The 263,222-nt window shown below is 46.6% G+C and overlaps 10 protein-coding genes across 24 annotated transcripts; 4 read left to right on the forward strand and 6 right to left on the reverse strand.

Moving 5' to 3' along the window:
• Window positions 1-11,734: 11,734 nt before the first annotated feature.
• ANAPC7 (anaphase promoting complex subunit 7) lies at window positions 11,735-18,899 on the reverse strand. 2 transcript variants are annotated; one of them, XM_080628634.1, is made up of 11 exons: window positions 18,733-18,899; window positions 17,576-17,762; window positions 16,971-17,090; window positions 16,571-16,682; window positions 16,170-16,323; window positions 15,927-16,069; window positions 15,550-15,667; window positions 14,939-15,135; window positions 14,198-14,422; window positions 13,611-13,761; window positions 11,735-12,765 (listed from the first exon to the last, which is right to left on the reverse strand). In XM_080628634.1, exons 1-11 carry the CDS (start codon window positions 18,831-18,833, stop codon window positions 12,576-12,578), a joined length of 1,698 nt encoding a protein of 565 aa, XP_080484760.1. In that variant the 5' UTR covers window positions 18,834-18,899; the 3' UTR covers window positions 11,735-12,575. The 2 variants fall into 2 exon arrangements, with proteins under 2 accessions (XP_080484760.1, XP_080484761.1); XM_080628635.1 differs by lacking the exon at window positions 11,735-12,765 and having other exon boundaries at window positions 13,678-13,777.
• Window positions 18,900-20,030: 1,131 nt separating this feature from the next.
• Window positions 20,031-25,009, reverse strand: ARPC3 (actin related protein 2/3 complex subunit 3). The gene is made up of 7 exons (XM_080628716.1): window positions 24,923-25,009; window positions 23,868-23,967; window positions 22,750-22,826; window positions 22,461-22,529; window positions 22,057-22,183; window positions 21,437-21,531; window positions 20,031-20,496 (listed from the first exon to the last, which is right to left on the reverse strand). Exons 1-7 carry the CDS (start codon window positions 24,926-24,928, stop codon window positions 20,434-20,436), a joined length of 537 nt encoding a protein of 178 aa, XP_080484842.1. The 5' UTR covers window positions 24,929-25,009; the 3' UTR covers window positions 20,031-20,433.
• Window positions 25,010-27,140: 2,131 nt separating this feature from the next.
• Window positions 27,141-38,395, reverse strand: GPN3 (GPN-loop GTPase 3). 3 transcript variants are annotated; one of them, XM_080628784.1, is made up of 8 exons: window positions 38,286-38,395; window positions 29,911-30,019; window positions 29,652-29,819; window positions 29,417-29,541; window positions 28,633-28,748; window positions 27,945-28,041; window positions 27,462-27,590; window positions 27,141-27,265 (listed from the first exon to the last, which is right to left on the reverse strand). In XM_080628784.1, exons 2-8 carry the CDS (start codon window positions 29,999-30,001, stop codon window positions 27,203-27,205), a joined length of 789 nt encoding a protein of 262 aa, XP_080484910.1. In that variant the 5' UTR covers window positions 30,002-30,019; window positions 38,286-38,395; the 3' UTR covers window positions 27,141-27,202. The 3 variants fall into 3 exon arrangements, with proteins under 3 accessions (XP_080484910.1, XP_080484909.1, XP_080484908.1); XM_080628783.1 differs by lacking the exon at window positions 38,286-38,395 and adding an exon at window positions 30,139-30,191; XM_080628782.1 differs by lacking the exon at window positions 38,286-38,395 and adding an exon at window positions 30,099-30,172.
• Window positions 30,287-37,595, forward strand: DENR (density regulated re-initiation and release factor; the record flags this gene model as incomplete). The annotated part of the gene is made up of 8 exons (XM_080628823.1): window positions 30,287-30,399; window positions 31,505-31,619; window positions 32,445-32,464; window positions 32,752-32,836; window positions 33,435-33,518; window positions 35,564-35,680; window positions 36,516-36,655; window positions 37,551-37,595. Exons 2-8 carry the CDS (start codon window positions 31,514-31,516, stop codon window positions 37,593-37,595), a joined length of 597 nt encoding a protein of 198 aa, XP_080484949.1. The 5' UTR covers window positions 30,287-30,399; window positions 31,505-31,513.
• A 429-nt stretch (window positions 38,396-38,824) lies between the features above and the next one.
• CCDC62 (coiled-coil domain containing 62) lies at window positions 38,825-53,968 on the forward strand. Of its 4 annotated transcripts, none has more exons than XM_080628864.1 (13): window positions 38,825-38,861; window positions 39,103-39,265; window positions 39,502-39,694; window positions 40,260-40,426; window positions 41,169-41,270; window positions 41,578-41,749; window positions 41,835-41,936; window positions 43,077-43,165; window positions 44,130-44,230; window positions 44,515-45,261; window positions 48,881-49,058; window positions 49,758-49,889; window positions 51,486-53,968. In XM_080628864.1, the coding sequence occupies exons 2-13, from the start codon at window positions 39,230-39,232 to the stop codon at window positions 51,570-51,572; spliced, it is 2,106 nt and encodes a 701-aa protein (XP_080484990.1). In that variant the 5' UTR covers window positions 38,825-38,861; window positions 39,103-39,229; the 3' UTR covers window positions 51,573-53,968. The 4 variants fall into 4 exon arrangements, with proteins under 4 accessions (XP_080484990.1, XP_080484988.1, XP_080484989.1 ...); XM_080628862.1 differs by lacking the exon at window positions 44,515-45,261 and having other exon boundaries at window positions 51,486-51,590; window positions 52,096-53,968; XM_080628863.1 differs by lacking the exon at window positions 44,515-45,261 and having other exon boundaries at window positions 51,486-51,590; window positions 53,494-53,968.
• A 1,509-nt stretch (window positions 53,969-55,477) lies between these two features.
• On the forward strand, window positions 55,478-73,139 carry HIP1R (huntingtin interacting protein 1 related; the record flags this gene model as incomplete). The annotated part of the gene is made up of 32 exons (XM_080628910.1): window positions 55,478-55,570; window positions 60,041-60,104; window positions 60,501-60,643; window positions 61,136-61,192; window positions 61,438-61,518; window positions 61,638-61,714; window positions 62,135-62,196; window positions 63,223-63,363; window positions 64,303-64,360; window positions 64,451-64,526; window positions 64,718-64,855; window positions 64,942-65,000; window positions 65,074-65,146; window positions 65,487-65,670; window positions 65,745-65,833; window positions 66,106-66,222; window positions 66,634-66,735; window positions 66,924-67,118; window positions 67,330-67,477; window positions 67,760-67,846; window positions 68,148-68,255; window positions 68,615-68,751; window positions 69,367-69,477; window positions 69,589-69,647; window positions 69,946-69,976; window positions 70,090-70,152; window positions 70,484-70,584; window positions 71,073-71,178; window positions 71,879-72,002; window positions 72,126-72,187; window positions 72,347-72,535; window positions 72,625-73,139. The coding sequence occupies 32 exons, from the start codon at window positions 55,478-55,480 to the stop codon at window positions 72,661-72,663; spliced, it is 3,174 nt and encodes a 1,057-aa protein (XP_080485036.1). The 3' UTR covers window positions 72,664-73,139.
• A 4,623-nt stretch (window positions 73,140-77,762) lies between these two features.
• VPS37B (VPS37B subunit of ESCRT-I) lies at window positions 77,763-92,723 on the reverse strand. Its single transcript, XM_080628349.1, has 4 exons — window positions 92,600-92,723; window positions 83,735-83,906; window positions 83,034-83,116; window positions 77,763-81,948 (listed from the first exon to the last, which is right to left on the reverse strand). The coding sequence occupies exons 1-4, from the start codon at window positions 92,702-92,704 to the stop codon at window positions 81,451-81,453; spliced, it is 858 nt and encodes a 285-aa protein (XP_080484475.1). The 5' UTR covers window positions 92,705-92,723; the 3' UTR covers window positions 77,763-81,450.
• Window positions 92,724-99,588: 6,865 nt separating this feature from the next.
• ABCB9 (ATP binding cassette subfamily B member 9) lies at window positions 99,589-111,252 on the reverse strand (the record flags this gene model as incomplete). The annotated part of the gene is made up of 11 exons (XM_080629007.1): window positions 99,589-99,927; window positions 101,105-101,241; window positions 101,948-102,107; window positions 103,317-103,490; window positions 104,026-104,214; window positions 105,582-105,710; window positions 107,225-107,422; window positions 108,192-108,397; window positions 109,559-109,689; window positions 110,163-110,277; window positions 110,640-111,252. 11 exons carry the CDS (start codon window positions 111,250-111,252, stop codon window positions 99,589-99,591), a joined length of 2,391 nt encoding a protein of 796 aa, XP_080485133.1.
• An 8,752-nt stretch (window positions 111,253-120,004) lies between these two features.
• On the forward strand, window positions 120,005-137,410 carry LOC308226866 (2-oxoglutarate and iron-dependent oxygenase domain-containing protein 2-like). 7 transcript variants are annotated; one of them, XM_080628947.1, is made up of 8 exons: window positions 120,007-120,553; window positions 120,636-120,692; window positions 122,452-122,562; window positions 123,479-123,578; window positions 124,654-124,778; window positions 125,254-125,511; window positions 126,268-126,794; window positions 127,649-127,831. In XM_080628947.1, the coding sequence occupies exons 1-7, from the start codon at window positions 120,431-120,433 to the stop codon at window positions 126,541-126,543; spliced, it is 1,050 nt and encodes a 349-aa protein (XP_080485073.1). In that variant the 5' UTR covers window positions 120,007-120,430; the 3' UTR covers window positions 126,544-126,794; window positions 127,649-127,831. The 7 variants fall into 7 exon arrangements, with proteins under 7 accessions (XP_080485079.1, XP_080485073.1, XP_080485076.1 ...); XM_080628950.1 differs by lacking the exons at window positions 120,007-120,553; window positions 120,636-120,692; window positions 122,452-122,562; ... (1 more) ...; window positions 124,654-124,778; window positions 125,254-125,511 and adding exons at window positions 129,547-129,749; window positions 130,082-130,426; window positions 130,886-131,003; ... (1 more) ...; window positions 132,479-132,665; window positions 134,072-137,410 and having other exon boundaries at window positions 126,544-126,794; window positions 127,649-128,014; XM_080628951.1 differs by lacking the exons at window positions 120,007-120,553; window positions 120,636-120,692; window positions 122,452-122,562; ... (1 more) ...; window positions 124,654-124,778; window positions 125,254-125,511 and adding exons at window positions 129,547-129,749; window positions 130,082-130,426; window positions 130,886-131,003; ... (1 more) ...; window positions 132,479-132,665; window positions 134,736-137,410 and having other exon boundaries at window positions 126,544-126,794; window positions 127,649-128,014.
• On the reverse strand, window positions 134,914-199,810 carry PITPNM2 (phosphatidylinositol transfer protein membrane associated 2). 3 transcript variants are annotated; one of them, XM_080628946.1, is made up of 26 exons: window positions 199,656-199,810; window positions 184,124-184,338; window positions 182,411-182,532; window positions 180,520-180,753; window positions 173,413-173,736; window positions 170,464-170,559; window positions 167,187-167,291; window positions 166,263-166,333; window positions 162,801-163,045; window positions 162,123-162,312; window positions 160,942-161,061; window positions 160,352-160,563; window positions 156,237-156,412; window positions 155,687-155,857; window positions 152,917-153,066; window positions 147,902-148,066; window positions 145,902-146,105; window positions 144,015-144,163; window positions 141,972-142,088; window positions 141,125-141,241; window positions 140,586-140,734; window positions 139,790-139,939; window positions 139,517-139,700; window positions 138,121-138,249; window positions 137,456-137,884; window positions 134,914-134,994 (listed from the first exon to the last, which is right to left on the reverse strand). In XM_080628946.1, exons 1-25 carry the CDS (start codon window positions 199,731-199,733, stop codon window positions 137,546-137,548), a joined length of 4,212 nt encoding a protein of 1,403 aa, XP_080485072.1. In that variant the 5' UTR covers window positions 199,734-199,810; the 3' UTR covers window positions 134,914-134,994; window positions 137,456-137,545. The 3 variants fall into 3 exon arrangements, with proteins under 3 accessions (XP_080485072.1, XP_080485070.1, XP_080485071.1); XM_080628944.1 differs by lacking the exon at window positions 152,917-153,066; XM_080628945.1 differs by lacking the exons at window positions 145,902-146,105; window positions 152,917-153,066.
• Between the last annotated feature and the right edge of the window lie 63,412 nt (window positions 199,811-263,222).

Below are 263,222 nucleotides of genomic sequence, written 5' to 3' on the forward strand. Positions count from 1 at the left end.
GTTATGTCTTTGTAGAGTAGCAGGTGCTGTGTTATCTTGTGCTGGCTCATCTGCTTGAATAACCACATTCAAACAGCTTTCTGATTCCTCATAGAGGAAAATGATCGTTAAAGGCTATGTTCTATCCGTGCCAGCTGGAATCCAGTGAGCACAGATAATTCTCTAGGTTTCAAGCTTTCAAATACAGATACTAACCTCAGAATACACCGGCCCTATCTGAAATCCCACTGCATTGTGAATACTCACTGTTTATATAGACTTTGACTTGTTTAAGTTGATGCTGAAGTGACTCAGAGGAGCTGGACCTGCTGATGTAGTAGGTGTGTTGCCAAACTGTAAGCATTTAAATCCTGTTGAACGCCCTCTTCAGTGTGGAAGAACGTGTCTTTTTGGCACACTAAGGTTTTGCATACCACAAAACCAATGGCCAGCACCAGCCATTGGCTGTATCGATAATAAATGAGCAGTCGGAGACTTGTCCCTGTTTCTTGAAACAGAAAATAGTAGGTCATGTACCTATTTTGATCTCAAGGCATTCTAAATCACAAGTATGTGATTTGTTGGAAACTAATACTAGCAAGCTAGTTCTGTGTGCTCCCAATGTTATTGATGAACATTTTCCAGGGCAGGCAGGTCACAAACTCTTTGAACACTGGTTCTGAGTGAACCTCCAGAGCTTTTTGAAGCCATCTGTCTTCCTGTCACCATGAAGGATTCTGCTTGTACAATCCTATCCCTGTGTATTATGCTGAATAATCCTGCTCTACACCCCCTTTTCGTCTGTCTCTAGGATGCTGAAGAGGAAAATGACTGTTGATGGTAGAATTCAGTCTTCAGCTTCTTTATTGGAGCTCGATCTGTGTTGAAGATGAATCTTGCTGCTTGTGTCATGGATTTCCGTGTGGATATGAGAGCTTGCTCGTTTCTCGTGTCTTGGGAGTGCTTCCATTAGGATCTTGTGTTCCTTGGAGTTTGCCTTTGAAAGCTGGATGATGGCTGGGTGAATGGAATGGCATTCATCCTACAGGCTCCTGAGGTTATGGAAACAGGTTTTATAAGGTGCTCCTGAAGAGCCCAAGCACTTGTCATCTACCCGGTTTGTCTCTCATTTCTCCCAGTCTTGCTGTCCAAATGGTCCTGTAGGAATGGAGCAATAGGGTTCCTTAAGATCAGTGTGCACTTACCTTGGGTTTCATGGTAGCTGTTGCTGTGCTTTCAATGCTTCTGCTTTCCAAGTGCTGCCACTACATAGTAAGTAACGGCCTTGTGTGGTCTGGACTGGCCAAATGCTAAGACCTACCATGAGCTTCCTCTTAGGCAGTGAAATCAGCTTCTGCTGGAAGCTTCCTTGTCTGGCATCTTGGAGCTGTGGGTCTGGTCTTAACCCTTCTCAGCTGAGGAGGCTGAGGGAGGTTCTTGTGTGTGCTTCTGGCATGGGAATAGCATGAGGCAGTGCTTCTCAGTTACAGAAACCATAGAAAACCAGTGCAAGGTTAGTAATGCACTGCAGGAAAATGTGTGCATTAAAATGCTCATTCTTAATGGTGTAGATCCTGTAGGTCATTCCTTAGCTGTCAGTCCTTTCATCTGGAGAAGCCAGGAAGGGAGTTCTTTTCCATTTAGAACAGACTGACTCGCCAACATCTTGGAGTTGAAGCTCTCACTTAAGTTTCCTTGTTCCCTACACATCTCCTTTCCAACCTCCTCACTGTACTAGGGTCATCTGGGGATGGAAATAGGCAACTCCTATCTGAACGTGTTAACCCTGTGACTATACCAATGGAAGCACTTATTTAAGCAGAAATAAAAGTTACCCAGGCTTTATCTCTTGGCCCATCTTTTAGAAAACAGCTTTATACTTTCTGTTTCCCTCTGCTCTCATCTCACTGAGCTTTTCCATCTCCACTGTCTTCAGGATTCCTTAGTGTCCTCACATATCACCACTTACTTTCTAGTGTGAGAGGTGTGTAAGGCTAGCATCAATCATGGGATTGATGCTACCTTATGCTATGAACACCAGGAAGGATACCAGCTTATGCTGGGAAGCCAGCAGGGTTTGGTACCAGAGCAGCTCCTCCTGAACCCAAGTGTTCTGTAGCCTGGTCCAGAGCAGAGATAAGGGTCAGGCAGCTGCAGGCAGGCAATTTTAGACAGGGGTTTTTATCTTTATAGTGCCTCAGGCCCTCTCTGCTTTCAAATGTGATTCAAAGCGCTGTTTGTGAGCTACGCAGCAAGCGGCTCCTTTTTGCTGCCTTCCAAGCAATAAAAATAGTTCATACTTAGTTCCCTAAAGCATTATTGCAAATAAATAAGGATGAAAGAGGCTGCAGGAAAGTATCTATGAGTTTGTCAGAATGCTACCAGGCTTATGTTTGTAGGGAGGCTATTTTAGGGAAGGGCAGTCAAAAGAAAGTGAGTTTTTAATGGGATGATAGAATGCAGTACAGCAGTCCTCGGTCTCTGTTCCAAGAACACAGCTGATGCACAGAATATACCTGCTAAACAGCCTAAAGATGGTTGAATTTGCTGAGATGAAGGGAGGTAAAACTGATCCAAAGCTGTCTGTCTCTTGCACCTGTCTTGTTTACTTTTTTTGCACTTCTAACCATTAACTGTTTCCCTAATCTCTGCTAATTACATCCTTAATTACATTAATATGCATTCCCAAATCTTAGCAGGAGAGCCTAAATTGCGTAGTGTTGCAGCAGGGTTTTGAAGAGCCACCATCAAGTTGTAGGCAATCAGAGTACTCTTCTCTCCTAGACGCAAGGCTAACCGTACGCTGTACTTAGGGGTAAAGTACAGTAGTAGCTTTATTACATTGTACTCTACCCTTTGCCTACACATTAACCCGTGTAGTTTAATGACTTCTTCAAAGCTTTCCTACTGCTTCCCAGAATAAGCTGCATTACTTGGAGAAGGGACATTGTTAGGTCACTTTGGGGCCAAGCTTGGATATAATGCCTTGAAGAGAAACCACCCTTTCAAGTTCTTAAGAACCTGAAGTTCTTATACTCAAACCTTGTAGTATAGAACTCAAAAGTAAAACTTACAAGTGAGGCGGCTTGTCTGTTGCCATTGGTCAGGCAGAGAAAGGCAAAAGTTGTCTAAACATGTCTTAATTCTGTTTCACTGAGGTCTTACATAGGAAGCACTGGCTTGGCTGATGCTAAAGGGAGCTCTGCTGCACTCAGCACTGCTGAGCCATAATCCAGAGTCCTGGGCTTTAAGAGCAAAGTAACCTGAGAGTGTCCCTCCAATGCCAGGGCAGCCAGTTATCAAACTTAACATTCTTCCTTCTGTCACTGTTGATCTTAGTCTTGCTTGTATGATGATACTGAGCATTCATCCTTTCATTAACTGATGCCTTTTCTTTCTTTCCTTTTCAGCAATACTGGAGTAATCGCTTCCTAAACAATTTTGCAGAAATGTAAGGTTGTTTTGTTGCGTGCATGTGTTTTTAGCAACACATCTACCAAACCTTCTGCATGTATTGTGTAAAGATTCTTTGCTTTCCCTAAAACAACACTCATTGTGTTTCTCTGTGGAAGAAATGTGTGGTACCGTTAGGACTTCATTATTACAGATGTACAACCGTGCAATATCTAGCATACTGAATGGGAAACTCTGTCTCCAGAGAAGTTTGGGTTCTGTGCTGCATGGAGAAGAGTTGGGTTATCCTTGAACAAGGAATTGTGGAGCTGTCAGCCAATTTTCCCATATTTCTGTATGTAAAATGTCAGTTTATACAATGTACAATATCAAAATAATGCATGCCTTCGATCGTAGCCAAATCTTTCTCTGTATTGTATCATCCCAACCGTACTACTCTAGAACAGCTTATGTACAATGCTATCCTATTTATAAAATCCATTGGGAAATAACTTACAGATGAATGTTAAACCATAAGCCTCCAGTTCAGAACTTTGGCTGTTTTTTTTTCTATCGTGTGCAAATGGACCTCTTTTGCACTGCAATGTAACTTATTTAAATCTAAGGCAGTAAGACAGATGTTGGTGCAATACAAACTATCGTGATGCATTTATCTAAAACAGCAACAACCGACTTTACCCAGTGACCACAACTGCATGTGCGACCTTTAGAAGCTGTAAATAAGATCAGTTGTCTCTTTCCATGCTGACAGTACGAAGCATCACACCCGGTTTCATTTGTATCAGGTAAATAAATCTCTTCTACCATACGTACTTTGCGTGTTATTTTATGCACTTTGTTTTCTGCAGGTACATTTGTTCATACTTCAGCGCTCTCTTATATTAAGGCCAGGATGACACTCACTATAGCACCAACACCATTGCAATCTTTCCTCCTAGAACTATGCAGATGCCAGCTGCTCTTCCGGCAGTATTGACCTCCTCGCTGGTGTGATTTCCTCTGTCCGGGGGCTTGTGTGTGTGTTTAAGGGACACTGTCAAGTACTTTGATCACTCGATTTTTTTAAATTGCTCCATTGTTTGTAAAATCCCTCTGAGAAACTCAAAATAAACGATTCTTTCCCAACTCCATCTTCACTTTTTTTGTCCTTTTCTATCTTCTAAATTGCCCCAGCACGTAACAGTTGTTCAGTCTCTTTCCCCTGTCTGTAGGTGAAAGGAAGATGAACCAAATGTGTTTGCTACAGTGCACACCATGAGTAACCTGCTAGGAGTACTTCTACACTGCTCTTTTCCAAAAGAGGGGCTCTTCTGCCTGCTCACAGGGTAGCAGTCTGTAACTGAGTTTAGTTTGGAGTAAGAGGAAAGGGAGCCTCTGTAAACACACAGCTTCAGGCAACTGCAGTAATGTGCTTTAACGTCAATGTAATGCCTCTTAACCAGCAGCAAACAGCATTATCTAAATGAGGTGACATGTGTGAGACCCTTCAAACACAACAGTGTGATGTTTGAATTCCAGTGTTGAGCTGCCCTAAAGGAAGGTGGAGGATGTGTTAGTGCTTGTGACCACTTCCTACTATGGTGGTGCTGAGCTCTGCTCCTCACCTCTGGGCCGAGGCTGTCAGAACCACGTTCAGCACTCAGCTCTTATCTGCAACTGCCGCTCTTCCTGATGTTGTATTTATAGCCTGTCATCAGCACACGCCAACAGCACCAGCAAACAGCCCCCACTGGGCTACCCAAAGGCTGGACCATCCCATTAACACTACCCAGGCACCTGAGCTCAGTGACTAAAGAACTGCTCAAGTATCACCCTCGTCACCTCCACCTTTGCTTTCATTAGGAAGCAAGAGAAGAAAAGCCAAGGCTGCTATGTATGCAGGTGGCAGAGTCAACCTTCCCTACAGAGGCAGGCAAGGAGCGCTGCTTTACTGCTGGGGAAAGATACCATCAGCAGCTCTCAGCAATCAAGCTGCAGCCAGCTTGCACCTTCCCAACCAAGTCACGCAGCTCCAGTGTACCGTGACTGCAAAACAGGGAGCGCTCTGATCCTATGCTTGCTGCTGTGCTGCATGGACACCACTGGAAGAAGTCATGACTTAAATGAGGTTTCTGTTGTTGCTGCCCTTCATCGTGACTTAAGCACAGACATAAACATGACTTGAGAGTGACCTGCAGTGGGCAAACAAGCTCCCATCACCTCTTAACTCATCAAATGTGTCTCCTTTCCCTTCCTCACTGCCTGCAGGCTGCGATGCCAACAACGATTCATGGTGGAGCTATTCAGCTTTCCAGGGATTCCTGCCAAATACCTGTCATCTCACCACACTGCTAACAGCAATTCCAGTCCTCTGCAGCGGCCGCTTTGCTGTGGGCACAGTTCACCTCTGCCTCCAAGTTGTGGGTACCAAATCCTGCAGCTTTATAAAACTCTAACCCTCTGGTTTATGGGCACTGCCAGCTTCTTGGGACATCTCACCACAGGCTTTATACCTTCAGGGAACTGACGGCACAGAACGAAGCCACAGCCACCAACCCATGAGCACAAACCTGCCATCAGGTGCTGGAGATTCCAGCCTCAACCAGAGAGCAGGGACTTGCGATGAGCTGCTTCCCAAACCCCACACTACTCATATTCACAGCATCCGGACCTCTCGCAGATCAAAGTAACAAGCATCGATTCAATCTCCGCTCCGTCAGACAAGGCACGCTGCACATGGCCTGTCAGAAACCAAGGCCAAGCTTCCAAAGCACCCAGAACCTGCTTTAACAAGTCCTCCACCTCCCGGAGCTACAGAACCTCCCCAAGCAGCCCCAGTGACATTTCTACCCACATCCCAGCATTGTGTCAATCAGATTTTGCAATAGAACAGCAAAAAGCTGTATGTGATGTGCCAAAATGGGCCTGAGGAATGAAGAAATGAGAAATGGCTGGTGGGGAACTCAGAGCTGCCCTGGTGAGACCAGCTCAGCATTTAGCTCTTTCCCTACATCTACCCAGGTTCTACATGCTCCTTAGGGAGGTCTCTACCTAACCCAGAAGGGCTTTTATTTGACAGATGTACATTGGAAGACCAACAGCATCCAGCCTTTCACAAAACAGAGCTGCTGACGCTCTGATCTTAACTCCTAATGAGATTAAGAGCTCCCCTCACCAGCTGCACAACAGGCTTTGAAGTCTACACCAAGACACTGCCGTCTCGGTGAAAGCCCCGCTGCCAGCATCCCACCAAGCTATTCAGTTTCCCTTTACCCGTTGCTAACAGTGCAAAGGCAATCCCCACTGGGTTGACACTGGGACCACTCCGGGGTTAGGAAGGGGCCATGTCCTGCTTGCAACACGCAGCACCTCCCTGCGTGCCATGGCTGCACACCCGGCAGCGTGGTGCCTTACACAAGGAATCCCTATAGCAAGTTGTAAAGGTCTCTACACCTATTTACAGCCAGATGATGGATGTGCTTCCTTCAACTGTGTAAAGCCTTGGAATTTATAGCATGGATGATAAATCATAGCAGGAAAGGAGATGAAATCTGTTTCCTAATCACCCTTTCCAGGCAATAGAGGCAGCAGGAATAAAAGCAGGAATCTAAGCACAGCACAGGAAGGGTTAAATCCCTTTTGCAAAACCTCAAGTATTTCCAGTGTTACTGGGTGGGAGGTCCTTAAAACGTCTCAGAGACCAAGATTTCCATGAGGGGAGCAAACACTTGACCTCCAGCCTTATGGAACCGGCCATGGTCCAGTGTGACATTACCCTCCACAGAGCCGACACCAAAAGGAGCCACCTCCTCCTTTCCTGCCTACTAAAAGCTGTCCTGGAAAGCTGAGGAAAGGTGAAGTCTGTCTTCAAACCCCATTCCTCCTCATGTAACAGCCAGCAGCAACACCAGAATCCAGTAGCTACTCGGGGCAGCTAGAACTTAGGCTAATGCTGCTCTCTCACAGTAATGCCAAACCTTCCCTGTGTTAAACAGGACCCTGCATTCCAGGCCACCTGGGACTACCAGATGGACAGAGACAATTCAATCCATACAAACATATCTTGCTTTCACTATGGACCTCAGCAGGAAAAACAGAAACTGAGGGACCCCACCAAGTTTTACAAGGCAAAAAAAGCCCCCTAGGTCACAGATTGCAGCTTTTTACTGGCTTCCTGATAGACATTTATCTGGGGAATCATCCAGATGCAGCTTACTCAGACCAGCGTAAGCAAGATGTGTGGCCACAGATGCTGCTCTTGCTCTGCTGATGTCATCATGCTGGAAAACTACTTAGTATTCCAAGAGGATGAAGCCAAGTCACCAGCTTCAACTCATCCATACTGCACGTCAAAGAATAACATTATATATTATAGACTAAACATTAGGAAAAAAGCAGGAACAACAAAAATTCAGGGAATTTTCTAGTAGCCATACAGTTCAGGGAAGGAGCTGGCATCTCAATGGCCTTTACAGCAAAGCACAGGGCAATGCACCACCTCCCAGCACAGGAATCAGCCCTTTTGTACTGCCACTTCAACCCAAGTTCTTGGATCAACTGCCAACGTAAGTAGTTCACTTCTGCCAGTCATTAAAGGCATTAGATTGGGTTTTTATACCTGGTTATGGTATAGTTGTGTACCTTGAAATCACAATGGCAGGCACAGCCTTTGAGAGTTTCATACAGCTGAGATCTAAGTGAGGAAATAAGGTTTGCTGAGTAGAAATGCTCCCTGCTTCTACCCTGGGTAGATTCATTTCCACATCACTGAGCTCCTGAAAAGCAAGGAGGGAAAATCACCACACAAAGAGAGGCCTAATGAGGAACATACTTACTGAAAGGAGTAAACCCAAGTCTTAGTTAATCAAGCATTTGACACAGTCTCCCACAGCATCCTCATAGCTAAATTGAGGAAGTGTGGCCTGGATGATCAGGTAGTTGAGATGGCCTGCGAACTGGCTGAAGGACAGAAGCCAGAGAGTTGTAGTCTATGGGGCGGAGTCCAGTTGGAGGCCTGTATCTAGTGGAGTGCCTCAAGGGTCAGTATTGGGACCAGTATTATTTAATATATTCATCAATGATTTAGATGAGGGAATTGAGTGTACTGTCAGCAAGTTTGCTGATGACACTAAGCTGGGAGGAGTGGCTGACACGCCAGAAGGCTGTGCTGCCATCCAGCGGGACCTGGACAGGCTGGAGAGTTGGGCAGGGAGAAACTTGATGAAATATAACAAGGGAAAGTGTAGAGTCCTGCGTCTGGGCAGGAACAACCCCAGGTTCCAATATAGGTTGGGGAACGACCTGTTAGAGAGTAGTGTAGGGGAGAGGGACCTGGGGGTCCTAGTGGACGGCAGGATGACCATGAGCCAACACTGTGCCCTTGTGGCCAAGAAGGCCAATGGCATCCTGGGGTGTATTAGAAGGGGGGTGGTCAGTAGGTTGAGAGAGGTTCTCCTTCCCCTCTACTCTGCCCTGGTGAGACCGCATCTGGAATATTGTGTCCAGTTCTGGGCCCCTCAGTTCAAGAAGGACAGGGACCTGCTGGAGAGAGTCCAGCGCAGGGCGACTAAGATGATTAAGGGAGTGGAGCATCTCCCTTATGAGGAAAGGCTGAGGGAGCTGGGTCTCTATAGTTTGGAGAAGAGGAGACTGCGGGGGGACCTTATTAGTGTATATAAATATATAAAGGGGGAGTGTCATGAGGATGGAGCCAGGCTCTTCTCAATGGCAAACAATGATAAGACAAGGGGTAATGGGTACAAACGGGAACACAAGAGGTTCCACTTAAACTTGAGAAGAAACTTCTTCTCAGTGAGGGTGACAGAACACTGGAACAGGCTGCCCAGGGAGGTTGTGGAGTCTCCTTCTCTGGAGACATTGAAAGCCCGCCTGGACACATTCCTGTGTAACCTTATCTAGGTGTTCCTGCTCTGGCAGGGGGATTGGACTAGATGATCTTTTGAGGTCCCTTCCAATCCCTAACATACTGTGATACTGTGAAACACCTCTCTATAATCAGCAGTAATAGAAAAGGAAAAACCACCTCAATTAGACAGAAAACATTAATCCTCGCCAGCAGTCCTCAGTTCTGTCTATGGGCTCTGCTTCACCCAAGATCTGGACATCAGAATTAGAAATACTGCCAATATTTCAGGTGTTAGCAGCACATTACAAAGCATGAGCACATCGCTTGCTACAGACCCTGCATTATTTAGGTAAGTCCATGCCACATCATGAGCACGTGGCTGCTTTGAGGCTCTGGTAAACTCAGTCTTTTAGCCCTCACCCAAATGGATTTGAGGTTTGAAAGAATTCAGTTCCTTTCCATCACTTCTGTATCTTCCCTATGGCAAAGTAGGAAAGAATTCAAACTCACTAATGACACCTGTGATTCAAATTCATGGATTTCAGGCAATCACAGGTGCTTTATCCTTATCCAGCCCAAGACCAGCACTTGCTGACAGGCCAACCCCATACATTACAACCCCCGTATGTTGAGGCTTTCTTGCCTCACCTATGAATTGCTTCACACTGGGGAGCTTACATCACGACTTGACAGTCTGAACTCACAGTTTTGGCTTTATGACCTTCTGTGGTGCACAGCACATGATTAAGAGACAAAATGAGGTCAGCTGCTTATTAGGAGCTAATTGTTCTATTCCCTGAACTAGAGCACCAGGAACTGAGCTTGAGGGTGCACGATCTCTACAAAACCCAGAGATCACATTCTAAACTTAGAGCGCTAATGAAGGCTCATTAATAGGCAAGAAGAATCCCTCCAGAATTCTGAAGCTAGTGCTAAATGTATCTATATGATGCACCCAGCATGTATGGCACCTTAAAGTTCTGTAGTCACTATCAGCTGCATCACCCCAATACATCAGGTACTCACAGAGGTATCATATACAGGATCCAACTGAACTTTCCACTGCCAATAAGGAGCCAAGTTCTCAAGAAAGGGGCAAGGACACAGCTCTATTCACAGCTGCCTTCAGGTGTCCTTACACATACTGGACTTGTTTGCTAAGCACACTGATGGTTTCTTTACAGCACACTCATCTTGAGGTACAGCTTCCTGTCTGTTCTAAAAGAAGAAATTATCAGATTATCTACAAAGATGCTACAGAGTGGCTTTAGTAGAACTGTGGTTCCCCAATTTCCTGTTCTATGTGAATGCTTCTGGAAATGCCTAAAGCCAGTGGTGTCCACCTGCAATTAATGACCTGTTTAAAGGCATCATTAGAATAGAATGGCCCAGCAGGTTGCAAAATACAGACCACATACCTCATATATTTCTCTCATCAAAACTAAATATCATAGAATCATAGAACTATGTCCTTTCCTTAGTTTAGTAACATCAAGAACTCCATTCTTTCATCCGCAACAGAGGTGTGGGATGCATCTATAAAGCTGATGAAGCTATCCAGCTTCCAGATGCAGAACACAATCTGAGGAGAAAACAGAGATACACGTGTATTTCTTTCTGTTATGTAAGACAAGCAATGAGCTGGTATCTATTCACTGCAACACAGAGCAAGAGCAAGAACAGATTCTTCACAAGAACCTACCAGAACGCAATTAGCAAAATGTTTGCTCTGACTGAAACGCAGCCTTTTGGTGTATTTGTTTAAGGAAAGAGCAGTAACAGCTCCTGCCAAGCCAATCACCACAGCAGCAGCAGCACACGCTTTCCTCTTCTTCCCAGGTAGTCTTCAAATAACCATAATTCCATTTGATATTTGGAAAGCCTAAAGCCCACAAAATTCCAAGAGAGAACAAATACCCAGCTCTTGTTGGATAAACTATGAGACTCCTGCTTTGTAAGATGTGACACTGAAATACTTCCAAAACAGGCTATAATAGAAGTAACCTGTCTGTTCTTTTGGTTGTGCATTTTTCTAACTGATACAATGCACATCACAGAGGGAGAGATTTTACCCTTATCTGCATTATACACCTACAAGCAGGGAGAAGGGTGTTTTTCCCCTTTTCTTCCACTTGATACTCAAAACTATTTCCTATCTTTGTAAAGAGTCTATGTGCTCCAGCATACCTGTGCTAACAGAATAAACACAAAAGGAATTCAATTGCCAATATAAAGATAAAAATACCTGGTTTAGTAAAAAGTAAGGAAATCAGAACTTTAAGAGAAATAAGAAGTAATCCCTCCTCCCGCACATCAAGCCCACAAAACGGAACCAGTTTCTAGGTTACACAAAGCAGCTCGTCCTGGAAATGCTGATGTTGAGAATCTGTGTATGAAGCAACTTTGCTTCAAAAGGTGAGAGAAAACACGTGAATTCCACTATCACCTGACAGAAACATGAAGTCCATAAACGTGGAAAAACCAAGACAATGTGTGTATTTGCATAATTTAACATTTCTACAGTAACGCAAGCAAAGAGGGATGAACTCTTTTTATATCACCTTAAACGTCAGCGCTGTACACAGAATGTGAAGTGCTTTGAGTCACTGCTCTAAAACCTTTTAGCAGCATCCTGAAATAAAACTGCACTTCAAAAAAAACATTCATCTTGAGACTTGAAGTGATTACAGGGTTTAGTAAGGACTGAGGAAGCAACTGTGATTCTCCAACATTGGCTCAATGCTGTACACACAGAAATCGGTCAGCTACAAAAGTGTCCTGGAAGTCCAAGTTTCCAAGTGCTCTGAACTCCTCCTGAGCAGCACGTGTAATGCCCTACAAACAGACAAGTTAATTCAAACACAGCAAGAGAAAAGTGCTGCTTTCAGCTACACCCAAGCAGCTCCTCCAGGCTGCAATAGGAGCATCAGCCCAAATGGAGGCATACAAACAACAGTAAGACCTTTTCCACAAAGGAGTACAAACCACTGTATTTACAAACTGATCAAGCACAAGTAGCCCTGCACAGAATTCAGATGCTGTTTTCATCAGGCTTATGACACACTTCAGATTCTAATGCTTTGGGTTTTAGCAGGCATCTTTTGAAATGAAAGTTGCAAATAACCTCCAATTCAGTCAGTCCCTTACACTTAATAAATACGAAGCATCAAGAATCTTCATGGTATTGAGATGCATAGAACTGTTAAATGGTTCCAGAGTCTTGTAAGAAAAGAACTGAAGTCCTTGTTACTGCAAAAAATATTGTTTCTGTTCTTCAAGGAAGAATGGCCTTGGTGGTGTGTTCAAGTGCCAAGACAAGCAGGGGGATGAGAGGCCATTACTGCATGCCAAACCACTGCTCTTGATCTGCCCACTGTGCTGCTTCACTGTCACTGCCTTCCAAATCCCCCTCTTCTCCACTTCCCTCCATATCATCCACATCTTCTTCCTGGGTTGCATCTGTTGGACTTTCCTCTTTTTCCATTTTCTGCATTCCTTCCAGTGACTTCTGATCATTTGGATCCAAACTGAGGAAAGTAAGAAAAAGAAAGAACTGTCCTAAATCTTTTATTTCCCTCTTTACTTATGACCTTATTAACAAACCTCATCTTCTTGTCTGCACTTCCTGTTTAACATCATCAAGAAGTCTATTTTAGTAGATGATGCAGCTTCACCTCCAGCTGACTGTAACACTATTACATCTTTTTATAAACCAGTTTTGATCCCCAAGAACGTGCTTATCTAAACATCACACTCCTCCAGAAAGCTTCGTCAACTCTTCCAGATAATACTAATTATAAAGTAACATGAAAGCAGGAAAGATTTAAATTGCTATAAGTAACTATGTGCAAGTGAAAAGCAGCTGACCCATTTAAGCTATGTAAGTTTGGAGTGGACATAATAGGCTATATTTAAAGCAAATGTTAACTTGTTGAAGTCAAAACATAGTAACAGTTAATATGGCAACACCATCAAATAACATTTTGGTTACGCTTAATTGAACCACACTATTTAAATTTACTTAATAGCTTATTTTTTTATATAGTGCCTTCTAGTCTAAAGGAATGGATCTTGAGGTGCCTGACTATATAATAATTCATAGCCATAAATGCCTTAATCCTTCAGTTGGTCAAGGAATTGCATGTCTAATGGCATATTCAGCACTAATACAGTCCCTAAATTTTGCACGTCTCCGTTCAAAGCTTTATGACCAACTAAGTCATGAATGGGATGTCATCTGTAGGGTTTTAAGGGAGAATGATCTAAAGGTACCTCCGATGCACATCCTGATCTATTAGTGGCTCAAGTTTTTACTTAGTCATGTTAATTATTGGTTCTTATGAATATACTGCAATCTCAGTCTCTGCTTTACCTTAGGGCAATACTGTACTGGTCCATTGCTTCCTGGTACTCATTGACAGCTACAAGAAAGTCTCCCAGTATTCGGTGCAGAACACAGTCACTCTGATTAGCCAGTGCATTCCTCAGCAAAGCAATTCCATCTTCGTACTTCTGTTCTCTACCTGTTTATATGCAAAACTACAGCTTTAATTAATAGTTTAGATACAACTATAAAAAGTCAGAGTGTACAGAGTCATCACAAGACTATTTCCTCCTTCAGAACTGTATGGGGGGACAGCAGCAATATACTTCTTGCGAGATTAACTCTAAACAATGACTTTTTGTTGCAATAATGGCTACATTCACCATTAGAGACACTCTGGAATGAGAACATTTTGTTTGTAATTGTTTTAAGTGCTGGTGTAATATTAGCTACTAGATGCAATTAATTCCTGTGATTTTTCCTTCAGGATAGAACTGATAAATCCCAGGGCTATAACATCACTTCGCATCATTTTATTGATGTGATTCTTCACACCAATAAAGCTGCAGAACAGTCTTCCGTGTAAAGCAGCATGCTTTAAATAAATTGACATGGAAAAACCCAAAGGAACTTACTAAGAAGTTCTGCTTTCTTTACCACAGCTTTAATGTAATCAGGTCTTTGTGTCAGCGCTTTGTCTAGTAACGTCTTGGCTTTCTCCTGTGTGACTGGGTCTTCCAGACAGACTGTTGCCAACAGAGTGAGTGTCTGTGCATTTGCTCCCAGGGTTTTATACACATTATTTGCCATAACCATGGCTTCACGGATACTGTTGGACGCCAGGTAACATTCAATGAGACCTGATGAGATGAAAAGGAAAACATTTCAGGTTTTTGAGTTCACACTACAGACACCCACCCCTCCTCAATTATTTGCACTTAGTAGCACTCAAGACATCAAACACCTGACACTTCAATAAGCAAATACAAACTGCAATGGAGAAAGCGACTCTACATTTTAACATACCCATTCGACACATAATTGACTTTATCACTTTATTTATAGACAGGTACTAAAAAAAGCCTAAATACAGCTAATCTAAGATTTTTCTCCAGTTCCAGTATGGAGATATGAATACTTCAGCTGGGCTCTCCAGAACTCACTATTTACTTGAAGTTGCTGTAAATATGACAAAACGAAGCTCCCAGTGGAACTAACCATACAGTTAACATCAGCATCCCAAACTGATCTGCTCAGAACACCCAAGTCTGTTTATATCCAGATTAAACAAAGAGAAGAACTGTCTATTCTCTTGTCTAACCATCAGCATGACACTAAACCAATAGTGCATGTGTAAGTAGCTTCACTTCACTCACCTTCATAGCAATCCAGCCTGCAAGGTGCAAGACGTATTGCTTCACGGAAGTGTATAATTGCTTCCTGGACTCGGCCCATGTTCCTAAGAGCAGCTCCTTTCAGCAGGAGAGCTTGAACACTGTTACTATTCAGCTGGATAGCTTTGGCTCCTAAGTATAAGGCACGAGAGTATCGTTTACTGTAGAAACTATGACACCTATGGAAAGACAAGAGGGGTTGTAAACATGTACTGGCTGTGGTGCCTGTGCACATTCACAGAGGTTTAAAAGAAGAAAAACAATGGAAATTACAGGCAACTATTGAACTTCTTGCATTTGAAGGTAAGAATGCATGTTTACACAGACTTCAGGAGCTTCGAAAAAAAGCAGTGTGAACATTAACTGTTACAGCTATTTAATATATCATTATTAGTGCACAGATGTGTTAACTCTAATAAGTTTAAACATACAGAAACAACCAAAATAGGTATTTATGGATAGTTAAATCAGCCCAAGAACAGGATAGGAAAGCACCTCATGAACAAAAACCCCTGAATCCACTGTATCAACTGCAATCCACTGCAAGCAGCAAATCAAAGAGTTGAGATAAGAAAGCCAAGAAAAGAACTTACCCCGATACCACCCAGGGTTCTGCATGTTGATCAGATATATTGAAGAGACGGCAGCCTAAGTTCTCCACATCCTCTAATCGACCTTCACGTGCCAATAAGTAACCATACACATCCATTCCTAAAGGGAAACGTTTCAAGATCCATCAGCAAGAAACGGAGAGTTCATCCACACCAAGAAAAAACAAAACCAAACCCATGAACATCTACTTTAAACTGTACTTCTACCAGTAATGGTTCCAGATACACAGCTTCTGAATTGAAAGGCAAGTACAAGCAGATGCAACATTCCCCTGCATGTTTGATTGCATGTAGCTGCAACTCTAATGTTACTCATCAGATCGCTACATTATGTACACGTTCTTTTAGGATTTACTCACCTTTTATTAGGTAAGGATCCAGCATTTGCGCTTGTTCAAATTTTAGAATAGAGTTTTTATTATCTCCAGCTCTGAAATACAGGTCTGCCAAGCTCCCCAGTAAGTCCACATTATCCCTCAGCAGTGACTTCTTCTCTAAAGAGCTTTAAGAGAAAGAAATGCTGTTATTAATGCCATTTTAAATACAATTATATATAAATATTAATACATTATTTGAAGGCATCATGCTCTTTGAACTCTTACCAAATGGTATTTATTGCTCTTGTGTTGTCTCCAGTATGCACAAAAGCATATGCCTTGATCCACACAGAAAGCCAATCCAAGTTAGGAATACTCTGAATCACGTTGATTGTCATAGAGGCCACTTCAGCACCTTTCACCGACAGTGAGAGCAAGCCTGTGCAGGAGCGTATATACATCAATTTCAGCCATTATAAAGTGCTTTTAATACAAATTAATTGTCTGCAGACCAGAAATTCCATCCCCTGGCAAACATAAACAAGCAGCTTAACACTAATTTTATAACATGCATGAGGTAGGCATTATGTATTACATGCAACTGCAAGACAGTTACCTAGTCCCAAGCATAATTCAAATTGTAACAGTGCTTAACACTGAAATCCCAACAGTGTGCAGACACTTACCTAGTATGGCATCAAGTGCTAAAGGGCACTGCCTCAGTACTTCCTTGTAGCTCGTAACAGACGAACGTTCTTGACCTGCTTTCTTGTATAGATTTGCCAACATCATATTGATCTACAAGCAAGAGAAATATTGGTAGAGTCAAGCACGAGAAAGGAGAAATACAACTTTGTCTTCAAGCATGCCTCCCTCCCTCCTCTTCTGGGCAAAAGACAAGATCACCTGCTCTTCTTCTTCTTATCCTATAACTTATCATATCGTATATAATTAAAGTAAATGTTTCTTTCTGAGTCCCAGGATAAAATTTACATTATTTTGTATTTGCACAGTACATCTTGAAATCTCAACTTCTTTTTCAAGATATGCTGAGCAAGGACTTGTGACCAGTCTGCCAGAACTAACCTTTGGGGTCCTCTGTCTAGAAGGAATTCCATCAAGAATAGCAATGGCATCTTTATCTTGCTTCAGCATTGTATAACATTCAGCCATTTTGTATTTCACTTCAATTTCTGATGGCAAACACTGAAATAAAAGGGAAAGATTGAAGTACAATGTTGTGTTAGTCAGGTAACAGATCTGAACACAGCTTCCTCATTAAATGCTTACACTGCGTTGCACAAATCTAGTGCAAGAAAGCAAATGATGCCAGTACAAGCCTACTGCTGGCTCACACTGCTCCTGTCTTACAATGACAAGCATGAACTACACATACAAAAAACATCTCATGTTTGAGACCATATTAAGTTTTGCATTTGAAAACACCACGATGGTGGTTTTGGAACAGATTAGCTTTAAATGTGACATTTATTTGACATAAATCCACAATCTAAGGTACTCAGGAAACCTGTAGATGTGGTGCTTAGGGACATGGTTTAGTGGTAGACTTGGTAGTGTCAGGTTAATGGTTGGACTTGATGATCTTAAGGGTCTTTTCCAACCAAAATGCTTCTATGATTACTGAGTCAGACACATTAATTTAGGCAGCACATGGGTTAGTTTTTAAATACCTGGCTCTGGGGAGTTGTTGCAGCATTCCCAGTAGAAGGTCTTACTTTTGAAGTTTTACTTAATGCTTTTTTCTGCTGCAAGGCCATCGTATACTTACTCACAGCATTCCTATACTCCTTATCATGGAAGAGAGAGTCTGCATGATACACAAGGAGCTGGTATTTCTGAGATGGTGAAAACAGCTCCCTAGAAGAAAAGCAAACAGAAAGGCTGAGATCAGGTCCTGCATAAGAACCAGAGCCTTACAGAACCGAAATAGTTGTAGTTTTGGCTTCAACTTCCAACTGTTGCTGCTTCTTTACTACACCGGAAAGACCCTTGAGTATCTCCCCATAAAGGGATTATCTCACCAATTTACTTTATCTCTATACAAACAAAGGTAACAGTTGCCCCTGACACCTCATCAGCAACAACAGCTTACACTCAGCTGTTTGGTCACTGCTTTCCATATGGGAGCAGCCCCCATCCTCCCCATAACAAACAACATTAAAGCACATTTTGTTTGAATGGACTCAAAAATGAAAGCAACCCAGCTCCTTGTACTGCTCTCCTCATCCTAATCCCCATGTTCCCACATTCTACACACCCCCTTTAGAACTCTCCCAGTATGTTTGCAGAAGAGTTAGGGTTTCAGAATGGGATTTCGGCTTCAATTAGGGCCTCAACCCCATTCAAAATGACAAATTGCACCTTATAGGAAGGTCCTGAAAAATAATGGGTATTAATTGAGCCAAGGGAAGAGCTGTGATCACTGAAAAGAGAAAACTGCTGCACTAACAGGATATTCATGCTGTAACATGCACCCTGAAGGGTACGGGCCGTGCTGCTCCTCCTGAACCCCGGGAAAAGCCGGGAGCAAGACTCCGGCACCAGGACTAGCTCTAACATCAAACCCACTTCCATCCCCGGCAGTGTTCAAGGCCAGGTTGGACACAGGGGCTTGGAGCTAGCTGCTCCAGTGGAAGCTGTCCCTGCTCATGGCAGGGGTTGGAGCTGGATGAGCTTTAAAGTCCCTTCCAACCCAAACCAGTCTATGCTCCATGATTCCCTGCCCGTGAGACGCCCGTGAGACCCCCGCTCGGTCCCGCCTGGCCGCTCCTTCAGCACCACCGGCCCCGCCAGCCCGCAGACCCCGCCCCGCGGAAGGGCCACTCACGGGTTATTGCCGCTCATGGTGAGGAGAAGGCCGCTGAGGAGCCGCACGTTGGAGTGGAGCCCGGCGGACGCCATCTCCCGTACGTGCTCCACCACGCTCATACTGACCGGACACCCAGGACCGAGCCCGCCACCGCCGACACTCCAAAATGGCGCCACCGACGGGACCTCGCCCGCCACCGCCTGCAGGGGCCCCATACGCTGCCGGACGAGCTGTCTGACAGGCGCACGGCGGGCAGCCCCGGGCGGCTCTGCGCCTGCGCACTGGCGAGGCGGGAAGAGGAATGTGAGGAGAGCGATGGGGCCTCGCGCAGAGCGGGAGGAGTTTCTGTCCGGTACTGTTATATGGAGTAGACATCGCCTGTGTGTGCACGGTTACTGAGTCTGAACTCTTTTTCCTCTTACAGTGTTATCTGCTGGCTGCGGCAGGTAGATGTGGCTGAGGTCTGAGAGACAACGAAGCTCCTGCCTTAAAAACCAGGTAACTGAGGAGAAAGACCCTTCAAAATGTAGATTTCTTCTGGGACACAGCCAGGGGAAACGCCTTAGTAGGGCCACTGTTAACTTCAAGGCATAGACTGAAAGGAAGGGTGAATCATAAACTACTTTTTCCCCTTTATTACAAAAAGAATGCAAAATATGGCTATATTGTATATTACATATATGTAACTGCTACAGCAAATCAAATCAGTGGGAGCTTTCAGTTTGAACATACCATCAGTGCTGTCTGGAGGGCAGTACACCGCTCAGCAGGTCAACATGCCAAGCAGTAAAACAGGACTAGTGCAAGTGACAGAAGTGTGTTGGTGATGTATGGTGACAGTGGAACACGTATTGCCACAAAGGAAAGAGACAACTCAGAATAAACCAAGCTTGGATTTGCAGTTCCTCAAGAAGCAGCTGACTGATTGGCATAGTCATGGCTCTTTCCAGTATCGTGTGATGGTTGTGCTTGAATCTGCACCACAAAGGGAGCATCAGACTATGCTACCACATAATTACATACATATTATCTGTCTGTGTTACCCTTTGAAGGCATTTTAGTACCAAGGAGCACTGCCCTGCAAAGGCAGACCTGCTAAATAACCAGGTATGTTGCCACAAACTATAGCCCCTGTATTAACCCCATTTTCAGTGGCAATGATTCACTCCAACTGATTAGCATTCCACAATAATGATGGTCTTTTCACCAAAAAAAACACCCACCTCTGATTTCATCAAAGGCCATCCATAAGACATAAAGCAGTTACCACATTAATTACAAGCCAGGTTTATTGAAAACAAGGTAAAAACCACTGCACTCGACAACACAGCGTGAGAGGCGTGTTTTCCGTGGACATACAGTACTGAGACTCTAGCCAGCAGAGCAATCCCACAGCTCCCCTGCCCCACAGGCAAGCCCATTTCTTCTCTTAAGTACAAGCCCTGTTTTAAATGCCAGCTGCAGCCACTGATAATGAAGCAGCTTGGATCTGAAACAGTTGGAAATCACTTATTAAGCACCAGCTTAATAATATTGGCTTACATTACTCAAGTTATCTTTTTGCTCCCTCTAATCCCTCATTGACTGGTTTGTGGTGGGGTTTTGTTTTTTCTTCATAAGCACTTAATTCTTCCTTGGTACAAAATGTATCCAAAACAAAGGCAAAATACCTAAACACCTTGCTGTGACAATGTTTAATGGTGTTGCTACTTTGCCTCTTCACTGCCCAGGACCTGACAGGCTCTTGTTCATGAACTGTCTCTTCACAAAGCAGATCCACCACTGCAGAAGGAAGCACAAAGTCAGACAATACCCAAAAGTGCTTTCCAGGTGATACAAGAGTGACTTAAAAATATACAACCTCTGAGAAGCAACAAATGTTAAGGTTCCAATTTTGTGTATACAGTTTTCCACACTGGTTTCTACTGGAACTTAGGTGAACGAGAGGACAGGAATAGACTCGATGAATTTATAATGCAGGGTGTTGGAACTAGATTGTCTTTAAGGCCCCTTCCAACCCAAACCATTCTATGATTCAATAATATAGATTATTATATATAGAATATATATCTGTAATATACATAACATATAATATGTAATATATATAGAATATATATTATAGAATATAGGGCTCTGAATTAAAGCAGGGCGTTCTACTTTATGTTATTTCTGTTATTTTAATTTTGCTGTTTATTCCAATATCATTATGAAGGGATGCATCAGAAAGCTATGCCTTTGAAACTACATTAGCCCAAATAATTTCAATACTAAATGCAGTCACATTTGCACATGAAACATACGAACAGTCAGGAGGACATTCATTCATTGATTAGCTACTTGTTTTTAATCTGGATATGAGACAAAAGGGTCTGCTTCAAAGAAGCTTTCAAATCAGAACTGCCTGGAAGATGAACAGCATCATTTCTGCCTGTGGATTTCCATTTGAAAACCTCGCCAAGAGCAGATGTGCAATACTTTGAAGAGTTGAACCAGACACCACTTATTACTGCCCTGCTTTTTAAAGTAACCCAAATTGGCATTCACTGTCTTGCTGCATTACAGATTATGTTCATTGATAACTTGCAGCCTGCTATTTCACTAGCCTTGTAAAAGCCAGGAAGCTTGTGCCAAAGTCATCCACACGTGATCCCTCCTCTGTCATCTCACTTCTCTCCACAGCAAACCTCTCATTAGATCTGTGATGACCACATTAAACTCTTACCTTACTGGGCTTGTCACTCTGAGGATCAAATACTTTCTCACAAAGGCGAAGACCAGTTTCTTGCCTCAGCTGCTGCAGATAGGCCCTCATCACCTCTGAAACACAGCATAGGAAAAAACAGTGGAAACTGAGGCAGCACGGAGTCATACTGACCTGAACAGAGAAACAGCTATCACTGCTTACAGCAGGAAGTGCATTTTCACATCACTCATCAGCTGGCTGAGTTGGTTTGCTCAATTTACAGCCATACCTGGGATTTTTATGGTATTTCTATTTTAAGGATCATACAAACTCTTTTCTTCTCTCAATTACCCTTACTCACTGTGGGCTTCCTATTCTGCCAGTGCAGCAGTTGACTTGGGCTCCATTACAGGGTTTATCTAGTGATTAATGCTGATACAAAAGGCAGACTCAGATCCCTATTTGTTCTGTCGGATCTACGGATCCAGGGGAACCACTGCCCCCCTGAGGTCAGAAAATCCAGCTCTGCTCCTCTCGTAAGACAACTGCAGATTTAGAACATTCAGTTTTAACAGTAATATTTCTTGTTGCAGTCACAAAAATGCAGCTGGTAAAGTAAGAGCCCAAGGAAGCCTTCAGGGGTGCTGGATTAGCCTTACCTTCCTCCTGCTTGTTGGCAGGTTTGGCATAAATGGCATTAAGTGGAAAGCCAGGCTCCCCGGGGATTGGGAAGTTAGTGATTCCCAGTGTGTACATCTCTTTCTCTCCTTGGCCTTTGGAGTTACACTGGAAGGACAAGGCAAACAATGGATTAACAGTTACAAACAACAGCTGATGTAGTGATAGAACCGGCTATTTTATCTGTAACACATAAAAACTCATCAGGAAGAACACCATGTTTCTTTGGAGATCCACAGACTTGGAGAATCAGTGGCTCTGACAACAGGGAATGGGGTGAACAGGATTATCTGTGCCACTGGGAGAACAATATCAGCAAATCCTTTCCCAAGTATCCCCAGAATAGGCTCGGTTTTCCTCCTGCACAGAAATTCACTTTTCTTACCTTTTGCAGCTTTTTCAAGCACTCGGAAATGTAGAGGGTTACATAGATCAGTGTTCTGTCAGCCTCGTTCTGCAAAGCAAGAGCAAGCAACAGGAATGAGTTTTAAGCCATTCTGGCCTACAATTTCCCCATGAGAGGGAAATGCAATTCATGGCATTTACCCAGCTTTAATCAAGTAGGAGGAAGGGAATTTATTGTTATCTAGTAGGACTATTTCATTGAAAATAAACATATTCACAGCACCAACCCACCAATGAACATCCATATGCAAAGTATCTTTAAGAATTACCTTAATTTCATAATTTTTGAAGAAAACATTAGCTTTGAAGTAGTAGATGGCTTCATCTATAATATCTGTGTCCTTAGCTAGCGAAAAAGAAGTACAGAGTTAAACAATGCACCATTACAGTACATTTGGTCATAACTTTTACTCACTGAAATACATAAATAAGGATTATTGCAAAAGCAAAACCTTGGTATTCACAAAAAGCAGAAGTCAGAAGGCAGTTGTTGGTGTGTGAAAAGCAGTGAGCTCAGACTGTTAACACTTAAGGTTCCTCGTCTTAGCAGGAGCTTGAACTCCCTTCTCCTCCCCCCACCCCCTGCTATGATTTCTCACTTCACAAATGGCAGCAATTCAGAAGGTCCCCACTTTTCCACCAGTTGAATAACTCACCAGAGCTTTAACAGTGTAAAAGTCTTCTCAGGACACAAAAATGGTTTTGGAAAAAGATCACATAAATTTCATTATCCTCTTCAAAACAAAAAGTGAGGAGCAGAACACAGTTCTGGATGCCAACCACCAACTGCTTAAATTCAGTATTTCCTTTATATTTCCTTTCAAAAACTGAACCACCACGTTACTGGGGAACAGATACTTCATGTGCTGAAGGGGAATCCTGACCAGGCTGCGTTTGGACCCTGTTGGGATGCCTGTAACTTCATCTCAATTTTACCCTAAAGTGCTACCTAACCTCCTCCCTGTCCTTCAGAGCAGCCGAGTGTCTTCAGCCACAGAACCAAAGCCTAAGTTCTCTGTAGCTATACCTCTACTTCCTCTGACAGCAGAGGGTTCATACCACCACGTCCTCCTCAAAACTTACTGACGAGCACAAGAGGAAGCACAAGAATAGTAACCGTAGGCTTTAATTACTGGAGCAACTGATTTAGCTGGAGCATATTTCTCTGTGCATAACTGTTTTCTATGATTTGAACAACTTAAGTATTTGAAAACTTTTCTTCCTTCTCTATAAAGTGCAGTTTATAGAAATATACTGGAAATAGCACTCCATTTCCAACCAACCCATGGCTCCTCTCACCGTTCTTGCTAGTGCTGGCTTGGAGCAAACTGAGAGATGATGATGAGCTATATACAGGCAGTGATTTCAGAGATTATTATAAACTTACTTTCCCGAGGTGCTGGGCCTTTGAACTGGCTTCTGATGGGTAACAGTGCCATGTTCCCAACTAGCTTGGTGTCAGAGTCCATTAAAGTGGAGTGGTAAGCCTAGAGATGGGGGGAACAGATGGTTATCAACACTGCTGAAAATAGACATTTCCATATCTGATCATGTGTCCCCTGTGTCTGCATCAAATAGGAGTCAGTCTAGTTTGTTAGTGATGCTTCCAGTAATTTTTCCTTGCACAAACAACGTCTGTTTTCTCTTTAGGCCCAGATCTCAGTGCAATTGTGGTGAAGACCATGGAAGCATCATCACTGGCATCGCTTCTGATCACAGTGGAGGGAGACAGGATAGAACAGGTATGGGGAGGCTGCAGGCTTTGCTTCATCCCCAGGCTGCCAGACCCCATTCTGCACAGCACCAAAGGAGCAGCAGCCCTGTTATCCTGCCTCAGTTATGGGGCCATGCATAGTTCATTGAAAGTTAGTTGGCCATTAAAAATGACTGTATTTTATTTGCAAGTCTAGCTAATAATATTAGATAATAAAGCGAGGCTTAACACATAAACCACACAGCCAAAAACTACTGATGAGTCCAGCTTTAGGCATTTTCCAAGCATTCCCACTGAGAAGCCTTCACCTCCTCACAGCCTATGTTTTGTGGGGGGAAAAGGGGATACAGCCAGGGGCGTGTGTGTGTAAGCAGCGTCCCCAAGCAGAAAGAAGCGGTGTGAACAACACCACAGCACAGCGCTGCTTTTACCACCCTCTTCCTGGTTGCAACCGGGGGATCCCTGGCAATAGGAGGAAGAGGAGGAGGAAGAGGAGGGCGTCGCCCTTGCAGCAGCCTCCCATAAGCAGCAATTCCCCTCTTTCACTGGGGTTCCTTATAGCCCCTTTGGTCCCCTAGCAGCTGCCCAAGGCTGGCAGAGCCCCTGTTCCAGCACCGGGGGGAGCGCTCTCACCCCCCCCCCCGGCCTGGCCCCACCGCCCTGGCCGCTGCCCTCCCGTCTCCCCGCCGCCAGGGGAAGGTTAAGCGCCGGGTGCGAAGCCCCCTCACCGGCATCTCGAAGGGCAGGACGCAGGTCAGCGGGGCCGGGCAAGGGGAAAAGCAAAGAGGAGCTGGCAGCAAAGCTTCCTCCTCTGCCTGCGCTGCAGGAAATGAGGCAGCAGAGGCGGTGCGAAGAGGGGAAGCCGGAGCGGAGGCCTGCGGCGTGCACCGCCCCGAGAGGCGCCGCTCCTGTGAGAGCGCTGCCAGCGCAGGGAAGGTGCTCAAGCACACCCAGAGGGGGACTTGGTTGCTTTTTCCTTCCACGTGGAATTTCTCCCTTCCCTCTGCCTTTGCTGTGGCCAGTACTGCAAGCAACCCCTCCTTAACCTTCCCCATGCCACACTTTTCTTCTCCAGCCACCCTAGCATCTTCCTTGCTGGAAGAGGGGAGCTCCTGTCCCCGGCAAGGGTCAGTGCTTGACAAGAGTGCAGGAGAGGATGCTTTGCTTGCAACTGGTTTTCTCTCCTGTGCATTTGCAGCACTTCTGGGCATTGTGCACTCTGTCCTAACATGCAACAGCCACAGCCAGCTGCTGGGCACTCGGTGTAAGGAAGCACAGAGTGAGGCCAAACACATTACATTTGGAGGGATGCAATATTTTAAGGTGCACACTCCTGTTACTATCAAGCCATACTGTCCCGTATGACCCAGTATGCTGAATTTGTCCCTGATAAATGACTCATGGCATGATTCAGGAAGAAAAACGGGAGATTTGGAAGTGCGTCAAGGTAATCTGACTGCAGGGCTGCGGTTTGTCCTTTTGACATGTCACAGGCATCCCTTGTCCTGAGGATGCACCAGTCTAGAGGTGAGGGAAGCCACCAAAGGTTTCCCAACGTTTGCATGGTTTAATTCAGCCAAATCTGGTCTTGCCATGAGTGATGTGGTGAGCCTCTGAAGAGCTGATGGTTTTTTACAGCTCTTCCTGGTGACTGCAGTGGCTATCTTCAAACTGAACTCTCAGTCTTCACTAATTATACTGGGAGTAAGGTTTTAGAAATACTAAGTATCACAAGGCTGGCAATTTTTGCAAACGTGGCTTTGAAAGATGATTTTAATAGCTCTTAGATGACATCTTATTACCCAGTTTTGCTTTGTTCCTGTTTAAAAGACTTCATGGAATCATCCATGACCTCGACATAAGGATGCAGGGAAGCTGTTTTCCTCTAGACATGCAGCAGTTGCTGATCTGTTGAACCTCCCTTCCTGTTTTGACTGTGCAGATGCTTATTTCAAAAATAAGCACTATAGCAGCATGACCATTTAATCATTTATTTAAACAGACATGAAAAACAACCCTACTGATGAGTAAGAAGAAAAATTACACCTTCTGGACTACAAGCAAGAAACTACAGAACTAAACTCTGTGCCAAGTGGCTATCACAGCCCAGGTTTAGGTAAGTGAATTTGTCTTCAAGTATTTAATCCTTGATTTGGTTTCCTTTAAGGGGTATCCTTGCTCTCAGACGTCTGCTGACTGTTCCTACAAAATGACATCAATTATTCTACTGAAATACTTGGCTGCGTGTGTCTTGTGAAGATGGGGTTAATTTCTAATACATGGACTATATACAGATGATATGCCTACATCTAAGCATTCACTGATGTTAAGCATTTCACGGTTTAGAGTATTTGTTGCTGAATTCTTTGTTACAAACTATGTTAGTTAACATGACTGCACAAGACCATCACCAAGTTCTGGTTTTCTTTCGAGTGTTGCGCTGCTCTTAAGATGTTATTGATGTATAAACCACTTAAAGCCATGGTGAGTCGTACAAAAAACAGCTTTAAGAAAGCTTAAAATTTGGGCTTTTCCCAAGTGAATGTAAACCACTCATCTTCCTCAAGAGGCTGGGAGACCACTATTTACCAGATGCCCCTCTGAAGCTGCCAGTCAGCTCTTTGCCTAACTCAGGTTCAGTTATCAAGTACAATTCTTTCTCTCATCATAATGAAACTAACTACTTATTTATCTCCAGTACTATTTATTACAACATATTGATATTCAGTGTTACCCCTTTTGCAGATAATTAAGATTGTTTTCAAGCATTCCTATACTTAAATGAGATACATCAGTACGTGAGGACCTTGTGTTTTATAACACACACACATAAGAATAAAAATTGTTTATTAAAATAGTTACAAGGGCATATAGCTCACTTCATTATAAATAGTAGTTATCTATCTTACAGATAAAACATTGAGTATGTTTGTGTAGGAGTGGATTTTCTTTTTCATTTTTTAACACAAACAAGGTATTTTCTTCTCCCATATTTGAACACTCATTTTTTACTCATCCACATGATCTTGAAAGTATTCATCCACAAGAGCAGATTTATCTTCTTCACATTCCTGCCAAAAAGAAAACAGAAAAGGTAAAACCTGACTTCTCCCCTCGTGGCTGCTGCACCTAAGAAATCTTAGTGATCTTACTGGTCCCTTCTGACCTTTCAAGCTTAAAAGACATTAGTAATAAGTGTATTACAACTTACATTATGGATTCTTTTTAAGGACCCATAATACCATCTTCTCATCAGAAGTACTTTACCTTTGGTTCTTTAAATTCAAGATCTTCTCCGTACTGAATGGTAAAGTCTATGTGCTGCAGGACTATGTTTATGCTTTCCTCATCAGAGCGATCAAAAGGGAGAAATCGAACCATACCATAGTCATCAATCTAGAGAAGGGATTCAAAGGATGTTAGTAAGAAAATGCAGCAAGTTCTCAATCACAGTACTCTAAGCTAACTTCTTAAATCACACTTAGGTCTTCCTTGTCTGAAAAATCTAGTAATATAATCTGAAAAAATAATGAGTTAAAATAGGCAAGAAGTAAAATCCTCAAGTGCCTGAGAGTCTTTCCAATCCTGTCTTTGTTAACAGTCTGGTAGGTAAATACATATTTTTGGGGTGGGGAGAATGATTATAGAACATACAGTATCAATAACAGCAATTAAGCCAGCAACCACACAGTATGGTTTATATATACAGGACTAAATTTAAGGGTACCAGTTAAAAAGCAATATACCCACCAATCCACATATGGATTTAGTCAGCTTTTTAAACATTTTGCTTTTCAATATATTTGTAGAATCTTCAATCATAGAATACATATCTGGATCCAAGTACCTGGGAGAAACAAAGTCATTGTTAACATGGAAAGAATCCTTGGCCACAGAGCAAATGAGTCTTTGTGCTTTTATACAGCTGCCAAAACCACTTGTGATACAAATGAACTAACTGTATCAGAACTTAAAATGTTTAAAAACAGTTTTTGTAGGTATCTGAATATCTCACAAATGTAAAAGTAACACATAAGTAATTCATTATGGTCAGTATCAAAACCCTGATATGATCAGCTCTGGTTTAGGTTTTGAAGTACAGCAGCATGCAATGTCATTTAGAATAAGTTATTTAAGATAATTAGTTACAGAAAAATCCAGAGGTAAGTACAAACATGGAGCTAGCTTTTTGATTCTGTCTACACTGTAAGCATCCTACCTAGGCATTTAAAGCCAAAGCTTGATATCAAACAAATGCATCATAAAATAGCTAGGGTTATAAAGGACCTTAAGATCATCTAGTTTCAACCCCCCTGCCATGGGCAGGGCATCTCCTATTCCAAAAGAGTATGTTTTAATTGTGGGAAGCATCAGATTGAATTTTGAATGGAGCTTGCCTCCTCATATTACATGATAAAAGTAGTTTTTTGGAACTTACTTTTCTATTTCCTTCTTGGCTTTCTTGCTTAGCAAATCCATTTTGGTCATAATGTTAATCTGTGGAATCTCTAAAGATATCATTGCACTGAGAGCTGCCAGAATTCCAGAGATAAACTGAAGGAGTATAGAAATGATGTAGTTAAGCACAGAAAAACACAACACCAATACACAGACACTTAACCACAGACCAAGTCTAACTAATGAATACACGAAACTTGGACAAAAGCCACGTGAGGAATTATTCTCTGCTGGGAAAGGGAGGTGCTAAGTATCCCATCTGCCATCAAATCTGGATCTGCCACTGAAAAGGGCATTAAGAAAACCCAAAGCCCATCTCTGAATTCTCACTGCTAGATGGGAAAGCAGCCTGTTCTCCCTCCAGATATGAGAAAGCTCTCATGCAATGACAGGAGAATTTTGGTTGGAAGGGACTTCTAGAGGCTATTTCGTTCATACTACTGCTAAAAGCAGAGGCAACTTCAAAGTCAGATCAAGTTGCTCAGAGGTTTTGCCTGGTCATGGCTTGAGTAGCTCCATGAACATTCACTACACAGTCTTTCCATGCCCTGTTCCAGACTGACCATTCCCACAGCACAGATTTGCTTTACATCCAACTGGAATTTTCTTTGTTGTGACCTGTGTCTGAGGCAAGTGAAGAAAGCAATCACATCTCCCCCAGCTTAACATTCTTCCCTCTGGACTAAACAAACTCCATTCTGAAATTGCTCAAATTCTTTGTTCATTCTCAATACAAACTTTTACAACAGATTTCAAATGGATACCTTAAAAGATTCCACCATAAACTGAGAATCCACCAGAAAAACTCCACAGACACGGAATTCCCATTGCTGGAGCTGCTCCACCAGCTGTTTCATCACTGGCAGATGTGTGTAGAGCTCGATCTGACCTGGAGCACATGCAGAACATCAGGTACGCAGGGATGTGAAACCAGGAGGAACAGTTATCTACACTATAGTACTGCATATGAACGACACCAGAACTCTGATGTCCGCTTACCTGGGCAGTCAAACAGCACATAGTCATCCTCCACGTGCCCGAGGCTTTCCTCCAGCCAGTTGAAGTTATTGGCGAAGTATTCCATGCAGAACACGAGGCCGCCGTTGGGTCCAAACCGTAGGGAATCATCCTCCATCACATCATCCACCTCTATTAACTCGCGGATGTCTACAACAACACGCATGCACTGCGGCCTCAGCTCGTTCGCTCGCAGCAGTGCCCGGTACCGGCCTCCCGCCGCCTCGCTCCCGCCGCTCACCTGCCGTGACCGGGTAGCTGAAGAGCTCCGCCGCCGGGTCCAGGTTCACCACCTGCACGGCGCGGCCCAGCGCCTCGCAGTGCTGCACCATGGTGGAGCAGTACGTGCTCTGCAAGGCACACACAACCACTGTCACGGACCGACCGCACCGCTATCACCTCCCCGCCGCTGCCTGGCCCCCGCCTCACCTTCCCGCTGCCCGCCGGGCCCATCACCAGTTGCGCGTACCGGGGCATAGCAGCAGTGGGTGAGCCGCGGCGGCGGCGGCAAATGTCCGCTCCAGCGCGCCGTAGCTCGCGCGATCACGTTCCGCTTGGGAACGGGGCGGCCCCGCTCTACTACGGCGAGCCGGCGGGCTCAAGCCACGCCCCGTCGCTCTCGCGAGACGGCGGCGGGGCTGTGGAGGGCGCACGTGCGGCGCGGGGCGTGGGACCCACCGGAGGAGGACGAGGAGGAGCCGCCGCCGCCGCGGCCTGAGGGGCCTCCCGGGTAACGCCGCGCCCGCCGCCGCTGCCCCGGGGCTCCCCCTCCCCTTCGTCCCGGTGCCGAGCGGCCTTTCCCCGCCGGCTGCCAGCATCCTTCCCTCCGCTCCGGCACCCTCCCTGTCCCCAGTGCTGCGGCTCTGCCCGCCCTCCCTGTGATCCCTTTCGTCTCTGGTACCTCAGCGTCCTCCGTTCCCTCAGCTCTGTCCCCACCTCACCATGTCTGTGATCTCATTTGTCTGGCACACCAGCACCCTTCCCCTTCTCCCCGACCTCCCCTCAGTTTTACCCCCTTCGTCCCGCATTTGGGATCTCTATGGGTCCTCCCGACATCCTTTCCCTCCTTACGACCGTCTGCTGCCTTTCCCTGTTCGCTTCCCTATCCCCGCATCACTTCTGGCAATTCCCCTTAGCTCTCTTCAAAGCCCAGGCACAGCTTGTGCAGCAGCTTGGCTCAGAGACTTCCACACATACATCCTCCTTGTTCCCAGTGATCCTGGGGCACTTAACACATTGCAAACTCCTCTCCTGTTGGCCCCCAACTTCTAAACCCCTTGCCTGTAAAAGTGTGCATGCAAACCACTGTTAAATATATCAGTTGGTTGAGTTTCGTTTGCTTGTTTTGTGGTGTTGGGGCTTTTCTTTGCCCAAACCTGTCTTAGGATTAGAATGTAACTCTTCAGGTGCAGATTTAAATGACCCCTGTTCTTTGCCACTGTACTGGCCGTACTTTCCTCCCCTCCCCCAGTGTCCCTGCTGTTCATATACCACTGATTTAACGTGATGCTTCACACCTTAACTCAGTGTATTCTGTAATTCCATGTGGTGTTCTTGCAGATCTTTCTTAATTTCACACTTTTGTGGCACTTTGGGTTTTTTCCCCTCTTACGTGCTAAAATTCCATGCTGTTTGATATCTTTTGCAGCCTTTTCCCATGTATTTTTTGATTATGCCTTGTCTCCTGTTTTTTCCTCCCTAATTTCTCCTCCTTTAGGATTGTACCTGTTTTCTCTGGGATCCATCAGTCTCTGGGGTTCTTCTTAAGCTGGGAAAGGTGTGAATAACTCTAACCCAGAGCTTAGGTCCTGCTTTATTTGTTTTGTGACCTCCAGGCGTGTGACATGGCCACAGATGTAGCTGAGCCTGTGGTCCCTGACTGCAGAGGAGACATAAGGAGCGGTGCCAGGTCAGATGGTGACTACCCCCTTCGGGTTCTCTACTGCGGAGGCAAGTGCTCAAGGATTCTGACAATGTGCTGTTTGTGAGGGCAGCCTAGCAGAAACAGTGAGAGCATCAGAGATCCTCTTTTGGTCAGCTTGTATGGAGAAGCCAGACCGTAGTCAGCTTGAGCTTTCTGATTGTCTTTCAGCAGTTTTGGGGTCTGAGAGATGGAGGGTACAAACAGCTTTCTATGTGTAAAACAAGTGTGAGTTGTGCTCAGATTGTGTCCTGTTGAACAGAGATCTCTTCCTGCAGAAAGCCAGTAAAGCTTTTAGCACAGAAAACACCTTTAAGCATTAGTATGGCAGTAAGAAATAAAGTTAAGAGTTCATGAAAGTAATTGCTGCACTGTGTTTAGAATTATTCTTTACTCATGACATTTGTAGTTATGTGGATGAAAGTATGATTTTTAGATAAGGATGTTATGTTCCTTTGGGCTTGAGTGCAGTTGCAGGGGTTAGGAAGGAATCCCTGTGCTGTGTGAAAGTCTGGAGGGTTGGTTTGGGTTTGTGCTGGGGCTAAGCCCCTCTTCTGGACACTGACAGCTCTTGGTAAAAGGAAAGCCAACCAAATCACATGGTAATTTGGGATTGGGAATTACATGGGTAATTTGGGTAATTGGGAATATGTTTTGCCAGGTAGAACTGGTGTTTCTTTCTGTAGCCTTTCCCAAAGCTGTAGGCACCTCCTATAAAGTACTACTGAGTCTGTGTGTGGTTATAACCATAAGTTATAAGAAGTCTCCCCTAACTTTGAAATGCCTTTTTGAATTTAACATTAAATGGAGAACTTACTTTTGTAATGTATTTGTTTTCTCCCTTCTTTCTCCAGTCTGTTCGTTGCCAACAGAGGTGAGTTAATGTTTTCATTGTCCAAGTTTCATCTTTGTGTCTTATGATTTCTGAGAATGAGGATTCTTTCTGATCTTTTCTGCTTTTTCTTAAGTGTGGCAGTTCTGTGCTTCAGCCTTTGTCATCTTTAGGATGCCATGAGGTCTCCTGTGTGCTAGTAAAGTGTGTTTGTATTCAGTCATCTTAAGGAGAAATGGCTGAGCTGAATAGCCAGCGTATTGTGCTGTTTTTGTGATGTATTTTGTAGTTATTCTGGTAGCAACATTCATGTGACCTTTCTTCTCCAGTACTGCGAATACATGCCCGATGTGACTAAATGCAGACAATGGTTAGAAAAGAATTTTCCAGATGAGTTTGCAAAACTCACAGTAGGTAAGAATCTTCTGTTTTCTGACTGATCTGTACCCTTAGATGTATTGAGAAATCTCTGGGCAATTCTCATCTCTTTCCTTTTCCCACTGTATCAAGTATGAAAATTAATAATTTTCTTAAGAGCCTACCATGCTTTTGGATGCTGTGAAAATCTGTTTGATAATGTCAGAAAACACTGAGTAAACAGTGTGCAATTTCAGTAGTGATGTCTGGGCTTTCTTAAGGTTCCTTCTATAACCAGTCATCCATGCACTTGTTTCCCATCAGAGTTTTATGTCTGTCCAGTCTCTGGAGGAAAGGTCATTGTAATAACAGGGAACTTGATGATTTGCATTTGGAATTTCAGTATTAACACTATAAGTAATTTCTGTATCTCTGTTAAAATGATGTGAAGAGACTGTATTGAAACTGTAACTATACCTTTGAGCTAAGGCTTTTCTGAAGTCTGGTTTGCATAAATACTGTAATAAAGATGTAACACACATCAGTCAAGGGGCTGCTGCACAAAATACCACTGTACCTGTTCTGTAAGGCTGTGGTGGTTTGACCCCTGCCTTTGTTCTCTTTCTTCTCCCTGCTCCTTTCTGATGTATTTCAGAAAATTCCCCTAAGCAGGAAGCTGGGGTTGGAGAAGGCCAAGGAACTGCGGGGGAAGAAGAAGAGAAGAAGAAGCAAAAGAGAGGCAAGGTCTAAATAGTTGATTGCGGTACTGATTCATAAGCAGTTTCGGGCATCCCTTTCTCACCCCCTGGTGTGAACTCTGGCACAGATTCCCTGTGTTTTGGTTGTTAGCTGTGCTTTGACTTTACACAGAAGAGACCAAGTATTTTTCTTCTAGTGATAATAGGAGTTATTGCAGTGATAGATGCTGATGGAAGAAGTGGATAGGAGTAATAGCAAGTGAAAGATGACTTGCATCATGTGTCTTATTGTTCTGTTGCACTTACTCAGGGAGCAATTCTTCTCAACCTAAAATCAGCTGGCATGCTTCCCAGAATACTTGTTTCTGCCCCGTTTAACAACAGTTTATAGGTTGCTGGCAGAGTAGAACAAAGATTGCTTTCCTCTGTTCGTGCCTCATGACACTGCTTTTGCCTTTCTAACTTCCACCTCTCCTCTGTGTTCAAGTAACAGGATTTGGTTTTATGCTTTTAATACTACCACCTATGGCTTTGTTAACAGCTGTGTTTCTTCCCAGCAATACTAATGAAAAACATCTTCAAAACCCAAGTTTGGAAGATATATATGAAATAATATAAACACATTTATCTTTTATCATTGGAGTTCTTTCTGTTTAATTAATTAACATACTTTCCACTCTAAATCCAAATGCTGAGGTTGTTAATATGCATTTATCTGTGGAGTGCCAGTTGTGTCTGTAGTCCTTCATAAATTATGGTTAATAGCCCAGTGAAGTTCAGATTTTAAGCCACATCTCAATGCAGATGTTTTATTTTGGTGGCTTGGTAACCAGTTATGTTTATTTTGTCAGTAAGCTGTGTGGGGTAACAACAGTGATTTACATTCTGTAGCTTGGATGCTTTTCCCGGAGACTTCAGGACATTTTATTTCCCATTAATTTAGTGTGTGAGGTGGTATGGGTAGTCTTCTGTCTGGCCTTTGGTTCTGAACTAATAGTGTGTAAAATATTTAGGGATTTTTCTCCAAGAATGGAAAGTTTAATGAAAATTTATGCTTTGGTGCTAACTGTGGTGGTATAAGATTGACTGTAAGAGAGAGGGTGAGGAGAAACAAGCAAAACCTTAAGTAAGACACTGCAGAAATTTACTGAAGACATTTTAAGACAGAAATTTACTGTCTTAAGTTATCTGATATCAATTTATAGTGATGTGGAGTTGAAAGTGCTGTATGTTAGAAAAAGAACTAGTCACAAGGGGTTAGTTTGCTTGTCATAAATTCTTTATGTTTTCATGCTGAAGAAGGCTCAAGGACATGAAACTCTGGTTACCCTGAAGTAACTTGATGAGTGTATACATAGTTAAGAGATCTTAATCTGACTTAAGAATCTTAATGAGTGGAATAGATCTTTCGCATGCTTTACTCAGACTAATAGGTGCCTGATAATGTGAAGTGTTCCTTCAGGTTGGCCTAGACACAGACAGTAAGAAAGCTACTAAATCACGCGGAATTTTGGCAGTCAGCTACTGTAGCTGGCTTCTGTTTCAGAGGCAGGGTGTTTTTTGGTAGCTCACATATAGATACATGGCTCATGCTGGGGTCCTGCATGTATATCTGCTGTTTAACCCAGCGGCCTTAGGAGGCACATCCTCATGTAGGTGGATGTGGGTAAGTTGCTTTGCCTTGGACACAAACCCTAGGGATGTTAAACTCACAAAAAAACATTAAAGTAACAATTTCTTCCTTGGATTACAACCAAAGAACAATTCCTGAAAGAGGGGTTAAATGTAGACTTAATGCAAAGATTAGTAAAGTGCAGGGAAACCCCGTCTTTCAATAATTGCAGTGGGGTTCTGCTGTGCAGGCTGTACTTGAACACACATTTGACATTCATTTATTGTTATATGGGACCTTTCCTAGATAATAATTAAAAAACCTTACTGTGAGACAATGTGCAAAATGTATTTTTGTTTCCCAACACAGATGTGAGGCAACAGCATCTTTGCGTATAGGAGTGACATCTGATCTTACATGCTCTTTTTCTTTAATGAAGTATGACATCGTGTAACCTTATACTCTGTTTTAAAGGTGGAAGAGGTCAGATAAAACAGAAAAAGAAGACTGTACCACAGAAAGTTACGATAGCTAAAATTCCTAGAGCAAAGAAAAAATACGTCACAAGAGTATGTGGCCTTGCAACGTTTGGTGAGTTGACTTTTGCAATGTGGTATTTCTTGGGTTTAGATGTGCTTGCCTTTGACATCATCATGGTATTTCTTCTGATTGTATTACATTGAGTGATCCACTTCCATCTGAGTCCCAGGGTACTTTTAACAGTTCCAAAAATACAGGGACTTCTCTTAGGGATAAATTATTAACGTTCATATTTCCATGGTGTTTTCAAATAGGCTCATGGGGTTTTTAGCACGTTTTGACTTTTAACACAACAGCCACTTGGTGTTTAAAACAGCATCTTACTTCACACATTGATCACAAATTCTGTTAAAAAGTAGGTTTTAACCTTGGTTGTATTAACAAGACACATTCCACATTTCCTGCGTGAGAGAAGCAATCCATTTTCTTGAGGGATCAGTAACACACACTGGCTTGATGTGAACTGGGAATGTATCTTTGTGCTGGAAGCCAGTCTCAGAAATCACTGGGATGTGTTTCTGAAAAGAACATACTGAAGCACTTCTGGGGAAAAACTTGTTCAATAATTATGAGGTTATTCAGAACTGGAGGTGCTTTTTAAACAGTCCTGTGCTTTTCTGATGGGCGCACACAGCCTCAACCTGCCTCAACAGAATGTGCAGAGGATATTCAGTGATTTTTACCTTGAATAGTTTTACTAGATTTGTGGAGTCAGTTGTTTGTATATCAACAACAGACTTTAGCTTTCAGTGGAAACTGTAGCAAAGCTTAAGCTGTAAAATGCCACTGGTTTTTCAATAGTTAAAACAAGATTTTGGTTTTAAACTTGAGAAGAATACCTTTATGGCAATGACTGTACTTAAATTGCCCATTTTCCCATCAACAGAAATTGATCTTAAGGAAGCACAAAGATTTTTTGCTCAGAAGTTTTCCTGCGGTGCCTCAGTAACAGGAGAAGACGAGATCATCATTCAGGGCGATTTTACAGATGACATTATCGATGTAATCCAGGAGAAGTGGCCTGAGGTAACAGACCGTTTCTTCTGTCAGAATTCCAAATTTTCCACAATAGCCTGTGCCTTTCCAATGATTTTGAAAAAAGGTTTCTTCTTTGGCAGCAGAGATTGATGTGCAAAATTCAGAGTGGTTGTTGCCTTCCCACCTGTGAATTGCTAGGTTAAGGAGTGATTAAACTTGAACTCAGATGTTTCCTTTGTCCAAGGAGCAGCAGATCGCTATGCATGTAGTGCTGTTACTGTAGACAGGACAGTGAGAAAGGCATGTAAGTCCAGCTGTCAGATATCTGTGGCTTCTTTGTGACTGTTTCTTAATGGTCAGTGCCTGAGTATTCTTAAATTGCCACCCTATTTTTAAAAGTCTCTTAAAATAGTCCAGAATTAAACCAACCAAACAAACCCCCACACAGTTGTGCTTCAGCAGGAGAAATTAGTTTGAGGTTGGACTAAAATGTTGATGGTTGAGACGTTTGGTTGTGCTGCTGCAATCACAAGTGTGCGCTTTGACCCTCCCTTGTTGTGCTATTTCCTGAGTGGAGGAGTTCTTTCTGAAATAACTCTCTAGGCCTGTCCTTACTCAGAGCTCCAGAGGCTCAGCTGTGTCCTATAAGCATGTCACTCATGTAGAATTTACAGCAGGGAATCTCGGATGGTGCTGTATGCTTCTCCCACACTTCATTACATGTACAGTGGTGAATATTGAGTGAGACATCTTAAGACATCCCTGGTGGTGCTCAAGGCCAGGTTGGACAGAGCCTTGGGTGACATGAGTTAGTGGGAGATGTCCCTGCCCATGGCAGGGGGTTTGAAACTAGATGATCCTAAAGTCCTTTCCAACCCTAACTATTCTATGATTCTAAGAAAACAGACTTAACGTGCTGTGTTTTGGCCTTTTTTTCCTTAAGGTGGATGATGATAGCATTGAAGATCTCGGAGAAGTCAAGAAGTGATAGTGGAAGACTACCTTTATTTAATTATATGGTTATAAATGATGTAGCCAAAGTGAGGCTTCTAAATCCCTCTGCTCTGCGGTGAAGCTGTGGAGAACCCATATCCTTGGCATTTTCACTGTTTCTGTATAGGCTGCTTGGTTATTTTTGTTGTGATACTTGCCAAAGTTCAATTGGGGTTTTATCATGCTTACGCATGAAGTAGATCTAAATAAAATTACTGTTCCTCACTGAATGCAGTTTCTGTTTTCTTTACAGCTGCTTTCCTCTAGCAATCTTACAGGGAAATAATAACCTAAGTCATTAGAAGGTTATTTTCATCTGCTGCCCTTTCTGCTGAACTCAAGTGAATAAGGCCTGTGGTAATGTACAGACTCATACTTCTGATTTACCTGCATAAAACCTTAGAAATTGGAACGGGACAAATGTTCTAAAAGTGTGTAAGCACTTCAAGGAAGATGACTCCTGATGTGGTCAGGCAGTTGGACCAGATCATTGTAGGGCTCTGCCAACTGAAGTATCCTGTTAAGCGGAAACACTGAGGAAAATGCAGATACATCTGGAACATTCAACCTGTTATCATAATTCCAGATGATTTTGTAACCCCGCTGGTCTTCAAGGTGAGGGAATTTTAGTGGCCTTATGTTTTTAGCATTACAGCTAGTTCCAGAGCAGTAGTAATTACCACACCTTCACAGTGGCTGCTGTTGGTTTCTCAAAGCCTTGCTCAAGCAGGAGGTGAGATGAAGTGCTGGTTGTACTTCTCTGCTCTCCAGCTGTACAGCTCTGCTCTCCTTGCTCCCACGAATGGCCTTGGGCCTGGATTTGGAGCTTTCTCTTTCACTGCTCTATTTAATAACGTTAAATGCTCCCTGGCGGCAGAGGCCTGGAAATGACGTGCTCCTGTTGCAGTCCAAGCTAGATGAGTTGAAACCCAGGAGGGTGATGCATTGTACACTACAGGTAAAGTTCCTTGTTGTCGTGATTCTTGTTTATAAGCCGATTGGTTGAGTTGAGAATCGGGTGTCCAAAGAGATAGTGTATCTCTGTAGCTGTTACCTGTGAATCCAGCAGTTCTCGCTGCTCTCAACGCTGTTACTGAGCCTTGTAACTTCGTTTTCCCAAGCAGCTCCAGCCCCAAGCGGGACTCGAACCCGCAGCTTCACCACTGCGGTGGGCGGGGCTTCTGCCTAACCGCTGCCCGAGGCGGCCACTCAACGGCTGGCGGGGGCGGGACGCTGCCGTGACGTCAGGGCGAGGGCGCCGGTGGGTTTGGCGGGGGACGCGGAGTAACGGGCGGGAGCGGTGGGGCCGAGGGCGGGGGCAGGCCCCTACGCGGGCACGGTGGGGACATGGGGGACCTGCGGCCTGCCCCGGCGGAGCAGAGTCCCGTTGGTCCGAGCTGGGACGTCCCAGGGCCCCTCCACAGGCCTAGGCCCTTGTGGGAGGCCGCGGGGCCAGGCCCCCACCTCGGTCGGTTCTCAACGGCTTGTGTCTGTTATTCCAGCAGCAGCAGCAGCCTCGGCGGATGACCATGTCCTTAGATCGGAGGCGGCCTCCATGCCGAACGTTGCAGTCATCAGCAGTTACCAGTGGCCACTAATGCCTGGTAGTGCTCGGGCCCACGGTCCCCTATGAATCCATCACTGCCACGTTCTGCTTCGCCCCAGGTAAACAATGAAAGTGCAGTTAAAACCAAAGTGCCCTGTTTTTAGTGTGAAATTACTCATTGTACCGCTGACAGTTTCAGTTAAGGACCACAGGTGGTACCACAAGCATGAGGAACTTACTGAAACAGTCTCTTTATAATATAAAAATAGCTTAAATTAAAACCTCGAGTTTGTAACCAGAGATTTTTTCCCTTCCCCTTCACGTCAAAATGTGTTCTGTGTGTTATCCTTTATAGAAGAGTAACCCAAGCCTTGAGAGCACCACCATTGAGAAACAGAGGCAAGAGCTGCAGCTTTTCATTGCAGAACTGAAAGACCGTGATAAGGAACTTGATGACATGGTTGCAGTGCATCAGAGACAGCTTCTAGCCTGGGAAGATGATCGGCAGAAAATACTGACTTTAGCAGAACGGTGCAGCTTACTGAACAGTAAGTGTTGTATGTCTAAAGAATAAGACCCTTTTAAGCATGGTCAGGTGCTTAGACCTGGCAAGAACAGTTCTGCATCATATAAGGAACTATTTCCTACCCTTTGGCCTTAAATGTGGTTGTTTTATTTCTGAAAACAAGACTTCCATGATGGTACTAAAGTGGTCTGATCTTGAAGGAGGTCTCATAATCATAATTCTCATTTGAGTCTGTGGAATTGATTCTGTGGATTCTTAAAAAAGATAATCTGATGAAATAAATGTGGGGGAAGAGAACAATTTGCAAACATGCTCTTGCACTGCAGAGCCCTGTGCCCTGAGGTGCTGCTGCACACCTCTGACATCAGCTACCAGCCACCCAGCTAATCACCTGGCAGCTCTGAACAGTCTTGTTTGACAGCCATAGTACATAGGTCAGCACAGAGTTCCCCGTCCAACCTGGGAAGGCAGGGAATCCTGCTTCAGAGGATCCATTTCCAAATCATGTGATTTTAAAACACTGGGTTAAGTTATTTCTGATGATAGTATCTGAGCTGCTTTCTCACAGATCCCTTGTGTCTTTTCAGATGAGCTGAACAAGAGAAATGAGATTATCAAATCACTGACCAGAAGGTTAAAGTTCTTAGAATCTCAGCAGAGTGACAGTAAGACAACACTTGAAAGCACACAGCAGAAGTTCAGAGAGCTGTCACAGAAAGTGACAGATGCAACTGCTCACTGTCAGGCTCTGGAGGTAGGAGTTGGGTAATGGTCTGATTTTGCAGACTCTGCATGTACCGAATGCCAGTGGCATTTGTGAGTTTCACTAGTGAATAAATAGTTCATATTAATGCTCCTGAGTTGCATTTGTCTATTAGTACAATAATGTTAGATTAAGGTATAACTCTGATTTGTTGGGGAAAATATAGGAGGGGAACTTTCCTAAGCTATGATTTGGAGTTTGCTGTTTGCTTATTTTTGGGGAACACTGTTTAGAACCAGCTTGCTTCCAAGAATGTCTGTAACTGTAATTGCAAAAGGCAGTGCTGGCCCCAGAACAGTGCTGGTACTTGGTTAGGAAGTTTTAGAAGGTTTTACTTACAGCTTTGATTACTGTGATGAACTACAACATTCTGAAAATGGCTTAGGGTGTGAAAATAATGGGTACTCAAGGGTTCTGGGGTTTATTAAGTGATTTGGCAGTGATGTGTTTACTGGGATTATTTTTCCCCTGTATGCAATAAAGTATTATTCTGCATTTTCATCTGCCTTATTGGCTTGACCTAAGATGTGCAGGATATTAAGACCGAATCAAGGGTTTTGTTATAATGAATTGGGGAACAACTTTTTTCTTGAGTTCTCTTTTCTCCAGGTCCTCACAGCTTGTCCAGAATCCCACATTCATGATGTTTAAATAAAGTTGTGTGCACATTTACAGGACAAATAGTAACTGAATCACTGAAGCAGTAGCTGACACTCTTATTTCTGGTCACTAGGAGAAAAATCAAAGTCTTCACTGCTCAGTTTTGGAACTGTCTACTAAAACAGGCCAGCTACAAGCGAGAGAACAGGAGCTACTTACTATGCTTAAGCTGAAGGTAACATCTGTCATCTCATCAGGTACTGAATGTGGTCAAACTGCAGTGCAGTTACTGATGACTGTACCACAGTGGCTTAGTCGCCCACTGCTGTTAAATTTATAGGCTTGTTTGAGAAGGAAAAATTGGTCAACAAACAATAAACTGATTTATTTTCGTAAACAAGCTTGTTTCCTGGCTTTGATTTTGGATTTTTTGCCTCTAGAGCTCAGAAGTAGCTGTAACTAATGCAGTAAGATGTATGCTTGTTATGTCAAAATCTGTATGTAAAACAGGAATGAAGAATACATTCTATTTCATGTTTCAGGATGAGGCTATACTTGAAACAATTGATCACATCACTGACTTTACATCTAAGTTCAGAAAGGTGGAAAGTGCATTGCGTGCAGCAAGGACGGAGCGATTCAGTCTCAACAAAGAAAAGCAGGACCTCAAACTGAGACTAAAAGAACTAGTACTTGAAACAAATAAGCTGAAAGGTAAATGTTCATACTGGGCACCTCATTTAGGGTAGACCAGCATGATTCCTTTTCATTCTGGGGAATACTGCATTTTGTTTTAAAGATGACCTCTGTGAAAAGGTGAAAGAAAATCATAAGCAGCAGGAGGAAATAATTCACCTCAAACAGGAAAACGGCTGCTTGAGGAACGAGCTCGCACTTGCTGGTGAGTGAGGGCAGCTGGCTTTTCATGCCTTAGCTTTTAATAGCTCAGAGACTTCTAGACAACAGTTCACCACTATCTTGAAGGAGGCAGCTTCTTATCTACCTTTCTTGCAGTTTAATAAATAGGTATGGCTTTGTGTGTGCCATTGCTCTATGAAAGCGATATCTAGGGCTTCTGCAGGAGCAGTTTATAAAAGCACAAAGTTCACCAGTGTGATTACACACAGAGGAATAAATGGCTCAGAGGATTCTCTCTTGAAATTGTTGATATTTTCATGTCTCCTGTGGTATTAATACAGTAAGTGGGGGTGGCATTCTCCCTTCTGACGTAGGCTGCATAGAAAATAGTGACCTACTGAATAGAAGCCACATACAAAACCTAAAGCTTAGGCCCTATGAAATTACCAGCCCACCCACTCCCTCTGGTTTTTGTATGGAAGCAGTATGTTTACCAATTCTCTTTTTCTCTTGCTTTTCTTCAAGTGCTGGGTTTGATTTAGACTGGTTTAATACGCAGGACTTGGTAAAGTGCAGCCTGCTGTCTGGTGATAATCTTCGCTTTGGTTTTGGATAGAGAGGAACTCCTCTGTGCTGCAGTGGATAAGAAAGGCAGGCTGGTGGTTGCTGCAGTGTCATTACAGTCAAGAAATATATACCCTGAAAGATAGGTGACCAAGGATGTCCTCTGCTGGGTATGATTTACTTGCCTATGACTTCTTATCTGCCATTACCTTTGCCAAATATTGATCCCATGTCTCATTATTTTAGAAACAATAGTAATGAGAAGTATTTCTCAGCACTTTTCTGTGCAAGGCATGAATTAGAATGAATTACTGAATTGCCTTTCCATGAAAGAATGGGAACATGAAAAAGTAAAATCAGTCAATGAATCAGAATATTGCTGCTGGTAAAATAAAAGTAGGTGCTGCGGAAAGTCTGAGGAAAATACTTAATCTGTTTAGCTGTCTTATGGCTTTTGTGCTCTTTGTTTGGGGGGGAAACAGATCCCACTGATCTTACAAAAATGCTTTTGTTTTGGTTAGGTACCTGTTTCTGCTGCTTCAGACGTGCATTAACAAATGTATTTGCCTTGTGTCTATTCACTTTAAGTAATGAGAAAAGTATCTGTGTTTTGAAACAGTTGAGAAAGCAAAGAGACAGGATCAACTTCTGCAGTTTGCAAAGTCTAAACAAGCGCGGACTGACACAGAGCTATCGAGTTTGCGAAAGGTACAGCCCTAATTGTGTTTCTGCTCTGAGACTGTGAAGGCATTTTTCAATACATCAGATCTGCATGGACAGTAATAAAAAGTTAGATCTAGCTATGATTAATGAAGGAAAAGAAATCAAATTTGCTGTTTCTGCCTTGCTGGGATTGCTATGGAACATTATTTTTCCTTTTTGGTTAAAATTAAAACCCCCATGCATGGTACAAATCCTTTTATTTACATGTTCTTTTACCTGTTTTTGTATAATTGTATTTACTCAGTCCTACAATAAGTAAATACCATCCTCGTAGCAGTAAAGCGGGGGCACCCTGTTGAGATAAGTTTGTTGGTGCATGTGTCTAAATAGAGAGTGCTAGGCTCGAAAAGTCACATGAAGGGCAGGGGGAGTGAGGTGTACTGCCTGACACACATACTCAAGGTGAGCTCAGGCAGTGTAAAGGGGCATGGTGTACTGAAAGAGCTGTGTTTCAGCAGGGACTAAACAGTGTTTTCACCTGCACCCATCTGAGGTTCTCAAGGCATGTTCAATTCTTTTTTTTATTGCAAATAATTGATGGGTATGTTATCATCTACATCAGCTTTACAAAAACTTCCCTGTAGTGAATGCCAAATACCATGATCATCATTCATGTCCTGTAGTTCTTCATAACTTTGAGCAACATAACAACATGGATTTAATCTCACATATCAAATGGTCCTGTATTTATGATTGTGTGGTTCCATCTTAAGAGAACACTGCAGTCTTCTAATAGAAATATTGTTTATTGCTGCAAATCTTTATTTTCCTAAATACATGTAGAGATGGCCCCTTAGATTTGGAAGGTTTTGACAATAGTTTGGCTACAGGTATGGGTTTGTGAAAGTGTTTTGAGGATGTTTTTGGAAGACAAGCAATGTGTTAGTACCTGATGGCAATATTCCAGCACTCCAGGCTTCCACTAATGCACATTACTATCTTTAAACAGATCTATGTAAAACAGCAGCGTGACTTGCAGTTTCTTCATGTCAGTTTGGAGAGCTCTCAGGAATTAAGGCAAAAGCATGAAAAGGCAGCACATGAAAGGAGGTAAAGTAGTTTTTTAATGTAATTTATTCACAAAGAGAGACTTCACTGTTCAGCCACAACTAACACCCTGAAAGAGATGTGTGCTGTGTCAACACAGCTTTGCTAGACTCAAACATGGACTTCTGTCAGGTTCTGGCAGGATACAGCTGTCTGTAGTTGGTATATGAACTACCACAGAGCCGTGGCCACAGCCTCTGGCTAATGTCTAGCTTAACCTTGAGTACGGTTATGTATGCTCTTTAAATGCAGTATATCTGACTGTTTTCTTTGTCGTGCCATTGTAGCATAGCTATGGCATTCTCTGCCCTTGAAAGTAACAGCAAGACAGACACAGTTAGGACTGAGGGAACCCACAGGACATGCAAGGAGTGTGGAACTGCACAAGTTCCAAAAAGTAGGGTGAAACCGACCTCTGAGATGTGTGAAGTAGATAATGGACTGTTACAGAATGCATCAGACATGGAGGAAACTACCTCAGCATACTTAAACCAGTGTCCAAAAGTTGTGAAAGTCTTGGCTGTCCTTACGGAAGAAGAAAAGCAGGATGTTGCATCAAGCTCTGATGAGCCAGACAGCCAAGTATTTTGTGAGGCAAACAACACAAGGCCATTGAGAAATAGGGAAATCTCTGAGAATGAGGTGGAAATCAGAGACCAACAAACCTTTGAGTCATCTTCACCTGAACATGAGCGTTGGCTTAATGTCAGTTCTCCTGTAGATTTGCAAAGTACTTTTATCCAGAGCACTGTCACATCTGACCAAACTGCTAATGAAAATGAAACCTGGGAAGAGAGAACTGGAATGCTGTTGGACCAAAAAAGCAGAGAGACTCCTGCTGCAGTGCGCAAGTCTGAATCTGATTCCTGTAGTAATAAGTTCTTCATCAGAAAAGATGCTTGGTGGAAGCCAGTATCGGATCCAGAATGGTTGAAGATTTTCAAACCCATAAAAGGAGATGGAAATGTATGGCATGGAAAAGATTGCAGCTGTCTCAGGACTGCACAAGAGATGAAATGTGCCTGCTCAAAAAGGTTATGTGCTTGTTAGATCTAAGAAATAGAGAAGTGTAATCTAGAGCTATGTAGAAACTTGGGTGTACAAACTCTCAATAGTTCCTGTTATCTCAAGTGATGGTTAAAGTAAGTGCTGTTCTAAAATTAGGCTCCCAACTTGAAAAGTAGTAAATTTAAAGTAAGTTAAAATAGCTCTTAAGGTATCATGGCTCCATTTTTATGCATTTATTTTTTCTCAGCTCTTATCCCCCGGAGCTGTGTGGGTAAGAGAAGCTGCCATACCCCAGGACTTGCCAAATAAACTGAGACAAATGCAGATTTAAAACATCTTAAGATTTCTTTGAAATCCCAGATGTTGCTTGTAAATCTGGTGGGTAAAATAGAGCTGGACTCTACAGTGATGTTCATGTAAGGCAAGAAACAAACCTAAATTGTGTGTGACTGTGTTATTTCTGTTGAGAAGTGGCTGGGCAAGAATGTAGGACATAGCTCTTCCGCACAGGCTGCTTTCCTCACTCAGGGCAGGAAAGCGAGATGGCAAGATTTAAAGGACAGCAGTCTGTCTGTTCTCTAGTGAGTCCTTGCTCATGGGACTCTATCCCTGTGTTTATGTTGGGGGAGGAAAAAGGACATGTGGTTGGGGATGAGCAGAACGAGGTTTCTAATGCTGAGAAGTGCCAGAAAAATACTCAGGTGTCTTGGTGGTTTTGGAAGGTATCCGAGGTACAAAAGCTGCTTTGCATTTATAGAAGTGGTTTTGTGCCTGCACAAGCAAGGGCATTCAGAGCTGGGACTTTCTGTGGATTTGTTGTGCTGGTTCCTCTTATTTCCTCTCAAAGACTTGACTGACTTACAGCTCTGATTTAGGAGGATTTCTGAAGTTCGACAGATTTCATAGCTGCCTTTTAGACAGAGGAGTAGCAGCTTTTCAACTGGCAGTTGGCAAGTACATAAATGAACAGCTGTTTAAACCTGCTAAGAATTCCAGCCAGCAAGTCTGCCCAACGTCCAAACAAATTAATGCTATGGAATGGAGCTATCTGATATACAGATGCTTTCATTCTGTGTTGCTTTTAAAACAAAACTATTACAGAAATTGTTACTGCAGTGGGACTGACCTGCTCAGAAACAAGGTGAATGGGCAGCCATTGAAAAAGAATGCTGTTCTGGCACATTCCCACACAGCTTAGCTGAGCTTCATGCTATGTGTGGATCCCTCTAGTTTCCACTGGCCATAAATCATTAATAAAACTTCATTCCCCATATGTCTACCCTGACCTTTCTTACCTGCTCCCTCAGCAGCACAAATGACACCACTGCCATCCCTCCAAACCTCTTTTGGTTGAATCATGAAAACTGTTTTCACTTTTTGTCTTGACCTTGAGGGAGTTTTAAGGGAGAAGGAACAAATTCAACCCAGGCAATGCAGATAGAGCAGATACCCTTCAGTAAGGCAGGGCAGCTCTACCCATTCGGGATTTGCTCCAAGCTGGCAGGTTTTCTGGATGCCCGCATTTGGTCCTGGGCCTCTGCTAATTGGAGACATTGATTCAGTGCAAATCCCAAACTGTCAGTTTTGCAGCCTCTGATTTGTCACTGAATAAATTCTCACCCCACAGATGGGAGGAAGGCAGTAGTAGTGCAGTCTTCAGTGTGGGCTTCTGTTAAGGCATTAATGGCAGAGAGCAAACACCGCATTCCTCCTGGGATTTCAGTCTGGATCTCCATTTCCATTGCTGGCTTGGTAGTGCTGATGATGTATTTTATGTGTAGGGGAGGGTGCTGGCACCTCCCTGTCAGCCCAGCAAATATTTTTGACATGAGTTTTTGAATTCAGGAGCAGCCAACAAGACGGCTATTAACACAGTCAAATACCTTAACCAACTGCAAGAGTGATTGGGAAATACTGGAGTGCAGGAGTCGTTTCTGTGCTCTTGGTGACTTCATTTATGTTGGACCAATGTGTGCTGCCTTTGGATTTTCGTCTCAATTCTGGTTTTAAAGACAGAGTGTCAGCAGTTACCTGTCTGCTTCCTTGAGCTGTTGCCCTGCCTCAACTCAAACCTGTTTTTCCCCCTCCCTCCCAACCTGGGGATTTCTTCAAACCTAGCTGTGCTCATTGCATCTCCTCACATCCCCTTTTCTAGGCTGCTGCAGCTTATTCCCTTACATCTTTTCAGAGCCTTTCCTTGTCAGAAGCACGCCAACATGAGCTTTTCTCTCTTAAAAGAAGGCCTATTCATCGTATCCCAGTGTTTTACAAGAGAAGTGAAATGAGACACAACAGACACTTGTGAGCTGGCATCTCTCACAAGGGCTTTTTCTTAGATTGAATGTCATCTAAAAATAACCTTTTTTTAACAGTCTTGCCTAGTCTGGAATGTGTTATTCCACCAAAAGAAGTATCTAAAGAGTATTTAATGAAATGTTGTAAATTTAAAGTAGCATTTTCTTTAAAATATCCCTAGTTTTGTGTTCACCTGATCCAGGCAGTGCTAGAACTGTGCTTCTGATTTGTTCAGAAATGTTGTCTTTTGGGGAGATGCTCACTATTTGATTTAATGAAGTGGAAATGAGCAGTTGAAAATGAACACTGCAAAGCTTGAAACTGCTGACAGAAACCAGGGCAGGTCTTTGTGAAAACACAGCGCTGGGGACAGAGGGCTTAGTTAGGGTGCTGCTGGGTAGATGATCAAGATCCTTTCAAATGTGCTACAGCTTTTATTATTTCTGGTCTTATTTTGGGATTAATTGGTGCTGGAGCTGAGTGAGGGATTTGGTAACGCTGTGATTTAAGGAATTGAAATTGAGAAGTGTTTTTCTCTAGGGCAGAGTGTAACTGAAACTCTTCTCTTACACCTTTGTTGCTTTTTTATTGTGGAAAAGGTGTAAAAGAGAAGCTTCAGTCAGTCAGTATGCATATTAAGTGCTAAAGACCTTTTGTATTAGGACAAGCTTGGGATGGCTGCAAGCCCATGTTCATACAGTAATAGGTGCAGGGTATGATTTGTTCCTTTAGCAGTCATTTAAATAGCTTTTCAGATATTCCTAAATGCACTCAGAAGCTAGGGGAAGATGTATGCCAATAGATTGCTTCCAGCTCCACACTGGAATGGCAGCCAGGCAACTGAGTCTTGGGTTTAATCACAGTCTGCCCAAACAGCACTTTACTGTTTGCTGCTGTATTTAAATAAAGCCTCTTTGGGGAAGCTCCCCTGTGATCTCTGAAGTGAGATGGTGACTTTAAAAGACTGTGAAATTCCCTTGCAGAGTACATCTACAGATATGAATTAGCCTAATGGCTGATTGAAAAATAGGGAGAAGAAGGAGTACCAGAGTATTTGGAGGAGTTAGAGGCTGCCTTTTATGTGCTCTTTGCAAGGTTAAATAGATACTCAAGCACATGGTAACTGTTCTTGAAACTGGTTGAATGTCAAACTGTTGTCCTCAGAGGCTGAAACTGATCTAATGAAGCTGTTAAACATGGGAACTGCTCTGAGGAGCAGAGTATTCTCACATGCTCCATGGTTTTCTTGGCTCGGGGCTCATGATTATTTATGTTGTCCCATGATTTTCCTTTGAAAGGCGGGAAAGGATGGCGATAGTGTTTCTGGCAATGTCTTCATTTTTTTAACAGTGAAGAAAACGTGGATCTGAATTCTTTTTACTTGGATTCTCCCTGTTTGACATCCACCCAGAAAGGAGACAGGCCTCAAAGATGTGAGAAATTCTGTGATGAAGAATTCCCTCTGGAGATCAATAGGTTTTCAGTGCCTAAGCCAACAAACAGATGCTGCAACGCCACCGTGGACCGAGTCAGTATTTTATTGCAGAACATACTTCCATGATCGTAAGGGGAATTGTGATGGAAGGAAAGCAGTTCGCTGCCAGTGAGGCAGAACTAGGGTCTGGAATGATGGGACACCAGGCTTAAAGCAACGGTGGTAAAATAATTTATCAAAATAATTCCTTTTTGTCTCTGCCTTGGACAGCATAAGTGTAAGGAGTTCAAACCAATATTATAGATATTGTTTTATAGATACATCTAATTTATAAATTATAGAGATATCTATATCTAGAGATAGATATAGATATACGCTTTTGAAATGCAAGGCTTTAGGATAACGAATGCTGGCTAATTGGAAGTTCCGTTAAAGCATGATACCTGAGTATGCTTGGATACAGTTATTTGAGGTTATTGGACAGTGGGGTTTTGTCTTGCCTGGTTTTCCCCTTTCTCACTGAAGTATTGCTGTTGTGTGCACTGTGTGTACATGCATGTGAAGATCTGTTAAATCTGATACCAGGAAAGAGCTGTGTGTTTATTACAAACAACACCACTTAGAGTCTGGAGCAGTGTAATGTAGTAGTATTACACTGGAGCAGTGTAATGTAGTAGTGTTTTGAAGGGAGACGTTTCAAAATGAAAGTGATGATTCTTGGTGGGTTATAATCCTCTGACATATTCCAAAATGACCGTTTCATAACTTTGGCTCCCTTTCTGTCTCCTCCAGGACTCCAGTTCTCCCATAAGTAAGCTGCAGCATGTGCTGGCTGAGTCTCGACAGATGGTTGCTGATCTGGAGCTTAACACTCTCCTGCAGGCGAGCCCTCGCTGCAGTCCAAACAGCAGCAACATTAACATGGTATAGATTGCTCTCCCATGACTAGATTTAGGTGGTCGTTAATAGTGATCGGGAACATCCTTTCCCTTGCACTACAATGTTATGAATATCCTCCTCATGCTTTGCTGAAGGTAAAATTCCTGCACGCCTTAGCATGAAGTACTTGAATTTTATATAGGATTCTTTATGGCTCCTCAGGGCCATGGCAGGGTTTGATTTTTGCCTATGTCTAAACAGATGGAAAGAAGAAGTGGTTTTGGAGCAAGCTGTAGGAGGGACATTCAGACCTGGTTTATTACGTGAGGCATATTTGTGGAAAGGAGGGCTGTACAGGAAATAAGTGACATATAGGATAGTATTGTGTATGAATTTAAACCAGACTTCTAGCTTAAATAACTGTTGAGTGTTTGTGGGGTTCCTTACAGGGTCAGAGAACATACTCAATGGCCAAAGAAAATAATGGGTATGTAGCTATCAGGGCAATTTATTTTATGGGCATGAACACTGATCAGGAGTTTATCTTGAATATGTGGGCAATAATAGGAATAATTGCAGGAGGGGTCACTTGTTTGTTTTCACAAATATCCTTAAGAATTTCTACCTTGTGTGATGAGGAGATTGTGCCACTTGTCACTAAAAAAGACTAATCTTGTGCTGATAAATATTACCAAGGAGAAATTAGGTTTTTGGTGTTAAAGCAGCCTCAATGAGAAGGTGTATGCTGAAACCTCAGCTTTCTCCTGAAAGATACTACATCTCTCTAAAAAAGTTGCACCCCTTTTATCCTTAGCTGAACTTGACCAGAACAATGTTGCTGTAAGTAACAGACAAAGTGATTTTTATAACATTCAGAAACACAAAACCTTAGCTGTGCTGGGACTGACTGACAGAGTCTAAAGGTTGTGTGCCAGCGTTTGCATAAGCTGAAAGGATATTTTGTTCAGAACTTCATCTACAGGGTTTCATTCAGCGTGAGAGACAGCAGCAGTGTAGTCGTTTGCAAAGGCTGTCGTGTAGGAGGGATTCCTGAAAAGCTCTCTACAGAACAGTGGCTGCTTGTGGCTCCTGCCCAGCCCCATCAGCTGTCTGGCTCCTGCTTTCCTGGTTGGCACGTCACAGCTCAGCTAAACCGGCTGTCCTTTGGTAGTGAGCATGACTCTGCTTTACAACCTGAAACGGCGTTTTTGAGCCTGAAATTGGCTCCTCATTTGGGGTGGTTGCTGTAGTGGATAGAAAATGAAGCAGGCTCGTGTTTACTGCTGGGGGCAGCTTCTGCACCACATCTGTAGAACTTTGATCTACTTTCGGAGTGGTTCTGGGGAAAGACTTGTCAAGCGTGTTTTTAATTCCTCTGCGCAGGCCACATAACCTGTGCTTAAAGCCAGATTTACCTGAGGCTGTTTTAAACTGCGCTTTAAAACATGTATCAAATATAACCCTTAGGATTTAATCAGTAAGAATTTGTACGTGTTGGATTCTTTGCCCTGCTTGGAGGAGGGAGAAGAGGGAATTAAAAAGTGTATCCTTGCTGCTCCCCAGTTTGAACCTGGCAGCTCTGTAATTTGTGTTATCTCAGTTCTTCCATTTCCATGTAGTGTTTTTGCTTTACAAATGCAGACAACAGAACTTGCAGAAGGTCTTCAGAGAACCCAGCTATCTGCTGCAGAAGAAAGAGATGCTAAGCTGCCATTCTTTTCTCTATGATGTTCTCTGAGTATGAAGGTATGCACCTGCAATATTAATATAAGTTGTGGACTTCTGAGATGAGCCTGGCACAAGATTCTCAATGGATTGCTCTAAATGCATTTCAAATAAAACTCCTGTGAGTTAACAGCAAACAGATAGTAAGGCAACAAGTAATCCCTTCAGTCAGATAAACTTTTCTCAGTCACTTTCCTCATCCTCTGGGCAGTCAGATCTTGCAGCACAATTCCCGAGTACCTACACACTGCTTATTGTAGTTAAAAATCCTTCTGTGTGTTACAGATAACGGGATCAAGGATGTGAACATTGTTGAAGGAGAGACTGGGAAGTGTTTTTCAGTGCCGTGGCCAAGGGCTGTTTTAGCATATTGTTCCTGGGCTGAGAGCTCCAGAAGCAGAATGTATTGAATAGAGCTGCATACAAAAAGCAGCCTTGCCCATAGCTGATTGTTTTTTCTTCTTGAATCAGGAAATTTCTCACTCTCTGATTATTTGTTTTACTGATGTGAATTGGATCCTTGCAGTAGGCACCGTGTTGTCTGCTTCTGAGGACAAACGAGTAACCAGATATGGGTAAAATACTGAACACCACATGAAAATGAATAAGAACTAGCAACAATGGGGAGAAAATGGACAAAAAAAGAAGTCTTCCAGTGCTGACATAACCCAAGCCAAGGCGAGTTACTGCACAACAAGCTGAGTATGCAGCTCTGTGACACTGGATTTCTTACACTGATCACCTTTAATCCCATGGAAAGCTGGTGCTCAGTTCTTGGTACACTCAAAGTGCTGTCTCTGAGCTGTCTTTCTCCTATGGAGCCAAACCTTCTGTGTGCTGGCTTGTAGCACCCTTATGTTCTGCTGTTGCTGCATTAAGTCTGGAGACACTGAGTCTTCTTCCAAAATGAGTTGGGTCTGCTTAGTGCACGCTAATGGGGCTCTTGTGGGAAATGGATGCTGAATAGCTGGAATGCTGTACCTTACTCTGCACAATGTTCCTATGTGGAGAGCTCTTCCTTTCCTGAAAAGAGTCCTCAGGTAAAAGCAGCTGGAGGTTTTATGGATGCAGGCCAGCACTGTGACTTGCATCCTGAAACTACTGCTGTTGGAAAGTTTCAGGAGCAAATCCCACAAACAGCTGATGCGGCAGAGAGGGGAGCAGATGCTGAGCCTACAGAAATGAGTTCATTTGCCTCAAGTGAGAGAGGTTTGGTGCAACAAACAGGCCCACAATTCACTGTGGAGCCATGACAAGAAGTAGTGACTCTGCAGGTCAATGGCTGCTGCATAATTCTGGGTTCGTCCTTTTATTAAAAGGCACTGGATCACTGTGATTGGTTTGGTCCAAAGCAGCTTTTAGAGTTGATAGCAGGTCCAGAAAGAACTAAATATTTGGCCATTTCACATAGGGAAGTGATTGAATTGATGTGCACTGGGTTTGGGGGTGGTTTTTAATTGCTTTGCAATCATCTGAGTGCAGGTGCACTGACATTGGGTTCACTTCCTGACTCGCTGGTGGTGATTTGGCCATTTCCATTGGTGGGTTGTTTTTCCTTTATGGAGAAAGTGTTTGGGGGAGAGTTGAACAACAAAGCAGTGAGTGAAAGGGGACATTCAGTTCTGGACAAGGTCGTGAGTGCCACTGCTCGGGGGTAGTGACTCGGTGGTTGACTGAGGGCACAAAGATTGATCCCTCTGCAAAACAAACAGGAAGGGGTTTTATTTTCCAACACTGCAGCAGTGTCCCAAGACCGCTGTCATGAAGTGCTTTGGTTACCTGTCCTCCTCTTTATATGTGTACACTGGTTTTAGGTTGTTTACAGCATGAAATTTTCTATAGTAAATTGACAGATACGTGAGCACTTCTTCTGTTTTAAAGGAAATGTTCCTGCAGCTTAACAAAACCTGTCCATTTTCTGCAGCAGATGAAGACCTTTCCAATACAGAATTAACTTGGAGACCTGAAGATCACCAACCCATCAGCTGCGATGGAAAGTTACCTCATTATTTTTCCATGCTTCTTTGGAGTGAAAGCCTCACAAAGAGATGTGGGGATATATTTTATCTTGAAATAAAACATAGACTAACGCCAAGCTCAACAAAACTATTTTTATAGCTGAGAGCTCAGGTTAAACACTGGCTTGGGTTTGAAGAATCTCAAGTGCGTAATTGTTACAACACAGGAACTGTTTTTCTTACTCTTTTTTTATGGTGGCTCAAATATTTATAGAGTATGACACAGCCAAATGTTCCTTTTTTTTATAGCTGATTGTTTTAGCTCTGGACTTGTGGCCATGTAGAGGGAGATGAATAATGTTTATAGGAAGTTCCCAATTAGTGCTGTAGCCAGGAACTGCTCCTGCGTGGTTGAAACAGGAGAGTTGTCACCCATGAGACAGGCACAGCGGCTGTTCCCCATTGGGCACTGCTTGTTCTGCCAGAAGCTTGTGACAAGATGAGGTGTGTCCAGTGTGGTGGGACTGGGGTTTTAGCCTTAAACTGGTTTTTAATCCTTGGCTATTGGGCAAGATGTATCCCATTGCCACAATATGAACTTGGGTTTTGACTAAAAGATCAAATAAGCCAATAAATGTGACACCTTTGCTGTATCTTTCTTGCCTGTTTAACATGCTGACACATTTAGTACTTCATTTATGGTGGTTCTTTGGGATGTACACCACCAGCTGCTGAGGACATGAGCTGGGTGGGCCAGCTCTGTCCCTGCGTGGGGGCAGCGAAGGGGTGGGAGTTTCTGGCTCTGTCTAATGCCAGGAGTTAATTGCAGCAAAATTCACTGTGGTTTACCCTTGTTAACTCTTTCCTGTCATTTTCTGCTCTCTTTTTAATGACCCAAATGCCAGGTAACGTGCTCACGGCCTCAAAATTGGTCAGCTAATTCTGATCACAGCCACATCCTCCCTGTCCCTCACCACCCGCAGGCATTACCCACAAAGGGAGTCTCAGCTTTTCTTTGAGTTTCCACATGCAGTTAAAGTGCATTTGATTCCTTTTCCTAAGAGAAACTTCCCAGGTTCCATCCTCAAATCCACTGCTGTGGGTATGACAAAAATCCCCTTCAAAAAGCTGATGCTGGCAATGCCATGATGCTGATCCCAAAGCTGCCCCACAGCTGTACCATATGCCAGCTCCTGGAGAAACTGGTGCAACTTCCCAGCAGGAGCTGGTTTAAATGTGTTGGGCATCAACGAGTGAATGCAATGAACTCCCCGTGCATTTCAAATGACAGCTGTAAAGTCATACAGAAAACCAAGCTGAAGTGATGCAACGAGGATCGTTGGAGCCGCAGGGTTGTGTGTTGGGGCTGCCCTCGGTTTGTGCGATGGGGAATATTGGGGGATAATTGATTCAGGTACAAACCAATTGTGTTCTCTACGACTCAGGCCGTCTCAAACTCTGCTACCGTGTTTCTGGAAGCCTTGCGGATACTCCCGGCAGTGCCTTTGCTATTGTGTTTTCATACTGAATTACTAAAGAAAGCAAAGCTGCCGTTGGGCTCCAGCCCTGCCGCAGCGTCGGTGCCCTCGCTGCTGCGTGGCTTTTCCAACGGGGGAGCACTGACAGACGGGTACTGGCGGGGCTCCGACCCTCCTGGACGTGTCCGGAGCGGGATGAGGGAGGGGACCTCCGCGCTACGGGGAGCGGAATGCGGTGTCGGGCGGCGGAGCGGGTGGAGCCGGCACCCCGCAGCCCCTTCCCCGCCCCGTTGGGCTCCGGTTCCCGGCTCGGGGGTGCGGGCCGGGCTCCACCTGCCGCGGGTGGGTGGGGCCTGGCGCGGCCGCTAGGGGCGCCCTTGTGCTCGGGTGCGGCGCGGCGCAGTGCACGGCCGGGAGGAGCCGGGCGCTGCCTGCCCGGAGCGCGGTTCCCGGTACCCGGACCGCGGCCGCCATGAACAGCATCAAGAGCGTGCCGGCGCGCGTGCTGAGCCGCCGCGGCGGGCACAGCCTGGAGGCGGAGCGGGAGCAGTTCGACAAGAACCAGGCAAGGGCGGCGGAAGGGGGTGGTGGTGCCTCGGTACCGGCTCCGGTCCCGGTCCCGACCTGGGGTGGGAGTGGTGGGGACCGGCCCCTCCGCGGGGCATCCCCTCGGGGGTGCGCTGAACGCGGGGCGGGGGGGGGGGGAGGCTGAGTCCAGGCACCCCCCGGTGGGGCAGCGCGGCCGCTGTTTGTCCGTCCGTCCGTGCTACCGGTGCAGCGCACGCTGCCCCGCCCCCAACTGCCCCATCGCGTCCTCCCGCCGTGGCCCCGGCCCGGTCCCGCGTGAGTACCGGCCCGTCCCGCTGCCCCTGGGCCGGGCACTGGGGCCGGGTCCCGTCGCCTCGTCGGGCAGCAGAGCTCCGGGCAGGCGGTGTGTGTGTATGTGCCCCCCCCCCCCCGCACCTCCGCTGCCTTATCGGCAGGTAAACACGGCCATAGGCAAACACGGGAAGTTTTATGGCTCCGGCGGGAGCGCGGCTGAGCCCGGTGCCCACCGCACCGGTAACGGGCATCTCTGCATCCCTTCAGTGCCCCTCGGTCCCGGTCCGGGGCTGCCCAGCGGCACCGGAGGTCGTTTTGTACCGGGTCTGGGCCACGCGTGGAGTGGCCCTTGGGGCCCGGCATGTCCGGTCCCAAGGAGGGTGGCAGAGTCAAAACAAGGCCTGAAGTTGTTTGTGTCCCGCGGTGTCTGGCTTGGACGGGGGTGCCCATAGCCCTTCCCACAGCCCCCATGGGCTGGGCAATGCTCAGGGTACCAACAGGGCTGTCATGCAGCTTGTGGGATGTTGGTTACCTCAACGGCATGGGCAGGGATGGACAGAGGGACGGGCTCACCAGCTGCCCCAGCAAAAACCATAGTGCCCTCTCTGCACACATCCCCAGGCCACTCTCGTTCTGCAGGCTGTGATTGCATAGCAGGTATCTTTCATCTTTGCCTTCCTGGTCCTTCCCTGGGCTGGTTTGGCCCTGGAGAGCACCAGTGAAGGTGTCACAGTCCCCGGGTCACGGTGCTGCTCGGCTGCGCAGGGTAGGAAACGAATCCTGTTGGGTTTGGGGAGCAACACGGGAAAACCGGCAATTCCAGTTCCTTGTGGACACGTCTCCTTCAGCCGTCCCACCGGGCACCGCTGATAAAGAACCGCGGTGGCAGCGCTGCCTCAGGTGCCCAAGGGCAGCCTGTGCCGGCGGGGCCGGAGCGTGTCCCTCCTCCCTCTGCCCTTCCATGGCGTTTTGGGCTTGTTGGTGGGATTTGTGCCCTGTGCGGGAGCTCATGGGGCAGGGATACCATGGGCAGAGGCATGGGCAGGGCAAGCAGGTGGTTGTTCATTGGATTTGAACCTCGGCTCGCTGGCTGATGGTCACGTTCACCACCCCTAAAACTGCAGAAAAACAGTCCTAAAGGAGCATTATCCTAATGGGGTTTCCTGTAGTAATGTTTCCTGTGAGAGCAAAAATCTCCCAATGTCGGTATGTGGGTATTGATTGCCTTTTACATCTAATTATAGCAGCTGTGGAGATGGCTGCTGGTCACCTTTGTATGATGGGGACACCAGTGCCGTGTCCCCTCCATGTGCCTTCACTGGCCAAGGGTTCACCCCACCCTGGAGCACGGTGCTGCCAAAACCAGGAACCCCACCTCCTTTCCCCAGCAAAGGCCAGGGTGATGCCCGCGGGTGCAGGCAGGGGTTGCTGGCCCTGGTTGTGTGATCCCAGGTGCTGTGAAGGTCATCGGCTGCCCTTAAAATGCTTTTTGAGGTGTTGTGATGCTGGCATCCCCCTTGGAGCGGCTGCTGTGGGAGGTGGGAAGCTGCTGTCCTGCAGCAGGAAGCAGAACTTGCCCTTTTCTGCAGCCAATTCCTGCTTTTCTTAAGCAAGAAGGTTAAAACTCCAGTGAGCTCCAGGAATACCGCGTGTGTGACTGCCGAGTGGTGTGACTGGGGAAGGAGAAGCATTAGGAAGGGAACTCCGGAGCTGCTGTTTGCAGTTCAGCTGATCCAGCAGCCCTCGCACCACCTCGCTGGGGAGGTTTCCAGCTCCATGTCCTGCTCCCAAAGCGTTGTGCCAGGACCCTGCATCCACCTCCCGGGATTGTGTTCCTGCGGAATGCCAGGGCCCTGGGGAGCCGTGGGTGGGGAGGATCACGCCGTAATTAAAAGCAGCCTGGAAAGAAAGGGTGGATGTAAACCCTGCTCCTTCATTTGGGCGCTTTGATCCGGGCTTTAGTCACCAGCTTGGTACGTGAGGGCTGTGAGTAAGGCGTTGGGGCTGCACCCGTGTGCACCGCGGCCCGTGGATGGGCAGGTTTTGGGGTTGGACCCCCCCTGCATGAAGGTTTTGGCAGTGCTGATTGTGTGCCTGCAGTGACAGCCAGGGCCTGCCCCCCTCCAGATGTGCTGCTGATGTGTGGTCCAGGGTCCATGTCCCTGTCTCAGAGCCATCCACAGCCCAGCTTCACCAAGCAGCCAGCAGGGACTTGCATATCTCAGGCTGCAGCATCACCCCATGCCCATCCCTGGTCCATTGCCTCTTCATGGACCTTCTGGCCACCCTGGGATTTGGAGCCAGCAGCCCCAAGGGATTGGCGTTGGTTTGATACCACCATGGTGTATTTGGGACCATGCTAAGTGTGGTGTCTCTGTCATGGCAGTGCTGTGGGTGGGCTGGGGGCAGCCCCTGCTCTGTGCTGGATGTAAAATGGCCCTGTAGAAACCTCTGTGCTGAATTGCCAAGGTGAAACCAGCCTCTCCAGCAGCTCCCGGGCTGGATTTTGGCTGGTAATGAGATTATGGGCCATAAATGCCATAAAACCACCAGCACCAATGGGAATTACAGCCTGGTTTTGGGATAGGCCAGCTGTGTCCCAGCCCTAGTCCCATCCTACCAGGCAGTACCAGGTGGCCGAGCTCCTGTCCTAGGGATGTGGGACAGCATTCCCTTTCCCGGGGGTCTGGGAGCCTGGATCCCACAGATGTGTTGGGATGAGCCCATCGTGCGGCTCCCACACAAGGCAGGCAGTGCAAACCCAGGTTTGGGATGTCAGCAAGATGCCAAGAACCCCTTTAGCAGCTCTTTGCCTCGAGGTGCGTCTCCAAGCCCTGTCTTGCAAAGCCATCGTCTTGTCACTGTCTGGTGCGCGATGAGCTTTGCCTTCTGTCAATAAACCATCCCTTTGGTTGCACTGGGAGGTGCTGGCAGCCCTCAGGACCCCAGGCACATCTCCTGTCTGTCCAACGATCAAGGATACAGCCTCTCCATCGGCTCCAGGCTTTCGGGTGGTTGCGCTGCAAGTGCCTGTTCCCGGGCACTCCAGGCTCATTAACCTTTGGGGATAAGAGGATTACAGCAAGTCACCGGCTTAACTCCGCTGCTGCTGTACGGCCCCACATGGCAGGGTGACACCGGGGCTTCCCCGCTGCGGGAAAGGCAAATCCTGCCTCTTTTCCTGGGCTCATCGCTTTGGGACAGGCTCGCTTTTTGGGATCCTTTCACTGTGGTTTCGTTGCTGTCATGCTCAGCTTGTGGGTGCCGCTGTTTTGGGCTCTTTCGGGGCTGATTTGGTGCATGGACACCTTTGGCATCGCCCCCTCAGCACAGCATCGGGTTCCTCCTGCATAAGTCAGGAGCACTCGATAGCTCGGCATCGGGTTCCTGTTCCCTCCGTTCGGAGGCACCCCGGCACAAGCGGCTGTGTCAGAGCAGGTGCTTGCCCGGGTTTTCCGGGTTCTGCGGCTTGCGGAGCTGCAGGGAGGGACCGGGTTTCTCTTCCGGCACGAACGCCGGCGGCGGAGCCGCTTCCTGCCCTTCCAGCTGGGACCTTTTCCATCTGCCGGTGACCAAGGGCTCGTAGGCGCAGGCACAGCTCCAGCACTGGGGAGAGGGTGAAGCAGCTCAGTGGAGGCCGTAGGGATCCAGTGAGGAGGAGGAAGATCCTCATCAATCACAGCAGCTCAGTAGCACCGACCCCCGTCTGGGTCATGCTATGGAATAAGCTTGTACCTTAAGGTGTGCTGTGATCAAACACATTAAAATATGGATAATCCTCTTCCGACACTCACATTGCCCTGTGTTTTCGCTCCATCTAAATGGGCATTGTGGCTGCCAGTCCCTCCATGCCTGGGGACTGCGTTTGGATGAAGGAAGGTCCTCAAAAGCCTTCCCTCCTCCCCAGTTCAAAGGCTCCTTGTGATCAGACAAACAACCCCGGAATTCAGCATCTCGCTGCTGTGCTTTGATGCTGCGGAGCACGGAGTTGAGTTCAGGCTGCAGAAATGCAGCAGTGTGTTTCCTGGGGCAGGGTCAAGGAGGAGCATCAGTGATGTGGTCAGGAGCAACCTGGCTCTGGCTTTTAACGGGTTGTTTTGTGGATAAAAAAGCCTATTTTGGTGTATTGTGAACAGCTTTGAGGTGTTATAAAATGCAGGGTATTTCCCAAAAGCATCAGCTGCAGGGGTCACGCCACTCTCTCCTCTTGCAGGCCATCAGCATCAGCAAAGCCATAAACACACAAGAAGCACCAGTGAAGGAGAAACATGCCCGACGTATCCTTTCCCTTGGCTCACCTGAATGGTGCAGAGGAGATGCTGTGTGAGCTTTCACCCTGTGGGGCCGGAGCTATGGGAGACAGGAGACCCACGCAGAGCTTGGCTGGGGGCTGGCATCTTGTAGGTTCATCCATCAGTGGAGATGCAGACAAGAGCAGTGCAAGAACATTGCATTTCTTGGGCAATGAAATGCAGAGGGCCCCGGTGTGCCCTGCAACGGGGTAGGAAAAGAAATGGGATTTTATCTGTGAGTGCAGCATCGTGCCAGTGATCCCTGTGCCTGTGGGACCCTGTGTGTGTGTCTCCTTTGTAACGAGTGTGAGCAGGAGCAGTCCCCAGCCCAGCCTGTTCCCTGCTCCCATGTGTGTCCCATTGGCCTTGACTGAAGGGAAGGGATCATCCTGGGGACTCACCACGAGAAGGGAGCGTTCACCTTCTGGTCCTATGCCATCGGGCTGCCCCTGCCCAGCAGCGCCATCCTCAGCTGGAAGTTCTGCCATGTCCTACACAAGGTGCTGCGCGACGGCCACCCCAACGTGAGTGTCCCCTCGGAGCATCCCTCCCGCTGCACTGGTGAGGTCCCTCTACACAAAGGGTGGGTTCCCCTCCCTGCCCCTTTTCCCAGGCCATGGGGCTGTGAAGCACTCTGTTACCTCCTGTCCTTGAAACCAACCCATGCAAAGCCCCAGCCTCTGGTTGCCATTGAAAGGCTTGAACTTCTTCTTCCAAAGCTGGAGCAGTAAAAGCGGCTGGACCTGTCCTTCTCCCCAGCTTCAGGGCAGGCGGGTGGGCACTTGCCCAGCTCCGTGCCAGCCCCACCATGCCACATCCCTCCTGGTTTTCATAGTCATAGGATCCTAGAATGGTTTGGGTTGGAAGGAACCTTAAAGCTCATCCAGTTCCAAGCCCCGTCCAACACTGCCAGGGATGGGGCAGCCACAGCTTCTCTGGGCACCCTGTGCCAGCGCCTGAGCACCCTCACAGGGAAGAGCTTCTGCCTAATGTCTTCCTAATGCTTTTGCCCCCAGGTCCTCCAGGATTGCCAGCGGTACCGCAGCAACATCCGAGAGACCGGGGACCTGTGGGTGAGTGGGGTCCAAGGAGATTTGTGCCTTCTGGGGAGTTTGGAGGTGGTGAAAACCACTGTGAACACGGGGAGGGCAAAGCACCACCTGAAACAACCCCTCCTCTGTGACCCTGCTGGGTGATGGTTGCGTGCATGGTGAAGGGCAAGAGAGTGAGAGCCGTAGGGCCGCCGGCACATGGGGGATCTGCTGGATCTGGTTGTATCACTTCAGACTTGCCTCGTTTCCCCTCGTGTCTCTGGCAGGGCCATTTACATGACAGGTATGGGCAGCTGGTGAGCATCTACACACGGCTCCTGCTCGTCAAGATCTCCTTCCACATCAAGGTGAGACCCTCTGCTGCCTCCGTGCCCTGTCCTGCTGAGGGACGGGGCTTCACCGGAGGATGTTTCACCCCAGTGACAGCATTAACAGCGACTGCTGTTTTCTCTCTCCTTTTACAAAGCATCCCGAGTTCCCCCCAGGCCTCGAAGTGCCGGATGAGGTGCTGGAAAAGACAGCAGGGACGGACGTGAACAACATGTGAGTGTCCTGGCAGGAGCACAGCGCCCGGTGCGTGCTCACCAGCTCCGGGCTGGCAGCATCCAGCAACAAACCAGCTCCTGAGCAGGGTGGTTTATGAACTGGTTGGATGGGGCCTGATTCCTCCTGCACCCACAGAGCAGTGAGGAATGGAAATGCAGGGAGCAAACCTGCTGGGGGTGCCCCATCCCTGGCAGTGTTCAAGGCCAGGTTGGACACAGGGGCTTGGAGCAAGCTGCTCCAGTGGAAGGGGTCCCTGCCCATGGCAGGGGTTGGAGCTGGATGAGCTTTAAGGTCCCTTCCAACCCAAATCCTTGTCACTCTGAGCCCTCACCCTCATGAGGACCTGCAGTAACCGTGAGCAGCTGGAGCAAGGATGTCTCTGCTGATGGGTGATGTGGTTTGGGGTCTTTTTGGCAGCTTCCAGCTGACGGTGGAGCTGTTTGACTACCTGGACTGGGAGCTGAAGCTGTCGGAGTCAGGTGAGGAGGCAGCAGGTCCCTCCCAGGGGCTCTTGAGCAATAGTTTCGCTCTTTGGTCGGGAATGGAGTTCCAGAGCCTGAGGTCAGAGGCTCAGCTCCTTCCTCCTCCTGCGAGGAGGTCTCTGGGCTCATTCCTCAGCTGGGTTCCCCCGATGATGCTCTATAGAGGTGGTTGTAGGAAAACACTTGAGGAGCATGGTGGTTTTAGCCCACCTGAGCAGTGCGGAGCGTTGTTTTCAGAGCGGTGCTGCTCTGAAATGGGTTCTTCTTTGGTTTTGGTACAACCATGTTAATCATACGCATTACCCAAATCCTTTCTATCTCCCTGAAGCAGAGGATGAGGCTGTACCTCTTTCTAAATACGCGTTTTCCCTTGCTGAAATTCCTTTGGGAATACCTGATTCTCTTGGCTCCTTCTCCAGGAATTTTTAGATGGCTTAAAAATGGGGCAGTTTCTTCCTCTGCTGCGAGTCAGGAGCACGGAGCTGCCCTGGAAAACAGGGCACAGCAGGAGACACCGCGCTCCCAGCTCCCCCCAGCTCCCGCGTCTCCTCCTGACCCAGTTGTGCAGAGAATTTATATTCATAAATACTTTAAAGCTGAGCAGGGAAGAAGCCAGAGGGGATCTGCTGGCTGGATTCCTGCCAAGGGAAGGGATCTGTTTCCGAGCCGGGGCATGCGAGGCTGCAGTGTCAGCAGGTCCATCCCCTGCCCTGGGATGCTCTCCCGGCTCCTTGCATGGTTAAATAGAGCAGAGCAAAACCCTTTGACTTCCCCAGCCTTTACATTGTTTTGGGGTTAGATCCCTCCTTTTTGGGGTTGGGGTACCCAGGGCAGAGCTGAGCACCCCTTTCCTCTGCCACCATTGTCCCTTTGGGTGTTCTTGCCCGGAAGGGGGTTGTTCCCAGTGCAGCGGGAGAGGGCAGGCAGCAGCCCCAGTGTTTATCCCATATCCTGGCACAGCCACATCCATTGTGGTTCGTGATCAAGCAGAGATGCCAGCACCTCACTGTGCTCCCCCTCCAGTTTTCAGGCAGCTCAACACATCGATGGCAGTGTCACAGATGTCGGCGGTGCAGTGCCGCCTGGCCCCCCTCATCCAGGTCATCCAGGACTGCAGCCACCTCTACCACTACGTCGTCAAGCTGATGTTCAAGCTGCACTCCTGTGAGTCAAGAACCATAGAACAGTTAGGGTTGGAAAGGACCTTAAGATCATCCAGTTCCAACCCCCCTGCCATGGGCAAGGACACCTCACACTAAACCATGTCACCCAAGGCTCTGTCCAACCTGGCCTTGAACACTGCCAAGGATGGAGCATTCACAGCCTCCCTGGGCAACCCATTCCAGTGCCTCACCACCCTCTCAGTAAAGAATTTCTTCCTTAGATCCAATCTAAACTTCCCCTGTTTAAGTTTGAACCCGTTACCCCTTGTCCTGTCACTAAAGGCCCTAATGAAGAGTCCCTCCCCAGCATCCTTGTAGCCCCCCTTCAGATACTGGAAGGCTGCTCTGAGGTCTCCACACAGCTTCTCTTCTCCAGGCTGAACAGCCCCAACTTTCTCAGCCTGTCTCCATACGGGAGGTGCTCCAGCCCCTGATCATCCTCATGGCCTCCTCTGGACTTGTTCCAACAATTCCATGTCCTGGGGACGTGCCCCATCCTGGTCTTTTCCCAGGCTGGGTTTCTGGGTGGATTTGGCGATTAGGATTGCATGGATGGGGGCATCCATCACCCTGTCCCCGTATCCCAGCCAGGCCCTGAGGACCCGCTCCATCCCATGTAGACATCTCAAATGAAGGAATTAGAAGGGCTTGTTCTTGCTTAACTCAAACTGTTGAGCCTTGGCCTGCCAGCCATGGAATTGCTGGGCAGCACAGTCCCAAGGGCCTCACATGGCTATTTTGGGGTTTCCACAGCCACCTTCCTGTGCTGTGTCCCTGGTCCCTATGCCAGGGATGGGGCCACCCCACTCCCATCCTGACCCCTCACATCCCGCTTCCACCTGGCCTTTACCTGCTGGCTATGGCAGCCAGAGGGATCCAGCTGCATGTGAATGAATTTGCAGCCCTGAATCAGCCACGTCTGTTCCCCCCATCACTGCAGGTCTGCCGGCCGACACGCTGCAAGGCCACCGAGACCGCTTCCATGAGCAGTTCCGCAGGTAACCCATGGCTGAGTGCGATGCTGGGCTCCCCTCCTTGCTGCCATTCCCCCCTCCCCCACAAGCAGTTCTTCTTTCCCCCCTCTCCAGCCTCAAAAACTTCTTTAAGAAGGCATCGGACATGCTGTATTTCAAGCGGCTCATCCAGATCCCGCGGCTGCCAGAGGTACGGCAGGATTTCCGAGTGTGCTTGTGTGTGATGCTTTGGAGAGCTTGTGGGTTCAGAGTGTCCCCATGGATGGGTTCAGTGTCTGAGGACACAGCAGCACAAGGATGGCTGCCTCCCTTCTCTTGCTGTGCTGCTGCAGTGGTTCCTGAAACCCCAGGTGATGCCATCACAGCATCTCGTCCCCATAGAGCCCCCCGAACTTCCTGCGGGCATCCGCGCTGGCCGAGCACGTGAAGCCTGTGGTTGTCATCCCCGAGGAAGCCCCCGAGGATGAGGAGCCAGAGAACCTCATTGAGATAAGCACAGCTTCCACCATGGAGCCACAGGTGGGGACATGGGGATGGAAACCCTGGGACGGGAGGACACAGGCACCCGCAGCCCGGCTCAGCTCAGCACCCTCTGTCTTCTCCAGGTCACCTCGGATCTATTTGACCAAACCTTTGGGCCTCCCAACGGCATTCGGGATGACAGGTATGGGGGGTCCAGTGGTGATGCCGGTGGGGTGGCCACTGCCACATGAGACCAACCTGCTCTTTCCCTGCAGGGATGCACAGATCGAGAGCCTGAAGAAGGAGGTGGACGTGCTCCGTGCAGAGATGGAGAAGATTAAACTGGAGGTAAAGCCCTGTTGGGAAGCAGCCAGTGCAGGAGAGCGGGGTGCTTTTGGGTGCTGTAGTATTGAAACCCCAATGGGATGCAGCAGGAGAAGAGTCCTGGCACCCAGCGCTGTGTTACAGGCCTCTCCCAGTGCCAGAACCCAGCTCCTGATGGGCTGGGATGGAGGCATATGAGACCTGTCCCGTGTTGTCTGTTAGCAGTGGGGACAGAGCAGGAGGGCAGGGCTTTCCCATGCATCCCACAGCAGCTTTGCCCAAGTCACAGCCAGGCACTGGGATGGGGATGCCGGGGAGGGCTGGTTGCTGCTGGCAGTGCCCAAGCGCTGCCGGTGCCCCGCAGGCGCAGCGGTACATCACACAGCTCAAGGCACAGGTCAACAGCCTGGAGGGAGAAGTGGAGGAGCAGCGCAAGCAGAAGCAGAAGGCGCTGGTGGACAACGAGCAGCTGCGGGATGAGCTGGAGAAGCTGCAGAGGGTGAAGCAGGACAGCGACAGGTCCCAGCGGCTCTGCGCCGAGGCAGAAAGTAGGTGCCCTGCAACACCCGTGGGCCACGGGGTGTCCTCAGCACCGGTGCTGATGCTTTCTCGCCCCGTTCAGAGAAAGCCACCGCCACCGAGATCCGCTACACGAAGCTGAAGGAGAAGCACAGCGAGCTCATCAACACGCACGCTGAGCTCCTCAGGAAGGTAACGCTGCTGCTCGTGCCTGGCAGGGACTCACTGCTGCCTTCATCCCTCTGCCCAGCCCTACCCCGTGTTGGTGCCGTCATCCTGCATCCAGGGGCCTCTGAGCACTGGGTGGGAGACACCCCTTGAATTCATGTTCACAAGCACTCAGCATCTCAGATGCTGTGAGAAGCATCTGGGAGGTGTCCCCTGAGCCAGAATTTGATGGGACCGAGCGTGGCTATGGTGGGATCCTCCCTCTGATGCCCACTAAGCCCCATGTCCCCATGCAGAACGCTGACACTGCCAAGCAGCTGACGGTCACGCAGCAGAGCCAGGAGGAGGTGGCACGTGTCAAGGAGCAGTTGGCCTTTCAGGTGGAGCAGGTCAAGCGAGAGGCTGAGATGAAGGTGAGCCGGCACAGTCCTGCATCCCTCCCTGCCATGGGGCCCTTCCCAGCCTGGGAAACACAGTTTGGGTGCAATGGGTAGAGGTGGTGGTTGGTGTCAGTCCCTGATCCTGGAAGGACTTGCCCTGGCTCCTCAGGAAGGTGTTATTCAATGCATGCTGCACTCCCTGTTGCCCGAATCTGCCTTTTCTTCCCCCACGAAAATGACACAATGCAAATGAATGGGTTTGGGTGCTTTTATTCGCTGGGGGCTGCTCCCAAAATTCCTGCTCTGGGGAAAGGAGAAACCCCCCCAATACCCTGAAAACCCCTCCTGCAAAACACATCCGGATTCATTCCTGCCACGCTGGCTGCGTGCCGGTGCCAAGCGGGGCTGGAGCGCGCCCGCAGCTCCATGGCCGTGTGGTTGCAGCTGGAGGACCAAAGCCTGCAGATGGAGCAGCTGCGGCAGGAGCTGGATGCCCGGCGGGAAGAGCTGGAGCAGGCGCAGCGCTCGCTCAGCCACGCCAAGCAGGTACGAGGCTGGGGTGCAGGATGTGCCCCGATCCCCGTCACACCGCAAACATTGCTCAAGGCAATGTCATTGGGGCTGAATGTGGGTCCATCCCATCAGTGTCAGGAGCTGGGCATGTCCTCAGCTCCCCTCTTTGTAGTTGTTGGGCTCATGACATGGTGACAGGGGTCTCCTGGTCCCGCTGGCAGGCAGGCACAGAGCTCAGTGCTCAGGTGGAGGCCCTGCACGCTGAGAAGGAGGTGCTGAGGCGGTCGGTGAGTGAGAAGGAATGTGAGCTGCTCTCCACACGCGGCCTCGTCGAGGAGAAGGAGCTGCAGCTGAGCCGGGAGGCGGACAAGACCTCAAGGGAGATACGGGAGCTGCAGGGCAGGCTCCTGGAGAAGGTATGGAGTGAGATGTCTTTGGGGGTGCTGGGTGATTGGGGAGCTCAGATGAGCCATCGCTGGTGTAGCCAGTGGGATATGACTTGCAGCAGCAATAATGGGATGCTCGGGTCTAATCCTGCAAAGATGCTCTCAAGGGATGTGATGGGGCGATGGTAATGCGGGTCCTGTGTCCCAGTTGTGCAACTTGCTTGTTCCTCACACCCCACAGAGCAACCAGGAGCAGAGCCTGCAGCAGAAGCTGTTGGACGAGCAGTTCATCATCCTGCAGCAGACGGTGCGGGAAGCAGAGGACATCCTCCGGGACGCCGTGGCCAAGCTGGATGATCCACTGCACATCCGCTGCACCAGCTCCCCAGGTACGTCCTGCTTGACCGTGGGGCCTGCAACCCAGATAACATTGCCTCTTGGCTTCCCCCAGGCCTTTTTTCCCTACCAAATACTGCACCCAAGGAGACTGGGATCAGATTTCCCAGGAATGAACTTTTAGCTCTAATCTCAGCACTGTTTTGCTCAGATTTTAGCGCTGTTCCCAGGCCAGGGCCACAAGGACCTGAGCTGTCTTGGCTTCCACTCAATGGTGCCTCATGGAGTCAGCACTCGTGCTCGTTCAGACACTAACGAAGCTAAACTCATTGCAGATTACCTGCTGAGCCGGGCGCAGGCAGCGCTGGAGTCCACGGATGCCCTGGAGAACGGGCACGCGCAGTACGTGGCCTCCATGGCAGGTACCTGGGGCTGGGGACCGGTGGCATTGCTTGCACCTTGCTTCTGTTATCATACATCCAGCAGCTCCCAGCTGCTTTGGGGCCATTGGCAAGCGTGCAATGCCCTGGTGATGAAGGGATGGAGCGGGTGGGTTCCTATGTGCCCGCTCAAGCAGCAATCTGCAAGCTGATGGGATCAATACCAACCTCTCCAAGCTCCTGTATTGACCCTTGAGTGTGTTCGGGGGCAGGTTGAAGCCCCCAGGACATGGCAAGTGGTGCCCTGGGCTGGCAGCACCTGACTGCATCATCTCACCATCAGATGCTGCAGGGCTGGTGGGGGCTCTGGCCCTCTTTGCGCACTTGACAGCCGACACCATTGTGAATGGCAGTGCCACGTCCCACCTGGCTCCCACTGACCACGCTGACCGTGAGTGCTGTGCATGGATGCTTCATACTGGGGGTTCTTTATGCTTGTGGAGTTTTTTGGGGGGGCTGCCATGCCAAAGCGTCCTCTGGTAGGGGCTGGTTATGGGGCAGGTGTTCCCTGGGGGCAGCATGGTCCTATCTCCCCAACATTCCCTGTGTTCTGGTGCCCCTTCCTGGGCCAGAGTTGTTCTTTCACTCATGGAAGCTGATTTATCCTCTTCTGCAATAAACTTCTGGATGCCATTGATGTGTGGCATCATCCCCATAACTGAGCGGAGGAGGAAGATGAGGGTGGTGTGGATGGGATGGAGAGACCCATTGTCCATTGAGGGACCTGTCACCAACCCATCCTCTCTGCAGGGCTGACGGAGACGTGCCGGGACTGTGGGCAGCAGAGCCTGGATTACCTGGGCAAGCTGAGGGACAAGCAGACCCTGGGATGTGCTGAGCTGGGGCACGTGCGGCAGGCGCTGCAAGGGGTCCTGCAGCTGGCCCAGGTAGGAGATGGAGCCCATTGCACCCATTGGGGCTGGCAGGGTGCGATCACTGGCATGGGTGTTTCCCAAAGGGAAGGCAAAGCAGGCGGTTAATGCAGAAGGATGTTGCCTCCGTTTGTCAAGGTGGGAGTTTGCTCAGCCTGCACCTTGATGGACAGCTTCTTTCTACAGAAAGTTACCCAAACCCATGGCTTTTATGGCATTTCCCATAGTCCAGAGCTGAAATCTCTGAAGTAGTCCAGGGATGCTGGGTTGGAGTGAGCTCCTTGGGGTGGCTTGTCCCACATACCCACAGGTTATCCATTTGTCTTTTCCATTAAACCACTGTTAATTCAAAGGCTCGCAGCTCTCTGGAGCCCTCTGGAGCTCTGCCCTGTCAAAACCGCTCCTGTGAGTGAGTTTTGTCACCTTGATTTGGGGCATTTCTTACCCTGTGCCATGTTTGCTGCACATGTGCCTTCACCCTTGTGGTCTGCAGGATGCTGCTCCTGCAGCTTTATTTATTTAAGGGGGAAAAAAAGGAGTGGGATGCCTTGCTTTGGTGTTATTCCTCACAAATACTCCCCTCTCTTCTCCTGCCTAAAACCTCCTGGTGACTTCTGCCTCCTTCGGCAGGAGCTGAGACCCAAGAGCTTGGACATCAAGCAAGAAGAGCTGGGGGACATGGTTGAGAAGGAGATGGCCTCCACCTCTGAGGCGATTGAGGATGCTGTCAGGAGGATAGAGGTGAGGCAAAGCTGCAGGATGGACCATTTTGGTGCCTTGGGGCAGCAAAGCCTCCATCTCTCCTCCACCCTGCAGTGTAGCATCCAACTTTCCTCTTGTGTTTCCCAACAGGAGATGATGAGCCAGGCCAGAAACGAGAGCTCTGGTGTTAAGCTTGAAGTGAATGAGCGGTGAGTGTTGAGGGGTGGCATGCAGCAGCCATGGGCAGGTTTCTGTCCGTGCCCGTACCCTCCTGGGTTGTGCTCTGCTCCAAAGCCCCATTTGCAACCCAGTCCTGCATCGTCCTTGTGCTGAGCACGACATCCTCTTTAGAACAGTGGACCTTGCATGTCTAAACCCATTGTTCACAGCTGCTTTGTGGGCTGCTTAGAAGTAACCTGCAGGCTGGCTGGCCTCCAGAATAGACCCGTTTGCTAACTGGGACACAGCATTGGAGGATGCTGAATGCTTCCTCTTGTTTCCCTACAGGATTCTGAACTCCTGCACGGACCTCATGAAGGTGAATACTGCAGAAACTGCCCTGGGGCATCAAAGCAAAACTGTAACTTCCCCCCGTTGGCAGCATCAGTCCAATCCCTGTCAAACATCAGAACCTCTTTCTCTTCATTCCAGGCCATTAGACTTCTTGTAATGACATCTACGAACCTACAGAAGGAGATAGTAGAAAGTGGCCGGGTAAGTCTCTCTGGAGATGGGCTGCTCAGCCCCGTGCTGTCTGCACACATCACTGGCACCTTTGTAAAGCCTTGTTTGTCTAAAGACAGTGGCCTAAATCTGTGTGATTTAAACCCAAATCTGCAGGCTGTAATGCTTGTTTTATTGATATGTATTTAACCAGGACGTCACGCATTGCCTGAAGGGCGCAGAAATGCTGCCAGTCCCTTGCTTTATGGCTTTATAGGTTAATTTCTGTATTGTTATATGGATATTTTGTATGGATTTATGGATCTAAACGTTGTATGTAAAAGCCAAGTTAATCCAGGCCATAATGTTCTCATAACAACAGGGGGCAGCAACAACTCAGGAGTTTTATGCCAAGAACTCGCGCTGGACCGAAGGGCTGATCTCTGCCTCCAAGGCGGTGGGATGGGGAGCCACGCAGCTCGTGTACGTACCCGGGGACCTCTGCTATGGCTGTGCCTGGGGCTGGCCCGTGCTTCTCCATCACCCGGTAACCCAAATTGTCCCATGCAGCTGAGTGTGCACGGAGCATTACTGATAATTCCTTATGGAGCATCCTGGGGCAGTTCCTGCTTGCAAAGTTGCTTCAATCAAATACTTCATGTCCAAGTTCCTGCTCCGATGGTTGTGGATGGGGAGGTTGGGATTGGTGCAGGGTATCCCTGTGCCGGGGGGGGTGGTTTTGGTTAAACCTTTAGAAATCTCACCCACGTCATTATGGACACACGATCCTGCCTCTGCTGGTGTTTTGTACCTATCCAAAACATCTGCATTTGGGCTTTGAGTAATTACAAAGGTGCTGGTTCAGGGTCTGATGCTGGTTTCTAAGGACAGAGCAGGAGGTAAATAATCTGTGCTTGGTTTGTAGTGCATGGGGAGATCTAACACAATGTCCCTTCTGACCCGTAACACAGGGAGTCAGCAGACAGAGTCGTCCTGCACATGGGCAAATACGAAGAGCTCATCGTTTGCTCCCATGAAATCGCTGCCAGCACAGCCCAGCTCGTAGCTGCCTCCAAGGTGAGTATCCCACCAACATTCCTGCATGCAGCGCCTCGAGCTTGAAGGCATTTTGTTCCCACAATTTTATCCCATTGTTATCCCATGGATGCTCTCAGGCTGGGATGTGTGGTTATCCACCAGTTCTCCCGGAGCAGGGAGGAAGGGAAGCTTTTCTTATTTCAAAGTCAGTCCATGATTTTAATCCATCTGTTTTCACCTGCATTAATATTCCCACACCTTGCCTTGGACGTGGAGATGTGTAAAACCTCCGGTCAAGCTGATTTTGTAGAGAGAATGTTAATTCTTAATGAGAAACCCCAAATAAGCACCTGCAGGAGCCAGCACTGACAATGATGGCGTTAGTTTGGTCCTTGCTTTCACCCACACCAACAGGAAAGGTGGTGATGGGTGGAGGTTTCCATGAGCAAAGAGGGAGGCCGGCTGGGGGAGGAGGACCCACATGGGGTTTTACAGCAGATGGCTTTAAAATTAAGAGCATGGTTAAAAAAAGAATAGCTCTGCCTTTACTGATGCTGCTTATCCGTGTGTGCTCCCATGGGAGCAGAGCTGGTTTGATGCACCAGGGCTCGCATGGATCATGTTGCTTGGCCATGATGGGATCAGCAAGGATAGGCAGGTGTCCATCTGCCTGTCTGTCCATTCACCCCCAGGCTGTCACATCCGAGGTCCATCCTGACGTGGTCTCTGCTCTTTGCAGGTAAAAGCCGAGAAGAGCAGCAGGAACCTGGGCAAGCTCCAGGAGTGCTCGCGCAACGTCAATGAGATGGCGGCCAATGTGGTGGCTTCCACCAAGTCAGGGCAAGAGCAGATTGAGGAGAAAGGTGAGGGGTTTGCAAGGAGAGGGGAGAAAACCCCCCCAGATCCCTTTCTGGCTGTGTTCAGCCAGCTGTGCGTTGGGATATGAGGAGGGTGTGCTCAGCGAGGACCCTCGCTTCTCTCCACAGACACCATGGACTTTTCGGGCATGTCCCTCATCAAGCTGAAGAAGGAAGAGATGGAAACACAGGTACGGATGTGAAGTGGATTTGATGCTGCCAGCCTCAAGCCCTGATCTGGACCGGGACATTGGGGGGGTCCCTTCTTTACCACCTTCATCGTGGTGCTGCTGCTGGTGGGGATCACGCCCCTGGGATGCACAGGACCCAGGACTGCTCTTTGGCTGCAGGTGAAGGTGCTGGAGCTGGAGAAGCGCCTGGAGGGCGAGCGAGTGCGCCTGGGTGAGCTGAGGAAGCAGCACTATGCCCTGGCCGGGACCTACGACACGGAAGAGGATGGGGAGGCAAAGCCGGCACCAGCCCCTAGGAGAGGCATCCTCAAGAAGCCCCCCTTGGCTCAGAAACCCGGACACGGGGAGGTAGGTCCTGGGGGGGTAAATACACACTGAGGAGGGTGTTCACAGCACCAGGGGCTGGTATTTTGGTGTCTCCCCTCTTCTCATTTCAGCCCCAGCGAGACGCCGGCCCGTATCCACCTCACGTCTAACAGGGGCTGGCTGGGTCCCCATCCACCAGCTCACGTTGCCTTCGTGCTCGTGTGCCTTCCTGCGCCGGGCCCTCCTCCCGCCCGGAAAACTGGAGTTTTCTAAGGAATTCTTTATTTTTATTTGTATTTTTCTTCACCTGACTTTTATCTATGGGGGGGGGCTCCCCCGGCCCCCTCCTCCTCCAGGTTAATTTAATTTGGGGTTCGTTTGGGTTATATTCTTTTGTAAGGACTCTCTCAATCAGCACTAGAAGTACCTGTAGCTCTCTACTGTACTGCTCGGACCCTTTCCAAGAGCTGTTTTTAAAGTAGCAAACTTAGGCTTTTCTTGCACCCGGTTTTTAATTCCCCTTTCCCAGCCTGAGGAATAACGGGACTTTGTTTCGGCGTGGGATCGGCCCCTCGATGGAGAGGGAGGCGTTAACCTGAACCTGCACACGGAGCAGGGCTTTTGTAAAGGGAAAAAGCAGCTACTGGCACACACTGGCAATGAGGATGCAACCGTTGCGTTTTCCTGTTCTATTTTTTAGTACCGCAGCACTGTCGGGATCAGTTGCGCTCTGTTTTGTATTTAAGAGATGTAGCAGAATTAAATCTAACCGTGGCTAATGGGAGCCAGGGGATGGAGGAGTCTGCAGCAATAAGGAATTACTGATGTGGGGAGACACTGGGGGGGGGGGGAGAAGAAAAGGTCCTGTCAGCTGTATCTTCCCTCTGAGCTACTACCACGATAGAGATTATTAAAGAAGCAATATTTAAAGTAGATGTTGTGGTGCCTGGTCAGCTTGTTGGTGGGGAGGGGACCGATGGCATGGGGCTCTGCTGCTTGAAGCAAACTGGCCCTGAATACTGGGGAGCAAAAGGCAATAAAGTGCCTTAAAGTAATTAGCTAAAGCACAGAGGTAGGTGCATCAGTGTGTGTGTATGTATATGTATATATGTGCATAAATATATCTTTATGTAGAGTCATAGTCTGTATGTGTGGCTTGTATGTATCTGCATATGGCTCTGTGTGTGCCTATATATGTATTTATATATATATGTATGTTTGCATATTTATAGATAGATGGATAGATACACACATGTATTTGAGGTCTGAGCATATACACACATGTATACAGCATATAGGTCTGTATGCAGGTGTGTCCATCCATACAGCTGCAGCACTAAGGCAAGACCAGCCCAGAGTGAGCAGCTCCCCCAGGTACAGCAGCAGCACCTTAATTTCATGGCTTTCATTTCAGCCTTGCTGCACATAAGTCATTAAATAACTAAGAAGCAGCTGCAGCAGCGTGGGTGCAGGATCAGTGCTGCCTTCCAGCTTCCAGCCAGGCCAGCCCTTACCTGCAGCCTCACAGCTGCACGTCAGGACCATTGGCACACACCTGCAAGGAATGGGGATTGCGTTTGCTCTGGGAGTAACTGGGGGTATGTGCAGGGCCATGTCATTGCACTGCTGGGGGCACCCATGAAAGGGTAAGGCTGGAGCAGTTGGAGCTCAGCAAGAATGCCCATGGGAGGGTGAATGCAGCATCCTTGTATTTAAGAGGAGAGCGATAAGGGTCTAATATCAACATTCTCGTCCTTGCGATCCCCCTAAAACGATTGTGCATACAAGCCACAATAAAAATCTCCCACGATTTTTCATTGCTGTGATTAATCCTAGGCTATAAAGCAGTTACCTGGAATTTTAATAGCTGTATCTCAGGACAACACATTTACAAGGTATTGATTATTTACTTTAGTTACAAAGCAGTCCCATGCTACTTAAGATTTACAGGGTTACATGTCACAAGCCAGACCTTTACAGTTTTATGAGCAACAACCACGGGCAGCTTAGAAGTCTCCCTTCGCAACCAATTGTATGTATAAAGTGCGCCCCACATTAAAAGGCTTTGGTGTTAATAGTGGTGTTACTGGATAAGGCAAACAGCTGAGTGAATGCTGCAAGTTACATCGGCATCATCCCCAGCCTGAAGCTTTACATCCTGCCCAGTCTTTCCATGAAGCTATGGAGAACTTACCGCAATATTAACAGAGAACTGGGAAAAGGGCTACCCAGCAGTGTCCTTCAGATGGCTGCTGCCACATCGAGTGATGCTGGCTCCCGAGATGGAGCTGGCCATGCTGTGCTTTGAGTTTCATTTCCTCCAGAAACCTTTTCTCTTGGTACAAGGAAGTGCTTCCCACAATAGCTTGTCAGCTATTTATAGACAGTGATGAAGACGTATTTGCTGGGAGACTGACGTCATTCTAACCCCTCTCATCATTACATTTCATAATGGAAAGATGAGGAATCGAGAACGTGACCTTTCAGAATCTCACTGCCCTCAGTCTAGCCCCAGCTATAGTTAAAGGACTCGAGTAAAACGTGGCCTTAAGAATAATTCTGTGGGTAAATGTCACTTGTTTAACAGCACTGCTCTTTCACTTTGATTTACTGAAACGGACACTTAACAGAGGCTGCAGGTAAAATAACCCAGGCCAGAACGTACAGAGTCTGAAAAAGTATCAGTAAGAATAAGCTCCAAAGGCTACTTGAAGTGTAAGCCATGTGCTGAAGTAATTGTTACAGCAAAATTAAGCTCACTGGCCAGTCTATGATTGTCTTAACTCCTTAGACTTTCTGGGGAGTCGTTGCTATTTGTAGCAGACAGCAAAACTAAATCGCAACTGCAGCCTGTGTATGCACAGGTTTATTTTGAGACGCCATCAAGACATCCTGCTCTGCAGGATCCAATTTGCTAATGGCTTTTAAATACCATTAGATGTTTAACTTGATGCGCTACTGACAAGAAGTTTTCCTCAGTTCCTGCAACACCAGCAGTGGAAAATACCCAAGCACAAGTTGCGAGATCCCACGTTCTGCTCCCTTCCACCAAGGTTAGTACAGTTCCGTTTGGTTCTCCTGAAGCAGCTTTCAAGCAGTGTGTTATCAAAGCCTTCCTTTCCCCACCCTTTGGCTCCTCAGCAGCCACATCTCCAGTAGCCACAAATGAGTTTGAACACAAAGTGGCTCAAGTTCAGCAACAGCATTGCTATAGAGCAGTGTCTCTTAGATCACTGGGGGAAAACAAGTCCATTGAAATCAGGCACAGGAATAGCAAACAGCCATTACATGCTCTGGGAAGTCAGGTTAAAAAGCTTCTGTAAAAGTATGTTAAGAGCCCTCAATTAAAGCCATGAACAGCATGTTTCACACTAGAAAAATACAATGATGTTACGTGTCTATCTCCCTTACAAACCATCTTACCATGGCTGGGAGCGTGAGATAGCTAATACACACATCAGCCCCAAGGACATTATTTATGGGGATTATATGATTCTCCACAATCATATAATCTTCCCACTAAGGTGGTATTACTCCAGTGCTGAGAACAGCACCATTTTGCCACCTCCTTTCCTCTACAGGATGTGGCCAGCTTCTTTCAACACTAATGAATCCCAGAAATTAGCCCACTTGAGCAGTGCTCGCTAGAATAATGTGCAGCTTTAAGTGCACGCAGCAAGGTGTGGAATGAGCTTATGTGGCGAGAGGAAACATTTTTAGCTGTGAAGGAAGAAGTAATTACTACATCATCACCTACAAGAGCGCAGAAAAAGCAGCCTCGAACAGGTTGAAGGAAATAAATACATTTAGTACTAATAGTACTAAAATAATAGAAATAATGGTACTAAATAGCTTCTAGCTTACAGCAGGATGCAGGGGTCAAAGCACACCCTAAGACTTCCAGCCTCAGCTGCTGTTTGTCCTGCAAGTAGGGGGGGAAATGGAGACTGGAGTTCAAATGAGGTTGAGAGCCCATCAGAGGTTGCCCAGGGATGAGATGTCAACTGCAGCACCATGGTCTCAATGAGGCTTCTCTGAAACTTGAGACAAAATCTCTCAGAAGAGCTCAAAGAACACATCTTGGTCCTAGTGACAGGCTCGGAAGGATGAACAGTCATACCTGTAGAAGACTTGTACGAGGGTTGATCAACACGGAGCCAAGGAGGACTCAGATTACAGGATCTGTATAGGCTTGCACAGCCTCCAAAGCCACTTCCAAAGGGAAGGGACAAGTCAAGACCACACCACTTGCCTCTTTTGTGTTACTTTGATTTTTGTTACCCATTACACACCTAACACGCGAGGCCTGACCATCCGGGGTTACCTCTCCTTTGCACAGGGAACAAACTCACCCAGAACCATCTCCTGGTGCACAAGAGCCACAGAGAAGGGGCACCCGAACCCCAGGTTTGGAACGTGTTGGAGTTTGGCAGATCCCTTCTTCAAGCTGCAAAACACGGGCGTTGCTGCAAAGTGTCAGGAGAGCCGAGCTGAAGAACTGCACTTTTACATAACAGCATCTCCTTCCCTCGCCCACCTGCACTGAGTCAGCACAGCAAGTTCTCCTCAGCTGTACTTTCCCATTTCTGCATCAGCAGAAGGGTATCAGAGCTCCGTAGCCACCACAAAAGAACACATCAAGAGACAGTTAAAAAAAGGATTTTCCTCCATATATTACCAGGTTTTCTGCAGTAGGACTTCTTTTTTATGTTGCTACTAAAGCAACAGATAACACAGAAAATTACATCAGGTCTTTTCTGCCCTCTGACTCATGCTCCTAAATAACATCGGTTGACTCATTTCTCCTGACTTGGCTGGAATCTCAGTTTTTCCTCTTTTAACAAACGAAAGTGGCTTTCCCCATTCCTTCGGCTTTTCCAAGTGCAGATTCTGAGCACTTCCACTATTCCCAACTGTAGGAAACGAAAAGGGATTCTACCTGCAAAAGACAGTCCACCTACCTCACTACCACGATTACAATGTGCAGAACCTACTCTGAACACACCTATCCTGCATCAGCGACATACTAAATGGACTCACTATATCCAGCCACGGAAAACATGGCCAACAGACTTACTATGAATAATTAAAGCTATTTTCTTGCAAATTTATGCCCTACCTTCAAGCTACAACTGGTTTTAGATCACCTCATGAGAAGCATCATTAGGTATTGCAAAACATTAACATGACTGTGATTAAATGAAGCCACAATGGGAACACGACACCAAGAGAGATATGCTATTTTATTTAAAATCAGACCACAGTAGATTACAGAAAGACTTCTTATGCAAACAAATCCACTGTATGCTTCACAACTTGCCAGGCATATAAAATTGCCCCTTTATGAATAGACTGTCCAGGATTACACAGAGGAACTGTTCAGGTGCAGGACGACTCTACCTCCTCTGAACTCGATGCTTGTGAAGTAGCTCTATATTCAGGCTAACAGAACTGTTGATTTGAGCTCTGAAAGTCATTATTCCAGTTTGAGAGGGCAGAGAAGTCCCAAAAGAGGTCGAGACTGAGGTTGTGGGAGTTGGGGCACTAAACGCAATGGTTACCCATGACTGGACTGTGCCCAGGGCTCTGCCTCCTGGCATCACATGAAAACTTATATTCTAAATAGTCTCTCCATGGTCACAGGTACAAAGGTGACCTGTGTGGATCAGCTGTGCCACAACAACTGACTCCGCTCCCTCTAGGCGACAGCACTGAAGGGCAGCAAAACCTATCCTTGAGTTAGCACCCTTCAGTGCTCATCATCAATCAAGCAACTTAACCACATACAACTGAATTAGTCATAACTTACAAAACTGCATACAAAAGACTGGCAAAAGTAATGCCATCCAAAGAGAGCATTTTCAACGCTACCAACACTCTACAGCCGTGTTACACATCATATTTAAATGGTTCTTCTCTGCTCCAATTGCTTTGGGGAAGTATATGCTATTTGCAGCAGACATTAAAAATCCTCAAGACAACATTATAATATATATATATATTTGGCAAGCGTACTGAGCCACCCCCTCTCAAGTCTCAGCTTGCCTATGGCATTTAATCTCACTATCTTATAAACAGTGCAAATTAGTATGATTCTAACATCCTAGCCATAGCAGAATTTATTTATAAGCTATAACAGAACAGGAGAAGCTGTTGAAGGGCAACAGGCTGAAAGCACTGACACATCTCCTGCCCGACTCCTTCAGGTTAGTGTTTTGTAGATAGGATTTTACCAGCTTTCCACAGTCATCCTTCTCCTTTATCCTTTAACATTACCAACAGTCAAGTATTTCTTTACAGTTTGTGCGCACATACACACACAATTAATGGCAAAACGTTTTCCGTGAGCAGCCGGATTTCAGTTATGAGATTGCTATTAACTGAAACATCACATTAGTTACATTATCTATGTTCAAACTTACCCATCGGTGAAGGCAACTATAAGCTTACAAATAGCAGATACAGCCTTTGTTTCTTCTGAAGTATGAGGGTGAGTTTTCTGTAAAACAAAGTGCTCCTGAAGAGCCCTTGAATTAGAGTTAAGCAATGGCCATTCAAACGATAAAAACGCTATTATCCTAGTATTACAATCACAGGTAGTGATCCTAAGGCACATCAGCCACATGCATATGCAATAATGCATTGTTTTGCTTTCAGACAGAAAAATTGCATTAGCTTTGTCTGTATTTCACTTGCACAAGAGTTTGTTTCTAGATAAAGTATCCCTGAAAGGTCACGTTATCACAAAAGGTACCAAAAAGAGAGAAAATTTAACAAGTAGTAAAAATATTTCTGGACTACTAATACCAATAAAGTTAGATACAGAAAATGCAGTGCAAATTCACAATACACTTATCTATCACCTCTATCACTTCGGAGGATGTTCAGCCCTCGAAAAAAAAGTTGGCACTTGATAAGTGTATAAAATATACCTGGTTGGTTTTATTGTTAGCAAAACTGATGTGAGAGTGTTTTAGTTGTTGTGTAGCAGGCTCAAAGTACAGGTTTCTGCACTCTGTCATCATCCTGGTAGCCCCCAGCCGCTTTAATTCTTCCTAGGACACAAATCATTTCTACAGCAGACTTATGTTTAGCATCCAGATACAACAGTTGCCATCCAAATACCAGCACTAATAGCACAGCAAAATTACTTTGAAACGAGTCATAATTAACCATGCTGATACGAAGCTTCAGTGAGAAAATAATACCAAGAAAAGCTATTACACTAGTTCTTAAAAAAACACATCCTGTACCATCACTAGAATACAGAAAAAACACACTTTGCAAACAAATCCAATGCATGTTGCTTCACAAAATTCCCCATCTACGGAAAGTTTCCAGGTTTGCACTGGGGAATTGGTTCAGATGCCAGGAACGCTGACCAACCTTCTGCCCTTTGTGCTCAGAAGGCAAAACAAGCCAAATAACCATATTTTCAGAATAGAGAGTTTCCTGTTATGAGCTTCATTTCAGATTAGTATTTGCTAGCAACCGCCACACTCCAGAGGAAATGATTAAAGGACAATCAAGGGCCTTACGTAAAGGAAAAAGAAGAGATCTTCTATTTTGACTGATGCTGTTTGTAGGACAGACTGCCAAAAATGAAGTGCATTCCAGAAGAATGGTATGAAAGTGGTTTAAAGTAATGCAGGGGCTATGACAGATTCTGGACTGACTAATAACAGACTAAGGGACACGTTCTGTGCAAACAACAAGTGTTAAGACCTGCCCCCCCCCAAAAGCTCAATTAAAATACCAGCACATGTCTGTACCTTGGGTTTCAAGAGTCACATTGAGAGTGAAATCTGAGCTCCCCTGAAAAGCTTCTTGCTCCAGTGGCAGAAGTCAAGAATAGATTATGTAAGATACAAACAGCCACCATGGAGTCCAAAAAGCTTCTCTGTTCTGCCTGCTTGCAGAGAAACATTAACTGCAAATTCCAGATAGATGGGCATGCCAAAGACTGCAAAACTAGAGGAAATGGGTAAGTTAAAAATAGTTCTGCCAAATGAGATTGAGGGATAAAACGAAACTCTGGAGCTTCAAGTGGGCAATTACCTGATATGAAAACACAGTATTTGATTAAGAAATACCCTGCCTGGATTCCTGGAATCACATGATATCAAAAGCTAAGCACCTGTGTAAAAAAATCACTTCTGAATTCAAGGTGTGGAGAAGAAAAAAAAATCAACATAAAAAGAGAAGAATCTTAATAGGCAAGGAAATAAAAATGCCTGGTAAAGTTTCTATAAAACCCTAAACTGGCTCTACAACCAGTTTAGTTTAATTTCAAGAGACCAGGATATCAAGCTATTTAGGAGTGGGAGGAGTGCGTACTTCTGCTATGAAAAGTCTCAGGTAACAACTGAAATGTAGAAATGAAACTCTTGTAACTTGTACTGCCTAAAAACCATGCAACGTTTTCTCACAAGAGTTTCAGCTCAGTGAGCTCTGAAAACGTGTACCTGGCCACAAATGCCACTGCCTGGGCACACTGCAAAGGAAACCGATGCGGTCCACTGCAACTCTTTGCCCAGTATTCACATGTGGTTGTTACTATCCAAACACCAGGACTGATCACTAATTCTTTAGAGAGACAAACAGCTCCCAGTTTGCCACACATACATCCAGCTGCGATGGGACTACATCAGAAGGGGATGCTGATTTCAGAGCGTGATTCCATTTGTAACATCAGGAAATCCACCATGCACCTTTTATTTGATGGATTTACAAACTTCAGATCCTTTCACCTTCCCAGACAAACCTTGTTGTCAAACTGATCTTTAAAAACAAAAATAATCACATTTACCAAACGCAATTGCAAACCTCTGTGCCACAGCTCAAATAGTGTACTCCATTGTGCAAAGAACAGAGGTTTTCCATTGCTTACATGAAGTCTCTGATGGGGAGAAAAAGGAAATATAAGCACCAATACGTAAGTTAGGCGCACCAAATATTCACTGGAGGATAAAGCCAGGATGTGGTGGAAGGCGAGGTGGTCTTTGGGGAAGAGCTGGAGGATATTGTGGTACAAACTGAGATGGGTATCCCGGCTGTGGCATTTGACTTGCAGACTGAACTCCTGGTCGAGGTGGGAGAGGAGGATACGGAGCACCTGGATAAGAAAGAGCTGGTCCTGAACTCATGGCTGCAGTAAACGGAGTAGGAAAGCGTCCTGCTGGGACTGAAGAAGGTGGAGGGGGTGGTATTCGTCGGGGCACGACTGAAGGAGTGTTTGCATCCGAAGTGTAGGAATCTTGAGGTGCTGGTGTTGTCTCGGGTGCTCTGGGCTGAGCCTGCGGCTGAACCTGTGGAAGTCTCTGTCCCTTGAGCACCATTTCTTGGAGCTTCTCAATTTTTACACGTCGCAGGTGAGCCAGTTTACGCTTGCTCTGGTACTCATCAATGAAGGAATCCAGTGGTATTTCACCATCAAGAAATTTTTCTGCCATATTCTGTCAAACATGGAACAAGTACCTTAGAAAATGGCATACTGCAAAGGAATCTAAATGGTTTATATATCCTAAAAATAGCCTGTGATTTTCTAGCTTGCATATGGAAGATGACTGGCATACTAAAAATTCTGAGCAGCATTTTGAGTTACTTATTACTCAGAAGCACTGGGAGTTAAGTACAATTTCTGCTTAAATTTATACTGAAGCAACAGCAGTAAGAACATCTGAATCTAGCTCTGAACATTCCCCTTATTATCAGAGGTGGGAACAGACCAAATTCAACAGCTTTCCAGATTGTCAGCTAAGATGAGTTACAGCTCAGTACTGCTCACAGTGCCAACAGAAACACTAAGAACCCTGCAAGACTCAATACAGAGAAGCAGATTATTGCTAAGCCAGGCTTCATACTTGTGGCTTTGGGTAAATGATGTTTAATTATTAGGACAGGGGACCATACCTACAGTCACAAAGTTCAACTTGCCCTGGGAATGTCTTTTTGCTGTCACAACTCAAGGCCAGTAAGCAGATTTTTTTCCCCTGATAGGGGTATAGAAAATGGCCTACAGGCAAATCAGCAAACAAACCCAAACACTTCCATTAGTCTAAACCAGACCATTCTTCAAGCTCTTGTATCACAGCAAGTAGTGACCACTGGCCCTAGACAGATATGTTGAAATCATAATGGAATATTTCACCAGAAATGCTGGAGATAAAAACCAGCACAGGCACCATTTTTCATCAGGTTACTGATAATGGATTAATATATACACCAGGCAAACACCATTAAAGAAAATATTCCATATTGACACACTATGAATTTGAAGGCAATGCCAAGGAACTAAGACAGTTTGGCTTTCTTTTCTGAAAAGGAACATTTTTCTCTCTTAAGGAGTAAAAAATCACTTGGATAAAAAAATCTTGCTGTAACCAAATGGCTTTTCACTGAAGTTCAAAGCAAAGATCAGAACATGTTATTTAAAAGACCCCTTTTGTCTATTACATGTCCAACACTTCACTGCAGCTTTGTACACTGGAAGTCTTCAGTAATGTGTGTAAGTGGCAGAATTGAAGTGTACTGTCATTACCTCTGTGTCTTCCTCAATCTTAGCCCCCTCTGCCTGAAGCAGCGCTAGCAGTGTCTCCAGTGAAGCATTACTGGATTGTCTGTCTGTAATGGCACAAAAAGAACAGTAAATGTCAGCTGGCTCTAAGGGACTTTGAAGCTGTACAGCCTCAGCAAGCATACAAATTTCTAAGGCATGTATGTACAACAAGCATCCTCCATTGTTCAAGACAGGATGTTCTACAGTAAGAAAATAGATTAAGTAGTTCAGGAATATTGTCAGAATGCTAAAAGCTGAAATGTAATTGCAATGATGTAATATCAAAAGGCAAATCACTTGAGCAAGTGCAGTATCAGATGTACAATACTTCGTGATTCAGTTTGAAATGAGAAAGTTCAATGCAATATTCTGTTTGATTTACGCTTAGTCACTGAAAATTCAAATTGTTTTGCCTTTTAGCAAGGTGAATGAATTTTATCCTAGAGAAGAGCAGGTCAACAATAGACAGGTAACTACACAGAAAGAATCCACAGTACCTGTTACTAGATGTAACAGACACTTAATAAATCATTAGAAGCATGATCTATTTCAAAACTACATGAGAATGACATTACCCTGATTCACACAGCTAAAAATGAGACACCAAAAACCAAACAAAACATGCAACAGATTTACACTCACTTAGAAAACAGCAAATCAGAACTGCTACCAGAAAACATTACCTAGTTTTGTTTTCTTTATCTGGTATGCTTCAAAAAGAACTTGCAGCTCCCGATATTTTTCAGTCAAGTTTGATTTCAAAGACTCCAACTTTGGCTGGTACAACAGATTGCCTTCTGCCAGACTGCGGTTGCTGGCAAGAGTCATGTCCTTGCTGTGTTGAACATTTTGGGCCTGGAAACGTAAAAAATAGCACATGAAATGACAGTGAAAATATTAAGCAAGATTAATGGTTATTTAGATAATGTGGCAATATCAAAACTTATAAAGAAACTACTAAATTAAGCTCTCTGTAGAAATTAATACCATGGCATTGGACTGCAAGTGATAACAATACTTTTGGGCTTTATGAACAGTGGGAATATCTACTGTTTGATGGGCACAGTCAGCTTCAGCTGTTGCATTCTTTCCCATGACTTCTTTATTCTGCTACACACAATCCATTCTCACAAACTGTATTTTCTTGCTCTACTAATACACTATTTTGCTAGCGTATCTAGAAGGAATGAGGAGGTCTATGCTGCGAACAGCATGTTGAAATAATCTAAAATGACAATGGACTGTTGAAGCTCAAGGAGGAAAGACTTCCAGAGGAATTGCACTGTGCAGAAGGATCTCTTCTTTCAACTCTGAACACCTGTAAATGAATTGCTTTCTGAACAGGAATTAATACTGACCTGAAGTCACTTTCCTGCACATTTATCTCCATGTGCAGCAAAGAGCTCATTAAACAGTTTTCTTCTCCAAGCTGGAAATAGTAATTACTTAAGAGTTTGTGCTGTGGACAGGGACTCCTTAGAACCCTTCCCCTTTGAGCAGGGTAGAGGTGCCCATAAATGCTCTGCAGGCAGAGCTGCTTTTGACCGACCAGAACAGGAACTGCATTCCTGCTGCACTGCACTGTCTGTAAGAGGCAGGTTTTGATGCCACAGCAGTGTTACTGTGGAGAAACTAGTCTGGGCACTCATTTAGACACTTGTGCTAAGCGGCAACTTATGTCACCAGAGTTTCTTCTAATTCTTGTCACAGACTTATGTGAAGTCTGACCGTCGGCTGTCACAGTTCCAGGAGATCAGACTTCTGCACGCACGCCCTGCTACCTGAAGGTGCTCTGTAGGAATTTTTCTTCATTGTTTAACGTAGACACTGCTTCATCCCCACCTCACACACCACTCTTACTATTCCCCCATGGCGAATGTTGGCAGATAAAGCAACAGATGCTCTAAAAAGCCCCTTTGAGTCCCAGCAGATGCAGTAAGACTGCAGAAGAATGTCATCCCTTAACTTACTAAAATGCAAAACACAAGGACCACATCATTGCTGTACCTTGTCCAGAATATTCTTCCACAACTATGTTAAATCAGTCCTGGATTGATACCAAAAGCTTGATTTTCAGCTTAATCATTCTGTTTAACATATCCTAGCCCAAAGACATTATTCCTAAGGAATAAATGACAACTCTCACAAAACCAAGATTCAGCAAGACTCCAAGTTTGCTCATACACACATGCACACAATTTTATCAAGACAGCCTTTATGATCTTTGGGAAAGCTGAATGTTTAGGGAAGCCCATCCTAGATGTCACATCAGATTCATTAAAATATTCAGACATCAAAAGAATAAAACCCAAACAAAACCACAAACACCAAAAGCCAGGGGATCCGATTTCAGATTTTCAGTGTGAATCAACAAGTAGGGTAGCTTTCCCATGGCACAACAGACTGATTCCATTAAGCTGCCTTCAAAATCAATGAAACTCTTGGTACGCTTTTCATGACCTCCTGCACTAACATGCCACTTCTAGCACACATCATCCCTAGTTAGCTGCAACAGATTTTACTTATGGACAGCTGTAGTTCAGTGCGAACACAAAGAGTACAGTGCTTTCTTCCTTTCACATGCATGGGTGGATATACGAGAGCCACACCTCAGAAACAGGAAAAGAGGAAACCCAAATAAGCTATTTAAAAGCCCCAGAAAAGGACAGAATTCAGGTGGTTTTGGCAGCCTGAGCACAGAACTGGGTGCTCAGGTAGAAACATTTCCCAAGCATAGCAACCATGTCTTTGAAAGCTATTACTTTCTTTCGAAGTATTTACACACTACTTCAATCTGGTAAATTCAAACCTGGCTCAATGTTAAACACATCTTTGTCCCCAGATGTTGCTCTTAAAACACCAAAGTTTTACCCTCTTTCGCCCTGTTCTTGCTAAATCATTTAAAAACCTATCAAGGATAATGCTGACTCCAAAATTCTACATCAATCAAACCAGAATTCTATTCCAAATTGTGAAAATTGGAGGAGCAGTACTTGTGATGCTGTTTTGTCTCCTCGAGATTCTCACATCAAGCCTAAACAAGCTTCCAGCTCTATGCTTGTGTTCAGCTTGAATCCTTCCCAAGAATAAAAAGAAAATCCACTCTTCTCACTTTTAAATCCAATGCAAAATCATTTAAATTAAACTGGTTGCTTCCATTTGTATCTTCTCATTATGATGCAATGCTGGTAAGACTGTTGCTTCCAGAAAGCCCCCTATTTTACATCTCTTTTTCTAACAATGATGAAGGGAACTAAAATACCCAATTTAACAGCTTAATTACTGGCACCCAGCTCCTTCCAAATCACCTGCCATCACCACAAGCTTCCTTAACTGGCCGTCTTCTGAACTGCCAGCCAAAGAAGACTGCGTGCAAAAAGATTCATGCTTTCTGATACCTCTCCTCTTTCACCATTTTAATGAGCAAACTACTTCCTTCAAGCGACTTCAGTTTGATTTGGTGATTGTATTTTCACTGCTTGTAAGGCTCATACTTTCCTTTCAAAGCAGTTGCACAGTCAGTCTGGGAAGACCAGTTTTATGAGTGAACTTTGATCCTTCTGCGGGATGAAGAACACATATATTTCCTCTAGAGAGAAAAAAAGCCAGTGAACAATGGCCTGGAAATCCTGGAAGAGCACAAGCCTCTGGAAAAGGAACCTTTTACTGAAATCATATATAAGGAAGAGGAGAGGGAAAAACTCCAGATAAACAGAGAGATAAAGAGAAAAAGCTTCCTTAAGTTAGATGAGGCTTTTGCAGTGTTTTAAAACATTACTTCTAGATAATTCGCCTGCCCCGAGTATCATAATGTCTCTCAACAGGACTAAGGCATTGAGGAGGAAGCAAATGCTTAACTTTCTACACATGATTTTTTGAATACTTTCAAATCATTTCACATTTGTCAAGATGAATAAACATCAGTATATGATGTACTTTGACTTGTAAAAATAAGACAAAAATCAGTATTAGAACCTACCTCCATCTAAAGCTGAGTGACATCCTGTCTGTCCTTAGCACCTGATACCCAGCAATTATAGACTAGTGTAAACCTAAGTGAAAGTCTTCAAAATACTTGTTTTACAACTGAAAAAAGGTGTTCATGATCACACTTTAAGTTACAGTGCTTAAAATTACACAAGACTCAGTGACTCAGCTTTCTCCATATTATAGCACTTCTAAGGGCATGTTTTTTCTAAGCTGAAGAAGCAGCACGACTGACATTTAATGATCAATTCAAGTGTCTTCACTTCCAGCACCAGTCTGTGTGAGGCTTCTTTTAAAAATAGACACTTGAAGAGATGCGAAACTTCAACTGAATCTTACTCAAAACCATGAGAACCAGTTTCTCAAATGAAACCTGAGGAGCTGGGGAAAACCCATCCACCTGTTCAGTGCCTTTAAACACTTCATGTCACTGGAATAAGTTAGAAGTCTCTGGAATGAGTGAATTTATTTCACAACAAATAGAAGAGATATAACCTCAAGGCAATGCAACTCAAATACAGGCACGATTCTACAAACCAGAACAATCTCTGGCACTGATGTACGTCTGTGTAATAAACTTTTGTGCAACTGTTTCACTGCATTTGGAAGTTAATTCAGGGAATCAGAAAAGCAAACACTGTGAAGTTTGCCTGAAAAGCCCTACAGGAACACTTTCAACACTGACTAATTTAAAACAAAATGAGAAAGAAAACACTCCAAAGAGTTGCAAAATCATCCAAGGGTCAAAGATACCGCATGACTAGTCTATTAAGATTATCAATGCAGCACAAAGCATGCCTTCAGCATCCATTAACAGCTTTCCACAAGCCCAAGACAATAGCCAAGCAAGGCATAAATCCAATAGAAGTTATTTTGCTGTCAGATGCGTTGTGCGACAACATTGTGTTATTAGCAGGGAGCTGGAACTGTATCAGATGTTCACCTGCCTACTGGAAGCGCCATGAAAAATAAGAGTTCTTAAGAGACATAAGCAAACAGTATGAGATTCTAGGAGAATTGCTAACGAAACTATTGAGGTCACGAGCACTTCAACAAGCAGGAAATGTTAATCTGAGATGAGAAATACCAGTCAGAATCACGAGACATGAGGCAGGGTAATATTGAAAAGAACATATGCTTTTCCTTTAACTGCTAAGCTCTCACTATGAATTCTGAATGGCACAAATGGAGCAGTAACACTGAGCTGCTTGTAACAGGATTTTAATGGCAGAAGGATTGCTCACCACTGAGCAGACCACTCAAACCAAACTATGCGCACTGCAAGAAAATGAAGCCATGGACACGCAGTGGTTATTAGACAAAAAAAGTGGTTTCTGCAGCACTTTAAGCCTTAAGATGCTTAAAAAGTGGGTTTCTTTAACAGAAATAATTTGAATAATTTTACTCAAGGATCTATTTAATAAGCACTTACAAGAACAGGCAGCAACAAGTGCTTTGGGAATTGAGATTCTTTCATCAACTGTATCTCTGTTTCACTCCACTTTTACAAAAGGAAGAAAAATGCTGGATGAAATTGAAAGAGCTTAGCAACATCTTACTGTTTAACATTTACTCCAAAACAATGGCTTGCAGCAAGAGTTATCTGTGCCAAATGTCCCCAAGTAGCGTCACTCCTGTTCATCCATGAGCATGTTCTCAGAAGAACTGCCTCCAGAGATGCAGCCTGAGCAAGCAAAATCTCAACTACCCACAAAGTCCATCAAGTGCTGCTATAATTATAAGCTTGCTTTGGCAAGCACCATGGCAAGTAGTCTCTCCCTAGTTTCAAGAAAAAGTCTTTTAAGGAGCTATAAATACAGTTTTGTGTGGCACCATTTTAATTGCTTTATACATAGCATAAATCCACATTAGTTTTAGGTTTCTCCGGTCTCACTCTAGCCTTTATCATGCTCACATTTTCTCTTTCATTTACACATATTTGTAAATCAGGAATGAATTATGCAGTCACACTGGGGAAGTATAAGGATGCACGTTTGGAGTGTCAGATTTACCCCTGAAACAGGAGCTGACAGGTGCATAGTAGGAGAATAAAGACTTCTCTTACACAAGCTTTAAGCGTGCTTCTCATCAAGTGCTGGTATACGATAACACACCCTCTAACAACATCTGTTTAGTAATAAATATTAATACATATTCCAAAGTCATTAGATCTGCTAAATTTAGATCTTCTGATTATATAAGTACTAGCTTTAAAAATCACAAAATAAAGGTTAAAAGGCAAGTTTCAATTCTTAGATGTTTACTGCAGAGGAAAGAGACACCCAGAACTGCCAATTTGCACTCGTCAGGCACAGGCAGGTCACTCATTCCACGCTTAGCTGGAACAGAAAAATCTATAGTTGTCACCAAGTCTAATTCCTAACTTTGTAACTAAATTTCATGTTTGGCAAACAAGAACATAACCACTTGCACAATGTGGTTTTAGGGCAGGAGTGGGAATCCCAAGAAATCTGGGCATGAATTCACATACTTTCAACTTGGGCTTTCTGCACTGCTTGATTTTCAATCAGCTTTTGAGAAAAGGACTATGCTCAAAAACCCTGTTTGTGCTTTCCAGTGTGCTCTGAAATCCTGGAGTGAGAGGAAGGCAATACAATTCTGACTTCTTGATTTCCTATAATTAAGGTCTTGAAGAGCAAATACTTCTTGGCAGTAGAACCTTAACGGTCAGTAACATAATGTCACACTGTTACTAAAGCGATGTTCCAGTAGATAAAAGGAAAACACATTACCATCAGCGTGAGATCACAAAGTCTCCCATTTATGCTGTTACACTCAAATTGACTTTTACAAACAACATACTTTCATTTCATGAAGATGAAATAAAATTTAAGATCTGTAGATGTGCTGCAGAGATAAACCTCAAAGGATTATTAAAGAAAACCCCAACCCTCCTCAATTTTACAAGACTACGAGTACCAGACAACTGGCTTCCTTCCTCTTTCTACCAGACAAGATGTTCGTTGTTCAAGCCCACAGGCTTCGAAAACAACCTTTCAGATACAAAAAGCAGCAGCTTAGCTCTTTGATGCCACGTTCTTACACACCTGGGGATACAGTGTGAAGGACGCCGTATATGCACACTATCCCTGTGAAACACGAATGTGCATGCGAGCTCACACACACAGATACATACATACACCCCCACAGTGACACACAGAAATCCTGCTCAAATGCCGCACAGGAATACATTCCCTTTAAGGTTGGAAGTGCCTATTTTTAGCTATTAGCAAGAAAGCCAAGCAGTTTTCCAAATCCTCCTCTTTGTGAACAAAACACGGGTTTGAGCTGGGTTTTCCTTGCAACAAGGAGAACAAAGGTTTTTTCAGCCATGGAGTAATCAGCTTTAGCCAACTTTGTCACTGAAAATACAAGTGACCTCAGAGAAGTGACTCAGGAATCATGATTTATATCAGCACGCCACAATAAAATTACTAATTTGAGGACTTTGGAACAACTCGACAACCTAGATACATGTGGACAGACAACCAAACACCTACAAAAGTAACAGTGAAGTCACCACAGCTCCTTCTTAATGTTCAGGATTTCCCTCTCTCCCTCTTCCTGCCACATGCTTCACAATGAAAACTCAGGACCCAGCAGCACAAACTCGAGCAACGAACAATTCAGTGAAGGCAAAAACAGAATGAGGAAGAAGCATTCAAGTATGGCCAATTCCTTCCAAGGTGGGTAAACACATTTCTAGTTGGATGGACTTTAGTAAAAGCCTCCGTGCACACTAAAAGAGGATTATACCAGACAGTAGCACAGCCATATTTCCACACAGCTTGAATACCATCAAACCTAGCCACACTTTCCAAGCATCACAAAATATTCCCTCAGGCCCAAAGAAGTTTACTCTACAATTTAAAAGCCTTCTGTTGCCAACTGAAGAGGAAAACCAGAGGGTCAAACTGAGAATATGGTCTAGCTCTGCAGTGAAAGAGAACCTTTTCTACTACGGTCATGAGGTTTTCTGTCTCTTCTGACCTACAACCTTAAGTGTGTATTGACAAATAAATAACAGAAGAGCCCATTGAGCCAGACCTGCCCATGCACCTTGTCAGAGGTCATATGGAAAAGAGCGATACTGCACCCATTTATACCTTTAAAAGTTAAGACTGTTCTAATCTACTGACTTTCCTTACTCAGTTTTTAACAGAAGGATACTCCTGCCTTCCAGCAAACCACAGTTCGTCTAAGATCTCTGTGTGTTTCATTTATCACAGCAGTATCTGTTTCTTCAGCCGTTTAAGTCCCTAAAATACAAGCTCAAATGGAAAGCTACAATGCCTGCCCCCTCTTTCAAATCTATTGACATAAAGTTCAAAATACAAATTGCTGCTCAGTGCAGCAAGTAAATGCCATAAGGACACCTTCTTACCTTGGCCTTCAGTGGGCCTCTGTATCTGTAATACTTTGACATCATGGTTTGAGGTGACCCAGAACAATTCCCTTGGAAGTACCAAAAGGGCAGGCATCTTAGAGGGAAAGCAATTACAACTGATTTTACTTAATAAGCTAATCTTTCTCCAGAATATATTGCCACTTTTCCTTCTTTTCCTTAGCGTTTTTGTCCTCTAGTTTAAACCCAAACCCAACCCAATAAATACAAGACCCAGAGAAGTTCAGCACATTTCTTTCCTTAAAAGTTTTCATCTAAATGGTTTAATCTTATTTGCTGTTAGCTGACTACAGTCTTTCAGACACAGCTGTGGCCATATAACCTTCAACAGCCTTGTATCAGAACTGTTAACACAGCATCCACTAGTATATAGAAAAACCAGTAGAAGACAAGCGCAGCAGCAGGAAGAAAGCGGGCTTGTTTCAATGACCATAGCTCCCAAAGCACGGCTTAGAGTCCAATACACTGACAAAGGCATTTCAAACGGGCAAAACAAGCACCAGAAAGCCTGACAGCCCTCGCTGCGCCCAGCATACCAACTCGGGCACACAGACATCTCTTTCATATTGTTCTGAATTAAAGTTGCGCCGAGATCGAGCCCACAAATAAGACCGACTTCACCCTGACAAAATCCTCCCTCATGGCCAAGGCACAGAACAAGGGCTGCATTAACGGAAAAACTGATCCCACCTCCGGCCCGTCACTGTCTCCTAATTTAGTCCAAACCGAGCCTTTTCGGCTCGGCGAGCCCTCGGCCCTCCCCTGGCACACGGCCTCCGGGACAAGTGCCCAGGCACGGACCCTCCCTCCATCACCGAGGGCCAGCAAACAAAAGGCCGGGAGGGAAGCGGGAGAGAGGGGCAGGCAGCGCTTCCCGCAGCACAGAGGCTCCGTATTCACCGGCCGCTCCATGGCGGAGCCGCGACCGTCAAGCGGCTCAAGCAGGGCCCGGGTGGGGGGAGTCACCTGGGCCGGGGAAGGAGGTCATTAACACCCCACAGCCCGCAGCGGCAATGGAGGCGGCGGGACAGCGAGCCCCGCGGACACGGCGGGCAGCGTCCCGGCGGGCTGAGGCGGGGACCGGCCCGAGGGGAGGCCGCAGCCCGGACACGGGGCGACGCGGAGCACCCCTCACCTCTTCCATCTCGCGGGCCATGTCCTGTAGCTGCTCCTCGTCGTCCAGCAGCGCGCTGAGCTCCTGCAGGCTCAGCGCCTCCAGGCGCCGCACGTCCAGCGCCATCCCGGCGCGGCTCCCGCGGCCCCGCTGCCCCCGGCCCCGCTCCCGCCGCCACCGCCAACCGGAAGTGCCGCCGCGGTGTCGCCCCGGCCCGGGGTGGGCACCGCCCTCGGCGCCCCCTGCTGGGAGGGCGGGGCGGCAGCGTGCGGGGCGGGGCGTACCAAAGGGGCTGGGAGGAGGTGGTGGACGGTACCAAAGGGCGGTAGGGGTGGGGGGGAGAAAAGGAGAAGAGTGACCGAGGTGACAGGGCTGAATACCTGTTTAGGTTAAAACCAGCCCAAAATCACATCTCGCCAAGCTTTGGTGCTGGGTCTTTTTGTCCATCATAAGCACTTTCTTCTTCAAGAGCGAAAGGCAAGAAATGATCTTTCCACCGATGCATTTTATGGTGAATTCAAAGAGTTTAGGCACGTAGCAAAAGCTCTGCATCCATTAAAACATCATAGCTATATCAATTAAAACATCACAGCTGCATTCTGCTCTTCTGATTTGTATCTGTTAGGTCACCAACACTGTACTAGGCACTCTGTGGTAACACTCTGGAGCAGTAGTTTCCTGGTTACTACTGATGTTAGCATAGGTGATAAGGACAATTATGCCTAAAACAATTAATTGTGTTAACATAACCTAAATGGTATGCATCTCCAGGCATGCACTGCCTTCCTGGTCTGCTTTTGTACCTAAGGGATCATGGGTGTGCTTGTTTCCCTGTGTGTGGCACCAAGGAGAACCAGTGGCTCATGAGCCAAAGGAGCAGGGTAGGGAATGGCCATGTGGTTGTTGTCCTTTGTAGTTGACGTATTTTATCTCAGTGGGGAAAAAATCAATGCAGTTGAACTGAATCCATCTCTGATGCAAGGCTATCAAACTGTGATGATGTTACAGTCACATCCAAGAAGTGACCCAGTACTTCCTCGCAGAGCTGAAGACATGACAGCTCTAGCTTTAGCCTTTTGCCCTATAACTAAACTCAGCTCTCCAGCTAAAAAGCCCTCTGTGTCTTATTACCCATAGGTAATAAAGACAAACACCATGACACTGGTAGAGAAAGGCTTCCTGGCCTTCTGTCTGCCTAGTGCAGAGCTCCTGTACCCCCATGGCGCAAACTGAGTGCATTCAGAGGCAGGTAAGAGCGAGGTGTTTGTGCAGCAGGAAGCTGAGCTGAGCTTGCTTAGGGTGGGGAGGTGGTGATTAGTGATAGGAGCATGTGTCCACTCATCCACGTCAACACACCTTCCCGCTGCTGCGGTATGTGCTGAGCTCCTCCTTGCGTGGGGCACACATGAGTCAGCACATGTACCCCTTGGCAGCGACATGGGTTTGCATGGCTGCTGCAGCCCGACCTTGTTATTTAAAACCAGTAGATAGCTGCCACTCCAACACGGTATCATACACCGTATTTCCACATCGCCATCAAGAAGACATAGCATTAACCCAGGTTGTAAATCTGTGCATGCTAACACACCCATATATACACACACAAATAGAGGAATTAATCAAGGGTTTAAAAGAAACCCTGTCTTCCCAAGAACGTGAGTGATTGTAACTTCATAGCATAGCTAAATAATTGGTATGGGGGGAGTGTGGTTTAGAAGAGCCTGACTCAGCTTCAGGTTGTGAATCTAGTTTTACCACTGCCTTTCGGTGTGATCCTGAGTGGAGCTCCCAGCTTCCCTCCACTATAATGCCTTTCGCTTGAAAAGAGGAAGAATAAGAATCATTCAGTCCCAGGTGAAGGTGGAGAGGAAAAGTTCACACTGAATAATGCTTGTAGAGGTGCTCTGGGTGAGCATCTCTGGTGAAGGGCACTACAGTATGATAATAATTGCATTGTCAATATGCTGTTAGGAAAAATGGTTTACTGTCATCTAAGGAGCTTTTCTGTAACTAATTCTTGTTCTTTTTGCATGGGGCTGATGGAAGTTCACTGCTCTAGACATCAAGGAATGGATTATTTTAATGAGTGGTAATCAGTAGTAAAGTTAGAAGCAGAATAAAGAAGACATCCCGAAACACACAGGGAGAACATACTCATTTGTGCTCAAGTATAACACATATTGAAAATACCACTTCTCCCTGTGTAGCTACGCTCGGGTTCTGGCGATGTTGGGGAGGAGTGTCTATATTAAACATCTGACGGGCTTTTGAGTGCTTTGATCAGCATCTGCATGTGATTGAGTTCTCAAGTTGGCCAGAAAAGCTGCTGAGGTTGACAGACAAGATAATAAGGGTCAGCTGCTTTTGTATAATCATGTATTCTATTTGGACAGGTAGGACGGTGCCTTCCCATTCAGCAGTCGTCATGAAAAATAAAGGTTTTATGACAGCACATCTCTGGGATCTCTTGGATCACAGATAAACTGGGATTTTAGGCTAAGGGATTATCACCTATTGCAGTGCTGCAGGCTGAGATTTATCAGCTACTCAGCCTTGGTTCTTATTTGCCTTTGCCAAAATCCTTTCGAAGGTTGACAGCATTCACAAACATTCAAATTGCAAGCAGGCAAAGTCCAGAAGTCAGGGGGGTTTATTCCAGGAGAAATGGAACAAAAAAATTGGGACGATTACAGTGGAAACCATGTCATGGTGAATAAGGAGTCAGGCTTCAGTCTTGGGGAGAACTGGCATCCAGCCTAGCTTAAATCAGATGTTAGGTTTTTTTGCTTTTCAAACTTGATCTTGGATTTCCTTCTGTCACCTCACATCCTTTTACAGGCAGTAGCACTGTAGCCATGCATATTTATTACATTCAGACATATTTTGCAAGTCACCTTCACAACTTCTTTTCTTTTCCTGGAAAAACTGGTTGGTTATGTAAAGACCGAATTTGCAAGTCTAATCATCAGTGTTTATTAACCCTTATTAGCCTGGTTGCTCAATGGACAGGTAAGTCCTCAGCCTTATTTGCAGCTTAATTTCCTTCTCTATATTAAATCACAGTCCGTTCTTGTGTTTAGATTTCATAACCCAGATTCCTTCACACATGAAAGCAACCTGCGTATCCAGCATCCTGGGAGAGAACCAGTGGTCCTGTTTGAAAGAGAACAGTGGTCTTGCTGTCTGAGAGAGAGCAAGCACTGATTGTTAGTGCCATACACCTTCCACTGGGGAGCCGCAGGCACGAGGAGCTGGTTTGCACACCTGCAAATACTTTCTTTGCCTTAAGCTCATGGTGAAGCTACAGTAGAAAGGCAAATGCTACTTTTTCTCCCTAGACTTAAGACATCTCTGAGTCTGAGCTAGAAGCACTCTGTCTATTTGCTTGTGGTATTTCCAGACCTGCTGAAGGCCTAGAAAGCACAGCCATCAATGCAAACACAGTTGCTTATTGAGGCAGAGGTTGGTGCACCAGGAGACAAGCTGTTGGAATAAACACAGCTGTGTTTTTCCCATTACAGTGTTCTCATTTACTGGGTCAGTCAGACACATACCTTGTCTGTGCAAAGGTGCAGGATAAATGCTTGTCCTTGGGAATAGCTAGGACTATAGGAGCTGCTCTTGAACTTCATCTTGGATAGGATTCTCCAATGTTTAAAACAAATACAGCTGTGGTTATAGCTATTAGAGGGAATGGTTAGAGCTTATTAATAGTGGGGAAAACAACCTGCTATGGAGTATACATATATATGGAGTATATGAAGTCAACCTTTGCAATCGATTGTGCTTTCAGTGCTTCCAATTCTACCATGACAGCCTTGTGCCCCCCACGTCCAGGTTTCAGACAAACCCCTGTGAAGAAGCCTTTTCCCTGGGAGGAGAAGAAACATTTTCTCTGCATCACGGCCCTTGAGAAGCTCCCGAACAGACTTTGACTGCGTTCCCATGCAAATGTCAACTCTGGGCAAACCCGCAGCCACAAAATGCTACAGTGGAGGGTTTCAGGGGGAACAGGGGCCTTGTGTCCTGAAACACAGAGACTGCCCACAGGCAGCAAGAGCTGGGATGGGGGGCTATATAGACTATATATAGATTATATATAATATTTTTTATATATATATAATATATATAATATATATATAAATAATATATATATATACTATATATAGACTATATAGACTATATAGGGACCAGGCAGGGCTAGGAAACAGCTCATGTTCCAGCATTGGAGCAATTCCCACTGCTGCACCAAGTTGAGCTCATCTTCACCACCAGGCTTCGGTTGGCTGACGGGCACCTCTGACCCCCAGTTTCACTTCAAAAGGAAGTTGGAATGATTCTGAAAAGTGGGATTTTCAGTACAGTCATAGGGTTTGTCCTGGGCCAGCAGAGATGTCTGCATTAGGTTGGTGCTGCTGGATCCCCCATGGTGTGTGGAGCTCCCACCAGGCTTTCAGGCTGCAAGAAAACCCTCATGGCTTTAGCATTCAGGCAGAGGCATCTGTTTCATGCCAACAGCATGACAAAAGGACTTGAAGCCATGAGTTGTAAGGCTCAGTGGAAAAGCAGCCTTGAGTTACCTGGATGCAAAAGAGAGAATTCAGCACCTGTGGCAATGAACAAAGTCAGGCCCTGTTATCAGCTTGGACCAGTGCCACCAGCAGGGATGATGTGCTGTTTCCAAGGTGCCATTTCAGTTACAGCCGGACCTGGCCTGGGAATACAATGCTGGGATTAATCACCACAACAGGCTTGGGAAGCAAAGGCTCCCTTCCTGAAATTCACTGTAGTCTTTGCAGTAACACTAATCCGATTGTATCCTCCAGTTCCCCTTTATGCAGCATGGCCTGGGAGAGACACACGGGATGCAATCAAAGAGCCTTTTCTGGCATCTCATGTACAAACAAACATCATCCTACCAGCACTTCCCAGGGTGAGGAGGCTTCACCAGGTCCCAGCTTCCTATTCCCCCCTCCCCCCCCCCAACCCCAGTGTTTCAATTAAGTAGAAATTAATTCCACTTCCACGAAGCATTGGCCACATTCTGCTCCCAGGCACTGATAATAATGCAGAATGAATCACTTGCTGCCAGCGCTGGGTGGAACCCCCAACCTCGTCATAGCCACACAGTGCAAACTTCCATCAAGCAGGAATGCATTGCCGTTTACAGAAGGGGTGAACTGCAGAGTTTGGAGCGTGACGGAGGTTTCCTAAGCGGAGGGAGATAAGACAAGGAGAGCTCTCATTCTTCCAAGGCACAGATTTTTATCATATCACAAAATCAAGCAGCTGAAAAGATTCCAGTCACAAAGCGCTGTTCTTTGAGAACGGGTTAGGCTGCTTGCCCTTGCGTAGAGACCGACTGCCACATGGCATCCGGGATGGAAACAAGTTCTCAAACAGGTTATTCCTATGGCTTATGGCCATTATCAGATCCTAAAGGCTTTTACATACCTAATCCTCTGTAGGTTCTTCTTGTCATTCCATGCAAGGCAGCTAGAACACGGATAGTAGATATACACAGCCATCATCAGAGATGAGCATTACCTTGAAAACCCTGAACGCAAACAACACCCCCATTACATTGGCTCCATGTTGAGTGGCAGAGGTAGTATTTTATTTTCTGAGCATCCCTCCTCAAGGACACTAAAGAGGTTGTAAAACATCACTAAACAGAAACAAAACATTGCCAACAACAGAAACGCAAACCTACTGAAAAGGAAAGAGCAGCAGCATTCAGGTATCAGAAAACATGAGGCTAAAGTGCTTGAGATAATGTCTTAACTACGCACAGTCTGAAGTCTCTCTTCCCCATAGAAGTGCTAGTTTTCAATAGCACCTGCCTGGCTGCATAGGTCTCTTCACCAGTCTATGGCAGGATAACACTACTAAGCCAGAGCCATTACCCAGAAGGGGTAGAAGCAACATAGTTCTCTCTCTTCCTCATACTAAAAGTAAGTTAATAAATAATATTCAAAGGAATGCATTTGAAAGTTCAGGCAGCTCAGGTGGGACTTCAAGGGAAGCGACCATACAGATTTCCCATGCAGAAGTCACCAGCATGGCCTGAAGCTGAACAAAGCTTTGGTGGGATTCATAAAGTGCTGTCTTTTAGCATTTTCTGCCTGTCTTTAGCAATGTTTCCCCTCAAACCAGCACCAGGGTTTGGGAGTTAAAAAGATCCTGAAATAAACAGACCAATTTTCAGTGGATGCTGGAGCCAGACAATTGCACAGTGCACACCAAGAGAGTAAAAAAAACCCAAAACCAACCCAAACAACAGAAACCCCCAAACCTACCCCAATTATGGTAAAACTTTTCATCCATAAAAACAAACACCCACCAAGCACCAAGAGCAAATCTGAAAGCAACATCTGCCTCCTAGTCCCCTGGCTCCTTCCAGCAAGGATGGTTACTACATGGCACAAGCTCAGCAGCAACGGTTGTGAGCCTGAGCCTGCAGGCACTCAGTGCAAAACTCTCCCTGTGCTCAGCCCCATGAGAGTGATCCAGTTTTCACTGAAGCCAAAGGGAGCTCCCTATGGACTTCAGCAGACTCTGGATGGGCCCCATAGACCGACAGTGGGAACAGAACCTTGGTTTACAGTCAGTTTTTCTATCCAGCCACAAAAGCCACCCCCTGAAATTCCTGAAGGGGTTTTTCAACCTTCCCCTCCATGCATGCATTTGACATCCAGTACAGTTAATAGCAGTTACACATGCATATCGATGGGAGAAAAGTCCCAGTCGGGTGGAATTACTGGTAGTAAGAAAAGAAACCCAGTAGAAACGCTGGGAATTGCTAAAGACCCAACTCCCCCGAATTAATCCGTTTCCCTGTTTAAACCAGCCAGCATCTGCCTGCTGGGCTGCAATGCAGGAAGCTCTATAGTGTGTGTTGGTGTGTGCACGGGTGTGTGAGCGGACGGGCAGCATTCTGCAGCCTGTGGACAAGCTGCCTCCTGTCCCAGCATCCCAGCAAGCATCCGGAGCGCCGGCCATCGCCGCTCTCACTTGTGAGCGCTGCTGTTGTAATCGTCCTGTGCCGAGGCCGGCAGGGAATGGTCTATCCTGAACTCCTCCTCCAGCCCACCAGGCGCCTTCGCTGTATCCCCCCGGGCTGCAGGTTGGAGACTGTCTGCGCCGGCCCCCTCCAGTCCCAGGATCTGTCTCTGCACCAGCTTGGAATAAAGGCCTCCTTCTTCCATGAGCTGCTTGTGCGAGCCCTGCTGCACCACGCGGCCCTTGTCCAGCACAATGATGTTGTGTGCCTTCTCCACAGTGCTCAGCCTGTGAGCTATGACAAGCACTGTGTGGTTCTGCAAGTCGCCATAGATCGCCTGCTGAATCTGTGCAGGAGGAAAAGACATTAGTGCCTGAGCATCAACGGCTCTGCTTTGGAAGGAAGAACAGCAGCTTTGTAGTCTCTTTTAACAAACCTCTGGACAAGGGATTTGCTCTCCTCTGGCTACAGAGGACACAAGACTCCCTGCAGCACTACTAGCACCAGCATGTCTATCTCAGCTCTTGCTCTGCAACCAAAGGACTGTCTCAGTCCAGCCAGCCCGCAGGGATGCACACAGGTCTGATCCTGCAAACTGAGTGCTTGTTAGAGTTGGACCCCAGATTTGGAGGCCATAAGGTGTTGGCATAGCCTGCAGGAAGCTCAGAAAAGGGGGGCTATTTCCTCAGTGCATCAAGGCAAAGCAAGAGAGAGTTGTTTTCCAGCCAAGAGAGACAATAGCACTAAGGTCTAAAGGCAGGCAGATGGCCACCAGGCATGTGTCACATTGACACCCCTGGCTAGCCAAAACCAACTCCTGGCTGGCATTGGGTACCATGCACGTGGCTGAGCATCTGCAAGCCAACAGGCTGCTCCAAGACTGGATGCTCACACTGCTCTGCTCCAGGGGCCAGCAGCGCTCATCCTCTGGGACTGGGAGACATCCTCACACCTCAAGTTTGAACTATTCTCCTTTGCATCATCGAACAAGTGAGGCCAAACTGCTACTGGCAGAGCTGTCGCATCCCAGCCACATAAACCAGCTCAGTTCACAGAAGGCTCAGGGCTTTTCCTACAAGCATAGCTTCCTTGGTGCCTTAGCTGGGTTTTTAGCTCAGGCAGTCCTGCTCTCCCTACTGCAGTACCAACTTTAGGGTCTTCCTCAGGATTCCATCCTAAAAGGCTGCACAGAGTTGCTGTATGCCAGCTAACACTTCCCACATTTAAAAAGGTCAGCAGAGATCCCCATCTCATCAGGTTTATCAAGCACTGGCTGCTGTGAGCACAGGATTATTCCCTTCTTGGTTGATTATTCTCGATTATTCCCTTCCAATGCTACAGCATTGGAAAGGCTTTACAAAGCAGCATTGGAAGCAAATTCCTGCTCAGGAATCAGCATCTTACCCAAACCTCTGATTGCACCATATCAAGACTAAGCTTGTCCACAGGCTGGAAACTGAAGCTGCAGCCTCTCCTCCAAACCCAGATTGCCTCTTTGGCTCAAACACGAGTCACCTACTCACCGCGTGTTCGCTCTCTGCATCCAGTGCACTTGTGGCTTCATCCAGGATCAGGATAGGGGGGGTTCGGATCAAGGCCCTGGCAATCGCCACTCTCTGCTTCTGGCCACCTGAGAGCTGGGCTCCTTTTTCACCTGCCTCTGTTGGGTCAAGGTAGGGAGGAAAGGGTCAAGCTAAAATCAAGAGCTGCCATGAAGTTCAGCTCCCAGCCACAGCACCAGGATGGTGTCACGCTTTGAAGCAAAGACCACGTAAATGCTTCTGCTCACTTGGCAAAGCAACTTAAATGAGCAAAACATCCCTGAGGCTGCTGTCCTTCCCTCCAGCAGCAAGTTCTCCACTGTTGTCCCAGGGTTTGAGGGACTGATGCTCATGGAAACAATGCAGAAGTCCTTGAGATCATCCAAACTCAAACTCCCCCTGCTCACCCATAAACACAAACCACTGTCAGCCTGAGCTGCCCCCTCTCAAAGCCCCACTGTCACAAATACACCAGCTTTTATTACTCTGCATTTATCACAGGTTTAGTTTCTTCCTCTGCAGGTGAGTTCTGAGCTGGTCTCCTGATCCCTGCACTGAACAGTAATGAGACTGCCAGTGCCATCTCCATAACACTGCCAGGCACTGGGAGCTGGACTGGTCCAGAGGGGATGGGGAATGCTCATCCCGCAGCAGCTCAGTCACCCCAAAAGGCAGCCAGGGTGCTGCACCTCTCCATGCAGCTGCCCTACACCACCACCAAGCTGCCGAGGATCCGTGTCCATCACTACCTGCCTGACTTTCCACCCAAGGGGAGAGTTTGTTTTCCCTAGGCAAGTGCAAGTCCGAACAGAGGGATTTTGGTACCTGTGTGGTATCCATCCTGTAACTCCGTGATGAAGGAGTGTGCATTGGCCTTCTGGGCAGCCTGGACCACTGACTCGAAGGAGGCTGAAGTTAAGCCATAAGAAATGTTATCCGCAATAGAGCGGGCGAACAGCACCGGCTCTTGGCTCACCAGGGAGATCTGCACAGAGGAAGGGAAGAGCAGGGGTTTGGAAGCAGAAGATGCACTGGCCGGTATCACAGATCATCAGCTTTTGCTCCTGCTGGGTAAGACTCAAGCAGAGCCCCACCATTAAACCAAGATACAGAAATTCCCATCACTGTTTGCTCTGCCCAGAATGGGAACCAGTTGCAGGGACAAGGCAGGCTGGAAAAACCCTCTCCTAGGCTTTTGCTGATTTCCTCTTCAAGGCCAGTAATCACGCTTGGGCTCTCCTGCATCTTTTAATCCAAAATTAGCAAGTTAGGGACATAGCTGCTGCAATCCCTTAATTGCTTAGCAACAGCCTCCCTGTCCTACCTTACAGCCACTGCTGCTCGCTCGCGCATTCAAGGCTTTGTCAAACCTACAAGATTGGAATAAATGGAACCCTCCAAATTATTGCTCAGAACTGGGCATGGAGAGAGCCAGTGGGACATGGTCATATTTTAATTGACTTCTCCCCATGCTCCTAATGCCACACCAGGCTTTCTAAACTGAAAGACTCGCTTGTCTTTTAATGCTCCCTCAGTACGGGCAGGGAATGTAAATTAGTCACAGTGACTTTGGCTTCCTCGCCTGTCTCTGATCAATTGTTTGCAGGTTTCCCTGCTGACTGGTGAGGCCATTTGCTCTGGAGGCAAACAAAGCAAGCAGTTACTTGCAGAGGAGATGAAGGCTCATCTGTGCTGAGACACAGACGAGAGCCAAGGGGCCCAGACCCCTCTCTTAGGCAAACCATCCAGCCCCTCTGGTGCTCCACTTGCTGCCAGGGTCCTGAGGAGTTTAACTCCCCATTATCTGAGATTTACTTTAAGATCATAAGGCAGAAACTGCTGGAGGAATGCAAATCTCTTCTTGCAAGACAGATTTAGATGATGATTAATCCAACAACCATAAACATATTTCTACTGTGTCAGCCAAAAGATACAAAACAGAACATGGTTTTTGTTCCGGTTTCGGATGGCTTCCCCCTCCCCATGAAACCACCATCCATCCCTTCCCTTCCACCCTCACTAATTATCCGAATTAGTTTCCTGGGCCACCTCCAGCTTTCTGGACATCTCAGAAGCTGCTGGATCAACTCCAAAGCAACATGCATCACTACCATCCATCCATCCATCCATCCATCCATCCATCCATCCCCTCCGCTCAGGCGATAACTAGAATACACGTATCAGTCGCTCGTACCACTGAGTGCAGGTACTTGTGATCGTACATGTTAATGGGATGCCCGTCCAGCAGCACCTGCCCGTCTTGCAGAGGGTAGAAGTTCTCCAGGATGTTGACACAGGAGCTCTTCCCGCTCCCCGAAGGACCCACCAGTGCGGTCACTTTGCCGGGGTGCAGGGTGAAGGACACATTCTGTAACACGGATGGGAGAGCATGCTCAGGTCCTGGCTTTTCCCAAGGGAAAGCAGCTTGGACACTAGGCAAGAAAGGTAGACACAATCTGGCCACGGTGACCCTCTAGCATGGCATTGCGCTACATCAGCCATCTCTCCTAGCTCCAGATCTGCCTACTGATGTAGCAGGACCTCTAAAACCAGCAGAGCAAACTAACCTCCCTGCTGCCTCCCCCTGCCTCATGACCTCAGCCCCTCTCCCATGCAAACAGTCCAAGGCAGCTTGGCAGAAAGCCCTGTACCACGCTGACGTGTTAATGCCTGAGCAGGGAACAAAGGTTTCATTAACAAATCTCACTCCCTGTAAGGGAGGTCGGCCCTAAACACCCACTGTTCCTTATAATCTGTTTTCCAGCATGCCACTGAGCCTGCCTTTATGCATGTCCGAAAGGGCAGCTGACATTTCCCATGGGATGGGGATGGGTTATTGCCGCGATGGAGAAGTGGTGCGTGATGCCTCATGGTGGGGAGCGCTCTGTGCCCACGGGGCTCACCTGCAGGACCTGTGTAGCAGAGCGAGTGCGGTAGGAGAAGGTCACGTTCCTGAACTCCACCTTCCCATCCACATGGTCTGGGGCCAGGGACCCGTCATTCACCATCGTTGGCTTGCGGTCAATGAACTCAAACACCTTCTCCGCAGCTCCCACTCCCTGCATCAGGCCGCTGTAGACGGAGCCAACGGACTGGAAGGGAAGAGGCAATGGTGAGACCCTTCCATGGAAAAGTCAGTCAGTGCCACTCATAGGGAGAATGGTTGAAAGATTCCCAAGCTTTCTATCATCTGACATGAACTACAGTCATCAGACACAGGGAAAGAAAGGTCTTTCCCCTCTGCAGGGTACGGAAGGGGATATATGGATGCATCCAGGGAAAGGGTATCTAAGAGGATATTGTACATGGGTAGACTCAGAAGGGAATAGAAGGAGGAAAGACATGGATTGGGAAGAGCTGTGCACCAGGAGACACATGACCCAAAGCTCCAACAAAGTTCCTCACCCATCTCTGCTCAAGACCAGCAGCTCCCCAGCACAGTGGTTGAACAGAATCCATGTACTGCAGCACATCACTCCAGCCCCTAATGATGGCTGGCTCATTCCCTAACACACGTCTCAAATGCAGAGCAGCTCCAGGATGGACCCTTTAGACAACTGTTTGGCAGCTGATAAGGCTGTTCCCTGCTGGGATATATTCCTAGTGGATTTACCATTGCACTTTCCCAACTACAACTGCTGCATGCTGACACTGGCTTCCCTGGAATAAACCCCCGTCACATCTGCTCTTTTCAGTATTAAACCTAGAGCTGCAGAACAGCTTATACTGCAACTGCCCCTCCCATCAGGAGAGGGAAAGAAACCCCAAACCAAGCCAAACCCACCCCAAAACCACAGCCTACAAACACCACCAGAGCCTGCAGCCATCTGAACAGATGGTGAGAGCTGGGCAAGCTGCCTCCAGCTCTGCTCTGCCACTGCATAAAGGCTGAAACACCATCAAAACCACTCCTGGCTGCGAGGAAACCTCCACTTGATGGTTTCTGCCTTGATTAGCCAAGCTTACACCTTCACAAGGGGAAGGCAGCCCTGGGTGGGCTCCTCCATCCCACCCACAATCCCATCGTGCTAATGTGCTGCCAACGCAGCAGTTTGCAGCCTATCCCAGGGAATAAAAAGGAAAGAAAGAAAGGAAAGAAAGAAAGAAAGAAAAGAAAAAGTAATATAATTAAGTTTTTAATGAAGCCTGAAATTTAACAGGCAGCTTCCTAACCCCTGCATCCTTCATGCCAGGAAAAATGCTTGGGAGGCAGCCAGGACTCTGCCCTTCAGCAGGGCCAACCTAATCCCTTTGGTCTCAATTGCCTTTTCAGGGGCCCGGCAGCACAGTCAGGTTCCAAGGAGGGGAGCAGGGAGCAGAGGGAAGAATCGACCCTCTGGTGGGCAAAGCCACAGCATGAAGGAAATGCATTGCAGGAAAGCCAACACTGCCCTGGGACCTTCTAGAAGATGAACATCATCTTGATACAGGGTAGCCCAGAGGGATAAACCAGCCTCACCTCCATGCAGTCTCCTAAGACGAACTCATAAATGATGAAGGATATCAGGTTTCCACTTGTCATCTGCCCCGAGATCACGAGATGCCCACCGTAGTAAAGGATGCTGACTTGGACCACCAGGAGAGTCAGCTGAAAGCAAGAAGACACCCCCAAAATCAGCAAGGATAAGTGATATTTTGGTGCCTTTGCAATTACTCACACAACAGCCCACAATTGGTGTGCTGACATTTATTCTGAGCCCCAAACTGAGGATCCCTGACAGCCCTGGCAGTGAGCATGGATATGGAAAACCAACTCAACATGGGCTGATTTAAGGAGCTGGGCTGGCATCTTTCAACAAAACACAAGTCCAGAGGGACAGCAGCCAAGGAGGCAGGGTTTATCTGAAATAACAGAGCATCTCCTGAACTTCTCTTGTGGGCTAACATCCTCGAGCATAATAATGTGTACTCAAAGGATGCAGTCACCTCACCGCTAAAATAAACTTTCTGTATATGACATTTTGATTTAGAACACAAAATCATGGCAACACCAAAAATACTCCTCCTTTGTACAAGTCCCTGAAGCATAACCTCAGCTCTTGCCTAAATCAGTGCGGGGGGTACCACCTACTCTAGAAAGGAGACAGATGAGCTCTGATATGATAAATACCAGCCCCTGCCTTTATTCATCAGGTTCTGTTCCATGCTGCCTGAGTGCTCAGAAAAGCAGTGATGCTCTGGGGCTCTGTGTGGTGTTTGTGGGACAAAAACATTGAGGGAAAGAATTCCTCCTCCATTGCTCTGCCACGATCTGACCTTAAGATCCTGTGCTCCGTCCAAAACAGACTCTACCTGGGCTGCGCTAAATCCTTTGATTCCTTTATGCGTGAGCCCTGCAGGAGCAGCTTTTGAGGGGTTCTGCCTCCTTTGTCTTGGCAGGATCTGTGCTGACCCGCTTCACATTCCAGCTCCATCTGGCAGCCCAGGAACAATGCTAAAAATGCTCCAGTTTTGCTTCCAGACTTAGGGAGCCATCAAGTCTCCCACAGCTGCATGAGGGCACCATAACTCACAAACCCTTTGCCAGAGGGTACTTAGAACGTGCGGAGACAAGGGCAGCCGCACGTGAGGGTTTTGCACAGCCTTTGTTATCAGCCGAGGCAGAAGTCCCAAACCATCTGGTTTTCAATGATGACACAGAAATTGGGGGAAAAACCAGAAGAAACAACCAAAAAAACCAGCCCCAAACCCCATCAGCCTCCCCCTGCCACCACCCCCCCACAGAAAATCTGCTTGTGAGCAGAAGCTCAACCAACGCCGTGGCTGTTTCCCAGCCGGAGCCCCGGAGATGAGCTGGCACAGGCACGCAATGCAGCAAGGCAGAGCACGGGGTTTTCCACGACCTTGAGCAGTTATCAATTCCATTATTATTTGCAAGAGAAAACGGGCTGTTCAGTGGCACGATGCAGCTGCCCTAAGGGGGGAATGGAATATACTTTGAGGAGTAGGAAAGGAATAAGGAAGAGACAGAGCATCACTGGCAGTGGATATTAAAGCCCCATAAGGCTCCTTGGAAGTGGAAAAGTGCCACTGCACCATGTGCATTTGGGGATCTGAAGCAATTCCCTGCCCATTCCCAGCTCCACGCAGGGAGCCACTTACCCCACTGGACCAGACGTAGTAGGTGTAAGCCATGGCCTCCCGCTTGTTGAGCTTGTAAACCTGCTGCAGCTTCTGCCAGTACACGTTTGCCTCCGCTTCCTCGTTGGCAAAGCTGCGGATGGTCTTCATGGCAGAAAGGGTCTCCTCAGCCGTGTTGTTGGCCTTGGCCAGGGCGCTCTGCACATCCTTGGAGAGCTTCTGCAGGGAGCGGGGGGAGGCAGAGCGGGCTCAGCAGGCGCTGGGATGCCCATGGAGCATCTCCCCACACGCCCCGGGCTCTGCTGGGCTTGGGAAAAGAAGGCACGGTGACATCTTCCAGGCCGTGGGCAACAGGACCGAGCACTGGGATATATCCCACACTTTGTGCCAGGAGGAGAACGGATTCATTGTGCTGTCCCCAGGGAGGGACTTGGCTTGCAGGAGGTGAAGTGACCCATCTGGAGCCACTTGGGAAGCCTGGGGCAGGCTTCCTGCTGATGGGATAGGGTCAGCCTGGCCCAGGAGCCCTTCCAGGAGTTTCCAAGTAAAAGGGACAGGTCTGGAGACCAAGGGGAGCTCCTCTCACAAGCACCTGACCCATAGGAGGAGCTGGCATTAGCTATGGGGAACAGCCTTTGGCCCACACTAGCCCCAGGCAGAGGAGGGAGCTCAGCACTGGGTTTAACCCCCACTGAGTCATGGCAAAATGAGAGGAGAGACTGCACAAGGACAGGCACATCCAGGACATCCCATGGCCAAATTGCCTCTCCTGTCAGACCCAAGACGCTTCCACTCCTGAGCATGAAGCAAGGAAGAGCCGAGGCTACACTTATCTGCCCATCCATGTTTAACACCGCCGTCCTGCCCCCACTGCCAGCAGCAAAGCACTCAGACATCAGTCCCACCACTCCCAACACCACCACAACCTCCACAATGGCTTCAGCCCAGCACTGCAGCACATCACAGCCACGCCAGCTCCCCTGCCTACCTTGTAGTACTTCCCATAGACATCAGACACCAGCATGATGATGGGGAAGCCCATGAAAGTGACGAGCGAGAGCTTCCAGGAGAGGCTGAACATGAAGAAGATCACCCCTGTGGCCTTCACCACGTTGCGCAGGAAGATGTTGATGTTCTGGGAGACCAGGTCACTCACTATGGTCGTGTCCGACGTCAGGCGGGAGATGACATCCCCTGCAGCAACAAGGGGTAGGGGAAGGGGAGAGCAGGGATGTGTCACCACTGCCAAGCCACGTTCCGTGCCAGGGGCCAGATGGAGCTCCCCATTCAACCCAGCCCCTTTCTGGGGGTCTAAAGGGTGGCACATGGAAAGGGGGAGACTCCACCACTGTGGATGTGAAGCAAAATAGAGGAGCTTGGATTGCTGCATGCAGGAGGGACATCCAGGATAGCAGAAGAGACTGTGGCAGCATCCTATACTGGCGTGCACCCTGTAGGCACAGAGATGCATGCATAGAGCGTTTGCTGGACCACTGAATGAACCTCCAGAGCTGCTAACCCAACCCCAAGTTATATCCAATTGATGTCAGGAGCTCACCAGAGGCTGCTGGCACTTCTCCTCACCATCCTGGCAGGACCAGCCAGGGCTGTCTGGGTTTATCCATGTGCTCTGCAGCCTAGAGCTGCAAACGGCATGGGCCAGATACTAAGGAGTGAAGAAGCTCCTGTGGTGCCTATTGGTAGAGCTGAATGTTACAGCCAGCAAACATCACCCTCAATTCCTAAATACTCCACACTGCTTGAGTCCAGCTGAACTCCCACGTTTTTGTCAAAGTCCAGGGTTACCTGTATCCCGCTTCCAACATCATCTCTGATGTCCTCAGCTACCAGGGCCCTGTGCAGCTATTGCTAAATACAGCAACAGCCTCAAAACTAAAAATACCACCAAGACTAAATTAAATGGGCAAGGAGTTACAGCGTGCTGGGACCACGCCAGAGCAGCACGGACCGGGACAGGATGAACAGCAAGCAGGGAGAGCGACAGGCACATCCAGCAAGCTTCACACGTCTGAGGTTTCTGATGCCTGCAGCAGAACTGGAGAATGGCCACCAGCAAGCACTGACAGGAGGGATGGGAGGAGGAAAGCGGGTGTTTTGGGGATGAGTGGAGATGAGCATGTCAGCCCTGGGACTGCGGAATGTCAGGCTGATGGTGGCAATGGGACATCCCCAGGGTGCTGGGCAATCCCATCCCAACCCCATAATAGGGGCAAACCAAAGGGAAGAGCTTTCTGCTGCTATTTCTGAACACAAGCACTCGGGTGCTGTCTCTGGCTGTGTGCTGGTGGGGCAAGCCAAGGGAAAAACAATACTGGGATGGGAAGAGGAACCAACCTGTGCGGTTCTCATCAAAGAAGCTCATCTCCTGAGCCACCAGTGACCTGAAGAGGCAGTTGCGGAGGCGAATGTTCAGTCTTGCAAATATGAGTGTAAAAACGCCGCCACGGATACCTGCGGCAAATGAGCTAATTGCAGATAAGAAACGTTATAGACCAATGGACATGAAACCCAGCCCCAGCAACACAAACACCCCAATGCCCAAGGGCTTGGTACCACTTCCCAGCCTAGGAAGTGATGGCTAAACCAGCCCGCACCTCTTCTGGGTGCTAACCAGCATGGGGATGGCTGGTCCTATCCCCAGTAGCGACAAACCTCCAGAGGGGACACTGCTGCTGGGACAGCATTCCTTTGGAAACCTGTTCCCTGGGTGCGTTCCTGCTCTCCCACCACCAGCAGACAGGTGTGGAGGGCTACGCAACAGCCTCATGAGCGCCACCACATCCTCTCTGCACCGTGATAGCACAGAGAAATCAAAGCGCATCCCTCAAGTCTGGCAGGGACTTGGCAATGGGACAGCCCATGCCCACTGCCACTGTGATCTCCTATGGGAAAACCCCAATTCCTCCTATTCAGAGCCAAAACCAGCCCCTGCCATTACCTTCCTATGGCGAGCAGAGACATGACCAGCACTGCCGTGGAGAAGCGGTCCATGCTCTTCTGCACCACGATGCCATCAATGGCCAGCCCCGTGTAGTAGGGCAGGAAGGTCTCTCCTGCCAGACAAGCACAGGACATGGGGGTTGAGCTCCATGGTATGGGATCAGCATAGGATCAGTATTCCAACTGCGACGGCTTGTGGACAACCCCATCCCCACCACAGAGAGACTCGGCTGTCACACAAGATGGCACAGGAGGTGCAGCCCTCAGTGGCACATGGGGATGTTTCATTTCCCAGTGTATTTTATCCCCTATTCCCTTTTTTCTTTGCCCCATTGCATTTTTTAATCCATCCTGTGTGGGACATGCAACCCAGCACCCCCAAAAACCAATCCTGGGATGCTGTCAAGCCCCCCACTATGGCTCCATCCTGGTGAGGATGGGAGCACACCACAGCTCCCCATGTCCCTTCACTCACCCAGTGCAGCCACGAGGAGGAAGAAGGAGGCAATGCCCAGGAAGAAGGCATCTGGCTTGGTGTAGGACAGCAGTTTATGGATGGTGGGACCCGCTGCCTCCTCCCGCTTGTCCCGTGGGGTTCCCCCATCACAGCTCTCCTCTGCCTCAGCACGGGATCCAGCGCCAGGCCCCAGCGCCTCGCGGGAAGAGGTGACACAAGCCAGAAGCTGCCACAGCCCGAAGGTGGCCGCCAGCGCCACGTACGTCCAGGCAAAGAGCCCCCAGAACCAGGGGTCCCTGATGGTCCTCCGCACCTCCGAGTAGAGCAGCAGCTTCACCATCATGTAGATGCCCATGAGGAGGCAGACGATGGTGATGAAGGTCCGCGATGCCCTGAGGCGCCGGGGGCCATAGGCTGTGTTGGTGGCCACCCCAATGGCAGCCCCCAGCAGCACGCAGCTGCGGTAGAGGCAGCCCCCCCAGATGTCCAGCAGTGAGTTGAAGATGTTGAAGTGCCGCAGGTCCTGCAGGACATCCTGGCTACTGCGGCCATGGGTGTAGAGCAGCGTGGTGACCACCACATCGGCCCCGCTGAGCACCAGCGTGCTGGCCACTGCCTTCCAGGCGCGCATCCTTGATGCTGGGCTGGGGTTCACCAAGGCAGTGAGGGGCAGCTCTAGCACAGGCAGGGCACGGTCATGTCAGCTTCTGCTGTGGGGCAAGAAGTGGGAGATGAGGTTGTTATTCATCCCGGAAAGATGGCAGGGAAAGGGGAGCAAGATGGGAGGACAACCATACCAGCCCAACCTGACCCCAAACATCACTATCTACTCCTTCCTCCCCTCCTCTGCTGTATACACTCCAAAATACTTCATAAAACAAGAAATAAGAAGCACAATGGAAGCCACGTTTCCCTCCCAGATGCCTCCACCCATCCTGAATCCCAAAGCAGGAATCTGCACAGCTCAGTGGGAATCTGCATCCCTGCTTGCTGTGGTGGGGCTGGCCAGGAGGTCCCCAGCAGCTGGGTGATGCTGAGACATCTGTCCTGTGCTATGGAGCTGTGAACGTGTTAAACTCAGACACTTAAGATCTGAGAGTCCCTCTCCACCTTTCCCGGCACAAAACTGAAGCTGAGCACTCAATTCAAACCACATGGGAGGGGAAAGGAGAGCAGCTTGGCTTCATGACAGACACCCCACCACCAGAAAAAGAATAATCACAGCCTGTCACACCTTGCCCTCTGGAATATTCACTTGGGATAACCCAGTAAGCCCCCTGTGCTGGCAGCATGCAGTTCAGCCACACAACAAAAACCCCAATAGATTAAAAAGGGGCTGGAAATCCACAACCGCATCCCACGGGAGAGGGAGGCTCCGGGGTGGAATGGCACCTTTACTGTCACCCATGGGTCTGACTGGTGGCAGGGATTGAACAGACACAGGGAAAGGTGAAAAGCTCGACTTGATTTAAACCCCACCTGCTCCTGCACCATGCCCAGAGGTGCCACGTGTGGGCAGGAGGGAGGTACCTGACCCTTGGATTTGTGCTGGCCACGCCGCCCGTGACGGTGCATGGTGCGGAAGGGACGGCACAAGGATGCCATGCGCTGGCCATGCACCGGCCTCTGTGACCGCAGCCACCTCCGCAGCCACCCAAAAGCAAACGATGGGGAGAAGGGCACCTCTCCCAGCACAGCGCCCATGGCCCAGAGCACGCTCGGTGGTTGGGCAGGTGGGATACAAGGGTAAAAAGTGGAGGAAAACGTGGCAGAGGCTGCAGTGTAGGGAACAACGAAGGTCTGTGGGGTCGGGGGGGAAGGAGGGATGGGGGCAAAGCGGAGTCAGGGAGGAGCTGGACACGCTTCCCAGGGTGCTCGCTGCTGCCATCCGCTGCAACGCTGCGCGGATCCGGCCCGGTGAGGAGGAGGAGGAGGAGGAAGAGGAGGCGGCGGCCACAGCAGCTCCCCGCCAGCCGCAAAGGTACCCCCAGCTACGAAGATGGAGAGGCCGAAGCCCGCTGCCTCACCCCAGCTTCCCCCTGGACGAGATGCTTCTCCCAGGGGAGACTCCTGGGAAGGGCCGTGCCCGCCATAGCAAGGGACACAGAAACCCCCCCCACCCCGGCCCATCCGGACGGCTCTTACCGGCGGCGGGAATGGACGGGAATCGGCCGGGATCAACCCGATCCTGCCCGGCCCAACCTGGCGGCGGCCGCGAGTCCCGGGAACAAGGTCGGGAGGGGGCGTGGCCTACTCCTGACCACGCCCCCTCGCTGCGGCTCGCTCCTATCCCCGCCCGCGGTGCCATCGGGGGTACCCGGACCGCCGTTATCAACCCCGATGAACCCTGTCCTAACTCGGGCAGGGCAGAGCCGGGGCTTCCCCACCTCAAGAAGTTTTCTCTTTGCGAAATTAAGTTATTTTTTGTATTGTTTGATTGGGTTTATTTCATTTCTGCAGTTGGAGGGGGGATACAACACAGGAGGTGGCTTTAAAGACAACCAGGACAGAGTCAGTATAGTTTCTTATATTAACCCCTAAATAGAGGTTTAAATTAACCCCTGAACAGGGGGTTAAATGATCTTGACACAGAGACTGGTAATTTCCAACAATTCCACTTTAATCATTATTTTCCCCCCTTCAAGTACCCACACCAGTGCTCAGGCATCAGTGCATCCACCTGGGCTACAGAGGAGATAAAAGGGCTGATCAGTGTTATTATCCCTGTGTTTTTGGAGCACTTTGTAACCCTCATCAGTACAGGAAGAGGCTATGGGATTCCCAGAATTCTCTCCATTTCTGAAGGGAACAGAACAGTCATGTTACAAAGCAAAACTTCCATTTTTCTCTGCCTCAATAACTAAAATCATCACATGCTATTGTCAGCTTTATTTCTGCTAATTAGTGCTTAAAAACAAAAAGCTCACTTCAAGCCATTCCCATGTCCACCATCAGCCCTGGTGCGACTCTTCCCTGTCCAGGCTGACAGTGGGGAGGAGAGTTTAAAGCTGTAGGAAACGTGTGACAACGTGGCTAAGCTGGGTCTAGTGTCTGGTTCTCCCCCACCTGCACCCAGATGCCTCCCCAGGCATTGATGTGATTGCTCCCAGCATGGTAAAGGTGGAGCTTTGTGGCCTCTTTTGCTGCCAACATGTGAACAAGAACCGTGCCACTTCCCTGGACAGAGGGATGCTCCGAGGGCAAATGTGGACCGGGAAGTGACTAAACAGACACCCTTGTCTGAACCTTCCCCTTCCCTTCTTCCCAGGACAGAGCAGGCACATCTGCACCCTGGACCCCCATGCAGCTGGGCCACAGACCTTGGGGACAGCCCGTGCTGCTGTCCCCAGCCCCGCAGGACCCCCCGGCAGCCCCAGGGGCTAACTGGTTTTCTTCACCCCAGCCATGCTCTGCTCGGGCGGCAGGACCGTCTCTATCTGGAAGGACACAAACTGGCCCTTCTTCAGCTTCTTCAGGGAGCCGGCAGCTTCGCTCCTGAACACGTTGTCTTCCACTTTGAAGGCAAGAGAGGGCAGGCCCCGGCTTTTCCTCTTCACACTCTTCCGCTCCCGCTTGTAAGCTGTGGTCATGTTGGCGATCACCTGGAAAGCAGAATTACTTGCGTCGGGCCTTGAGATGTTGCTTAAAAACCAATTCAACTCCGTCTCAAACAAGCTTAGGGAAAGAAAACAGCACTGCAGCTTGTGGAGCTTGGCTTGGTAAGCCATGGCTGTGCCAGCGCCAGCACCTGGAGCAAGGGAGGCACTAAGCAAGGTCTCTGCAGCCTTATTCTCACCAACCCCACACTAGCAGGCCTCACATTAAAAAGCTGTGATTTCATGGCTGCACTCAGAGGAGCTGATAGTTCTCCATCAGTAGAGGGCAGAAGGGGATCTAGGCTGGAGTCACACAGTGCCAGGAAAAGCTTTTATTGCCTCCTGTTAATTACAGTCCAAATCCTGGCCTGTCTGCAGGCAAGTGTTGGTGATCTAGACACCAGAAGTGCCCTTAGACACGACAGAATGCTTCAGTATTACCCAGAGCAAGCTCTCTCTACCCTGTGCCATGATGTGTATCTCTATTCACAAAAGGGGAGCTGAGCTTGTGAGCCTGAGCTGCGAACAGACCCCATGTTCAGCTCCTTGGCCTCCTCTCTCCCATCCCATTTTACTCCTGCTATTCCTCAGCAAGAAGAATCACAGTCCAGGGGATCAGAGAGGACCACATAACCCTGTCCAAGTGCAAGAAATGACTGAGCAAACAAAGCACTTGAGCCCTGCCTGTGATTTTTTGGCACACAGATTGCCAAGCACATTACAGGGGACACTGAGGTCATTCATCAAGTCAGAAAACCAAGGAACACAGACAAAATGAGCTGCCTAAGGTCACCCAGCACATCAGAGACAGGCAGGAGCTGAATGCCGGCCTTTCTGCCCAAACCCAGCTCTCTGTTCACTGGGGCACTAGTCCTCATGGTAGCCCCAACTTCCTCAGTTTCTGTCCTCCTGTTTTGGGGCATGGTTACTTTTAACCTCTTAGTTATGTACCGTGTCCCTAAAGGCTTTTTGTCCCTGCCTAAGGACAGACTCCCTTGGCTGATCTGAGATGCAGATTACAAGGGAGGGTGCTGGGCAAGCTGGGACACAGCTCTCATTAGCCTTGATGGGGAAAGCCACCAAGCCAGTCCCCTTGTATTTCATCAACCAGCTCTGAGCAGCAACACCACCAGCTTCCCTGTGGCACCAAATGGTGCTGGCTCAGAGGGTCCAGCTCTACTCCTGCTGCCCTCAGTTCCACTGAGGTGCCACTTCCTCTCAGGCCAGGCCTGTGGAGTTTCAGGCAATGCTGAACTGGCTTCTGCCTTGCTCCTTCAAGCTGGATGCACGGCCCCTCAACCTTGCTCAAGCCAGACAGCTCCCTGCTATGCTTGGTGACAGGAGAAAGCCTGCAGGCAAAGGAGAGGCAGCATTTCTGGATAGGGCAGGGGCTCTCTCCGAGTATGTGAGCAGGCACCATTCTTGTACGGGCAAATCCCTTCCATGCAGCTCTTGTACAGTCTGGTGCAAGGGACCCTGGGGGACTTACTTAGCTGCAAAATGATTTCAAGGCACCCCAAGACTTACAATTTCTTTCACCATGTTCTGCTGCTCCTGAACCGCAGCTGTGAATGGCGGGAGGCTGTCTGCCTTTCCAGAGCCAGCCCCCTGCTCTTTAGAGTCCTTGACAAAATCCACCTACAAGGCACAGACATTTGGGTGTTACTGTGTAGCTGTACCAGTGGCAAACCTCCTACAAGACTCTCCTTTGTGGAGAAGTTACCTCGGACGACAGGCACACGTATCTGTTGAACATGAGGAAGAAGGGGGGGTACTTAGTGCTGGAGTTAACTGAGGTGCGGAAATTGAAGAGCACGGGGTCGAGGTGGGTGTCCCATTCGCTGGGCTTCTCATTCACCACGCTGCAGAGGGAGGATCTGAGCACCTCTGCGCTGCGGTCATCCAGGCCCGCGCAGTCTGCGGGGTCTGCAGGGGTGAGGACCTGAGAGATGTTCCAGCGCTCGCATAAATGCCGGCTGACCTGCAAAGAAGGGGTCATGCCCATGGGAGAACAAGGCAGGTTTGTACCCCAGCAGCTCGCATGCTCCACAAGATAGCACTAGCCCCATGCCAGGAGATGCTGCTCAGCAGAAAAAGCTCTCAGAAAAGTTGGACCTGACAGGATGTTTTGCAATGACTATTCCTGTGCTCAAGGCTTTCCACAGCAGTGGGAAGCTCGGTTAATCCCAGGGTAGGGCAGGAATATCATGGACATGATCTCACTGGACGTTTCCCTCTGAGCAGAGAGGCTGCAGTGTGGCTGGAGGACTTGCACCACAGAACCACAACCTTAAATCCCTGACAGATTGAAAGCTGACAAATTATCTACTGCTGGTAACAGGGATGGGGCAGGAAAAAGGCAGCATCAGTTCCTCACCCCCCCTATACATGGCATACTGCAGCTCTGTCCAAAAAAATCCCTTAACTGCTTTTCCTTGAACCACCCAGCACCTGACCTACCTCCTCACAGAAGTCCCAGCTCTGACTGGCATAAATGTTCTTGGATGCTCCAAACCTGCACAAGAAGAGGACATATAACTGGTTTAAATTCCATCAGCTGCAGGGCAGAGTCAGAGGAGTTCGATCTGCACTGGTGATAACAGGGTATAAAAAGGACAGAGACCCTCCAGCAGAGTTTGTGCTAAGGAGGCTGGCATAGCCTCACCTCGCCAAGAGCAGAGAGAGGTCTGCTTGCTTTTGGATGATAAAGTTTCCTGCTCTGAATGTAAATCTCTACTGGCCACATGCATTTTCCACAAGGACAATGTCACCTGGTGACATGCACCATGCGAGTGCAAAATAAACACTTCCTAGGAGGGATCAGGAAATGGCTTTAAAACGTCTGCAGAGAACTGGGACACCAGCTCTATTGGCTTTGGGGCTACTCAGAGAACTACTTCTGCCTCTTTCTCCCCTCCCCTGGTAAGAGGAGGAGAACAGGCTCTTCCCAAGTACTTTGTAAAGAGCAACTGAGAGGCACTGCACAGTGTCTCCTGTATAAGGGAGTGTTCCTGCTCTTGTGGGGAACCAGCTTGTGGATGTTGGGTATTTTTGCAACACACATCCCAGCACTCCCCATCTCACTGCAGAGGTGCAATGTAACCAACAACAGAGGAGCCCACCTGTAAAAAACTGCAGCTAGGGCTTTAGCCACTGATAAAGGATCTTTCTTCTGCAGAGGAGCAGCCTCAACCCACTTTGTGAAACAGTCAGTCACAAGGAGGATGTGTGTATTGCTTTGGCTTGTCTCAGGAAAAGGGCCTGCATAAACAAGCATCAAGAAAAATCAACGTGATGCCGTAATATCACCCGAATCAGGAAAGTCAAAAACCCAGCCCAGCAAAACAATCACTGCGAGAACAACAGTGACTCTGCTCTGCAATGTCATTTGGCCAATGCATTTCTGTGACCTTTGTCAGCAAAAATACACCCATCACAGGCTCAATCCTGGGAAGGAACGCACGCCCACAGCTCCCATTGTGTGTGGGGAGGGAGCAGAGCCGGTCACACGGATCAGGTTGCACCTTGGAACTCTGCTGTGGCCTCTTTGCCACCTCCTCACACAGACACAGCAGCTCTCGCTCACGTGCCTGCGTGTGGCAGGCAGTAAGTCTGCCACGCTGTCTGCGAGCTGACGTGGAAGCCTTGAAAAGCCTGTCTGTCAGCCCCAAACACCCTGTCAGCCACAAACACTCACCGTGAATGTCTAATCCCAGCACTTCCCAGGGTGATTCCGCTTTGACAGGCCTCGCTTTCCGCGATACGTTCTTGTTGTGCTCTGCGTTCTGGCATGTTTCACACATTTTGATCTGGGAAAGGAAACAGACGTGTCAAAGGAGTTTAAACTATGCTGATGGGTTCTGTCAGGTTCAGACTGGACAGGTTATGGAGGGATGAGGTGGGCAGCACATCTGAGCAGCTTCCTTCTACCCAATCAGAACAGTGAGGTGCAAGAAGAAGAGGACAACACACAACAAGCCAAGAGAGCTCACCTTTCACATGCTTACCTGACAGCATTCTTTGACACAATAAACAGTTTTCACCATGTGGCCTACAGCTAAGACATTTCTTGCCCTGGTTGTAGGCAGATATTTATTGCATTTATAACTTCTACTGCCAGCTAGAAAAATCATCAGCCCCAGGATGCAGGATGGGCTGCTCGGACCATGCAATGCAACCACACTTCTTCAAACCACACTGTTGCAGAGCCCTGCTGCAGGGAGCTTTCAGCAATAACTCAGGTGAGGCAAGCAGCCAAGGAGAATTAGCAGGAACGCTGAGCTCCTCCTGGTACAATAGTTTAGAGAACTGGGCAGCTCTGGGAGGAATCCAGACTGCTCAAAGCCAGACTCAGCAAGGCCGAAACCATCTCATCTTCCCACACCAGCCAAAACTGGCACAATGAGTCCTACCTGCATGGATTTCCTGATGCTCGGAGGAAAGACATCCAATCTACCCAGCTGCCTCGGGATGTTCCAACAGTTTCACCTGCAGAGTGACCCAGTGCCTGTTTCAAAGCACCAGGCACTAGAAACAACTCTGTCCCTGCAGTAGGGCTCTTCTGGCTGCTCACTGGGGACTGCCTGAACGTCCTGGTGTCACTGACACAGTCAGTGCCCTCAACTTACCCAGTCCACGACATCTTTCACAATCCCCAGCCAGTAGTACCGGCTCTGAATCCGGTGCACTGTCTTTTTCTGTCCCAGATGGTTCCCAATGTCGGTGAAGTGGCTTTCCAGGAAGACCTGCCGCCTCCGTTCGGGATCCACGATCACCTCCCGCTTCTCCTCCTTCTTGGGTCCCACATAGTAGAGGCAGCCACCTGCAGATGGGAGAGGTTTATGTGAAACAAGATCCTCTCACAGCCATTCCACCTACTCAGTCCCAGTGAAAGGGTCATTTTCTACAGCGGGAAAATCAGGTGAGACCCAACAAAGCAGGGCTGTTGTTTGGGACCCTCTTCTGCACCACTGCATGGGCTGTTACAATGGGATCACCCCCAAATAAGCCCAGGGACCTCTTTTCTGCATCCAGGACTGAGCAAACCCCTCTGCTGCCATGGTCTTCCCAGGCCAGCTATGGCTTACCCTGTGCTGCTACCCCAGGTTGCCACAATCCCCATTCTGCACCCCAAAAGTGATGCCAAGGCACAGAGATAGCACAGGGTGCCCGGAGAAGCTGTGGCTGCCCCATCCCTGGCAGTGTTCAAGGCCAGGTTGGACACAGGGGCTTGGAGCAAGCTGCTCCAGTGGAAGGTGTCCTTGCCCGTGGCAGGGGTTGGAGCTGGATGAGCTTTAAGGTCCCTTCAACCCAAACCAGTCTGGGGTTCCATGTCCTCCCCATGCTCTGGGGGCCTCTCCTCTGCCCTCACCCCTCTTTGAGGCCACCCACGGCCCTCCCCGCGGCCTCGCTCTCCTCAGGGTCACGCCAAGGCCGCTGTCGCGTCCCAACCCCCGGGGTTGTCCCGCCGTGTCCCCACCGTCAACGACGAACTTCTGCGCGTAGCGCTTGAGGTTCTTCCTCTTGATGGAGCAGAAGCTGGGCGGGAAGCAGCCCTCGGCCAGCAGCCGGTAGATGTCCTCGAACTTGCTGCCGTGGCCGCAGGACTCGGCCGACACCACCTCCTCCTCCTCGGCCACAGCCAGCGCCGCCTCCATGGACACCATGGGCCGGGCCGGGCCGGGCCGGGCCCTGCCGCACTCCACAGCGCCCCGCGGGGGGCGTGGTGTGGCGCTGGCTCCTAAGGGACCGTCTGCAAATGGCAACCCTGCAAACCGCCATGAACCCCGAGCAGGCTCAGCCCCGCCGCTCAGCGCATCCTTCCCTCCCCGTTCAGAGAAGGCAGCGGTTCCTCCCGCCCGCGGGGCCGCTGTCCCCTGCGCTGTCAGCGCCGTTCGGGGGGCTCTGTCACCGGGTCAGCAGTGACGGCGTTACACGGTGTGGAAGTGCGGCCCCGTCCCCCTCAAGGAAGGGGTGGGGGTGACGCGGCATCGCCGCAGGCGCCGTCCGCGGTGACGCCTCCGAAATGACCCAAAAACCAGCATAAAAAGGGAGAAAACGGGCAAGTTTTACCTCCTTTCGTTTACTTGTCGGCTCGGAATTTGCCGACGCGCCCTCCTCCCGGCCGGAAGCGGCGCTGCCCGCTGCACGGCGGAGCCGTTTGACGCCGGGACCCACACTTGGTGCCGCCGCCGCCATCCGCCGGTGGGAAACATGTCCGCGGGCCGCCCGTTCCTGGCCTGCGCCTGCTTCTTCTCCGACAACATCTTCGTGGGGCGCTACGGGCTGCATGTCCGGTACCGGGACGAGCGGCAGCTCCGCCGCGACTACGGGCGGGTAACGGCGGGGCAGCGGGCACCCTTCCCCCGGGCGCGGCGGCCGAGGCCGGGCAGGGGCTGACGGGCTTCGTGTGTTGCAGGCGCTGCGGGAGCGGGGCTGCCGGAGCGAGGAGGAGTTCGGGGCCGCGCTGAGGGAGGTGAGCGCGGTTCGGCCCTAACCCCCCCCGGCCCCGAGCGGGCCGGGGCTCCTTGGCCTGCCCGAGTCATAGGCCCCGGAGCCTTGTCCGCATCAAACGGGGATGGGCAGGCGCCGGAGGGAGGACATTCCCCGCCGGCGTCTGTCTGCGGTCAGGGCTGTGTTTGCACTGGCAGCACCCTCAAGGTAAATACTCAACACGTTACTGAAGAGTCCTCGCGGGCCGCTCCCAGGGTTTAGTCTGGGTCCGGTTTGTTTTAACTCATCCCGCCTTTTGTTAATCACTGTTAATGGGCGTCTTGAGATGGGATCACTCCGGCAGGGTTCATGCGAGGTCTGCAGAAGGAGGTTATGGAAAGAACTCTTCCCCCAAGGCACTCTTTAGGGAGGAATCTCTTTCTTTCCAGGCCACAGAACCAGCTCTAATTCCAGCGACACTAAAGAGACAGGCATTTAGGGGTTCTTGGCAGAATGATGATGGCACTAAGTCATAGCTGCAATTAAAGTGTCATTTTCTTAACAGGATATTATGATTAGCAAAGAATTCATCATTAGAATGGCACAGAATTCTTACAGACAGAATCAGTGTAGCGCAGTAAGCACAATTTATAATACAGCTGAACTTTGGATTTCTGGATCATAAATGTTGCTTTCTGACTTAACTTTCTGATCACCCAGACTCTCTCCAGATCAGGTCAGATATTAATGCACGGTTTCGTGTCTCACTATAACCATCATAATGTAGACTCAAATGTCATATAAATCAATGCAAGTCACTCAGTCCTCAGAGGAAGCAGACAACAGTGGGGGTATCCCTGGCCATGGAAGGGTCACAGCCCTCACCATCCAGCAGCAATTCCAGCCCAGCTTCCCCAGTTAGGGCTTGTAGCTGCTGATTTATAGGCACTGCTGTGGGTGCTGTTAGACCTCCCTGTTCTGTGATGAGATCAGCAGCAGCACATGGGTGCCTGGGACCCTCAAGGCCAATAGGGAACGGAGCAATCCTGGTGCCCGGGAACCTTAAGCTGGTAGGGAGGGGAAGAAGAAATCTGTTTTGTTCACAGGACCTTCAGGGGCTGATGATGAGGGAAAGGGAATGAATATGTGAACATGTTATGTGAATATGTGAATCCCCTAGTGACAGAGAATGGCTGCTTCCCTTATAAAATGGTGTTATTCTAACCACGTTACCAGGGGTCTGGAGCACACCCTCCTTCTCTCTTTCCCCTCCCCAGGAACGTTATAAACTAATTTCACAGAGGGTTATTAAATAGGAAGAGCTGTCTGAATCAGCTGTGGCTACAGCTGTTTCCTCTGCAGTGACAGATCAGCCTGTCCACACAACACTTCGCAGTAATCCCTTCATGACAAGTCCTGTCTTCCTCCCAGCAAATGTCTTTATTTTGGACAATGCTTGTATTGTCAGAACATAAGCCACGTTCTTAAGCTGGTGTTCCAGGAGGTACCCGAATGCCTGAAAGGCCTGAAACCTCACAGCTCCATCTGACACATCCATAGGCAGACTTCAGTTACCATTTTTAAGTCATCTGTAATGAGAACTTGTCTCAAATTCCTCGGAGGGATTTGGGTTTTCAGCTGTTTATTGGCCTCATCTTGACTACAGCAAAGCAAAGGCAAACCCTGTCTCGCAGAGGTGCCCGGAACAAAAATAACTGGTTTAAAACAATGAGTAAATTCCTGGTACTGTTTTAGTTGTCCCTTTTGATTTTCTAACAGTATCCTCTGCTGCTCACTTGTAGATCGAGGCAGAAGTGAACAGAAGAAAAGGGTTAATTCACCAGTCGGTGAAACGCAAAGCCATCATCTCACAGTGCTATGAGAGAAAACACCCAGAAGTGTACACTCTGCAGGTAGGCAGCGTGTTTAGAATCTGGTTTGCACCCAAGGGAGGTTAGTTTTGCTGAAGGAAGCCCTCTTCTCCTCAGCACTGCACACAGTGCTAAAGCTGGGCTGAATTAAAGCTGAACTCTAGCATATTAAGACTGGTTTAAAGCTTTCATAGGACAGCATGTTCTCCAGGCAAGATTCCACCTGGGCTATAGCCAGATAAGGGTCATTCTGCACTGAAGCTGCACCAGCAGCTGGTACCGTACTCAGAATACCATTAGTAATTTAGAGTGTCATTGCAGCAAAATGAGCCTTTGTGTGCTGAACACACAGATATGTTAACCCGTTACCATCAGAAGGAGGGCAGCAGCTCGCTTGCACATATGCACCCCAGCACAAAGGCAGAATAGCCCATCTCTGCTTTGAATATCCTCATGTTTGCCAGGCCCAAGGCTTCCCAGCTGGATAATTAGCACAGATCAACAGCAATGCACAGGCAAGTCCGTGCAGATTTCCTGCCCCATGATCCTTTAGTAGCCAGTTCTGACATTGTCTGTTCTGCCATTGTCTCTTATGATCTGTGTGGGGAAGTGCTTAACGCAGAGCATAGTCACTGGTGTGCTGAGGCCATGACAGGATGCTAAATCTACTAGGAACGAGTTTGCATTTACCTATTAGGAGTCCGTAATGTGAGCCAGGCTCTTTCACCAAGAATACATCTGGTCAGTTACACTTCAAAGCCCATGAACCAGAGCAAGCAGCAACTTACCTAAAGTATCAAGAAAAACACCAGTAACATCCTGCCACAGAAGTAACCCAAGCCTTGCTCCCTGGACTCTGCCTATTTATGTGCCTGGAAGTCTGTTTCCCTGTTGGGCTGTAAACTACTCTACAGACTAATTGTGTTTCTGTGTATTTTCATCCTTCCCTTGATGCCAGGATTCATTCCTGTCCCCTGACTTTCTGGAAATCGTGAGATACTGCACGTCACCGGATGCTCATCTCCATGGCCTCCTGCGCTACCTCGAGTCCTTCACAGGTAAAAGAAACACAAAGCCACAAAGATCCCCCTGTGTAACAGTGCGGTTTCAGTGCTCACAGCTGGTTTCAAGTCCTGTCTGTGATAGCTCAGATGTGATACACAGCCGAGACAAGCAGGATGTTATTTTCTGCTTGACGAGCGTCTCTGGAGAGGCAGCTTTGTGCATGGTTCTGCTCTGGGTAAGATGCTGTTCTCTGCTTTTCCAGTCCCAGTCTGCTGATGTCTCATCAGAGGCTCCAGCCTGCAGCAGGGCTGGGGTTCTGCTTGTACCACAGCCTCACAGGGGAGCCTGCTGAAGGAGCGGTTAGCGCCAGGAGCTTGGTTTTCCCTCCCCAAGTGCTTTACCATTTCAGACAATCCCTGTTGGTTAGTCTGAGCTGAAACTGTTTCTATCTAGATTACATGCTTTTAGAAAGGGATCTGGGTTTTAAACTTCCCTGGAGGCATCTGTGGAGCTCCCTCTGTACCAGAAAAGCTGACAAAATGTGGGTGGAAAGTTGCAAAGTTGCCTCTTTTTCTCCACACAAAAAGAAAGACACAGATGTTGTGTATGTGCAGGGCTGCTGGATTTGTCCAAGGCAGCCTTTCCATGCTGTCCTTATCTCAGCTTCCGTATCCACAATACAGAGTTCCCCTTACACAGACCTTTAGGGCTGAAAGGCAGATCAGAAAGCTTGGTTTTCCCAGAAGGCTGGCACTGCATGAGGGAATCCCACATCCCCCAGATGACCTTGAGCAGCCTCCTCCTTCCATGAGGCTGTATTTGGGTGCCTGTGATGAGCCACTGATTCACTGCCCTTCCTGTAGACTCTCTCAAAGCATTTCCTTGGCACACAGAGCAAGCATTTGGATCATCCTGACTGGATGGGGAAGCCTGGAAACGAGGGCCCAACATGAAAAACCAGAAACACATCCCAGAGCTGATCCCAGGGAATGGTTCCAGCCCTTTGAGCAGCCTGAGCACAAAGCAAAGCACATGGGTTCTGCGTTCTCCCTGTCAGGCAGCACGACAGCCAAGAACACTCTCGCCTGTTATTTTCCCCAGCAACCTGTGTCTCCTTTCTCTTGGCAGAGAAGAGGATCTATCGGCTCCCAGTGTTCACAGAGGAGTTCTGCCAAGCCTTTGTGGATGAGCTGGAGAACTTTGAGCAGTCGGACATGCCTAAAGGCAGGCCCAACACTATGAATAACTATGGGGTAGGACTCACTGTCTCTTGTGCTTCTTGAGGGGGAGTGCTCACAAGCAGACTCTGTTCACCTCCTCACTTCATGTTCCTTTGCCTTCCAAATGCCTGTAATGTGAGCACAGTGCAGTTTGAATACAGCCCCCTTGAAGTGAAGGGGTTGAAGGAATGCGTCACACAGAGAAAAGGAGAGGGGCGTGCAGGGAAAGGGGATGGGAGTTGGTATCTCAGAGCAAAGAGCACCTTGTATTAAAGCAATACGCATTTAAATCAAGGAGTCTGTTTTTAAAGAACACTCAACTTTTGATCTTACTCTGTCTTTTCCCCATCTCTTTCCACCTTGATCATCCTTCTTTTGCCTGTAGCTGGAGCCTTTGCTCTAAAGTTCTTTATGTGAGCAAGCAGCAGGGTTCGGAGAGAACAAGACAGCTCTGATGAAGCAGCGGATGTAGCTGATCAGCCCTTCCCATCTCCTCTCTTTGGGACAGGTTTTGCTAAATGAGCTCGGGATGGACGAAACCTTCATCACACCCCTGCGTGAGAAATACCTGCGGCCCATAACAGCACTGCTCTATCCCGACCTGGGGGGTGCCTGCCTGGACAGCCACAAGGCGTTTGTTGTCAAGTACTCACTACACGAAGATCTGGATCTGAGCTCTCACTATGACAATGCAGAAGTCACCTTAAATGTTTCACTGGGCAAAGACTTCACAGAAGGCAACTTGTACTTTGGGGATCTCAGCCAGGTATATTCCTAGTCTGGACCCTGGTTCTATTTCCCTCTATCTCCTCATCCCCCCAGTTTCAAGGCATTGAGTGTGTGCTATAAAACTGTTCTTAATTTCTGACAGTCAAACCTGCTCTGTTCCTTCCCCCTGGTTAAAAGCATGGTGGTGGTACAGGAGCCCTTGTTCTCCTACAAGCACATTACCAGTATTGCATGGTTTAGTGGGAGGTGCCCCAGCCCATGGCAGGGGGGTTGGAACTGGATGATCTTAAGGTCCTTTCCAACCCTAAGTATTCTATGATTCTATGATTCAAGCTTCAAAGAGAGGACAGACAGCAATTGTATAGAAACTGGGTTGGAACAAACCAGCCCATCCTTTCACAGCTGAAATAGTGAGCAGGGAGGTGCTGAGAGAGCAAGCAGGAATCCGCTTCAGATGAGACTTAAACCTAGATCTGTAGCCCCTATTTCCAGAGGACTCCAGCAATAGAGGGGTGAAAGCTCCCATACACTGGTGAAAGCTCCCATACACTGGTGAAACAGGGTTTTGTTTGAAACTCTCTCTTTAAATTGCCTCTGGGAAAACAACTGTATTAAACTGCTGCCAAGCCCCCAGTGAAGTGGCTGCGTTCCAGAGGTGCAGTGAGTCCTCTCTGTGTTGCTCACCGGGTGCAGAGGGTGAAGGGGTCACAAGTACAAGTTCCAACTGTTTGAGCATTGTTTTGATAGGGACTTTCTGGCATAATGCTGTATCTGCCTCCCTTTCCTGTTCCAGGATCCTGCCCCCGTGCCAAAGTACATAGAGATCGAACACGTGGGAGCCCAGGGGCTGTTACACCGAGGAGGGCAGATCCATGGGGCGCTTCCCATTGCCTCCGGGGAACGCTGGAACCTCATTGTTTGGATGAGATCGTCTGCCATCCGCAACCAGCTCTGCCCCATGTGCAACAAGAAACCTGAGCTGGTGGAAGCAGAGGGGTTTGGAGATGGGTTCACAGAGACCCTTGAAGATGATGTGCCTGGAACTGTGGATCTCTGTTCCTTGGGGTAGCAAATGGTAGAGCCTAAATTCTTAAGACCAAGTTGCCTAAAGCTCCTTTCTGACCTCTCAGACTCTTTGATGCATGCACAAATCATGTGAGGAGCACTTTACCACCTTGGGAAGCGGTGCAAACCCAGTCCTGCTGGGTTAGGGAAGCCTCACCTGCTTGGAGAGCTGGAAGAGCTGGTGCTTGGCTCACACTCAGGCTGGAGGACTGCTTGAGAGACACAGACTTGACACGGATTCCCTGCAGAGGCTCTGTGAGTATTTTCAGGTGTACAAGGAGAGCACCCAAAGCTGTTTGGCCTCTGTGAAGACCTCAGTGCCAACAGCAGCATCGTGGGTCCCGCTGTAAGTGGGAAAGAGCAGTGCAATAAAGCCCTGTCCTTACCATCCAGGGGAAGAGATTTCAGTTGCTAAGTGACGGCAAAGGAACTGCTCAGAGGTGAGACACAGGCGATTCACAATGGGCTGCTGGGAACAGCATGGAATTATCCTGACCCAGACAAATCAATCCATCAGGAGCAATGCAGGGAGCGCTGATCCCGCAGGGTGGCCAAGAGGATGTGAAGTCCTCCACGAGCTCTTCTGAACTGAAATTGCCCTTTCAAAGATAGGGTGAACCTTACTAAGGAAGCACAAATGGGCTTTGGAGACAGCTTTGGGAGCCACCTGCAACACAGCAGAACTTGCTGGAGGAAGGCAGGAGCATACATTTAGATCTCTTGCTTCAGTTACATGAGCAAGCAGAGGTGTAAAATAACTGTCAATCTGTGTGCAACCTGAAGCTTCTTAGTTTGGGATCAAGCCTCTCTGGCAGCTCTGTATTAGGAGGGTCAAGTGCTTTCCCTGTTTAACTGTTAAAATCACGGCCTCTACAGAGCAAATTAAAGGAGTCGGGTATCTTTTGTTTCAGAGGCTGCATTTGGCTCTATGGGGCATTAATGGAATACATTTGCTGTACACACACCCCGCTGCATGTGGAAGGAGCTTTTTCATTTATTCAGCTGCAATAATTACAGCGCCTGGGCTTTGCACCACTGATAACTGTGAAAGGCTGAACGTGAGCTCACACAAAAGGTGCTGATTTGAACCTTCCCGCTGTGTTTTTTAGGGGATGCCATTAGCGCAGAGCACTGATGAGCTTTCCATTAGCAAAACCCATTACGTTTGCATCTCGGGAAGGAAAGCAGCTGCTGCGTTCGTGCATGGAACCAAAGGGCTGGCCTCAAGACACCCAGACATGAGGTCTTCGTTTCCGTCAGCAGAAAACGCCATCGGTCCCCATCCCGCCCGAACTGGGCCCAAAAATGAAGCTGGAAGCTGAGGCCAACCCGGGCCCGGCGGGTCCCGGAACCAAAGAGCGCGGCCCGGCTGCCGGTCGGACCCGCGCACGGCGGCCGGAAGCGTGTGGGGGGAGCCAGCGCGGAGCCGGCGGCGGGTGCTCCGCTCGGTGCCGGCGCGGCCCGGCCCGGCCGTGGTGAGTCCGCGCTCCCTCCCTTACCTCCTCCCGATCGTCCTCCTCTTACCTGCGGCGGGGCCGGAGCGTCCAACGCGGCCGAGGGCACCGGGGGAGGGGGGTAATGAGCGGGAGAGCCGCCCGCTCGCTGCGGTGGCACCCGGTGGTGGTTGGGGGGGGCTGTTAAAGAGCTGCACGCTTAAAGGGGTCGCGCCTTGAGCCGGGTCCTTAAAGGGTCAGCACACCTGGGGCTGAGCTCTTTTAAAGGGCCAGCACGCAGCAGGCTCCTTGTGTTGGAGCCAGAGGGAAGGGGCTGCTTCCCCCATTGCAGCAGCCGGGCTCCCAGCTCCCAGCCAAGGGCCGGGCCTGGGTGAAGCTGGGGGGGCAGGAGGAGCTGCTCGCTGTGGCCATGAACCTGGTGGAAGGGCAGAGGCAGGACCCCAGTTTCGGGCCATGACCAGCCTGTGTTGCTGCTCTGATGGATTTGGGGCTCATGCCCTTCCCACGGCATCACCCTGGGAATGGGTGCTCCATCTGCACCCAACTCCACATCCATTGTATCAAAGCGGGTCCTGTTGCCATGGCCATGGATGGAGCAGACCCGAAACCGAAGCACCATCCCACCAGTGAGGTCCTGGTGCGAGGGATGGCTCCTGGCTGCGTGTCAGTGAACAGCTCATCCTCAGACACTTCCTTGCTTTATCCATAATTGTTTTGGGCTTCTGCTTTGTGGTTGAGATTTCCATTTGGAAATCAATCGAAGGTGTGAGTCACTTGGGAGCAGATCGCTCCTTGGGAATGCTGAGGTGGTAAACATGCAATTAATTAAACGCGGTAGCATCCATCGCACCATCTCTGGCTTGTGGCTGCTGGCATCGGGTGGGCTGATGGACGGGGGTGCCAGCTCCATGTGTAATGTGCTTCCTAAAAGCAAATTGGGCTCTTAAAAATTCATCCCTGCCCTTGCCTTGTGCCTTAAATAACGGGGGATTGAGTCTGTGTTCGGTGTGGGGAGGACGCTTTGTTCTCCTGCCTGTCACCGCAGCATCCATCACACCTTGAGCTGCCCGTCTGTGGGTGCTGAGTCCTCCCCACGGCTCCCAGCCCCATGGGGCAGGCCATGGCTGCTGGGGGTCATCCACAGGGCACAGCACTGCAGACACTGGGCTTAGCCCCCTGGGTGGGACTCAGCCCTATTCCTTCTTATTCATCCCATCTAGAGACAAACACAAGAAGCACGTGGGAAACCTGGTGGGAAACCTGCATGGGGAGGGCTGTGCCAGGACAGGCGAGGGCTGCCTGGGGGTGTCAGTGCTGTCCCTGTGCAGCCCCAGCTCTCCATTGAGGGCTCTGTTTTGTGGGCTGGTGAAATTCAGTTCGGCCACGGCTGTGTGATGGGTAACCCCGAGCTATTGCTGCCCAGCAAGAGCAGAGAGGGAGTGGAGCAGGAGCAGGGCTTCAGGGCTGGGTTTTAAGGTGTATTGGGGCTGTCAGTGTGTTGCTGCTGGGCAAGGGTGGTCTCCCCATGGCACTGAATTACTCTGTTCCCCCAGGGGCTGGTGCGCCATGGCTCACAGCCAGTCTCGGAAGCGATCACGGAGCAGGAGCAAAAGCAATTCACGGAGCAGACAGGAGAGGAAGGAGAAGAAAAGGAGGAAGAGCAGCAAGGACTCGCAGCAGGGCAGCAGCTCCCCTCCGAGGAAGCGGACGTCTGGGTGTCACAGGCACAAGTCGAGCTCAGCAGCAGCTAAGGAAGGTGGGGGAGAGGCCGGTGCCCCCCTGCTTTCACCCCATTTTCTAGGGGCAGAAAAGACCTAGGTGGGAAAATAGGGTTTTGGTTTTAGCCACATTGGTGTCTGCCACCTTGCTGTGCACTTTGTGCCCATTTTAGTCTGGTTCTGACAAGTGCAGAGCCCTGCAGCCCCTCGTGTGCTGGTCTGGCACCACACGCTGTGATGTGGTCAGGGTCTTTGTGTTTAGGGGCTTTGCTGTTCAGGCATGACAGGAACCAGGCTGGGAGGGGGATAAGCAGCATCCCTGCTCTGTGGGGCTGAGCTGCTCCATTCAACCTCTTCTTACATACCGCAGAAAAGAAGAAGGAAGGAAAGGACAAAAAGAAGAGGAAGGCAAGTACCTCTTCCTCTGAGCCAGCATCTTCATCTACCAGCTCCTCCTCATCTTCCTCTTCCTCCAGCTCCTCTTCTGGTGACACCAGTGACAGTGACTCCAAAACAAAGAAGAGTCGACACAGCAAAAAAAAGCGAGCGAAAGACAAAGACAAAGACAAGAGGAGGAAGAAGAAGAAGAGAATAAAGAAGAAGTCAAAAAAGAAGTCAAAGGAAAAGGCCAAGGAGGAGAAAGCCAAGGGAGAAGCGGTGCCTGGCCCCTCGCTGGAACAGTGGCAGAAGGAATCTCTGGTGGACGCTGGACCAGGTAATGATGGTGTTTCCCTCCTGCTGAAACCAGTGCACACAGGCATCATGCTGGGGAAGGATGCTCGCACAGTGCCCTTCCTGGGACCCATGTGGGGTGTCTGAGGAAGCAGGGCTGTGCACAGGGAGGAGCTCCGGGCTCTCCTCCCTCCTATGAACCGTGGCCACCTTCAGGCCACATGAAGCAAACATAAGGGGCCACATTCAGAGACTGATTTGTGTTTAGATGTCATTGATAGATGTGAGCAGGGGACAAAGGTGCCAAATGGAAGGATGCAGTCAGCACTAACACACTGCTTTGGGACTGGCTTTGGCATGTGAAGTGGCCCTTCCTCTGCATGGTTCATCACTGAACCCCAAGGACCACCAGGAAACTGGTGCATGTGTGACTGTTCAGGCGTGGTGCTGTGCCCATCAGCAGGAGCTGGCCCCTATCATGGCTCTAACTGATGTATTCCAGTTTTGACAGATGAACAAAAGTCCCGAATCCAGGCTATGAAGCCAATGACAAAGGAAGAATGGGATGCGAGGCAGAGCGTCATAAGAAGAGTGGTGGATCCTGAAACAGGGAGAACCAGGTATGATCCCTGGGGAAAAGGAAGACAAGTTCTCCATACGCATCCATGTTGTGTGGGTTGAGTCCTGGAGGATGCCCGTCCATGGCACTGCAGTACCATGCATGGACCCAGGACCTCTTGAGCAGCAAAGGCTGATCCCTCACAGATCCCCTCCAGTCAGACCTGGTGTAACCTCCCCAAAAGTGACGTGTTTGACACCAAATTGTGCTGCGGCTCCATGCAAGGAGCACCAGGCTGTGTCCCAGCCAGGAGCTGTGGGATGCAGGCACAGAGCACCCTGCTCCTGGAGGCAGGAGGTTGGTTCCTTGTGCTGTGACAAGTTCAGCCTGTCCCTGTTAAATGGGACTGTGCAACGGGGGCAGAACAGGAACCAGGGGGGTGACTGACACCTCCTCACCCCACTGCCTCCTGCCCTTACCTTTCAGCTCCGAAGCACTTGGCCCCGGTTAGCACCGAGGTGCAGGTGAGGAGGGAGTGCACCCCTTGGGGTTGCAGACAACAATGAACCCAAGTTCATTTGGCTGCCAAATAGAAATGATCCAGCTTTTAATAAACTGCATCTTCCCAGCAAGCAGCAAACACCGCGCTGAACAGAACTGGGAATGACAAGTCCAGTCTTTAAATAGAAGGCAGCCTGCAGGGCTCAGGGAGGTGTGGAACAACGGTCAGTTCCCTGTAAGGCGTGTAATGAAGACAGTTAAGTTTCTGCTCATGGCTGGAGGTGTGAGCTGCTTGGGATTTGCTCAGCAAGATGCTCTCCAGTCTGGCCTGGCTGCCTTCAGGCTCCACCTGGCTCCTCGTTCTGAATGGCTCAGCATGTCCCTGGGGCAGCCAGGACCAGACCTGAACCTGTGTGAGGAAAGAAGAGGTTTTGTAGGGATTGGGGTTGCTCCTGGTGACAGTGAAGCCTGGGGCAGGGATGGGAGCCCTATGCAGAGGGAGGCTGATTTCTATGGGACCACATCTGTCCTTGCTGCAGTGTGGTGACATCAGTCCCAAGAGCAATGATGTGCTGTTTAAGCAACAGAAGTCACACAATAGAACTTCAGGGATAGGTGGTCGCTGGCCTTACCTGGAGGTGCAGCAGCTCAGCACTTGGTCCTGGGCACGTACCTCTGTGAAGGAGCTGGTGGCAAAACACTGCCCGCAGGGGGTCAGCACCATCTGGGAAACAGTGTGGCTGGCGGTGGTCCTCATGGTCCGTGGGCCTGTGCTTGTCTTCCAGGCTTATTAAGGGAGATGGAGAAGTACTGGAAGAAATCGTCAGCAAGGAGAGACACAAGGAGATTAACAAGGTAATGGGAACGTGCTGACAGCATGAGGGTCAGTGCAGCCGGGGGGCTCCTGCACCCGGAGGTGATGTCTTTCCTCCCTGGCTCTGCCAGGACAAACTTGAGCCCTGGCAGCGGGTGGGTGCCGTTGCTCCTTCCTCCTGGGGCAGGGGATGCTGTGAGCACCCGTGTGTCCCTTTGCAGCAAGCCACCCGAGGGGACGGGCTGACCTTCCAGGCGAGGACAGGGATGCTGCAGTGAGCACAGAAGCACCAGCTGTGCTGGGAGCCCGTCCTGCTGCCGAGGCCATCCTCAGTGTGAGCCTCTGCCTCTGGACCATGGAGACAGCACCACGTCAAGATGCTTCCCCAGGGGCATTTCCAGCCGCTCTGTAAGTTAGTGACTGGGAAGGAGAGCGACTTTAATGGTTCATCTCCCAGTACACAGCTTCTCCCCTCCCTTTCCTGGCTGAGGCCAGCGTGGCTGTAATGCCCTTGAGCTCTGCTTGCCCTCTTGAGGCTGGAGCTGAGCAGCTCCCAGGGAATGGGCTCGCTGGTGCTGAGCACCTGAAGGTGCTGCTGCCCCTCAGCTCTGGGCTTTGGCAGGTGGGAGCCAATGCTGTGTCCAGGACAAGGTGTGCTCCGGGGCCATAATATGCAGCTGGCTGCTGCTTTTTACCTTCAGGGGCTGCTCATGGCTTCTCCCTTGCTGCATCTGCATGGCCTGTGCTTACCTGGTGCTGCAGGCTTGTAGGCACTCAGCCAGCCCTGCTCAGAGAGGAGCAGCCGTGCTGCTGCATGGCTCTGCTCGGGCACCTTCAACTGCCACCCTTTGCTGTGTCCCCAAGGCTTTACTCAGCCTTTGCAGCTTCATCTGGGGTGCTTTGCAGGAGGGTGGCTTTGCCTTGCTGTCCCTGCATGCAACTTGTGTCCCTTCCCCACAGCACAGGGCCTGGGCAGCACTGGGGCTTTGGGCTTCTTTAGGCCCATGAGCACTGTGAAGCAAACAGCCAGCCTTTCCCCCACTGTGAACTCCATAAACCTACACATTGTAAAACACCCAGAAAGGACAAAAGGATTAAAGCACAAATGGGTCCTGCAGGACTGAGCTGCATGGTTTCCATTTTCTGTTCATGGCTGTAACCCCATTAAACTGGCGCCTGCTCACTTGGGTTTTGCGACTTGTCTGTTTCTAGAGTCTTCCCCCCCCACCATTAAAAAAGCAGACAGAGAAGAGCCTTCCCATGTCTTTAATCTGTGTAACTCACAATGCTACTGTACACAAAGCACACCCAGGCATTGGAACGATGCACTAACAGCAAGGAGGAGAAGGAAGTTGTACAGAAGGGTTTGTCACACACAAGCGAGTATCGGCACGGTGCTGTACACCCAGGGGCGTACCCAGCGCCCTCGGGCATGGCCTCCGGCGTCCCCCCCGCGCCTCTGTTACCCCTAAAGCAAGTTTTTATAAAGAAAAATAGAACTAACATCCTTGGAATATAAAATTGACAGTCGAGGGGGTATCAAGAGGCAGAGAGGGTGCTGAGGAGGACAGGGAAGGGGACCGTAAGGCTTCTAGAACTAATAGGAAATGCAGCAGACAGTGGCGATACCTGAAGAAGGGGCTGCTGCAGCAAGCACGGCGGTTGTCACCCTTTGGCTAGGTCCTGCTCTCGGCTCGCGTATCGGACACTGTAAACGTTTTTGGTATTAGGATTTCGCCTCATCGTGACGGAGGGATGTGGAAACCCAGCAGCCTGCCTCGGAGGGAACGCATGGGCTCCTTTTATTCTTACAGGACGTTAAAGGGACAGCGTCAGGTAGAAAGTGTGGCCCGAGAGTGCAGTAATACAAAAAGCTGCTTTTCGTTACAAAACCTCTGAGCTCCGCAGCAAAGTTGGATTCCCATGGAAACAATGGAGAACAAGGAAAGGCTGAGGCAGCCTGTGCAGCGCGGGCTGCGTTGTGCTCGTGTGTGAGAACACAACGTGGGCTGCAGCAGGGGCAGCGCGACCGTCGCTGATCGCACCCAGGGCTGCCCAGACAATGGCGAAGGGAGGAAGGAGTACAAGAAACTTCAGATTCTTCTCATTGCAAACAAGTGGTTTGTAACAAAAGGTACGATTAGGTCTTTAACCTGACAGTGCCCCTTTATGGAATATACAGTCATCTTCTCCCTCACTGCATCCAGACGGATCCTCTTCCATACAGGTGGAAAGGCATCGGGTCACATGCATTGCTCTCCAAAACAGCTCGGAACAAACAGGTTATAAACACAGAGTTAAACTATTGCTATTGTTCTTTGAGTGAGTAGCATGTTGATCTTTGCTTCAGATAGATGAGTGCCAGATGGGGGCGGCTGAGGATAGATTGATGCAGACTGTGATGGACTGAATCGGTGGAGGAAAACTTAGCGGTGTGTTTCCTGGTAACTACACCCACCTCCTCTGGTATTATTGCAGCAATAAAGGTCCTGCTCTACAATTGCTTCTCCGTGTTGGATCCATACAATGGCAACAGATGGGGGGCCAGGGAAAGGACCCGGCAAGCTTCAAGAAGCTCAACAAAGGATGAGGACGGAGGTGCTATGATTGTCAGTCTAACTGGTTAGTAGCCATTTAAAACATGGAGTGATGGAGAGGTGAGTATAATATTGCACTTCTGCATTCATTGACGTTACATTAAACTTGGTCCATAAAATAATTGCTTTGTACATAATGCCTGAAACAAAAAAGCTACATTTTTAAATATTAATAAACCCTGAAGGTTCCAGTCCCTCCAGACATTTGTGTTTTTTTTTCCTCTACATAAATAAATAACTTTCAATTTTATATATCCACTTTTTATGTTGAACATTTACATTCGCCTCTGTTTTACACTATCTACACATAAGAAAATGTGAACATCTTGTAATGTACAGATCATGCCTCGGTTGTGGGCTTGGAGGGCAGTTGAATTTTGCAAAGGCCATATCCAAATTTGCAGGGATTATTGTGTGATGTGGTTTGGTGACTTCACAGGATGGATTGTGGCTTGGCTTCCTACTCAGATGGCATCTGTTGGATAGAACGTTCGGCTAGCAAAAAGCTGGGACAACTCACGTTGGTTTTCAACCCAGTCAAGCTCTGGACGTACATTCAGAGCGAGCTGAACCGAGTCGGCAGGAAGGAAAGTCAGTTTTCGGTACCAAAAGTCATCAGATACATTCTGCACTTGAATCATTATCAAAGAGAAGTGCTTAAACAGTTTGCAGTCAAGGCTGCAGGACGTGGGAGCTGCACTGGGCAGCAGGTGGGCAGTGGGTTCCAGTGCTCCAGCAGCAGCTCAGTACTGTCCCCCCTCTGCCTCCGCTTCGACCCTGCAGCGCCACGAACACGAGATCTGCCTCGGGTGTCTGATGGGTTAAGATTTGCCTACCGTGGCGCAGAGCCAGTGAGCAGAGCAGCGTTCACAGTGCTGTGTATCTCAGTGCGGCTTTCCTGCACTTCGGATTGAAACAGGTAATAAAATGAAGCAGCCAGTCTACAAAATTCTCTGTTACAAATAAGATCCTCAGAAGTAGAAAGTGATATAAAGACAGGGAAGTGTGGAGGGAAAAGTGGGGTTGGTTACACGCAATCGGGGAGCTCGGTAGACTATAAAATCTCCATGGGAAGAGGCCAACTGGAGTCTGTAAATGGGCACCATGGGATGAGTGCCCCTCTGCCCCGAGAGATGTGTGCAAGGAGGGAACTGGACCCATCCCTGGGGCCAGGCTGACCTGGGAGGGACCAGACTAAGGGGCTTCTGGTGAGCCCTCGCTCTAGGCACTGTTCTCCTCCACTGCTGCTGTTCTGTGCCGCTCGCCCTGCACACCCACGGCTCCCCTCTGCCATGCACCCAGTCCTGGCTCGCTCCAGCAGCACGCAAACCATCAGCTCAGGCATGTCCACTGAGAAACACACCAGGAAATTTTAAGATATGGCCTTTTGTTAAGGTTGCCTGACGCTGGCAAACTTCCTTACAGTCTGCTTACTGCTGGAAAAACTTCTGCACAGATTGGTTTTATCCTTTATATACATATATATATGTGTGTGTGTGTGCATATGTATATGCACGTTATGTATATATACACACACACACCCTGGCTTAGCAATAGTTCATTGTCATGCACTACAAACAGTTGGGTGTAGCTACATGAGATGGTAACAGGTTTCCATTCTAAAAATCATCAGTGCAAAAAACAATGAGGTTTTACAGTTCAGTAACTACAGGTACAAGAAGCAGATCTGGTTTCCCATGAAAGCTGCTACTGAACTCGGAGAGAACCTGGGAAGAAGAAATCGTCTCAGAGGTGGGTGTTGAGAGGGTCAGACCCTGCATTTGGATGAACAGAACTGCAATGCAACGTAGCTGCTGAGTGCCTTCAGCTGCTTCCCAATACACGGTGGTTACTTTCAGAAAGGATATATAGTGAGAATATCTGGAGACTTTAACAGCAAAGTAAGTGTCTGAGGTTTGTAACAGCTCAAACAAGATAGCTTGGATTCCTCTTTTAATAGGTCAATGCATTGAATTCCATCGGCTTCTAAAAGGTCTCTTTAAAAAATAACAGTACTAGCAGTAACGACCCCGTTTTTTTGGGTGTGAATCTGCCGACGTTCTGCCCCTACCAACAGCATCGACACATCTTTATGCTTTGCTGCTGCACGTTCTCCTTGAGAAAGTGGCTGCACTTGAAGCTATTTGTACAGGTAAAGCTCTCGGTTGCTCTGCCTGGCACAGCCCATGATAAATCCCTTGCTTGGGGACATCTGTGCCACGAAACAGCGTTACCAAACCCCAAGCCCACCCTGTGCTGGTACCAGCAGAGCAGTCTGACTCCTGGGACAACCAAGAAGTTCCCCAGCCTCATCCCCTGTTCCTGTGGCTCTGAGGACAGCACTTGGTCACGCGTATCGGAGCGATGGCTAACAAGGTGAGGAGGCACGTATTTACAGTCACTAAACCTGGATAAGAGAAGGAGGCAGGAGAGAGTGCGATCTTGACCTGGAGACTTTTCCCCCCCCCAATTTCCAGCTGTTCCTTGGGCTCATGCTGCACAAACCTGATGCTCCCGCTGTAAGGCCTGCACGTTCTGCATGGGAACCATCCCATCTCTTCCCAGAATACCATGATGTTATTAGAGTAGCACCATATTTACCCTTCCAGCCCGTAACACTGGCCTCATCCCTCTTTTCCTTTTGTTTTCTCCTCCGGTGGCTGCAGCTGACAGTCACTGGCTCCAGCCTGGCTACTTCTGCCCCAAGAGGCCAGACTCCAGCCGGGATGCTGCGCTCCGGCCCCAGCACCCCGTGGCGATGCTCATGCTTCTTTGGCTGCGTTCCCTGTCCCTCTCCCTGTCGCTGTCGGACTGGCTCTGGGTGCGCTCGGGGCGGTGGCCGGCGCTGGTGGCCGAAGGCTGGGAGGAGATGGTCCGCAGGAGGTGGTTCCTCTTGCGCAGGAACTCGGCCTGGCTGGGCAGCCCGAAGCTGCCCTTCCGCAGCGCCATGCGCGTGGTGTTCTTGGCAGGGCGCGCGCGGTGGTTGTACTCCAACTGAGCCAAGTGGGCTGCGTACCCCTCCGTGATGAACTGCGGGATAAGAGGGATGAGGGCAGGCGTTAGGCACATCTCCACTGACAACCAAACACCTTTGCCATGTCAGGTTCTCTAGTAAGACATGGAACCACTCAGACAGATCTATGTGGCCCTGGTACGTGGGACAGTTCCATCCTCCTGGCAAACATGACCTCAGTCACCAATGATGACCAAATTCCCATCGCCCTCCAATGGGAGACCCTTGGCAACTCAGACAAGCTGGGTCCTACCTGACACTGGCTCTGCAGCTTCTTGGTGGGTCGGCCAACAATGTAGATGTGGGTGGGCGGGAGGCTGATGGAGCTGTACACAGAGATGTCCTTAGTGGATCCATATGCTGCATGGATCCTCATGTGGAGCTGCGGGGAGAGAAAGCAACACGTGGTCAGAACATGCAGGAGCCCCACGCTGCTCAACAGGCAGGGCTTTGGGTTTTAATAGCATTTGTGGGAATCTCAGGTCAGTAACTTATGTAAGTTCCCAGCTGGAGAAGGCCCCACTGTGCAAAGCACTAATAACAGAGCTGGGGATGTTCACAGGCCAGAACAAGAGGAGTAACAGCGATACAAAAGCAGATCTCTGCTTCCTGATCCACAGCCTTCCCTTGATGTCTGTGAGGGGCAGAGACACCACACACTTCACTGCTGACTTGTCGGGGGGAGAGGAGCAGTCTGCAACCCCCTGCAGTACTCATTAGTGGGGAGTGTTCCCCTCCACCAGCCATGCTGCTGCATGGACACTGCTGTTTAAGAAGGGACAGGCAGGAATATATGCTGCTTTCCAGGGATTTGCCTGCCTCCACTCTGAGCAGAGAGCAGCTCCTAAGGTTTCCTTGGTGGGTTTAGGAGCTGGAGGGGAAAGTGGACACTGGTGCCACCATGGACCAGCTGCCTTTGCCCCCAAAGACACAGGCAGGCCAAGGAGATGGAAAGGAAATCTCTGACCCTTGTCACAAACTTGTTCTTCTGGAGGATAAGGGAGAGCAGGCAGCAAGCAAGGGCCAGCTTCTCCTACCACTGTGTCTCAAGCTGAAACAAGGGCCCAAGAGAGTTAATGAGGGGCTTTCCCTGCTATTCCAGGCCAGGCACAAGAGCCCAGGACACTGGCACTTCCTTCACTTGCCAGGCAGAAAACCCCCTTGTTATATCTGGAGCTTTTCTGAGGCTCTGGGCTGAGTGAGGTTAAGAACTCCCAGGGGTCAAACACTTGGGAAGATGCTCTGTGGAGCCTCCCATCATGGCTGCGTGGTGCAAGGCCATGGCTGCAGCAGCTCCATGTGCTCTCAGAGCTGCTGGGTACACCATGGGCAGCCAGAAAGCCACCATACAGGTGAAAAAAGTGCACATATGGGCAAGGGAGGCACTGCAGCCTTTGTTTCATCAGACATTTGGTGCTGGAAGGACCGGTGGAGCATGAAATGGAGCAGTGCTGAGCAGAGATGACACAATTTGACAGCGTAGACGCTTCTGTAGAGCAATAAAAGGCTGAAAATAAAATGAACAGATTAATCTTCTACTGCAGGTCACATGGCTGCCAAGAGACTGGTGATGACAGGGGCAATTGGACGAGGAGCAATCTAAACCCTGTGCTATGATCACGTTTCAGCAGAGCCCATCTGTGGCTTACGTCGGTGATGAGGGATTTCAGGAAGTTGGCCTTGTGCCGCAGCGGGTCGTGGACGAGCCCATCGCAGAAGGAGACGATGCCATGGGGGAAGTTGTGCTGTGCCAACCACGCTACCACCCTCTGCTTCTGCATGTCGGGGCGGCCCGTGACATAGATAATGAGGTAGCCGAGGTCTTGCCAGTGCCTAGAAGGAAAGGCACAAGTCAATGGCTTGCAAACCTAGAGTAAAGCCAGTGTAAACCACACTGACTGTTCCACAGCCCTGCTGCTGACCTTACAACGTCGACGGCTCCGGCGCGGACTTTGGGGTCGCTGCCCATGATGGATACACTGGCTGCAAAGGAGCCGTCAATGCTGAACACCACAAACTCTGTCCCCTTTGGCAGGACTGTGATGTAGCTGTCTGCGTACGTGTGGTCACCCCTGAGAGGGATAGAGGCACTTATAGGCATCAAGATATCCTGCAGTGCACCACGAGCCCAAAGCAGCAACCAAATCTGGCCCAAGGGATGTAACAGCGATGCCACCACCAGTGACAGGCACTGCATGAGTGTTAAAGTGGGGATGGAAATAGTACTCTGGAGCCATGGTGTCAATGACTCAAAAACACCTGCAGAAAACCACTGGTGGATTCACCATTGCAAAGATGCTCCCTTCATCCCCCTTCCAGAGCTCAACACCAGCAACTGGAGCTGAGCTGGAGCCCCTGGGCTGTGAATTATCACCAGTACAAAGTTCTGTCCTTCAAGGGCAACTTTATGGTCTTTAAAATACACCCAGCTGTGCAGTTTTGCAGAAGACCATAAGGCTATAGTTGTGTTGTGCAGAAGGCCTCCTCCTGCAACAGGAGCTCAGTCACCATGCTGTTGATGATGCAGGAGTTGGAATAAAACATGGATCTTCCTCTTACAGCTGTAAAATACAAATGGCTCCATCCCTATTGCTGGCAAACCAGGCTCTGAACCCACCCAAACAAGCAGAGCTGTCCTATAAGGAGGGACCATATTCTACAGTCATCAAATTCCTGGTTAGTTCCTCTTGCAAACTAAGCCCCGGCACCCCAAGGTACCTGACCACCATCTTGACGGGGTACACGCCGATGCCCAAGCGCCGGTTCTCAGGGATAACATAGGAAATCCTGCCACTGCTGTTGCTGATTTCGGTGTCAAAGTAAACCCACTCTCCTGATGGCGGCTGGGTCATGATGTGAATGTCCACCTGGGAAGGCAGCAAGGCTGGGTCAGCAACAGCATCAAAGACACAGACGAGTAGAGCAGGACAAGCATGGGGACCTTCAGCCAAGCCCCTTTGGTCAGCAGCAGGGCTGGATCCTGCTTCCACCCTCTGCACTTCACAGATCTGAGCTGAGAAGCACCAAAACATCAGTTTTGGTTTCATTCCATCAGGCTGGAATGAAACCCAGCCTCGGTGGTGAAGATCCCCATGATGGAACACTGTTCCTGGTAGGAGGCACCACACAAGTCTCAGCGGGGGAACCTGGCCAAGATGCAAAGGTAACAAACCCCATCAGGACCAAAGGAGGAAGGACCAGCACCACTTCAGTCCCTGTCCCCGACATGGTGCACAATCCCATACCAAACACAGTACCTTTTCTCCTGTGAGTGTGACCATATCTAATGGCCCATACATAAACCTTCCAGTTAAGGTCTGGGGCCCATCTTCATTGGCAATGGTGTCATTTATCCTGTGGTTGGCTGTGACGTTCTGCACGAGTCAAGAGGGAAAGAGGAACACAAACCAACAAAGAAAAAGGTCTGCAGTGATGGACAGCCTCACAGGGAAAGGCCAAATACAGCCAGACAAATTAGAGTGCCTTTCTCCCTCTATCACACTCACGGCTCTCAGCTTTAGAGAGGAATCTGACCTGTGGCAGAGGGGTTGCTCCTTGCCCTCCACTGATGGGGTGGATTTGAGAGTACATGGCTGAAGAGCCCATTTCAATGGCAGTTTGTACATGCAATTCTCATACTGACTATTAGCTCTTACACTTTGGGTTTAAGAGGCAATACAAACATCTGCCAGGGAAATGTGCTGACATTGTTTCAGCTCGAGCAGAGAATTGTCCTTTTGCAGGAATTAGAGACTTTTACTGGGAGCAAAGGGCATTTACTGAGTAAAGAACTTGCATCACTGGTCTTGTGGAAAGACATTCCATCTCTTTCTCTGTCCCAGACAATGCTTCCTGTATTTTACAGACTCAAGGCCAAGAGGAGACCTTGCTGGTAAAGATCTTTCAGGTCACTCCTTCACAGCTACAGGTAGGATATAATCACTAATCTATACCAGCAGTACATGATCCTCTGGTCCCTGCTGTGGACAGACACAGTCGTGCCCACACTCACCACCCTCAGTGCTTTCTTGCAGCTCAGATCAACCCCCCTCTCCACCACAGCTCTCCCCTCCTGCCATGGAGCAACCCCAAAACCACCCTTACCCGGAGCTTCACGTGCGTCCTCTTGCGAAGCCACTTCTCACGGGGCTTGGAGGGGGTGAAGACGGACACCTCCTTCCCGTCCAGCTCCAGGACACTCGAGTTCTCGTGCCTCATCACCTGCAGGAGGACGGGTTCCACTGAGACATCAGCCACTCGCGCAGTGACCCCCTCTCCTCCTGCCCACACTGTCCTGCATGCCCCAGGCCAGCACTGATACGAGTAGTGCCTGGGTTTGCCTGCTGGGTGTTTGGCTTGTCAGCTTGCAGGGTTTACAGGCAAGCAAGGACAAGGGGTTTCTTCTGAACTAGCAAAGCCTATGGCCAGCACTGACTTAACCCCAGCTGGGATGCAGGTGATTTAGATTGTCAGGAGGTACAAAACTGACTCAAACACAGCAGGATGAGTTCTGCTTTTAGATATCTGCCCTTCCTCCAGGCTTTCTTTAGTCCCTTCCCCTCGGTCTGCAAGGGACTGGTCTCCTTTGAACACGAGTCTTCTGCCATTCTTGTAACAGACCAAGCACCAGCTGCTCTGCCCGGCCTCATGCTGACAGATGCTGTTCTTTCAGCTCATTTCTTATTTCTATTTAAACACATTTTGGACTGCTCTTGCCCAGAGATGACTTTCAAAGGCAATTAGAAACAAGTCGTTAATAGGGGAAGAAGTACTGTGGTGCTCTGGAAGGACAGCAAGAAGACAGGGGACGAGAAAGACCCTGGTCTCAAGGCAGAGATAAGTTAGCAGTCAGGCACTGGAGAATGGGAGTGGGCCAGATTAGTTACACAGCCACCAGCAAGCTTTGAATGGATGGAGAGGTACCTCAAGCCCCAAGATATGAAGCTACAGACCCAGGTTTGGGCTGAATCCTGAGTAATTGGCTATTTCTTGAGTGGAGCACTCTCTGTATGAGACTGTTGTGACTCTTCCCACTCATGCACAATTTAGGCTGAGTTTGATGTGGGTTTGGGGTTTCACACCAAGGTCTGTGCAAGCAGATACTATTGGGAAGAAAGGGTCTCCCTGGATTATCACCACTGCTCAGCTGCCACCAGCACTGACATCTCTGTTGTTTATGGTTCCCACACTATTTGGAAGGCAGCACTGAGACCAAGTTTGCCAACAGAATCATAAATAATTGAGCGCTGCAGTCGAGGAGGCTGGAAATGAGCAGGGACGGCTCAACAGCTGAGCTAACACAAAGCAAACCCAAGCGCCGAAGTGGGCAGCACAATCCACAGGGTTGCTTTTAGTTTTGTCTTTTCCATTTCCATACTCAAAGTACTCTTCCCTGGAGGGGTTCATACTTTGTAAGGAAAATAACTCCTCATTCCCAAGGAACTGAAGGAAAAATATTCCTTTTAGGAAAACCTCACTTTAAACAGTAAATTCAAATCTCAGGCCAAACGTGTCTGAGGTGTCAGACTCCAGACACCAGCAATCCCCATTTACCTATAGCCTCAGGAGAACTGCTTTGTACTGGACGAATGAGGGCTAAATCGCAATGCAGTGACGATGGTCTGAGTTTCTAGAGACCACAATGAGTTATAAGGCAAAAATGGAGACCCAAACTCTGCTGCTCAACTCATGTCAAATTCCTGCAAAAGTTCTCTTTAGGTTTTATTGTATTTGGTGCTAATTTTATTTCTACATTGAGAAGTTTCCTTTAAGTTTCAGACATGAAATCCAAATGTGCACACACAGAGAAGAGCTCACTTCAAGAAACAAGTGATGCCACTGTGATGTGATAGGAAACAGCCCTGGGCCCACTCCATGGCTGAGCCCATCTGAAACCTGCTCTGAAGATAAAACCCAGGCCCAAACTATTCAGATGTAACAGCACATGTGCATGAGGTTTGCACGTGTGCAGCTCCATTAACAACACAGATGAGGAACAAAAAGAAGGGGAAGAAAATGGATCTGCAGTTGCAAAGGGGTTTTGTTCATTTCTAAGCATCAACGAGAGTTATGAAAGCTGCAGTGGGAAAACCAGAGCCTAAAATATTGTTCAGCCCAATGGAGATCAGGGAGGGAGGAAAACTGTACCTGTCTCAGTAGGAAGGAGACAACGTCTGTGGACTCCCAGTAGCTCGCATGGAAGAGATGCGGCAAAGCGACTGTCGGGAAAGCCGTCAGAGCATCAGGACAGTAGAGAGCGTAGTCAATCCTCTTGGTTCCCCACCACTTGGCAGCAACTAGAAGCGAAAAAGCCTTGTTCAGACAAAGGGGGTTCACATGTGTGCGTGGTCTCCGTCACAAATGGTATTGCAAGGCTCTGGCTCCTCACTCCAGGTACGCCGGGAGGTTTCTCCCTGGCTGGTTGGCACTGCTAAGAGGGAACAACAAACCCAGGGCTCAGTGTTTGCTCAAACCAAGGGAGGAACATAGAGGGGCACCAGCACTTGAGCTCTCCTTTATTTAAACAAACAGGAAGGCACTGGAGGGCAGGTATTAATTAGCTGTTAGTCCAGACCATGGGGAAAGGGTCAAAGGCTCATGTGCAATGGGAATCCACATGGCAAAATGTAAGGCAGAAACGCATCTCCCTGGAGCTGTGGGAGGAAGGATGTGTGTGCTCTGCCCACCACAAGACATGGCCAGGCTATCTCCAGCCCCGCTTTCCAACCCCTTTAGCTTTCACCAAGGAATAGCATCCAGATATTGGTCACACTAAAGAGGATCCGAACAGTGGGAGCCCATGTGAGATGCTAAAAGGCACCAAAAGGCAGGATATATGGCACATTCTGCCAGGATTAGCAGTCCCCAGCAAGTCCTTGTTACCATCCTGGGTTACCACACTGCAGGCAGCTGAGACATCCAGCCCAGCCTCTGCAGTGGCCAACAAGAAAAGGATCTGGGAGAGCCGGGACTTTATTCACTGGGATCTTGGAGGTGGAAGGTTATAGACAAGACAGAAGAGTTCCTCCTTCAGGGAGTCAATGACTTGCACAAAAGTGTCCAACAGCCGCTGTTCACCCATGGGACACCACCACACTTCAACTCTGCCCATGCACACATCCTATCCGACCTCCTAGCAATGAGCATGGCTCAGCCCAAAGCCTCACATCCCAAAGATAGGGCTGCTTTCCCAGCAGTGAGGAGTCCTCAGCCCCTGCGTGCTCTGGCCTGAAAAAGCAGGCATGGAAAGAGAAGATGGATCAGAGCAAGAGAGTAAAGGAGGAGCTGTGTTTGCATGCAGGTTGCAAGATGAGGCTTTCTCAAGCTTCTTTTTTCACTGTGACAATGTTCCTTCGTATGGACTTCCAGGAAAGCTGCCAGGTATAGGGTATGATCCAACAAACCCCTCTCGTTAAGGGCAATGAGCTGGTGATGAGCACAGATGCTGAACTGAAAAAATGGTCCCATCAGCTCTTTCCAGAGACCTGTACAAAGCTCCCACCATAGGAACACGCAGAGGGTTATGGCATCAGCACATCCCCATGGCCCGGCCCAGCCCAGGCCACCCTCATCCTAACAGCTCTTGCATTTCCCAAGAGCCATGGGAAGGAGTAGGAAGGCATTGATGGATCAACATGGCTTTTCCAGAGCATAGGCACCAGAGCCATTTTTGACTCCTTGTCTTTCAAAGTGGCAGCTCCTGGTCATGTCCCAACCTTTCATTTCTCATCCAAGTCCCCAGCTTAGGTAATTTCAGATTCTTCATAGGAAGCAAAGAGGATTTACTCTTCCATGCTCAAAAGACAGTGGTGGAGGCGGAAGCGCCACAGCTCTGCCCAGAAGAAATCCTGCTCTTGCCAAGCTGTTAGCTGTGTTATGCTGGATCTTCAGAGCAAAGTGACAGAAACACTTGTTAATCAGAAAATTGCAATCAGAAATTGCAAGTGCCTCAGTGAAAGCACACAGATTTGGTGTGGAGTTCTGTGACTACTGAATGAGAGAGGAGGTCCACCAGAGCGGATGCCTCCAGAATACCTGTCTTGATGTCCAGGTCGGGTATCCGAAGAATGCAGTCTGCAGCCTGGCTCCATGGCCCTTTGAGCCTTCTTCCCTTCGAAGGGATTTCGTGTTTATGCTGCCTATGTTTCTTGGATGAGATTTGAGTAGGGGATTTGTGAGGCAGGGCAAGTTGGGACAGAAGGCTAAACCCTCTGCAATGATTAAGGTGGTGTTTGGTTTCTATAAAGAGTAAAATGAAAAGAAGTAGAAATCACACTTATTATTACAGCACACACATGATGCAGGCAACACATCTTTCATCCTGCAGAGATTCATAGTGGAAGGGAACTGCACTGAGAGGGAGCCATGGTTCTGTGGTGTCCCTCTGGACTTCCTCTAGCTCTCCCTGTGGGATAGCAGGGACCACATCCAACCCTCAATGCCATGGCTTCACATTACCACCGCACTAATAAGGTTGAGCACAAGAGCTGCAAAGCCAGAGCCCGGGCTCAGAGGACATGTCAGCACTCAGGAGGTGAAGGAAGGGGCTGTGACAGCCTCGGGGCACGCTGCACATGGGGTCAAGGCTGGACTCTTCCTCTCTGATCTCAGAAACAGGTTTTGACGGCTGTGAAGTGCATGAAGGAATAAATTACACAACCAGGAGCTAAATAATTGATGAGAGCATGGGGAAAGCAGAGGACACGAGCATCATGTGGGCCTGATCCTGCCATCACCTGCCAGAGGAAGGACCCCTCCATTGCATCACGCAGGCCTTTAGGTATCGCCCTGGTGTAAACACTTCCTAAGGAACAACCACCCCCCCACCCCATTTCTCATCCTGAAAGGTCTCTGTAGGTGTGAAACAGCACAAAACAAACACCTCTTCCCCAGGAGCCTTCTTCCCCAAGCAGATTAGTATTCAGCAAGCACTTGGTAAGATGTCTTACCAGGACACATGTAAGAACGCACACAGGGAGCACAGCGTCAGCTCTTGGATGTGCTTTGGAAGAGAAAAACCTCATGTGTCAGGGCACAGGGAGTTTATTCCTGCTGCCAAGTGTGGCCTCAAACAGGGCAAGAAGTTACAGCAGCCCCTGATCAGCTCCCACACGAACTAACACTTGTCTCAGGGAGTGTCATTAACCTCAGCAATTATGAAGTTAAGTCATTCATAGCCCTGTAGTCTGATGTGCCAGGAATGGAGTATCTCTGAATTTCTGCCGCATCCTGGAACAAGAGTTTGGGCTGAAGTTTGGGGTTTATTTAATTTGTTTGGTTTTCAGCAGTTATCAGAGGTCCCTGACGACACAGACTGTTCATCTTGCACCTCAGCTGGAATGAAGAAGGGGCTGAACTGTTAACAAAGGCTGTTGTTCTCCACTGTATCAGCTGGGAAGTTATACAGGTCTTGGGAAAAGTAACAATAAAACCCCCTCCTTTTATTCCTCATTTGGCTCTGGGATATGGGACATGACTGGCTGACTCTGAGCCTCGCTGCTGGCTACCAAAGAGCTGAATTTCTACTGCAGAGAAATAATCTAAACCTGTTCTTGCCTTTCTTACTCATCCCAGTTTCTATGAGCCACATTTAATGATCTACACCAAGCCACATGCCAGCCCCTGCATTATCAATCTGGCAGTGCTGATCCCTACCAGTTCTGCACGACTTACCAGTGGCAGCACGGAAACATCCCTTTGGATTAACCCTCATCAAGCACAGCAGCCAAATGGTGCTCAGAGTTATCAATCATTACATCTCTTTGAACAACATCACCAGCACAGTCCAACATGCATAACACAGCAGTGGCCCCTGTATTATAATCGAATACATCATCTCTTCCTCCAGGAGATACGATAACACATGGCACTGACTATGGCAAATCCAGGCGAAGGCGGAATAATTCCAACTCTTTGTTAATGATGGAAAGCATAACCCGAACAGACAGACAGACAGACAGAAGCTGTGCGGCTCTGGCGCAGTGCGTGGTGCTGCGGGAGCGATGCGGGAGTCTCGGAGGGGGTGAAACACTTACTGTTGGCTATGTTGGAAGCAGTGTAACTGTCTGCCATTCCTGAGACCTGGCTGGCAATGCTGATCTCACTGGCTCTCCGGAAGCCCCTGAACTGAGGGGCTGAAATGGGGGTGGACAGGGACGTGCTTTCCATGAAGACGGCACCATGAGACTGAACAACATCTGCTACAAAGTTGAAACAGGGAAATCAAAATATTAGACCAACAGACAGAGGCTGGGCAAGATGAACTCGAGGGGAGGAAGAAGGCAAACAAGGCTGGTAAGGTGCAAAAACCCTTTCAGAACTGATTGGAATGAAAAAAAAGCCCCACAGAAAACATTTCATCAGAGCTCTGGTTTGGAAAGAAAGCGAACACCACAGCAGGCAAAGAGACGTGGCTGGAGGAGCAGTCTTTGATTGAGAGAAGCAAAATAAGGAGCTCAAAAAGCAAATCCAAACCCCCAAAGAAAAATCCAGGCAGACGTACTCAAGCAGCAAGAACAAGCGTGTGTCATACATACAGATGTGAATATACACAACTTCATATATTCACACTGAGACAAAATAACCAAGGTAAGGAGAACAACAAGAAACAGCCTTAGAGAGGGGATATTTGTGTTCTTGAAGTGTTTAAACTTAAAGGAACATCTCCAAGATAGAAGCATTAATGCTAAAAAGGAAAAATAAAATCAAGAAAACATTACCATGCCCGGCAGGGACTAAACTTGAACTCATATTTTACTGCTAATGGATACAGCCAATACGCGTTAAACTAAAGTAAGGGCTATTGAAAGAAAGGAGCCTGGTGCTAAGCACTTGCATCTCCAGTCAGTGCTGGTGGATTGGGGAGTGCTCGGTCTCTGTGAAAACAGAGCTTCTTCTGTACAACATGCAAGTCTGGATATATAGATCCCAACCTGAGGTTTACCAAGTGTGGCCTATCCCCTTAGTACATAAATACACAAAGGGAGGATTTGAAGTCGCGCTCGCATAGGCCTTATATATGTACTGGAGGGAAATGGACCTCAAATATTCAGGATTAGCAAACTGAGAGCTGCTGAAAGCCATGTAAAATCTCTGCCTTTCAGTTGTCCCTCTGTAACAGTGGTAAGAGCATTCGCTCCTCCGTAGATGTGGCAAGGCTGAATTGAGTGTCTCTGGGATATCCCGAGATCCTGCACGGCTGAGGGTTTGTAATGCCAATGCCAAGTACTGGACAGCAGGCAGCACCAGCATGACAGTAACATGCAAAAGCAAAGCTAACTATCTTTGATGTTGCCCATCTCTGCTGTACCTGAGGAGCGGCATCTGAACTTTATTCCCAGGGATCAGTCAGGCTGTAGATGCCACATGGAATGCAGGTACATTACTCCCCCACACCATCTTCCACCTATTTCAGCCACTTTAGATATCCCTGGATTTAATCCCAAGTATGCGGCTGACACAGGGCGTTGTTTCGGCAACTGGTTTATTTTAGCATCCATCTTTTTTTGCTTGGGGCTGATTTGCTGCCTCTGATCTCTTGGTTTGCAGCAGCAGCGTGTGCCCACGTAAATACTGCTGCAGCAGAGGGAAAGGGGATGTATGAAGCAGACAATTTGAGGCTAAAGTGTCTGGAAAAGAGTTCTGTTCTCTGCAGGGAAAATCAGGCCACAAGCTGCTCTGTGTAAAAGCTTCATGGACTGCAAGATCTGAGCCTTAGCAGGAGCCTGACTTGACCAAGAGCTGCACACACATTGTGCCTGAAAGGCCATTACCAGGATCACTTTCTCAGCACTTTCTTCCTCTTCTCACCTCGCCTTGAGCTGCTGGCTGTCAAGGCTGCTGCCAGCATCCACAACCCAGCCAGCCCCACCAGGCCAGAACAGCTTTCTTACTGCTGCAAGCACAAGCAAGAGGAGACAATTCAAGCAGAGGCTGTACTCTGAGAACAAGAGCCAAGCCAGGAGCTGCATTCAACCCCTTCAAGATCTCAAGGGTAAAGGGTCTCATTTCCATTGCTGTATGACCTGGGACCACCCTTTCATCTCTTCCTTAGTTATCCCTTCCTCTCCTTTACCTTGCCTGCATAGATGGTGAGATCCTTCTGCACTTTTGTCAAATCAAATGGGTTCCCCAACACAGCTGTAACACAGATGGTGACCATCAGCTTTCCTGAACTTGGTCATATGTAAGAAGAGGTTTTGGCTTTGTCTGTGCTAGAGAGAATTCCAGGTTCAGGTCTTAACACTTGCCAGCAAAGCCTGAACTTCTTCCTCTTCCCTAAACATAAAATATCTATGGCTCGAATGAGGAAGCAGCTGGAAAACACACTAAAGAGTGTTACAGCAATGCTACCCAGGAGAAAAGGCTGGGCCAAATGTGGTGCTGCCTGGGATGATCATGGTTTCAGCTCCATTAGCATGTCTTCACTTAGTTCTGCCTGAATTTTACCTCCTGTTTCGAGATCCCATAAAGTGGAAAGTGAATTAAGGACAAAACAGGCATTTTGGGCTTGCTCTTTTTAGCCAGCCTTGCTTTCCTGGGCCTGACTGGGGGTTTTTGAGTACAATGAGTTTGAAGCAAAACCACCCAGCCACAACAGCCCTTCCAACACTATCATGGCTAATGCCACCAGAGGAGTAATACTCACTCCTATAAAAGCCTAAACTGTTTTAGCATTACTGAACTATTCAGTTTAGTATTGCCCATGTTGGTGGTAGGAGTCTGCTCTGCAGGGGCTGAAGTGTAACCCCACAGCAGCGCTCCCGTGCTCCAGCCCACTGAGGTTATTCTCATGTTTCTCCCTTTCCCCAAGCTACACACCCTCTATTCCTGAAAAAGGCCAGTTTCTAAGAAAACACGAGGGCCAGGAAAAGGCAGGGCAGGAAGTGTGGACAGAAAACCTGGTTTCTGCATTACTGCCCCTTCAGCCAAGCTTCCTCCACCCCAAAGCTGCAGTGACTTCCAGATAAAACCCCAGGACCTGACCTGCAGAAGAACAGAACCCATACAATGTATTTCCTAAGCTCTGTGTATTCTTTGCACCAAACCCCTTGTGCAGCATTGCTCTTGCCATTCTGAAACCAAGGGGCTTTTCTGTGGAGTGCAGTGATCAGGGTGGGATGTCACAGCCGCTGCCACGTCGGCACAAACTGACCCCAGCACTTGCAACTGCTCCTGCTCCTAAAGGGAAATCTTCTGCACAGCAGGGGCGGCATCCCCAGCCCCAATGGGATGACAATCACAGGGATGTTTTTCAGGCAGCACTTTGAGCCCACGGTGAAGTCAGATGGCTGGACCAGGCCAAGCAGTAACAAGACTTTCATCAAGATTGGCTGTTCCTTAATGGCACTAGATAAGGATAGAGGTGCCCCTGGTTTACTGCACTGGCTGAAGTGTACTTCGGACTGTGTCTGTGGGTAGACTTTATCAGAACAAGGAAGCTTCAGGAAGAGGAGATCTGGCTTGAGCAGAGCCCTGAGGACTCTCTCCCAGCGCAGGACCTGCCACTGCTCAACAGCACACACAGGTCAGGCCAGCGCAATGAGCTGAGATTGAACTGCACCTGCAGAAGAGGTGACATAAGAAGAAAAATCACTTCTTTTTTGCCTACCTATGGATCTTTAATACTCATTTCAGTGCTGTGCCTTTTCATTTAGGGACTCATTTGTCCGTACTCTTACTAACTGTTTCCCACTAAGTGAACGACACCAGGCCATCCTCTTAATATACTGCTGACACTGCCTTAAGTCCTTGGGGTATCTGAATGGCAGATTTCAGTATGTGCTATTTGCAGGCTGAGCTGTGGCACCAAAGCAGGAAATACTGAAAGCACCAAAAATGTGCCAAGTTCAGTAAAAACAAGAAAATAACAAAACAGGAAAGGCAGCCAGTTGCTCAGCACAGGCCAAACCCTGCTTCCACTGGAGTCACTGGTCAGCACTGGGCACTGGAAGTTTCCCACAGTTGGGATTCAGCACTAGCTACAGTCAAGCCAAGCACTGCTTGGCCACACTGTGCTCTTGACACACAAGGTAAAAAGCAGAGAAGCTTCTGAAAGCTCCATCCTGACAGCAGGAAAGTGTCAGATGGCAGTTAAATGGCATTTCATCAGTGACCTCCAAAGTGATTCATTAACAGTACCAGATCCTTTCCCTCTGCGTTGTTACAGAACATCACAGCACAGGCAACATGGCAACTGCATACCTAAAGATCATCTCCATCTTCAAAAGACAAAGGGAGAGACTATCCAGAATAGCCAGCAATGTTGCCATCCTGTATGACCACATAACGTACCAGACTGCTCATGAGCAATCAGCTTGTTAAAGACAACAAGGCAGCAGAACCAAGCTCTCAATGCAAAACACTGGAGAAGAGGTGAGAACGGGCAAGGAAGACACACGAGGAAGAAGAAACTAAAATGAAGTCAAATCTCATTGAAATCACAGATGTAGCACCAGCCACAACCAGGATAAATGAGGCCATGCAGCAATTATGGTGGAAAACAAGGCAAAACAAACACACCAAACTTTGCTTTGAAGTCAAGAAATGAATTTTAAAGAGCCAACACGTAGAACCACCCTGGGGTCTGAAAGCCTCAGTCACTGTATTCAGCAGAGCCACAGGGATTTCCAAACACTCAAAATGGACAAAATCTGGTATGATAGAGATGTTAACTAGACTTCTGGCCACGGAGCAGTGTGGCTGACTGCTGGGGAGTCAACCCTTTCCCAAGGGATCCTGCTGTATGTACCACACGAGCAGGGATACCCAAGGACCCTCTGTGCCGAAGCCTCTTTCCAGCAGCACAGCCACCACAGAGGGAAAAAAGCAATTAAATGGCAGAAGCTCCCCCTTGTAGAATGGGGCAGAGGTTTTAACCCCAACTTGTTCTTTACTCCCAGACCCTAGCATGATCCCAAGTGGTTATTTCATGTGGCACAGCCTGAGACACAGCATGAAGATTTCAACTCCAGGAGGCAAACAGTATGATCTCCAAATAACACCCCAAGTACCCAACACCACAGACAATACAAAAGTGGAGATTACACACACTCAGCAAAACCAGCACTCTTATTGGAAACATCTTGCCAATTCAGTACGGGAACGGGGATACTTGTTTCCATGAAGCTGTCCTGGTGCTGGAGAGCACCCAGAGGGCTACTTTCCATGAGGAGGATGGGATTGTTCTGGATTGTCTCAACTAGAAGTAGATGGGGAAAAAAAACAAAACAAAACAAAACCAGAAGGACAAAGAACAACAGACATGTGGCCACAACGTGTTAACGTACAAACAGTTGCAACTGAGCACTTCAACTACGAGTCTTCAATGAAAAGACAACCTTCAAATAGCATGAAAGCAAAAAGACATGGGTGACTTTCCAAATAGACCCACATCAGAGAGATTAACTGGTAGCAGAGGAGAGCACAACGATGGCATTTCAACAACAAAAGAAAAGGGAGTCCTCTTAACCAGCTTCTCCAATGAGTCGAATCCATAAACACCCAGCAGATCCAGAGAGATCTTTTTACTACTAGGGGAAAAAAAGTATGCTGTAAGGGGAGATTTACTTGACTCAGACTTACATCCTACACAGTGCAAAGCACAGGAGTAAGCGGGGATGTGAATTTCATTTTACTCTGCAAGTCGGTTGTAATGAAACAGAGACCCAACATTTAGTACAGATGGGAAAATGAACAGAATATACAATGTCTAAGAGGCTTTCTGAATCGTGGACTGTAAAAAGTAAGCTATCTGCACGAGGAAATATGCACAGACAGTGTTACAGGAGGCTTTGTACATAACTAATTATAACTGAGCACCTGAATTTTACGTGATCATCAAATCATATACCTTCATTATAGCAGCAATTAACTTTCCTGGAGCGCCCTGCAGTAGAGGCTTTGCAAATCGTGGTTAGAACAGTCCTTGTGGGTAATGTGGAAATCAACACTGAAATTTTGGCTCTAATGGAAAGGAAGAGCCTGTAACTTTGGAATAAGCACATGAAGAGGTTTTGTCTTAACACTAGAAGAGAGTTTAGAGTTGCTTTTTTGCCAGTTTTATTCATGAAGCAGAGCAGCATCTCCTCTTAAAGTAACAAGGCTCAAATCTGGAGAGAGTTTTGAAATCACTCTACTCTTCTCATAGTTGAGCTAATTGCTGTTTAATTCCTCTCCACTACGTAGCAAATATCCCTCTACACACAGACAACTCAAAGGTCTGGGGAAGCACAGCAAACTAGTAAGATCCCTGCTGTCGCACAGACTGATAACCAGAACACGGTGTCAACGGGGCTTCTACCTCTGGTTTCAGTGAGAGCAGGGGCTTTGAAATGTACTCCAAAGGAAGAAGGTAAGATGTTTAGGATTATTTTTTGTATTTCTTTATTTTTAAGGAGCCACTTGCTGCTGATACCCAGACTACACCCAAAAAGCAAACTGCTTTTCGAGTTGCTATAGATTCCCTGAGCTGTTGTACAAATGCACTTGTGGGTGGTTCCATTTTTAAGTGGTTTTGCAGCAAGATCTTTGCTAAATTTGACTCGTGAGTGGGGCCTGCAGAAAGTATTTTATTCACTTTCTTGAATGTGGGGTTTAGTTTATGCCCATTTAACAAATCAGACCTCCAGATCCAGCAATCACAAGACAAGCTTTAAAGACGCTGATACATAGGAGAGCACTGCTTTGGATTTTCAATTCTAAAATGGTGCAGAGCATCACCAGAATTATTCCGCTCTAGATATATATTCCTCTTCATTTAGTCCTGCATGATTCAAATACTAAACAAATGGAAAGCTACCAGATCTTTGGGGAAAAAACCAGCCACCAAATCCCCATCTTTCTAGCTGGTGGCTTTGATACTCTGGTTTGCCAGCATGATTTCTTGTATGTTGTAAGTCTAGTTTTATAGTAGTGGCTCTCAGCTATAATGTTGACTTTAACTAGCCATTGACTAACAACCTCTAGCAAGGGAAAAATTACAGTGCAATTATTCTTCCTGCCCCAAAGGCCTGACCCTGCAGGGAAGGAAAGCTTTAGGTGAAGCAGAAAGGTCAAATTTAGCTCTGCACAGTGGTGAGCTTCCCCGAGAGCAACTTGCAATGCGAGCCTGCACTGAAATGGCAACAGACTATGAGAGTCCAGGCACAGGAGTGAGGTGAAGATGGCAGGAAATAGAATTTAGTTTATTAGATCTACTGATGTAATGGGAGCTGAGGCAGGGCATGGTCAGGACACAGTTAACTGTTTCAAATGCAAAAAGGGCATGCACACAGCCACTTCAGACTTTGTTACTGCTGCAATTGGGGTAGAGCAAGCGAAGAGGCCACTGATGGGAGAGGAATCCTAGGTATCTTCCAAGTCAGTGTCTCATGGGTAAGGTGGCATGGGCAAGGCACTGACACCAGCCCACTAATCTGCAGTATCCTGTCCAATGAAAAAGCACAGGTTGCAACCAAGTAAATCATCTCGCTGTTGACTCTGCTGCTTCCAGTCTTCACTGGCCCTCCATTAAAGTCCTAAACTCTACCAAGTTAATCAGGTTTCATTCAGTCCCAATCACAAGCACCAGCTTGGGTGTAAAACTTCACAGAGAGGTCACCACATCATGACTCTCAGCAGCTGATGGCCTTTCTGTGACAAATGAAGGGCATATGGCTCACAGGGCACTGATTTTGCTGGAAGAAAACTACCTTTTCTGGTAACTCAGGTATAAGGCTAACATTATAGGGCCAATTCTCTTTCTTGTCATTCCCAATTGCTTTGATAATTTCATATAAAATGTAGTTATAACCCTTTAGTAAGAATCCAAAGTGACTTACCCAGCACAGCAGAATTGCCATCACCCAGCGGGAACCTCTGGTAACGGGGAATATTAAAGGGGGGCAAAAGGTAGAACTTCTTCTCCAAAAGAGGCTCGAGGCGTGAAGCAGATGGGTCTGCAGGGTGGAACAGGTTATAGACCTGCTGACAAGCTGGTCTGAGCTGGAAGACTGAAAAGATGAAGAAAAACCTTCAAGTATCAGTAGATTATTTGTCAAATATAGCAAATATTTGTCTGTAAAAAGGACAACTATTGGGTTGAAAAAACAGTGCAAAGGATTTATCACCTTCCAGTTTAGTCAACTGAAACAATTTACTACACTATAGACTCAAGAATTGCCCAGTATTTGTGACATTTGGAAGTACACTTTAACTAAACTGTACCATCAGTACTGGCTGGAGCACTTCGTGCTCTGCTTCCTTAAGGTGCAATAAATATCATATATAAAGGTTGGTCTTCACCAGTTTGTCTCATCAAATCCTGCATTTGTAGCAGGAGATGCTTTCCCCATCCATTAAGTGAGCTCAGCAGCTTACATCAGGACTTACTGTCAAGAGCTGGAATGACAGTTTTTCGCAGTGCAAGAACCAGACCCAAGGGAGAACCAAAGAGGAAGAAATCAGTGATCTCAAATTCAAACTTTCCGATATTTCCTCCGTCCAACATAGTAGAGCTACTGGATCGCCGGGATCCCGGGTCATTCCTCAGAACACTAGAATGTAAACTGGGACAAGAACAGGAAAGAAAGTCAACATTTTAGTCAGGCTGTGGTTTCATAATTGAAGGCTGGATTAGTGATTGACAGTGAATATAATCTCCGTCTCTTCAGTGAAGGAACTGTGCCAATCAACCCACCATGCCTCAGTACTGTAGTTTTACTAGCCAGTAAATTGTCCCCCCAATTACCCCATTACCCATTATGCCAGTGCATAATTCAGACTGTAAAATCCAAGCTTCAAGTGGGTTCATTTACACACTCCTATCTCCTCAAAATGTTTGTTCTTTGAGGAGTCAAAATCTCTAATCTTCTAGTCAGAATCTGCCACTAGCATAGCTATTTGCAAGATAAAATAACCAGCAAGCCAAAATAACTAGAGTAGCAGGGGAAAAAAGCAGGTTTACAGTGATTCACTCCATTACACACATTACTGCTATGCCTTCTGGTTGTCAACATTTGAGTTCCTTCCATCACCTTATTCTCAAAGGTTACAGAAAGCTGCGCTTACCCACGTCTCCTTTTGGAAGTAGTTGGACGAATGTTATAGGATTGAAAAGGAAAAAGAAAACAGAAAGGGAAAAAGATGAAAATCTGCAAGAGGGTTTCTAATATCTTTGTGCACCAAGTTTTCACCACAGCTCCTATGCATGTGTATGGCATTCACTGGGAATGGGAATTTGGGGTAATTAACACAGTTAATTAAAACATGTCTGGCTTTCCCCACCTCTTTCAGGTGTCGAATCTGTTGGCAAAATTCAACCTGTGCGCTGTGCAGTTAAACACGGGTTTAACAAAGACTTAAATTCACATCCCTTGGACACTGAGGAAGAAGCAGCAGGAACTCTTAGGTGAAAATCCTGGGAATCCATCCCCACGTTAGGAAGAGGTGCTTCTTTGCAATCTAGATCTGGGATTAGCCAGCAAATGACAGATGTGTAACACTAATAACCTGGTTCACAAAAGGGTTTCTGAGATTCGCCTGTTACCACCCAAAAGCAATAAGCCGGAGTTTCATCTACTCTCCAGGTTCTACAGATTCAGATGCATCCCTGCTGGGCTCTTGTTATAATTAGAAGTGATGAGCTGAAGGCAGAGTACCAGCAGTGCCTCAACAGGGTGTTTAGAAACACTTTAAAAAGCATCTGAACAGGTTCGACAAAATATGTAGGCTCAATGGCTACGACAGCAGTTGGGCTGGATAAAGGGCTTACTCGTCTGGAGTCAGGAATGATGCAAACGTGACAGCTTTGTGGCCCCACGTCACGCTCCCAGGTGGTCGCCAGCACTTGCCATGTCTCTGTGTGCAATAGCACTTGCTCATCAAGGCCACCTCTGAAGGCAGGGATGTCCCAGCACTGCTGCGCTCACGGAAACCAGGGCTGCTCAGTCCCTACAATGTGTAGCACTGGAGCAGTTGCTCACACACACTCCTCTGGCATGGCCAGTCAATAAATGAGCAGCTGCAAATACTCATACATTTGACAAGAAAAATGGGTTTCACTCAGAGTTTGTTTTCCTGCTTTGGCAAATAATGCATCATTCCCAGAGACAGCACCTCTGCTGAGCACCACTCCCAACAGATGCTCAAACGCTTTTTGCTCATGCTGCACTGCTGTGTATTCTCTAAAGGTGCACATATGCACATGCACGGCACTATTCTCCCCATTACCGAGCCCAGGGAAATGACAAGCTTACTTATGCCAGACACAGATATCAGGGAGAGTCAAAACAGTGATGTCAAAAGGGAGAGGAACAGGAGGTTACAGCAGTGACAGCTAAAACGAGCATGTTCCCATTTGTGTGATGTGAACGAGCTTCCCTGGGATCACACTGCCAAGACACCCAATGCTGAAACACATTTAAAAACAAGCCACCTTCAGGGAAGATACAATTATTTCAGCTGACGAGACTGCAATGCATTAAGTTTGCTGTGTCGAAGGAATACCAAGTTATTCAGAACATGTTCAGTTTTGCCAAAGACAGGGCAACAGCAGTGTGCTTCAAACGAAGGCACGAAAGGAAAGGTAGCTGTGTGGTGGCAGGATGGATGCAAGGGGGGTTTGGAGTATTCCACACATCTTTCCATAGCATCTCTTCATAGGGAACGGAAAAGAACGAGAGCACTCATACTGCTAAGCAATTTGGACAGCTTCTCTCCTTTTACTGGGAGCTTGATGGTCTTTTTAAGCAATCAAAAGAAATGAGAGCCAAGGGGAACTCTGAATCTGTCATGCTCCAAGCAACCTACAGCGCCCCGCTCTCCCTTTAAAAAGCAGCAGATGTACTGTGCACATTAATTAAACAAGAGCTTATGGATTTCAGAAGCAAATCAACTCATTTACAATAATGCAAGTACAGCACAGCCAGAAATAATGTAGTTGTGTGGAAGGACTGAATTTAAAAAGAAATGTGTGATTGTGATCTCCAGATGCTGCTCTGGCTCGCTGGGCATTACCCCAGAGCAGCAGGGAGGTCTGATACAGCAATAAAACTGAGTGTCTTTGGCACAAGCTGAAATCTGCAATTGGTATGGACAGGAAGGCCCCTGTGTCTGAGCCCATTAGGAAAACGTGGCTCTGCTCTGCCAGTCTCCTTCACGAAAGCACAGCACATCAGGGCTTGGGTTTTATATGGGAAAATCATTACTTGGTGACAGAGGTCAAAGGGGTGTTCTGCTGATGACTGTGCTGCTCAGTAATGATGGCTGCAAGCACAAGGTCCAGCGACAGGTCTGGGTGCAATGCTCTGCTATCATGCAGGAGGGGAAGAGGTGAATCACTGCACCAAAGCCTCCCCTGCACCGGGGAGTGGAGGGGAAGAGGTGCAGAGAGAGCTCATACAGCAGCTACAACCGGCCCCTTTCCCTGAGGGAGTCTTGCTCTTGAGCTGTAGGAAGAGACTTATTTCTGACCTAAGATCTAAAGGTAGATTTAACAAGATACGAAACTCTAAAAGAAGATGAACCAATCCATCAGTGCACTGAACAGCACCAGGGACCCCCAAGTGCTGCTGGGAGCACGCACAATCCTTTGGAGACAGAGCAGGAAGGACCAGGATAAAGCTATTTGAAATGACAAACTGCAATCCATCATCTGTGTCAGGACCAGTGCTGAACCAGCAACAGCAATGGAAAGACTGCTATGAAAATTGCATCAGTTAACAAATGTGTTTCTGAAAGTCCACCTGAAGAAGCTCAGGAAGGTGATACTGGGGGCTTTGATAGTCAGTAACAAATCTGAAACATGACCTTGGTGCAATGGAGCAGCCCTGGCAGGGGACAGAATACAGTCCCCTCTCCCTGCTCCATATGGGGGACTCGAATTGCTTTGGCAAATAGTCACACAGACAGAACAATCCCCACGCACAGTTGGAGGTTGCTCCATGAATCGGCTCAGGTTCAGGATGTCTCATCCAGAGCATCCTGCCACCTTGACAGCAGAAACCTCCTCACACTTGATTCAATCTTACACTTGAAATAGGCCAAAATTAAAGGATACTCAGCTTACACCCGCCTTTCCCAAGAACAGGCCAGACAACTCAAAACTCACCTTTCACAGATGCTGTGGAATTAATACAACACTGGATTCCCAGCTCTGCTTCACCATCTTCCCTTGCATGATTTCTACATTTGCTTTATGACCTCTATCCCACACTTGCAGCAAAAAAGCAGTTACCTGACTGCCTTAACTGTCAAGTAACAGGATGAAGGACTTCCTGCCATTGTAATACAGATGCAGGAGAGCAGCTGGAGTTTCTCACTGCCACTCAGCAAGGGAGCTGTTCTTTTTATTTCTGCCTATACAACACACTGAAATCTATATCCCTCTAATCTCAACTGAACACTTCCCTCCACCTTGCTTATCACAGGATGACAAAGCAACATTTGGGTTTCACAGATGCACCAATCTCCAGACTATTGCTGGCTCTGTTCCTTCAACATCCTACCTTGAAAGAAAGGCCTGATGCTGCTTTATCGTGTCCAGTTCGTAGGTTGATGAATCACTCCTTTTCCGTGGCAGCTGCTTCTTTGAATCTTCTCCGTTGCTACGGGGAATATCAATGTTGCTCCTACTGAGGTGTCTGCTGGCTTCCAGATTAGAGCCACTGGAACAATAGCTATTATTCACCGTTATTCCAGGAGACAGGAGGTCGGTGTCCTGGGATTTGAAATATACAGATTTAGCACTCTAGCAGCTGAATCAGGAATACACCCACATTATAACCTCCTTCTTCCATCCTCCTTTCCCCACCTACCCCTAGATCCAGTTGAGGGCAATGCAGTATCACAGACCAAACACTTCCTAAGAGTGTGGGTGAAGCAGGTGTAAGTGATGCTTCACACCAGAGGGTGAAGTATCCCTGTTCAGAGCAAATGCACCCAAACTGAGACACATATGCATCTTAAGACACATGTTTGCCATTAATAAGGAGTAAAGCCTTTGTTGTTTCATGGAAGGATCCCTAGAAAAACAGGGGCCACGGAGATGCTGTGGCCAGAAGACCGATTCCCAGTAGACATTGGGAGCGACCATTACCTGGACACTCACAACGCTCCCTCGCCGGCTGCTGTTCTGGCTCTCAGAGACAGTTTGATTGCTGTAGCATAAGGCATCAAATCCCAGGATTCCTCCAACACAGTCCCCGACCAAGCAGACCTGAGAAAGACAACATAAGTGGGTCAGGGGAAGCAAAAAAAGCTCCTTATGTTCAGCTCAGAGCTAACAGTTAAACAGTGATGGATTATACCTAGGAAAGCTGCAGTAACAGGATGCCCAGTGCTTTCATCAGTAACACAGTCAATGAACATCCACACCTACCCTGCAGACTCTCGTTATCTAACACAGTTGATGTGTTCTGGCTGTCCCCACTAGCTGTGAAAGCAGTGAAAGCAGTGCAGCGAAAGCGGCACAGAGCACTGATAACAGCACTAACTCCAGCCTCAGAAAACCAAGCTTGATTCCCTCCTTGCCAGCTCTCCATGCTCCTTCAGGCAAGATTCTCTGTGCTTCTGCTCCCTGTTTGTACTCTAAGGAGGTAACACTGTCCTGACTCCAAGGGTATTGATCAGATAGGCACAATAAAGCCCTGAGACCCCTGGGTAGGAGAGGGCTGTCTGGGTCCCCCTGCATATATAGCTGGCTGGGAAGAAGCTCAAGGTGAATAAATCACACTACAGCAGTGCAATGTGACAGTTAGTCCAATAGCTCAAACCTTGGGGGGCTAGAGAGTCACTTTGCCCACACTGCCATAAGGCTCAGTCATGGTCTTTTATGGGGTGCAGCACCTGCAGAGTCTCAAAAAAGAAACCCACTTCTGTGACAACTCCAGCACAAGCTGCTGAAGGTCCTTTAAAGGCAGGAATCCTTAAACAGCCTTGGTTTGCAACAGGAGGAGAGATGGTGTTTACTAACAAAGGTAGCATTCCCGATTTGGAAAGGTGTGTCATGCTGAAAACTGATTAACTTCACAGCTTTGTAGCTTCATTTCTGAACACAAGCTCAGGCTTTGCTTGGAATCCCAAAGGCTCAAGACAGAGCATAAGCAATAATCTCTCTCTCTCAGAAAGAAAGAAATGGAAGCACAACACTTTCTTATTGCAGCTCAACACTGTCATGTTTCCATCCCTCCTGAGAGATTAATGGAAAAGATAGCTTCAGAAGGAAATTGCTTCACTTGTTCTTTCTTTCATTGTGGCTATAAACAGTCTCTGGCTCACCTGGCCATTGAATGACATGCCCTCCTGGGATCTGATGAACTCGCTGTAGGCCTGGTTGGCTCTGACAATGACTGTGGCCACTGCTTCTTGGTACTGTGGGGATGATGTTGCTAGCAGAGGGAGTGCAGCGAGGGGAATGTGATCCTGGCTGTTGGACAAGCAGCCTTCGTCATAACTATATGGGCTGAGGCTGGAAAGGGCAAGAGACATTGGAAATATTCAGCCTAACATACAAAGTTGGGAAAACCATCTGCAGAAGTACAGTCACTATTGTAGTTCATTAAAGGAAGCCTCAAGACAGAAAGGCCATTTATTCCACTGTGAAGGGGTGAGAGCTTAATAAATCTTTCCCTCACATCAAATGTAAATCTTCAAGGACAACATACTTACATTAACAGAACAACCCTCAGACAAGGAATTAAAGCCTTAGTATTTATTGGATTAATTAAAATAGATCAATCTCAGAACTCTTGCTGCATGATTACTGTATTCACTACAGCTAAGTATGAAATCGAGATTGAATGCCTCGCTAGTACATTAATATGTGCGTTCTCAAAGCATGGTCAGAGCTTTCAGTAAGATATGCAGAACATTTCAGGGAAGCAAATAAATAAAGCAAATAAAGAAAACAAAGCCAAGAGTGAAAAGAGTGTCTGTGATAAAGCAGCATCAACTTACCTGGAGACCAGCGAAAACGCTTCGGAGCAGATGGCTGGACAAGGGACTAGTCTGATGGCAATGCGTCCAAGAGCAGCTGGGTAATGTACCCTCATCACTGTGTCAAACACTGTTGTGATGGTGTTGACATCCCCTTGCTTAGAGCTCTGGTCACCGCTTCCTGAGTCCAGGATGTTCCCTCCATGGAGTACCAAGAGGAGGACATGGATTTTACTTGGCTGCATTAATGGCTGTGCTGATTCATCCTAGGTGGGAATGAAAGAGAGAGCACAGCAGAAAGGCTTATTTTCCAAAGAGGTTTCACTTGGTCCAAGTGCGTTTTAGGCAAATTTTATCTCCTTTTCCTCCCCAAGCTCACACAGGGTTGTACAATGCACTATCCACACCAAGTCCTGTCATGGAAGAGGCAAAACCAGGTGTGAAGCAATGTATTTCCAGGAGAAATAGTATTAGCGATGGTACAAGGCCTTGGCAAGCCCACATCTAGAATGCCAAGCTCAGTCTGGACAATCTACACACAAAGGTGGTTGCAGTGTGAGGAGGACCAGTGCCAAAGGACCAGAAGCATGGAGCCCTTTTGAACAGAGACTGAAAGAGTTCAGCTTGATTTGCTTTGCAAAGCTACCCTAGAATGAAATGTCTGCTTTCAAACACAGTGGAGAGGAGTGAAGAAAGCAAGGGAGGGAAGAGAAGCACTTAAGGCAAAGGACAGCGCAGGCACAAGTACAAGAGCCTAAACTGATCCTGAATGAAGCGTAGACTGAAAATCAGGTTTCTAAACACAGGAGAGATGAGGTTTTAGAGTAACACCTGCAGGTTTGTTGGCAAGAAGCTGAACCGTCTTCAAGAAGGAATGTGCTTAATTCATGGAAATGGGCATCAGATACACCTGGACACAGCAGCTGAGAACCTGACTACTCCTTCATGCACAAATGCACACACACAGCCTCAGTGTAATGACTGTCCCAAGCAGAAGGAATGCTGAAAGTAAAACACAAACTTGCATAAAACTGTAAGCAGGTGAAACGTGGCAGCACTAAAGACAAGAGTTGTGTGTCAGAGGGGAAAAGTAAAGAAATAAAAGATGGGTGTTGCTCTCTGTTGGGGTGCTGAGCTCAGCTGCAGCAGTAAAACACATTCAGCAGAAGTAACAGGTCAGCAAGTGGCAAGTTGCTGGGGAAAGAAGCCGTAGGAAGAGATCAGTCATTGCATTTGTCTGCCTATGCAGTAGTTATAAATAAGAGTTCAGATTTGCTTATACTGTTGCAAAAGAGGAACTGAAAAGCTTTTTCTACTCAGGTCTTCTGAGTTCAGTCCTTCAAGACCCTGTGACCCAAGGACTGGCCAACACCTGGTTGGGAGACTGCTGCATGGGCACAGGAAAGGTTTATTTTGTCTGTCCAGCTCATTTGCTTATTAGGTTGAGTCAATTCCTTGCCTAAACAGGCAATAGTATGGGGGAAAGAGGGAAATGCATCTGAACTCCAGAATGGGTTATCATTAGTGACCTGCCAGAACAGCTGTAAGCCCAATCCTGATGCCCCAGGAGGAGGCACAAGAGCATCTATTGGTATTGGTTGCATATTATAACACAACAGAGCAATAACTGTTCTAAATATCTATTCCCTACCAGGGCTTTCAGTGTTTACAGCTCCCATATGGACTCAAATCCCCCACCCCAACACCTCTGAGATATGTGAAAGCAGGTACTGGTCTTTCCTCCTGCGCCTTATCCCTTGGGCTAGCAGAGACAACAGTTGAGATCACAAGCAACTCCCTGTTGAGGCGGAGAAACAGCCATTGGGAAGGGGTGTGGAAGGGGTGGAGGGCACCAGCATTTTCCATTTGGCAAATCTGTCTAATTTTAGCATCTTTAGTCACCTGTTGTCCTTTGAGCAGTGATTGAGCCCCAGACAAACCTGCTGGTGGGAGGAAAGCATGCCCAGGCACACATTAGCAACCTAACAACTAGCTTACGTTTTTACCAGATACTGTTAAAGCATGTCTTAATACACAGCCCACCACAAGTATTAAAATTCACATTCAAGTCTGTAATAAAGATTTTCCAGACCTCCTGCATGAATGGCCTTTAATTATTTAGTACCATTACAGTGTATTAACGCCTGCTCTTTAAACCTCCTCTGATGTCAGTTTACAGCGCCTGCAAAGTGAACTTTTGCCCAGCTGGAGGCATGGGAGGAGCACTCTCAGCATCTCAGCACCACTTTTGCTTTCAGAAATGTTCTAAGTGCTCATGTGAAGAACAATGTGAGTCACCAAGCTCAGGTCATCCAGAAGTTTATCAGCAGTCATTTGGAGGCACCCGTCGGTTCATTAACCTCTGCTCTTGAAGGAAGTGGGGAATGTGCAAGGAGCTGCTGATTAGTTCAGGGGTGGAGGTGGGCATTTAGAACTTTCTTGTAAGATCTGGAGTCCCATAAGACACCTGATTTCTGAACTACCCTGTGGTGATGGAGCCTCTCAACCTGAAAATCAGTGCACTGGTGGCTAGGAATTTCATACTATTTTAGCAGACTGAACAACCACAAATACCTGTCTTTTTGTCTTTCTCACCTTAGTTGGAAGTCTGTTCTTTTTCTAAAATGAAGGCAGAAGGGAGTTGAGTTTCTACAGCCCTCTGAAGAAGACAAGTTCTCCACATCATCTTGAGCTCTAAGAGAAATCTTGGAGCTGTGACTTGCTTATCTTGAGGTGGCTACAGCCATTCCCATCCCATCCTCTCCCCGTGGCCCTTGAGCTCTTAGTCTCTTACAAAAAAGCCAGTCCACCACAACCTTACAACCTGACACAGAGTAATACCACAATCATGCGCTCTGCAAACAGCCGCATCATCTCCACAGCAGAGACAGGCAGATAATTTAAGGGTAGGATGAGTACAGCCATTCCTAGATGCATTGTCTCACTAGGACACTGAATGGCAAAAGCATATAGCAAGTCAAGAAAACCAGGGTGGGTGTATATTATTTATTATGTTATCCAGAGTGCTGATATAGGCTATGCTATAACTGGCTTCCAAACAAGAACCTGAGCAGCTCCAAAGAGAGGGCTACAGCCAAGCTACGTCACTTGGACCACTGCAGCCTGCACCTTGGTGGTGTAGTAACGTGGCTCTCCTGCTTCCACATCCATGCTAGCTCATTTAGCATTAGCAGGATAGCTCTACCCAGCAATGCCTCAGCCTGCAGTTTATCCCCACAGGATTAGTCTTTTTTTCCAGTTGGATACTTGATGCTGCCTGCAAACTACAGAGCATTTTCTGTATGATGTTCAAAAGACAGGGGAAATAATCCCTTCAACCTAGCCATGAAGTACACAGCATGCTGGTGCAGCTCAGAATGACACACAAAGACAAGACAGGGCTCACAGCAAAGGGAGCCGTTTACCCCACACAGACATATTCCATCAGCAAAGGATCTCATTATAAGAAACTGAAGCACTTACTTCAATGATGCTGAGCCTCTCCACACTGGAGCCAACGTGGTACTCTGCTGATGTCTCATGATACAAATCACCTGGAAACACAGAGGTTTAAAACATCAGCGCTGCAAGATGCTATTTGGCAAAGACACTCTTCCATAAAGACACTGTTTGTGCCAATGCCTCTCAGCCTCTTCTGCCTCACATCTCCTTAATTATTTCCTCAAATTGCCCTCCCCTCCCGCCTCCTTCCCCCCAAGAAGCCTGAGCAATAATGGGTCACTTATTTTCCAGCAGTTTCTCATTCGCTTGGTAAGCACTGAGGACATTAGCAAGCTCTTCTCTCATCACAGCAACCCAGTATCATTGCTTTAATAAGGATGGCAACAATGGGAAATCCCTGCATAGTTGTCAGAAGTGATTGGTTTGTTGGAAAATAAAAGGAATTGCTTGAACTGTGCTGGGGGAGCAGAGATCTGATGCGCTCACACGTCTGTGCCTACACAGAAAGTCTTTGTATCAGAAAGTGTCATCTTCCACCGCGTTGCTACGCGCCTGAGGAGCTACCTTCCTTTCCAAATGTAGTAACAATGAGCAGAAAATAAACCCAAGGCAGATACAGACAAGAACAAAGGATAGAGCAAGAGGAAAGAAAAGTGAGCAGAAATTCAAGACAGAATATTTCATCATTATACGAGTGAATCCTGGCTGTTGCACAAAGGAGCCTAACCAACACGGACAATAAAAGAGAATCAAGAGCTATCCATCCCAATTCCAACTGGGCAATTCTTTTTCAGCAGCACTGGGCAGGCATTTTTATGCTCTGTCTCAGCTTCTCCTTTTGTGAGATGAGAATAACAAGTTTTACCTTTGTCAGAATGTGGCTGTAACAATTGCTTGGAAACACTGTAAAATAGCACATGCAGTTTTGATTTAAAAGAAAGTTACCTTGGACATCATCGCATTCGGGGGTTTCAATTTTATCCATCAGATCATTGGAACTCCACTTGGTTATTTCTTTCGGGAACATTTCCTCATTGTCAGACAAGTCCTCTTTAGAAAAGAACAGATTTTTTGGAGTCACACACACAAATATACAGACAGGAGCACAGAACAGGATTTTAAACAAAAGTAAGGCCCCGTAACTCTCTGTGATCTTAGGAACACTGGGATGGCTCATGTCATAATAAAACAGATATTTTACCAGCTTTTGCGATATAGAAACCAAAGCACCTTTTGCAGAGTACACGAAATGATTCTGTTGTATGTTTTTAACAAAGAAAACTCCCAAAGCACAGAAGAAATAACATGGATTCTAATGCTACCATTTCAGGTACCAAGTTTGATGTTTTCCTTGCCAGATTTCCTGATGATGCTAAGGCAGCCAGAATGCTCCTGGACAGGAGAGGACAAAGCACCGTTTGCTGCTGGGATCCTCCCGGTTCCATTTGAAAGCTGTAGTATGTCTTTGGGGAAGCAGTGACAAGAATCACTATTGTTAATAGGACTGAATACCTAAAAAGGCATGAGTAATAAAGGAAATGTGAACTCCCCAGGCTATCTTTAGCCTGATTTCCTTAGGAGATGAGACTTGTTTGATCACACTGAGTGCATGTGGCTGCCCTTTCCCTCCTACTTCAGGATCTTCTGAACCCCCTGGCTCAGTTCAACTACAGCTGATAAAGAATAAGGGTCCCAAAAATATTTAGTTCCTAGAAGTGTGATTAAAGGAGAGACCCTATACAACACCCTACAGTAGTATCCAAACATATGCATGATTAATAGCCTTGCTCTACAGCAGACATCAGAGTATTTGTGACAGGTTTGTTTATTGTTCTGCGCTTAGTATTTCTCTCCTGAAAATTCTGGCCTTGTAGATTTAATAAAGAGCTATAAACATAATAATAACAGCAGTCATTACAGATGTCTTGAAGATCTAAAAGCTACAATCTTCAGAGTCCCAGACTAGGATTTCCCCTTTCTTGTTGCTGTACAGTTGCTAAGAAAAGAATTGGCTGGAAGAATCCTAGGATTGGGAACAAAAAGACGATGAAATGTATTCATCTTTTCAGCAGATATGAGCAATAGCTTTAAATATATATGAAGGGGACTCACTTTACATCAGCATGCCATTTCCTTTTTCAGCTATAGCAAAAACTGAGTCGATCCTCATTTCCCTGCACAAAGGAGTGTGGAGCTACCTGTTCGGAGCAAGTGGAAAGCACAAGCATGCAACACACATGCTGGCAGAGAATTAAGAGGAAGATTGCACTCAAAGCTCCTCCAGCAACTTAATCTAAATATTAAACTTATTTCCTTGAGAGGTTTAATTACAGCCCTTATTGCTGCTCAAGGGATCACTGAACGGGATATTACTCCCGTTATTAGCATTTATTACAGGATAGATATTAGATATTACTGTATTTGTCACTCTCTTTACCAGAGTATGCCAGTGAATGAGGATGAGTGGGAAGCCAGTGACGAGACATGTTCTCGGGCTCAGGTTACTCCCACTGCTCTGGGAGGAAATGTGTGTGTGTGTATGGGAAGCACTTCTGAGGAACTCTGCTTGATGTTGACTCACATCCTGATCTGTGCCAGTTCCCATGGTACCGACCCCAAAAGCCTCTCTGGCAGGATGAGCGGCAAACAGTGGGTTCATCCCTGCTCACAGACCTGGAGCTGGGACGTGTCATCTGCAGGCCCAGGAAGAAGAGGTCCCTCCCAAAGAAAGGGGTTTGAACAGCACACACATCAAGGATCCAACTCGGAAGCCAAAATCCCATCAGGATAGGCTGATTTTCAAACCCAACTGTGTGGACTGCAGAGGACAAGCTGTACGTAAATGGATGGAGATGCTGTGTGCCACCAGAAGAGGAGCTGCTTTTTCTGTTAGCAAGCTCCTAGAAGTATTGCAACAGAGATGCTGACATGAACTGTGGCACAAGGCTCGTTTTTGTTAATCCTCCTGCCTAGGCCTGTTAGGAGCATGTCAGGGTCTCCCTGGATCCCAGGCAGAGCTGTCTCTTTCTCAATTTTATGACTGAGTAATATAAAAGGCAAAAAAGCGGGTGGATAGAAATGATGCTGTTTTGATGACTCACTCCTCTTTTCTTGTATATATATTGCAGCAATAAACCCCTTACACAGGTTTTGTCAGTGCGACATAAGTTAATAAAGAAGAGACACATAAACTAAGTTGGCCCTTCTCCCTTGCAGGCAAGAGACACATTCATCCCCTGACTTGCACGCATCCCAGTCCTTTGAGCTGTTATTGAACAAGTCACTACTCCACAATAGCATGCTGCTTGCTGCCCCACAATGCATACCTAACTACTCGATGCGAGAACTCTTCTGGAACACGATACTGTACGTTTTCTAAGCCTGAACTTTAGCTGAATGTCAGTGAAATTCTGCCTGGCAAAACTGGGGCGTCATCTTCTAACAACTGCATTTCACAGAAAGGTCACCAACTTCATCAGCACACGCTATGCATCTAACTTAGATTAGCATTACAAGCCGGGAGAAGAGTCCATCTGTTGTCAGTAGAGACAGAGCCCTTCAGGCTTAAGTACGCATTAAGTACAAGATACAAAGTGAGTGCAGTGGAACACAGCTTCTTCTCACATAAATGCACAGAGAAAGAAATTGAAACCAGAGCTTTCTCCTAACACAGATATTCAACATTGCTTTGAGAATTCTGGAGTCAACACTGCCTAATTCTGGTACATTATTACACTCACTATTGTATTGCTTGGAACGGGAGAATAAGGAGTTAAGAAAGGCAAACTTGGGTCTCTTCAGGCCCAGACAGGACAATTAATCACACACGCTACTGATTAAGAAATACATTAGAAAATTAACCAGTCATAAGGAATCAGACTCACAGGACACACCCACAGCACAATCAGTACTGCTGGATTTTACCCACATTCATTTGCACCCAATAGAACCCAGCTCCAAAGGTTAAGACTGTTCAAGATCCCTTCAAATAGGTCACACCAAATCTGAAACGTTGCTGTGTTACGTGTAAGAATCTGCTGGGTGATGCTGAGGATGCCTGAAGAAGCTGCACTGATGCTGTGCGTATCTTGGTGAGAAAGGAAAAGACTTCAAGCAAAGCAAAAAGGTCTCGCTTCCTTCCCCTCTCGCCCCCCACCCTCATGCCTTCCGTTCTCTTGCCCCATCATGTCAGGAAACAAACGCTGTTTTAGGGTCTACATACCATGTGCATCAAAGAATTCATCATCGGAGCTGTCATCTGAATCTCTGGCAATGCTCTGCATCCTCCACTCCGAGATACTATGGCGTGAGGGACTCGCTGCAAAAAACAAACAAGCCTTATGCGATACGCAACATTGACAAGACGCAGAGTTCCCAACATGATCTTTGCTGGAGGAAGTCCTGTGCTCTCTATGAAAACTGGCTGCTGCAATGTTAAAAACACAAAACCCTGATGATGCTGGTGTGATGTCAGTGTGCTGCTTTACAGATCCTGTTTGTTTACTGTTGTGGGAACCTGACAGTGAGATGCTACATTAAAGCAAGCTGTTTGTACCACTCTGATGCTATTCTGAATGGCAGTTATTTATAATTGTTAGGAGGACGTGCAAAAATCAGCTGGGTTTTAAAGTTTGCCATTAGGAAGAATGCAGGCTGGCTGGAAGCTTTCTGCGTGCCTCTGAGCAGCACACAAACCATGCCTCTGCTTCGCTAACTTTCGGGTGGGGAGCTCAGCAGAGCAGCCTGGCTAGAAATAATCTGTTTTCTGGAAGGAAATTGCTTCCACACAAATTGGATTAGAGATCTATTTAAACTTTAAACTTGAATGATTTAAACAACATGCTATCCAACTCCTTCATAGGGAGCTGTCAGAGCAGCTGTCCTGATGGAGAGAGGAGAAAGCCCAATGGTCCTTTTGATTCGTGTTTGCCCTCCTGCTCTCACACCTACTTGCTCCTTCTCATTTTCCCCTCAAGAGCTCCCTGCACTAAATATAAACCTATTATGGCCTTTTGCTTTTTTCTCTTTTATTTTATTTCAGCTACTTTAGGAATGAGCTGAACTTGGTACAGAACAGCCAAGTGCTGAAGGGAGCACTGCCCGGAGCACAATGAGAGTGACAGTTTCTCCCCTCGATCACACAGCACACACAAAGCACTTGCAGCAGCCACCAAACCTAAACACAGCAAAGCCCTCAGGAGGCTGACAAATTCTCCTTTAGCATATACAAAGATGCTGGAAGGCTCTGGTTGCTGCGACAGCTGCATGAGCCATTTCGTGCTATTGTTGCAACGGCATTAAGTATATTAAGTAAAACCCTGATTTTGCCACCCCGTTGTCACATGGAAAGAGGCTGGAGCCCCTTGTGCAGAGGCATCTACACGCAGCTCAGCAGCCCCCAACCACCCCAGCAGCCACCCCTGAGGGAGCAGCGAGCACGGAGGTTGGCAGCGCAGAGCTCACTCACGCTGGAGTGACGTCAAGGCACTCGTATAATGGCTGCTAAAAATAGAGCACGTAATAACATATGGGATGGCGACAAGGGTCCTGCTGTCACCACAGGTCTCATGTGGGATGGAAAGAACCAAGATCTTGGTGGTTGCTGTTTTCAGCTGGAGGTAGCAGTGAGCCGAGGCAGCCCTCCTTGCTTCCATGTGTTAATATGCTGCCAGCATGAAGGAGGATTAAAATATCTGCGTGACGTACTTCCCAGCACATCACAATTAATTTCTTTCATTACTTCTTCTGGTAAAAACCGAGACATTTGAAAGAAAATTCATGCTTTGCTGCCAGTGAAAGCCTTCGAGCGAAATCCTAAGAGGTCTGGAAACTGCAGCTTCCAATGAACACATCAGCACTGGGAGAAAGGGTTCATAACAAAAAGCAGAATAGGAGATGGGCACACCAATATAAAATCCCGATGCAAGGAAAGGAGCCGGCATTTGTATCTTTATACACTGATTTATGAAGCATCTGGTAGGTTCTTCCCTGGGGCTCACTCCAATGAGTCACTGCAAGGTAAAACTACTGCTCATCTCTCATTCACCCCCGCCATGGAAGCAGTAATGGAGCGGTAAATAAAAATGGAGACTCAGCTCTCAGTATTTAGCACATATGCGAGATGGAGAAGCACCAATCACCCAAGTGTCCCCCTCCACCAGCACTGGAGGAAATGCTGCCCCTTGGGGCTTTCAGAAAAGTCAAGATGTTTTTGCCCTCTTGCTGTGAGAGCTGTTACCCTGCTGTAAGAGAAGGGGGAACTGCTGAGATTCAGGCCTTCTGTCTGTACCTCACTGGGGATTCACCCCTTTGTACAGAATGGTCTGAGGAAGGGAAGAGCTTGCTCCAGTAAAAAAGGTAACTGACAGAGGTGAATGACAACATTCAGGAGTCAAAGCTGAGTCCTTACAGGGCATCCACAGAGGCAGCTTTCACAGCAAAATCCCAAAAGCTTCCTGAATGGTGTTCAAAAGGAAATATAAACCTGATCCATGGTCCCACCTAATCCCAGGCTGTGAGGTTTGCTTTCTGAACAGCTCTACACATCATCACCAGTGGAAGGCAGGTACCCTCAACCACCTTTTTGGGGGTACCTGCCTTAATCTCACCAGTAGCTAATGGGGGGCTTTGCTGTGCGAGCAAAAATACCACAGCAGCCCTGGAGCCAAGCACTTGCATTTGAAATGAACAGCATGTAGTAATGCATAAACCTGGCCAAGGAGCATGGAATTCCTTTGTAGCTGCCTCCTGGAAAACGAGAGGCAGTTAACAGGGACTCACAGCCTGGCCAGTTCTGATGCAGCAGACATCCAGAAAGTGAACACCACTGAAGGACCAGGCCTTTTAAAAGCCACCAGTGGCTCTTGGGTAACAAGGACGACCTCTTTTTGTGCCAGTGTTTGTCTACTGAGACTCAACGCTGCTAGCAAGCTGCTGCTTTTTATATAGTTCCTCTGCTTTTGAGACTAGCAAGAATGGGATGCCTAGAAACATTGCCAAACCTGTAATAGGGTCACCTGAGAAGACTGAGCTTGCAACACCAGCAGAGAAGGCCTCTGAATTAAAAGGACTCACAAGAGAAATATGCATTGTCCCAAAGGAGCCAGCCACAAGGAGACATGGTCTTACCTCCCAAAGCCCAACCTCTGTGCAGTCATCATAAGCATCTTACCTCCTCTCTTTGAAGATCGCGAGGACTTGGAAGAGGTTGACCACTGCTTGGTGAGTGATCTCCCAGAGGCTGTTTCACTGTTACCAGCAGCATCCTCTGTGTCAGCAGGTGAAACTGTGTTGGCCTCAGCATCCTTCTCACCAGGAGCTTCTTTGACACCGTGCTGCTCGGCATCATTTTCACTGCAGAACTGGGCCATCTTCTGAGCCAGCATCAATTGTGCCTCCTTCTCCAGCTGCCGGATATCCTCAATGGTGAGCCCATACCATTCATCCTGCCAGCACCACGCCTGCCGATGGGCACGGACCATGACCTTCCGCAAGCCTGCAAAGCCAAAATACCTGTCACCAGTGCTAGGAACTGCAGGAACTGATCTGTCCCTTCCCAAAACCTCAAGACAGTGTGGAAGCAACATCAAAACCACAGTTTTTATAGCAGTGCTATAAACTGCAGTATAGGACCTTCTCAAACCAAGTGCCAGGATGGCAAATCAGTCACTTCATGTACTTTATCTCAATTCTTATTCTTAATTCTTATTATCCATGAGAGTTTCAAGTGTTCCTTGATGAACACCACATAGTTCACTGCATAGTTCACTACAATTGTTACATGACGGAAGCACATCCCACATGAGCAGTGACAAGCCTAGAGCTCCTTGGAAACCCGGTTTCTGCTCCTGGTTTCTATATATCAGCAAAACAGCATCACAAATATGAGCTTCTGGGATAATGCGATGGGAAGCAAAGTAAGGGAGGGAATAGAGATGCTTTATTTTGCAGATAGCATCTGTTTTCTGCTGCATGAGAAAAATGGAGCTGGCTAAGCCAATTTAAAAACCTTCAATGTATCACATCTCTGAAAGGAAGAACTGTCTCAATATCAACATCCAATGCTTCTGACTGGGCACAGAAACTTTCCACCAAGACTTAAACTTATTGACTAACATCATCGTATGACCAAGGCTTTTCAGAGTAGTCAACTCAGGATTTTCAACCAATATTATTGCTGAAAAGCACACGATAGGTCAAAGCTCTAAACTGGTATTTATTACTGATGGGAGCACACAGCAGCAATGGTGCTTTTAAAAGCCTCTATAAACACTGACAAACTAATCCTCAGGAGCCCTTCTGGAAACAGCAACAACAAAAATCACTATTGTCCCATCTTTAATGACTGGAAAACTGAGGCAGAGATGGGTTAAAGAACGTGCCAAACACAGCGGTGGGATTATGGATCCTCTGATGCTAAGTCTGGAGCAGAAACACACAGCCAAAAAGCTGGCAGGCATGGTACCCATCCTCTCACTCTAATGAAGACCCCAGCCAAAGACCACAGGTCACACCACCACCACTGCTATTGCAAGACAGAGCAATCACCAGCCTACACTAAAACCATTTAGGTGTTGGGAGCTGTAGATCAAGCTCTCTAGCATGGCCGAAGCTGGATGGTCCCACTGCACGCAGGGTTTCTAAAGTATTTCCAGCAGCATGTGCTTCCCTGTTGTACAGAAACATTAGATCTCACCACTGTCATGGTTTCTGTGATGTTCAGCCTAAATACCCCATTTGTTTTCAGCATTCACCCTTATTTTAAAACATACAAAAGCTTTTTTTTATGCACTTATTTCCTTTCAGGTCTGAGCACTTTACTGCCTGCTATGCTCTTTGGTTTGTTCTTAATGCCACCAGCCATCACAAGTCAGGAGGATATAGCCACGGAGATCAGCAGCTAATGCAATGGACCAGCTGAACCTGAACTTCATTTGCACACTGAAATTAAATCTATCAATATTTTATGCATTTCTGTGCCTGGTTTTCAGAAGGGAGCTCCGTGTCGGAGAGGCAAGTTTGAGCCAGCAGATTATGACCTTCTGGGGGCAAAAGAAGGTGTCTCGTCAACTTAATTCTGCTCAAACTTTGAGATTCAGAGTTATTTCCTCCACCAGATTACTCTTTGCAGAACTGCAGGAGAACGTTTTAGCCTCTTCATCTCCCGTTATGACAGACAATCAGCAGAGCTGAAAGACGAAGATTAAACTCCCATCACATCCAAACTGAAAGCCAAGAGAACATTTCCCTTGCTGTAATTCAGCCCCCAACACCACAACTGTCCTTTGGGCTTCCACATAACCAATGCCTACTTCTACCTTGCTTAAACAGCTTGGAAACAGTCTGTGATCAGACACAGGAGGAAATGCTCCCCTCGCTCTTATCTCAAGGCTTTCTCCATTCCAGGGCTCAGCAGCCCCCGCTTGTGCTCCTGGATCCAGCCTTGATGTACATCAATGCACCAGCTACTCCAAAATTCTCTGTGTAAAGGCACAGATGCCACTGACTGCACATCTTTGCTTTAATGGACTAAATCACAGGGAACATGCAAACCAGTTGAGGGTAAAACTATCCTGAAGTTCCCCTCTGCCTTCTTCCACTTAACCCAAAAAATCACCTGCACTGCTTCCTCCCAACCCTCAAACCTCCCCATCTGCACTGTTCACATCACTTGGATTACACACCCCAAATCACCCTTCCTTAAAGCCCTGTTTGTCTGAAAACAGGATGGCATTACAGGGCTTCATGGCTGTTGTGCCTCTATCACTCCAGGCTAGGTATGGAGTTAAAAAGACTGAGGATGTTTTCTTAGCCTCTGGCCTTCACCTGGGATGTGTTAGAGATGCTGCACTTCTCTTTAACACAGGGAAAAAGCCTGGAAGAGAAAGAGGCTGTCCAGGTACAAAAGAAATTGAAAAACAAAAGTTATGGCTTGCAGAAAGAAACCCTTTTACTGATAGGGATGGAAAACTTGAGCAGTCCCTCAGTGCCCAGCAGTGAGTATAGCACTGAATTAATAACCTTCAGCCTGCAGTGCTGAAGCCTTCTACTAGGCAGCAGAGACCCAAGAGGACACACTGAGTGAGAAATAACTGACCTCACCTGTACAGACACTGCTTCCCCCCCTTGTGCAATGGGAAAAAAATCAAGCTTTATAGCATCTTTAAAGCAAAATGTTAGAGAAAACCAAGCTTTTTATTTGAAAAGTGAAAAGGAGAAGGTGGATCAGACCAGGAAACAGAGTAATTGGGAAAAAAATGTCTTTTTAACAGATTAGAGATGCCCATGGGACAGTGCTGAAGGCATCTGTGGTCCAGTTTGCTTCCAATATTCTCTCTGGAGTGAGCGGAGATGCAAATGTCTCCTGGTCAGCCTTATCCCATACTCAGTCCCACTCACTGCACTTCTGAGCCATGCCTCATGGCTGGCTGCAGCCCATTTGGCTGTGGGAGCTGGCTGGGGAGGACAGGGTGGGTCCAGCATCCCACCGGCCACCTTATCCCAGGTTGGACAGAATGCAACAAGCCCAGTGAAGGTGAGGCTTGGGGCTCCATACCCCCTCTGTCACCTCCTGCAGTGGGATGGGTGCTCCCTTCTCACCCACAGAGCAAACAAACCCAGCAGCCTGGTCTCATAAAGAGGTATCTCTGGTGTGAAGGAGGAGACATCAGAGAGGATTTTAGAGTAGGTTTTGCTCCCCCTCCACACTGCCTGCACCACGCTCATCTGAGCCTTCTTTCCCAGAACTGGAGGATAACCACACAGTCTCAGCAGGCAAGTCACACACTGAGGTCAATCAGAAATAATGAGAAGAGGTTTGTTATAAGGATGCAGGTACCAGCTGATTTCAGCAATATCAGTAGTTAACAAGACTATTATTTCTCTGGAGTGCACAGTGCTTCGGTTTAACAGAAGAAAGCCAAGGAAACCACACATGCACAAATGTGCATGTGCAGATGGAGTTCAGAAGTACCTTGATTGTGGCATTGATTTAATTATAACGTTCCCACTGCGTTGTGCAGAAGGATCACTCCCGAGGAGTCTAGCAGGGTGCAAACATTTAAATCACTTGCCTTCCAACTCAGCACCTCAACAACTTGGAGTGCTTGAATCCGTGAGATGATGACTCTCGTAAATCATTTGCTGCAGGCTGGGGTGTTGAACTTAATCTTACAGAAGGAAGTGTAAATGACCACGAGACAAACCAGGACAGAGAGGACTCTTTAGCTGAATTTAAACAGCTTTTGTCTATAGTTCTGGGTTTGTGTTTTCAACATGAAGTAAAACCAGTAAATGTAACAAAAACTCGATGCAAAAAAAGCCAAAACGAATTGAAAATCCCACCACCAAATCCTGCCCAAATCCCCTCAACTATCCATATAAATCAACTGTTACGATACCCATCAACTACGTACCCAGTAGTAACATCCCAAAGCATTTTTTAACACACTCTGACAATTTCCTGGCAGATAAAGGATGCCTGATTTTCCCTGTGCAACACTATTTCACTGATGGCTACTACAGACCCCATCAGTCACCTTGTCAGTACAGTTCTGGTTATCTGAGTATACCCGATCAAAGACAACCTGCAGTTATAGCTGCTTGCTTCCCTACCCTCCCTTGCTCAGACCATACACAAAGAAAAGCCTGTGGTCACATTCACATCTTTCTAACTGCAACCTGCCTACCCTTGTAAAGACAAAACTCCACCTGCAGGCCCCAATGGGCAGTGCCCTTCTTGATGAACTTTCTCATCAGAGCTTTAGTGAAGCAAAAGTTCTGCAATAAAGCTTTCTGACTCCACTTCCACTTCATCACTGTGCAACAGTTTGGGCATATTTAGCCTCAGACACAGTGGCTTAGACAAAGCTCTGGCTATTGGGATGGGAACACACTTTGCCACAGTATGTAATCAATAATCCATACATAGTCAACACACTTGTGTAACAACAAAAGAACCATAGCCCACGTGCACCATTAGGAAGCAAGTGGGAGCAGAACATTATGCAGTGCCAGTCCAATTAAGCTTAAATTCTATGGGAAAGGAGTGAAAAAGCATACAAATATTACAGCCAAGCAGACTAATAGCCCACAATTTCAGTCTGTGTCTTAGGCTGTCACAGCACTGAGTAACTGTCCAATTAGTCATCAGAAAAAATGGCTCTTGCATTCAGTAAGACTGAGAATGTTTCAACACCACCCCCCAGAGTTACTCCCTATGTGCTCAGCAGCCTTTCTCCATATCACCATCCATCCATCACTTAACTCAGACGTGTTCTTCACTCTACCCATTCGCTAATTTTAGTTTGCGCTATAAGTACTGCTTCCCTGCCTTGGGCAGAGTCTGGATCCTGCTCTTGGTTTCCGCCTTGGTTTTCTTGCTGGCTTAGTGACCCTGCACAGAGTGTGCTAATTCCCTAAGAAACAATTTGCAGGAGCTGGGAGCAGAGGAACCAGGAGGAAAATGCCAAGGAGAGTCTGGGAATGCCAAGAACATCTCTGGCACCTGAGAGCCGCTGGTGGCACAATGCACAAAGCTCTCCATCTGCTTTCAGCCATGAGTTGGAATCCCAAGACTTGGATCAGCACTGTAAGCCTGGGCAGTCATGTTGCAGCCTACAGCTTTTCAACTTCAACATCCTCATACCTCGCTGGCTTTGGTACCTGTGCTATGGCACTTCTCCAACTCACTAATGGCTTTCCCATGGCTATTGCATTGCACAGGGAAGCTACACATCTTCTGTAGATATCCAAAGCTTTTGCTTTCATTTTTCACTCGCTCAACTTTGTCTTGCCTTAAAGACTTTTCTGGTTTTATGTGTCTTAACCACTTTGAAAAACAGTATTTGCCATCATTATAACAGAGTGGAAAGGCTTTTGAAAGGCAGACAATGAGCTGGCTCGAATCTCCACACAGCCTCACTCAAGAGGAAAATGGCAGGCAATCTTTCATGAAATACAAAAGGAACATTTCTAAGGGACCACAGTTTAATCTATGCCAAACACCTCTGAACAACTGAAGAGTCACACGCTTCTTTTTAATTTAACAGATACAATGGAGTTGTTATTCTGTCCCCATGTTTTGCAGTATACACTAAGTTAACCCATGTCACCGAAGCACCAAGGGTGCTCATTGCAGAGAGCTAATTGTAACACAGTCTATAAGAGGTAAAAACTTCCATCTGTGGGTAAAGTAAAACCAAGGGAGCTTTAAGAAAGCAACCTGTGGTTATTCAGAGTGGTGAACTCACTATTCTTTCTTCACTGCTCTATCAGTGTTTTCCACATTAGCTCTCAGGAGCATGGCATGACTGAAAGCAGCTATAAAATTACATACGGCAGCATCAGGCACTTCAAAGAAGATTTGTGTATAGAAAGGACAGCTGTAGAGGTCATGTAGGAGGATTTACTGTGTACAGAGAGCAGGTGGCATCCTTTACACAACCTTTCTTTGGCCTGTTCTTTGCCAGAGGACAGCCACAGCTCTGCACTTTTTCTGAGATGGGGATGACTTTTTAACTCATTCTTTGGGTTTTCCACCTGGCCACAGATCCTGTCTCTTGTGGCAGGGCTCAGAAACTACATCAGTTGTGTTACAGATTTTCTGCTGTCAGCACTGCCACACCTGCACTGTCTCCACTGAGTTACTTCTGGGACACAAACAATACCTCCTTAAAAGCATTGGCACAAGAATGAAGTCTCACAGCAGCGCATTTACTCACAACTGAATGCTGTCAGTGACCCATGGTGGGTCACAGCACAGTGAAGTGGGGAGCCCTGCACACTGCAACGTGGGGGACAGAGAGGCATGGCCACACCAGTCATGTCACAAGGCAGCTAGAAACTAGGGATGCTCCAGGGAGTGGTTTCTGGAACCACTCAGGACTCAGAAGTGAAGCTTCTTTCTTCAAGCAGCCCTTCAGGGTTTTGTTTAAAATAAGGAAAACTGTCAGATTTTGAGAGTGATCTGGCAAAATTTAACAGACAAACCCTTATCTAGAAAGCATTTAGATAATAGATTTAGAGAATGCAAGGTGTTGCCTACACAGGACTTGAAACCCTTTCAGTGGCTACATGTGGTTTGGATCCATACATGCCACAAGTAATAGAATAACATGGTTTTTTTCTGAACTGTCCCACAGCTCTGCAAAGGAGTTAAGAATCTCTTCACAGCCATCTCTTGGGATATGAGACACTGCACAGACCTCACCTTTGTGTTTCAGGTCAGAAACAACATTAAGGAGCTGACAGTGAACTGCACAAGACTATAAATGCTCACCAACATCATGGATAAACCGCTCGATTTTCGACTGCATCCCCCAGTATCTGAACTCGACTTTACACAGTTTATATGCACACATGATGGGGTATTTCCCAGGGTTGTTCTTGTACTCTTGAATCCAGTCTTCTGAGAGGGGGCCTCTTTTGGTCTTCAGTGATTTATACAGCTTGGGATCCTCCTCGACTTTATATTCATGAGGAGGGATAGGATCTTTAACAATATCGATAGGGTCTATAGAAAGAGAAAAAACAGAGTTAGACATTTCTTTTTCCTGAACAAAATACCATTTTTAAGGAGTTCTTTCTGCTTCAGTAAGCACCAGAAGCATTGCAGCGACTTAGTTTCGTTTTAATTACACTTGAACATCTGATATTTAAATTGTTTATACATTGCTGCTGGGCAGTGATCAGCTCTAGCAGAGGAACTAGCATGCAGTTACAGCAAACAGAGGCTTTGCTCCTATTCAATGTGCTTGCCCACAGTGACAGCAGATCTCCAGCACCCTGGCAGATCAGCACACTCCATTTTTCCAGCTCCAAAAAGATCTTTTGCACGTTCCACCTTCCAGCTTTTCTAATATCACTCACAGTGCTACAGCTCTGTCTCGGCTGAGATGGTTAAATAAACCTGCCCTGTCTTAGACCTGTTATGGAAAAGACATTTGCGGCTGCACATCTATCTTTGGAGTCCATCAAGTGAGGTTACTGATAACTCCTCACATGCCACTGCTAGATCAGATGTGCTATGGGAGGCAGAAAGTTTAACTTAAGTGCTAATTAACACTTCAGTGATGAAGAAGTGGAAACTGCAATAGGAGCAGAGTGAATGAACACAGTTTAAAGACCTGCAACCCCCACCCCAGACCTCAGGAAAAGCATCTGAAGTTTGGACTGAAGGGCAGGATCACACTTCCCAAGAAACAACAGCTCTTCTGACACTTCTCAGTGAGGCAGCATGACTCAAACCTATTTGTTCAGTACTGAAAGCCCGATCAGATAGGCTGAGGAACAAGGACAGTCAAACTGAAGTTCAAATCAAAGTTGAAATCACCTAACACTCAAGTAGGACTGCACGGGGTTACTGCCATGTCCCAAGCAATCAACAGTGCTTGAGAAGCCAGAGCAGCCACTAGATGTCATTCCCCAGGGCTCAGGCACAGCACAGGACTGCCAGAAGCCACCCTGAGCTCAACACTTCTCCAGCCTCAGCAGCTTCAGAGCAAGGGATGCTTTTAGTCCTGCGTGGCTGTCACTGCCATGCAGCCAGGTCTCCAGGGAATGCCACAGGCCATGGGCCACGATGAACAGCAAGAGAGAGAAAGAGCTGACTCTTGCCATTCTCTGCCTTTCCATGAGATGTTTCCTTTTACCCTCTCTCATTAAATCCTTACACATGTAAAGCCCATTTACTGAACCTTTTTAAGACAGCTGTGAAGCTGAAGCGTTAACCTGCATGAGAGCAAGACTAAAACGGGAGGAAGCAAAAATGAAATAAATGAAATACACCTTCATGTTTCAGAAGTGCAGACAGGACTGATTTTCATATAGGCAAAGGAGCTACACCATTATACAGCAATATTTTCCTCTTCTGAGGTTATTTCTACTTATTATCCCCAAGATCATTAGATGACTTACTTCCCTCAGGAACTGCACAAATAAGACAGGAAAGCATCAGCTTCAGTTTCCAGATGGGGATTCAAATTATTTCCGTGTGATTTACATCAAGTCTAGAAGAGAACTCAGGTGTCCTCACTGCACTTGACGTAACCCTACCCCCCAGTCTGACACCAACAGTGGTGCAGATGTATGTTGAGGGGGGGGATGGATGGGATATAGTAAGCAAAAAAAGAGCAGAATAAAGAAAAACATAAAAGGAAAAGGCTATTCACCTAGAATGGTTTGTCTTTTTTCGGCAGGAGAAAGGTTGAACACGTTGACATGGTCTCCTGGATCAGTTTTGTAGTAGGTCTCAATATCAATAGAGAACTTCTCCACAAAAGGACACGTGTACCTGAAAGGAAGAACAATGCAGCTCAGAGTAAATCCTGCTTGGCTTGGCAAGCAGAGAAAACGCTTTCCTAAGATGTACAAAATCAACCTCAAATCCAAGCCAGCCCTCACTCAGGTTTTACTTCTGATATGCTTAAAATACCGATGGTAGAGATTAAAGAGATTTTCTTTAATAACTTCTTTAAGACAGGAGCTTGCCTCCGACATGTGGCTTCACTGGAATAGCTCTGGCTTAGTATAACCCCAAGCCCACAGCAAAGGGGTGTGCTCCCCATGAGATGTTACATGGATTACAGGGGAGAAGATACCAATGAACCCCACACAGCTACTGCAGACTGGGCACCCTCGTTGACCAAGAAATAACTTCCCAGCCAGTAACAGGTAAGTAGAAAGCCCCAGGGGACCACCAAGCTGTGTCACTTTGCTGAGACACTGACGATCCCCTGCAATGTCTCCTCCAGGATAGTATAGCAGGACAGATTGTTTTTAAAGGACCACTTTGCAGCACAGAGATAACTTTTGGGTCTAATATTACTAACAAGTTATCTTATGACACAGCTACTAATACAAAGACACCCTGGAAATACACCTCTACCCAGAAGAAAGCAGAGCTCTTGCTTGGAATCTATGGCACTGTTGCAGCGCCAGGTTTCCTGGCCAACTGATTGACTCATGGGCATTTCAAGAGAATAGATAAAAAGCAGACTGGAAGTGGACTTTAATCACTTGAAAGTCAGAAAGCTCCATTATATCTAGTCACGAGCAACTGCCCATATGCAGACACTATCTCCTCACCCTTCCCCAGACTAACGTTACTTGTAGAGACCAGCTAAAACACAACTATGAAACCTGATAAAACCCAAAATATCCACAAAAGCCTTTTTATTATGCAAGTTGACAGCAATATGAGGCTTCTAAACCTAGAAAAGAGCAAATGCTCTAAACCACAGTAATTGGCATAAATGCTATTTATTGCATGGTATCTGAAGTCCTTCCAGGCAAAATCAGCTGAAATGAGCAGGTCCCAGGGGACTCTGCAGAGCCTCTGGCTCTCTTCCCTTCTCAGGGTGAAAACCATAAGATGTAGGTTTGTTATCTTCCAGCTAAATGACAGTAAAGACAGCTCCCAGAAAAGAAGCACCAAATTTATTTATTAAGCTTTCTCCTCTCACACTTTCCCCCCCTTGAGCAACAGAATCCTGTCTTTCTTGACAGTGTTCAACATGACAACTGTCCCATTACCATGTACATTTATAACTTCCCTGAGCTAGCAGATCTCCGCAGTGTTAAGGAGAACATGCAGTGCAGGATACAAGCCTAAATAAAAACCATTCAAGATTTCCCACGCTTTGATGGACAAAACAGCTCACATTTTAGAGCCACCAGCCACAAGAGTCTCAAGCACTCATACGCAGTCAGCCCAGGGAACACTCACACTCCTGACATTAAGCACTGTGTAAGAATTTAGGACTCGAGCCCACTTTCTCTAAAGGACATTACTGCAGATGGAAGAAATGCCACTGCTGCACAGAGGGACATCAAATCTTCTCTCTAAAACAGGGAAACAGCTCTGGACATTTTGCTAAGCTTACCTTGTCCTTGTATAAGGATACGCATTCCATGATTCCTCTTCGACTCGCAGAGCTGCCTTGGGCAATATTGACCGAAACCAGCTGGGTATGTGCATACCAATGTGGTACACTTTGTGCGTATACTGCCCATTGCCTCCAGGTCCATCCACGTATGGCCTGTTCTCCAGGATCTCCACTCCACTGCCTTCCCCACATGTCTCCTCTCTGCTCTTTTTCTGAAAGGGAAAATGTATCGGGAAGTTAATCCTTTCAGCGCGTCTTAAGTACCAAGATTACAAAGCCCCTGAATGCTGGGGATGGTTTCTAGGACTCCTTTTGAGCAGAGCTTCATAGAGACAGCATAATTATAGCGGCACCCTGGCTGTAAGACTACCAAACCTAGAGATTATAAAGGAAAAGACTCAAAAGCTCCTCTGGCCAACACAAGAACAGAGATTTGATTTATTATGGATCCTGTACAGAAACTGGGTTTGGACACAAAGAGACAGTTTGAATGGAGACCTAATGACACATCAATTCCAGCTCCTGTAACAGGTTACACATCGCTCTTCCCCAGAGAACACCAAACCTTGGCTCCAGCTGTGAACCACCCAACAGCACAAAAACCTTTTGCATGAGCAGATGACATGGCAAAGGGCAGTTTGTCCAACCTGGCACACTCTCGTGGTGTGGTATCAGCATGAAGGATCACACACACGCTTGGTGCAACATCACAGCACAGACGACTGCTTCACGACCTAAACCCCCAGGACTTGGGGGCTTGTTGCTTGTGGTCTGGCATGGCAGCAGCTCTCCAAGAACAGCTTGGATGCTATGCTCTGCTAATTAAGATATTTAGAAGAAACAACCCAAGTTTGCCAGAATGCACACAGCACCCCCTGGCAGCCTCCAGATTTTGGCTTCTTTGTAGTATCGTCCCTCATTGAGAAAGCTGGCAAAAATTCCTTCAATAATAAATACTGATTTCAGTGCTTCTAAGAGGAGCTAGAGGCAAAGCAAACATTTATTCGTTTCTAACACATCTCAGCAGACTGGATGATGTGGAACCTCCTCCATTTCCAAACAACAGATTACCACTGTTAGTATTTTGGGTTTATTGTTTGCATTTGAGAGCACAGGACTTTCAAAATTCAGAACAAATCAAAGGGATTTGATACAAGAAGCAACTGCGAAATAGAACACAATAACAGCTCCTCAGTTTTGGCATGCAAACAATACAAAGGATAACATGGTTTAGCAGAAAACGATTAATAAGATGCAAGAGATCAGCTTCTCATCTTTTGAGCGCAGGCTGATAAACCAACACAGCTATTTAGAAGTAAACAGCCCTCTTTTTAAAGAGCTTTCAAGCAATTTGAAGTTTAAACAGCCATAACCAACAAATCTCAGTAACTGACAACCTAAATAGTCATTCTGCCCACCCCACAAACTGCAATAGCTCTGCGAAAGAAAAGCTCCATTTTCTACGGCTGATTTCTACCATTCAGCTGGCACTTCATTAAAACACACATCCTCTTAAAACAAATTACTGCCTCTCAGTTCTTATATAAGCACTGACCAAGTCCTGTGCAAATATTCATGACAATAACATTAAATAATCTTGATGACCCAAAAACTCTGGTTAATTCAAAGGTCTCAGCAAAGGCAGGAACCCAGCAGGCACAGCGAATGTGTCAGACAGAATAATAGCACAGCATCTGCTCCCAAGAGTTGATATAAATTATGGAGATCTAGAGCTTTATTATATGGCAGAAGCACGTGGAAATCATAACGAGGGGAAAGACGGGTTCTCTTCGTGCCAAGTTATCACATGGAGAGTCGTGCACCAGCTGGATGTAAAACTCCATTCGAGGTTGCACGGTTACCAGCAATTCCAGTCAAATCTGCGAGTCCTCATTTGGGATAAAAACCTATTTAGGAGGTTTTGCAAAAGAAATGCACAGCACCAAGAGGACTCAGCACGTCCCAGGGCTGTGCCAAGCAGGACTTACACGGAACTGGGTCCCCAGATTTAGAAACACTTGTACTGAATCAGAAAAGCAAAACACTGAAGATTTAATGGCCACAGTTGATACGAAAATAGATAAAAATACCCTCTAGGCTTTCTTTCTCAGAATGCAATGTCATACTCTTCCTGTCAGAGCTACATCTGAGATATGCCTTATGCCTTGCCTTCCTCTTATAGCTCTCCACCTCTTGAAGCTCTCCAGAGGGCCATGCAAGGGACCAGCGCTTCCGTAAGTCTGAAGGTTCAAGATCCTTTACTGCTGATTCTGACTTCAGCTCCCATTAAACAGATAAGCAGCAGCCAGGGAGCAGGTCTGCAGTATGTTCCCTTTTATTGAAGCCCACCCTGCAATGCCATGTCACCCTTGCTTAATACACTTCCAAAACCCCTCTTTTCCTCTGTTACCCGATGGATTGAAGATGGATCAAGAGGTTTCTCCCCAACTTGATCCATTTGAGAACACTAAAGACAAGGATTCAAAGTAAAGCCAGGCTCCCTCATTCAGCCAGTTTGGACACAAATCTCTCCGCATGAAGGTGGGTTCTCATCCTACAGCTAGAACCCTGCTGAACCCACAGGATCAGCCAATTTTCTCTTTACATGAATACTTCCACAAGCAGGTTTTCTACATGACCTGGCAATGCTAACACTCAGCTTCTCAGAGCTGTCTGATCGTGGGAGATGTGATGGGTGGCACGGTGTTATGGGCCCAACACTTTGTGAGGGAAGGAAGGAGGGAAAAACCCGAATTAACTGAGACTCTCTGTGGAAGTCAGTTCATGTCCTACTTCTCATTTCTGGTTATTTTACTCACTTCTATGCACCTGTAGGAGACCATGAACCCTATTCTGAGAGCAGTGCATGCTTCCTCCTTCAGCCTTTCCAGATGACCAACTCTAGCCCTCAGTCTCTTTCACCCAGCTGAAAGCTTTAAGCAAATGATCTACGTAAGATACGACAAGGAACAGCAAGAACATTTAATTGATGAATGTGAAATAAGAGCTGCACCTTTGCATGACAGAACCATTAGAGCTGCAAAGTTTATATCTCAACCTATCTTTTGAGCCAGGACTTGTGAGTCAGGACAATTTATACTCAAAACACAATTTAACTTCTTGTGGGAAGGAGTGTATGAGCAAAGAAAAACTCCACACAACAAACCCACATGAAGCTGTTTCCCAGCCCTGCCTGCTCTCATCCTTACCTTGCTGAGAAGGCAACAAGCCACAGTGAGGTCAGGAAGGACCAAAAAGTCAGGTTAGATGGTAAACAGTACAATTACTAACCAGTCACAAAGACAATAAGAAGATGCATTTCTCAGACAACAGAAATCAAGACATCAACCACACACACTTGAGAGACTAGGATAATACTCTGCGTGTAAGTGGTACCGTGAAAGTACACCACTTATGGAAGTGAAGAGCAATTTGCTTTCCAACCATACAGCCTCTTCATGTCTATTGTGACTCAGCTACAGCATGGAGAGAGCTTATTACAAGGAACTGGTCTGTAAACAACAATTAAAAAGCAACCATCGATTAGGAAAGCGTTTGGCTTGAGCAGTGTGTGCAACCCCTCGCCAAAGAGTATTTGTCTGCTGGGAGGGGCAATTGTGCAGGCATTTTAGGGTCAGTCTTGAACGTTTCAGCCTCATAGAGCTATGCCCCTGTGAGAAATGCTTTATTTAGCAGATTACTCCTGTTGTTACTACTTGCTGTTAACTGACAACAGTATCTTCTCTGTCTATAAATACCTGAGGAACAGTCCCCAACAGAATCAAAGAGTAGCTAACAGCCTTTACATGCAAGTTATCTAAGCTGTAATCACAGTAAACCATCTTATATTGTATTACAACAGGAAATCCAGCCATCCTTTAGAAGTCCCTCTCTTCTGCTGATGACACTCCATGTTCTGCACAGCCCCATCAATAGCTTTCCAGGACAGATGGTGACACAGATCCCTTCCAGCTAAAGTAATAGCATTAAATCACTCATAACAGGGAACCCGGAGAAGCAGATGCACCATGATTAGCAAGAATGCCAGTTACTTAAAGGCTTCTATTAAAATAAATCTCTTGGCACAGCAGCATAGCATGGGACACAGCACATGACCTCACCATAACAATCATAGAGGAATAATTCCTGTAAACGTCATGTAAACACTGGGCTAGCCTAACCCCATTTCTCATCTGCCCTTCACAACAGGAGACAAAAGGCTGTAAACAAAGGCTTCCCCTAGCAAAGACAGGTTGAGCAGTTCTCAGATTCCATCCCCTTTTCCAGTCAGAAATGAGACTCGCCGTCAGTTAACAACATGGAGCACATCTTGCAAAGCCTTAGTCCAGCAAACTTCATCTGGCTCAGATGAGTGGGACCAAGTGACTAAATGTCACTTGTGTGTGGGTACAGCTCAGTAAAGGAATGATGGCTGATGGCAGTAGAAAGCCCCATAACTTGAGGAGTCTCACTACTGCTGGAGGAACAGCAATCCCACAACAAGAATGCATAATGCTGGATAAAACAGCTAAGATGTGCCTTATTGGGCTGGCTGGAGAAATACAGAAGTCAGGCTCTGGAAATTAAGCTTGCCTTGTAGCGTTTTGCAGCACTGCAAGTGGCTCTGGGGTTTAGTTTCCCCTAAAGTTTAGAGGTTTTTTATTGTAACTTACTACTCTGAGCAGTGCAATGGTACTGCAGAGAACAGTGAAGAGAGGGTAGGCAGCACGGTGGTCATAGGCAAGCCAGGCATTGTTCTAGCTTATCAAATAGATTATAGCTATAATCTTACCTTGTTTACCACTGATTATTGTTTACAGTACAACCCCTCAATCTAAGTAAGTTAGAGAGTGATTACAAAAGGCTGACTTGCTTTAGCTTCATGATGAAGTTTACTGGCGCATGACAGCAATATATTTACACAGTACCAATGGCCTACTTCGATGATCCATGTGAGTTTTGCTTTGAGATTATTCAAATGATGAAGACTGACAGCATTATGCTTGGTAGACCCATTGTCCATGGATAACGAAGACACAAATCACTGTCTGTAAACAATAACCAGAAGATATGAGGATAGATAAATCTTCCCTCCAGCTCCCATTTGGCAACAGGGTTTTTTGATAGTCCAGACAAATTCTTCTGGGAAAAGCTATTAAAATAACACTGAAGTCTTGGGATATTTTTTTATCCCATTTAGACACAGATATAGATACAAGAAGTTTACAACCGGTTGATGGTTTCAGTTAATGATGACAGCAAACAAAGGCATCTATGCAACCACTGAGCAAGAACATGACAGCAAATATCCCCAGAGGATCCTTCTAACATACTTGCTCATGCTGCTGTGGCAAGAAAGGCCAAGAAAACATTCTCTTTGGCCAATTACTACTTCTTTATTGGTTTGGATATTAAGGCTACCACAAATGCCAATTAAGTTCCCAGAAACAGACCTTGTCCTTTGGGAATCAGAGAAAGCCTAAATTGCCTCACACGATCCACCAGACAACAAAAATGCCTGAAGCTGCTTAGGATAGATGACTTCTGCCATCATTGGAGAGGTTATTAAGACCTGGTTTCACTAATCAGACCCATTTTTAAACCTTCTTCTATTCAGTTTTAGAAAACAAGTACAAAGGTAAAGGTTGAGGTACAAAGTTTAGGCTTGGAGAGGAATAAACGACTTGTTTTCAACCTCTTGCATACATTAAGGGAAAAATATTCCCAGCTCTCTCCAGCTGGACATTATTGACAGAGATTTCACTCTTTAATTCATTTTTCAAAGTGCTGCCTTCTTCCCATCACCACCTGCCTTCCTTGACGTGCTACAGGCAGCAGCCTGCCAGCCCTCATCATCTCCTACCTGCAGGCACTGTGCAAGAGCAGAAGCTGCATTACTAAGAAGGTACCAGTTAGATGATGACCTGAGCCTTCTACAGAAATGCTGGGAGAGGTTATAAGCAAAGCAGGCCGTTATCCTCAGCCATGTCTCTGGGCTCATTGTGGTGATGCTAGCATTCAAACACCACAAATGAACCAGCATGACAACAGATGCACAGTTTCAGCCATAGCTGCTGCAAGCCAGAATTAAACAGCACCTAAAAAACCAGAAAGCCAGAGACAGAGATACTGGAAAACACCAAAAGATCCTGAAACTAAAGCATGGTTTATTCTTAATGCATTTTCCCGTGCAGGATTTCTGTACATGGATAACATGTACAGTGATGATGTGCATGCACCTGGGTGTATCCATTCTATCTTCAGCTGCCTCTTGCTGTGGTATGACTCAGCTCTGGGATCTGTTAACCACTCCTTTCTGAGCATTCAAACTGACATCTAATTCATTACGAGCAATCTGCTTTCACCACTGGTAACCTTCTGCCTGCTGATACAGGTATCTGATAGACCATGCTCATGATCAGTATTTACTGCAGGTAACCAAAAATCAGGTCTTTGCCAACAAAATGTTATCTTACCCTGGAAGTACCATAAAGTCCTACTTCCCAAGCTGGTTTTTACTGGTTTTATCTTTTAAAAATGTGTGTGTCAAAGACCTGAAACACTCAATTAAAATCATATCACAATAATCAGGGTGATACCTAAGCGAGAAGCTTTTAGTGTGAAAGAAGGGAGCAGAGGGGATGGCACTATTCCACTTACAGAAGCCAAGAAGGAGAACTTCTGATCAGATCAAAACCAACATAATTTAGTCAGTGCATAAGATGTTCTAAAAGCAAACAGGAAGTTACATGAATTAAATTACACATAAAAACCAGGCTTGCAGTTATTAATGCAGCAGAGAGCTGAAACGGAACATCACACACAACTTCGTGCTGTCAAAGGCCACACTCAGATTAGCTGACTCCTCTCACGTTAAGGATGATGGAATCAACAAGAGATCACTATTCTGAAGGGAGAGAACGTAACCAGAATACACAGAGCTGCTGGCAGGGCAAGTCAAGAACCCAGATCTTTCAAGCTTCATTTCAGCATCCTAACCATGATGTGGCAGTCTTCTTCCATTGGGCTTGAGTAGGGAACCTTTACCGAAATACAGCAAAACAGTCCTCAAACAGGAAAGACGTAGAACCTTCTCCACTCCGATTTTGCCGGAGTTAAGCACAGTCCTAATGGTTATATTGGAAAGACAGTGTAAAAGGTAGCCAGCAGCTAGGAACCCTGTTACCCCAGGGGTGGGTTTTATAGTACTTTTGAACCTGCGCTTTGTAAGGTACAAGTAAGAAATGATCCACATCAAGTTGGATTGGCAGTCCTTCAACAGCAAAATTACTGCAGGACTAGTAAAGGGCTTTTGGGTTTTGTTCTTGTTAACTTAAAGCAAGGCTTTCCGTATCTCATTATGCACAACTAGGTTGGCACTACATTAACAGGGAACCAAGTCCAAACGCAACAAGGCTTCCCACTCTCTCCAGTAACACTTTTCCTGCCCTTTCAGGAGTTGTGGACACCGCAGGACCACGTTTCTGTTTACACCATGTGCACCACATTACAAATACAGGCAGCTTCAACCCAAAGCATCTATTTCCATGGCGATGGGACTGCATCAGCAATCTACCGGGTTTAGTTTAGGCCATCTTCACTCAGGCTTGAACGCTGCACACAAATCATTGCTCTTAACAGCAATGCAAGTGATGTCACTAGTAACCATGGTGCCCACAGCAGAGGTTTCCACGTGCCCTTTGTGCTCCAACACACCTCCTTCACACATGACAATGATTTTAACCCAATTAATGCTGTTAAAGAAAAATAATACATGAAGGGACAGTGTCAATGCTTCTTTAGCAAAGGAAGGTTCATTTGAGTCAACAAGATAACGATCAGAACATGAGGCTTTACAACAGCACTTTGACTCCGAGCCTCACTGCAGTGTACACATTGGAATGACCTGAAACCTCAGGGAGAAGGGAAAGAAATCTGTTCCTCATCAATGGCTTCATTAATAAAGGCAAAACAGCAGCCGTTGTAAACATCCTCCTTCTAGGTCCGAATAGTGTACAATGTGCAGTGTTTCATTCCACCTAGGCAATACTCCTTCCCTCAAACACTGGTGCTTCACCAGCAGAGCATAAAACCCAGCCTTAAGTGTTCCTAACATATAGTTGAAAACAAACAAAAGGAGTCCTAAAATGAGAGAGAGAGAGTTGTAAAGTGTAGAGGGAAATCAGAAGAATCCCCATCCTAGCAGAAACCTGGTCATAATACTACGAAAAGACTGCCCCTTTCCAGGCTGCTGTATCAGATGGCCAAGGAGTGCAGCTCGATCAATATAGAGATATTTAACATCATTTCACAGAGACCTAAAACTTTGCTGACCATGAACACAGTCTCCTCTACATCCATTCACTTTACAGATCAAGGACCCACCTTCACATCCCTGCCTGACACTGCGTTTGGAAGGTCTGCAAGGAGCTGCCATCTGATCATCCCCCTGCCTGCAGCAGGGATATTACGGGGCTCTTCCCTCAAGTTTACCAAGCAAGAATTGGGACTATCACATAGGAATTGCTGACCTTTGCTGCATGCTTATCCCATTATACAATCACTAAGTAATTCTACCTTCAAGGAGATATTAAGCACACAAGCAGAAAGATGAAGATGTCACTCATGAAGGATCTTCTTGTCAGAGAGCAGCACGTGTAGAGCTGCTTTGTGATGGGAGGCACATTAGTGTCCAGAAGATAACAGGCCCGTTCCTGCCACCCCTTCACTCTCCCAGGAGCTGCATGAGGTGAGGGTCACAGCTTTTTGCAGCTGTAAGAACCTCCTCCTTCTGGGTTTCCAGCCCCAAGTAACGCAAGACTCTCAGCCAGCAGAAGCAGAGCAAAACTGAGCATGCAAAAGGCCCTGAAGAAGGGACAATTCTCACCCAGACAAGTGCAGGTTATCTTCATCTGCAGCACCATTACTCTTAGCTGCTTTTCTCGTAATGTAAAACACATCCCTAAGAAAAAGCCCTAAAAGTTAAAGGCAGGACAGGTTGTCAGCAGCAGACTCGCACAAGACAGAGCAGAAATATGGGCAGCATCAATCTGTACGGATGCTGTATGCACTGCGTTATTCAGAATCAGGTCTAGATATTAATGAAGCTGTTTGTACAAAACCAGGACATTTCGGGGACGATCAATTGTGCAGGACCATAAAAAATTTACAGCATTAAGAGAACCATTCCCATGGCCACTCATTAATCACTCTGTCTTACAAAGACACCCTTACAAAGTTCCACTCCTACGGAGCCAGGGCTGGATGTGCCAGAGGCACATGAATTAGGAATCACTTTATTATGGAGATACCTCAAACTTGTTTACCCCACATGCGCCATCTTTCAAAACGTCTACTACACTTCCAGCTCAGTGTTTCATCTTCCCTTGATTATTCCCTTCCTTGGCTTTAAACAGATTTTTCACTGTATTAACAATTCCACAGGCACTCTCTATGAGAATTACTGTCCCCAGCTTAAGCAAGGTAAAGCAAGTTGTTCATTATTGTATTGTGAGCCAGAGATGAATTTTCAACTCAGGGTGTTTTGGATCAATTCTCTGGCTATATCCCTTAGATTTTAGGAACCCAGTGCAATTATTCACTAACAATAGGCTGTATGCTACAATATTGGAGGACTGGCTTAAAGAAATCCTCGTGGTTTTCCTAATACTTAAATCATTATTTGCCTTCAGGTATTTGAAGAAGTGAGAACCTAATCTGTGTCAACAGCCAAGACTTCGTCCACACGTCAGAAATCTTCTTCCATAGGAATAAAAAAGGAAAAGGGATTTTTGACAGTCACGAGCTCAGTGGGATTATCAGTGCTGCACCCTGGATTCAAACTAGTACCAGTCTGAGGTTTGAATTAATTGTTGTGGTGGTATAACCTTTATAGCTTCACTCAGTTTTGCTAGAGAAAGAGCACATGTGAACTGCCAAGGCAACACAGTCCACAACTCTAAAATCAATCTTGTTTTCACCAGTAACAGCCAGTTAAGAACTGCTCCAGGATAATGACTTCAAAATAAAGAAGTAAATGCAGAGAAGATGTTTGCTATTTTTGTCTGTTTTCCTAAAATGATAACCCATGACTGTCACCTGTGCAAATCAGACTGCACAGAACGTATCGGTACCGCCCTTGTTCTCAAAGCTAAGTGTCTCACTCTTCTTTCAGAAGGATGCAAGCCCTCATGATCACAAAGAAAAGGTTACGAAAACCAAAGAAAGGAAGGAGAACACAGAAGTCACAGCTTTTTAATACTGCAGCATGGAATTTGGCAGAAAAACTTCCAACCAGGCTTTTGCTTTTAGACTTGTGATTCCAGGGTCTCGGGAGCTGTCAGCAGTGTCACTTGCCTTTAAAATTAAAGCATACATGTCTATCTGTCCAGATGGCCAAGGCATCTGCAAATGAAACAAAAATAATCAGCCATCCAGTTCTTCAGTGTCCAGAGATGAAGGGTTAGTTTGTTTTCCCCCACTCAATCAATCTTTCACCATCTGCTGAGCCTGCTGGCAGTTGCCAAGCGTAGCTAACAGTTTAAGGGACACGGCTTTTGCACCCAGGTATCAGGACATGGCCTCAAGAATTACCACCACCAAGCACACATTTATGTCTATTCTCAGAGGTGGTACCTGAGAGCTACATGCAAATGAAGGAGAAGACAGGACAATGCAGGGATCTGGAAACTGAAATGATGGATAAACCATCATCCTTTGGCAAAGAGGGAAGTGACTCAGGGTACTCCATCAGCATCACAGCATCATCACGCCTGGAAACATGCTCTGATTTTTCAGGGAAGGCAATAAACACAAAGCCCTGAGGGAATGTAGAAGAGAGGCTCATGTTAAAAGATGAGAAGAGCCCTCAATTCCCAGGATCCTGCCCGAGATCAGCAGACAGTGCTGAGCAGATGGGCTCTCTTAAACAGATTGCCTCAAACAGGGGCCAATCCTTCTTCAATCATGGACCCCTGAAGTGCTGAATAACATATTAAGTGTTATTAGCTTATGAGGATGACACAGCACCTTAAAATAAGTTTCATCCTCAAAAGGCAATCGCTAGGTCCAGAAGAATACTTTTAAAGGACACCATCCTTGAAGGAAGATCACAAGTACTTGGAGAAAACCGGGTGGAGAAAATGGGGACCGGAGTTATTTACAGCAGAGATAGCAAGTTATGAACACTGATAGAAAAATAACATCTAATAACAAGAGGAATTCTCTCATCTTATGTAAGGGTCAGAAGGGCAACAGTCTCTCGGAATCTTATGGCATATGGAACCACGGTAATGAATGTTATTAAGATGGTAAATGGACTGACCTTTGGCTAATAGCACACTGGTCTCTCTGACAAGTGCATTCAGAACCGGGAATACAAGCCTCTGTAAGATAGAGACTTGAAAGTGTGCGCTGTTTCTGGGGTGAGTGGAGGTGTATCTAAAGGTAGGTTCCCTGAACACACAAGAAAAGGAAGCAAGTGTTAAAGGAAAGTTATTGAGACACAAATGTGCAGCTCACTTAGAAGAGGAAGAATTAGAGGACTCTTTACTAAGATCTACTTAATGTATAACACAGAATGGTCCAATCCTTTGTGCATGACAGGCTTCAAAGCCCTCACAGAGACAGAAATATTGCACGTGCTTTTGATGGGACTGATGTGCAGAGACAGAGAAGACATCCAGGACAGAGTCCTGGGTTCAGCATTCCTGCAGGAAGAAAGAAATCCCTATGGATGTTTACAGTCATCCCCTCCATAAATGGTTTGTGCCTCATGAAACTCCCTTCAGTGCTCATCTCCACTTGCCTTCTGCTTACATTAGGAGAGGAGCCTGCAGTTTCCTCAGGTCAAGCTGCAGCTCTCCCAGTCCTAGGGGCGACTCTCAAGGTCAAGTATATCCAGAGATCTCTCCCCCTTGGAAGCAGGACAGGATCTCAAATGTGCGTACTGATTCCTAGGAAAGAGTTATACCACAAAACTGTTGTCTAGAAAAGCAGTACAATGAATTATTTCACTGTTCTGAAATATTTTGCCCATTTTATGCACCAGAATAACATCAGGTCACAGCAGGAAGACAGATCACCGGTTCCGAGCTCAGATATGAAGATTGGTATCTTAATTTGGATAGAAAAAGAGACTAAAACTCTTTTTCTATGAAGCAATATGGAAAACCTAATGATGCAGTATGGAAAAGCTAAGACCTAACTGCTGTGTGTCTTATGCAGCAAGGGCTCCCAACCTGAAGACACTGACAGCACTGCATGAGAGGTTTCCCATGAAAACACAGATATTGGTAGGCTAAAATTTAATAGAGAAAACCAATTCAGTTCAGATCTGCTGGGCTGCAAGTGAAGGGTACATTAAGTCCTTCACTTTAATGTAAGATTAACTTATTTATGGAAGAATTTAAGTGCTACTTAAAGTACTGAAACCACTGTCTTTGTAGATAGCATTTCAGAAGGTAGCAGAAAGCAACACTTAAGAGATTTGTTGCTCAACTTACTTCATCCTCAAATAATATTATTATTAATAATAATAATGATAATAATAATAATAATAATAATAATAATAATAATAATAATGATGCAAAGCAGCAGCCACTCACCTCAGTTTTCACAACTTTATACAGCAGCCTGGGGAACTTTAAGAGGAATTACAAAGCAACATGGGCATGCACACAGTGATTTATTTCATGTCTGGCCTGCCTAGTGGTGCAGAGAACCAAGAGAGCTGGATCGTACACTGCACAATGTTAATCCTTCCAGCCAGTAAATACAGTAAATATGAGTACAGCCTGTCCCAGTTTAATGGAAGGATCCTTTGCTACCTGGATGTGATCACCAAATCTGGTGGAAATTTTTGTTAAGACTTCTAAGGAGGGATTGTTCTCTTCTGAAAGGAGACAAAAGGACTTTCCACTGCAAAGACCTCCATGAAAACACCTTTGAACAATGACCATAGCACTGCAGCTTGAGACGGAACATCCCTAACTGCATGGCTTTGCAGCACTACTTCCACAGAAAGGGTTCCCAAAGCAACTCCATGGGCTTCATCCCCCAGCTGACAGGTCCTTTTGGAAAACTTTCATTTGGAGGATGCTGAAATCTAGGAAAATCATTGGACTGCTCCTTGAAGAGCAACTTTAAACCAACTGGTTTGGAGTTTAATGGGAATCCTCACTCATGAGCTTGATGTTAAATCAATGATCAACTCCCAAGCACATGCTTAAGGCTCTCAAAAACCCTTGAGGAGTAATTGTGACATCTCCTTTTTACACTGTTGGAAAACTGCCTTAACACAACCAGGCTGACGAGTGTCTCCAGCAGTAATGACACCGCACCCAACCACTGCCTTTGAAACGAACCTCTTGCTTTTAAGAATCGCTCCTCGCCCCAGGAGCTACTCGAAATCATTCTGTTCCATGTTTCAGTCAAAAGACTTCAGAAATGCCTCAACACCGCTGCTTTACACAGATCTCTCAGCTTGTTCCCCTAAGGGGGTTCAACATGCAGAACTTGCTTTTTCTTTGGCCCCCTTATGTGCTTCACAGGAAAAACAGAGACATGAAACCCTTTTTCATTCTCTGGTAAGAATGGAAGTTATGCTCCCCACTGCTCTTGCCCCAGTGCCTGCCTCAAAGACAAAACCTCCACTTTTAAATCAAACCGAAGGAAAAGACATTTGATAATCATGGCCCAGGGAAAGCTCCCACTGAAGTCAGCAGGAACCTTTCCACCAGTTTCAGGAAGAGCTGAAGCAGATTGCTACCTCCACATTCTACTCCTAAGTGGGTTTTCTGGGTTTATTATTCCATCTTTTCAAATTTGAGACTAGTATGTTCAGTATAAAGCACAGCTAAACTTTTCCTCTTGCTCTGCTTGTACACATAATGCAGCCAAGTCAATTGCTTGGCATGCACTTCTCCAGCTCACCTGGATCTTGGGCTACACGCAGTGTTCCTAGCTTAACCTGGAACTCTCTGAGGGAGATCAGAGACCTGACTTGACACCAGATCTAAGAGGAAACCTTACTTTGCTGCATATCAATGCACGAGAAAATTAGAGCAGGGCTGGATGGCTCCATTCAGAGGGGTAATTACTCAAGTAGTTTCCTGGGCCAGAGAACTTCCCCTTGAATGACACCCTAACGGCTTATCACGTCCTTTGACATTAAGATACAGCTAAAATCACTGTCAAGTGAACAAAGTGGAATCCAGTGTTCTGCATAAATGAAACAAAAAGAAGTATTTTAACTCCGAAAGTGAACAGCAAATTCAGCCCCTGATCAAGTCCTCCACAACTCACACTGCCCAGTTAAATACTCATCCTCCATTAAATCAGGTGGGCTCCTCCTTCTCAATCAGATCATTCCCCTGTAAGCTCTGCTGCTCACCGACAGCTTCTGCATAGCTAACGCACTGCTTCCATCAACCTGCTTTGTTCAAGGCAACCGAAGTGTCAGGGAAAAATACACAAAAACGAAGCCACCTAAGAAAAACGTTTACTCATTTATGCCAACATTTAGGTTAAACAAGCAAAGATGATACATTTGTGTCAGTGTTATTACTGTAAAACACACCCCACAGACTGTGTTACTAGTCAAGTCCAAGTGCATGAGCCCTTAAAGAAACACAGTTGGATGGTCAGGGATGAAATGGGGAAATGCTTTTCCTTTAGTTTAGGGAGTTTGGTTTTTTTCCCCTTTACTCATTTTAGGTTTTAAGCCGAAGTAGATCTTTCTACATCACTTCATCCTGCCACAGAAAGCACTTCTGCAAACTCAGTATCAGACGCGTGTGCTGCTGGATGAGCAAAATTGACTTTTATTTAAAGCGTGGGACAATGAAATAACACTTCAGATTCACTTCCTTTTATAAATGCTCCTGCTTGGATTTCAAACACCAAGAGAATGTGGGCGCAGAGGATCTGAGTTACAGAAACCCCAACATTTTAATTAACTGCTTTATTGCAGACAGGGAATTCAGCAACAATTCCCACCAGTATTCAGAAGCCTATTAAAATAATCTGTTTTATGCCTAAACTGATTAGTATCTATTTCACAGTGGTACATAAGTGAAGAAATATTACATCTAAATACCACACACACTCCCCCCCCCAAATTCAAACCTATGCCTTTGGTTTACCCTCTCAAATTCATACTAGGCTGTTTCTTCCCAAGCCTTTCATTTGCAGCTGGAACTGGGATGAGCAGTAAGCATAGTCTGAATGGGAAGCAGTAGCTGCTTAAGCCCTATAGCTCGGTGACTTCCAGGTAGGTACCCACACACACTTGGGCTCAGTGCATCCTTCCACAAGCCATTGTTTCCTCAGGTTGGCCAAACAGAGGCTCTAATTTAAGGATAAGAGGAGGCACATCATGAAGTTTGTATCACTTTCCCCCCCTGCTCCTTTAAAAGCACCCAGCAAACCTCAAATACAACACATCCAATCCTGCAGCAATGCCCCCACTCTTCCACACGAAGCCCCGTGTTCCCCCGCACTCATCCACATGGGCTGAAACATGACTGACCTGTATCATGTAGAGCTGCGCGATTCGATATTCGTCCACGCTCATGGGCAGAGGAATACGATATTCCTTTATGAGCATTTTGAATACAAAAATCCTTTGTCCACTCAGAAACACAATCCAGAAGTTTTTAGTAAAGGCTTCTTAAACAATGGCAAGGAAATGCATTGAGGTTCCCTGAAACAGAGTGAGAGGAGGAGGGGAGGGAAAGGAGAGAAGCAGTTATTTTCCATCCTTATTGCAGAACATCCTTCCTATTAGGACAAAAAAAAGAGCAAACAAGAGGCAAACATTAATTTCTGTAATAGCTATAAGCTTAACAGCAGAAAGGAGAATCCCTGGAGTGCTCCCAGCCCCTTGGGAGCAAATTGAGCAGAATCTTTCAGTATAATTTTTATTTGCTTCAGGGGATACCATCAAAGCTATTACCTTCCTGACCTCTGCCACTGTACCAATCAGACTTTCATATGCAATAGCATCTCCATGGAAGAGATGGGACAAAAGCTCAAAATGAATAGGCAGACTCTTGTTGCCAGACAATGAAGTATCTCTCCAATGTCAGCAACGCACCAGAGTTGCATCCACTCAAAGGTATCAGGTTTTATCTTCTTGCCTTCATTCAGCAGCAAGAAAAGGCAATAATTAGATTTCCTTGGTCCTCAGGAACACCATGATGAATAAAGTAATTTGAATTTCTAACAATAAAGACAGCAGAAATGTACTTTTCTTCCCTGCTTTATTCTGGGTTACTGTCTTGGTAGGATTCTTTCTCTTTCACCTCCAGAGTATTCCACAGGCAAAATCCTGCTGCCACCGATGTCGATGCCAGACTCATTTTTGCCCTCCCGCTGCATGAGAATACAGCTGAAGATCAAACTGCAACATCAAAAATCCCACCATACCTCAGCTCAAACCAACTTAATAGAATTACTACTTAAGAATATGGGAAATACAGCACTTATTACACCAACAGTTAAAGCAGCAACTTTGCAAATATTCTGAAGGCTCCCAATGGGCTGGTGATAAAGACAATACAATCATTAAGGAAGGGAGGTAGAGAGGAAGAAGACTGATGAGGAAGAGAGGGCACAAGGAGTAAAGCTGTCTACCACCACGCCAAATCAGCCTCAGCAGGATCTGATGACCTCTCCTGGCACACAAAGTGCTTGCCTGGGTCCTTCTCATTGCCAAAATCTACCTTTCTGCTGTACCTGCTTATTGGAGGTCTTCAGATACAACTGCTGGAGTGAACACAGCCCCAGACCCTACACCTGGGAAAGGAAAAATAGAATACAAGCAACCAACTTAGCTGTGGATTAAAGCACGGTCTGGGAACCAGGAAGCCACTGCTCTCAAGAGGACTCAGCACTACTCAGGGTTTCCACAGCACTTCACCAGCCTTTAACAAGGTTTGGAGAGGTTAAAACACATGCCCATAGTCACGGACCAACCCCTCTCTGGACCTGCTCCAGCACCTCAATGTCTCTCTTGTAATGCAGGGCCCAGAACTGAATGCAGGATTCCAGGTGCAGGGGGTCAATCACTGCCTTAGTCCTGCTGTAAAGCCAATCCATCCCAGACCAACTCTTCTGGAATAGCAATTGTTCTGGTGCTACATCAATCTATTCTCAAATTCAATTCTCTGTTTCATTTTATGCTGTCAGAACAATCTCTGTGTGTGAGTGCGGGGGTTAAAGTAATTTTGCCATGGCAATCCTTGGTATAATTGCGGGAAGACTGCACTTCCTGACACTGCCATGCCTATGTGCATTCACACCCACGTGCAGGATTTCCTCCATCAAGCTAATTCTCCACAACAGGTAGAGATAATCTCATTAGGTGGGTTTTAATTAGTGTCACGGCAAAGAACAACAGTAACCACCAGAGGATGATCTCAAGCACGGGCCCCAGATCCGCACTGATACAATGCTTAGGATCCCAATTCCTGGAGGTAATGGCAGTGGCAGATGCAGCCACACGTCTTGAGCAGTTCGTTATGTTTACAGACCTGTGAAGATTAGATTTAAAAGCTCTAAAAGTGATTCTGCTCCCACCATAAGGACATCAGTCACATCTGCCTTTGCTGCTTGCTAAAAACAGGATATTCCTATCGATTGCAAGAGATGAATAAAACAAAATATAGAACCTTAAAAGGAACAAAATGGCAGGAAACCAGTACCAAGACGGGAAAAAATGTGTCTATAATGAAGTGCCAGGCAGGCAGTAATTCAGACAGCCAAGACACAAGAGGGTTTCTTTTATTACAGACTCAAAACCCAACCATTTCAGCCCCAAGCAGGCACAGAGCAGCCTGGAAGCGCCTGGCATGCAGAGCTTGTCTGGCCACAGCTGTGGCTCCTGGCCCAGCTTCCTGCTTGGCTTTTACAGGAGCTGAGGTTTTGCTGTGAAGTTCCCCTTCAGGTTTCTACTTCCCTGTGGTCAACGTTTAAGAGAAGTGTTTTGGCTCAGCCTCCAGCCTCCAGGCAGGAGGAGGTGGCATCCTGATGCAGGAGGAGGCATCATCAGGAGGCATATCCTGATGATGTGCCCATTGGAAAGGGGATCCTCCCAAAGACTCCAAGGGCAGCTGCTCACTACTGCAACCAGGCCCCAAAAGTTGGGTAGAAAACAACCTTGGAAACACACTGGGCAATAGCAAGAACCAAATCACAACCTTAAACCAAAGGGGGCAGCAGGAAAAGGCACCTGTGATCAGCAGCCCTGACCCTGAAGGAGGGACAAAGAGAACAAACCTTTCTAGGATGGTTACAAAGAACCCAATAATAATCAAGATAAACTTGCAGCTTGAGCTGCCATTGAGCTGAAATAACCTGCCCCAACCCTTCCAAGTGCAGTGGAACCCAGCTGGCAAACCATGAAAGATGAACACGGGGTTTCACCACATTCAGATCCCAGGGAACACCATGCCAAGTGAGACAGAGGCAACAAAATCGCCCTTTCAGACAACTCACTGAGGACAGTGGCCTCCTTCCACGGTCTTGGGACTTGGTGGAGGCCCAAAGCTCACTGAGGCTGTTTGCTGTATTGCTCAAACCACAGAAGTTTGCCTGCAGACATGATGGCTGCCACAGAGAGAAGAGAAAGCCTTTCCAAAGCAATGAAGCCACGGCACAGCTTTGGAATACGGGTGTCAAAACACCAGCTGTGGCCCTGGCACTTACCCGCATCCAGCCCATCGCTACAGGCAGCCAGAGGTGTTTGAACAGGGATACTCGACGTGCCGGGATTAGCAAGCATCCGTTTCGACAGGAGGCTGGATTTGGGGCTGGAAGTTCAGCTTGGTGCCCAATGGGTTTGCCAAACCCCTGTGGCCACACAACCAGGCCTGGTGGCAGCCCAGGGCTGTTTGCAAACCCCAGTGTGCAGCCGGCTTCTCCCAGCAAGAGGAAAATAATGGTGACGCAGGACATTTCCAGACTCGCTGCTGTTCCTGCTACAGCCAAGCGGCACATTTGTAGAGGCCGTTATTCAATCTCTGCTCAGGGCTGTAGTAACTGTGAGAGCCAGGCGCAGGATTTTATACCTCAATTATCTCAAAATCAGGTTCTCAAAGCATCATAATTACACTCCAGAGTCAATATCCTGCTGCGATGAGTCAGGTCCACCTCTGAGCGATTGCTGCAGGCTGTCTGAAGGCAAACATACAGTGTGCGGCACTTACTTCTGATTTCAGTTTCCCTCGCAACAACTTTAAGAAAGTGCCTTTTCTTTAAAGTGGGGGGGCCATCAGGAGCTGCAGAAACTGAACGGATCAAGAGACCCAGCAAAGTCTCTCTATGAACTTGGTGGTTGGTTGGGTTGTCACTTTGGGAGCATCAGGGCCAGCCTCCCTGGTACCAAACAAGGTAGCAGAGGACTGATGACAACTGACAGCTTGTAATTAACGACTAAGAGTTAAGCATGAAGGGTGTTTAACCTGTGCTACTGGAGTCCTGGAGGTCAAACCCTGGCCAGGCTTCTCAGGCTGGCCCAGAAGAGCATTACAGCAACAATCCTGGATCCTTGACACATCCTTTGGGTCCAGTGCAGGAGAACCACTCACACTGATGGGTTCAGGCTACAGAAGGGCTGTTCCCACCCTGTTCCACGCTGTGCTGCTACAGCTCTCCTAGCTGTCACTTCAACACCTCATTTCTGACCAGCTCACGTTTCCTGTGTCCAGGCTGCTGAGCACAGGCTTTTTAAGGCTCTGAAATGAGCTGTACCACGGCAGCAACAGCCCACCCTGTGCCACAGCTGCTATTTTCCATTTTCAAGAGGGAAGAAAAGCCCTAGAAATAGAGAGCAGCTATAATGAGCCTTTTCTAGCCTCACAGGAGGTTCATTTTACACTATTATGAAGTTAAAAGACTCACCCTAGGAAGGAAAAAAACCCATCATGGAGGTGGGGCAGAGCAGGCAGTAGCAGAGGCAGGTACCAGCCTCAGGTTTTTATCAACCACTGCCTGTTCAAGGCTCTGCTGCCTTTTGAAGTTGAGGAAAATCGCCTCTATGAAAGATCAAACTCATGAGATCAATACCTTTGACTCAGCTTTTGAACAATCTTCTTTGTAATATTTGCACGCAAGTGAGAAATAAAAGATAATTACCAAAAACAACTGTAGGAAAACCGAGTCAAACATGCAATGGTGAAAGGATGAGCAAAGGCATTACCTGGAGACCTCACCTACCTCCCTAAAACACTTTCCTTGGGTCCTTTACATCTCCTTTATCCCCTAAAAAGTTGCTTCCTTGAAGAAAGTGCTATCAAAGACATGAACATTGGTCCCAAGTGTACCAACCACTTGGGCTTTGGGAAGCAACACGAGGCTTAGCAACCCAGCTGCCTTCTCTCTCCCCTGCAGAGTTCCCTGAAGGCGGATACGGCCCCCCCCCAACTGGAAGCACCGCATACAGAGTGCACTTTGATTTATTTATGCCATTGGAAGCAGCATCATGAACGTGAAGCAGATTCCTAGGTCCTAAGTCAGCATTTCTAAAGGCAGCCTCGACACTCACACCTTGATTAATGCAGCATTTCTGCTGGCCCAGAAGCCTCGCTCAGCTTCATCTCCCCAGAATATTACTGCTGCAAAGATCATTCCTGTTCTCTGCCACTCAGATCCCATTGTGCACAGTGCCCCCAGCTCTCAGGAGAAGCTTTCCATCAGCACCTGCAAAATATCATTGTGGAACCCTCCTCAGCCCCTGCTCGCCAGCAGTGCCTACCTGACCCTTGGCAAAGGCTGCAGCACACATAGCCTGAGATCCATCACATGGACCCATGCGGCCTCGTAACTGTCCTGTCCACATCCTGCTGCTGCCTACACTGGGAAGCACCACGGAACAGATTGGAACTTCTTGTTTTGTGAACGCATGACACTTAGCACAGTGTCAGCTGGAGCACAAGTCTCCTCGGGTCATATGAACGACTGTCACTACATAAAGGTCAAGGGAAAAACCTAATTCATGAGTATTTTCCAATCAGATGAATATCGAATGCTTGTATTTTACCATTCCCTTCTCTCCCTTCTCCTCCCAACCCCACCAAAGTGATCCTGTGCAGGCAGTGGGACTGTTTCAAGCAGTGTTCATGCTGAAAGGTTAAAAAACCCCAACATCCCTACTCAGTAACTTTGTGGCTACCATTATTTGCCGTAACACTTGACACTACACTCAAAACTGCCTCTCTCATACATGTGTGTGTGCAATAGCTGAAGAGACAGAATGAGCTTTTAAACCCAGTAGTTTTCAGGGTCATACTTCCTGAATGGCAGCGGAACAGATTTATAAACTCATCAGGCTTGGCAAAACAAATAACCAAAAGTTAAAACTCCTTAAAAGCGCACAGTTCACACACTCACTACTCAAAGGCTCTTGTGTCAGTAAGTGATGTTCATTGTAACCGTACAGCTTAACCGTACATCTCATCCGTCACACCTTTCTCAAATAGAAGCTTTCATGCAGATGCTGTCACACATCCAAGTTTCACGACTGAGCTTAGGTGGCATCTGACAGTGAATCTGCCCTCCCTGCAAAGCCTCCCCATGCTGGAGTAGCTGCAGCGTGTGGCCGAGGCTAGCAGCCGAGCTGGGAATCCCTGTGCATACCTACAGCCTGCAACATGGTCAGGGATAAAGGAAGGGGAGGAAGGGGAAAACGCAACACGCATGGAAATCAGCTTTCTCGGGTGCAAACCTCGGGGCAAACTGAAAGGATCTCTCAGAGGCAGACAGCACTGCAACGGGCTGAGGATGAAACACCGCTCGGTAAAGGCAGCCGCAGAGCGAGCGAGTTGCATTTACAGTACTTGATCTTTTTCCATTATTAGATACAATTTGACGTCACTTATAGAATTTAAGAGCTCATTGTAAAGCAGACGCTTATTACAACAGAAGGATGGAATCAGTCCAAATGCAATATAGCTACACTGGAGCTATTAAATCTTGTTATAGTTCACTGGGCAGCCAAATACTAGCTTGAAGCAATGAGAGGGAAGGGGGGGATGAGGAAGAGAAAAAGTAGGACCGCACCAAAGCATGCACACATGCACCACCTTTTCTTTTCTTTTCTTTCATTTCTTTTCAATGTTTTCCCATGCTTTCCTATTACTCCCTTGACATCTGGGGAGAGAACTTTACTTCTTTCTGCTTTATAAGGGATGCTGTGGTGCAAAGCAAGCCAGCCCCCTCTATTCACATGCTGACTTCATGGGGACCAGGTGAAGTCCCTCAGCTGAACTTTGGCTGGAAAATTAACATTTCAAGTCCTGCCATGCCTGGAGGTTATGCAATAATGAACTAATAAAGAAGCCATTAAAAGAACTAATATGCAGACTGAAGTCACTGATGAGTTCAGAGGGAAAGACGAACCAGGCTCTAATCCTTTCCCTGATGCTGCGGATCAAGCTGAGTATTAAAAAGAACACCTCTGAAATGAAAGGTTAAACGTTTCCAAGTAGCCTGCATGAAAAGAGCAGCCGCAAAACCCAGTGTCCTGTGGCCTTGCCACAGAGCCAGGCACCAATGTTGAGCTGAGGTAAAGGAACTGGGCAGACCTGGCTTTTAACAGGCTCAAAAGCCTCAGCATTACAGGCTGGAAATAGGCAGACATTACATATACATATAAATATGTATAGATGTGTAATACATATTTTATAGACACGTATATAGACATATATATACATACACAGGGAAACAAAAATAAAAGCAGAATTGTCAAAGTGCAGCACATTGGCTGAAAACAGACTGAAAATTGCTGGTGGGCGAGTAAAGCCAAATCTATGTAATGCTGCAGCCTGCAGCAATGGACAGTGTTTTCCTTTCATTCCTAGCACATCCATTAGCTGAAGGCCACTGCCATACAGAAGCCTGCACACTCTGTGGGCAGCAGTGGCAGGGAGATGGGACGCTGGCCAAGTTTATAAAGCAAAACAAACATACCCAATTTCCAGGGTTGCATTGACACTTCCCATCTCCAAGCGCTGCAATCGCCCTTCCTGATGGGATTCAGGAGGAGAGTGAGCAGAAGCACACTTAGTGCAGTCCCCCCCATTAGTCAAGGCTTTGTTTGTATTAAGTAGTAAAAAGCCAGTAACAAACACAACCACATTGGGTTGTCTCAGTGTGGAAGAACCCTTTTACATAGCTCATAGCAAAAACACTGGCAGCAGCAAGGCATGGGAGAAAGACCAAGGGTGAACCAGAGTCAAGGATGACCTCACCTATGTAACTCAAGACCCTCTTCTCCATCCCTCTTCTCTCTCTCCTTTAGTTGCTGCCCTGGAAATCAGTGGTTTTTATTACAACAAGAGCAGGAAGTCATAAGAGCTCCACTCTTTAATCTTACCAGTAACTATGCATGAAAAGAAGAGACTGAGGTGCAAGAGCACCCAGCTGAGCACAAACCCAGGCCAGACCTACCATGCTCAGACTGACTTTGAACACAAATGGCCTTAAAGCTAAAAACTGCTCAGGAAACAGGACTATTTCGTTTTCTTTTTAAAGAAAAACTCCGGAATGAAGACAAACACTTCAAGCTGCAGGAACAAGGAATCTTGGAGCCTCCAGATTGTTTGCAGACATAAAAGGCTTTTGCTGTCTAACCTCAGTTATCCTCACTACAGTTCAAACCCTGCTCTTCTTGTGCTAATCTCAGGAGAGGCAGAAAGTGGTTCATTAACCACCTTCTTCCACAATTCCTTTCTTTTTCATGTTCAAAGGCACATGTGAAGCCTCTCTCCCTTGTCTTTGTTCTTCACCCTTTCTCCCATTGATTCACATCTCTATGACTGGTGCGAACCACAGCAGTCCTAGAGAACAAGGATAACCTCATTCCTATGGCTCTTGTTCATGTTCCTCTGCATGATATAGGCAACTGATGGCCACTCAGTCTGAAACTCATCACAGCTCCCACAGAATGGGAACCACACCAGTCATTCCTCATCTTATAGCTTATTCATGGGTCTCTGCACTCATCTTTTCCAGCTTATAGCCCACTGCAGACTATTTCTCAAGGTTATTTTGATTTTTTATCTCCAAATACTTGCAGATGCACTAAATCTGGTTTTGAGACAGAAAAATGCTGTTTGGGGGTTGCAGTCAACATTGGACAGACTCTGGATTGCTTCCTCAGTAACTCCCTATTCAAAATGAAAGAGGACATCAACAGCTATTCTACTTTTTCAGTAGTTACATTCTAGATGGAAATAACATTTTATTACCTCATTTATGCAAATACCATGTGGAAAAGGAAATGAACATTCAGAGCTGGATTAAAAAGACTATTTCAAGGATGGAAACACTGTAGGATTGTAAAGTCAGTGTTGTAGCACTGTAATACTTCACATTGGTTTCATTAGGCTGAGATTCGCCTTGCCCAAAGGCAAAATAGGGATAGAGGAAATAAGTCCTTCTGCAGCAGAAGAAACTTGTAATGACACCTAAAATTCTTGCATGGGAAGCAGCAGTGAAGGTTGATGAATAATACTGCAATTGAGATCGAAAGGAAGAGGCCATTTTGCACAAGAGCAGTAAATGTTTAATATCACTGTTTCGTCTTCCATCCATAACACCAACAGATGAAACAGGTCTGTGTGGCTGGGCAATTCCTTTGGAGTTTTGATCCTGGAAGTGATTACACTAAATATTTTATAAGTGCCTTTGAAAGTTTTGTTTCCTTTTTAATAAAGGAAAAAGAATGGCTCTTGGACTGCAGCAGGATAATGAAAGTGCACAGATAATCAATGACAATTTTCAGTTCATTATTCAGCATATCGGGGGCTGCTCTTATTCCTTCCCCTCTACCACTCCGCATCCCGCATCAGATCTCTTGCTTTTGCAGATCACCCTTAATGGCAACCACAACGTGAACACCCAGCCTCTAATAACACCTCCAGAATTCATAGGTTTCCAGGGTGGTTCAGCTGAGCACATTGCACGCTGAGCAGAGGAGGCCAAACGGAACTTACATGGAGCTGGCCCTGCTGATGGGGCCAGGACCTTTGCTTTGCCCCACATCCCGCTGCTGCACCTCTAAATCTCAGGACCATTGCAGGTTTTCCAGGATCTGAGGCACTGCATTCATGCCATTGTATTGCTAGTGATAAGGACTGAACAGTGCCATGGTGGTTCTGACCAAGGACTGAAACATTTCCATGTGCTGCTAAAGAGAAGGCACCATTCAGTCATAGGACGATTAAATCAGGAACCTTCTGGAAGCAGGCGAGTCCTCCTGGGATGAGGATAACATCTGCCTCTGCCTTCCCACTGGAGAATACACATTTGCAAAACAGCTGGGGCTGAAGTGGTTTTAAAGCCCTGAAGGAGAGTGGCTTTTCTCAAGAACTATACAATATTGGTTCATGTAACTACCAAAACCCAAGAGGGGCCCAAGCAGCCGAACCCCAATGCTAGGAGAGTTATTTTTCCATTATGCATCCAGGAGGGATACACATCTTGGCACATTTCCCACAGGGTTTGTATAATGATAAAGGCAATTCCTGGTGGTAATTCTTCCTCTAACAACACAGTGACTCACTGGAGCGTGGCTGCCAATGTCTCCCTATGCTACTGCCCAGTCATCCCCAGGGGTGACATGTCCAGGACCAGCACCATCATCCTGGAAGCTGCCGTCACCGCTGTGCTTGGCAAGATGAGAAGCCCTGAAGCAAGATGAAAGCCTGAAGCTCCATTTCTACTTCTCTGCACCAAGTTAAAGAGTCTCTTTGCAGCTGGGGGGTGTCTCACATGCTCCTTCCAAACTAGGATGCAATGGTCGGTTTGGGCAATGAGATACCCCATGGATACTACCAAGTGTTAATCCACATCCCCAACTCCCACTTCCCCTGGGAAAACACACACTCCCAAAAAAACCCTAAAGGACAGACTACGACTACTTAAAATGTAGCCAAAGCTGGAAACTGAATCCAGGACTTGGGAAGGAGAAACACAAATGGATGAACCCATCAGACCATGCTCATTCCAAGAGCATAAGCAGAGGAAAAGCAGCTACTACACAGGCAATTCTCTCTCAGAAAATCAAAACCTTTTAATTACAGAGTGGAGTTGAATTGGAATCTGCCCAAGAAATCAGAATTCCCACTGTTATCCCCAAACTCCCTTGAGATCTTGACTTTAATTCAGCCTGAAACTTGGAAAAAACACAGTATCTATTGATTCCTTCTTTTCTTTTCTAAATAACCAAGTTCTCAAGGTAAGGGAATGGAGCTGGACACTCTGGTACATAGACACAATGAAGGAGACAAACTGAGCATGTATTTTGCAGTTAGGTACAGGCTGGAGAGACAAAAAGACACAAAACTTAGGATGCCCTGCCATATAGCATTGGAAGGAAAACAGAAGTCAAATCACATCTACACCTTCAATGCAAGCAAACCCCAGAAATGAAGTTTCAAAAGCATCCACAACAGATACCTGCAAAGCATTTGAAGTGCTATTAAATAAAACCCCAAAACAACAAACAGAAACCACACACACATTTGGCTTCACCTTCCTGCTATTTTGTGTCTTTCTTACTCACCTCTTCAATTCCTCCTCTGAATATACCAACCACCTTCTCAACAGCCCTGATGCGGCTCTGCCACCATGGCCATCCAGCTCCGGATCTCCCAAAACACAGAGAAACCTTCAGGAACCCCAAGGCAGAGGAGACGTGCAGTAAAATCAATCAGCCTAAGACACAACACACAGGTGCTGAGACAGAATCCGGCTGGAGGAGGTTGATGACACCGCAGACAGTGACACTGGCACTCCCAGGAGGGAAGCTGCACCTTTGTATATTTAACTTCTCTACAAGCTTTTCTGAACACAAGTACAGCGTGTTTCCACATAGCACTTATAAACCCTTCTCTAAATTAAAGTCACGGCCAGCTGTATAGTCTTGTATTTGTTTGGTTTTCTTGACAAGCAATTCAATTACCATCTCCATCGTGTTGTGGTGAAACAAGATGTGATAGAACTGGGGAAGAAAACGGCACTGTGAAAGGAACATGAGCACCTCCTGCACACCCTCAGTCACAACCTGCAAGTCCCACCAGGGCAGGCTCTGAATAAAATAGTACAAGGTGAATTCACCACAAGCCAAGGGCAGGAGCACTGTCTGGGAAGAAAAGAGGAAACAACGCTACTAACGTGAATCACTCAACCTGGGTAAGCACACACAGGGTGGCTGCTCCAGATCTGCAACAGCAGTGGTGCCCAGCTGGTGCCCAGCAGCACTCATTCCAGCCACCCCATTGATGCTCTTGGTAGATGCATTAAAGCTCCGCCCTGGCCTCAGGAGCTGGGGCAACTATCATTATCCCTCATCTGCAGGGAAACTGAGGTACAGAGAGAAGAATTAATCTGGTCCAACATCCAAGAGGGAATTAGTGACAGAGCAGATTCAGGAGGTTCTGGGTCCAACTTCTCCTGCAGAAAAAGACCTAGAAGCTTCAAGAACATTTCTGTTTTGTTCAAGTCTGGGTAGATCCGGGTTTGCCTGACTCAGTAACTTGCATGAAGGCTGGCAGAGCTGCTGAGGCAGCCTGCCACCATGGGCAGCTTCACACCACTTGGGATAAGCACAGCCACAACCAAATACTCAGCCCTCCCTCTTCTAGAGGGGGTACACATCACCTGAGTGTTTCCATAGATGACAGTGGAAGAAACTAGTCAAGAACAAAAGATGCTCAAACCCTCACTTCAAGCAGTATCCTCAAAGCCCTGTGCAAATAATCCTTGCTGTGGATTACATTATTAAATGTAATTAAGTTGTGCTGTGAACCCAGTAGTGCCATTCATATCTTGGGAATCGCAAAACAAACTCATTTTTCAGCTGTCAAATCCACATGACAAAACACTGAAGCAATTGCTTTGGCCTTTTATTTCAACTCATTTGCTCCCATAGCCTCTCCCCACTGGGTTCAAAATGCCAGGATCTGGCTCCACTCCACTCCTATCCAGGAAACTACTCTTTATCCTATAGAGCATTTCTGGACGTAACAAAGCCGTAGACCACATACCGTGGGTTCAGCCCTACAAGCAAGCAGAGAGCATCCCCAAGGGCAGATTTCTCAAGCTGGCTCAGAGTCACACCAGAAATCAGCAGCTGAACTGAAATGAACATCCAAGTTCTCACTCCAAGCACCAGATCCTGTTTTCTCATCTCATTTCTATTTTCCTATTTGCTGCCAATTCAAAATGCTGTAACAAAAAGCCAGCCCATTAGACTTGTTCTTAGAAGTCTTCAGCTCGTACAGATGAAGCTCGTATTATCAACTGAGTCCATAAAGTGCAGCTGAAGTACGTAGAGGAAGCAGTGATGACACAGCCCCAGCTGAATCCGAGTCAGGTCGCTGCAGTCAAAGCACTGTTTTTCAGCATGTTAATTAATTCTTAAAAGAATGGATTAAGGGGGGTTCTCAGTTAATGGAATGCTTTAAGGAGACAAGCTAAAGGGGATTGTCCATTTTATTAATACAGTAGTTGAACAGCTGTTCAACATCTAATAACTTCTCATTAAAAGTCAACTTTCCCCCTTTTCCAGCAGATTACTTGCCCATTTATCAGACACAATACAGCTTCCTTAGCCTAAAGTTCAGTCCCTGCTTTTCCACAGTGTTGCTTTTATTTTGTTTGTATCAGTAAGCTGAAATCCGGAATGACAGCAAAGTCCAGAAATCAGTAACACAAACAGTGCAGCAGTCTTTCACAAGCTCTAGATGGGATTTGGATGCAGCAGTCCCAGCAATGCCAACTGCAGCAGCACGTACAGTCCATCGCTGTAGGAGCCACACAGGAAACCCTTGGGTCTACGTATACAATGCTCCCAAACGCACAAGGCAAAGGCTTGTCCATGAGCTGCTCAAGAAGAGCACACAAATGATGCCTTTTCCCAACAGCTTTTCCACCCAAGTACTACTTAACTCAGCAGCTCACAGTCTGCCTGGAATTGGAGGGTGTCCTTGAAAAGAAGACAAACAGGAATTTCTACTCTTACCAGAAGGTTCCCACCTGAAAACTCAAGGTCTTTCAGGTTAAGCGTGATCTTCACAAGCAGACATGTTGTTTTGTGGCTAAATTCAACCCATGCTGATGCTCTGCAGACCTCAGAGTGGGGCCAGCTGACCATGAGATTGCTACTGCAGCTCAGGGTAGAGGCAGGACAGAAGGGGCAAGCTCTGGGGTAGGGCACCAGCAACATGCAGTCCTCAACATCTCTGTTGAAACATCTACCTAAGATGCCTTACAAAGACAGGAGGCACTTAGAAGACAAAAGCTCCTTAAGGGCAACCTGAAAATAAGTGAATAAACCCAGGAAAGCCCTGTGACTTCAATAGGAAAGGCTGAGCATTACCAAGCAGAGAGACACCACACGACAGCAGTATGGCAGCAGTGTCTGGCCTCACTGGAGCAACCTCAGACCTCAGCACAGAAGGACTCTATCTACATGGATTTCAGTGCAGGATCAGAGCTCTAGGAAGTCCATAGAAAAGATAACAGAAACTGAAAGAGGTTACAACTAAAGCTAATACCACCCAAAAGCTAAAGCAAACAAAAACATTCCAGCCCATCAGGTCTATCTGCAGAGTTATTCAAGCTACTCACAAGACCGTAACAGCCATACGCACAGGCTTTGATAGAAAGGGACACCTTTCCTCCAGCACCTGCTTTTGCAATCATAACGAATGAATCCGGGCATCAGCAGAAGGGGAAGTTCAGGATATATACAGACCAGGAGAATATCTGTCATGTCATGCGAGATCAACAGTTTTGGCCAAGTTGGCAGAAACCAGACAAGCTGCAAAGCTACCCAAAAATACCAGTCATGATAATTAAAAGAGAAGCAGAGCCTAAGCAATGGCAGCAGTAACAATCCAGCCTTGTAGTGACATCCTGCTAACATCTTTTATTACATACACTACTGCTAAAGATGGACTGCGTTGCTCAGGTGTGAGATTTGTGTGTTCAGTTTCATGTCATGCAATTAAGATACAAGCCAAGCTTGTTCCACACTGATGCCTTATGGCTTCATCCACGTGATTTACTAATGTATTTATCACTCTTCACCTCTCTTCAGCACAATACTAAGGAGAGTCCAAACTGGAAGTCCACTGCACTCAACAGACATATTCATAACACAGTGCAAGCAGGGCACCAAACCATGATGGGATGAAGAAATCCTGGAGAGAGATTAGGGAAACAAGGACAAACTGCCATTGTGCATCAGCTCCAGGTCCATCTCATCTGGTGTGGTGTCTGTGAGCTGTGACACAAGTGTTTCAAAGGATGCCCATAACTCTCACAAGCAGTTATATCATACCTGTCCATGTAGGAAGCATCCAAACCCCAACCTGCTAGAGACAGGCTTATGTTACCTCATCATAACACACGATACAAAGCTCTGTTCCCTACCAGGAGTAGGAATGCTATCCAAGGAAGAGCAAGGCAGCTAGAAGGAAAGTGAATCAGAGCATCATTATTTGAGAACCGAAGGATTTTGGATCTGAGGGCAGGCCATCAGCTCTCCCATCAGCTCCACTGGGATGCAGCTTACATCAGAAGCTGGCCAATGTCCCTGATCTCTACTGGAGGCAGTTCCTTGCAAAACCAAGGCAAGAAGGAGCAGAAAAAGGTAATCTGAAACGTGCGGTTCACAAAGTAAGAGGTCCTTAACCACTCTCCTAGTTGCTTTTCCCTTGAAGATGACTGCTGTATACCAGAACCTATCCGCCCTGCTGATGTCTTCCACTCATTCATCGTTACCTTTCACTGCAACTACACAGACAAGAGACCAGAGAAACCACCCCAATAGGATCAGCAATTATGTAAATCCAAGACCTTATCCTCTCTGTTCTCCCACTAAAAGACAAGCCAAGACCCAGCTACCCCTCCTTCCTCAGGACAGCACTATTCAGCTTCAGCATTTTAATATCATTTATAAAGATCAAAACCATCCAACAGCTAGTAAAAAACTTAACAACTTCACTCCATGCTAGAGGTGGAGAGGTGGGAAACCGGCTGAATGGATGAGATGCTTCCATGGGCCAGTGGTTCTTTCCATGGCATGAGCCAGAACACAACCCAGCTCCTGCTCCCTCGATGAGTGAGTAACTGCGGTGGTTGCAGGAGTCAACAGTTGTAAAAGAGCACTTATTTGTGTGACTAAAATGAGCCCGGGTGACTCACAATGGGCTGGGGGAGCCTCGCTGATGAGTTTCATTGTTATGCAGTCACTTTCCACCCTTAATTTTCAAAAATACCCTGAGTGACAATAATGACAATGGAGTATAATAGCCGTAATTAGCTAATGGGAGAGAAAACAGCCAAGCTCCAAACTAAGCAGAATTGCTGCTGCTAAAAATACAGCACGAGTGATTGATGCAGTTGATCCCTGTTGACCACTGAAATTAGAAGAGAAAAATCTTGAGGAGATGGATCATTCTCTTCTGCAAATTCAGCAACAAGATCCCAATAGCCCTGTCAGGAGAAAGAACATGAGCAAGCACTGCTCAGGGGGCTGGCTTCCAGGATGATTTACTGCTAAATACATTAGAAGCATCTCCCACTCACACAATAAATAGGTCTAACTGCATCAAACCAAGCAAATCATTGCCTTCTCAAGCACAGGTTAATGCTTTTTTTCTCCCCAGTGGTACTAAAGAGGATAAAAGGACAACGGCAAGCTTTGGAAAATGCCTGGTCAGTGAAGTGATGGCTCAATCCATGCAATGTGGAAAGTTTTCCTTACATTTTATACAACTGAAACCATGCAAAGCGACTGAAAGCACCAGCAACACTGAGAAGCCAGTGTGAAGCTTGCTCCGCTGTCTTGGTCAGTGCAGACTTGCTAAGCCAGAGGTCAAATTTAGGACAACAGCTACTGCTTCTTAAAGCACTAAAGTCGGCTCGAACCTTTATTTAGGACTAAAGTCCAGTAGCTTTCCTCCGAGTCGGGGATCACATGGAAACTATTCCCTTTGTGGAGTTTATTTTGAGCTGAAAACATTTTCCAGTTTCATGCTGACAGACAGGATTGTAACTACAGTGTGTACAGCATAACGACTGCGCCTCCAAAGCCCGTCACAGGGGAAAGCAGAGAAAGCTGAATCTTCCTCTTCACACTATTTGTTCCTGGAAAAGTTTTTACACTTCCATAATGAGGTCCCGTGCTCCTTTAGCTCAAAAGGACCCAAATAAGCAGAGCACTGCTATCTATCCCATCTGTCATCCCAGGCAAGGTGAGATAATCGGATTAGCCAAACCATTATAAATTGACCATATCTGAAGGAGAAGGAATTAATTTTCTCATATTCCTCTGCCTAGCAATCACCTCTAAGGTTTTCCACATAACAGTATCAGCCTCCCAGACACAGTACTGAGCTCCTCTGGGATGCACGGACAAATTCCTTCAGCCCCTCTGGAAACCCTGGATTAACCTGTCACATTTATTGGAGAAAATGATCTGCTAAAATGTCATGGTAAAGCATGCATTAATACCCCTACTTTCATCCACACCTTCACTACAGTTCTCAAAGAGCATTCTTGGGAATAGCCACAGAAAGTCCCCAGGGAGAGGCTCTTCCACCCTCCTCACCCAAGCCAATACTCATTGCGTGCTGCACAAGGGGGGATTACAAGTGCAACGAGGATGATTTGCTGGTGTTCCACTCACATCTTTCACCCTGAGAGGCTCAGCACCTCTTACTTCAGGAATGCTGCCAGACCAAGGGCAACAGAAGCATCCAGGAATGAAGCTAATGAACATGAGCAGGTTGTAAAGGTCTCACTCAAGAGAAGGGAGTGAACTGCAAGGTGCATTACTTGCACCAAAGGCTGAAATCCCACCTCAGTGCCTTGTCTATGGTTTGAGGTGCCTTAGGACCAGTGCATATCACTTAGAAGTCCTACTCAAAGTGGAAGGGGATTAGATAACTAAATGCATTTATACCTTTAGAGTTCAGTTCTTGTACCCAAAGACACACCATCTGTACTGAACACTTCTTTGGAAGCAGGTCTCTAAGCCGCTATGGCAGATGAGCACGCACGAAGTTATGGTAACAAGCAGCACAACCCACTTAAAGCTCTTCAACTGTGAAGGTGATTGACAGGATTTCCAGACTAAAAGCCTTGTTCATCACAGAACCATCAGCAAGACAATACTACATGCTTTTTTATATTGTGAATGGCAAGATGCTGGCTTGCTGGAACACAAGGTGCCTCCTTTTTCCCCTTAAGACACCACTAATCTTGTATGCAGCGCTAAAATCTCTCTGTTGCCCAGCCTGGTGTTCTCCAGTTGAGAAATACTGGGAAACGGAGTGCTCTGATTCACAGTAAGGACAGCTGAAAGAAGTGTCAGCAGTTTTTAGATGAAAATGCATGTGGCTTTGTGCACAGAGCTAGGAACAGTCCCAGTCTCTTTAGGGGTTTTAGCATGGTACCTGTTCTGAAGAAGGTGGTAGAACAAACCTTTCACTCAACAGAAGAGTCCTCCTTGGGGTCAACCACAGAAGCCCCTCTCCTTTCTCTGTTTCTCAAACCAACAGCCCCATCCCTAGGACTACTATTGCCACACACACAAGGAACTGGTGACTGTAAGGTCCATCCTCAAACCTGCCTGGTAATGTCAGCTTCTGGCTTGATCATCTCAACTCCAGGGGATGGAGAAGGCATCTCTTGAACTGCCATTTCTATAACTGGCCCCCCTCATGTCAAACACCCTCTGCCCCCTTCCCGTAGCACAAACCAGACACAAAATTAGCACAAGCTAAGCAACAGAGTGACTGTGCTGCAGTCGGGAGGGTTACTACACACCACCCATGGCATTTCCATAGAAACCACAGTGCGAAAGAGAAAAGCCTCAAAAAGCTGACAAGTTAAAACACACATGGTGAAAGAAGTAACTCTGGTGGGAAAGAGAGACATGTGCAAGATCCCCCCCAGTTTCCCAGCAGCTTGGGCATTCAGAGGTAACACAGTTCACACCAAAGCGATGCCAACAAAACTCTCTGTCAGATCTCTCAGGCTGCCTGATAGGAGCATCCATACGCACCCAGCAGTGCTATTTCAGAGGACAAACTTGTTTAGCATTATAAGCAGCTTGCTTCCCTGTTACTTACGGGGGTGTTCTTGCTGTTGGTGTCACTAAACAAAAAAGGAACTTTCTTAACTTTTCCTTAGCCTTCCAGAACATAACATTGTCCTCATTAGCAGGATCATTTAAACAAATCAATAGTGGAATGTGCAAGAGAAGCAACTCTTTTGGTTAAACAAACCTCCCTTTAGAGAAAAAACACCCAACAAAAAACCACATTACCACCAGTAGCACACATTTTCCACTGTAAACTAATAAGCCACCCCCAGTAAAAGAAGAGCTTAAATGTGTTCCATTACACACTTGCCTACTCCAGAGACGTGGTTTTGCGTGACATCAAAGAAAGAGAAAAGAAGATAAGCAAGAATGCTAAACAACAGCTTTCCAGTAATTTGGGATGCTCTGCTCTTGTTCTGGAAAACTGGTCATATTCCAGAGCTTGGCAGAGGCACAAACATGCACGGAGGGAGGCTGTTTGCTACAAACTGAATCATTCAGTAAGATGCTCAATCTCCAAACCCTTTCCAGATAGAGAAACAGCATCCACAGCTTGCCCAGTGCTAAGCTCAATTGACTACACACTACAGCACCTCTCTACAAACACCAGAAATAAAAGCCAAGCCAAATTCCAGAGGTTTGGAAGCAAATCTGGACACGAACACTTTTCAAAAGGTCAGAGATGTCTGGCTCAGGTTCACAGCTCAAGGAACAACAACTTTTAGTGTGACTGTCACCGGGGCTGTACAAAACCACCCATGACCAACGCTGTCTTCACACAATGAAAAGCAAACTTGCACACAGTGGCACAACAGGAAGCTGCTGCAGCACTTAGAAGCTGTTCTGCTCAAACAGCCCACCACAAATCAGCTCCAGGAACACACACACTCAAAGCATGTGGAAGTTACACCCAGCAGCTCACACCGCTGAATCTCTGCTATTCCCTCTGCTCAGCTTATCCCAGCCTACAAACAGTGCGGGTCGTCAAATCGGGAGCTACAGGAGCAAGAATGCAACGTGTGCATCTTGCTCTCCTATTATGGTTGCGGTTTTATGAGCTGATTGCCCCTGTTTTTCCCTTTGGTAAGCCAGACTTTCACCACTGGCATCTTCCATCCACAGCACATGACTTTCTGCCTAGGAGAAAAAAAGCCACGATTGCTTTTTGGGTCTTGAAAAATACTTTAGTCTGATGGATATGTTTTTGCTGGAATTAGCTTCTAAATATATACTCTACCTACCACTCCATCAAAAGCAGAGCTAAAGACACTAACAAGTCAATACATTAAATGGTTTATCTCATTAGGGGTTTTACAGCTACTTAATCCTGAGTTCTGGTAACTGCTGCCTGAATATGTTTATTATTGTAAGCCTCTAAATAAAATAAGATCTGTGTAATTGCATAACTTTTCCTTTCAGATGCATAAAAATGCCACGCTCCAACCAACACCATCATTAGCAAGGAACTAAAAAAAGACCAGCAGAAGCTAAAAAATACAGTAAATGACATTCTCAGAACAGCTTTACTGCTACCATATCTTATAGAAATCCTATTTAAAATTCACATAGAGGGGAAAAAAAGATAGACACCAAAAAGCAAATCTGGACAGGAGAGAGCAAACACGCTGTGTTCTCTGACAAGCAGGATAATAAAGCGCACTGGTAGGCTAGAATCTGACCTTTAAGGGTCAGTCCCATTTTCCATGTGCTGGAGCAGAAGCAGGGAGGGAGGAGAATCAATTCATAAAAGCCCATCAGTGTTTACACGGGTACCCAGTGAGAAACGGTTCTTTTACAATTCTCACATTCCTTATCTGGGCCAGAAGAAAGTTTTGCATCACTTTGTGGATATTTTGGCATTTAAGGGTTCTGCACATCTGGGAGTTTAACGCTCTGAAAACAGCCGGGCACTTCCCTTGCACAGAATGACACACATTCCTCCCTCTCCGGGTACACTGAAGGGCACAGCAGCTCAGTTCACACAGGAGCGTAAGCATTGCTATAGCCAGGAAAAACAAAACGTAAAACAAAGCTACAAATATAAACCCAACCTGGACTGGGAGCCCGCTGCGCAGGGAGCAACCTGTCCATCCTTTAGCTTTGCTCACCCTCCTGAACAAGAAGTCATTAAAAGATGCTGAGATGCGGAATCAAAGTTGCTGCCACCTTGGTACCTGGAGTAAGGAGCTCATAGCCCACCCCTTCATCCTCCCCAGTCGGGAAGGAATCCAACATTTATTAATATGTGGTCATTAGGAGTCCATGTTAAGCAAAACCAAACAAGCTGTAAATTTAGATAAACTTTATACAGCTTAAGTAAATAAGTGAATAAAAAGGAGCAAGTGCCACTGCTTTTTCTGCTTGCTCGTTTCACTTGGAAAGCTTGGAACACCCACAGGAACTGCCTCGGTATATCCCAGAGCATACTTACTGCTTATCCCAGGCAAACTTCAAACACCACCCTCTGCCAGAGCTGGCTGGGAACATCACCCTGTGGTTGCCCACCTTTGGGCTGAAACCCCAGGCAAGGACAACACCATGTGAGGCAGCAAACATGGGTCCTGTGCAAGGTGCTGGGCACTGGCTGCCCTCCTCTAAAATGCTGCTTATCTCACCTGTAGCAAAGATTTCCTTCATTCAGCTCTTCTGGTCTGAGGCTACTTTCTATTGGACTTGGTAAGATGAAAGGAAAGGAGATAGAGAGGCATGGATACAAGTAGAAGTAGTGAAAATGCCAGAAATCAAATCAAAACAGAAGATAGAGGTTTTAAGGAATCCGCCTCAGACTGAGAGGACAGGAAAAATGTTTCTCTTCTAATGATGATCTCTGAAGAAAAAACTCAGTACAGAGGAAATCAAACCAACTCTCAACCAAGTAAGCATTTCTTCCATCTACCTCCAATTCCTTAGCTATGGAAGGCAGGATCACCTTCAGCACATGTTTGCACACGACTCAAAAATCAGAAATACCCCTATAATTTAAATCTAAAAGAGGGATTTGAGACACTGTAGACAGAAGATGCTCCCCTTGAAGAGCAAATGCAGCAATACTGTAATTCTCTTTGAGAAGTTGGGGGTTTTGGGTTGGTTTTTTCCAGGGGTTTCTGTTCCATGGTACGCTTCTGCTTTTCACCTTTCTGCCAGTTTCCCTAGAAGAACACAAAACAAGCCTCTGTGACTAATGCTCATCTTTGCCAGCTGACAAAACCCACTGCATTACCACACCATGGTTAGAATAAAGAGACAACTACAATTTATCTTTGGGGGAGGAGAAAACGGGGAGCACACATTGGTCCCTCTGCCTTCCCCCTCATCCCTGAGCATCACCCCGCACCGACATCCTTCCTGACTCACGGCTGGTGCTGCTCCCTTTGCTTTGGGGCAGCCTCTACAGTGCAAGGATGCCCATGGACTGGACAGAAAAGCTACATTAAGACAGAAAGAAAGAAAAAGAACTGCCTCTCTGCCACTCAGGAACCACTGGGAGAAGTTGCCATGGAGAAAAGGGAACTGCTGAAGTGCCTTGAGGTACATGGTGCCGAGAGACTTGACAGCAAAGCCAGAGGGAATACAGAAGCAAATGGATTTAAGTGCTCCCACAAACTTGAAGCTTCCAGACAAGAAATTACCAGTAATTACTAATAATATAATTTTCATGCAGCACTCATCAGCATGAACCAGCTCTGTCCTCACAACAAAGAGGAACAACAAACGCAACAAACAGTTACCAAATTAGCTTATTGAGATCTCTGGGATTTTGTTGAACCTTCATAACCATCAAAATTGGTCTGAACGCACAAACATGATTATAATAAAGAGGCCCAGATACCTTCTGGACACGGCAGCATCAGATACAGCATCATACTGCAGAAAGTACACTCCAAGGAAGCTGTCTTCCAAGGGAGCAAGGGATAATTCCCTGGGGTCACCAATGCTGCTCCTTTGCTGGAAGAACTGCTGCAAAAGAGGAATTTAGGAAGCTCGTCCTCCAGTTTCAAACAGGCTCCTCTCTAACAGAGCACACACTTACCACATGGCAGAACTGGTTAAGCAGACTGTCCCAACCACAGCCCATGCAAAGGAGAAACCACCCCCAAACCAAAAGAAACACCTACAGCACAGTTAAGAGGTGCCAAGAGCTCATTTTCCTCCTGTGTCTATCCCTATTTCCCAACAAAGTACAGTCCCATAAGGCAAAAAGCCCAACCATGATCAGAGATCAGATACCCTCTTTGTTAAGACGCAGGCACAGGCAATACTGCCTATGAACCAAAGCAGCTTCATTCGTCCAGCAGAACCTGTGTACATCAGAAATTTAACCTCTAAGAGGAAAAGATCACAAGGCCCCTATGGATGGTCAGTGAAGAACATGGAATTGTTTCATCAGGAAGGTGAAGCATGTCCTGAAGAGAAGAGAGGTGCAGCAGGACAGAGGAGGGCATCATCTCAGAGCTGGGACACTTTGGAGGCTGCTGTTCCCAGCTGACAGCAGCAGCCAGACCAGGACACAGCTCATTCCAGAGGCATTTTTATCACTCAGAAGCAGAGAGCAGTAGCTATCCTCTGTGACTGCATCCACTCCGTTTGCACAATTTCAAGCTCTATAATGATATGGTTCCTGGAAGAGCACTTCTAACTGAATTAGGGACATCTTGTGAGCACGCCCTTGGCAGCAAGAGGACTGCGATGTGGGAAGGCTCCTGACTGCATGATCCAGGCCCTCTGTAATTCAGTTACATGCCCCTTTCAGCAGAGGTGAGAGGCAGGTGTTTTTAAAGCAGATGGCTCCTAAGTTTCTGGTTTGTATTTGTGGATTTTGGCTTGGTCTGGTTTTTTGCTTTACACACACTCCTATTTCTTTTAAGCAATAAAATGAATTCCTGTTCTTTCTCCTTTACCAACAGTGGTTGTGCTGCTGAGAAAGCCCTTGTACCACAGCAATCCTCAGAGAAGCAGCATGGGCTCAGTTTTCCTTTGAACAGGAAGGACAGAGGCTCTAAAGAAGCTTCACCCTACATTAACCAGGTTTGGCATTGCCCAGACACGCTTGCTTAAGGAATTTTTATGCAGTGGAAGAAGAGATTTTCCACAGCAACAACACTTTACACAGTTGTCCAAACTAAAACACCCATTTGACAGCAGATTCTGCTCATCCTTGGATTCATTCATGCTCTGAAACATGCCCTTAAAAGGAGGGTTTGTTGTTCTTTTGCATGAAGCAAAGCTGTGTTAAAGTGTTTGTTTCTGACGGAACAGGGAGGCAGCCATCAGGAGGAAGCAAGCTGTGTCTGAAGAGCAGAATTCCTGGCAGATGGGTCAAGAGCAGCAGCTGTGTTCACAGAAAACACAGGAATCTTTACATACTTCGGGCTCTCATTCGGAAAACATCACAAGAGACAGTGTATGACAAGGTGAAAAGGGCTGGTTTTGACAACAGGCATCAGGGTAGCGTTCTCCGAACCTTTCCAGTGGATGCTGCAGATGAATGTCTCACTGGGCAGGGAAAAGGTCAGTGTTCATAATGAAGCTTTACTCATTCCTGAGAGTACCAGAAATACCATGGGGAAATACAGATACTTACTACAGTGTGATCCCCATATGCATCAGAACAGCCCAAACTCACCCCCGTCCAAACTGAGCCGCTGCTGTTCCCAATCAGTCTTTAATTTCCTCGGCAGCACTGTGGCCCTGTGCCATGCTCCCTGTACACATCATGAGCACATTTCTCTTCTCCCAGAGAGAGGACAGAGTGTATCTACACAACACACAAGGGATGCGAAAGGGGAGAACCAAAAAGGGCCATGCCCTTGATGTGAGGCAGATGCATAGCACAGGGATGACCAAAGAGGACTGAACCTGAGCAGCCAGAGCCCAACAAGGCTGAAATGACAGAGTTCATGCTTCATACGCCATCAACCAGGTTTTACAGTGTTCATTACACACCACTTTCTGCAGCCAAGGCAAAAAGCAGCTCCTCAGCTTCTCTGCAAGCTCGGTAAAGGCAAAGGGCTGCTGCTGGATTTACTAAACTGTGTCACGGAAAGAGCTACAGATACCTTATCATCACTGAAATGTTACAGAGATAACGTGTGGTGTTTGCTGCCTCCTGGAAACACAGCTAAGGGCACTTTCATGCTTATTCTGCACCGAAACCACTGCATCAAATGTTTTATGCTACCAGAAGTTCCAAACACTCATCAAAAACAAGAGCATCACGTATTTTGAACTGCCTGGCCTCAGCAAGCTCTCTCCAGCCCTTTTTGCATGCCATTGTAAATGGATTATTTTCCCTAGGTAGGGCCAGGGAGACCCAGGAATCATTACAAGCAGAGCAAGTAATGAGTTTACCAAAACCTTTATGCCAGTTACGCTTCAAATGCTGCCCTAAATACGCTACCTGCTAACAGTAATTAAAGAAGCAACAACATTGTGCTCTCAGGAATTTTGCATTGAAGGACTGGAAAGCACTTTTGTCATGCAATGATGTAAGCGCAGCTTTGCTCTTTCCTCTTGGTGGGGATAGGGAGGCAGCACTCCATTTCCAGAGAAGCACTCCATAGAGGAACAAGCACTCTTGTTTTTTCCTTTATAGCTTAGATGCATAGAGGAACACAAAGTGTGATGTGAACATCTGGCTTAGCGAGCACACACAGGAGTGCTGCAATAAGAGGAGGAAGAGCATTAGAAATAATCGTGTCAAAGACAGAGCCAGTCCTATGAGCCTTTTGCCAGAGAGTGAGCTAAAGATTACTCCTGAAACACCAGCCTGCTGCAGGGAAGAAAGCAGGGCAGCAGAAGAATAACTCAGTCAGCAACGCTGATTATAAAGGAAAATAAATCATCATTCCTGTTGTATTTCATAAGATTTCCCTACTGAAAGCAACTCTTCAAGCTGGTAGGAACAGCAGGGTTCAGGAGGAGGAGACCACATCTTAGCGCCTTGATGAACTTCATCCTGCACAGCAAGCCCTGCAACAGAAATACACTCACCTGGGCCAGCAAGCGAGGAGCTGACGAGCAGGAGAGCTGTTTGCTCCATCACATATTCAACAGGGTCATCTCTCCTCAACTGTTATTCCGAGGACTCGGCCCTTCAACTATTTGCTATTTATGCACATTGTTCATCCCAGCCCGCCTCGCACTTGTAAGCATTCACAAGCCTTCAGATAAGACTTGTTCTATTCATAAATAGCAGGGCTCAAACAGAGAAAGATCCCAGCATTAGTCAGAGCTATTGAGAGAAGGGAAATTAGATGGAAGGTACAGAGAGAAAGCCTGAGCATGAGTGCTACATATTTAAATGACATTGGCATTTCTTCAAAGCCTCACTGGGTTTTTTATGGCTTGGGGGGTTTCTTTGGTTGATTATTAAAGGCTACAGTTGCAAAGGTAAAATTCTTACCAAAAATGATCAAGCAGCTGTTATTGGCACAGTGGGAGAGGAAAAGGGTAGGGAGAGGCTGAATACCATATAATTAATATCCAAGCTGACTGTCGAACAAGAAAAGTATGACTAAAAGGAGCAGAAAAGTCAAACTTGAAAAAGAACCCCCCACAACAAGACCCCATGCACCCAATCCATGGGGTTGAGATACTAAACATATCGTCACAAGGGACAGATTGCCCAGAACAAAGGGCACAGAGCTGAGGAGGGACCCATGCAGTGTGCTCACATCAAGGAGCAATGCCTGTTTCACTCTGTACTCCTGTGCGCTCAAAGAGAAGGGGTGGAAGACGCATAGCTTCTGCTAATAAATCCCTTTATTAAGAGAACTTATCATAGGAAAAAAGCTCTACCCACTGGAAAGCACACTTAGTGAACACAGCAACTAATAAATACCAAGACAAAAGACATTTATGTTGTTCTATCTTTATTCCTTACCCCATCAGCTAAGCTATAAACCGGTAGGTTTATTCTTAAGGTTCCCCCCCCCGAAAGTGGCATATAGCACTATTGCTTCATTGCTGTTTCGAGGATTCCCCCCCACTCACAGGCTAAGAATTAACTTGCCACTTTAAGCCCCAAACCTGTGAAAACACACACGAACAGACAGTTTTCCTGTACGTGAGGCTACAAACGTAGGTAGGGAGCACGATCCTATTCTGTGCTGCTTAAGGAGAAGAAAAACAAGAGTGAAAACCAAACACCAAACCTTTAGAGGAATCTTTTCTTGCTCCACCAACCACTTGGACTGAAATCAGCTTCTCAAAACTAGGCTTTGTCAATCCTTCTTTTACATGAAGCAAACAGATCCACCTGCAGCGTTGCACTGCGCCACAGTCACTTTTCATCCCAAAGTGCCCACTCTCAATGTCATCCTTTGCTGTACATGGACAAGATAACCTCTCCCAAGGCTAAAAACTGCACAGAACAGTTACAGGTTGAAGAACATGCAGGAACAGCAAACTAAACCCAGCATTTCTGACATTGCTGCGCTGGTGAGTCATCAGTTAATGCCTGTTTGTCAGCTCCTGTAACAGCCAAGATCTTCAAATGCAGCTGAGGCCAGCAGACCCTTGATGGAGATAAAGCCAGGCTTGGACTAAGATGCCCAGAGCCAGAAATGCCTTTTCCCCCCCTTTAACTGTTAACCGCCAACAAAAGCAGGAAGGGATCAGAGAGGAACTTCAAGTGACAACATCCTTCCCTCCCACTTCTCTCCCAAGTGCAGACTCCATGATAAGATGCTCAGGACACAAACCCCAGCAGTATTTTAGCCAAACCCAATCCTGCCAGTCAGTTCTGTCCCGGGGAAACAGCTTTTCCATCACAAAACCCCAGGGTTTATTATGGCCCCTGGTGCACCTTTACTCCAGATTCATCAAATGTCAACCATCGCTCAGCCAGAAGCCCATCACTATCAGTTGCAGGTCTAGCAGATATCCAGATCCCAAATAACAAGAGCAAAATTGCACTGACACGGAACAACAGAGGTGACACAAACCTCTTGAAGTGGTTCAGGGGATTTGTCTGTGCTTCATTAAGATCCTATTGGTTGGGATGCAGAGGGGAAAACTCAGGGATGTATTTGCATTTAATGGCAGGGACCACATAATAATTTGCAGTCTCTATGCCCAAGTGTCACAAATATCACCTGTAATGAATACATGCTTTATTTCCTTTATTCTCACTTTCCAGTTTTGCTCTCCTATGGTGACCCACTGTGCCCTTCCTATACTTTCACATTCTCCCCTATCATGAGCTCTGTTGGAACAAAGTTTTGCAGAGCAATCAAATCTGTTCCCTGCTGAAGCCACCCAGCTCAGACTCTTTTGTCAGCATTTAACTACAACAGTAACCGTTCACAGCTCAGAGCGAGGAGAGCTGACAAGACCAAAAAACTCAAGTCAGCAGGGACCAAGAGACAAGTTTCTTATCCCTAAAAACAGCTTCCACACACCCCCGTTGCCTTGCAAATTTAGAACAGCTAAAAAAGAACCCCCACAAGGGAAGTGGAGCTGGTTCAGTGGCCAACACGGCTCTCTCCAAGTGGGATCAGAGGTAAAGCATTCAAAAGTCACATTAACAAAGCAGCAGCCTTTTGATGCTTAAGTGACTTAATGCTTTCGGAAAACAGGAGCTGGGTACATCATATGCTATCGGAAAACTGTGTTTCTGCTGCTTAAAAGCTTGTGGCTCTAGGAAAATTCAAGTGACACGATAGGTTTTGAGCAATAAAACCTCACACTGAGCAGCTTGAGTTTTCCTTTGCTAATTACCAAAAAGCCAATGTTGGCAAGGAATACGAGATGCTTATCCAATGGATTCAATAGAAGACTGCTCATTTGTGCACATTTTGAAAGGGCAACCCCTTCTGGCTCTCCTCTCTCATTGTTATATTTAAATACATTAATATTTTAATCTTCTAAAAGCACAAGCAATTTCTCTCTTCTTTAAAAATAAATAAGGTGGGGAATGGGACCATTTTGAGGAAGCAGAATCTAGAGAAACATTTTAATGTAGATACAAACATATTTCAATACCTTTAAAGCATACAGAAGGTCCACCCAAAGTCATAAAGGACGAGCAGTTTTGGATGACCAAAGCAACACCTTTTCAAAGGAACACAGTTTAAGGGGATAAATCTGCAACCACCTACTAACCTCCGAGAAGACAGAAGAGCAACCAGACTTCCATCACTTCAGGGAAACATTTCCTTCCATGTTTTGCAATAAAAAGAGAAATGATAATAAATAAATAATAATGATAAAAATAATAATAACAAAGAGACAGAAGGAGGCAGACAGACATCTGGGTTATGTTCTAAATGTAATTAGAAGCCTGACAACAGGACAGAATAATGTCAAACAAATTACAAGCAATGTGTTTTCATTCACAGGGTGACAAGTCAACAGGCAGTCAGTTAATTTTAAGACTGATTATGTACCAACTCCTTAAATAAAACAAACACACTCACGTACACGTATAAGCAACGGGGAGGCCAAACACACAATCGATTTCCCTTCAGGCTGAGCATCTCAGTTGTAGCTGAGAAACAGCGACTGTATTTTAAGGGAGATGGTTGGTTTGTTTTACAAGCAGCTGCCATTCCTTTCCAGGTGCTCAAGCCAACATGCCTTATACCCCAGTCTTGGAGCTGCTGAGCATCCTCAATCATCACCAAACACTGACACAAGCATAATGAAGTGCATTTATAATGACACTAGAGAGCACAACTCCCGCTCGCAGTCCATACTGGAACATCCCCTTCCTGCACAGGGGCTCTTAGGCATCTGGTTTGGGGTGGGTTTGGTCAGAGTAGTGAGATGCAACCCCACAACCAGAACGGTACACTCCTAATGAAGGTAACTGTGAAAGGAGGGAAGCCTTCTTTCCACCAAAGTGAGATGGCTCTGCCAAAAAGCTTTTCAGAGTAGACCAAGCCTCAAAGTGTTGCCTATAACAGGTCACAGATTGATCAGGGATAAAAGCAGCTACAAAACACTCCACAATATTCCCCACCCTGAACTTTAAAGTCCCACAGGAGGAACCTTAATGCATGTGAAAGAACTTGAAGATGACTGACAGCAATCCCTGGGCAAACTAGAGTGTGTCCTTATAGGCAAGCAGTGGCTCTCTCTACCATGTCCAGCCAATGGGTTTCCCAGGATGGAGCTGCATCCCTGCTCTAAAAGACCCAGTCTGTTTCCCACATCAGGACCTTGCAGAGACCAATTTACACAAAGCTTCAACTTTCCACTTCCAAGGCAATTAAAAAAAGAGCTAAAAATTATCTTAACCTCCCAAATAGCAGAGGGGGAAGATGTGCAGCCCGAGGAGAGAGTGGCTGCAGAGGGCAGCTCTTCCTCTTCTCGCGGCAGTAAGAACCACCTATTTGTTTGAGCGATGGTGGCTTCATGGGAACACCACTGCAGAGCCAAAAAGATGCCAGCTATGATGTAAAATAGAGGGGAAAAGCAAACAGACTTAGTGCAAAGCGTTAAGGCAGCAACGGCACATGGTGATGGAGATGCCAGGCTGCAAGGAGAAACAATGCAGCAAGACAGAATGACAGACGAAGAAAGAAAGGTTACAAAAGCAGAACAGACTAGAAAGGCACTTATAGGATAATAAACCTTGCCTGTGTTTCTAATTATATCTGTAATGCTTAAAACTGAAAGGATTTTAGAAGGCCCATTTACTTTTCATCCTCTGTGCCATTTTCTGCCAGTGTTTGCCTCAAATGCCTGAAGACAAATGGCTGGTTTCAGTATCTAATGTGTATAGCTGGGCTGAAACTCTGCAAGGGACAGGGCTGAAGTGGCTAAAAACCCTGCAGTGGGGCAGGGACAAGCTGGGCAGCCCCCAAGTACCTGTCCTCAAGCCTACCAGTAGAAATGCAAATCCAGCAGCACCACTGCAGTCACTCCAGGCACCTTCTGGTGAAGGTTTTAATGAACCAGAAAGCCATGGAAGAGCACCAGAATGCAAGTTAGACATCAACTCCAAATCCGTTGAATAAAGAAATACACTCACAGGTTTGGATGGGCTGTGCTGAAGGCTAGGGAGACCAGCTGGAATGATGACAACCCAACAGAACTGTGTCTGGGCAGGAACAGACATGGAAAGCAGAGAGTCAGCTTGTTAAATTTCTCTGGACTCTTCAAGCAGTTCTTCAAGAGCTTCATGTTAACCGATGAATACATCGACAGGCTTACAGCTGTGAACAACTTTAGATCTCTGAAGCATGAACTGGCCCAAACGGCTCAAATTTGAAACAAAGTGGAAATAACAGGCAGCAGACCAACCAAATAAAGATGTATCAATTCTAATTGTAGAGCTATTCAGAGTAGAGTACTCTGGAGAGGAAAACAGGCATACCCTATCTCCCTGGGAGCAGCAGTGCTTAGGTTTAATCTGGAGTGTTGTCACTCTATGGAGATGTAGCACTCCAAGAATTCTAATGGCAGACTTCAAGTCAACCCAAACTTCAGCACACGGAAGCCAGTAACAGTCAGTCAGGACAAACATCACAACTGGAAGCATTTTAAGTTTGGAAATACACAAACACAATGAAAACTGCAGCAGCGGTACCAGTGCACTCTGAGGATTACTGTTCCCTTTCCCTTCAGATGGTAACATCTCAGCACTCGCTATGCGCTGCATGATTCAAGAGCCTGGCACGTTTGCTGACACCTGAATCTCTGCTAATACGTGCCTTCTACCCAGAAATAGGGGGAAGGGAAAGGCTTTTGGAAAAGAAAAATTACACCAGAGATGTTGTTATAACAGTTCAGAGTATTTCCAGTAATGCTTCAGATGCTGCAGCGAGAGATCTTACCCAACAGCTTTCGGAAACAAGGCGGTAATATTTATCATCATCACCTTCTCCAGCTCAGTATGCTGAAAGCACACGGAGAATGAAAACCACACAGTCTTGGAACAGTTAAGTGTCTCAGGGTATGTGTGTTTGGTTTGGGAGCCCTTTTGTTGCTTTATTTAACTGCCGATAAGTGAATCAAAGCAGAAAAGCCCTCTAAGAGCACAGCCTTTGTAAATCACACCAGGCTTTGGTGAGGAGCAAGGAGCAACACACTTTTACAAAAAGACAAAACTGCTCCAACATATTAAGCAGACATTCCTGAGATCTCTAAAGCTGAAGAGGCTGACTCCCAGACTCAATATGAACAGCTTGGCCCAGCACTCAGACGCCCCACAATGTAAGCCATGAAGTCCTTAAGTCCACCACCACCCCAGCCTGGCAGCACTGGGAGGTTTGGTACATCAAGAATGCACCTACTCTTGGGAAGGGCTCTTTCAGCTTATGTTTTCTTAACCAAAAGCTTATAAGCAAAGGGCCTTGGGGCTTCTAGAAATAGCCAAGGGTCAGAGCCCAAACTGAGGACAAGCAAGAGCCAGCGTGAACCCTGTATGGAAGCGAAGTGGCCAGTGGCAGCCAACAGCAGTGTGATGGGGCCGGAACCAACCAGCTACTTCTCGCAGCTGCTGTAAAAAGCATCAATGTTCCTGTGCTGCACCTGCAATTACTTTAAGCAATCAGCCTTAGAAAAACACTACTAATAAGCAAGGTTCTTTCTTCCTTTCTCATAACAGGACAAATTCTACTTAACCTTCCTGTCACTAAAGACATATTCCATTTAAGAAAGCAGCACAGTATCAATTTAGCAACTGAGCAAACAATACCTTCACGTTGCCATGCCTGTTAACCTTTGATTTACAATGATGGTTGTGTCAGTTTTGTTTTTTAAATTAAGATACTTACATCCTGAAGGGTAACAAAGTTCACTCTATTAAATTAACATCTGGTATAAATAATGCACTGCCAGAGAGTCAAAATAACATGTACAAAGCACTAAAACCAGGTGACTGAGCATCAAACCGTCTTCCTTTGGAAAAAGATAAAAAGGGGAATAAACACCTGAAAACTAACCTCTTTCTTTGCAAACATTTCTGGTATAAGAATACTCAGCTTCAAATCATTTGTTGTGGTTGCTGTCAAGAGAGACCTGAGCAAGATGGCACACGCTCTTTGCTGTGCTGCTGATGTGAAAAGCTAAGACTTCCATAGGCAGTTTAACCCCGTGTGTAGGTTATAACACTCACCCAGCTCCCCAAGCAATTTGCATTAATAAAAGGTTTCCAAGACCAGTCCTTCTCCTCCCCCAGCCCCAGAGGAAGCTTTACACAAGACTCATGGAGACCAATCCTGCCCTCTCTTTCCCCCTTTTTTACGATGGGAAGATCAAGTTCAGCAATTTCTTATGCTCTAAGGGCAAGGCTAACAGGAGAAAACTGAGCAGATCATATGGCATTGGCTTCCCTGCCAATGGGAGCTGTATGTGCTCAGTGTAAAGGTTGTGTTTCTTTATCCACAGGAACCCATGGAGCTCACAGTTATTATATTCACTTCTACATCATTTTAAAAAGGCAAAGGAAATAAAAGGCAGAAATTATCTTCTAAAACAAGCACTTTTTTTTCTGCTAAAGTCTCTGGTGAAGAAATATAAAACACAACTGCAACAAGAGCTCAGATTGCTGCTTTAGACTCTAATGGCTTCATAACAGTAATTAAGGCTTCTTCCTGACTTCATAACTATGCCGTAATGCATTTATCAAAAGCACATTACCACAATGGACACATTCACTCTTTCTGCAGTGTTCTGACAGCTCCCTTTGGACACTGTCAGAAAATAAAATCTTATGTGGTCCAATTAAAGGAAGCATAAATCCAGATCATTTCTCTGTGGCTGTCTTGTGTTGAATGCACTGCTATGTCAATGTTTTAAATGGAAAAATGGGTAAGTGCTTTGGATGCAGTAAAAAACTTCCTTCCCAGAACAGCTCCGGGATGCCAAGTCTTTCTTAAGAGCCACAGGAAGGAAGAAGTGTTACTTGGGAGCTTTGTTTTTATCACGGAAGGAGGAGAGGTTTTACCAGCAGAGAGACTATTGTCAAGTGCATTTGGACTCACATCAAGTCTCTGCCTTGACAAATTGGACTGGGAGTCCTTTCACAGTGGAAGTGCATGAGAAAACATAGCATGCAACGCAGAGCCGTTTCTCCACTTCAGTGCAAAGCAGGAGGGAATTACAGAGCTCTTTCCCTCCCATCCAATTGCCTACAACAGGCTGCAACAAACACAGCCTAGCAGCGCTCCGCAGGGACGCGTTCACAGATGAGCATCTTCCCACTGGTCCCTCTCCCACACAAACCCCACTACTTGATTGGGAATACAAATTGCTGCTGCCAGCTGAGCTCCAGGAGGAGCGGCACATGTGTGAAGCTCACACTGTGTAATGACTCTACCAGAAGTGCAAATGCAAGTGGGTGAGTATTGGCATGAACACTGCAGAGCGTAGCTAAAATTAGGGCCAGCAATATGGAGAGCCCATAATATCCTCCGCACCTGGGTAGCTCGGTGCACTCCAGCCCAAACATGCTTTTACTGGAAGAACAGTGAAAAGGGGAAGATGCAAAATACACATGACCTTCCTCATCATTTGTTCCACCAAGAGAGGTTTTGCATTAGCCATCCTGCAGCAACAGCTCTGAAGGTTTTAGGGTAGAGATAACTTGGAACACATCACCATTTCTTGAGCACACGGAAGCTTATTTTTAACCAAACAGGTTCTCTGCTCTAGCAATGATCATCAGTCTTTGCCGTATTCTCCTTTTGCTATACACTTCTCCCTCATATCTTTGAACCACTACCATGAAGAAAAGTTGGCAGTTTAAGTTTAGAATTATTAGTGTTTGATCAGTATTCAAGCCAGAAGTAGCAAAACCCACTTCACATAAAGGATGCAGAGTGCTCAGCATCCCTTACCAGTGAGCCTGTGTTGTTTACTCCTTGTATGGAAGGTTTTACACTGATGAGTTCTGACTGCTCCTTAGTACAAGGAGAGCTGTGGGCAATAACCTGATCAGGACTCTTTACAGCAGAGTTCTCCCCCCACCAGGTTCAGTTTTCTTTCCAAAATCACAGCGTTTCTCCAATGGCATCTAACAGAGAGACAGGCAAAGCACCAGGCAGCATTCAAAGTAGCTCTTGGGTTTTTGTGTCTGGGTTGCAGGGGGTGAGGAGGAAGAGATGTCGAGAAACCTTCCAGAAACCCTGGCGATGAAAGGAGAGCACTAGAATTGGTTACAATAAATGAAAAGCATAATTCAAACGCTGACATGTACTTCACAAAGCTGTTGTTCAAACTACATGGGAAGGAGCTGTACCAGTCTCCATTTAAAGAAGAAAAAAAAAGAGGGAAAAAAAAAGCTTAGGTACAGTATTATCCAAGAGCTGTTCCTAAGGCCCCCACCCAGAAACAGACCACCAAGCCTTCATTCAATAAGGAACTGCTACATGAAAATTACCTCCTGGGTGCTAATGGGCTCTTAGTTATAAACAACCTCTTTAAATAGCAAAAAAAAGAGTGCATTATAAAGGAATTTGCCACACATTTCCTTCAATAACTCCTTCCTCCATTCAGTGCTTCCCAACAGGAGCTGGGCTGCCAGCTATTATCACCAGCAATTCTCTCCCAGCAGGGAAAAAGTAAAATAAAGAATTCGGACCATAAAGATATCTCTTTTATCGCAGAAGAAAGTTACTGTGAGCCTTCATGTGCCTGGCTGAGATCTGTGCACACCGATGGTCCTCTCTCCATCAATTGCCTGCAGAGGGAGGAAGGAACAAATACTGACCATGTAATGGGTACCCAGAGACTCGAGGGAATCGCACTCATTCAGTTTTATTTATAGGAACAAGTATTTTATTTATTTGATTTTATTTACACCAAGAAGAATAGGTCCAAAGGCTCCTGGCAAAAGCATCCCATTAGGGCAGCTGGGTAAGCTGCCATCACACAGTGCCAGGTATTTCCCTTCTGAAACACCTACTCTTGGCATATGCCAGAAAAAAAGGAAAGGAAAAAGAAGAAAAATTCCCTGCTAATTTCCAGAGCTCCTGACAGTTCCTACCTGCTTGGTTTGTCCTCTGCCAGCTCCATGGCACTGCCAGCTCCGTATTTCTTGCCCAGTGCCCTACTCCAAAGCCTGTCTCACTCTGGGGCAGCCAACTTGCTTTCTAGTTGGGTCAGAGCAGAGGGGCTGGCTGCAGAACCCCAGGAAGAGCCACCAGTGACACTGTGCAAGGAGTGCACCCAACAGGCTCCTACCCAGAGCTCAGTACTGCTGGAAGCAGCCTTGATTTCCAGCCTTTGTCTGCCCAGCACACATGCCAGAGACAAGAGAGGATGTGCCAGCTCCTCCCAGGACTGCTCACACGTTCCAAGTACAGGTGGTGACGGAGCAGGACCACATGCCACATGCCGTGGCACTGCATTTGCAGCAGGGCAAGTGCACAGCAGCATGCAAAGCCTCCCAGCTGTAAGAGCCCACAGCCAGAATTGCTCACAGTGAGGAGCCTGAGGGAATAGCCACTGCCCAAACCACTGTCCCCCCTTTGCAGGGCTCTTGCACCGCATTCCTGAACAGGGAACACCAGGAGGTCAAACTGATCTGCAGAGAAGTGGCTTGGACTAAGCTGGACTGGTCAAATCAACCTCCACAGGGCTCGGCAAAGAGCTGCTAAGGCAGGGAGCAAGATTCATTTTCCTTAAGGAAAGCTCAGCCAGAGAGAGGAGATGCTTTTGTCCTCCAAATGCATAAGCTTATTCTTCATGAAAAGTTTACATAAACTAAAGGAACTAACACCAATAAAGTTTTATCACTTCCTATACCCCATCCTCAAGGGATGCCCCAGCAAAGCTCTGCAGGCAGCCACAGCAGGAGCCTGGGATTGCGCTGCATCCCATCCTCGGGGGGAAAAATCCCTGCTGGCAATCTAAAGCATCAGACGGATACTCAGGACATATCCAGCTCCGAGTCAGGAAAAGTCATCCATGCCTGTAAGCTGCTCACACCCTTAAGCTCTCCAGAGAAGTTTTACAGCTTGTAAAACCCTCATGATTCATTTGGAAAGAAACCACAGCCTGTGCTGCAGCCACACCAGGGTAAGGTTTCCCATGGAAGAAAGGATGCCTGTGCAAACCGGACTTTGAGGGGATATGTAAAGAGCACTTACATGTTTTAGGGCTCAGCTACAACACAAAAGAGGAGCAAATAGAAGGTTTTCTGCCCTACAAGACACTTTACGGAGAGGAAAGCACACTGCTTTATTTATACAGAGGTTTTCTTTCCAGCGTGCACCACTTAACTGGCCATTATCAGCCCAAAACCAACAGGGCACAGGAGACTAATGAACAGCATGAGCAGGAAATAGAAAGATGCGGAGCAAGATTTAAAGGACAAATGGTTCAGGCAGTCTTGTATTTTACGGAAGGTCATTCACTGTGTCTTTATACTTCATTTATCAAATTATATCTGAGTTGGTGCAGTCATCATGATTTGAGAAATCATCACGCATCTTTTCCCTTCAAAAAGGGAAATAAATACTTCATCTGTAAAGCATTTTGCATCAGAGGATCTCGAGTCCTCCCCTGGCACTTTGCCTCATAAAACCACCCAGGCAGATAGCTACTTACCCTACAGATGGCCTTCAGAGGTGCACAGAAGTGAAGTGTTTTGCCCATAATGGCTTGGGCAGTCTCACAGCCAGATCTCAGCTCTACACCTCCTCCCCCGAGATGCACCTGAGCCAACTGCTACCCTTAACAAGTGGGATTTTATAGCCTGTTTTTCTAGTGCTTTCCTTGTCACCATAAACAGCCCCGTGTTTGCTCACAAGTTGTTCCATTAAAAACAAATACGCTGCCACTCCACGGCAGTGGAATTTGCTGCGGGAAACCATCAAGAGAACAGCACTGCCTTGCCAGCCACCTGCACCACCTCCCCCTTTAACTCAAACCCAGACGCATGTTGCAATTGCATTATTTCAACGAAATAGAATTATTTCCCCCTGTTCCAAGACATAAAACAACCACGTTATTATGGCCATAGCCACCATGATTTACCAATTAAAACAAAAGACACACACACAGTGATAGGAACATACTAAGTAGCACAGCACTTCATTACAGCTGGCACCGGTATTTACGATCCTTGGAACCAAAGATGGGCTTGAAAATTACATGCCCAAATGCGTCACTTCGAAATTACAACTTAATCAGTCAATATTCGACACAGAGCTTTAAAAAACACTGATCATCTTTTGCTTTTTTCCCAGGGTGAAGAAAAGCTCTGAGAGATAATAAATCATTTATCATACCGGTGGAAACAGCTTACAACGCAGCATTTGCAATGCAAAACGTGAATCATGAAGCATCACCTTCACCCCTCCTCATGCAGCGCTGTTGAACAGCGTCTCTCCAACTCACCCACTTCCTCATACAGCAGGTCAGTGACAGGGACAGTCACCCACTTCTCCATCATCAGGCTGTAAGAAAGGCTTCATGGTGCTCTCTGAGCTATGTGAGGAATGAGCTGATATGCAAGGCAGCCACCCAAGAGCTGCAAGTGCTTTGAAAGCTCCAGACCACGCTGTTCGGAGAAGTTAATCTAGTAAAAATGCTTTGGACACATAGCCACAGCCCAAGTCGAGCTCTTCGCCAAGACTGACGACAATGTGTTATTAACTCAAGTTTAATTATACCCACAAACATACATTTCTAGCTGAGGCACACAACCACGTCTCTCTAGATTTGTTTGTTCTTCTAGTGGTCCCATTAAGGAATTAGTTTTGTGTTCACTTTCATAGCCCAGACCACACATTTATCTCCTATTAAATTTGCTCCTGTTTTGTTTCCATAGGAATTTTACTGGTTCCATATTAATTAATTTATGGCAGAAACAGACAACACTTCACAGAGGACCCTCTAATCAGTGGCTAATAAGGGCGGCTGCAGCCCTGCATTTATCTAACACTGGTAAGATTATTTCAAGGCAAAGCACAGTTTCAAAGAACAAGCTATTGCTTCCCTACCAGTCGAGTGTGAGCATTAAGTACATCCTAATCTTATATTTGTAATGCTTTGCATTAGGTGACATCAACTTCCAAGAAGGATCGTTCCCTTTGGAAAGAAGAATATGGCTATTTGCAATATAGACAATGTATTTTTCTTCTCAGAGGTATTTCACAGGAAGAATGAGTCAGCAGCAGACACCCAGCCAGGTCTCTACAGCCAACCAACAACTACATAAGCTTCAGAGGGGAAACCTCCCCACTCTCCAAGACCCAAGTATTAGACAGTCACGTTGAAAGGCTGCCCACTCTCCCCAAACAACCCAGTAACCTGACTGCCACAGCAGCAAGGCAAGCAGCTCTGAATATCTTAGCTCTTCCCACACTCTTCCAAGTGCATCAACCATATGTGCAAGTGAAGAGCACGCTCTTCATTCTAATGGAAGAGGCAAAATTCAGTTCATGACACCAACCTTTAAAAGTCAGCAGAGACTGCAGAAATGGCTCAGTTGGGAAAGTCTTCTTTCTCAAAGCTTCCGTGCACTATAATAAAGCAACTATTGCAAGCGTTTATTTATTAATACAGAAAGATTTATTTATGAGAGATCTGCAATCAGCTTAACCTCTCAAAGCACAGCTTCATGTAGCTTAGCCCCTGGCCAGAGTTTCTCATCTGTTTTTACATCAGGAAGCAGCATCCATTAGCCCAGGGGTTAGTGGAGAATAGCCCAGGCAACACCTCAGCACTCACTCAGGCTCCAGGCTGACATAACCCAACCCCACTTCTATGCCATGCTTCAATAGGACAGGGAAAGAGGCAGATCTGCAGACAAGGAAAGCTGGTAAGAGGCACCGTTCAGGGTGTGTATGGCGGCATTCCTGACAGGAGCTGGAGAATTGACACTTCCCTTTAAATCAGCATGGCATGCAGAATTATGAAGGGCTGTTATTGTGAGGTAAGTTACCCAAATCCTGCTTTTCTATGAGAGGAAGACAAGTGTCTGATGGTTGCAGCACAGAAGATGCAACACCAGCACATTGACAGGTCTCTGCTGGGCAGAGCGTCTCCCAGAGCTACCAGCAACAGAAGGTTTGGCAATAGCAGAGCCACTTGATGTAAAGCAACTACACTACAAAGTTAGAATATATATTCATAATATAGGCTAGCTTATATTTAAAAGCAATACAATGTCACAGGCAGCTATTTTAATTTGCAAGCAGCAGCTACTAAGACAACACTCAGAAGTGGGGAGGGGAAGCTTTCCCAATGGATTTGCTACATTCTTCCATCATGATTTCACAAGACCCGAGGAGTCAATAAAAGCGTATTTTAGGTCTTCAAGGAAGCAGATGCAGAATACTGCCTCGACTCTCCCCGTTACAAGAGACAAACTCAAATGAAAGTGCTGCACAGTTCCCAAGTATCAGGATCCCAGCCCTCTTCATCTTGTCCTTCATCACTAGCCATGGTGACAACAGTAAGACTAAATACAGCTGTCCATAGAGATGGCAGGTACCGCACTGAATATACCCCAAAAACATGAGCCTCACCAACACAGAACAACAGCAGACTGAAAAGCTAGGGCAGTTTTTCCACCAGCAGTAGTTGGGATAATGCAACTGCTTCCTGCTGACCACCTTATAAACTTCCTGCCATCCTGTCCAGGGAATACTCCTTTGTCCCAGAGCACGACCTGCAGAAAACACCCCTTGGCTGCTGCTGATAGGACAAGGGGTAAGGGGTTAAAACTTAACAGGGAAGTTTAGATTGGACATAAGGAGGAAGTTCTTTACTGTGAGGGTCGTGGGGCACTGGAATGGGTTGCCCAGGGCAGTTGTGAATGCTCCATCCCCTTCATCCATTCTATGATTCTATGATGTGGCCACAAAAGAGACAAAGCACTCATAGAACCCTTGAGAAGAGGATACCTGTGGGGCTGGAATCTCCTTGAGGTGCTGGGGAGCACCTCGACCACTCAGACAGGAGCATCTCAGCCCACATCCTCCCCTTCCATTTCACGTGGTAGTTTCTCGCCAACACAGCTCCTGATTAAAGCTTTGCACTGACATCTGAAGACTCAAAGCCAAATAAAAAAAGAGCCCTACAGTTCTCAGTCTGATTCATGCTTTTTTAATGCCTGGAGTTCCTATCATGTGGAAAGCATCTTTTGCAGGATACTACTTTGACCGCTGCTGTTCACAAATGTAAAAAAGACTCGCTAATGCTCTGCTAAACTTCTCACAGAAGTATTTATATCGGCACCCCTCTATTTTTTTCCAACAATAATCTAATTCATGGGCCTCTTATCTTAGCTATGGAACAGCATGTTAAATCCAAGATCACAGCTCATTTAGATAAATGGAATTGGGCACATCCAGCGAGTCATTCCTGCTGTGACATTTCTACTATTGACAGAGTTATTTCCAGGCCCAGCGTGGGCAGGGAACTGGGAGGACTCAGAGACTTCAGCACAGGCACTGCCCCTTGCTGAGGATGCACAGAGCAGCCAGATTCTCAAAAGGGACTCTACCTGGGCCTTATCACATATTAATAAGCATTCTGGCAGCATTTCTCAGAAATAACCTTCAACAGATACTTTGGAACATAATCCATCAAAATAAACCTCAAAATAGGAAAAACAGGAACAACCTTTCTGGGTAGATTGTGTTCTAGCTACGCATAGAATTAGGAGACAAACTAGTCACTCATCAAGAGGACACCTCAAATTAATTTCAAGGTTATTTGCTTAGTTCTTTCATAAGCACAAATAGAGCTGTCAGAAAGTTTCCCTTTCTTAATTCCTTGTTACTCTCTATGAGCTCTTGAGAATACAGCTGAAACTTACGGGCCTCTCTAGGATTTAAGAGCACCCAGTGGAACCTAAGCACTTAGTAGGCGATGAGCTGAAGTGAGCCTATTACTGTAGAGCTTAACAGTTAAATCATCCAGAATAGATTAAAATTTCCAATCACATAAATTGAAAGTTCTCCTTCAGTACTGAACAGGTCCCATTTTCTCCAGGGCTCCATCCCCACATTCCTTTCTAATCTGAATAAAAACGTATTTGCATCCCTCCTCTTTTGGTTTTTCTTACTTATTTTTAATAAACACAACCACTGGGATGATGCAGAAATAGCAAAGTATTATCTTTAGATACTCCTGATCTGCATATTGATTTCAACTCGTGATTCTTCACAAACAAAACGGATACACAAGAGAGTCTGTCAATACATCTGCTGGGGCATTTTTCTCTGCTCCCGGCCAGTGAGCCCATGCACACTGATCAGCACAGGCTTGTCCTGCAGAACATCCTGCCTCAGTGAGGAGTGGTACTTTTTGGACAGTTTCCACTTGAAGCTGTGAAGCTGAGATGCAACCAGAAGTGGTCATAATCAGGCAGCTGCACCCATCACAACACTTTTAGTGCTAGGGCTGAGCCGAGGTTATCTCGCTGATAACCCACAGCCACCCTGGGGACATCTGTGCAATGTGCACAGCCACACATGGATGTTCCAAAGGACATAAACCAAGACTTGGCTGTAGCACGTAATTCCCCAGCACTGCCTCAGAGTGCTGCATGAGCCATGCTCCACTCAGCCTGTGGAAAGGAAGCTGCCCTTCATTTACAGGGACGTATGTGCTTTGTGTAGGTGCATACATAACAGCGTGCTACTGCCCATTGACAATTGTACGTCTTCCTGAAAAATCATATTTTCAGCCAAAAGGAACACTTCTGATTGTTAAGACAAGAATCTCTACATCATATACCCCAGAAATTAATCATTCCCATACTCTACTAACACCCATCGTAGCATATTGATGTGCTACATAGCCTGCCTCTGGGAAATTAACTGCTTGGATCAGTCAAAAAGGTATACAATTTAAGATCCTTTCACTCAGGCAGAATCCTCTCTTCAACCCTTCCTTCCAACAATAAAGCACTTACTGGTTCTGTCATAACTATTCAACACATGCTGCTCATCAGTCTGGTTGGAAAGGGACAGTGAGGGTTCCACCTTTAGTCCTATAGGAAAGAGAATCTCAGAGCAGGATAGTTTCATTGGACAAGGGTGTACTCTATGCAATAAGAAGAAGCTAACATCACCCTTATCTGCATTACATCAAATACCTCTTGCTTCCAAAAGCCCTTAAGGCTTCAGAGCTTTCAGTTACCTTTTCTCCCTCTATTTCCACTGGCATTAATGCTCTTCCTCAGAAGTCTGCTGCCAGCCCCTGCACGGTCTCTCTGGATACCACAAAGTCTTGGGTTTGCTGACTTTTTCCACTGTTAGAAGGACATTTATCAGGCTAAGCCCAGATTTCTCACCAGCAGAGTTTTGGATGACTAATCAAAAGACTGAATATATTTTAAAGATCTAATTCTCCCCTCACTATTTATACTAGTGAATGTCACTTTGACACTATTCTGGCTTCCGCCTGCAAGAAACTTCCCAACTTCAATTGCCTTAAAACGAACATGCTCTCATGAGCAGACAACAGCGCTATTTGCTCCATCTTTCCTTCTCCCAAGTTAGCTTCAGCTGTCACCAAAAAACACAGTAAGCATTTTCCTTCTCAAGAACTATGTGTTCTTGCAGTTATATTCAGTGGACCAGAAGAGTCTGGCATTGGAAAAAGAACTATCTGATTTCTTGGACTCACTGCAAGAGAACCTGTCTGGGCCAGAATGTTATTACCACCAAGAACTCAGTTAAATTAAAGATGCTCTAGGCAATGAATATTGGCTGTGCAAATGGTGATCAAGCATTTACCCACCACACATAGAGCTTTGGGGCTTTGCTCTTTAAAGGTGTTTCTTCCTGCAGTTATAAATAACTTCGAGCAAGATGCTTTGTGAGTTAGCATAAAGGTTTTCAGAACTGCCATCCACAAATCACCGTCACTATTTTAGTAAATGGAAAGTCAACAGCTCTTGAGACCCTTTCACATTTGTCTCCGTTTTCAGCTTGTTCAAATCTGAAAGTACATTTCAGCTTAATTCAGGCTGAGTCAAGGTCAAATCTTCTATTTTCACCATGATTTCCACTGCCTTCTTTCACCTATACTCCCTGTAATTCCTATTTCTATGCCACGTTATAAAAAGGGCAATATGGCCTGCAAAAGCAGCTCCACCTTAGACCTACTTTGAGATACTGAACCCAGGAGTGCCCCTTTTATGTGAGGGAAGAGAGAGCTGCCGTGTTCAGATGGCTAATCCTTGTACGACAATACTTTGACATTGCAGAGAACACTACCTCCACGGAGCAGCTAGAGAAAAGCACAAAGAGACAAAACAGAGAGAGTCTTCCTAAAAATATGCTCAAGGCAACAGAACATTTCTACCATGATTCCCATCTTTTGGCTCTCAGTCCTCAGACAGAGAAAATATCTCTAACAACATCCAAGCAAGCCAGGTCTCCATCCAGATCTGCCTTTAAGTGGCCTCCTCTCACTTCATTAGTTGCCCCTTTTCATCCCACCATTGAGGTATGGTAAAAGCAGGTCCACAAGCACAAGCCTTGTGGTCTCCTCCAGGAAGGGTGAAATTCCCATTTCACAGGAAGGGCACCAATGGGAATCTTACTGAATGTCACAGTGAATTGCACAGCATCTGCTCTATGTTACGCTCAGGACAACCTTCTCGATAGAGCTTTTCCAGGAGGGGTTGCTCATCAGGTCTTATTTTTAAAGAATCTGGGCCAAGTCATCCCTGCTGTAGCTTTAATGACGTCAATGAGCTACAGCAAGGGTGAAATTGGGCCATTATTTTTTATGTCCATATGTCATGTGCCCATTAAAGGGAAAAAATGCAAAAGAAGACCAAGGAAGAAAAGAAAAGTTATTGAATCGAAGACTATCCTGCTCAGAGATCAACATCTAGATGTGGAATGTTACTCTCTTGTTCCTGCTGTACACTTATAAATATAACAGTTTATGGAAAAAGAAATACTTCTGCAGTGTCAAAGTACAACGAGAGTTCTGCAGTGACAAATTATATCCACTTTTTGTATCCTGTTTTGATGAAAAATAACCAAGAAATCTTTACCAGGAAAAGGCCTCTTCAAAACTCAGAAGTAAGGGGCAGAGTTGCCAGTATCTGTTAGTTTCCCCACTGTAAACCAGTATTAATCATACTCTGCATATCACCACCCAGTAGTAAAGCCCAATGGACCTTGTTCTAAGCTCATTTCTTAGTAAATCCAAACCATGATTATACAAATATCAAAGTATGAAATCTAAGTTTAAACCTAAGCAGTGTTTGCTGTGAACAGTCAAAGCCTCAAACACCAACATGGAAAGAGACGTAACTGAGACCAAACCTGGCAGATGTAGGACACCAGCTGTGAAGAGCAGCAGTAAAAGCCACCACAACACACTGTGATCCTGTGCTGATTTTCAGAACCCTATCACTTATCTTGAGTGCCCCAGACCATGAAGTGCTGCCCTGGGCTGCAGGCAGCGACTACAGCCAAACCACAAGATACATCACAGCCACTGACACCTACAGCCAGAATATCTCAACTCCATCCTTAAAAGCCCACTTAACTGACATTTAAGCATCTGAGTAACTGTATTCACACGAACATAGGTAAAATTACTCACCAACACGCTCGTAGAGTCACACCAATATGCCTTTGAAGCTAGCCAGCAGATTTCTGAGAGTGGTCCAGGAACAGCACCAGATCACAGGAGTTTGCTGTTCAGGGCCTCTCCTCTGTACGTGACTTTGATTTCACAGCTTAATGGAAGAGTCCTTTGAAATCTTCAACTCCAATTCTCCAATCTCAGCTTTAGTCAAAGACTGAGTCTTCTTGGAAAGGCTTTTTTTGCAATGGTCTTCCCTTTGCATTAATGGATTCTGTTTCCCACAAGAAGACAGAACAGTTTGGGTTTGTTGCCTTATTTTTATTTCTCTCCTCCCTCCCCCCCATTCCAGCACTGGAATCAAAATAACTTGAGATGGAAAACGTGTGACCTCCCGAGCCTTTATTTACAGTATCACAAACCACAAGGGAAGGATCTGTCCAAGCTTTCCAGCTGGAATGGGAACAGCAGGGAAAATACGTGCCCTCATTTTTGCAGCCGTGATATTTAACACATCACAGAGGAGAAGGACTGGGGAGGAGGCAGGAGAGGTACAAGCAAGTAATGATGCCATGGAAATATCAGCTATGCAGGTAGGTTCATGTGATTAGGTCTTTTCTCCCGAGAAATAAACAGAGGTACATGCAAATATAATTGCAAAACCAGCCTGACACATATTTAATGGGGTTACTTCTTGACTTTTACATTATACAAGGCTGTAAAATAAAGAAGCCTTCTGGACTTTCACCTGAATTTGTATTCGTGCTGTAATGATCTCTCTTCATGCCACCATCCCCCAAATTACAACACTGTCAAAAACAAGCAGCCAGAAGCAGTGGAATCTTCCTCAGACATTTAAACAGCACAGAGGAACAGAAATGAGCAAGGTTTAGATCTATAGAAAGCTACTTGCAGCAGGAAACTGTCAGTTAGTTTGTGGTTACAACCACACCAGTGTCACAGCTCTTTCCTCCCAGTTAAATATATATGACCAAACAGTTCCTCATGTCTAGTGTTTCTATGGTATAAGGAGGAAAACAACAGGAAGAAAAACCTGCCCATACTTCCACTAGAAATTCCATAGTGCGAAACACTCTCTTTTGAAAGGGGATCCTTCTGTACCTTTCCAAACACTGATGTCCCAGACTGTCAGGTCTAACTCAGTTTACCTGTAACTATATCCTACCTTTAGAAGACCCCATTTCCGTTATCTACTAGCAGCTTCCCCTTCTCCCTGCCTGGCAGTGTCACAAGTGCCACACTAACCCACAACCTTTACCCATCAAGATAGGGGAAAGCCACAATTCTACTGCTCCATTATGCTACCAAACAGGGTTCCTCTCCTTGCCAGTACAAATGCAGCCATCACCTAGCTCTCTAAAGTGTTATCAACCTGATCTAACTCTCTGTAAAGTGTTTTGCAATATAGGCTCTGAAGGAGCCAACATGAGGATAGATTCCTCTGAGTCAGCCCCGATTTGTGTCCATATAAAAGGACACAGGGCTGTGGAAGAGGAAAAGCTTGTCACATTACACAGCCAGGGGTGGAAAATCACAGCACAGCGTGACACAGGCAAGGCAGGGAGCGCTGGAAGGGCATTAGATGGACCCAGCTGCAAAGCAAACCTGTGCTTCCTTGTGACAAGACACCACACATTCCTTCAGTGACGAGCACAAATTGTTTAGAGGGGACAGCACAAGACCTCTGTCCCCAGCCTGCCTGGTATCCTACCTAAGGCACCCTGTAATTCCACCTGCTTTCACCTCATCTGCTTTCCCTTCTCACATATATTAGCCTCCTGCCCAACATCAGTCTCTGACTCTTCTTACAGAAACATTCACTTCTCATCCCACCCCGATTCCTGCAGTCGCAGGACTGGTGGAAACACACAGAGGCAGGGCAGTGCCCCTGGGCAGCTGGAAATGAGGATGCTCAAGGACCAAGCAGCAGGTACCTCCTCATTCTGCATCTCCCCATCTCCCCCATCACACTACTTCTCCCAGTGGCTTTTGCCCAAGGTCCCCCACTGCAAACATCACAGGCACTCGGGGCTTGTGTGCACACACATCCCTCACATTCTGCTCCTAGCAGAGACTGAGAACACTTCCCTAGATTTTGAAACGATTCTACACAAAACACTGCCGGGTATGACTTGCAGAGGACCCTCCTCCCATCATTTTCACTCTGTCCAGCAGTTCAGATTCAAACCCTCCAGGTTTGGAAAAGCAAAGGGCTGCACAGGGAAGCTGGTAGAACAGGGGGGAAAATTACCCTGTGCCTGCAGCGTTTTCCTGGACGTTGCTATTCAGCTTTTTCTGTTTTCATGAAGGCTGCATTCCCTGACAAGGTTTAAAACCCATTTTTTCTCCCTCCATTCCTTACCTGTCAATCCACAGACATTACTGGCTCTCCAGTGACGCAAGCTGCACAGATTCATTTGTGTGAATACAATTCTGAAGGCAGTTTTCCCTCACCAGCTCAGGAAATTAATGACCACTTGGGCACCTCTCTTACTGAGATCTCAGCCCTGTTAAGTCCTTCAGGCAAGTGAAATGAGTAGAGCCACAGCCTAAGGGCAAAGCAAACCCTAAATATTGCTAAGGATTGCATTTCTTCTTTGCTGTTACCACTAATTCAGAGAAACACACTCTCCTCTACAACAGCTCACGGGGGGAGCAAAGGGGGAGTGCGTGACCTAAAGCAAGGCAGGCAAAGCTCTTGGGACATAGATGTTCTCCCTCAGCACAGGAGCACAAATCCACATGGCAATTAATGCCTCTCCTCTGTTAGAGCTGCTGACAGCAGCTTTTGTTCCCAGAGAGACCTGTCCACAGCTCCTTCAGAGAGTGCAGTGGGCAGAAGCCGTCAGGCTCTCTCCTGAGGAAATCAAGTGTCCCACAATGGGACAAGCTGCAGCAGGCAGGAAGGCCTTTGGCTCTGCTAATCCTGAAGTAAGAGGCTTCAGGAAGGGAATCGACATGGGGAATGGCAGTGCATTCACTGGGAGCCAATTCCCTGACAAGAGGTTATTAAGGTATTCAAATCACCCTTAGTTTCCAAGGATTTCTGGTCAAGATATTGCCTGTCAATACAGAGCTGGTGTCATTGCAGCTTCAGTGCAACTGCTGCAACCCTGAGGTATAAACCCAGAGAAACTGAAAAGATGTTTCAGTCTGATAAGTGAACAGCCTCGGATCCAAGCTCCTTTATACTTTCTGTTCTTCCCACAAATCACAGAATCATAGAATCAACTAGGTTGGAAAAGACCTTTAAGATCATCAAGTCCAACCATCACCCCAAGACTGCCAAGTCCACCACTAAACCATGTCACTGAGGGCCTCATCTACACAGAGACTGTGATTTCCCCAGCTTCCCTAGGAACCCTATTCCAACGCCTGATCACCCTCTCTATGAAGAAATGTTTCCTAATATCCAATCTAAACCTCCGCTGGTGCAACTTGAGGCCATTCCTTCTTGTCCTATCACTTGTTACTTGGGAAAAGAGACCAGCCACCTCCTCTCTCCATCCTCCTTTCAGGTAGTTGTAGGGAGTGATAAGGTCTCCCCTGAGCCTTCTCTTCTCCAGACTAAACCCCCCCAGTTCCCTCAGCCGTTCTTCATCACACATTGCTCTTAAAGCAAAAACCAGCAATAGGAGTTTTAGCATCCAGCAGGAGAAGTGCAAAGCTGCTATACCACAGCATCACCACAAAGGGAAACATTTGGTGGAGTTAAAAGTTAAAAACACCCTTTCTGATATAGGAAAAAACATGGGAATGGTGAGGGATGTACTGGGGGAAATAAGATAATGCAAAACTACACATTCAGCCTGAAGCTGACACCCCATCTACTGAAAAACCCCTGCTCAGCCACTACTTTTGGAGGCAGGTTTGACACTATGCTGTGCATTCCTAGAAACCACACAGAAGAGGTCTGATGAGAGCCGGACACATACACAATGAACCCACAAGCAACACTCCACAGGTGACAGCATAAAGGAGAAGCAGGTACATACATTCATTATGAGCATAAAATCTCTTCATATTTACTTGTTAAAGAACACCACAGGGTACTTGCTTCATCAGCTACATTCTATATTGCATGTCAATCCTTTTGGCAATGTAAAGCAAATGAAAAGTTCAGAGGGAGAAAAAAAGGTAGAAATTAACCACAATTTTATGGTGGCACCAGAGGCTGCACACTGCTTATTTCAACACAAATAACATGCAACAAGGTTAAGATTTTTTGGGGGAAAAAGCCCACATTAGATTTAAACGTACACAAAGAATTTATGTTAATTGCACATCTGCGCAGCCATTCTCCCTTTTAACTTATTTATTTGAAAGATTTTAGATAAACAAGGATGCTGACTATGCAGGAGCAAGCAAAGAGCTTGAGTTTTCATTATAAAGAGGTTTATTACCAACACACACATCTGTGCAATTTAGGCAAACCATGTCCTTTGACTGCCAAGCCTCATACAGCCATTCTTCCAGACTCCATTTTATCATGTTTCCCCCTGAGCATCTGTTCAAGTGGAACCCAAGGTAAGGTTAATCCCCTCTCTCACCAGCAGCAGCATCCATCAGTCTCATTACCATTCTCCCTAGTAACATCTAAATGTTTTTTCCCTATCGTAGAAGAAAAAGAACAGCCACCCAGCTGCAATGCCAGGACCCACCTTCTGCAAAATATCTCTCTAGATGCTTCCGAATGCAGGAGGGAGTAAAGACAGCATTGCTGGAAAAGGATGTCACTGTTGGTCCACATGTGTCAACATCCTAGAGGAAGATAAAACACAGTCACTTAGCTGCCATGGGAAATCAACAGCAAGAAAAAAGCTGCATTCTTTTCACAGTTATACCATGCTAATGGCTCCTATGCAAACAACATAAAGCTACAACGTTTTCTAATTGCACATCAGAGTTTCTCTGCAGACATCCCTCCGGTATGTCAGAAATTCAATACGTGATAGTAGGCGGCAGTGAGCACCTCGGGGATTTAAAGTGCGTTCCAAGCCCTGAGTCATCGGCATCTCCAACTCATGGAAATTAAAACAAAACCAAAACAAAGCAAAAAAGAGAAAGAAGAAAACCCACGCGCACGCGGTGCACTGACCACCCTCATCTGCTCTCTGCAAATACCGTAACTCTCCCCTCAAGTATTTCCCTCATCACACACAAAAACCATCACATCGCAGCGTTCCTCCAGTTAGCTCCCCGGAGACCAGGCAGGATCCCACATTTGAGGGTGGAAACAAACTGGAGCTGCCTTTATAAACCCCACAAGTCCTTCCACACCTGGAGGAGGAGTGAAGAGAAGGCACCTCCCATGGCTGCTGCAGAGGATGGAGCAGCCAGGCCTGAGGGATGGCAGAGATGGGCTGGTGAACCAGCAGCACCCAGGAGGACAGACCCAGCTCCCTTCCCACACAGCTCAGGAAATGTCAACCCCAGGCAGCCCATTTACAGTTCATTTCCCAGCCAGCAGATACCTGCTTTCCTCCAAGGCTGATTTTTGTCAGGAGGGCTGAGAGCAGAAGGAACTGAGAGCAGGCAACGCAGTGTTACCTGCCAAGCAGCTTATGTGGTTTGCTCCACTATGCCAAGCAGCACATTGCCTTTCTAAGAGATTCCTTCAGGCACAGGCTCATCATTACCTCCAATCTCTGGAAACCGTTTTTAATGCCACCTTTAAAGCACCTGGTTTGCACTTCAGGGCACACACCTGTACGATATCCCCCACCCCAGCCATCACTCCACTCTCTTCTTGACATGTTCACGGTTGAATGGGGCTTTGAGCAACCTGATCTAGTGGAAGCCCCTATAGCAGGGGCTTGGAAGTAGATGAGCTTTAACCCAAACTATTCTATGATTCTTAGACCTCCCCAAGTATATTCAAGTTCCTTTAAGTCTTCTTTAATTTCTTGGCTTATTCTCTGTTTGTCTGCCCCTGCCATCCTCCAAGCAACAGCCAGAACAGAACAACAGCTCTCAGCAGCACAAGGTCTGACCGGGTGGATGGAGAAGGGAAAGCTGGATGGAGTATGGGCAGCCCTTCCCCTGCCAAGTCACCCAGGGCAGGCAGACGGCTTCAGGAAGTCAACAGAAATCAGCAGATAACTTGGCCACACGTGCATGCAAGGGGGACGGGGCCTCAGCAGCTCCCACACACTCCAGAGAGCCACCCGCTCAGAGTAAAGCTGCCTTTAACTCACTGAACTCCAAGGCTGCAGAAATACTCCCTTCCTCTTTAGGTCAGGAAAGGAGCTGTGTTTTGCACCAGAACATGCAAAATTGGGTCCACATCCACACCAGAAAAAGCATCTCCTCAACTGGGACCTGCATCCGAGCCTTAAGACCAGCACTCACAAGCAAACGGTTATAAGAATACACCAATATACCCTGCTCCACGCTTGGGAAAACCACTGGTATCTTCAGCTGCGATACACTGCTTCAGTTAACAGACAGATTTATGTCTGACCAACAGTTTAATGAAAAGTGACCACCCCACTTCTGTACCTTCTTGCACAGCCATTTAAAACAATAACAGTGCTGGCACAGGTCAGACTGATCCTGGAGGAAGAGCAAACGTGAGTAACATTTCAGGACCATTAATCTCAGAGACCTCACCAGGAGCAAGCAGCCAGACAGCTTAAAAATATATTTAGTCCACAAATGCTTATTAACGTCAGCGGCTGATTCAGAGCTGAGCCACTTGCATGGAGGGCAAATGCCACTTCTGCTTTCCCAGCCTGGGTTTACAACAAGTGCTGGGTATCAAGTTGTTCAACGTACCTCAAATCCTCCTGTGATGCAACTATGAGATGTGGATCTAAGCTGAGCTGGAAACCACAGGTCCAGTCTGTAGTCAAATGGAGTCTGAGCTGAGTCTTAAAGACAAGGGATTCCCACGTGCCAGATCTGGCTCACGTACAACTTTCCACTGTGGTCTCACAGCAGCCACCACACGTCTGCATCCTCATGTGCACCACGCAGAGGAAACACTCCAGCCAGACAATGGTATTAGAGCATTTCCTTAGCTTTGCTGGGCACTTTGAGAGGTGAAAGCACCATGTATGAAGAGCCAACCTGGTCCAGCTATCCAGGACAAGCTACAAGCCAGTATTTGCAACACACATACATAAATGCAGTTGTCTTTCATACTCACTAGATGCCATTCCTTAATGTCACCCAAATTACTGCCATGTGCTACAAAGTTGAAGCTTAGTTTTCACTTATTGACTATCATTCTTGTTCCAACTATTAATACAGTCAAGACCAGATCATAAATAAAATGGACACTGCAAGCTCACAACAAAATTAACAGTGAAAATCATCACTGCTTTTAAAATTACATCTTGACATCAATCAAAAGGAAATATCTGATTACTTCAGAGATATAAACCTGTGTCAAGAGTTTGGGGGTGTGCTTTGGGGCACAATTAACCCACTAAATTCCTAAGGAATCCTTTAAGAAAAAGTTCTTTCCAGAAAGGGAAATGTAAAGCGTTTCTTCCCCTGCTGTTCTACACAATGCGATGATTGGAAGCCCAAAGGATTTTCTCTCTAAATCACCTATTCAAATCTATACGATGGAAATACATGCAAATAGAACATTTTAATCTTGCTTTGCATTTCAACTTTTACAGGCTTTTGCAGGAAGGCCTCATCAGTCTTTTAGCCATTCTACCACACTGAGCTCCCAGTAAACAAGAGCCCTCACATTACATTTCTTTTTTAAAAGGATTATATATATATGCATGGTTTTAACCCAATATATAGATGGTCTGGTTAAGTCTTAGTATTTTTTACATGTCATACAAAAATTCACTCATCAAGGCACTGGGATTGGTCACTATCCAGTCTACATTTGTTTTCACAAGCTAGACAAGTTTCTATAGATGCTGGGCAATATCCGCCTAAAAGGAACATCCACCATAACCTAAGCACATAAACACAGGCTGACTCCATTCCTTCGGTTTTGAGGAGCTCAACACAGTTCCCAGAATTAGTAGGGCTGGACCCATAAAGTGTTTCCGTGTTCGGTTGACGCATTGTGGAAGCAATCTCAAAAGCCTCGCTGGGCAGCTGTGCAAACCCAGAGAGCAGACACAAAGCCTCTTCAGTTTAAGAAAACCAAGCTTCCTACCAGCTTTCTTCTTTTCTGTTTCAGGGTTGGGGTTTTTCTCTCCGTGTTTCTAGGCTGGGAAGGGTGACAAAACAACTTCTCTTCAGTGACAGCAAGTCTGAAACAATTACTCCAAACAGACGGAGCTCTCTACACGCTTGCTAACAGTGCTGAAATCAAAAGCGGTTAAAAGCAAAAGCACTTTTGAACAACAGAAACTGAAAGTATTGCCTTTGGGAAATGTAAACACCAGCATCTTCCCTAACTGAAAGTAACAGATCATTAATGGAGTCTAGGACACCTGACATATTCATAAAACCTGTTCTCTGCCATAATCATATACAATTCACCTCGACTGTATTCCCAAGTCAGAGCTTTCAAAAATCACTGCAGTTTGCCGAGGCCTCACTGATGCTATTCTTAATTTACTTATTTTTAAGGTGTGAGAACAGATTACCAATGCAAAATTCAAACTCAAAACTTGTCAGTTTTAAGCCTCTTTTAGATTGGTAATAATTAACCCTGTCTGCATTTCAGAAACATTTTGTGATAAGTGGTAACCAAATACACAGCTAAAACTGCTTCTATTTTAAATTTATACTACTGAAAGGCAGGAGCCTTCAGCTTTATTCATCAAGGGACACATCTGTCCAAACCAAACCACCAGGAAAAAGCCACCCAACAAAACAGGAGTTAATGCAAGAGCTCCCAAAAGGCTAAAAGAACATTTTTATTATGGGTAATTTGCAAAGGTGAACGTTACAAATTTGCTTCCCTCAGAGCCCTGCGAGGAAGGTGGGATCTCTCCAAAGAGTTCGCTGGGGATCAGAGTGGCTCAGAAACCCATGCAAAGACCACTTTTGGCTTTGGAGCAGCAGCCAGCTCATCACACGAGGCACACAGCAGCACCCCACAGCTATTACTACACAGACTGACATGCAAATACATTTTGCAAGGAGGAAGAGGTGCCACCCTGCAAGTGGAAAGCGGCTCATATTCAGCACACTGAAAACACTACATTACCCTAACAGAACCAGCAGTTACCTTTCCATGCAGGATGATTAATCACAAGACGCTTTCTGCTGGCTTCTGAAAGCTTCTCTGCTTAACTCATGTTACACTCCACTTTTCACTCCTTGCTCCTAAGAGGTACCATCACTGCCACCACTAAAACATTTCGGTGGCACAACAGAGCTCCCACCTCATCATTACCTGAACACACTGGTGAGTGTTCTGGTCTCTCACACCCAAGAGCAGAGTCCTGCCGAGCAAAGGCAATAGAAAGCAAGGCTCACACGCTGCTTCTGCAGAGTCGGAGACACAGACAGCACTACCTTGCAGGGATAAATGAACAGGCAAAATCGCTCCTGGAGAACACCACAGCTGCTTTAGCTCAGCCTGCTGCTTTTGCACAATCTGCATTTACAAATACTAAGCCTGAACGAGTGTCAGCTGTGGTCAAACACTGCATGTCCGTGGTTTGGAAGCATCAGCTTCAGACCACAAACAGTCACAGGAGTCCTTTATCCTCAGAGCAGGTGTTTTCTGTTCTGTCCTCTGTTAGCCACCCAAAAACATAAAGGGAATTTAAGTGAGCAACTGAACAGCAACAAACCAGAGAGGAAGAAATTCAAAACCCTGCAGAACTCTGTAATCAGAGGAACAGGCTTCGGGACGTGCCAGGAAATCAATCAACATGCAAAATACATGCAGCAGTTAACTAGAAAATAGGAGCAGCTTGAAAAGGCTCCTAAACCATTTCCCTCTGTCTGATGCTTGTAGCATTTGGATTCTCCGAAGTGCCTCTGGGGTTACATTCCCCATGGAGCACAGCGTCCTGAGCTCACTGGAAGCAACCAGACACAGGGGGAAGGGAGAGAAAGCAAACAGCAAAATGTTTCCACACAGCTGCCTGGGCTCTGGAGCTTGCTGTACCAATAATGAGCTTTTCCTTTGCAAAGCACTCTCCCTCCTTGCTTAAAAGTCATTATTCCCTCATATGAAATGTGGGACTGGGGTGTGAGGTGTTCCAGCCCACTGCTCTCATTAGGCTTTCATTTAGAAAACCACATATGCACCCTTTATGTTATTGGGTGTTTTATATACACACATATATATATATAACACCCATAATTGTTATGAACCTCACACCAGTCTATGTGAAGAGGGAAGAGTTCACATTTAACATCACACACCGACAGTGGCAACGTCCCCTACAGCCTCCAGGACACCTCACCTCCCTACACAGAGCATCCTGCCTCCACGGTGGGATCCCAGGAACTGCACACAGCAGCATCTGCTCCACGCTGGCATGGTATGGGTTTGAGGTAGGCAGTTGTGTTTTGTAGAAGTTTGAGGTTCAGATCTCAAAAAGCAGCTTTTATAACACCTATTTAGAGGCAAGTTCCAACTGCCCTCTGAAAGAAGTAAAACCTACATGATGTTTTCTTCCAGGAGCACAAAAGTGGAGGAGGAGAGGGACAAAAATAGCAAAAGCCTCTTGGTGGGTTCAGCACCTGTGTGCGCTAAAGGCACTTCATGTTTTATGCACGAGGCTGTTATCACCCCTGTGAAGATTGCTAAGTGAATCAGCCCGACGAGGTCCCTACAGTCTGCTTGCAGGAGCACCTTTTCCCAAATTTCACTTTAATTCACCCATTTGATTTCTCTTCCTTTCCAGCCATTTATAACCAGGTGCATTTCAAGCAGAGAACAACACATCACTTCCACCTTGCCCTTTCCCATATAAATGTGGTGATTAGCAGAGAAGAATTAGTCAACTATGCAGCATTTCACTCGAAATAAAGCCCAAGAAATAATACAATTCATGCTTGACAGCCAGGGAAGAAGCACAGTGTGTCAGGAACGTGCTTAAAGAGGGTTTGAAATCCATTCACAGACCTTGATGGAAGCCTCTTCTTGTCAACAAAACCCACAATCCATAATAATGCTCAACACTGGGCTTTATCCTCTGTTCTATCCAAGCTCATCTGCTGATCAATGAGGAGTCTCATGGAATAGCACTCGGAATTTCAATGTCAACACAGCAGTACTGTGGTAATGATTGAAAATATTTATATATTGCCTCATTGATCGTGGGGTGTTCCTTTCCCAACCATCTGCCTACTGGGCACTCTTTAATTTTCTTTTGGTTTTAGGGCTTTAAATAGCTGTAAAGCAGGTTATTAGAATATCTTTATGGCTACCATCCAGCATTCCACCTGAAACAGGCTCTCCTGTTTATTTCTCATCCAGAACATCAGCTGTAGCATTAATCAATTTCATCCCACTGCAGGGAGAGGAAAAAAGGCATTTCCTTCGCAAGGACAAAATCAAAAAGCCAACACACAGCTGCTGCCTGCTCACCAGAACCAAGAGCCAACTCACCTACAAGGTCTCATTTTTAATGTGACTCAAGGGTGTCATCATTTTGACAACAGATGAGTCAAATGGAAATATGTCACTCACTCTGCACTCATTGCCAGCCTTGAGGTAAAGAAGCCCAAAAGGGCTTTTTTTTCCACCTCCAGATGGAATATCTTCTGATAACAGCAATGCTAAGCCCCTGAGCTCTGTAGTGCGTGCCTGTGTTTATATTGCCTTCAGTAACTACTCAAGTTATAACAGTGTCAGACTGGTTTGGGTTGGAAAGGATCTTAAAGCTCCTCCAGTTCCAACCCCTGCCATGGGCAGGGACACCTTCCACTAGAGCAGCTTGCTCCAAGCCCCTGTGTCCAACCTGGCCTTGAACACTGCCAGGGATGGGGCAGCCACAGCTTCTCTGGGCACCCTGTGCCAGCGCCTCAGCACTCTCACAGGGAAGAACTTTTTCATAGTATCTAATCTAAACCTCCCTTCTGTAGGTTTAAAGCCATTCCCCCCTTGTCGTTTTACTACATGCCCTCATTAAAAGGCCCTTTCCAGGTTTCTTGTAGCCACTTTAGGCATTGGAAGCTGCTCTGAGGTCTCCCCAGAGCCTTCTCTTCTCCAGGCTGAACCAGCCCAGCTCTCTCAGCCTGTCTCCATAGGAGGAGAGGGGCACTGCTCAAGTTACCCACAGTTCAGGTCAGCTGCTGCCCCACAGAATGCAAGGATAAAGCTTAAATAAGCATCAGTGAGACCCCCTTGCACCAGTGCACCCAGAGACTCACCCAGCCATCACTCACAGCAGGTTCTCCTCACCTGGCTGAACCTCAGCCATTCAGCATGCCCTGGGGTACCCACCTGAGCTGAGAAACAGGGATTTAACCTCCAGAACCCCCAAACAACAGCAAAAGCACCTTTCTGCAAGCTGCTCTGAGCACCAACATGCTGCACCCCCCCAAAACAATCAGTTCCAGATAACTTTTGCATCCTTGATCCCATGTTTCCACATAAAACCATATTAAAAAGCTTTGAAAAGCTGAGCTGCATGCATCCTTCTAGGAAGTTTAAGTTAAATAAAATATACAGGAAAGACAGACATCTACACAATCTACAAGTTTGCTGCAAGAGATCTTTGCAGAATACTTGATAGGGGTATTAAAAAGGTGGTTCTCAAACAGAGAAAGGGGCTTTTTCAGTGGCTTCAAACCTCTTTATAATCAGAAACTGCCTCTCCTAGCTCCTGCTGCTATCAACTTGATTTAGGAAGAACAGGAGGTCTAAAAGTCAATTTATTCCCAGCCTTTAAACTGGGAATAAGCATACTCTCAACACAGTTTTGCTGATTTGGGGTAACAATGTTTAAGATAAAACATCACCTCATTTTTCAGTTCTACTCTGATAAGGAGCAAAACATAAGTTCTGTCAGCAAAATGACTTACAGACAACACAGTACAGAGTGGGGGGAAACAAAGAAGTGCTCCAACATATCCATCTTTGATAACACAGATGCTCCATTATACAATGAAATCTCCCCTTTATGTCAAGTTTATTTTTCTGCTGGGGCAACTGAATGAAGGAGAGAAGGACAGAAGGACAATAGAAGGTGACCCTTCTCCTCCACCCTCTTCACACAGATGTGTCTGTAGATGTGATCTGGCTCTTGACCTGATGAGGTCCACTGAGTGTCAGGCACAGAAAGAAAAGCACCTACAAAACATAGGGAGCAGTTTTCCTTACAGCTTTGCATAAATAGTTATTGCTGTTAGAAAACTGTTCATAAGAACCTGCAACTCTGAGAAGTTTCATTACCCAGAGTCTTCTCACCCCAACACAGTGATGCTGCATTTCCAATACTACTATTTCTCCAAGCAGGTGGAGATATCAGAGCGTGCACCCTCAGCAATCACGTCAAACCATCTCCTGCTCTCCTAAACATAATGACAGATTAAAACCAGGAAGCCAGAACACCACACAGAAGCTGTAGTAAAAAGTTTGCTCTATCAGGTAGCTTGCCCAAATCTGCTCTTCCCTCTCAAAGAGGTAACGTGTTAGACAAATGTGCCTTTCTGAAAAGCCTATTTATAGGCATTAAATGTAACCACAAGACAGCATTAAGAATTACTGTGTCGTCCCCAAACAGACAAAAGACACACTGTGCCCGTGCTAAACACATTTTTTGGGGTATTTGATGGAAGATGTTTACCATCTGTTGAAGTTAAAACTTGGAACAATATTTTACAGTCCAGATGCAGGTTAGACAAACAATGGGTCCCGAGAGTCTGGGTAAACAACACTTAAGGAGAGAGAGAAAACAAAAGCTGTCTGCTCTGCTTCCCCATCAGTTTGCTTTGGTGGATCTAAAGTCTAAGAGCACCACGGTTAAAAGACTAACAGCCCACCTGGAGACAGAGAAGACAGAGCAAAACTAGGGACAGAAAACTCCCAGATTTTTACTGTCTCTTCTACTGAGCCGCGATCTGCAACATTTCAGGTGTCTGCTACTGGTTTACCCTTGTTTAAACCAGAAGCAATCTTCCACCTTTGCTTGTAAAGAGTACCGAAAGTCAGCCACGGCGAGTGCTACTGAGGAGATGAGGATGGCAGAGAAAAAGCAAGCGAGAGGCCTTCCTCCCCCTTCTGTTCTTGTTCACAAAATATCTCCGAGCTATTTACATACTCGCATCCTGAACTCCCCCTCCGGTTTCACAGTTTGCAGTTAACTCTGCATTCTGCTGCAGATAACACATGTTTAGCTTCCAGCATGTTTAGGCTAGAACACCCTCTGAACGTAAGGCCAGGTCTCCAAATGCACAGGGGGAAGTCCTTCCAGATGCAGAGCCTGAATAGAAGATAACAGACAGAAATATGAGGCTCCATCTCCCCACTGCCCTGAAGAAATCAACCTACCCAGCGAAGCAGACAACGAAACAGCTTGGCAACGCCTACAGCTGGTGCTCAACCTCAGATCCAGTGAAAAGATGTAAATATTTAGATTTCCATTTCATCTGAGATGATAAATATAAAATGTCTATTTCCTTCTTCAAGGAAAAAAAGCCATAACATTAAAATAGGTAAGCCACCCACAGAGAGAAAGCGATTCTGCAGTGTTTCTACCTTCAGAAGGAGGATATTTAAGTTATGGTATTGATCTTGAAACAAATTACAATCACAAGTGAAGTTATTCCCATTGAATTGTCTTCTTATGTATATAAAACATAAATCACATCCCATCAATATATAAATACGTACATAAAATTGTTTTGCTGTTCACTCTGAACGTGAGTGACTGATGGCAGCCCACTATTTTACCTCTTAAGAAATGCCCACAGTCCTTCAGGGTTCCCTATGGAGCGGTAACTCTGACTCCAACGCAAATCATCTAAGAACAGCCCAGAGCAATCCACCAAGTCCCAAACGAGATTCTTTACAAGTAACCCATTCAAGGCACAGCAGAAGCTGGGCTGCTGTTTACCACGGCTGTACTATAAAACCTGAAGTCCTTCCACAACCTTTCAAAGCACATTATGGAATTAAGGCAGTGGGGCCTTAATAAACATATCCAAAAGTTAAGTCATGCAAACATCAAACTTCTTTAGAGCTGCAGATAACGTGGCCATGCCCTGGGAGTTCCAAGATACACCAAAGCACTCAAGGTGCTGACGTGATTACACACACTCCCACTCTCCACACTAGTTACGGTGAAACACCTTCTCAGATCATTGCTCTGCCGGTTAAGGCTGTTAATGGGCTTGAATTAGTGTCCCGAAGCTCAAGGATCGTTATGTAAGTGCCAGCTATCCAAACAAATCAGAGTTAACTTCCCTGTCCCTTACAGGAACCCCTGCACCGATGACAGATTATGAAACTTCCAGCTGCTCATTCACTGTTATCTCTCCCAAATCCCCCCAGTTACACTGCAAGGATCAAATGTGCCTCCCCAGCTAGTGGCAAACAACCTCCTGAGTCATTACGGGACTGTCCAGACCTCTGCTCCCCCTATCCATTATGAGACAATAGAAACTCTTCGAAAACCCCAAGCAGAAATCCCAGTATCTGGTCTCCAACAGGAGACTTTGCTGTTTAAAGGCACAAAGAACAATGAGTGGCACTCCCCTTTCCTCATCACACCAAGGGAGTCTCTCCTATTCACCTAATCTCAACTGCTTTCCTGCAGAGGAGTTTGAAGGGTCCTGCTTACAACATCACAGCACTCGCCAACCTCAGCTGACAAAACACAACAAAGTCAGGGCTGTAGAAAGCCATGCAGAGCCCTCGCTATCCAAGACACTCAGTGCTCAGGGTTGGGATTTTTGTGAGAACATGCTTAAGTGCACAAGGACACCCATTTCTGGATGTTGCATCCCTTCAAATCTGTTTGAGCAGGATTTTCTGGAGGCTGATTAAAGGCCAGCAGAGAAAACCCATTCTTATTTGGAGTCCTCAAGCACCAGCTCAGCGAGGAGAAGGATCAGCCTTTCCTACAAAGGGTTGCTGGAAGAGCGGCCGCTGCTCAGGGTGCCCACGTTCCTTCTGCCCAGCGCACTGCTTAACCAGCAGAGGTGTTTACTTTCTGTCCCTGCCCTCCGTGGCACTGCGGCTGCAGACTCAGAGCACTGGTATGTGCCCTCCTGCCAGGCACCAGCCTGGAGGACGCAGGAGCAATGACCCTGACACCTTCGCTCCGAAACTCAGGAGCACACTGACAGGGCTGACGGCTTTGCTGTAGCTTTCCGCACCATTTACTGACCTGGGCTGTATTAACCACCAAACCCATGATAACCAGATCCTTGTTATACCCTTGCATATGGGAGCCCAAATGCAGGAGATGCTCATTTCCCCTCCTGGATGGTCTTTACTTGCACCTCCTGGCTTTGCAATGAAAGACAACTCAGGCAGCTGGGACCTCCTCAGATGTGCCCAAGCTCTCCCGGGCAGGTTTTAGCCCTGTTACTTCCTGCTCTTTCATGGCAAATCATGCAGCTCCCTGCACCCACATCTGCTCAAGAACTATTTCTCTCCACTTGCCTATGCAACTTCTTATTTCTTCTCCCCTTTGAAGCTTGACCCCGTATCAAACACACTCAGGAAAGTGGGAAGCAGCTCTGTCTCCAGATACTGCCACCTCTCAGGAGCATCCTTTGATCCCCACAGCCACCCTTCAAAAAGCCTTTTTCCCAACTGGTTTCTAAGCTCTCCAGTGGGATGTAACAAAGCATTTTGCTGTGAGCTTCTAAGGAAATATATATATATATATTTAAACTAAGAAAAACACCACCAATACAGTCACACTGGCAAAACCCTATGGAAAACACACAAGGATGACTTCAGGAGCTCCACATATTGACTTGGCATTGTGCTGATTCAAGCTCTGTGAAGCGATAGGATCTGAGTTAGCCCCGAGCTCAATCATTTTGTTCTCCTCACATTAAGAATATCTAAATATCATTCGTTACTTTGTTCATTTAAAATTTCATAGAATTCTTGGCATGGACACCATGATCAGAGAAGCCACATTCCCCTTGAGTTCACACAGCCCCCTCTGCCCCAATACAACATTGTGGCACTTGGATTTCCTCCAATGCCCAGGAAACAAAGTTAAAAATAAAGTGTTTTATTTATGCTCTCCTTGCCCCCATTAATTCCTCCATTTCCATTCACACTGAATACTACACAACATTTTTGTCCATAAGACGCTTTCAGGCTCAAAATTAAATCTAGAAATATCTTACTAATTTGGGGAGACAAAACAAAATGTTAATCACATCATCCCCTATGTCAGTATTCATAAATTAAAAGGTATCTTCACCATTTAGAGCAATTGGCTATTACGAAAACCATGGCTTTTAGATGTTGCTTTTTCCTTCGAAGAAAACAAAGAGCAGACAGGCACTGACGCCTGTTCCTCCCCTCTCCCTGAAACAAGGCACGAGTCTCGAATAGAAGAAGCCTAAAAGAACATCATGTGAAAAAAACCTGTTTCTCAATGGATCATGCTGGTCCTAGAACAGGACATTACTATGCATATGCATGAATGGCATGAGTCAAACTACACCCAGAAGTAAGCACCAGCATTCGCTTGCCATTTTCTGAAACCTTCCAGTCAGGCTGCCAAGACACCAACTGAATGACAAGATTTTTGTTTGAATGGAGGGGGGGAGATTAATGTTGGTTTAGATTAATTGGAGGAACCTTAAATTAGCTTCTTTCAATGTGCTGCTTCTCTGTTTGGCCAACTCACAGAAGCAGTAAGAAACTGAGACTAGAAAGAGACTATTTATTTCAATTGAAAACCCCTCAGCACCACTGTCAGCTGTGAGTTTTGAGAATTTCTCTTATAAAACACATCAGGACAAGGTCTTTCCAAACTGGTTGCTGTCAACTCAAATGAGAAGTTAGATAAAACACCCACGTGCCAGATGGCAAATCACAATAAATGCTCGGGCTGTTAGATGCACAACAGGCAACAAACGCATTGAGATACACCATCAGAAGCAAACCTAGAATAGAAAGGCTATTTTAATAAGAAGTTATCACCTGGGGAGAAAGATCCTTGTTAAGCTCCTCAGAGTCAAAAGTCGTGCATTGAGAGCTTCTTACTTTCCTCACCGCCCCATGTAAGCATGAGGAACAGCTAACAATTTAAGCAGAGTTAGGTTAGGTATAGGGCCACTAGCAACAAGAGCCTCAGAGTTCACTCTTTTGACATACTTATAACCCTTTCTGCCAAGTTACTTAAAAATATATTGTTAAAGGATACCAGGGAATTATTTACTCAAACCATTACTGTTTCCTCAACGCAGATGCAAGAAAAAGTTGTATTAAGAAGATAAACAGCTGCTACTGTATGCTGTTTAAATGGTAACAAAAGCATCTAAGGGCCATAAAGGGAATAGTAAGGGAATTAAAAAGCATTTTTATGCATGAAGATGGCTAACATCCGTACATTCATTAAAGTGGTATCAACCATGTTTTTAATTAAAAGTTAGTGACAGAAACTTAAATATGATTAATGAAAC

Source organism: Psittacula echo, assembly GCF_963264785.1.
Source record: "Psittacula echo genome assembly, chromosome: 13".
Taxonomy (NCBI): domain Eukaryota; kingdom Metazoa; phylum Chordata; class Aves; order Psittaciformes; family Psittacidae; genus Psittacula; species Psittacula echo.

Bases quoted from the DNA above. Each gene is read 5' to 3' on its own strand.
- ANAPC7 (XM_080628634.1), bottom strand. From the start codon at position 18,833: ATGAGCGTGGTGGAGCACGTACGGGAGATGGCGTCCGCCGGGCTCCAC. The intron at 16,070-16,169 runs GTAAGAGTTCAA...TTTCTCTTAAAG, and splicing joins AGAGCAATAAATACCATTTG to CTCTTTAGAGAAGAAGTCAC. The intron at 13,762-14,197 runs GTAAGTTCCTTT...GCATATAAACAG, and splicing joins AAAGAAAGCAGAACTTCTTA to GTAGAGAACAGAAGTACGAA.
- VPS37B (XM_080628349.1), bottom strand. From the start codon at position 92,704: ATGGCGCTGGACGTGCGGCGCCTGGAGGCGCTGAGCCTGCAGGAGCTC. The intron at 83,907-92,599 runs GTGAGGGGTGCT...TTACGTTTCCAG, and splicing joins TGGCCCGCGAGATGGAAGAG to GCCCAAAATGTTCAACACAG. The intron at 83,117-83,734 runs GTAATGTTTTCT...GTGCCATTACAG, and splicing joins GATAAAGAAAACAAAACTAG to ACAGACAATCCAGTAATGCT.
- CCDC62 (XM_080628864.1), top strand. From the start codon at position 39,230: ATGAATCCATCACTGCCACGTTCTGCTTCGCCCCAG. The intron at 39,695-40,259 runs GTAAGTGTTGTA...GTGTCTTTTCAG, and splicing joins ACGGTGCAGCTTACTGAACA to ATGAGCTGAACAAGAGAAAT. The intron at 41,271-41,577 runs GTAACATCTGTC...TTCATGTTTCAG, and splicing joins TTACTATGCTTAAGCTGAAG to GATGAGGCTATACTTGAAAC.
- ARPC3 (XM_080628716.1), bottom strand. The intron at 22,530-22,749 runs GTAATTCTTAAA...CTTGCTTTGCAG, and splicing joins TCAAAAATTATGAAATTAAG to AACGAGGCTGACAGAACACT. The intron at 22,184-22,460 runs GTAAGAAAAGTG...TTGTCCTTCCAG, and splicing joins GCTTGAAAAAGCTGCAAAAG to TGTAACTCCAAAGGCCAAGG.
- LOC308226866 (XM_080628947.1), top strand. From the start codon at position 120,431: ATGTCCGCGGGCCGCCCGTTCCTGGCCTGCGCCTGCTTCTTCTCCGAC. The intron at 120,693-122,451 runs GTGAGCGCGGTT...GCTCACTTGTAG, and splicing joins TCGGGGCCGCGCTGAGGGAG to ATCGAGGCAGAAGTGAACAG. The intron at 125,512-126,267 runs GTATATTCCTAG...TTCCTGTTCCAG, and splicing joins ACTTTGGGGATCTCAGCCAG to GATCCTGCCCCCGTGCCAAA.
- GPN3 (XM_080628782.1), bottom strand. From the start codon at position 30,146: ATGCCCCGGTACGCGCAACTGGTGATGGGCCCGGCGGGCAGCGGGAAG. The intron at 30,020-30,098 runs GTGAGGCGGGGG...TGTGCCTTGCAG, and splicing joins GCCCGGCGGGCAGCGGGAAG to AGCACGTACTGCTCCACCAT. The intron at 28,749-29,416 runs GTATCCATTTGA...ATACTCCTTCAG, and splicing joins TTATGGTGGAATCTTTTAAG to TTTATCTCTGGAATTCTGGC.
- PITPNM2 (XM_080628946.1), bottom strand. From the start codon at position 199,733: ATGCTCATAAAGGAATATCGTATTCCTCTGCCCATGAGCGTGGACGAA. The intron at 146,106-147,901 runs GTAAGTGTTTCA...TACTCTTTATAG, and splicing joins TGCTTCCAACATAGCCAACA to AAACCAAACACCACCTTAAT. The intron at 139,701-139,789 runs GTCAGCAGCAGG...CTTTCCTTCTAG, and splicing joins GGAGCCGTCGACGTTGTAAG to GCACTGGCAAGACCTCGGCT.